The following is a 288358-nucleotide window of genomic DNA, read 5'->3' as shown; positions in this document are numbered from 1 at the left end:
TCATTTAAGACACCCAGTCTGTGGCATCCTGTTATGGCAGCCCTACCAGGCTGATACATCTTTCAAGCCCACATGGTTGTGACAGAATTCAGTTTCTTGTGGTTGTAAGACTGAAGTCCTGGTTTCCTTGCTGGCTGTCAGCCAGAAGCTATTCTCACCTCCTACAATCCACCTGCATTCCTTGCCATGTAGTCCCTCATACCTTCAAGTTAGCAATAAAGAAGTTATTGCACAATGAATCTCCCTCATGCTTCAAATCTTTGACTTCCTCAGTCTCTAACCTATAGGCTCAGATTTTAAAAGCTCACTAAAATGGGGTGCCTGAATGACTCAGTCGTTAGGCATCTGATTTCAACTCAGGTCATGATCTCACAGTTTGTGAGTTCAAGCCCCGCATGGGGCTCTGTGCTTGGAGCTTGGATAACTCAGAGCTTGGAGCCCGCTTCAGATACTGTGTCTGTCTGCTCCTCCACCACTTGCACTCTCTCGCATTGTCTCAAAAAGTGAATAAGCATTAAAAAAATTTTTCTTAAGCACACTAAATGGACAATGTGATTACATCAGCTCCACCTAATAAACTATCCATTTTAAGGTCATTTAATTTGTGACCTACCTTAGTTACATTTGGAAAATCTCTGTAAGCACCACCAACATTAGTGCTTGATTCAACAGTTGAGAGAAGTTGTATGTACAACAGGGTCCAGCAATCTTGGGAGCCATATTAGAATTCTACCTACCACACCCCTTCAAATCAACTAAGTGCTAATGTTTTATAATTGTAGGATGTGAAGATTTTAATCACTCATTTAATAAGAGTACACATTTATAATGTCATGTTCCTGGCAAACCTGGACATATTACATTGTATCATCATAAAGTTTCTGGTTTTATAGGTTTCCCTTTAAAATGTAATTTGTGGTCATTGTCTTTTTTTTTTATAAGGAGATTAAATAGGGCTGTAATTAAAGTTTGTTTTAAAAACTTAACAGGTAAAAAAATACACTTGGACTATTAACTTTCATCTATAAAAGAATAAAACTAAAGATAGTTTTTCAACATTTCTTTAGCTGAGAAGCTCTTTAATCAAGTGAAATCTTATACAGAAGTTCAAATAACAAGTAGGCTATTCCTCTGAAGTGAAATGAGATCCCATTTGGCCCACACTAAAAATAGAGGCATATCTGTATGGAACAGAATCCTACTCCTTCACTTTACTGAAACTTTCAAGTTTAAAGACCATATACCTCATCTAAGCCTATGTATTAAAATCACTGGTAAAGTCAAGCCTAGAACTCAGATTTCCCACCTCTTGGTTTAATGGTCTTTACGGTTCAGCATGTGTAACAAACTGTAGTTCTCTCCCTGATCCTTTCTACCATGCAATAGTTGGAAAAGTGGAGTCAGCCCACTTCCAGGGATGAAATCCAATTGTGATTTCACAATTGGGGACAGTGGTCCCCTTACCTTTGCCACAGTTAATTGGTTAAGGTCAACTAGACCTAAACCACTTTTTGAGTAGTATATTTACTCATTTTTGAGATGGAGATAGAGTAGGGGAGGGGCAGAGAGGGAGAGAGAGAATCCCAAGCAGACTCTGCAACACCATCATAAAGCCCAGTGCAGGGCTTGAACCCACCAACCATGAGATCATGACCTAAGCTGAAACTAAGAGTTGGGCGCTTACCCAACTGAGCCACCCAAGTGCCCCACGAATAGTATTAAGTCAAAGGTAAATGATTCAGAAATGAGCACATTCAGGCCATTTACTCTTGAGGGTAAGTGAAGATCCCTCCCTCTTCTGAGAGAGTCAATAGAAGCCTGTCCTCACAAAGACTGATGCTTAGCTTTGACATATCTCAGTATCTAAGTTGAGGTAATCAGTCCCTGGTCTCACTGTCCTCCAGGAGCAAAAGTAAATCATCACTGGAGAAAGAGAACACAGTCCAGAGCCCCAACTGCTCATTATAATTTTTTATATACTATATATAACATTTAATCTAAAATTAAAAGGCATCAAAAAGATAAGAATTACCTGAAAATTATGGGTGGTGAAATTTAGGTGAAAATTAAGACAACAAAACAGACTCATAGGAAATCCAGACACTGAACTTATCAGACATAAAATTTAAAATAGCCCTGGCTGATGCATTCAATATAAAAAAGCAAAATGGAAAATTTCACAGCTGAAGAGGATTTAAAAAAATCAAATAGAAATTTAGAAACTGAAAAACACAGAATTAGTCAACTTAAGATAGAATTAAGGTCAAGAAGATAATTCAAAAGAAAATATCCAGTGGATATGAAGACTCAGTATCATCAGTTCTTCCCAACTTTGTCTATAGATGCAACATCATCCCAAACAAAATCTCAGCATTTTGTGGACAGGCTTATTTTAAAGTTTATGGAGAGATAAAAGATCCAGAAGAGTCAAAACAATAATGAAAAAGAACAAAGCTGAAGGACTGACATTACCCAATGTCAAAATTTACTATAAAGCTACAGTAACCAAGTAAGTGTGGTATTAACAAAATAACTTTAAAAAATAAGTAACAGAATAGAGAGCCCCGATATAGGCCCACAGAAATATATTTAACTGATATTTTTACAAAGTAGCAAAGGCAATACAGTGGGGGGGAAAAAAAGTTTTGTGTTTTTTTAATGCAAAAATCCGGGCTTTATTTTTACTTATTCTTACATTGGTGGGTGGTGATGTCAGGAACTTACAGGCAAACAAGAACTTTTGTTTTCTACCTCTTAGATGAAAAAAAAAAAATACACACAATGTGGCATTATCATTAGGCAAGACTTGCTTTTTTACATTTCACACAAGAACACAGTATCCTTTTTTGAAAAAAATGCCCAGATTACTAAGGAAATCACCTTTGGGGGAAGTGTTTAATAAGCATATTTAAATAAATCCTCCAGTAGGAAATGGAAGAATTCATTGCCTTTACTTAGAAGAAGGCTATGTAAGTAGTTATCTGTCAAATTTATCTCTGCAGCTAATAGTTCCTCACGGGAAAAGTCAGTATTTCCACATCACAGTCCCCAAAATGACTTTCAAGTCTCAAAATTCTGTGTCTCCTTTGGCTTGTTTCTCTCTTGATTCCACCCAGGCTTTAGTAATGGTTCACTTCATATCATCATCTCCATCTTTGTAAGTTTCTTTAGAACATTCATCAATCCCTCACTAGGATCTGTTTCAGTGTCATAGGAGGCCTTTTCTTTTTCTTTACATTCTTTTTCAACCTGAGTCAGGTAGTCCCACCACATGTTTTCAGCTTTTTTTAACTTTTTTTTGAACTGCCTTCCAGAGATGGGTTTCAAGAGATTGTTCACAATCATGGAGTAAAGCTCTTCCCATTTAATTTCTTTACCAAGAGATCAGATGACCTCTCTGTGAAATGCACCTACACATTCTCAGTGGGGATTTGATGAACTCCAGTTAAGGTAATGTAGATTTTCACAAACTTATCTGACTGATCCCATCGGTAATTACTGATTTTCACTGTGTAGCCCATTGTAATAGGGGCAATCACAGCATCTGGCTTTTCATGGTCAAGAAGTTCTGCTTTTCTCTCATTTCTGCTGGATCTTGTTCTTGATTTTTGTCCCAATCTTGGATTTTTCAGCCATAAGGGCATCACGTACTTTTTTTCTAGGGGCCTTTTCCAGCAGCACTTTCACCTCTTCTAGACCTTCCTGTAACTCTTCCAAAGCTGAAGCCACGGTCAGGCTGGGTCAGTCAAGGCCCCAGCTACAGCTGCACAGGGAAGAGAACAGGAAACACCACCCAACCCACTCACTGGGATGCAGGTCCCACCCACGCCAGTCTCAGTACCCACAGCCCGTACGTGCATACTTGACCCTGTTCATCATTCAGCCCCAAGAAAGTCTTTTCAACAAATGGTACTGGAACAACTAAATATCCACATACAAATAAATAAATCTATGCATAGACTTTATATACTTTTCACAAAAATTCACTCAAAATGGATCCTATGTCTACATGTTAAATGCAAAACTATAAAACTCCTAGAAGACAAAATAGGAGAAAACCTAGATGATCTCAGATATGGGAATAAGGACTTAGATACAACACCAAACCCATGATCCATGAAAAATAACTGATGAGCTGGACTTCATTAAAATTAAAAACTTATGCTCCATGCAAGACACCAGCAAGGAAATGAGAAGACAGACCATAGACCAGAAGAAAATATCTATAAAAGATACTTCTGATAGGGGCCCGTGAGGGCTCAGTAAGTTAAGCATCCGACTTCAGCTCAGGTCATGATCTTATGGTTTGTGGGTTCAAGCCCTGCGTCGGGCTCTGTGCTGACGGGTGGGATCCCGGAGCCTGCTTCGGATTGTGTCTTCCTCTCTGCCCCTCCCCTGCTCACACTCGGTCTCTCTCAAAAATGAACATTAGAATATACAAAGAATTTTTAAAACTCAATAAAAACAACTTCAATTAAAAATGGCCCAAAGAGGGGCGCCTGGGTGGCGCAGTCGGTTAAGCGTCCGACTTCGGCCAGGTCACGATCTCGCGGTCCGTGAGTTCGAGCCCCGCGTCAGGCTCTGGGCTGATGGCTCGGAGCCTGGAGCCTGTTTCCGATTCTGTGTCTCCCTCTCTCTCTGCCCCTCCCCCGTTCGTGCTCTGTCTCTCTCTGTCCAGAAATGAATAAAAAACGTTGAAAAAAAAATTAAAAAAAAAAAAAAAAAAATGGCCCAAAGAGCTTAACAGCACCTCAGCAAAAAAAAAAAAAAAAAAAAAAAAAAAAAAAAAAAAATTTATACACACACACACACACACACACACACACACACACAGATGGCAAATGAGCATATGAAAAGATACTCTACGTAGATCATCAGAGAAATGCAAATTAAAACAATGAGGTAGGACTACACACTCATTACAGTGGCCAAAATCTGGAACAATGACATCAAGTGCTGGCAAGGGCGAGGAGCAACAGGTGGGAATGCAAAATTGTACAGCCACTTTAGAAGACAGTTTGGTGGTTTCTTACAAAATCAAATATACTCTTACCATACAACCCAGCAATTGTGCTCCTTGATATTTACTCCAAGGAATTGAAGACTTATATGCACATAAAAACATGCACATGTACATTTACAGCAGCTTTATTCATAGTTGCCAAAACTTAGAAGCAACAAAATGTTTTCCAGTAGGTAAACAGATAAAATGTGGCACACCCAGACAATGGAATATTCAGTGCTAGGAAGAAATTAGCTATCAAGCCATGAAAAAAAACATGCAGGTAACTTAAATGCATGTTGCCAAAATGAAAAACAATCTGAGAAGTCTCCATACATATTATACCAACTATATGACATTCCAGAAGAGGCAAAACTATAAAGTAAAAAGATGAGTGGTTGCTAGGGAATGGGATGGGGTTAGAGGGTAAATAGGTAAAACACAGGATTTTTAGGGCAGTGAAAATACTTTGTATGATACTAGAAGATGCACAGATGTCATACATTTGTCTAAACCCATACAACCAAGAGTGAACCCTAAGGCAAACTATAGACTTTAAGTGTGTCACATAATGATGTGTCATTGTAGGTACATCAGCGTAACAAATGTACCACTCTAGTTCAGGTTGTTGATAATGGAGGAGGCCATGCGTTCATAGGGGCAAAGGATATATGGGAAATCTGCCTTCTGCTCAATTTTGCTGTGAACTCAAAATGGTCTGTCTGTCTCTCTCTCTCTCTCTCTCTCTCTCTCTCACACACACACACACACACACACACACGTTTTAAAAAAGAAATATCTGAAATGAATCAGAAAAAAAAAAAAAAGAAAAAAATCTCAACAGTTTAAGACCAAAGGAGTACAAAAAAATACGTAACACATGTAATTAGGCTCCTGGGGGGGGGGGGGGGAGGGGGGAGAAAGAATGGGAATAAAGCAATATTTAGAGTGATACTGCTACAAATTTTCCAAAAATAAAAGATATCAAACCACAGATTCAAAAGATATTACAAATACCAAGTAGGATAAATACCAGGTAAATCTTATTGGGGTACATCAGAGTAAGATGTACCTAGTTTATTTACAGAACTAAAACTGCTAAAAAAAAAAAAAAAAAAATCAAAGGTTTAAAAAAGAAAAAACTTTTTAAAGCAGCCAATATAAAAACATTAAAGATTACTTTCAAAACACAAACAATGACTTGCAAAAACTTTTCAAAAGAAATAATGAAAGCCAGCAGATAATGGAATAATATCCTCAAAGTACTTTAAAATTCTATATACAATAAAAATACCTTTCAAAGGTAAAAATTCAATAAATCCATCATCAAAAACAGAGAACTTAGCACCAGCAGATCTACAAAAGAGGAGGAGTGATTGAAAGAGAAAAGAACTTAAAAGGGATTGGAAAAAATATAAAAGACTATAATAGATTTAAAGACAAATATTTAAGTAATTACAATAAATTAGCCTGACTAAATAGTCCAATTAAGAGGCAAACACTGATAGATTTGGAAAACAAAAAACTAAACTCAATTCTGTATTTGTTTTAAATTTTATTAATGTTTATTTTTGAGAGAGACGGAGACAGAATGCGAGTGGGTTAGGGGCAGAGAGAGAGGGAGACACAGAATCCGAAAGCAGGCTCCAGGCTCTGAGCTGTCAGCACAGAGCCCGACGCAGGCCACAAACTCACAAGTTGTGAGATCATGACCTGAGCCGAAGTCAGATGCTCAACCGACTGAGCCACCGAGGCGCCCCAATTCTGTATTTTTTACAGAAGACATGCCCTAAATACAAAGGGCCTAAAGTAAAAAACTGAAAAAAGATATACTATACAAAACACTAACCAAAAGAGTTTGTGTACCTATACTAATATCACACAAAGTAAACTTTTTGGCAAGAAGCATTATTGTAAGATGAGGAAGGACATTTCATAATGATAGAAGTACCATTTTGGCACAAAGTTAGAACAATTTTAAACGTGTATACATCTACCAATATAACCTAAAAATGAAATAACTGTTGACAAAATCAGAAGGACAGATAGGGATGCCTTGGTGTTGGTTCAGCCTCTGACTCTTGATTTCAGCTCAGGTCATGATACCAGGGTTATAGGATCAGGCCCCACATAGGGCTCCATGCTGAGTGTAGAGCCTGCTTAAAGTTCCTTCTCTGTCTGTCTGTCTGTCTGTCTCTCTCTCTCTCCCCCCCCTTCTGCCCCTCTCCCCTGCTCATACACACTCTATAAAATAAAAATAAAATAAAATAAAATAAATAGGAAATAAAATAAATAAAATAAAAAGGAAAATTTCACACAAACTCACAGTGATACTGGAAGTTTAACATACCTTTCTGAATAGTTGATAGAATAAGCAGACCAAAAAAAAAAAAAATCCATTAAACAGAAAAAAAAAAAAACTTAAAAAACAAAGTGATCTACTTATATAGAACACCAACCCTAGGAACCACAAAGACACATTCATTCCAAGTATATATAGAATATTTACCAAAATAAACCACATGTCGGACCACAGAGCAAGTCTCAATAAATTCCAAAGAACCACTTAGAATATGTTCTCTGATCACAATGAAATTCAACGAGGACTCAACTACAGAAATACAACTAGAAACTATCCTTATTTTTAAAATTAAACAATGTATTTCAAAATCACCCATGAGTCAAAGACATAGGAAATCAGCAAATGAAAATGAAGGTATAAACATATTGAAAAAATATGTAACATGGCTAAATCTGTACTTCGAAAGGAATTTATAGTTATTGAATATATATCTGATAAGAAAGAAATCTGAAGATTATGGGATCCTTAAAGGGTATCAGTCAATGAATTTGGGGCCCACCCTGATCAAATCTGACCTCATTGTAAGTTTATTACACCTGCAAAGATTCATTTCTAAATAAGATCATATTCATAAGTATTGGGGTTAGGACTTCAACCTAACTTTTGGAGGAACACAATTCAACTTACAACACTAAGTAGTGGAAACAGGGGCCTTTCTTCCACATTTGTGTATAGATTTAATACTATCTCGATCAAAATTTAGGCAGATTTGTCATGGAAATTGATAAGCTGCTTTTATAATTTAGATGGAAATCAAAGAATTAGTGGAGGCAACTTTGAGAAAGAATAAACAAAGTCAAAGGACCTACACACACTCCAGATTGTCTAAAATAAAAAGACTGGCATTGCCAAGTGTTACCAAGAATGGAAGCAATTAGAACGGTCCTGCATGCTACTGGAAGGATAAATTGGAGCAATCACGTAGAATATTGTTTGGTAGTGAGAAAACACAAAGAATCTGACAGTCCAATCATATTTAGAAGAATCAGAGAGCTTCCTCTGTAACAACAGATAATTGCCAAGGAGAAGGGTAATTGTGAGACACAAGCAAAGCAAGAACAGATTGGTGATCACCAACACCACTGTCCACATTCTTCCTTGTCATGTTAGGAGGCTGAGAGCAGCGCAGAAGGCCATCACAAATAAACGGGAGCTATTTCAGTTGTGAAACATCAGTATTTTATATTTTGATGATTCAATAGCTTAGGTACTATTTTCTTGGAAATCCTATCCCATTAAGGACACATATACCAGGTTTATTTGCAAAAAGCAATCTAAACTATTCAATGACATACTGCTAAAAAGCATTCCCTAGATAAGAATTCTCACACGAGTAAATACCATCAGTGTATCTGCAAGTCTTTCATTAGCATGTTTACAAGAGCATTTACCTGGGTCTTTTTTTTTTTTCTTTTCTTTCTTTCCCAGGCATCCCCACTAAAGGGAGAAAAATGATTGCAGGAATGCTGCTAGATCTTTCCTTACCAGGCAGTTTTTTTTTTTTAATTTTATTTATTTTGAGGGAGAGAAAGCAAACAAGCAGGATGGGGACAGAGAGAGTGGGGAAAGAGGGAATCCCAAGCAGGCTCCACACGGTCAGTGCAGAGCCCAATGTGGGGCTCAAACTCACAATTAGTGAGATCATAACTTGAGCCAAAACCAAGAGTCAGATGCTCAACAGACTGAACCACTCATGCACCTCCCCCCAGGCAGTATTTTTGGAAGCTGAACACATGTACAATATACAATAATTCCACCCCTATATTTCTATTAAAACACAAAAGCATTAAATGTACACCAAAAAGGTATGTAGTCTGTATTTGTGGTAGTGAAAACAATCCAAATGTCTATCAACATTAGAAAAGACAAATTGTGATATATTTGTAAACGGAATACTAGATGGCAATGCAAATTAATTACTTCAGTATCCAACAACATGGATGAATCTTACAAACACAATGTTGAGTACAAGAAATCAGGTGTCAAACAACAGATACCATATAATTCCAGTCAGATAAAATGCCAAAAAAAAAAAAAAAAAAAAAAAAAAAAAGGCAAAATTCATCTATGGTGTTAGATGTCAATTGGTAGTTCCTTTAAGGAAGCATTTGTTGCTTAGTAGGGGCACGGGAAGGGCTTCTGGGCTGCTGTAATACTCTAGGTCTTTAAATGGGTGGTGGTTACATCGTTGAATTCACACTCTAATAAGTTATTGGTCAGTATAGTTATGACTTATGCACTTTTCTGTATGTGTTATAATGAAATTTTTTTTAAAAAATTTTTTATGTTTGTTTTTGAGTTGGGGGGGGGGCGGGAAGAGATGGGCAGACAGCAAGGGAAATCTGAAGCAGGCTCTAGGCTCTGAGCTATCAGCACAGAGCCCAAGGCAGGGATCGAACCTACAGACTATGAGATCATGACCTGAGCCAAAATCGTATGCTTAACTGACTGAGCCACCCAGGCGCCCCTATAATGAAATTTTAAAGATTTTTATTTTTAATTCCCTGGTCTCCACAAACCAAACAGTCACCATCTCATGAGTGGAGGGAGGACTTTGCTTCCTACTTCACAGGAAAAGTAGAGATCATCAGTAAAAATGCTTCTTCCTATCCTACCCAACCAATCACTCCCCCTTTCAAACTCATCTGCCGCTAAACCTAATACAGCTTTCCTTCCAAGCACAGGGGAAGAGCTAGCCCACTCCTACCCACAGAAAATGTCTCCGTCTTTGTTCGGGATTACCTCCTTGGGAGCATCATGCCATGAAGTGCCCTTCTCTCCTCTTTCTCACGGTTTTGTCCTTCCCAGTAGCATCGACATTTCTCAGCATGTCCCATTATGAAAACCATGTTGTGGTCATCCTAGGGCCCCCACTACTACTGCCCCCCTTCCTCCTTTCCTAGCAGAGCTACTTGGAAGATGCACCTGCACTTGCTCTATCTACTCATGGTCTTGCATTCACTATTCACATCCCCACAACCTGATTTTATCCACGTCGTTCCACCAAATACACCCTGACCACCTGCTTGCCAGGTAATAAAATGTGGGTTTCTCAGCCCTGGTCTCAACTCACTTCTCTGAAGTAGTTGGCTGCTTCCTCCTGAAAATGCTGCACATTCCTCTCTCCAGATTTTCTTGCACCATCCTGGCTATTTCTTCACTGCTTCAGCAGTTCACAGCACAGTTGTTGGCTTCTCCAAAGCTGGCAGGAGAATGCCCGCTACTGGTCACTTTTAAAGGCTACCTTATCAGGCCAGGCCCACCCAAGATAATCTCCCTTTAGATTAACTCAAAAATCAACTAATTAGGGACTTTAATTACATTTGCAAAATCCCTACCCCATTGCCGTATAAAAGTACCATGTAATGCGGTTGCAGGAGCAATACCTTATCATAGTCACAGGTTTGCCCACACTCGAGGAGTAGATTATACAAGAGTACGGGTCACTGGAGGTCACCTTGGAATTCTGCCAACCTCAAGGGCAATGGTTAGCAAAGGGCCCCTAGAGAATGGATGTTTGAAAGGGAACTGGTAGGATTAATAAGAGACTTCACCTGGAAATAAGGGGGATGGATTGTTCCCTACCCAGCTCTGGGGGGTGGGGGCTTTTGGCAGGGGGGGGGGGGGGAATCATTTTCTTGCCACCCCTACAGGCCACCAGAGGCCCCAAGTGCCCTGGCCCAGGACTAGGAAGTTCTGCATTGGGCAATGGTAAGCCTCCCAGATGGGAAATTTTCCCCTGAAAGGTAATGCCTCGATGGGAGTAGGGATTGGACAGAGGGGAAGTAAATCAAAGTCTGAAAATAAGAAGGTTGCCTTGAAAAAAAAAAAAATTATCAAAAGGACTCCTGGGTCTTGAAAAATTGAGAGATGTTGCATTAGATATAGACAGAGGAACACAAGAATGCGTGATCAGGTCTAAGTCAGAGGAGGACAGTATGAAAGCAAGTGCAGAGGCCTGAGCAGAAGAGAGCTTCTGCACCATCTATCCAGGGTTTCTTCCCCCAAGTACAGGGTCCAAGCATAATGGGGGACAGTTCTCAGCTGCTGCTGCTTGCACCCCTACTAAGCAGCCCTCACCACAAAGAGCAGGTCTTATCCTCACAACAGCAAGTATTATGATGTTCAGCTTGCAAATGAAGAAATTTATAATGCAGATCGTTCAAACAGACTAGCTCGTCAGCAGCCAAGCTGGATTTAGGCCAGACTGTCTGCCTCCCAAAGGCTACACTCCTAGGATGTCAAACCCCCACCAACTAATCCCAAGCACAAACTCAACCACACAAGCCTAGAGGCTTTGTAGGCATCCTTGCACTTAGGGTTCCGGGCAACTCCATGAGTAGACATTAGCTAGTCTTACAGATCAGGAAGAAGGATCAGCAAGCACCTTGTCCAAAAGCTTAAGTGTAGAACTTGACCTCAAATTCTGATCTAAGGTTAAAACGTGGATGGTCCCGGTTTGAGGGTATGCCTTTTGTAAGTGAGCTAACACAAAATCCAGAGTCTACCGATCAGGTCTGAACCTTGTTAGTTCCAAAGGGCAAAGTCTGTCTTATTTTCTCCCCTTCATCCTCTACACTTTTCCTCACCTTTCGCCTTTTCTTTATTACTACCACTTAGACTCTGCTTTCCTGAAAGATGTGCATATAAAAGAAACCATCTTTGACACCTTGGGATGGATTTAAGGCAATACTTTAACTTTCCAGAAATATGTACTCTTGGGTCTCATTCTAAACTGCAGATTCAATGGTCTTCTCCCCAGTTAAGTGATTTTAGCAAACATAGGAGAAAATTGGGAAAGGCTCCAATTTTGCCATAGATTGTCAAATTTTCTCTAATGCAAGTGAGAACCCAATCATTTCTTAAATGAAAATTAAACATATGTAAAATATATATAAAAGTTTTGGGGGGGTTGTTTTGTTTAAGACTGTTGGGGGAAAAAATGAGAAAAATATACTATTCTTCTATCTTAAAACTTCAACTCCCTAATATTACTGATTATAAAAATCCTGAAACATTCAATTATCTTAAGACCAAGAGTAGTATAGGATTGGGACCCTACCCTTATGACCTTAATTACTTCCTAAAAGCTCTACCGCCAAATATAGTTACATTGACGGGGATAGGGGAGAAACAATACGTTCCATAGCAAGGACCAAGAGGTACATTAGATATGTATGGTCTTGGAATAAAAAGCATCTTGTCTCATTAAGGAACAGAATTTTATCACTATGTCATTGTGGCAGCTGGTTGTCTAAACTAATCTTTATTGATTGCTTTCTCAAATCAAGTGTCCTGGAGGAACAGAGAATAAAAAAAAAAAAGCAATAAGCTTTTGTAAGGCACACATAAAGCAGTAAATGCTCAAATTGATTATTCAATAAAAAGAATTTTTTGTAAGTTTCTATCCTCTCATTTCTATAGCAGCCAATGCTGGCTGCTACAACAGTGTCTTTTGTTAACAACGGTAAAGAACAAGAAACTTCTGTTGCGCTGATGTGGGTTTCTGTGAACCGAGCTCGCCACCCAGTGGCTAACACAGAAATTGCAGAGACACACCGCATGCTGTACTTTGGGTGATTAGAGACTAGACCACTTGCTTTTCTCCAGCTTCAATCACTGCTAATTACAACTTCTACCTCCAAGACAATAGTTACTTGAAACTAAAGTGGGTTTTCCTTGGACTTTCTTGTTGAGACGGGGATAGAAACAGATGGATAGTGGAGCTTGTGGGTAGAATTGTACAAAGGTCAGTGTCCTCCCTCGCTCCCAGTGTCCCACCCCCCAAAGTCTCAGCATATAGGTGCCCATCCAAAGCCTTCCAGTTTTGCCAACCTCCACCCACCATTGCTGCTGCTTGTCCCACATGCTCACACCCAACGGTCACTAAGTCAGGCCAGGTTACCACGTGAACATACCTCCAAGCTCCCCTTTCTTCTGTTGCTGCTACATCACTACAGCCCTGATTTTTTAATCCCCATTCATGTCCCTTCTGCATCCCTCCAATCCATTCTCCATACTGCTGCCCAATCAACTCTACAAATTCTTATTTTTTGCAGTTTTTTGGTGCATGAGACAATGTAGCTAGGCAAATTTGAGGAAGCAAACAGAATATTCCTGACAACAACATAAGGTAGACCGAAGAATGAAATGAATGTAGAGAATATATGTAGGATATCTATATAGGTGTATATATACATACAATACATATGCACACACCAACACTTGTAGATATGTCAAGGTGGAAAACACTTAACAGAATACAAAATCTAGAAGGCCTAAGGAAAAGATTAATTTTACTACAGAAAAAATTTAAATTTTAATTAAAAACATAACAGTGGGGGCTTTCTTGGGCAAAGATCAGAGAATATGCCCTTTCTTTTGGCATATTTTGTTAATGTTTGTTAGAGAGGGAGAGCATGCACAAACAGGGGAAGGGAAGAAAGAGGGAGACACAGAATCTGAAGCGGGATCCAGGCTCCAAGCTGTGCTCTGAGCACAGAGCCCGATGCAGGGCTCAAACTCATAAACTGTGATATCGTGACCTGAGCCAAAGTCAGACGCTTAACCAACTGACCCACCCAGGTGCCCCGCAAATTACCAGTTTTAATAATCACCTCTGAACAATCCTTGATGGCCCTAGAGGAGGCCTGACCTGACTAGATTACCTACTGACTTAATAAGAAGTTAAAAAGAATCAGGTGAAACCCAGAGCAGAGAAACCAAAATTGTGAAGCTGAGAAACACAGTGCCTGAAGGGAAGGTGTTCTAAGAAGGGACAAGAAACCATGCCATGCAGGAACAGTGACCTCTGACACACTTAACCCTCTCCTGACAGAGAGGCAGACAGATTAGCCCCTCCCTGAAAGCAGAAATCATGGGGGAGAAATTCCCTTCACAACATCCAAAAATAATAAGAAGCCTTCCCTTCACCACCAACACCTCCTTAGCAGCACCATATTCTGTCTCTCACTCTGTCTCTCACTCTGTCTCTCACTCTGTCTCTCACTCTGTCTCTCACTCTGTCTCTCACTCTGTCTCTCACTCTGTCTCTCACTCTGTCTCTCACTCTGTCTCTCACTCTGTCTCTCACTCTGTCTCTCACTCTGTCTCTCACTCTGTCACACACACACACACACACTTTAACCTCTTCCCTCAGAGCTGGTGATGTGGGGAAAAAAAAGGCAGAAGGAAAGGGCAGATAAAATTGAATTTCCTTATAACCTGCAGCCCATTGACAGCTACTTGAGGCTGGCAGAGCAAAAGTTTCTCCAGGAACTCGCTGCTGTCTTAATGCTAATGCTCTGTTAGAGGGAAAAACAACCTTAGCTTGACAACAGCTAGGCCTCCAGTAGCCTGGGAGTCTTCTTTAGCATATGGAAATCCCCCTGGAAACTTCCCTTGGAACTTACCTCCCCCAAGTCCATAGTATATAACCAGTCTCTCCCCATAGTCCCGGGGCAGGTCTTTCTGCCCAAGGGTCCTGTCCCCATGCTTTAATAAAATCGCCATTTTGCACCGAAGACGTCTTCAAGAATTCTTTCTCTGCTGTCGGCTCTGGATGCCACGAACCCCACAATCCCCGCAAAAACCTCATCACTGAACAGCCAAGTCCACACGAATTAGATATCTGGCTCTCTCAAGGAAGAAAACCCACAGGATATCAGGGCAGTTTTATGTTTTTTGTTTTTTGGTTTTTTTTTTTGAGAGAGAGAGAGAGAGAGAATTGGGGGGGTGGCGGCAGAGAGGGAGACACAGAATCTGAGGCAGGCTCCAGGCTCTGACGCAGGGCTTGAACCCACAAACCGCGAGATCAGGACCTGAGCCGAAGTCTGACGCTTAACTGAGCCACCCAGGTGCCCCAGGACAGTTTTGCTTCCACTTTCATGAGACCTCTCTGCCTACACCTATTACTGCTCTTTATGTATCTTCTTTGGGCCCATGCGGACAAGATTTTCATACCTAAAGGCTCCAAGATGGCCAACACTGAACATATATTACATTAACTTCAAGGCCAAACTGCACCCTGAACCAAAATTCATTCCCTGCCTATTTCTCATCTCAAATTATGCCCCGCCACACTAACACAGCTTCCCAAGACAGTGGTCAAGGGGCACAGAGGACATGCTTAGATCCCCAAATCCTTCAGCAGCAGTATAAACAGGCACCAAATTTAGACAATAAGAACTCCTTCAAATAGTAAATATCCAGAGAGAAAGTGGACTCTGGAAATAAAAGCCTCCTGTAGAGTGCAGCTGAAAAAAATTAACCCCCAAACTTGTTCCGCTTAGTCTTAGAGAATCTCACCGCCAGGCCGGGGTAGAGTCAGGCTCCTGCTTCCATAGCCACAGCCTAACTTTCACAGAATGGGCTCCCTCCTCACCTCCCAAGCTGAATTCACAAAACCCAGATCTCTCCCTTCAACTACTCGCCCAAAAAGTCAGGGTAAACAGGAAAAAATAACAACGCCAAGCCTTAGAGCCCCAGGCACCAAAAAAAATGTAGAAAACACAAATGACCAGCCCCTACCATAGTTACTCCTAACTGAACCATCTTCTCAAAACCCAGTATTTACAACAACCCAGAATCACATCAGGAGAAATATGCCATCACAAAAGTAATCGTGATATTCCACGTCCTCTTTCTCGGAAATCTAATTCACCTGTGCACACCGTAGCCCCCGCCCCCCGCAAGGACGTGGGAGACACTCCTGTCTTCAAACATGTGGATTCAAAACTTGAGGAGCTTCCCTGGCGAAACGTGGAACTGCCCCCACCCCCACCTCCGTCAGAAGGCAGGGAGAAACTGAGGAAAGAGCCCAAACATGCCAGATTGGTAAGTGGCAGGTGACAAACGGGAGAACTTACCTGTGAGGATCACTTGGGCAGCCACAAGCTGACTAAATCTACACCCAACCCCCTACTGCCTTCTTAGGAGTTTATATAGAGGCCTTAACTGGGTTCAGTCACGTGTAGCGCCCAGGTGATTTCAATAACACATTACTCTCTGAGGGCTGTTTGCAAACAGCTGTGGGTGGGGGTGGCGGGCAGAATGTACTTTCCAAGGGCCCAGGAGGTGGGAGGAGCCTCTGGCTGCATGGGTCCAGCCCAAGGGTCAAGCAACGGTCACATCCTCCAAACGACCTCCTCCAATGTAGCAAAATAGGGAAATTTGCAAGGTGGTCCCTACATGCATCGGGATATGACCTGAAATTCTCTTTCCCCACCCTCGGCGTCCATTCCACATATTTTAAAGACTTTTAATAATTTTATTTTAATCACTTTCCATTTGAGCCTTGTGTTCTTCATACTTAGCTGGCATGCTCCTCAAACAACTCAACAATCTATTAATCATCATAAGATCCCCCCTTCCCAAGTCCAGTCCCAAAAGGAATACAGAGCCCACATATTTCAGATCTGTCTTGCCTGATCTCTAAGATTTCAGTCTTTCTCCCAAGGAAATTCTTTTCTCCCTCCAGCTCAATTGGCATTTTCTTCATTTTCCTTTTACTTCTCAAGTGTTCCTATTCTGCAGTCAAGCCTAAAACCCGATTTTACCAATTCTATTCCTTCTTAAGTTTTGGGACAACCTGAATCTTAGAGATACCTGTATTCCAGGTACAGGCCCTTCAATTTTCTTCTGAGTGTCAGGGTTTAGAATTATTTAAATTAGTTTATTATCACCCTCAGGGAGAAAAAAAAAAGAGGCAACAAGCACACTTTGTGGACCCTTGAATTTATAACATTTGACTTGTAAAATGCAGAGGTAACGAAAATTAAGGGAAATATGAGTTGTATGAGACCCAGTTTTTCAGGAGGTAATTCTTTGCTCCACACATCAAAATAGATCTATTCCTTAGGATTGTGAATGATTTCTTAAGTATATTCTGTCTCTCCTCTAAATTGGGATCAAGATCTTACCCCTCTTTTATTAGCAGCTCCAAGCACAGCGTCCTACACGTAGCAGGGGCTCGGTGATTTGGAAAGTACCCATACGCTAACAAAAACCACGAAAATCCCTTGCTTGTATGCTATTGTGGCTCTGATTCTCACCACATATGATGCAGAGTCAAGAGGCCAGGATTTGGTTTCTGCCCAGACAGTAAATGGTTGTATGACTCTATAGGGTGGTTTCAATTCAAGAGTCTCTCTTGCCTTGATTATAAAATGGGAGGATTGGATTTGACCTATCTCCAACATCTCCTCCAGCTCCATGTTGCTAGAAAAGTTATTCTCAAGTCTTTATAAGATGAAGCATGCCTTTTGACTGTGCTGAGATAGTGTGTTTGTGGAAAGACTGTAAATGGTGAGGTAATTAACATATTAGAAGAATTAACTTACTGGTTGCCCCATCCTAGAGCAGTTTGCAGACTTTCAAAGCAGAGATGTCTTTAGTAAATTTTGCGTTTGAAGGAGGAAATATTGGAGCATGAATCTTGTCCCAATATTGGTACATATCAACAGAACCCTGGGCACCCCACAAGCAGCCTGAGACCCCCAAGGATTCAAAGTTCTCCAAAGAGGCAGGAGGCTCGTACAGGCAGGTGGCCCCAGACCTGGTCCATCGTCATCCCCACCACCAGTCTGCCAAGGGACAGCCTTGACCCTGCAGAAAGCAGGGAGCTGTGCTCATTGTTTCACCTCCCACATGTCCCAGGAAGCTACCATTTGTGGAGGCTTTTCCTTTTTGCTTTCAGTAGGTCAACAATTTCTTTCAAAACTCTGCTTTTCTCTCTTAGGTTCCTGCGCATTGCTGGATCTGACTGTTGTCTTTGGTCCCATCACCACCCTTCACTTTGCAGCCCACAGTCGGTGCCTTCATGCAGCTGGATTCTATTCACACCATAAATGAGCGGCACTAATTCCAGAGGGCTCCTAGGACTGATCTCGGCTTCCTTAGACTTTCAAACACCACTACCTTCATGAGAATACTCTCACCTTCAATAAATGATCAGGTGTCACTACATTGCAAAATGTGAGTCCTGAACACACACAGCACACTGTCAGTTCAGGACATCAAAGGGGCTGTAAGGGAGAAAACCTGTCAAGGGGCTGCTGGTGAGTCTGACTCCATTAAACAGCAGGGTTGATGACCCACTTACCCACCACCTAAGATTAGGAATTAAACCTTAATTCTCTATAAGAATAGCAAGTAGAAACTGGATCATGTTTGAAGAAAATTTGTGCACCACCACTGAAAAGTGAAAAATAAATCAGTTCTTCATCACATCCACAGTTTCTAAGGGAAAAAACCCAATGGCTTTTTTTTTTAACCTATATGCTCAATTCTACCCACCGTATTCACCATGCACACACAGACACGTGTGCCTGCACACTCAGTCACACATACACACAGCTGCAAAATATTTAAATCCCACCAACAATTTCATCTATGTAGTTACACAGTGCCAATCAACATTTTAGCTCCTGATAAACATGCCCAATTTATTGCCCAATTTATCAAATATTATTTATTCTATTTCTTTTTACAATACTGGCTACACTGAGTGCTTTTTTTTTTAACCTCGCCGAATACTCAAGTCAAAGTTCTCTCTTCTTCATCAATAGATCAGACTATAGGGGTGTCTGAGTGGCTCAGTCTGTTAAGCGTCTGACTCTGGCCCAGGTCATGATCTCAGGGTTCACGAGTTCAAAACCTGCACGGGTGTCTGTGCTGACAGCTCAGAGCCTGGAGCCTGCTTTGTATTCTGTGTCTCCCTCTCTCTCTCTCTGCCCCTCCCCCACTCATACTCTGTCTCTCTCTGTCTCAAAAATAAATAAAATTGTCAAAAAAAATTTTTTTTAATCAGACTATATTTTTTCGATGTAATCAATGTCTCTTCCACTTATTGTCCTAGATGACTTCTTATAACCAAAACTTCTCAAGAGAAGAGATTTCCATTAGCTTTAGACTCCTTTCAGAGTTTTTCTAGGACTCGAATGGGAACTCCAAGACAAATATAAAGTCTCCCTCCATGGGGAGATGAAGTCATATCTAAAGGACACCTGCTAGAAGGGAGTCTTCACATGGAAGCTTGCCCTGTGAGGCAGGAAAAGGAAAAATGTGGAACATACTCTGATAGCTCCTGAGAGCAACAAACCTGCATATCAAATCACACAACCATGTGGAGAGAGCCAAAACACACAGAGCAATCTTCCACCAACTCTTACCAAACAGCAGATCAAGCCACAAACTCAACACTTTCCTTATTCCCCATTTAGTTACAGAGAAGTGACTGTCATGAGGTGGGAAAGGCAACCACGATCTTTGTTCTGCCGGGTGCCTTCCTGTAACTCAGTTCTTTCCATGTGTGTGACTGACACACAGATATTGGTGGGACCCTGCCAGGCATTCGCCCTCACCCAGTGCAGAGCACGGCGAATACACCTAGTGCTTTGCTTCAGCTGCCTCCTGTTAAGTCAACCCGACACAGTAAGTTGGATCTTTAAGACTGCTTACCAAAAAAAACACCATAGTTTTAACTTTTATTGGAAAAGTAATTTCATTTACAACTTGTTAGCTAACAAGTTGGTTAGCATAAAATGCGTCTTAGATATCAAAGGATTGGGCATAAAACAATGAAGTTAATATTTGGATAATCGATGCCCTTAGAATCAACAAATAGTTGGACCACTTTTTCTTTCTTTCTTTCTTTCTTCCTTTCTTTCTTTCTTTCTCTTTTTTCTTTCTTTTTTTTTTTGTTTTTGTTTTTTTTGGCTTAAAAGTACATACTTGATCTTTTAACAAGATATGTATCAAAACTAAAGTAACTCTTTGTATGTTAGATATATCTGAATGTGTGCAAATCAAATTTCAAATAATTAAGCCCTATTAGGGGGTCTTATAATAGGGAAAGATAGGATAAAATAGGCAGAGAGGGAAAGGTTAGGATCTGAGGTCCTGGGTGGAAAAAAAACACATATTTTGAAACAATGCTGGGAGGAGCATTTGACCCTCAGGGGTAAGGTCCCTCTTAAGAATGTAACAGACACTGCCTACTTGCCCTCACATTCCCCTCAGGAATTTGGAAATCAAAATACCTAACTAAAACAAGTAAACCCTAAAACTTACATTATATTTAAGATAGTATGACCAGTCTGACTCCTCAAACAGGGGAGTCGAACCAATCAGGAATGGACAACCCAGCACCTAGAATTATCCGGCCAATAAGGGGAGAACCTGAGAGGGAACAAGGGGGAACAGAAGAGGGTGCTGACCAGAACCTTATAAAACAAGGACTCTTGCCTATTCACTTTCGAATGTCCCTTCTCTGTAAAGAGAGTTTTCATACTGTTCTTACTTTCTGATCTGGTACTCTAATAAACTTTTGCCTGCTGCGCATTCTGTGTCCACCTCTTCATTCTTCGAAGCAGCGAGACAGCGAATCCCAGGTATTGAGATAAAAAATCCTGCAACAGTCTCACAAGAGAAACTTTTTTTTTTTAAACAGAGACCTATAATTTAAGATATAATCACACCCCTAATTTACATCTTTGGTAAATTTCCATGGTTATTTAAGATATTTTATTAAACTCAAGTCTGCTTTTAATATCCAAAAACATAGGGATGAATCATGAACCAGAGCCTCTGACCACAAAGGAAAATCCACTTCTATCACATCTGCTGGTGCTGGCAGTCATTTCAGAGAAAATATTGAGGAATTTTGGGTGTAAGAAAACATAGGAAATTCTACTTCTTGCATGTAAAGATACAACAGGAGCTTCCTCTGGAAAGTTCTATCATAGCAACACTCCACTAGCGGAAATGCCAGCCCTTCTGAGCTACAGGGAAACAATGAAAGGCCTGAAGGGTAGATCCCCATCTTCTTGGTCCAAGAAGCTAAAAAAAGGAAAGTTCTGGATTCCCCACTCATTTCTTTCCATGGCATCTTAAAAAGCTCCTTAGGAAAGCTGTCCAGGTTAAAACTTTTTAACTGTAAATGTCCTTTAGAACTATTTTAGATCACCTCCTAAGGGACAAAGTTATTGTTTTCACTGTTCTGCTGCTCCAACGAGGGTAGCTGAAGGTGACCTCAAACAGAGTATTGTTACAGATCACAAATTCTGTTCCCGGAAGGCATAGAGCATGTTAAACCTTAGAGCAGATGGCCTTTCAGCATCACATCTGGTGAAGGCTTTTCTAGTAAATCAACTCAGAGACCAAAGTGTACATCCATGGAAAGAGAAGTCCCAAAGCCCTTGGGAATCGAACCTTCTGGTGACCTTGAGTGGTCACTGAAATGGACGTTTGTTCTGCAGACAGATTCTCTTCTCATTCCATTCCTCCATGGCCATTACCGTGGGAGCATTTGGAGGGTGGATGGATATAAACAGGCTATCAAACAATCGGTGAGTTTGAAAGATGTGAAACTCAGCTACTTACCAAGATCTGAGAGACCTGTATACTACACGGGGAAGGAAGAGCCCTAGCTAACAGGAGAAATCCATACAGGACCCCTCCAAATCAAGCATTAAGCAGGCAGAGGGCTGCTTCTCACCAGGAAATGGGAACTAGTTTGAAAGGAATAAAGATAAATTTCCTACTGATCCTGGAGAGGTTCCCTTGGGGTCTACTGAAGAAAGCTTGAGTTCTCTAAGAGCAGCCTGGAAAGGGGGAGTGAGTCACTCTTTTCTCTCACGGATTAAGTGCAAACCTCCTGAAAGTTAAGCAGAGGCAGGCACCATTTAACATGACAAAAGGCAGAAAAGCCTGAGCTAATTACAGCCCTTGAGGGAGGCAGGTGGCCAGCACTTCCTCAATACCCAGCTGTCACAGAGAATGAGTCACACTGAACCCGGTGGGGGGCAGCTCAGTGCCCCCTGAGACTTCATTTATTCAGGAACCAGCCATCTGAGCCAGCCCAAGACAAAAACTGTGAGCCAGTTGACCATGCCCCTCGGAACCTACCAAAGTCTACTCTTCCAACCCCTTTTGTCTCCTCAGCAGAAGTAGAACATTATCTCCCCTCTCCTGAGATGCATGATTTTTCTGGCTTGTCTTATTGCTAGAACGTTTCTAAAGAAAATTAGAATTATCACCACCTCTATCCACGTCATGGGAACAACCCCAAACCCAAATCTGCATCTTCAGGTTGGAACTTACTCCTGAATTCCCAAAGTCCTCCCCACCATGTTCCAAAGCCTGTCTCTACATCACTACCTGAGTGTCTCAGAAGTACCTCTAAACTCAGTTTACACAGAACTGAGTATCTCTCAACCCAGTCCTCCAACACCTGCAGCAATCCCTCTCTTGGTTAAACTACCACCATACAACTGCTCTCCCAAGGGAGAAGCTGGGCACCATTCCAGCTCGCTTCCCTCAGTCCAGTCCTAAAGGCCTAACGATCAAAGCATTTTAATATCTTTAAAACTTGTCCCTTCTCTCTATCCCCATCGCCTGATTACTGATTACTTCCTCTCTACCTTTAAAAATCTTTCCTTCTCTGTAGCCCTTTGGAGCTCTCTTCTACTTGCCAGATGGAATACTGCCCAATTCATGAATCAATTAAGAAAATCCAATTAGATCTTTAAAATTTGTTCAGTTGAATTTTTGTTATTGAATGCTAAGAAGCCCCTGGGTTATAAAATTGAAGTAAAATTCCTTTTCATTGTGATTTTTTAAAAAAAAATTTTTTTGACGTTTATTTATTTTTGAGACAGAGAGAGACAGAGCATAAATGGGGGAGGGGCAGAGAGAGAGGGAGACACAGAATCGGAAACAGGCTCCATGCTCTGAGCCATCAGCCCAGAGCCTGACGCGGGGCTCGAACTCACGGACTGCGAGATCGTGACCTGAGCTGAAGTCGGACGCTCAACCGACTGAGCCACCCAGGCGCCCCTTCATTGTGATTTTTTTAATATTTCGAAGAGTAAAAGATTATTTTTACATTGGAAATTATTTCTATATTAAGAGGAATAAATGAGGCTTTATGGAACTCTTAAGAAATGGGACCCCTACTTTCTAATAGGGCTTTCTTCAAGAGACATACATCAACTTAAATAGAAAATTCTTCGTAAAGTTTATACACATTCATTAAACCAGATAATACAGAATAGCATGTACGTATCACAGATCTGAGAGAAACTAGGCTGATTCCTGCTAGGCAGGCCAGTATTTAGACTATGTTACAGTTAATGCCTATGCTGAATGCCTGCTATTTGCCTTCTTATATGTACTGTCAACCTTTCTCCCAGCATTGTTTACCAGAAGGAGGTTTACTGAAGACGCTACATCAATGGGGTCCTTTGCTCGCTGGCTTCCAGTTGCATCTGGCCAATGGAAGACACCGAGGAGAGATCTGAGGCGAGAAGGAAAGAACTTGAGGGATTTATTCTCTCCCTTCCCCCTCATTTCCCTCCCTTCCAGTTTGCTTTGACTTGCCTGCCTCCTCCTCCCAAACGTCAAAGCCTCTATCTGGAAGCTTTCTCCACAGAGCTTCTTTCTCCAGTCCCAGTAACCACTTCTGCCCCTTGCCTCCTCAGACCAGAGTGGTATTGGCTCCCCACAATTACTAATCCACAGTACCACTTTATCCTCTATGGTTTCCTTAAACCTCACCTACACTTTTATAAACAGTCCCTTATCAAATCCTCTTCAAAATAACTACTTTGAGCATACCATTTGTTTTCTGACAGGACCCCAACTGATGTAGTAATTGGTGCCTGGAGTGGACCTAGGAAAAAGACTTTAGAATGGGATTCTGTGATCTGAAAAGTTCACAGATAACTTTTCTTTTAAGACAAAATGGGATTCAAGTAATCCCTGGCATGGTTGACAACACAATTACTCAAATTATCACAAGGCATGGGAGGTACTACAGGCAAGTTACTGAGAAAAAACTAATTCTAGGACATATCACTGCTATGACAATAATAAGTGCTTATCAAATTTGGAGGAGGGGGGTTATAAAGACTGGAGGGCCAGCTGGATCCTGGTGGCCCTGGAGAACATATATACAGAAAACAAGAAATTGGAGTTTGTGACTGTCCAACTCAAAACACCAGTGGAAAATCGGGAAGATTCTACGGCAGAATTTGAGGAGTCCTTTATCTTACAGTCATATAGAAGATGTGGCTGAGGACCAAGAGCAGGCCTAATTTTAGGAGGTGTAAGTTATAAAACTTACTAAATGATCAGCTCCACCATATCTCTTCACCAACACAGGGGTATTGGCTGGTGGTAAAGAAGTGAGGACCTGAGATATGGGAAGGGGTGGTTTGAGCAGTCAGAAATGAGGCTGAAAGCTTTGAACCCCAGATCTTTCTGAACCTTCCTTAACAGTAAAGCCAATGCCTCCCCCACTTTCCATTTGCGGGATGCAACCTTCTAAGAGAGAAAAAGTTTTCAGTGACTGTATCTGGAACACGTGCTTTAAAAATGGGTGCTTATAGGGGCACCTGGGTGGCTCAGTCAGTTGAGTGTATGACTTTGGCCCAGGTCATGATCTCATGATTCATGAGTTGGAGCCCCATGTCGAGCTCTGGCTGACAGCACAGAGCCTGAGGCCTGCCTCGGATTCTGTCTCCCTCTCTTTCTACCCCTCCCCCACTCATTCTCTCTCTCCCTCTCTCTCTCAAAAATAAATAAAATATTTAAAAAAAATTTTTTTAATGGATGCTTATTCTCCAAGGTTAATGGGATCCAGCCCATTAACATTTTCTTGCCTCCAAGTTCACGATGGGAGTTCAATACTAATAGAGCCAAGCCAAAGGAGTGAAATGTCTATCTCAGGATTCTGAAAAGCACACATGCAAGTGATGTGAAGAGTGTGATACCAGAGAAACTGAAACATAAAGCTTGATTGGACCGATTTATTGACATGGGTACACTTGTGCAGGAATTAGAATTAAATGAATTGGCTTCAGCACCCAGGAATGGTGTTAACACCCTACTGGAGTGGTTAATTGAAGCCTAGACTCAACAGTGACAAGCAGTCGATAAGGTTAAAATCCCCCAAATTCTCTGGCTTGCTATAGAAGAAGGAATCCAAAATTTCAATGAGATGGAAATGTTGGACCAGATCTATTTTAACCCACCTACTCAGCCACCCCTAACTTAATCTTACCCTCTAGAAGGAACTGAGGATACTCCCTCCACTAAGACATTAAGAAATTAAGATATTTATACATGAGAAGGGAAGATATTTATTTGTGAGGAAGAGTGATAACCAACATCTTGGAAAAGCTCTGTGATGGCTGTCCTCTACCAACAGGGGAGATGCAGCAAGAGAACTACACCCCCTGGTTTCAGTGGAAATGATGAGATCGGCGAACAGAGAGCACAGGTGGTAGTCCTCACCAGCAAGAACAAGGTGGGCACAATTGCAATCAGCCATAAGGACCAAGTTGTTATCACAAGGTTTAGACTCACAGGACTCTGTAAGATCATCTAACTGATCACGAAATCTCCAGAAATAAAGTCTACAAAGGATGCCACTTGGCATTTACATGTGGAAAAATTCCAGGTTTGCTAGGCAGACACCTAACTCAAATTGCTGCAGTAAGGGGTTCACAGTCTCTTAACTAGTTCCCACACCTAAATAAGTTCACAGATCCAGAACTCTTTGATTGAGCAAGAACTTTGGGAGAGGATCCTGCAATACAGTCACAGATGTCTATTCATAAATCATCCTTCAAGGTTTTCCCAGAGATGCCGACAGCCAGTTAAGCTGGACACTGGGGAAGGTGAAACACCAGATCTTCTGGAGTTAGTAGATACTGGCTCTGAAGTGACCCTATTCTCCAGAGATCCAATATACCCCTGTGATTCACCAGCAGAGTGGAATCTTAACAAGGTCAAGAGATAAATGGAGTCTTGGCCCATGTAGATCACCCCGTGGGTCCAAATGGGACCAGAGAGACCCACTCTATCTATGGTTATCCCCTAATTGCAGAATGTAGAGTGGGAATAGATATATTTAATAACTGTTAGAATCTCTGCCTTAGTTCCCTGGCCTTTGAAGTATGGGCTATTTGTGTGGGCAGGGCAGAATGGAAGCCTTTGGAACTGCCTCAGCCCTTTCCAAGATAGTAAACCATACACAATACATCCCTGAGGTAACTGCAGCAATCAGTGACACCATCAAATAATTGAGAAATACAGAGATGATAATTCATGGGGTTTTTTTTACTTTTTTTTTTGTTTTTACACCTTTTTTTAATGTTTATTTATTTTTGAGAGAGAGACAGAGTGTGAGCAGGGGACGGGCAGAGAGAGAGACACACACACATAGAATCTGAAGCAGGCTCCAGGCTCTGAGCTGTCAGCACAGAGTCTGACTCGGGGCTCAAACCCATGAACACAAGATTATGACCTGAGACAAAGTTGAAGGCTCAACCACTGAGCACCCAGGCTCCTCCCTCCATCCCACCTTTTGTTTTTACTTTTTAAAAAATGTGGTAAAAAAAAATAACATAAAATTTACTCATCTTTAAGTATACAGTTCAGTAGTGTTAAGGGTATTCACATTCTTATGTAAAAGATCCCCAGAAACTTTTCATCTTGCAAAACTTAAACTCTATACCCATTAAACAATTCCCCATTTCTCCTTACCCCCAGCTCCTGGCAACCACCATTTTACTTTCTGTTTCTATGAATTTGACTACTTCAGCTACCAGGGATGATATTCTTAACACACCATTTAACACTTGTGTTTGCCCAATGCAACAGCCAGATAGAGCACAAAGATGGCTATAGATTATCACAAATAGTAGCAAATAGTAAAAGCCAATCACTACTGCAAATCAATATCATCACTGAAGCAAATTAACATAGCCGCTGACAAGTAGCATTTTTTTAGTAATTTTTTTCTCATTCTTACTAAATATAATCAGAAGTAGTTGCCTTTCTATAGTAGGAAAATCAATATACCTACACTGCCTTGCCTCAGGGCTATATACACAAATACAAAAACTCAATAGACAGATTGGGAATAAAAAGAAAATGATATGGGAAATAAAATTTAGTAAGAAAATGAACAGATCAGGTCTAAATCAGAGAAATAGAATCTCATTTTAAGAAAGAAATAGAGAAGAAATTATCTAAGAAAAAGTGTTTTAATATTCCAGAACTTAAGAGTATGAACTTCTCAATTGAAAATATCTACTAAGTGCCCAACACAGTGAATGAGAAAACACACAAAACACATCATCGTGCAATTTCAGAAGCCTAGGGGTAAAGAGAAGATCTTAAAAGTTTCCAGAAAGACAAAAGAGTTCAGTAATGAAAATGATTTCAGATTTCTCAACAACACTGGAAGCTAGAAGATAGTGGAAAATTGCCCTCAAAATTTTTAGGAAAAAGTATTTCTAATGTAGAAAAAACATATATATAGTTTGCTGTGGATTGAATGTTTGTGAACCATCAAAATTCATACATTGAATGAGGCACCTGGGTGGCTCAGTCGGTTAAGCGTATGACTTTGGCTCGGGTCATGATCTTGTGGTTTGTAGGTTCGAGTCCCACGTTGGGCTCTGTGCTGACAGCTCAGAGCCTGGAGCCTGCTTCAGATTCTGCGTCTCCCTCCCTCTCTGCCCCTCCCCTGCTCACACTCTGTCTCTCTCTGTCTCTCAATAATAAATAAATAAGTGTTAAAAACAAATTTTAAAAATTCATACATTGAAGCTCTTATCCCCAATGTGACTGTATTTAGAGATAGAGCCTCTTTTAAATGAGGTCACAAGGGTGGGACCTGATCTGATAGGATTAGTGTCCTTACAAGAAGAGACACTAGAGAGCTCTCTTTCTCCCTTTCCATACTTACCAAAGAAAGGCCTTATGAGGACACAGCAAGGAGGCAGCTATCTACACTAGGAAGAGTTCTCACCAAAAACAGAATCAGATGGAACCTTGATCTTGGACTTCTAGCCTCCAGAACTGTGATAAAATAAATGCTGTTTAAACCACTAAGTTTGTGGTATTCTGTTATGACATCCTGAACAGATTAATACATAGTTGAAATATAATAGTGGAATGAAAACATGTTCAAACATTCAGAATCTCAAAAAATTAATGTGATGTGAATCCTTTATCTAGAAGTTTCTAGAGAATGTGCTTGACCAAGTATGGGAGTAAACTGAGAAAGAGGAAGTCATGTAATTCAACACAGGAAAGAGGCAAAAAGAATTTCCAAGATGATAGTAAAAGGAAAACCAATATTCAAAAATCCTCTTGGAGACAATCTATCCAGGTTGTGGCAGATCTCAGGGCTACAGAAAGTCACCAAGTGGGGATGGGTGGGGGGAGAGAGAGAGAGAGAAGGTGGGGGTAGCTAGAGGGAGAGGGAAGAAGGGACAGAGGAATGGAGGGAGGGAAAGAAAGAGGAAGGAAAGGAAAGGAAAGGAAAGGAAAGGAAAGGAAAGGAAAGGAAAGGGAAGGGAAGGGAAGGGAAGGAAAGGGAGAAAAAAAAAGAAATGAAGAGAAAAGAAAAGAAAAGAAAAGAAAAGAAAAGAAAAGAAAAGAAAAGAAAAGAAAAGAAAAAAGAAAACATGACCTGTGTGTTAGAGTGTATTGTGATGAAATTTATAGTTCTGACAGATGCAGTTTGGGACTAAACTAAATAGGTCAATAAAAAAGCTCAAAATTTGAAAATAAATGCTATATCTAATACATGAAAACCTAAAGCTGTACAAAAAAGTAAATGAGGGGCACCTGGGTGGCTCAGTCAGTTCAGCATCAGACTCTTGATTTCACCTCAGGTCATGATCTCATGGTTCATGGGATTGAGCCCCAAGTCAGGCTCTGCACAGCACAGAGGCTGCTTGGGATTCTCTCTCTTCTTGTCTCTCTGACCCTCCCCGGCCTGCTTGTACACATATTCTCTCTCTCAAAAATAAATAAACATGTTTTTAAAGTAAATGAAATTGTAGTACACTACATGCTCATCTATGGATATGTACACAGTCATAATAAAATAAACTTAAATATTTATCATATGTGATAATATTAGTAGCATGGGGTGTTATATGTGTAGGGGAGTATAAAAGTACTAAGTACTTATCTAACAAGTAGAAATTAGGGAGGGGGAGGTCAACAAATAGTGATATAAATATGCTATTTGGAAATATGATGGTAAATAACAAAGGGAATAGTAAAAGTCAAAAATAGAAGTTAGGGTGAGAAGCAATTGGAGCTTGTCAAATATTCTAGCTTATATACGGTTTTATTATTCTTTAATTTAATAATCATTATAATAGAACACCAAAGAAAGAGTACCTTCCTTAAAAATTATTAAATAACCATTTTTAATGTTAGAACCCAATCCTTAAAATTAGTCTAACAGTTTCAACATGAAGAGTATAGTCTGTGACCTTTTTTAAAGAGTAACCCTTTGATTCATGAAGATTCCCCTAAGTAGGCAATCAGTTTAGCTTTTATGATTTTTATTTTGTTTCAGATGTTAAAGCATCAGTACAAACGCCTGTGTTTTTAAAAAATGGAAAGGAAAATAAATACTTTTCTGGTGAATTGTGGCACTTTAATGCCACAGACCAGGGGTGGCTATAATATACACCTGACCCTGCTAACTAATTGCTCTCTGAAGGTTGTTATTCAAGATCAACTATTCAAAATCAAAATCTGAGGTTTTTGTAGATGTCATCTAATCCTTTGCCTAAATATCCCACATTATGAGTCTCTTTGGTTGCTGAGGGGTATATGATACAACCACTCTAAACTGAAGGATTCACCAAAAACTAATATTACCTAAATTTAGATGCCTTTTTTTCTTCTGTTTAAATTGGAAAGCCTAATGATATCATGACCATGCTATCTTCTATAAAAACTTAGAATTCATTATCCCATTTGTTTTGGTTTGGAAAACCTCCTACTTCTTTATTTTATAAAAATAAAATAGAATAAGTAAAATAAAATCTGTGCTCATTCATGAAAAGAAAAAAACAAAAAACTTGGAGTTTTCTAACCATGACATTTGGCTACATCCAACTCAACTGTTTATGACACAGAGTATCATCCATCTAGGATTTCTGAAGGAGTATAATCTCACAATTCTGCCATCCAATGGTGATCAAAAAGCACAGAGAGAGAAGAGAAAGAATCCTAAGCGGGCTCTGTGCTGTCAGCTCAGAGCCGGACATGGGGCTCAAACTCACAAAACTACGAAATCATGACCTGAGCCGAAACTGAGAGTTGGACACTTAATCGACTGAGCCACCCAGGTGCCCCTGACTATTCCTTCCTGACAATCAAAGAACTAAACACCAGGACCACATCATTTTGAGTTCTCATAGGATGGCTTACACTGAATTGCTTGTGACAATGTGACAGCTAGCTTGCTTTGAAAGATATAATAAGCAGCTCTACTGAATCCTTTGTAATACCCCATTTAACACATCTTGTTCAGCACATATTTGTTATAAACCACTTTGTGATGGTGAATCTTATGGGTCATGTTGACTGGCCTAAGTACCCAGGTAGCTGATAAAATACTGGGCATTCCTGTGAGAGTGTTTATGGAAGAGCCTAGCATTTCAATCAGTAGATTGAGTACAGAGATCTGTCCTCACCAATATGGGTAGGCATCATCCAATCATTGGAGACATAAATGGAACAAAAAGATGAAGAAAGGGAAAATTCCTTCTTCTCTTCTTGAACTGGGACCTCAATTTCTTCTGCCCCCTGAAGTCAGAGCTCCTGGTTCTCAGGCCTTCAGATTCCAGGACTTCAACACCATCAGCACCTCCAGTCCTCAAGCCTTTGAGGCTTGAATTACACACCAACTTTCCTTGTTCTCCAGTTGCAGATGGCAGATGGTGGGATTTCTTGGTCTCCATAACCATGTAAACCAATTCCTAGAATAAATGAATGAATGAATGAATGAATGGTGTGTGTGTGTGTGTGTGTGTGTGCATGCGAACGTGCACACTGTGTGTGGTTCTGTTTCTACTGGTTCTGTTTCTCTGGAGAACCCTGATGTATATACACCTGATTCCAAAATATCTTTCTAAATAAATATAAACAAATGTAGTATAGAGTTTATATACTTTCCCAATGTTCTACATGCTACTCTTAGGCATTCTTGATGACTTAGAGTCACCTATTATATGAAATAGTCCTTCTGTCTCCAACTTTGCTATCAGCTGTCACTAGCAGTTTCTTTTCTCTTAAAATGTCTCTTCTAATTTGCTACAAAGCTTTCTTTTCTTTTTAAATGTTTTTTTTTTGAGAGAGAGAGAGAGTGAGAGACAAACAGACAGTGGGGGAGGGGCAAAGAGAGAGGGAGACAGAGGATCTGAAGCAGGCTTTGCACTGACAGCAGAGAGCCCAATGCAGGGCTCAAACTCATGAGCCCAGAGATCATGACCTGAGCCGAATTTGGTCACTTAATTGACTGAGCCACCCCGGCTCCCCACCACAAAACTTTCTTTTATGGAATCACTACAAGCTGATTCTACATCACTGGACACTCCTGTAGGCCTCTCTGAGGAAAGGCTCATTCCCAATGGATGGTGGTTCTTAAAGACATTTGGCTACATCTTAGAACCTAGCCTCTTCACTGTCAAACCCCACCCTGATTCCTCAATTTTCAAGCCAAAATGTCACCCTTTGAAGCTACTTCTAAGTATCTCCTTCCAATCCCTGTTCATTAGAAATGTGTTCCTACACTCTCTTTCTTCAACTACTAAGTGTTTACATACTCTTAGAGTTATTTTTTTCAGCACCAGTTAATCTCGTTTCAGTGAAGGATTGGTCTCCCTTTCCCCAAGAGCTACCTTGTTGACTACACAGACTGAAGGCCAAGTCCTAATGCCTTCATTTCAGAGTCTAACCTCGATGCTAGCTGGCCTGCTATTGGGTTGGTTGTGTAAGATGTTATATTCTCCAACCAGTGTGCAACTAGGTTCACTAGGTCTGCTTCCTTTTTTACCAAAATAGAGATGCCAAATCCAAGGGGTACTTACCTAGGAGTAAGTAACATTGAACAAGATTATTGGCAATAGGCCAGGCTCATGCTAAGAAGGCTCCTGTTTTCTGATGAGTAGTTTCTGGAAAAGAGGTCCAAGTATAGCTCCAAGTCACCAGACATAGTCTGAAGCCCAGAACAGGATCCTGAACTCCAAGATGTCACTAAATTTTATCCTCCTTGGTGATGCAGGGTCCCAGTTATCAGAACTAAGGACCTCAGGATCTAGGGAAATTAAGAAGACAATAGAGGCCTCTCCTGGGACCTTGTAGGAACACTCTGATGCCACTGTCTATTTTTCTAGGATCCATGATAATGTAAAACCAAGGCCAGTCTACCAGAACCCCAAGTCAGCCACCATAGTCATCCTCTCCCATTTCCAGCAGTGTCTATGCACAGCCCCACATTTCTAATTAAGCCAGATTTTCTGGCTTAGATTAAGCTACACAGATCATAGGTAACAAAATCAGAAACCCACTTCTATTAATATCATAGCACAGCAATATGACAGAAAGTGAAAAGAAATTTCAGGGCCACTTAATGAAACTAAACTGGAATCATACCTACTCCTAGTAACCCCTCTGTCACCACCAATCTCTTTATTACTCAAACTATCTATTTGCCTTCACAGTCAACTGTATTGCAAGATCTTCTTGACCTTTTTGTTGTTATATCATGGTGATCATCTGTGAGAGAGAAGCTACATAAAAACATTTAATAATCTGGATAGAATGCAGTGAAACAGCATCATGACCACTATGACAAAAGCAAGAACAATTAATAACCCATATAAGCTGCTTCAAAACCAGGAACCCCAATTGCTCAATCCAGGCCAAGAAAACAATTCCCATAAGACATAGAAAGTCAAATAACTTTCTCCTCAATGTATATTACTATGTACATCCTGTTCTACCTTGCCTGTTTCCCAAGTACAAGAAGTATTAGCAATGGCACAGACACCACCATGACTAGTCAACAAGAAATCTAGAGCAATGCAATCACTTATCATAACATATGCCATTGTGTTGAGACTGATCTGTATTCTATCTAGGGCAGAGACGGTGTCCTTAATAACTTCTGCCAGAGTTAGCAACAGGTTTCCTACAGTCTTTGTGTGATTCCCACCAATGGGAACATTGCTCTGATTATTTACATAAACAAGGAGTCAGTAATTCCCCAACGTAGTATGCCTGAATAATCAAGAGTGACCTCATTTTGAAGCTCAGGTCAGAATCCAAACTTGGTAACTTCTAGAATTTAGATCTCTAACAAGTCTCAGAATACTATTCCTAAAGTGTGTGAGGTGCTAGTCTAAAGGCAAACAAGACCAGATGTCCTGGCCATAAGGAAGTAGTATAGAGTAGGAGTACATGGATATACAGGGGAAAAAATGAGTCATTCATGACATGAGCTTGGAACCAAGACCTTCCATTAGTTGGATTACATACTTGGATCTCTATTAGTCTCTTCTAGGTGGTATTTGGCCCATTGCCCTGTGAAGTTTGTTGTATTCAAAGTTAGAATTACCTAGGGTCTGACCAATAGATTGTAATTATGGTTTCTTTATCTGACACATATGAGTATATCAAAGTCACTGTTAATTTAAGGTCAGTTGTCCATGAAGTTACAAGTGGAAATGCGATCAGCTAAAAATCACTATGGTCTCATTTGATGAAACCAGAATTGTCCAGAGGTTTTTATCACAGGGTCTGATGATGGATAGCATGTCCAGGAGTCAGTAAGATTGAGGGCAGTGGTTATTGTTTGGATAATCTAAGAATGGTGTTGATATGAGTATGTCCTGACCTAACAATTATAATAAAGAGGGAAGAAAAGAAAAAAAAGGGTCATTATGAGAGGAAAAGAACAAGGATCTATATAAAATGAGAATTATTATAAGTAAGCAGATAAAACAGGAATTAGATAGAGGTCTTGGTCCAACATCTTGGGCAGAATCTTCCCAATATAAATTGTCATCTGCTTATTCTGAAGGTCTTGGGTCAGCTGTCTACCTCTGAAGATCAACTGTTTCTACAATCCTCAGTTTGACTTACCCTATTGGAGTAACTTTCCAATTGTGTGGAATTCTGAATTTCTGTTTTAGTTGTGAAACATGGACCCAAGGATTAACTCCCTGGAGTTTCATTGCTGTCTTCATTGTTAATGTTGATAGTGTCCCTTCCAGCAAGTTTCAAAAGCAGTTTTTCTCTGAGGTCTCTTCCAATAGTTGAAATCTCCTGGTTAAAAATCATGAAGAGATTATTTAGGAAAGTGTTGTGGGAAAGGCGGCTTTAACCTGTTGGTGATAGGACCTGGTATCATACATGAATCCTTCGTAATATTTTGCCATATCTGCATGCAGCAGGGCAGAGCCTAGTGATGGAGATGAAATCCTAAATGCACAGACTTTCCAGTTACTAATTCATAGGTGGATAACAAATGTGTCCCTGAAAGAGTGGACTTCATGGCCATAAGGACTGGTGGAAATACTTTTGGCCAACGAGCTAAAGAGTTTCTGAAAATTCACTGATTTTAAGGACACCATTGGTCCTTTCAGTCTTTCCAGATTGAGACTGTAAGTGGTAGGTGTAGGGTTTTTTTATAAGTGTATTTATTTATTTTGAGAGAGAGAGCAAACACACAAGCAGGGGAGGGGCAGAGAGAGAGAGGAAGAGAGAGAATCCCAAGCAGGCTCTGCACTGTCAGTGCAGAGACCACTGCAGGGCTCAAACTCACTAACCATGAGATCATGACCTGAGCTGAAATCAAGAGTCAGACGCTCAACCGACTGAGCCACCCAGGTGCCACAGGACAGTGTAGTTTTTGAGCAAGGGTTAATGCCTTACAGAGTTCTTTTATGATGGTTCCCATAAAGTGTGTGCCTCAATCACTTGAGATGAAAGTAGGAATGTCTTAGGTTGGAAACTTAAAACCCAGCAGTTTTTTAACGATTGTAAGGGCTATAACTTTTTGTCAAGATTATGATTCAACCCTTTCTGAAAATAGGCATATAATAACTAAAACATATTTGAATCCCATGGTGAGTATAAGCTGGATAAAATCCGTCTGAAAGTGTTCAAGGCACCTTGAGGTTTTGGTTCCTAACTATGTCCTATGTTTGCAGTTTTTCCAGGATTATGCTGTCGACAGGTGACACATGACCCAAAAATACTCTATGGCATCTTTTTTAGAGTTTCCCTATCAATGTTGATTGAAGATACTAACCAATTTGTCTATTCTATGATGAGTTGTTTAGTGGAGAAACTTAGCTAATATCCATTTAAAGCCATTTGGTGTTACTAAGCAGCCATCTTGAGAACACCAGAGATTATCTGAGTGAAGGGTACAACCAGATTTTTTCTAATCTTTTTCTTTCAAAATCAGGGACTCAGTGTTGATATCTATAATCACTACTTTGAATCCCTCAAGAGATTTATCCTTTGAAGGTTTAGACAGGATCATAACTTTGGTTACAGTAGCTTGTTTGGTATAGTGATCTTCTAGAACATTTCCATTAGCTTCCATATTATCTTTTTACATAGGTCTCACCTTTATAATAGCCAACTCTCTAGGAAATAGGAGTGCATCTAAAAGTTCTTCACCTTACTATCTATTTTTATTGGGGGTTCCAGCAGAGATGAGAAATGCTCTTTGTTTCCAAAGCATCTCAAAGTCATTTACTACTTCAACAGCACACTTGCTATCAGTACATATGTTGACTCTTTGGTCTTTGGCTAGTTGACAAGCTCTAGTGAGCGCAATAAGTTATTTCATCTGGACCAATTTTACCGCAGATCAAGGACTGAAGTCTTCGATTAGTGACTGCACATCCTGCTCGGTTTCATTTTGAGGTATGATTCATCAGCAAATAATATTAGGTTAGTATTTTCAAAAAGAGTTTCTAGAAAATCTGAGGGAGGTACATTGAGTTCCCTAACTGAGGCAAGACAATCATGAGGCTCCCCTTCTTCTGGTAGGTGCAGGAGAGTGGCAGAAATTGAGTGGTAGAATTGTAAGGAGTAATAGTATCTTATAAGAGGTTAATTGGCTGACTGAAAATTCTTTTGTGTTCTCAGTCAGGAGTAATATTTACACTGCATGAGGAACCACAAAGTCACACAAGGAGCCTAGAATTTGCTTTGCAAAAGCATCAACAAAAGATTTAGAAAGAGAGATTTCTCATCAGAAGAATAAGGGGGAAGATGGAGAGCTGGATAGATGGAGGCAATGGAAGAACAGGAGGGAGAGAGTTTGCCAGAGGAATTAGTCTAGCTTGTTCTTGTTAACGTTTGCCCAACTGCTTGTTAGCATTGGTCAAAGAATCTTTTAATCAAGTAATTTTTCACTCAGAATTTTGTTTGTAGGCAACTGCCTACCAGTCAAAAAGCCCTGCCCATTTGGCCTATGAAATCTTTTTCTCTTTCTTTTCTAAGGTATCTTTCAAATGAACAATTTTGTTCAAATCAAATGTTACCCTGAGTGGCCACTGAAGGTCTGAATCAGCCTTGGTGAAGTTATGCCATTTCGAAAGACAGGCACGAGAATTAGGATTGTAATAAGAGTACATATAAAATGTAGGCATTTTTCCTGGCAGAGGAGAGAATTTAGACTTAGACAACCTCAGGAAATGTGACAATGGTCAGGAGGAATCTAATGCTTGTGCACTGTGTGCCTCAGTTTCCCAACCTTAGGTTGGCTGCCTCTGAAAGCAGACCTGACCATCAGCACCCCCATTCCTACCCCCTTCCACCCCTGGTGGAAAACCAGACAATGCTCTCTCTTCATGAAAGCCAAGCTCTCTGGACAGAAAACTAACATGTAAGGAAAACCTCATCCAGTTTTATTGGTGACTCACAGCAAAGTTTGCCCAAAGGGATGCTAGTACAGTTAGACCTGCAAAGTCTTTGAGGTAGATTCAAAGATTCAAACAAACAAGCTTATGGGGCCTATGTCTGTATTCTACCCCATGACTCCTTTTTTTTTTTTTTTTTTATGACTTTGAGATAGTACACACAAAACAGCAATGCAAAAGACAGCAAAAAGTGATGCAAACTAATGGCTGGGGGGTGGGCGGCGCCTGGGTGGCCCAGTTGGTTAAGCCTTTGACTCTTGATTTCAGCTCAGGTCAGGATCTCACAGTTTGTGAAATCAAGCCCTGTGTCAGGCTCTGCACTGACGGCATAGGGACCGCTTAGGATTCTCTCTCTCCTCTCTCTGCCCCTCCCCCCCCCCAACTCATGTGCTCTCTCTCTCTCAAAAAATAATAGATAACATTAAAAAAAGAAAAGGAAAGGCCTGTCTCCACCAATGATGCCCCCAAAAATGGGAACCTAGAACAAAACCCAGTTCCAAACTGAGAAAAAATAGTCAAGGAACTCAACACAGCAGAGTTCAGACTCAGGACTGACACTGCGTCCTCATGGACTCAACAAGCCTCCAACAGCAGGACACAAAGGGCCACTGTGGGCACTGCAGTACAAAGTGGGTGTCAAACCTGTGACGTAAAGAAAGACCACCAAAATGAGAACAGGCAGAAGTTATTTTTTCAGAGCTTGCTATATGTGGCAAGAGATCAGCCACCATCACTTGCATTTGGTGGAGACTCAAAGGCAGAGGTGTGGGAAAGAGGACAGCCTCAAATGTGCCATTACTGGAGACTGTTGGCATGAGGAGGCTGTAGGAAAACTAACTGGACTCAGGGCATCCTATGGGATTGGCTAGGAAGTACGTTTGGCTTTCTCTGGGTGGTCCTAAGCTGGAAACAGACAAAAACTAGGGAAGCTATCAGTTATTAATCAAGTCCTGGCTGTTTTGAGCCAATTGTTACAGGACTTGTTGTTTGGCCTATGGCATTATTTTCTAGAAAGAGTGGTCTGATTTCCCATAAGTCTGACCTATAGATAGTAGGCTGGCTTCCTGGGCTGTTTCCAGTAGATAATGGGTTGGTTTTCTGGGCCGGTTGCTATGGATAGTGGGTCAGAGTTCTATTTTTATATATGATTTGGCCACTGTATATTGGCCAATTTGTATATTCAGTCTCCAACAACATAGGGTAAGTACTATTATCCTCATGTTACAATGAGGGGAATGTGACACATAGACACAGTTAGTAAATGGCAGACCAAGAATTCAAACTGAGGCAATCTTTCTAGGCTGTGCCCTCAGTCCTGCAGGTAGCTGCCTCCAATGTTGCCATCTTGGTGTTGGATCCATTCCATAAACCTCTTTTTGGTGAGAAAGTTAAAATTTTTTAATGTTTTATTTATTTTTGAGAGAGAGACAGACAGAGCGTGAAGGGGTAGAGGCCAACAGAGAGGGAGACAGAGAATCCAAAACAGGCTATAGGCTCTGAGCTGTAAAAACTGAGCCACACAGGCACCCCTTTGGTGAGAAAGTTTAAATCTCTTCCTCTACCCAGTTGTTTGGGATCCTCGTACCTATTCATTTTTGTGGCCCAACCAAAGAAGATGTGTAAAGTATTGTTACATTAGCAACTTATGAGAGAATTTTTTTAGTTTTTTAGTTTTTGTTTGTAATTGCCTTCCCGGTAACACTAGAAAAGGAGAATTTTTACAATTGGCTCCCTGGAAGCAGGCTCTGAAACAGAGATTATTATACATTAAGTTTATTAGTGAAAGCTCTTGGATTCAACCCCTGAGGAAGGGAGGGGAATGAAGCAGAACTGAGCAGAGAGTAACTGAGCTATGATGCAGCCTCAACAAAGGCCTCAGCCACACCCTAGGGATACAATGGAGCTGGCATGACCTTTCAGGACTGGCTTTCATTGCAGCAAGGATGCCCAGCCTTCTATTCCCTTAGAAACTGGTCAATAGAACAGGCTACCCCAAGAACAGCCTACCCCCAAGAATAGCCTCCCCCCAAGAACAGCCTCCCCACAAGAATAGCCTACCCCCAAGAATAGCCTCCACCCAAGAACATCCTCCCCCAAGAACAGCCTACCCCCAATAACATCCATGGGTCATTTCCACAGGATGCTGAAGTCTGAAGGCTGTCTTCTGGCAACACTCCCAGAATCTAGGAGAATGAGTCCATCCCCCATAAAGAGGAATCACTATAGTGTGTTTGTGTACCAGAAATATTATTCTAAGAGAGAAAATCTCTAAGAAATTACTCCTCAGTAACCACTAACAATTAAAAAAAAGGTTTTTAAAGTGCTAATTCCATTGGGATGAGCACTTGGTATTGTATGGAAACCAATTTGACAATAAATTTCAAAAAAAATAAATAAATAAAGTGCTAATTTCTAGTGGTGCTGTATTTGGCAGCACTAAGATAGAAACAGTTGAGTCAATAAAGAAAGAACAAACCCCTGAGGGCTCATGTGACCACCTTCTGAGCAAGTGAACTAATAGAAATATGGACCCAGAAATGTCAGGGGTGGTCAGGGTGGCCAGGTGAGTTTCTTCCAAAGATGACTTGGGCCCCAGCCTGACCCTCATTCATACCACAAACTGTGATTTCCTTAAGACACCTGTATAAGTGCATGAGATTTGGTTCTTGAATTGGAATTGACCAGAGTATGGGTCAACCCATAAACTCCTCTGGACTTATTCCTACCTGCTCCAGGTATAAATCTTGTGACCTCTGAGCTGGGGGCCTCTCCCTTGAACTAACTCAGGGGTGATCTGGAAAGAGCCTGAAAAGTTCCATGGGGAGATGGGAAGGGGCAACAAAATGGAAGAAGAGAATAGGAAGACCCCGATAAGGAGAAGAAAGGAGAAAAGGAGACAAGAAGAAGTAAAATAAGACTAAATGGGTTGGGGGTGGGGGAGGCTGCTTACACAGTGTCCTACCAGAACATAGGAGACAGATTAGGAGACACTTCAAGATTCTTTCACCCTCATGGTTCTAAGATTAAGTTGGCTTTGCAAGTGATTTCCTGCTAGAGACGGTATGACCCTATCCCCACCTACCAAAGCTGGTTTTATATTTGGAGAATAAAATGTTATTTTACCCACCAGCAGTTCCTAGAGGAGAACACAGTAAAGCTTTAGAAGGTTTCATTCCTGTCAGTTTCAACAGAAACTGTTTCTACAGAGAGACATAAATCATGCAATGAAACAAACCCTCCCCATAGATAAATAAAGAAAATGGGTGAGAGAGAAAGCCAGGAAGAGTGACACTATTAATGCCTAACTAGTGAAAGCTGAAAGCCATCTTTTCCATTCACACTAAAAGTAAGACGATGAAAAGGAATCATCTATTTTCCAAGCAATTTACTCTTTATAACAAAGTGCTCAATACAAAACAAAAATGCTTAACAGCTCAGAAAATAGCTTTGAAAGTTCATACACAGAAACATTTTCTCAAAATGTTTTGCCTACAGAAGACTATATCATTTGTGGGAAAAAACGGGGTTTTTCAAATGTTGAAGAGCTGAATAGATCCATCTCTTAGATTTCCTAAATATCCTAATAGAAAATCCTTCTTTGTACTGCACTGAAAGATCCTATCAGAATGTGCAAAAGTGGGGGTGCCTCATTGGTTCAGCCAGTTTAGTCTCTGACTCCTGATTTTGGGTCAGGTCATGATCTCACAGTGTGTGGGTTGAAGCCCCATATCAGGCTTTGCACTGACAGCACAGAGCCTGCTTCGAATTCTCTCTCCCCCTCTCCCTGCCCCTCCCCTGCACCCACACTCAACACATGTGCTTCCAATCCCTCTCTCTCTCTCTCAAAATAAATAAATAAACTTTAAAAAAAAATTTAATGCCCAAAAGTGTACTGCTTTGAGATTTGGATCTTTCTTCTTTTTCACAGGTCTCAGAGCAAACCATTCAGCTTCTCCTCATCTCCTGCTATCTCAGACAGCTCAAATCTTCATAGGTTAAGGCAGGTTTTGGAAACTTGCTTTTTTGACTTAAAATATAGCTAATTTCCACATTAATTTTTTAGAAAGTCATTCTTATACAGATTTAGCTAAAACTCAAGTAACCTGAACCACACTGACATTGGAAGATGTTAGAAAGTATAACCCTTGTGTTATGCAACAGGATTATTTTTTCCTCTTAGTTTATATTGTTTGGAGTTCAGCTTATAAAGCCTAGAATATATGGAAGATCCTTATAATAATTAAAACTTACTAAGACATGGTAAGTGGTTTGGCAACCACTTAACTATTATTTATGCCAAGCTGTCCACTGAGGTCATTTCTAGAGAGGGCTTATTTTTGTTTCTGTTTTTTATTTTGGTATTAGAAGATCTTCCTTCCTTTGTGGGGTGGAAGGACTCTCATTTTTTTAATTAAGTCATTGGAATTTTTTTCATGTACTTAAACTGTAAATTTCTTTGAAGAAATTCATAAGGTTGAACCATTTAGCCAAGAATATGCTCTAAGTTTTCACTGGGGAGTAGCTGGGGGAAAACACTCCATTATTCCATAATTCCCTTTCCTTCTTACCAAACTCTGTTTCTAACACTATCACTGAGTTAGCCACAACCAGGGATGACACTGTCATCTCTAAATGTGGCACATGTTACTTCTTTAAAAAAAAATAAAACAACCTTTATTTACTTTGAGAGAGAAAGCATGAGTGGGGGAAGGGCAGAGAGAAAGGGAGAGAGAGAGAATCCCAAGCAGGCTCCCCACTGTCAGTGCAGAGCCCAACACGGGGCTCCAACTCGCAGACTGTGAGATAATGACCTGAGTTGAAGTCAGTCACTCAACTGACTGAGCCACCCAAGTGTGCCAGCATATCCTACTTCTTTTTATTTAGTGTTAGGTGATAGTACTGTGGCTATTACCTTAAACATGAAGAATAGGTTCACTTAGCAGCCAATCCCCAGCCACCATCATATACTATACAAAGCATAACCCCAGTTTCATCAACACTCTGGAACCCTTGGATTTCAGAGTCATGGTGTCTCCAATTTAGTGACTTCTCCACCTCAACAAGGTTCTGAAATTTTATATGACCTGTTTCTATAACTTGTTCCATTTTGTACAGTATTATGTATCCCCTGGCAGACATTACTTGTGGAAGGGGCTCTCAGAATGGAGCAAAGTACTGTACCACAAAAGGCAAAGATCCACAGAAAGTGCAGGAATAAATTGATGCATTGCAGTCTGTCACAAGAAGGAAGGTAAATAAAAAATCATCACTTCAACTGTGATCCTGTTTCCTAAAGCGTTTGGATCTTGCTGGGATGGTGAAGATGACAGTACACAATTTCACTGGCCTCAGGGCTAAGAATTTAATTTCCTTTTCCATCAGGTTTTTTATTTTTTAATTTTATTAAACGTTTATTCATTTTTGAGAGACAGAGAGAGACAGAGCATGAGCAGGAAAGGGGCAGAGAGAGAGGGAGACACAGAATCCAAAGCAGGCTCCACGCTCCGAGCTGTCAGCACAGAGCCCGACACGGGGCTCGAACTCACGAACCGTGAGATCATGACCTGAGCTGAAGTCGGATGCTCAACCAACTGAGCCACCCAGGAGCCCTCCATCAGGTTTTGAAGTGATATTTCTCTACTTTTCCCATGAGCACAGAGAAACTAACATAGATACAAAAGAGTGAACTGGTTTGTTCTGGTGTTAGCAAATTACACCAGTTTTACTCAGCATAGACTGTGGTGAAATTCTACACAGGGTTTATGTTGTGCTAAACCAATAACATAACTAAAGGGCTAAGAGTGTACAGAGGAGCCAGCAAAAGTTTCTATTTGAGTAGATCAGTGAAGGCTTCATGGTGGAAGTGACATTGGAACTAGGCCTTGAAGGGACAGCAGAGTTTCGCTCGATGGAGAGCATTCTAAGATGATGAAACAGCATGAAAGTGCTGGGAACCCATGGCAAAGGTGGTTAAGTGTAGGTGCACATGACTTTGCTGGACTTCTGGAAGATAACAAAATATCCTTCATTCACTTTTAGTCATAAAATAGCTCAAATCAAAAATTAAGACAAGTCCCACACAACAGTGAAAGTTCCAAAACTTAATTTAGTGTTCCATTTCCTCCAACCAATAAATTCTCTGGCTTCCAAGCAGAAGTGGGGGAGGGGGTGTGTGGTTTTTCTGCTCTCTGCTTTCTCCTAGCTTGCCTCCTTCCCCAGGGGGAAGCCATAGTTCCAGAAACTTCCTGGGTCAAAACAGGAGGCAGCAACTGAGAAAATAAGGGACTCTTGCTTGACTGGTATTCTCAGATGGGTCTGGCTGTTAATTACACATGGATTGCAGTGGTGCTTTCCATGGGCTCTTAGAAGTTCCCTGAAGTTTCCATGACCCAAGGAACTCTTAACAACTCCTGGGCACCCAGAAGTATAGTGCCAGCCTCCATATGCTGAGTTTTCCTCATGCTGCCAGTCAACACTATGTGACAGTCTCTCAAAAGAACCCACATCAGGTCTCCCTCCCTGTTGGTCCACATGTGTCCACAGGATACAATCACACGCTTTTGCTACCCTGACAAACTCTAGGAGAGCAGGCTGCTCCCAGCACACCACATGCCTCATTTGGCTCTGCCACCAGAGCAGCTATTAGTCTTTTCTCTCTCACTTTGGAATTCCTGTACAGCTTTCAGACCCCAGTCCTCTGTGTCTCCCAGCTGTGGAGAACACATTTCAAAGCTGACCAATGGCCCCATAGAAGCCCTTGCAAGTTAAGGGTTAGAAAAGAAGCCCTTCTTGTTCCTCTTCCAAGGGGGGCATTTGTCTGAAATCATTGTTGTACTATATGCTAATTAACTTGCATGTAAATTATAAAAAATAAATAAATTATAAAAAGCTCTGGATACAACACAAAAAGCATTCGAGGACCCTGAAAAGTGGAAAGAAGAAAGTGGAATGCCCAGGGACTTCAAGACTTGAGAAAAGATAGTGGTGAACTCCCCAGGCACATTAGTCAAAGCTCTACAGAGCAACAGAACCAATCGTATGTATACAGATATACACAAAGAAAGAGACTTATTATGAGGTACTGGCTCACGTGATTATTTAGGCTGAGAAGTTCCACCACCTGCTAACTGCAAGCCAGTGGCCCAGAAAGTCCAGTGGCGTAGTTCCAGTCCAAACCAAAAGGCCTGAGAACCAGGGAGCCAAGGTATACGTCCTACTCTGAAGGCCTGAGAACCAAAAGCACCAAAGTGCAAGGGCAGAAGGAGATTGGTGTTCAAGCCAAGTAGAGACCAAATTCACCTTTCCTCCTTTTTGTTCTATTTAAGCCCTCAATGGTTTGGGTAATGGCCCACCCACACTGGTGAGAGCAATCTACTTTACTCAGTCTACCTGTTCAAATGCTAATCTCTCCCAGAAAAACTCTAATAGACACACTCAGAAAAATTGTTTTATCAGCTACCTGCTATCCCTTGATCCAGTCAAGTTAACACATAAAATTGACCGTCACACTGGGTTTCCTTGTTGTCACCCTTAAATCATGGACACAGTGCTGCAGAAGCCTCCAACCGGGAATCACCAGCAGGCGCAGATGAATAAAACTCAAGAAAAGTCTGTTCCTCCTAGACAAAGGACTGAGAAAAGCGTGACCTAACAATAGAAAGTCTTTTTCATAATTTCTGCCTGACTCCAGCCAAACACCAAAAGGAAAAGCTACCACCATCCCCATCTCCCTGTGGTCTCAAAGGGGCTGACAGGGAGTCAATCTGCCACCCACCATCACCCCATCTCTCAAAAGCAGGCATGAAGTGGTGTTGGTGTCAGTTGAACCAAGTGGGAGCTGATCTTTCATCGCCCCTTGAAAGAAGTACATGATGTCCTGATTCCCCCACCAGGAGAGTGCCAGCCAAGTCCAGGGGAGTTGAGCCTTCAACCCCACCTGACAGTTAACAAGACTGAATGATGCCATGCAACGTTCCTGCCCTCCCACCCCCACTTCTTCAGTAAACTAGGGAAAATTAAGTAATGTCAGGTGGATTGGTCAACATTCCACTCACCTTCCTCCTCTCCCTGGTGGCAGCAGGGCCCAGTGGGGAGCTGATTTTACACTTCCAATTGGAAACTATGGGATGGAATAAGCCAGTGTCTGTCTTTGACCAGGAAAATATCAGTGAGGGCCAAGGAGAAAAGCTGAACTTCCACCCTACCTGTTTAGAAGGAAGCAATGTGAGTCAGTGCTTCACTCTTTCTACAGGGGTAACAATGGGGCCTGTGTCGAAAGCCTTACACACCACCTGGCCTTCCAGCTACACTTCAATAGGGGGATTGCCTGATGAGAAGAAGATTAAAGAACATTACAAGTCTCATAATATAATATCCAAAATGTCCAGAAGACAATTTTTTTAATTCCAGTATCATTGACAATGTTATATTAGTTTCAGGTGCACAATATAGTGATTCAACAACTGCATACATTATTCAGCGCTCATCATGATAAGTGTACTCTTAATCCTCTTCACCTATTTCATCTATGCCCCACCCACCTCCTCTCCGATAACCACCACTTTGTTCTCTGTATTTAAGAGTCTGGTTTTTTGTTTGTCTCTTTTTTTCTTGGTCCATTTGTTTTGTTTCTTAAAGTCCACATATGAGTGGGATCATATGGCAATTGTCTTTCTCTGACTGATTTTGCTTAGCATTATACCCTCTAGATCCATCCATGTTGTTGCAGGTGGCAAGATTTCATTACTTTTTTTATGGTTGAATAATATTCCAGTGTATATATTTATACCACATCTTCTTTATCCATTCATCTATAGATGGGTTACTTCCACATTTTGATTATTGTAAATAATGCTTCAATTAACATAGGGGTACACATACCTTTTTGAAATAGTTTTTTCATATTCTTTAGGTAAATATCAAGTAGTGGAATTACTGGATCATAAGGTAATTCTAATTTTAATTTTTTAGGAACCTCCATACTATTTTCTATAGTGGCTGCATCAGTTTGCACTCCCAAAAGTGCACAAGGGTTTCTTTTTTTCAGGAGACAATGTTAAAAGTCACTTGTCATACCAAGAACCAGGTAAACTACAACATGAATTTTCAAAGGTAGTTAAGGGTCAGATGCATTTACTCGTGAATTCTACCAAACATTCAAAAGAAGAAATTATGCCAGTTCTCCGAAACTTTACCAGTTCTCTACAATCACTTCCAGAAAATAGGAAAATATGGGATACTTCCTAACTCATTTTACATATTTAGCATTACCCTAGTATACCCAAACCAGACAAAGACATTATAAGAAAACTACAGACCAATATCTCTTGTGAACATTCTTGCAAAAATCCTCGATAACATATTAGCAAATCAAATCCAACAATATATAAAAAGAATTATACACGATTACCAAGTGAAAACAGTTGAAAACTAATTAACGTAATCCATCACGTCAAAAGGCTATAGAGGAGAAAAATCACATGATCATATCAATAGATACAGAAAAAGCATTTGACAAAATCCAACACTCATATAACTTTCAGCAAACTAGGAATAGAGGGGAAATTCCTCAACATGATAAATAACATTTATACAAATACTTATAATTAACATTACACTTAATTGTGAGAAACTAGAAGCTCTTCTACTAAGATCAGGAACAAGTCAAGAATGTCTGCTCCCCACTCTTTTCCAATGTCACATTGAAAGGTCTAGCTAATGCAATAAAACAAGAAAAGAAAGTATACAGATTGGAGAGGAAAAAATAAAACTGTCTTGGTTTGTAAATGAAATAATTGTCTACAAAAAATAATTAAAGAATAGGCAAAAAAAAAAAACCCCAACTTTCCTGGAACTAATCAGAGATTATAGCAAGATTGTAAGATATAAGATTAAAATATAAAAACCTATCACTTTCCTATAGACCATCAATGAACAAGTGGAATTTGAAATAATTTACATTAGCATCCAAAAAAATGAAATATGTAGATATAAATCTAGCAAATATGTACAAGATCTATGTAAGGAAAATTACAAACTATTATGAAAGAAATCAAAGAACTATAAGCATGTCCAAACTATCCAAAGCAACCTACAGATTCAATGCAATCCCTATCAAAATACCAACAGTGTTTTTCACAGAGCTAGAACAAATAATCCTAAAATTTAAATAGAGCTACCAAAGACCCTGAATAGCCAAAGCAATCTTGAGAAAGAAGAACAAAGCTGGTAGTATCATGCTCCCTGATTTCAAATTATATTTCAAAGCTATAGTAATCAACTCAGTATGGTACTGGCACAAAACAGGCACAGAGATCAACAGAACAGAAGAGTGTCCAGAAAGAAACCTATGCTTATATGATCAATTAATCCACAACAAAGGAGACATAATACACAATGAGGAAAAGGCAGTCTCTAATAAATAATGCTGGGGAAATTGGACAGCTGCATGTAAAAGAATGAAACTGGTATACTTTCTTACATCATATACAAAAATAAATTCAAAATGGATTAAAGACTTAAATATAAGACCTGAAACCATAAAACTCCTAAAAGAAAACTTAGGCACAAAACTCTAGGACATGGGCCTTAGCAATATTTTTCTGGATCTGTCTCCTCAGGCAAGAGAAATAAAAGCAAAAACAATTGGGACTGCATCAAACTAAAAAGGTGTTGCACAGCAAAGGAAACCACCAACAAAATGAACAGGCAACCTACTGAATGGGAGAAGATAGGTGCAAATTATTTGCCCAGTAAGTAGTTAATATCCAAAATATATAAAGAACTCATGGAACTCAACATCAAAAAACAAAACAAAACAAAACAAAGTCTGATTAAAAAATGAACAAAGAGAAATGAATAGCCATTTTCCCAAAGAGGACATACAGATGGCCAAAAGACATGTGAAAAGATGTTCAATATTACTAATAACAAATGAAAATCAATGAGATATCACCTCACACCAATCAGAATGGCTATTATCAAAAAGATAAGAAATGTTAAATATTGGTGAGGATGTGGAGAAAAGGGAACCCCTGTATACTGTTGGTGGGAATGTAAATTGATGCAGCCACTATGGAAAATAGTATGGAAGTTTATCAAAAAATTAAAAATATAAATATAATCCAGTAATCCCACTTCTGGGTATTTAACTACAAAAAATGAAAACAGTATTTTGTATAGATATATTCAATCACTATGTTTATTATAGTATTATTTACAATAGCCAAGTTATGGAAGCAACCTAAGTGTCCTCTAATAGATGAATGGATAAAAAAATGTTTTACACACACACACACACACACACACACACACACACACACACACACACACACACACAGGAATATTACTCAGCCAGAAAAAGAGAATGTGATCTTGCCATCCAACAACATGAATGTACCTACATGATACTATGTTAAGCAAAATAAGTCAGAGAATGACAAATACCATATGATTTCACTTAAATGTAGAGTCTAAAAAACAAACCAACTAACAAACAAGAAAAATAGAATAGACTCATAAATACAAAAACAAACTGGTGGTTGACAGAGGTGGGGAGAGGATGGGCAAAGTAAGTGCAGAGCATTAAGAAGTACAAACTTCCAGTTATAAAATAAGTAAGTCATGGGGCGCCTGGGTGGCTCAGTAGGTTAAGTGGCTCAGGTCATGATCTCACAGCTCATGAGTTCAAATCCCACATTGGGCTCTCTGCTGTCAGCGCAAAGCCTGCTTCAGATCCTTTGTCACCCCCTCTCTCTGACCCTCCCCGGCTCATGCTTGCTCTCTCTCAAAAATTAACATTTTTTAAAAATTAAAAAAAAATAAGGATGAGGATGAAAAGTACAGCTTAGGGAATATAGTCAATAATACTGTAATACTTTTTTATGGTGACACATGGTAACTACACTTATCATGGTGAGCATTCCATCATATATATCATTGTTGAATCACTATGTTGTACACCTGAAAACAATATAATACTGTGTGTCAACTATACTTCAATTAAAAAAAAGTAAATAGAGAGATGCTCCATGTTCGTGGATAGAGAGACTCAATATTATCAAAATGTCAATTCTTCCCAACTTGATCTATGGATTCAATGCAATCCCAATCAATATCCCGGAAAGTTACTGTGTTAATATTGACACACTGATTCTAAATTTTGTATGGAGAGGCAAAAGACACAGATTAGCCAATAGAATATTGAAAGAGAAGAACAAAGTTGGAGTACCTATGCTACCTGACTTCCAAGACTTACTATAAAGCTTCAGGACAACTCAACACCATATCAAGACAAATCAATCAAGACAGTATAGTACTGGTGAAATAATAGGCAAATATATCAGTGCAGCAGAACACAGAGCCCAAAAATAGACCCAAATAAATATAGTCAACTTATCTTTGACAAAGGAGCAGAGGCAATACAATGGAGAAAAGGTCATTTTTTCAACAAATAGCGCTGGAACAACTGGACACCTACATGCAAATAAATGAATCAAGACACAGACTTTACACCCTTCACAAAATTAACCCCAAATGGATTATAAGCCTAAATGTAAAACACAAAACTATAAAACTCCTAGAAGGTAACATGGAAGAAAATCAAGGTAACTTTGGGTTTGATGATGACATTTTAGATATAACACCAAAGCTGCAATCCCCCCCAAAAAAATTACTGCTCTGTGAAAGACATAGTCTAGAGAATGAGAAGATACACCCCACACTTAGAGAAATATTTGCTAAGGATATCTGATAAGGGACTATTATCCAAAATATACACAGAACTCTTAAAACCCAATAATATGATCATGAACAATCCAATTTAAAAAAGAGGGCAGAGGGCATCTTTTGGGATGAGCACTGGGTGTTGTATGGAAACTAATTTGACAATAAATTTCACATAATAAAAAATATAAAAAAAATCTAAAAAACAACAAAAAGAAAAGAGGGCAAAGGTCTGCAAGAAAACTCACCAAAGAAGATGTGCAACCTATTTGTTTACTTTATTGTACCTATCAAAATTATGTATATATTTGTTTTTTGGGAGCTGAATTTTGCATATCACTAAATTCCCAGTACCTGGTCCACTCCAACAATATATTCAATAAATACCTACTGAACAAATACATGATTGAATGAGTGATGAACATAACAGAGATAAAAATGGATAACTTCAGTTGGGAATCAAGGAAAAGGTGAAAAGGGCAAAGGAGAGAAAGGAAAGGTAAAAGGAAAAGAGAAGGGAAATGAAAACAAAAAAGGAAGAAATACATGTAAAATCAAACTCAGAAATTTTTGTTTAAAGTTGATTTGGCTCAGGGTTTAAGAAATTCTTAGGAAGGTGCAATTCAATTCATTATTCAAGAAATTGACCTGGGGCCTCCTGGGTGGCTCAGTCAGTTGGGCAACTGACTTCAGCTCAGGTCATGATCTCATGGTTTGTGGGTTCAAGCCCCATGTCAGGCTCTGTGCTGACATCTCAGAGCCTGGAGCCTGCTTCAGATTCTGTGTCCCTCTCTATCTGCCCCTCCCCACCAATGCTCTCTCTCTCTTTCTCAAAAATAAATAAACATTAAAAAAAAAAAAAAAAGGAATTAACCTGGCTGGTTCAAGCTTGGCATTCATGATTGGTTCATTTTGTCTCAGGAGTTTGATGTAAAGGAAATTTTATAGTCTTGTAAGTGAACACACATCCACATCAACATGCACATCCACATCCATGTGGTAGCACTGGATCACAGAAAAAAAAAGATAAAGATTACTCAACTTCTATTTCTCATCCCAGATATTTATCTGGCTTAAGAAAATGCTTATTAAGCTAGTGGCTCCTTAACATATCGAGGGCATTTTGTCACAAAAAGTCAAGCTTAGAGCTATTGGAATTAAACAAGTTCTCCCCAATTAGAGGAATTGAACTTTTGGAAGCAAGCTAATTGGTAGGTTCTGAAATCACATAGCTTTAAAATTGCAAGACAATTTTCTTTATTATGTTATATTGAATTAGCACACTCTTGAGAAATTAGTTACCTTTTTTATATTATCAAAGCCAGGTAGCACATTATTTTATTTATAAATCAATATCTTGGCTCACTTGACAGAATTCTGAGCAGTCTGATTGACGGATCAGCAGTCTGAGATCCTGGCTTATGAGCTGGAGAGGAGAACTGTCACAGTAAGAGTGGGATTAATTAGTAAGGCTACGATAATCTGATCGTGACATTTTTGAAGGGCAGAGTTCATCTCATTAATTAGAAAATTACAGTGGAAACTCAGGGCATTTCTGGGAATTGATGGTCATCTGAGAAAACTAAGAACTTCAGATTTTGTTTATTCTCATTATGCCTAACCCATTAACCAGCCATCAGCTGCTTGTTTATCCCCTTGGAACTCCATTTTGCCGATCTTGCTCTATTGTTGGCTTTACTTCTCCAATCCTTCTCCACCATTGTTATCACAACCACCATAATCTTGCCACTTAAAGTTAATTTAGAGGAGAGTTGTTGGGAGGAGGGTGACCAACTGACATCTAAGAGACAGTGTATGGTGGAAGGAATTTGAAAAAGAAATGCAAAAAAGCCTTTCCATCTTCAGGAGACTATAAACAAAAGAATTTAATCATGTAATACCATTAGCTGATAAAGTAGACCTTGAAATGTGGTGAGGGCCACCTGAATGCCTCAGCACTCATGAAAAACAAGATTAGATCAATATACTTCAGCTCAATAGCGGGAACTAGCCTTCCTGATAGCAGAGCCAGGTCCTGATAATAAGAAAAATATTCTTTCCTTTTCTTTCTTTTTCTTTCTTTCTTTTTTTTCTTGTCCTCATGTTGTACATTACATCCTCAGGACCTCTTTATTGCATAATTGGAAGTTTGTACCTTTTGGCCACTTTCACCCATCTCACCCATATTCTTTTATTTATATAGGATTAAACTGTGTTGTGTATTTTTTTTAAAGCCTTCTAGATGGTTGATTAGTTGATTGCCTAGCAGTTCCATTGATAGGAAAATTACAGTAGAATCGAACCATTGTTTCCCTTTCCACCTTCCCTGGACCCCAGCTCGTTTGCATTCTCCTGCCTGAAAACTTGTGCAGAGGCAAACAGCAATATCTTTTCTATTTATTTAGATTCAAGTTAACATATAGTGTAGTATTGGTTTCAGGAGTAGAATTTAAGTGATTTATCACTTACATATAACACCCAGCGTTCATCTCAACAAGCGCCCTTCTTAATGCCCATCACCCATCTAGCCCATCCCCCAACCCACCTCACCTCCCGGAACCCTGTGTTTATTCTCTGTATTTAAGAGTCTCTAGGGGAGCCTGGGTGGCTCAGTCAGTTAAGCATCTGACTTTGGCCTAGATCATGATCTATCCCGCTGTTCCACTGTTTGAGCCGCTGTTCCACTGTTGGGCTCTGTGCTGACAGTCAGAGCTTGGAGCCTGTTTCAGACTCTGTGTCTCCCTCTCTCTCTCTGCCCCACCCCCACTCAAGCTCTGTCTCTCTCTCTCAAAAATAAACATTAAAAAAAAATTAAGATCCAAAATCTATAAAGAGCTCACCAAACTCCACACCCGAAAAACAAATAACCCAGTGAAGAAATGGGCAGAAAACATGAATAGACACTTCTCTAAAGAAGACAAACAGATGGTCAACAGGCACATGAAAAGATGCTCAACGTCGTTCCTCATCAGGGAAATACAAATCAAAACCACACTCAGATATCACCTCATGCCAGTCAGAGTGGCCAAAATGAGCAAATCAGGAGACTATAGATGCTGGAGAGGATGTGGAGAAACAGGAACCCTCTTGCACTGTTGGTGGGAATGCAAACTGGTGCAGCCACTCTGGAAAACAGTGTGGAGGTTCCTCAGAAAATTAAAAATAGACCTACCCTATGACCCAGCAATAGCACTGCTAGGAATTTACCCAAGGGATACAGGAGTGCTGATGCATAGGGGCACTTGTACCCCAATGTTTATAGCAGCACTCTCAACAATAGCCAAATTGTGGAAAGAGCCTAAATGTCCATCCACTGATGAATGGATAAAGAAATTGTGGGTTATATACACAATGGAGTACTACGTGGCAATGAGAAAGAATGAAATATGGCCCTTTGTAGCAACATGGATGGAAGTGGAGAGTGTTATGCTAAGTGAAATAAGCCATACAGAGAAAGACAGATACCATATGGTTTCACTTTTAGGTGGATCCTGAGAAACTTAATAGAAACCCATGGGGGAGGGGAAGGAAAAAAAAAAGAGGTTAGAGTGGAAGAGAGCCAAAGCATAAGAGACTCTTAAAAACTGAGAAGAAACTGAGGGTTGATGGGGGGTGGGAGGGAGGGGAGGGTGGGTGATGGGTATTGAGGAGGGCACCTTTTGGGATGAGCACTAGGTGTTGAATGGAAACCAATTTGACAATAAACTTCATATATTGAAAAATAAAAAAAATAAAATAAAAATAAAAAATGGAAAAATAAATAAATAAAATAAAATAAATGATGTGAACATATCGAAATGTCAAAACCTATTTCAAACTGAGCCAAAAAGCAAACCCCTGATTGCAACTACGGTGAACTCTAGGTGGGCAGATAGTAAGAATTTATTTTTCTAATTGTGTTTCTATTTTTTCTGATGAACATATAGTCTATTTGCAACTTCCTTTTTAACAAAATGTTAGTGCCAAGTTGCAAAAGGCCTTGATTTTAGGCTGAGAGGTTCTGAGAGCCCTAAAAATGCAGACAGGGCATCTTCAAGTGTCAAGGAGTTTACTCCTGGCTGATTCTCTTCCATTCCCCTTTCCGTTGCTCTCGATGAGCTCAGCATCTCCCAACGGAAGTCTGAAAAGGGAAGACATAGGTTGAGGCTAGAATTCCCACACTGGGGACTCCACAGAATGAGTGTGTGAAGGGAAAACATTGCTCAGAGAAAGACTGTGTGATAGTCAGGTTTTCAGGATGAATTTGAACAATTGAGGAACTCAATTGATAGGACAGCCATGACAAAACACCACAAACTGGGTGGCTTCAACAACAGAAATTTATTTTCTCACAGTTCTGGAGGCTGATCCAGGGGTCAGCAAGCAGGGTTGATTTCTTCTGCAGCCTCTCCCCTTGGCTTGTAGGCTGTCTTCTCCCTGTGTCCTCACATGGTCTTCCCTCTCTGGGGGTGTCCTTGCCCAAATCTCCTCTTCTCAGAAGGACACCAGTCATATTGGATTAGCATGTTCCCTCCCCATCTCCAAATGTCCTCAGTTTAACTTAATTACCCATTGAAAGACTTGACCTCCAAATATAGTCACAGTCAGGGATTCAACATACAAATTTGGGGGGAACACAACTCATTCCGTAACAAGATAATCCTGAGACTGCAGTTATCACAGCTGGGGATGGGTGGCCTGATGGCAGGTCTCATCCAGGATGATAAACAGTACAGTACTTACCCTAGGCTTCTGAGATGCTCTCTACAGGAGTGCTATTATTCTATCTTCAAGACACTTAGAATCTAGGTTTGGAGACTAGACATAACCATCACATTTGTCAAATGAGGACTAAGCATCGTTCTCATTCTATAAGGCTGTGGGATTCTCTACACTGGGATGGTGTGGTAGATGAGAAGAAAGTTTAAGAAGCCCTTTTCTGGACTGTGAGGAGCCACAAAAATTTCTAAATACATATCAGTGGAAAATTTCCAGTTGAGAACAGTAAAGCCTATTATGTCTTGTGCATAGGAACTGATGAATGGGCTTAATTCAAATCCCTGCTGCTCTATAAATGAATGAACAGACTCCAGCTTCTCTGTGACTCATAGAAACGCCCAGAGTAAACACCTCTTCCTTTCCGTCTTGACACAGTAGCCATGAACCTTCGGCCAAAACCATAACAAACGATCCCCGCCCCCCCCCCCCCCCCTCGTGTACCATAAACCTGAAATTACCTAAATTTACCAGTAGGTGGTGCTCTTTCACCGGCTAGGTAAATATTCCTCCCGTCACTCCCAGTGTGAAAATGAGCCACAGGAGCAAAAGAAAGAAAGAAACTGATGATAGATTCTTGGTGGATGCTTAAAACTGTATGAAATTCAAATGAGTCAATAAAAGTACTAAACTGCCCCATTAGGATCTAAGTCAAAGAGGGTCTGGGCGGCTTATCAAGTCCCATATCTTCTCTAAGTCTTACAGAGTTCCAGCAGATGACTTTTTCTCCCTCTTTGTTTCTGTCTTGCACTGTCAGGACTCCCAAGCTTAAATATCCCTACCCTTAATCAGCTACAATGAACCCAGAGGAAATTAAAAGTAATTTCTATTCAAAAATGTTAAGGCCATGTCTTCACAGAAAACCAATTCATGAACCAGAATATCTCATCAACTTCCAAATATTTTATTATTCCAGTTATTTTCTTAAAAGCTTCTGGAATGCCCGTCCCTTTGTATCCTTTGTTAAATGAAAAGTAACAATTACTTTAGTACGTCAGGAAATCTACCTGGCGCCTTTCTTTAAATACCAAAATTACCCAACTCCCTTCTCTTTGACTGAACCACTAGGCAATCTTCTGATTATAATGTGGCTTTCCCATAGCTTTCTTATAGGCAAAGGATGAGATAGCTAACATTCATTATTCCCACAGTGCTAAGAACTATGCTAAATGCTGTACTTTGTGTAATTCTCCAACTAAGACTGCTTCCTCTTCTTTAAAATGCTATTAATAAATGAGGTTTACAGAGGATTGATTTGCTCAAGGTCACAGCAAAAGTTGCCAAATCCATGCTAATTCCAGAGTTCACATCTCAGCAAGGTCTTTTCTGACCCAGACTGAAACACTCCCTACTGTCTTCCCTACTTTGTCCTCCTATGGCTTATCACCATGTAATGTTTACCATGTAACATGTTTTGTTTTGCCGTTGTTGTATCCCTAGCACCTAGGACAGTGCCAGGCACACAGCCGGTACTCCACATAATTTGTTGAATATTTACTTCCATCTCTGTCAACTTGAACGAGAGCCTGAATCTACTCTTGAAAGAAGGATCCATTTTTGGGTGTGGACACCCCAAATTTCTGAGCAAGAAAAATAAGGGGCACACACTGGACCACAGTGATTTCACCAAGTAGTGCTCAAGTAACATCTAGGGAGATAGATTGCCTCCTCGGGATACCCAGGACAAAGTCTGCCTTTTCCCTTAGAAATTTCTACAGCTACAACTGGGTGAATACCAACTATGTATGCCAACCATTGTCAAATGGTCTACGTGAATTGAGTTTAATCTCTCTTCGTGTTACAAATTGTCTGAGTCTCAGAATGTCTATTTGTCCAAAGTCACATAGCTAGTAAAATGGCTAGTAAAAACAGACTTCATTGAACATATGCTTACCTACTAAAGTCCAGAGGAAGTTATAAAGGGAAACTGTGCTATTTGTGTACACAGAATCCACTCATGGACAGAGCTCACTCTTCCTGCCCTTGGCTCTTTTCTTCACCACAAAGAACTCCTGTGCATACATGTGAACACTCAGCCTAGACATCCAAGCCTTGTCCATAACCCCTGCAAATAGCCATTTCTAACCACCCTTCATGATGAGAAATGAGCACACCAAAGAGTAAAACCAAGGTCAGAGGCTCCTAGGGACTCAGAAATGTTTAGGCCAGGCACTCTTGGGTCCTATGTACTGGGAACATGGTCTAGAAAGGGGGGCAGGTATGGGCTTCTTCAAGGGAGGATGACCCCTGACCCTAAGGATTCCTCACCTCTTGGAAAAGGCAGGGGATGTCCTCTCATTAAGGCTCTGCTGCCTAGAAGTCTCAAAGGAGGTAGGTCATCAGATACCTGTCAAAGCAATAGGATAGGCCCCTGATCCTCTCAATCTCATGGAGTTCTTCTACCTGGAGAATGAAAAGAATTTGATCTGTTCTTTTGGAATCCAAAAGGTCTGACGCATCCCAGAAAACCTAGACCAACCTTCCCCTGCATGTCCAGGCATCTCTTTGGTATCCTTCACATTCCTACCTTTGACCTAGCTTTCCCCACTTCCAGGTGTTGGTCTCACCAGCAAGAGTCAGCACTCTTGGGACCCTGCTCACCTGCCAGTCCTAGCCAGCAAGAGAGGCAGGTGGAAGTTAAAACAGCGACCAGGTGGAAGCAAACCTATTGTTGTGCCATCATCCTGGGATGCCCTCCTACCTTAGCTTTAATTTAAAAAGCAATATAGATTTATTTTTTAAATTTCTTTTTTAGATTTATTTTGAGAGAGAGAGACAGAGACAGAGACAGAGCAAGTGGTGGAGGGGTAGAGAGGAGAGACAGAATCCCAAGTAGGCTCCGCACGGTCAGCGCAGAGCCCAGTGTAGGGCTTGAACTCACAGACTGTGACATCATGACCTGAGCCGAGATCAAGAGTCAGACACAATCAACTGAGCCACCCAGGCACCCCAATATAGATCTAAGAGATTATAACAATGTAAATATCTGGCCCTTCCACCCTTCTCCTTCTACTCCCCCAATATAAGAAATATCATTAACCATTAGGAGTGTTTGAGTCCACTTCTTTGCCCTCCTACAGCAGATATTACAGGCAGATATATGTATAAACATAAACCTCTACTTTTCGCAACTCCTACCAAGTGTCAAATACCCCTTAGTCCCACTGGGTAGTTGCTCCTTTTATATCTCAGCTTAATTTCCATCTCTTTGGGATATTGGAACAGTCTCAATTCGGTTTTCCATATTCAATCGCACATCTGATTCAAATTCTTCTTACCTCCACCCCAACCCCAGTTCATGCTAGACTGATGGCTGTAGCTATCTCCTCTCTGTCACCTCCCCCTTCCATGCACTAACCCTTTGAAGTTAGGGTTGGGAAGAGGAGGAGGAAGAAAATCTGATGACTGACTAGCAGAATTGCTTATTCCCTTTTGGTTGCTTCTGTGACTAATTGACTGGCAGATGCTCAATCTGTTGGCAAATATCCAAATGCCAGCTCTCTAGGGGTGCATTAGTTGGTCCTTCTGCAGGTCTGGTTGGGGGGAAGGATTACCTTTCTCCAACCTCCTGCCAAGTGTGTTCTTGCTGCTGGGATTCCCATACCCCATAGGTGACCCTCTTCTGAGGGTACTCTCAGAATGGCCTTTAAACTTGGCTCCTTCCAGGAAGTCCACTCACTCAACCCACAGAAAATTAGCACATCTGTGCTGTGCCACATGGTGATGAGCAAGCTGGCCCCTTGGCATCTGCAGTCATAATCCTGCTCTATCAAGTGCCAGGAGCAACGGGTATTCTGCTGAAGCAGCTCAGAGGCTTTTAGAGAGATCACACTCTTTAATCTAGTGCACTGTTCCAACACCTTCAGTCTTCCAGGAATAAGGATGGAAGGCTCAAGTGAAAAGCCTTCCATGGAAGGCTCAAGTGAAAAGAGAAGATGAAAAGTTTGTTGCCCTCCACAAACTGCGTTCCCTTGTAAAAGTACTCTCTCTCACCCAATACTCCTCTCCCACAGAGGGGATGATGGGGAAGAAGCAGGAATGCCAGTTTTGCTAAAAAGGTGCCATCATACACCTGCTAGAAACAGCCTGAATTTAAAATTTTTATCAACTTTAAGTTCAGTCAAAATTTAAAAATAATAAGTAAAGTCCCACATGGCCCCTAACCCCACCTGATTACATATTCATACATATATTGTGATTTCTTTTCCCCACTCTCACATTCTGTTTACACAAATATAAGCAAATACATGATTCTAACTTCAGGTTGTACTGAAGGCTAACTGCCCAGGTGTGGCCACGGCAAACGCTTAATGAATGATCAGCTTCATGATTCCTTTATATGATCTCCTTTTTTTTTTTTTCTCTCACATTGGTCATTGTTTTCTTGTATCTTATAGACTTCATGATGTAAGTATTTTCTTCAAAATATCTTGCTTCCTGTAAGAAAATACTTTTGTGAGATGCTTTTTTGTTAATTCTTCACAGAGCATATCTTCTCGTCTCTTAAGCATGGGATCCATATTGTGTTTTCTTCTTCTATTTGTTCCTTCCTTGTGAAGCCAGTCTATTATCTAGCATCCTATGAATGCCAACATTTATTGAATGCAGAAGTATTGAATAACTGAGTACACGCTTCTCATTAATCCTTTTAAATTGAGTTAGAAGATGAAGCTGGATGTAAGGCTGAAGTTTCATTAATTTTCTGAAAAATAATGAAAGCTCTGGGTTTAATGAATGGATACTAATATTAATATTAACCTTAGTATTAACAGTAAGCATATTAGATCTTTTTTCTTCCTCCTACAAGTGTAATTTGTTGGTGATAGAATTTCATGCAATAACAAATTTTTAAATTCTTATTAAATATTCCAATAATATGTTAAACTTGGTATAATTTCAACTTTAAAAGAACAAGCATATGCTAATTTTTCAATGATACATTTTAAATTGAAGTCACAGGAATAAGCTGTTCCTCTAAAAGCTAAATTATCTCCAGCATTTCAAATGCTCACAATATCAAATATATACCTATTATTCCTTAATCCTAAAATATTATTACCAAAGGTTTAATTTACTTTATGTTCTACTTATTTTTAATCTTTTCCAAAGTTTAAATACATTTACCTAGTAAGGATGTATGTACTTTATCCCAAATGATTTTTGGATTGCCTTCCTAAGAAAAATTCATTATGTGGCACTTTCTCAGGTGGCCAAGACTCCTAAGTTTTCAGCTTCCATTAAGACTGCAGTGAACTCTCTTCAGTGTTTTTGTTGATTTTGCATTTCTTTGCTTCCCGTAAGACAGATAAATGTCTAGTCATCTCTAAAAAGACTTTAGAGGGCACCTGGGTGGATCAGTTAACCGTCCGACTTCAGGTCATGAACTGAGCCCCTCATTGGGCTCTCTGCCGTCAGTGCACAGCCCACTTTGGATCTTCTGTCTCCCTCTCTCTCTGCCCCTCCTCAGTTCCCCGCCTCTCTCAAAAATAAATAAACATTAAAAAAAATGACTTTATAGCCATGCCACTGGATCTTTCATGTTCTTAGTTACTTCTATTACAACCTCTTTGAACAGGAAGAATCCTATATTCTTTTTTATTCTAACTATTCTATATTCTTTTCTTATTCTAACACAGGTTTTTGTGTTTTTTTTTAAATAAATTCTAAATAAATGTCAGGGTGTTGTCTGACTCCATAATCAAAATTCCAAATGACAAACAACACAAAGAGATCCTAATGAATACTTTGTAGAGGAGATAGCATAAGACAAATACCCTAAAAGAAACCCCTTGTTTTTTTTAAGCTTTTATTTATTTATTTTGAGAGAGAGACAGAGAGAGAGAATCCCAAGCAGGCTCCACACTGTCAGTGCAGAGCCTGATGCAGAGTTCAATCCCACAAATCGTGAGATCATGACCTGAGCTGAAATCAAGAGTTGAATGCTTAACTGACTGAGCTACCCACGTGCCCCCAGAAACCCTTTGTTTTTAAGAATGAACCTGAGGCCAGCTTGTGGCCCAAGAATTGCTGAAGAACGATGATACACCTGGGAGACTAAAGTCCAGTTCATCAGTTCTTAATCAGTTCTTACCATATTTCATTTCAAGAATGTTCAAAGCAGTGCATTAAAATAGGAGAGAAATTGGGTGTGATTTAATGTGTAACAATAGGAAATCAGCTAAATAATTCATAGTATGTGTATATAAGAAAATACTATGTCAGCATATGTCTCAGACCTCCTTTATATTCTTAAAAATTACTGAGGACCCAAAAGAGTTTTTCTTAATGTTGGTTATATCTATCACTATTTACCATTTTAGAAATTAAAACTGAGAAATTTTAAAGAAATGTTTATTAATTTTAAAAAAGCAGCAGTAAATCCATCACATGGTAACATAAATACATCTTTAAAAAATATCCCCCACAAAATAGTGAGAAGAATGGCATTGTCTGGCTTAACAGAGGTGTCTGGATTCTCAGATTTGCTTCTATATTCAGTCTGTTTCAAGCATTCTTTTGGTTGATGTTTCTGAAGAAAAGTATGACATTAAACAGGCAAGTAGTTGCAAAAGGGGAGGAGTATTTTAATAGCTTTTCGAGATAATTATAGACATGCTTCTCTGGAACTATACCAAAGCTGGACACCTGTAGTTTTTTTTATTAAAAAAAAATTTTTTTTAATGTTTATTTATTTTTGAGACAGAGTGAGAGACAGAGTGTAAGAGGGGGAGGGGCAGACAGAGGGAAACACAGGATCTTAAGTGGGCTCCAGACTCTGAGCTGTCAGCACAGAGCTTGACGCAGGGCTCGAACTCATGAACCGCTGAGATCACGACCTGAGCCAAAGTCAGTCGCTTAACTGACTGAGCCACTCAGGCGTCCCGGACACCTGTAGTTTCTTAAAGATTGGGTGCAGTACGTAATCTGAAACATTTATATCTGAAAGTATAAATGAACGTTTTCCTACTCTCCTACATTAAAATCCACTGGGCCATTGTGTGGTTTGAATGAATCATTTACCCCCCATGCATGATTTTATAAGATCATATATTAGTCATCCAGAAAATATTAATTCACTGAGTTATGCAGATCTTCTAAATGTTGACAAAAACCATTGTATGATAACAAAAAATGTATTAATCACAGGATTAACATCTCATTAGAAAAGTCTTTATATTATGGGAAGCTTTCAAACTCCTGGTAGCAGACATAAGTTTTCCAAAACTATGAATTCCGCCAGAAATCTCAAATTTTATCACTGGCAACAAATAACCATCAGTTTTCCTTGAAGTGATAGGGTGGCTCCATTCAGTTTTGAGAAAATGTTCACCAAACACCCAAGTCTGAATAACCAATCACAGTTTTGTCATTCTTTTCAGTAAGAATGGTATTCCATGGAAAAAAAGAACTAATTCAATTCACAATTGAAACAATTAAACAAGTGCTTTTTCTGGAGGGCACCATCACATATTGGTACAGAGCAAAGTGTGTTAAGGACTGAGAATTAATAAAATCAATAATTTGGTGTCACTGCCGTGATCTGCACTGAAGCACCAGTGGTTTTACTTACGACTCAGCACATATCGCAACAGAGGACAAAAGGCAGATAACGTCTTGAGATGATGAAGATAGTTTTGTCTTTGCAGGTCCCCTGAAAGGGGCTCAAAGATTCCTAAAAGTCTGCAGACCACACACTTTCAGAATCCCTGTACTATAGAAAGCCACAAAAAAAGGATCTGTGGAAAACAACTTAATGACATGAGAAAAAAAAATGTTCAGAGCATTTCAAGTGAAATATAAATTTGACTAATTCTACTTCTAGACATAATCTGAAATTTAGAAAAATAACGAAAATCACCGAGAGAAGTGATTATATAACTTTATGGTATATTCATCAGATATAATGGTATGTAGCTATAAAAAAATGAGACAGACCAAAATATATACTCAAATGGAAAGTTCTTCATAACATATTAAGTGAAAAGAGTTTATTGCAGGAAATTGCACGTAGTGGACTCTGATTCATGTTGAAAAGCAAGAATGTGGGTGTAGATGTATATGTAAAGCATGTAAATGAATGAAGAATGATTAGAGAGCTATAGGTCACATTTAATAGGGTCTACCTTCTGGAAAGGGGCTGGTACTGACATGGTGAGAAATGGGATTACAGAGGACTTTTGTGTTTTCACTTAAGTGTTTACAAAGTAAATACATTCATGTATTATTCATATAACAAAGAAATAAAGTGAATACAAAGAGGTTTAGCAGGATACACAAAAGGGGTCAACGGATTACCTAATGGTAAAACCACCGGCGATTTTTATTTTTATTTTTTCATTTCTCTGGATTTTCTACTTCTTCTGCAATATTTCTTCTTTATTAACAACAATTATTTTTAGTCACAGAAAAGTCAGTTAAAGGCCATATGGTGAACTGGTTAAAGTTATATTAACTATGAGTATGGGTTTTGATACTAAAGTTGCACATACTACATAAAGAGGTATTAGAATCGAATCCAACATCCTCAAAAACTAAAGGTGCTCAAAGTAATTAAGCAAATAAAAGTTAAAAAAAAATACATATACATATATATATGTATATATATATACATATATATATATATCTTTGTAACATTCAGTATGAAGGAATTTATTATTTGAAAAATAAAAAAAGTAGTATATAAAATCAAAGGGTACAGATGCCCAATGCAATTGGTCTCCTTTGTAATATTATTTTTACCTACTTACATAGAATTCAAAATGCTTCATTTTCACTGGTCTGGTTTACTAATACCATTTATCAATGTATGTAAGAGTTTCTTCTAAAGATAGCAAGGACAATTGTAAAACAACTATGCTTCCTTAATTCACAAGAATGAATTTTGGTAATATATGAAGAATTTATATCACACACACAATCACCACACAACTACCAATCTGTTATTTATATCAAATCACCACTCCTTAAAACTTCCAAATATACTGTTGAAATAAAGAGATTAGAAAACTGAGCAGTAACAGAGTTTCTTAAAGCAATCTTAAAGGAAACTATTACTCTATTCTATGATGTACTCACTCAGGCTCTCGGAAGACTCAAGTAACTGTACAAGGAGATGCCAGCTGTTCAACAAATAGGTGAGTTTTACTTTAGAGATTAGAATAATTTTTAAACTGAAATTTTGGCCCCTGCTATTTTCAGAAATGAAACAAGATCCCCTCTTATAATACAGCAAGACACACATAATTCCTCTGGCAATCACCAATTTAACTAAAAAGACCTCTCTTTTTGGTTTTGGCCATTGATTGCTTGCTGGTCTCAGCTGAAGTCTCATTTTCTTTGGCAAACCACTCAGGTAATTTTCTCATTGAGGTTACAAGTGAAATCTATAGGAAAGAAAGAGAAAAAGACATATTTATAATATTGAAAATGTATATCAGTTGTAAAAAGTAACATAGGTTACTGAATGAATATACACCCACCACCCTTCCCTTGCTGAGTAAAACAAAATAGTGAGAGCTACAGGATTTATTTCTGGATGAAAAGTAAATAAAGAAAACAGAGACAAAATCACTGTATCATCTCTTTAGGCAAATGCCTGCCATCTTGTTTTTTATTCTTAGGCACTTAAGCATGCACACACATTTGAGAAGGAAAGAACTGGGTATTATTTCAGATTTATGTCTCATGTATATTTGCTCTAGGTTGACCAACATGGTTAATTTAATGTTCTGAGGAAGGCATCTGCTTGGGCGTGCGTGCACATGTGTGTGTGCGCACACACACACACACACACACACACACAAAATCACATTAAGCATTTGAAAAAATATATTTCTATGTCTCCAATGGCAGACTGACTACAGAGTGGTTTCAGCAACCACCGACACCTTGCAGAGTTGCCAAAACGTAATAGATACTCAAAAAACAGCCAGTGAATAAATGAAAACAATTTTTGTTTTTTGGCTCAAAGACTCTTTGGAGAATCTGCTAAAAACTGGAGATCCACTTCTAACAATTTTAGGGGATTTATTTGTACACCAAATGAAGCCTCAGAACCCTAAGTCAAAAAGTCCCTGAAAAAAAAATTTTAAGAACCCAAAGGCAGTGGCTGTGTCCTTATGATCTGCACTTGAAAAAGATAAAACAATTTTAAGTTATGTCCCATAAGCCTAAAATGGTATTAATTAGTGTTATCTCAGTTTGACCACAGAGCCTCACACTGACATGACAAAAAAATCAGTCTGACAGGAGTATACCTTGGAGTCTAGCAGAATTGGTTTAGTTATTGAACTATGTGAAAGATTTATGATAAGGTGAGCTCATCTAAGGTATAATGTGTCTGTTACCTTAAGGTAAAAAGCATAATTTATTTAATTTCAAGAATGAAAACTCTACCTATATATTGTTCATCAATTACTTGTTATGTTTTATTATGTTTTCTATGTTTCAAAATGGTTTCAAAGGGATGCCTGGGTGGCTCAGTCAGTTAAGTGTCTGACTTCAGCTCAGGTCATCTCACAGCTCGTGAGTTCGAGCCCCACATCAGGCCTGGAGCCTGCTTCAGATTTGTGTCTCCCCCTCTCTCTGCCCCTCCCCTGCTCGTATTCTGCCTCTCTGTCAAAAATAAATAAACATTAAAAGTGTTTTTGAAAAATTAAAAAATTAAAAAATTTTTAAAAATGGTTTCAAAATATTTAAGGGTGGGGAAAAAAAGTAAAATATCCTTAACAGAAAACTGTGAAACCATGAATTTAGAAAAGGTAAAAACTACTAGCTATTTCAGCTTGATTAAAGACATTCAATGGAAAAGAAAGAGTTGTTCACCCTTTAGCAAAAGCTAAAGGAAAAAAAGAGGCTGAGATAGCAAATTTTCCCCTGGGTACCCATTTCCTCACAAGGAAGAGAAGCCCAGGAGAACAGATTAGATTTATATCTACAGTATGACACTATATTTGACTCAAAAATAATAAATATTAGGGATATAAAGTGGCACAGACAAAAGGCATTTGGGCAGAGAGAAAACTGATCCAGAGATATTTTTTCTTCCCATAAGATCTTAACATCACAATCCTCTGAAGCCTACTTTGCTTACAATTACAGTTTGAATGCCTGTGTGTGTTGGAAAAAGGAAATCAGTTAAGATTATAACAACACCAAAAAGTAAAACAGAGCATGACATCTGAATAGTAACAGAGCAGAGAAAAAAACCCTAAGTCTTGCAGCCAAAAATCATGGAATAAACAGGGATTTTGAAACAAGACAGACTAGGTTGGAGTTCTAACTGAGTCATTTGCTAAATGTATGACCTTATGAATGTTAGTTACACCTCAATTTCTTCACATAGAAAATGAGAATAACAGTACATAGCATCACGGGATTACTTAGAAAAGTTAAATGAGAATAAATGCACGATATCAAAACACATTCTTATTTATTCTTGGCATTCATTAATTAGTAGCTAAAATCACTGAAAAGTGTTTTGTCTTCTATAACATTTCTATGAAATACAATCTTCAACATTTACCATACAATTACAATAATGATCTTGTTTCACTGAGAAAGAAGGAAAACGCTTACTTACACTGAGGGCATCTTTTGAGTCTCAACAATAAGTATCTGGAGAGACTTAAATTATGAGAAGTAAGTCACCTAACAGAAACAATGCCTTTCAGTGACTACTTCCTTTATGCAGTAGACAACTAAAATTCCCAGCAATTATAATAACATTTTAGGGGGAATTTATATCTTTTTATATTCTATTCACAATTTTACCTATGAATGAGAATCTGTAAATAAATCTATTTTTGAATTGCTGATTGGCTGATTCCAAGAAGTTAGTCTTTGTGAAATTCTGTGACTTTTATCTTTCAGTGAAAAATCACAAGGTTGTTTTCTATCAACTTTAAGAATTGTTATAGAATACAAAACAGTTAACAGCATGCACTATTTTCTTAACAAAAAAGAGAAAACAAAATCTATGCCTAAAAAAAAAGAAAGGTTAAGAAAATTCTAATTTTTCTGAAGTACTGAATTTTCACAATAATGATATCACTCATAAGGCATTTTTCTGAGTATCTCAAAATAGTACGTAAATAATATTGTACATTTTAATTTATAGTGAAACTTAGTGGCAGGGCAGGAAATATCACATATAGTCTTTCTTAGGCAGTGAAGAAAAATGAGAAGGAAAAAGTGATTTGGGGGAGAGGGTTCTGGGAAGATGGTGGAAGCAGCAGCATCGTTTTTTAATCTCTCTGAATGCCACCATTAAAACAAAATGGAGAGCAAAACCAAAAACTCATCATCTACACTTACAATGAAACTAAGTTTACAGGTATTCCAAGGAAATCCAAACTATAGTGCATGAGGACAAACCAACAGCCATAAGGCCTGCACAGTACCACTTGTGTAGGAGAGAAAGCAGAGGCAAGCAGTGAGGTACCTGAGAAGAGAAGAACCCCAAAGTAGCCCACAGGTAGTCATCAGAAACCATGGTAGATTAATGTGAAAACAACATCTGAAAATGCGAGGGCTCCTGCCCAACCCAACCGCAAGTGACTAAAAGGAGTCTACAGTGGTAGAGTCATGGCTTCCTGCAGACACTCCTGACCAGCTAATGCTGTCTTCTAGGAGAACCCCTGGGATACAATCAAATCAAGCAGGACAAGTAATAGAGAGACAAAGGGAAGAGTAGCAGAGGAGTATATCTCATAAACTAAGTTTCCATATTTTGAATGTTACACAAAATAACAGAAGAGAGTGCCCTGTAAGCTTGGAAAAACTATCTCGAAACACGCCTTCTTTTGACAGTACAGGGAAAACTACTTTCACACGAAAATGAACAATAGGAAGGTATTAAGGTCAAATTTGACACCAGAAGACTTGCTGAGATACAGAATAAAACTGTAACCTCTCAAAATGAGCTGAAAAACATGAAGAAGCTTACTCAGAACATGAAAGAACGTCATAAAACAAAATCAGAAAAATTCAAAAAGGAGGGAAGTTCAGTGAAGAATTAGAAGCAAAAGAAAAAAGTGTATAGAAGTGAACATTAAACTACGAGGAACATAGCCATAAACATAACAGATTCTGCCCAAAGATATAGAAGGGGAAAAAGAAGAAAATTTTAAAGAGAAATGAAGAACTAGAAAGAAGTCATGAGAAGTGACAACTAATGCAGCTAGGCAAAGAAGATCCAATACAGACACAGTATGAGTCCCTGAAGAAGAAATATAAAGCAGTGGGACAAATACTAAAAAGTAATATTTAAGAAAACTTTCCAGAAATTAAAAAAATTTAAAAAAGATGTATTTAAAGAACCCACTGTGTACCTACATATGTTGGATCAGAACTGCCAATTATCAGGACATAATTAATTTTCCTTCATTAAACACAGGCACGATTGAACTTCTACAGCAACCACAACACATGTAAAACTACAACGCATCAACTAATACAAAGAATTTGTTTTCACATTATTATGTATTAGAAGACTCATAATCTTATGATGAAATAGACTAAGAGATACAATCCAGGTTAGCAGAAAAGATGACTGTTCACATAGGAAACACGTGAAACCAGCTCTACAGTATTCAGGGTAGAATACTTTCTGTACTTGGGAGGAGGTTGAAAGAAAAATACTTTGGCTGGCTCACTCCTCTCTTAATCCACCTCCTAGACCCAATAACCTTGTTCCTCTAAATGGGGGTGGGGGGAGAAGACTACATCCAGTAGGTTCAGCATGACTTCCACCCATTCACCCAGTCCCCCCAAATCTCCCCACTCTGTTGTCGGCATCTGATGCTATTTCGATAGGGAAAAGCCAAATGCTAGTATGTTATTAAATACAGTATTTCACATAAATGTGTACCGATAATCAGGAAAAAATAACAAGTTAGACCTTTTCCTTTACTGATAGGTAGAAGTTGGTAAAAATTTAAGGGTTTAGGGGTGCCTGGGTGGCTCAGTTGGTTAAGCATCTTGGCTCAGGTGATGATCTTGACAGTGAGCTTGAGCTCAGTGGACTTGAGCCATGCATCAGGCTCTGTGCTGACAGCTCAGAGCCTGGAGCCTCCTTCAGATTCTGTGTCTACCCCCCTCTCTCTGCCCCTCCCCTGCTCATGCTCTGTCTCTCAAAAAGGAATAAATGCTAAAAAATTTTTTTTAATAAAATAAAATATAAAAATTAAGCTTTTAGGCACTTGGTATAGATTTCAGAAATAAAAGGCTGGGAAACAGAAGCCAAATTTCACTACCACCATCCCAACATATATTCTCTTTTATGTCCTTCTTATAGCTAGCTCAATTGTGTAAATAATGAAAAGAAGTCCAATTTAATCCAATTTCATTAGGTTATCTAGGACATGTCTAAATGCAAACCTAACTGAAGTACAGAATTTAAAAACACCAGTTCCTCTCATTTTTAAACTATTGAGAAAAGGAGTTTAACTGCTGGAAATCCCACAAGGACTACCTTAGAACTAAAATGGAATCCCTAATGCCCTACCATAAATATTAGCAACCACCTACTACTATGCTTTCTAGTTAATTATTAGTTTTCACAACTTTTATCATGTAGTGATATAATTTCAGCTAGAAGATACTGAAGGTTAAATTTTCAAATTATTCAATCATTTAATAGAATCATTACCAAAGAACAGTCATCTCATCCAACACGCAGAGCAATAATTTCCAAAGCATTTAATTTTAATAAATATACCATCTAAAATAATACTAAACTCATGGTCTTTCTCTGATCATGCAAAAAGTATGCTGGGATATACTCAGGACCATGTACAACAATTACTCCTGTGCCTGAAAGATTCAGTATAACAGGAACAAAGCATGATGAATGACAGAATGACAGACACACTGATTTTGGGGGGTATTTGTAACAAAATTTGTTTTCCTTTTCATTAACTACATAAACTGCCAAATGCTCAAAGCCAATATTAACTATGTCTATGAAAGAAAGAGAATTGTCAGGCTACATATAGCCAGGATGAGGTAGACGTAAAATTTAAGCTGATAATCCACACAAAAAGCTAAATAGATGAGCTACATGTCCCTTTTTCTGTCATTTAAAAAATCACTTTCCTCAAATAAGATTTATGAAAAACAAAAGAAATAAAGCACAGATTAAAAAGTAACCTTACATCAGAATTTATACATTTAAAAAATATAGCATTCTAGTATTAGAATATGCAAATTGAACCAACTGACACTGTATGAAAATTCTACATATAATTAACACCTTGGTATTAGCACCTACTTCTTCCTTGCTTCTCTTAGAACTTGAACAGCTCTCTTCAGAGTTGGGGAAACATCTCTTTCTGGTGGAATCACAGGAAAGCTGGTCTAACCGTCTGTTGTCACCATCTTTTTCCAGGATCTCAATTGCCATATGGATAAGGTATGTGTCAATGTTTTTAGGAACCAATGCTCTAATAAGTTTGATTTTATTTATATCTGTAAAGGATGAAAAAATAAGATTTAAAAATAAATTACACAGAACATTTTAGAAAGCTTTGAGCTGAAAATAGTGAAATATTTTGTAGAAAGCAGGGAGGAGGGTGTCCAAAGAAAATGTTCCTCTTTCAAATGCCTACAGCCCTACAAACAGAAATTAAGTAAAATGTGTCCTCCCCTCACCCGTGCACCACCTGCAATTAGCCCTTGCCTCCAAGACTCAAAGTCAGGTCAATGCCAGCGAATTCATATAAATTATGTTTCAAACTGCTTTTTGTGAGGTGCCCTGAGAAACCACTATCTACAGAACTGTTTCTAAAGGAATTATGCTTCAAATTCCAAATATCAATTACAATCATTTTTGAAAATGACTTATTCTTAAAATTTTTTTAATGTTTATTTTTTGAGAGAGAGAAAGAGTTCGAGTGGGGGAGGAGCAGAGAGAGAGGGAGACACAGAATCTGAAGCAGGCTCCAGGCTTCGAGCTGTCAGCACAAAGCCCAACACAAGGCTTGAACCCACGGACCATGAGATCATGACTTAAGCCAAAGTCGGACACTTAACCAACTGAGCCACCCAGGTGCCCCATGAAAATGACTTATTCTTTTTTTTTCAACGTTTTTTATTTATTTTTGGGACAGAGAGAGACAGAGCATGAACGGGGGAGGGGCAGAGAGAGAGGGAGACACAGAATCGGAAGCAGGCTCCAGGCTCCGAGCCATCAGCCCAGAGCCTGACGCGGGGCTCGAACTCACGGACCGCGAGATCGTGACCTGGCTGAAGTCGGACGCTTAACCGACTGCGCCACCCAGGCGCCCCAAAAAATGACTTATTCTTAAGATAAAAGGTAATCACACTTGTAAATAAAATGCTAATAAAAAAAAGATCCTTTCAATAGATAGTGTAGCATAACAAAACACACTATTTAAAATGCATAGTAACTGAGTTTTCTGAGAAAGAAATAACAAGGAATTTTTGATTTTTGTAACTCAACAGAACCGATTCAACTGTGTGTTATGTCTTCACACCTTTTACAAATTATTTAGTGATCTCCCACAGACCACTACTTATGTTTCAAACACTTCCAACATCACATTCATGTGAAATGTTCTAGGAGTAGCTTAAAACTAAGCAGCTTAGAATCTATTCACTCATCTTCATGTAATTATAAAACTAGTATAAAACATTTCTGACACCCAATTCAAATTCACAATGCCACCCTGAAAAGGTGGTCTTTCAATTATTCCACTTTTCAAGGTTTATATTCTCCTTTCAAAGATCTTATCTTGCTACTCTTGGACTTAAACAAAACAAAAAAAACACTGCAGTTACAAAAAAACGCAACAGGAAGAGAAAAGGTTACACAGCTAATGGAAACTAAGACCATGGGGTATCAATGATTTAGCCTCTACTCTTTCTAACTTTAAAGTTTTAAAATGTGAAACTGATTCTAATCAAAAACTTGGAAAGTTAAGGGGCGCCTGGATGTCTCAGTCGGTTGAACGTCCAACTTTGGCTCCTTGGTCATGATCTCGTGGTTTGTGAGTTGGGAGCCCCACATCAAGCTCTGTGCTGACAGCTCAGAGCCTGGAGCCTGCTTCGGATTCTGTGTCTCCCTCTCTCTCTCTCTGCCCCTCCCCTACTCACACCCTCTCTCGCTCTTTCTCTTTCTCAAAAATAAATACGCATTAAAAAAAAATTTTTTTTTAAACTTGGAAAGATAAGATTAACTCTAAATGTAATAAAATTAGCAATGTGACTGCCAAATCTATCAACCAACTAAAATTCTACTTGCCCTTTGGCCATTATACCATCCAAACACCACAGAAATTTGGCCCATTTTACTACTTCATTAATTTCTTAATGGCTGAGAAGTCTGTGTCTGAGCTCCCTTTCAGGTCTTCAGGTTTTCTTTCAAAAAAAAAATTTTTTTTTCCAATGAACATTACATTACGTTTATTTTTCCAGATTTCTAGATTCTTAGAAGTGGGATTGCTAGTTCAAAGGGTAAACACATTTATGTTTTCGCACATATTGGCAAACTGCCTCTATAACTGTGCTATCTCATACTATAAGCACTACCCACATGTAGCTACCTGAAATGTGGCTAGTGTGGCTAAGGAACTCAATACTTAATTTTAAGCAAACTTAATTTAAAATTAAATTTGAAAACTGATACTTGATTCAGTTATCAGAAAAATTTTACATACATTTGGAACACATTGAGTATCTTCATCTACTTTATTCAGCTGTCAATTTATGAAAGCTAAATACAGATCAAGTATTTTCGATTACAATTTACTATCAGAATTGACATGCTGTAAATATAAAATGCATACACAATTTCAAAGGCATAGTACAAAAAATAAACAAAATATCTCAATAATTTTATATTGGTTTTATGCTAAAATTGGTAACATTTTTAATACATTCAGTTAAATTAAATTATATAATCAGAATTCATACATCTGTTTATTTTTACTTTTCTATTTTATCTTTTACTTTTTTAATGTGGCTACTAGAAAACTTAAAATTGCATATGTGAATAATAATATATAGACTTGTTGAATCTCTACGCTGCACATCAGAAACTAATGTAACACTGTGTGTCAACTATACTTCAATTAAAAAAATTTTTTAATTAAAAAAATAAAATTGCATGTATGGTTCATATCATATTTTGTTTTGGATAGTGCTGCCCTAGAAAAACCATATAAAATTTCCTGTACTCCAGCCAACTAACAGGACTATATTATATTACATTTATTTTCTTCTATGGGTATTTAAGCCCTGGGTAAATAAACTATACATCCTTAATTTCATCATATTGTAAATGTACATTATACAAGCGAATTCTTTGGAAACATAGTTCAATAACTTTGAATTATCATGGCATCATAGATTCAATGAATTATTTTGAAAGGAAAAATGAGACATTTTATTCCATTTGAAACAATGTGTTTCTGAAATTAGAATGTCTTCTTTTCATAAAAGTATGATGTGTAAACATTTGCTTATAGTTTTAAACCACTGTTAATGATTAATAAATGTATAAAGTTATTGTACTATAATTTGAATATAATTTCTAGATATAATTAGAAAATCCTTATATTCACATTACACATTTCTGTAAGTACCCTTAATATTTTTATCTTAACATTGATTTATTTTTGAGACAGAGAGAGACAGAGCATGCACAGGGGAGGGGCAGAGACAGAGGGAGACACAGAATCTGAAACAGGCTCCAGGCTCTGAGCTGTCAGCACAGAGCCTGACGCGGGGCTCGAACTCACGGACCGTGAGATCATGACCTGAGCCAAAGTTGGACGCTTAACGGACCGAGCCACCCAAGTGCCCCAATATTTTTATCTTAAAGTCATCCTACAACATACACATGCAAATAAGGGGCATCTAGCATTAAAGACACATCTCCTGCCCTAGCTTTACAGGCAAGTAAGTGCTGAAAATTTCTACTGGAGAATAATGAACACTGGCTGCAAAGCTTTAAAAGAGATCATATTACTCCTAGTTTTGTGGCAGGTCCCTTGGAAGCCACCCTTAATTTTCCAGTTACATGCACATAAACAATGGAAGAATGAGATTATTCAAATATTATCCAGACACCTCATTAAATGTCTTGCCTAATTTATTAAGCATAGTTACAATTTCAACTCCATAAAAAATCTTAAAATTACATAAACATGGATAAACTAAAACATTGAAAAGTTTTAAAACTTCTGTAAATATTAAATAACAAGGACAAAACCTACTTAGCAAATAAGACAGCATGAAAATAATACATGTGATTTCTCAATTCACAAATACTCTGTTTTCAGGTATAAGATTAGGCCATAATAAAATAATAGAAAATTCTCAATTCAGTATTTTGCAGAATTTAAATGCCAATCAAACCTGTTCACTAAAACACCAAATTATATAATATGGCTACAGTTAAATAAAACATGAAAATAACGCATCTGAGTCATTAATGTAGTACGTACATCTTCATTTCTTATTACAATTTATAATTCAAAAATGTCTTCTCTGATGAGAGAATAGTATTTCTCTTATCAAGTATCAAGGAAAAACAAAAATTCAAAAGTAAAATTTCACATTTCAATAAGTGTTATCTTACATACTATAAATATACAATCAAAGAAATAAAATTTAGAGCTCATAGTTCTCAAAATCTAACTTTCTCAATTTTGGCTTTGGAAGTAAACTACAATAATATATTTTTTCACATTATATGTGTAACCTACATAGAGTGTATAGGCAGAAAGATGAATTAAATGTTTAATAAGTAGATTTCAAAGTTTTCTTTATGTAGAATTTCAATTTAGTATGACTCTCTAAATGAAAATTTATTTGCTATATTCAGTATATAGTGGTAAAGACAAATTTTTTGTTGTTGTTGTTATCTATTTTGAGAGAGAGAGAAAGATCATGTGCATATACAAGCTGGGGAGGGGGAGAGAGAGTGAGAGAGAGGGAGAGAAAGAATCCCAAGCAGGTTCCACTCTGTCAGCATAGAGCTGGACACTGGGCTGGATCCCACAAACTGCAAGATAATAACTTGAGCTGAAATCAAGAGCTGGACACTCAACTGCTGAGCCAGCCAGGCGCCGCAAGACAAATGTTTTTTGTTTTGTTTTGTTTTTTAATTTTTAAAATGTTTTATTTTTGAGAGAGAGAGAGAGAGAGAGAGAGAGCGAGCATGAGTGGGGTAGAGGCAGAGAGAGAGGGACACACAAAATCTGAAGTAGGCTCCAGGCTCTGAGCTGTCAGCACAGAGCCCGGTGCGGGGCTCGAATTCACGGACTGTGAGATCATGACCTGAGCTGAAGTCGGACGCTTAACCAACTGAGCCACCCAGGCGCCCCTTAATATTTCTTAATTTAAAAACTTGTCTGACATCAGAAATGAAAATTGCTAAACTCAGAATGTAGAGGAGACTAGAGAATATTTAAAGATACTAGACATATAAATATGTTAACCTGATTATACGTAAGTATATTTATTTTACCCATCAATGAGAGGTTTATAAACCCAAATCTTACACCAGGATTAGAAACTGCATATTTCTTTCTTTAAATAGTTGGCAGTACGCTTAAACATCGTATAGTAAAAAGAAAAACTTGCTCAGTCACTAATCTTGACATGATATTAAAACAATCTGCAACTCTCTAGGCCTCAAATTCGTATCTCTGAAACAGGGCTGGATTAGCACAGTGAAAATTTAATGATTTCCAATTTCCTTTCCAGGTCTAAAATCCTGTAATTTTACAACTATATGATTTGTAAAGCAAATTAGGAACACCTGGATTCTTTACCATAGCCAAATAAAATAGATGTTGTCAATAATTGGCTAAATACTAGAATGTTAAATCCTTCCCTACCATTTCCCTCTGCCAATAATGAATCGAAATTAGAACATCTATTTTATGTCATTCAAGAATATCTGCCCAAGGGACACCTGGGTGGCTCAGTCGGTTAAGCATTCCACTCTTGGTCTCGGCTCAGGTCATTATCTCTCAGTTTATGGGTTTGAGTACCTCTGCACAGCGCTGCCAGTGCATCTGGCTACCGCTTCGGTCATGATCTTGCGGTTCATGAGTTTGAGCCCCCCATTGGGCTCTGTGCTGACAGCTCTGAGCCTGGAGCATGCTTCGGATTCTGTGTCTCCCTCTCTGCCCCTCCCCTGCTTGCTCTCTCTCTCTCTCTCTCTCTCTCTCTCACACACACACACACACACACACACACAAAATTAAAAAAAAAATTAAAAAAAATTTTAAGATGAGGAAAACTGGGGCTTGGGGAGATTGGGTAATTTGCCCAAGGTCACATAGCTGTGAAATGGTAAGCCTACATTGAAACAGGTCAGCAGTCACCAGAGACTTTGCTCTCACTGACCAGGCTGACACATTCGCCAGTCTTCAGGATTTAAGGAAGGTAGCCAATGATACCAAACACGATGGTCAACAGGAAGCAAAAAAACAAAAAGGAAAAAGGAAAAAAACTGCACAAACTCTTTCAGAGAATACCACCTACTACCCAACAGCCTCATCAAAAGACAAACACTTCTTTAAGTCCTGAGAGATTATACATACACAAAGGAAAAAAATAATTCCACAAGTATTAAAATCAAGAAGGCATCGGAGTCTTTGACTTCCTTTACAATACTATTTTACTTTGCATTGGAGAAAGAGAGGTTTGATATAATCATAGTTCTAACCCTACAAAGTAATTACGGTTTTCCTTCCTCTACCTTAATTTCAAGGTAGGTGGCTGCTGGAGTTGGAACAATGGGAATGTGACCAGGACAGCTGCCTAGCTTTCTCATAAGATGATTCACGGCTAAGTAAGCTTGGATGTTTTATCACAGTCCGTGACACAGCACTCAGGTTTTCAGATTTAGAGACCTACTTTAACCTTAACAGATCCACATTAGCCATGCTCACGAGCTGTCAATTCCCTGATTTACAATTATGAATTCACAATTATCACACAGATAAGTATACAGATTAGCAAGACTAGTGCATACTTTCCCTACAGACAGATCTACTTGAGAACTCAAATTATAACCAGAAGGCAAGGAAGTGATATAGAAGCAGAATTAGTTGCTGAAATGTCTTCCTCAAATACTCAAATAAGATCTTGGCATAACTAATCAATAGGCCCTTAATATACTTGAAGTCTTGGGGCGCCTGGGTGGCTCAGTCGGTTAAGCGGCCGACTTCGGCTCAGGTCATGATCTCGCGGTCCGTGAGTTCGAGCCCCGCATCGGGCTCTTTGCTGACAGCTCAGAGCCTGGAGTCTGTTTCAGATTCTGTATCTCCCTCTCTCTGACCCTCCCCCGTTCATGCTCTGTCTCTCTCTGTCTCAAAAATAAATAAACACTAAAAAAAAAAAAAAAAAAAAAGAATATACTTGAAGTCTCATTGGTCAGGATCAGAACTTGCATGTTTGTTTTTTTGAAATAGTTGGCAGTACAACTTTCATATGGTATAATTAAAACAAATATTTTCGGGGTGCCTGACTCAACTGAGAGAGCATGTGATTCTTTATCTCAGGGTCGTGAGTTTGAGCCCCACACTGGGCACAGATATTATCCAAAGGAAAGAAAGAAATGTAAATAAATAAATAAATAAATAAATAGACAAATAGATAAATAGATAAATAATCAATTTTTTAAGGTAAAAAGAAAGAAAAATTTTAGTTCTCTGGGAATAATTTAGATGACTACTACCCACACTTGCCTCTTTGTCTTTGTCTTCCCCCTCTGCCTCCATAGTTGATCAATGGAAGCGATGAAGGTGTCCTTTCTTTAGGCCTTCAGTCAAGCTTTCCTCAAACCTAGAATTATTGCTGCCTTTTAAGGTGACTTTAATATCTTTGTTCTAACCAATTTAACATAGTATTGACTGTGCTTTCAGAAGGTGATCTTATTTCCCTTATTTCCAAATTTTGGGGGGGAACTGTCTAGTTGTTCCCAAGTGGTAATGAACCTGAGTTAATAGAAACTTAAGTATTTGCATTGCGGTTTTGGAGATAAGGCTTTTTGTATGTCTACTGCTCTGCCCTAAGAATGTGGAAATATTTATCAGATTTATTGAATTCTAACATGGCCAGGTTGCACATGTAGGGAGAAAAATCTTCTGAGGTAGCTCATCTTTAATTCTGTAAAAAACAGATCATAATTTTTAAGTTTCTGCAGGGCAGGCAAAGGGGCTTGGTCTCAGCACGGCTCAGGTTCTGCAGCAAAGTGACAAGAGGACACCATTCTACGTGGGGGCCTAGAGACCTGGGACCAGCTCTTCAACATCACACTGACTGAGACCACTGTATTGAATAAGAATTGTAGAATAAGGCTACTTCAGTGAAACAAATGACAAGGAATCTGTAAGATTCAAGGGGAAGTGAGAAGTCAATACGGGAAATGAACATGGGAAAAAAACGTGTTGTTTTCAAGGGGTGAAGCAGAAGTTAGAAAAGGATGAAAGTTCATTGTTTTGGGGGTAGTGGAAGTTGTATTCTAAAGCCGAAAAGGAAACCAAGAATTTCTCAGATGCAGTCTCTTCTGAGTGGTAATGGGAAGAAAGACTGGTTTTGAAAAACAATTAACAAGCATTACCAAAGTAAGTTTTCATAGTAGCATAAAGGGTTAATGCTGGTGAAGTGAAAAATATTAGTGGATTGCTTGTTTACTTCATCTGGGTTCAGTGACTCAAGTCATTAAGGCTGTAGACGAGGGTCACAGTGATCACCTGAGTTGATGGGAGGGTTTCGGATAACATCAGCAATAATCTTCTGAACCTCTGGAGTCAGGCCTGCTCGCTCCGAATCAAGTGGGCAGCCAGCTCTCACCGCCTGGGATAAGTGCATGCCAACTGCTGTGAGAGGCAGAATCCTGTTCTCAGCTATCCTCATCTAGAGAAAGAGGAACAAAACAACCAGTGAGGTTTCAAATGTTTGCACGGTACTGTATGCAAATAAAAGGTCCAAAACCTTCAGGTAGTAAATGTTCACTGAGAAATAAACAATGCACTGAACTTTCATTCCAAATTTTCAAGTTTACTATTTCTTTAAAACTGCCCACATTATACATCTCCAGTTCTACTTTTTATACTTACTGTATTGAATAAAACAAAATCATCCAGCTTTAGCTAAGAACTCATTCCTCAATCCCTCTATAATTATTCACTTTAAAAACCTATCAGTAGTAGAGAGTAATCATTCTGTGGAAGTCTACTGACTGCCACAGCCTTTTGAAAATAGAGGGAACTGTAATCCAATATTCTATAATTGAACTACTACATGGTATTTCAGTTATATGAATTTCCAAGAAGACAAGTCCTAAAATGCTTAGTGATAATGTAAGGCTCCAGGTGCATTTTATACAAGGTTCTTGAGAAGACTTTAATAAGGTTTTTATATTGGCTCTATTCATAAAATAATAACCACAATTTATTCTGTCATCTCTTGCCTAGCATTAAACTTAAGATGAATTGTTTTAAATTTAGGACAGCATTACAGATTCATGTAGCTTTTTAAACAAAGGTAGTTCCAAATCCATTTACAACGTACATTAGATAAAACATTGCTTTAAATACTCAGAAAGTTTAGTCAGCTCTAAATTATTTCATGATACTCCCTTAATATATCTTTGAAGTATGAATTTGGATTGTATTTACGTGAATGTAGATACTTTCACGGAATAGAACATTTGAAGCACTAATTACATCCTTCAAAGGTAGATTTTAAATTACCTTAATTAACTGTCTACCTTTTTCTACTACACAGTATGCACCATGTGTGCATAATATCAGGGTTATTTGATCCCAGGCATCAAATTACCTAGAACTAATTGTATTATTGCTCCAGATTAATTAGTCCTTAGGTATGGTTAATTTTGTGGTTAGTTGGCACAGACCCTCTCAGACCCGTGGGAAGAACAGATAATTATACCATGATATTACACAATAACAAACAACAAAATAATAGTATAAGACATTAATGAAAATACACCATTCTTCACATTTTTAACCATGAATATGTAATATAATACTGAAACTACATGAAACCACATATCATGGCATAGTATTAGAATGTACTTTATAGAAGCTATGCCAAATTTTCTTAGTACCATATTCAATTATGCCATAGATATTGATGTTCAATTTATGTATATACAAGCATATTTAACTCACATGTGTAAATTACTATTTAAATAAGAATTTTTTTCAAAAATAGTTCAATGGAATTATTTGGTTTCTTCTGTAATGGCTTTGGTACTTTTAATTTTAGAAATTTGACTGTTTAATTAGAATATCTATTAAGTGATGAAGACAAACTATGGACTGTTTTTCATATTTACACTGGCCTCAACAGCCTTAAGGATTTAGGCCAGAACACTGAATATGAAAAAACATTAATATGGCCATTTTTCACAGTAATGAAGATTTTTTTCAAAGACCATCAGGCATGGTTTAAAAAACAGAATAGTATTAGAGGATACAGAGTGGAAAACAAGTTTGTTGTTAGTGGTTTTTTTTTTTTTTAAACTTATTTCTAGCTTCTTGGACATCCTTCCAATGATATTCTATGCATTTCTGTATACATACACAAGGATATGTCAATAAATAAAAATGCATATATATACACACAAATTTATGTTTTTCAAACAGCTCTGCATCTCCCCTTTAATGTATCTTGGAGATAATTCTTTATCAATACATAAGCTAATAGTTATTAAACTATTAGTCCCAGCTTTAAAAAAAATAGAGTCTTAAAATATGGCTGCTCTAATATCCCTAAGCTGTAAGTGTGTTTAACAGCACCTCTATACAACCTCTATAAAATAATCATGGTCAAAGTATACTTGCTGTTTTTACTTAATTGACAAAAGTAGGCTTAGCAGAAAAAGAAAATGACATTCTAGTCTAAAATTACATATAGGGGCGCCTGGGTGGCTCGGTCAGTTAAGTATCCGACTTCAGCTCGGGTCATGGTCTCACGATCCTTGAGTTTGAGCCCTTGAGTCGGGCTCTGTGCTGACAGCTCAGAGACTGGAGCCTGCTTCAGATTCTGTGTCTCCCTCTCTCTCTGCCCCTCCCTGACTCATACTCTGTCTCTCTCTGTCTCAGAAAATAAAAACATTAAAAACAATTTTTTTGATGAAATATAAAATGAAACAATAGAAAATATTGTAGGATTGATTATAAGAATTTTATCCCAAGTCACAACTTTAATATTTGAAAAACTGATAAAACACATGTTTACATAAATTTGACAATCCCCTCTAACTTGAAAGTAAAACACTTACCAAAGACATCTTCTTTTCTTGGAATAAAGAATACGTGATGGCCACAGACTGCGAAAGGGAGCATGCTCCATTTTTCGGCACCAGACTGTTCCCTTGTTTTTCCTGAAGTTTTGTATTTGGAAAGAGGTCTGTCTACAAAATTTAAAGTGTAACAAAATGATCAATAATAATATCAATATAATGATAGAGTATTAATATGGTCATTAGGCACTGGGGGGAAAGTCTCTAAAGAACAGTAAAAAATTCGCTTTTTACAAAGAGCTCAAAAAAGGTTTTTACGTTTTTTGTTTTTAATGTTTGTTTATTTTTGAGAGAGAGAGCGAGAGAGAGAGAGAGAGAGAGAAGAGTGCATACTCACGAGACAGGGCAGAGGAAGGACAGAGAGAGAAGGGAGACAGAGAATCCCAAGCAGGCTCTGTGCTGGCAGTGTAGATCCCACAACCTAGGGATCATGACCCAAACCGAAATCAAGAGTCCTACGCTCAACCGACCGAGCCACTCAAGTGCCCCTGTTTTTGTTTTTGTTTTTATCTATTTATCTAAAAAGATAAAATAAGGCTAGAGGGAATAAGTTTTTCGATAAAATATTTGTAATGGCAAACATGATTATAGGACCAGAAATGTCTAGCCTCCCCGTTAGCCAATAAGAGGGAATAACAAATGAACTATAATGTGGACCACTCTGACCCTAAATTTCTTAATCCCTGGAAGTGAATGTTGAATGAATGAATAAACCAAATTAAAATTCAAACTCAGATACCACACCCACAAATTCTAATATATCATAAGTAAATATATCATCACTATATACATATAGTTTAAAAAGATATGTACAAACTGTGGCTCTAAACTTGAAGCATTATCTAAATTCTTCAATATAGTTCTTTAGGACATGTTTAAAAGAAAAAAAGTGGGGAAAGGATTGAAAATATGAGATTAATGAAGAAAATATCTTGAAATAAAGACCAAATGAGAGTTAGTGGTAGAATTATATATGATTCACATAGATACATGAAGTTTCTCCTAGCTGTACCTTTCAAAACATAAGCACAAATACTAAATTAAAAGAATTAAATCCAATAGAACTTGGCTTACTGTTAACCCACAGAAGTTCATTTCTATCCTAAATAAAAAATGAGTCTGTAGATTAGTTCACAGATACCTAGCACGACTGCAGTTTGGTGAACAGAGAGGCCCAGACAATCCAATGACCTAAAGTCGTTGTTTCTAGGCACCCCTAAATTTTCAAGGAAGAGTATTTTTTATTAAATGAAGTGTTTCCATCTGAGACCTGAACGCTGTCAAATTTGGCCCTAAATTCCTAGGAATGCCTAACTAACATCAAACTTCATTAGCCAGATTTCTAGGTATGTCTGTATAACGGTCTAAAGTTGGAGGCAACAATGCGACACTCCTATACCAAAGTTTTGGAAATGTGACCACTGTAAGTTATGCTGATAATCCATACAGATTTTATTATTTAGGGGACAAAATCATGGTATCATCTGTAAACTTGTGACCAAAGGGTTTAGAAACATCCAAAACACTAAGCAAAGTAATATGAGAGCAGTAATCTCAAGAAGATAGGGCTAGAATGTGATTCTAATGAGCAAAAGTCTCATCAAATCATGTTCTATGTAGATAAAAGGCTATGTGGATAGACAGTGGTCAATTGTGGAAACATATAAATAGGAAAGGCAGAACGACAGAAGTAGGCAATGCCTATCCAAGCACTGTCTAGAGGAGAAGATGCCTTAGCTAACTAGATTTGAATAGGACAGCTTCCCGGGCAAGTAATGTATGAGAATGCCTCAACCTGCCTTGATGCTTAGAGACAACTTCAGACACCATCAGAATGCCCCTTGTTATATTCGAGGCATGCTAAGCAACTGTCAGATAAGCCGGCCTCCCATATCCCTTTTTCCTCAATAGGAGAGGAAAACACACTGGCTGGGTCAAGTGAAACTTTCCAGTTGCATTTCTCACTATAAATTAATGAATCTGCATTCCAATATAACCATTTACATTTGCATATGCACACTAGTATACATAAAACCAAGCTCACAGAGAAGGATAATACTCCCCCAAACACAACTATTCTGTGATAAGACATATCAGAGTTTTAAGATTACAAGGATGATTTCTAAAGTGGGATCCAAATGTGCCTGTCCAAAGCTTACAGGAGATTCTTACAAGTAAAAATAGCCCTTTAATATTGTCTTCCAGGGGTGCCTAGGTGGCTGAGTCGGTTAAGTGTCTGACTCTTGATCTTGGCTCAGGTGATGATCTCATGGTTTGTGAGATCGAGCCCCATGTTGGGCTCTGTGCTGACAGTGCAGAGCCTGCTTGGGATTCTCTCTCCCCATCTCTCTCTGCCCCTCCCCCACCCCTCTCTCAAAATAAATAAATGAACTTAAAAAAATTTTTTTAAATACTTCCTTCCATATTTTTAACTCTTCCAACTTTTTATTCCCACCCTGTTATCTTTTATCTTTCTAATTCATCCATTGTTTCTTTAATATGGGGAAGGAAAGTATGCTTTCCATCCTGTACGTGAGGAAATGGAAACCCAAAGAAGTTAAAGAACACTTTAACGTTTGGCTTCCCCAGGTAGACAGTGGTGGAATTAAATTCTTGATTCCCTGATTCTGAGTTTAATAGACTTTCTACCACCTCACAATGCCTCACCTTCTATGTTGGAGTACACAGACTAATAGAGTCTACATGTGGAGTTTAAAGAAAGAAACCCAAAGGTCCCTGTGGAAACGGTCATTTACAGTGAAGCAAGAAGTAAAAGGATAGGAAGAAAACACTATGAAGACTGAAGAGAGGGGGCGCATGGGTGGCTCAGTCAGTTGAGCATCCAATTCTTGATTTTGGCTCAGGTCATGATCTCACAGTTCATGGGATCAAGCCCCATGTCAGATTCTGTGCTAACAGTGCAGAGCCTGCTTGGGGATCTCTCTCCCCCTCTCGCTGCCCCTCTCCTACTCGTGCTCTCTTTCTGTCTCTCAAAAAAAAAAAAAAAAAAAAAAAAAAATTAAATAAATAAATATAGGTAACTAACATGTTTTTATAAGTGATTTACTATACAAACAATCTGAATCGCTTTTTTAAGTGTCCAGTGTGGAAATGAAAATACAGTTGACCCTTGAACAATACAGTGTGAATGGGACAGGTCCACTTATATGCAGATTTTCTTTTCAACAAATACGGTACAGCTCCATAAATATATTTTCTCTTCTTTGATTTTTCTAATAACATTTTCTTTTCTCTAGCTTACTTTATTGTAAGAATATAGTATATAAAACATATAACATAAAAAATACGTGTTAATCGACTGTCTGTGTTCTCAATAAGGCTTCCAGTCAACAGTAGGCTACTTAGTAGGTAAGTTTTGGGAGATTCAAAAGTTATCTGTAGATTTTTGATCGTGTGGGGGTCAGCGCCCCTAATGCTCCACATTGTTCAAGGACCAACTGTAAATGGAGAAAATACTGCTGTTGAAAGGTGTTTCTAAAATTATTAAAAAATGTTTATTCTCACAGTTCCTGAAAAATCACAGTATTTTACCTGAATGCTATTTTTTTGACAGAAATGTTTGATAACTTCCAACAGAGGGGCCAACATAAGAGCTTTGCCTTCAGAAACACCATCGATCCTTTTCACATTTTCAACTGCAGTAGGTCTGTCATTCAAAAAAATTAAAAGGTCAACAAACCACTAAAACATTATCACTCCAGTAACATAGCTGATATTTAGTGTCATACTAACAGTAAACATATATTTTTCCAACAATCAGAAACAATGTGTAATACAGGCACTCATATTTTATGATGTCTTTCTTTGCTTTCCACCATTTAAAGATTTGCCATTTTAGCAATTTATGAGTAAAAACACCACCACCATTGTCACCACAGAAACACGGTACTAACTGATAAATAGGGTATTATCATGAAGAAACTAATGTTCTATTCTATGACTGATCTTATTATTATTTTTGTAAATAATTAAAAAAAGGCTACTATGAGGCCCGGGGCACCTGGGAAGCTCAGTCAATTAAGTGTCCAACTCTTGATTTCAGCTCAGGTCACGATTTCTCAGTTCATGAGATCGAGTCCTGCATTGGGCTCTGCGCTGACAGCATGGAGCCTGCTTAGGATTGCCTCTCTCCCCTCTCTGTGTCTCTCCCCGGCTCATGCACGTGTGCTCTCTCTCTCACTCTCTCTCTCTCAAAATAAATAACTATGAGGCTTTAACTGCGGACAACTGACAGGCTAAGAAACAAAAAAGAAAATCCCATTCATTATTTACGAAGTATTTACCGGTAACAACAAACCTGCTAACTACTTTAGGCTTTTAAGTCACTATTTCTTACTGTATCCAATATCCAAGAGACTGTATGTTGCCTACCTTCTAAAAATCTGCCAATCTCATGATTATTCTTTTTCCTTCAAACAACTTCACTAAATATTAAAGTGTGGTCTTGGAATATTTATTTATTTGTTATTATTATTTTTGAGACATGGGGCAGAGAGAGGGAGAGAGAGAGAATCCCAAGCCGGTTCTGCACTGTCAGTGTAGAGCCTGACATGGGGTTCGATCCCATGACCAGGAGATCATGACCTGAGCCAGAATCAAGAGTCAGAAGCTTAACTGACAGAGCCACCCAGGCACCCCTGAATACTTACTTTTAATGAAATAATTATTATAAAATATAAGCGCTATATTCTATTATTAAAATTTCTACACTAAAGTAACACCTTTTGGATAAAATTTAGTGACAAGAACAATTTTTTAAAAGAAAGTATAAATGATGAATACAATTTCCAAACAACTATTCTTTGTTAATATTTCTTCTAAATATTTATTGACCAACTTGTGTTTATTAGGCATTGTGTTAGGTGCTTCGGAAGACAGAAAATGATGAGAACATAGTGTCTTTATGCACAGAGTTTAAAATCTGCAAGATAGAACACATGTATACCAATAATAATAATAACAAAAAAAGTAAGTAAAGCATTGTGTAAGAAGTGCCATAGAAGCTTCTTCTAAATTTAACTTTAGTCCTTTATGAATTCTAGCGAGAGGAATTACTTTGCTGTTAAAGAGCATATAAGACTTCATGGAAAAAATAATTAATAAAGCCAGATCTTAAAGGATTCCCTAAAAGGAGTTTTGGGGAATCAAAGAAACCACAAGGCAGAAGCAACACTGTAAATAAATATATGGAAGTTGAAAGTGGGTCTTTAACAAATGGTAAAGAGCCTAGGTAAGATAAACCATTCAAAATCGTATGACTTGGCTGGAAAAGGTGGTTTCAGTCCATAAATGGAGGGGCCTGAATTATAAGCTACAGAAGTTAAGACAGTGGGGAACTAGTTAAGCAGAAGTACAACATGATAAAGACTGATTTAGTGTCATATTATCAGGTGAAACAGAGAGGGAGAGATGAAGGAAAAAGTAACTGGCTTTTGCAATAGTCCAGGAGCACTGGTCCAAACTAACAGGGTGTCACTAAAAAGAGAGAGGAGAGAATACACAGACACATAAGGAATATTTACATGAAAAGGTCTCAAAACTATTTAAATAAGACAAAGATGGGGATCCATGTTAGAAGAGTGAAAATAATACCCGGGGTTTTAAACGTGCATCACTGAGAACATGATGGTATGAATTTAAAAAAGTAAGATATTCAGGAAGAGTTTTGGTAGTTGCCTGAAATGCATGTATGGAGGCTTTGTGGATAAAGAGTTAGATTTTATATAGAATGAATCTGATTGCTGAAAACTGTTGATTTTCATTGACGTAGAAACATGGGTCTATAGCTCGGTGGTGACATTGTGGGCAGCAGCATGGGAGACTGGGGAGTCAACGCACAGACACGACAGCTGGACCCAAAGTCATACTATCACTTAACAATCCATGTTACAAATACATTACGTTAGAAGAAAATAAGTTAGAACATATGCAAACAGACAGCTTACCTTATTTTGGCCATATCCAGCAGTATCTTATTTGTTGCCAGAATAGCGGGAGGAACACCCTTTTGATTGGCATGTTCCTGCCTTGCTTCCACCAGTATGCTATACAGCATAGTCTGAACAAAGAACAAAGAAAACAACTCAACATTTTTTGGTTTTTTTTCAAATGTACTTGGAAAAATCCAGCCTTCTATTTTTAGAGCTTCAGATATTACATTTTCCCTTAGGGTGAAAACTAAACTGTATCTCAGACTCCTTGCTAAAGAACAATTTTTAAAATACTGGCAAAAAAATTTTAAGCATGCATATGTTCACAACTATCCTTTCAAATACTGCCTTTTCACAAAAGCCATACCTGAGTCTTCTGCTCTTCAGCTGAAATAACAGGTTCTGAGGACTTGTAAGATTTTCCTGGTGAATGTACCATGATGCTAAAATATTTAAAAGAATGTAAATGATAAAAGCTTTTCTTTCTCCAAGATCACTTTTTATTTAACCCCCAAAATGAGAATATTGTTCCAAGTCAATAGTAACATTTATTCTTCATAATACCAGTAACATAATTGTGATCTACAACAGCCTAGATTTTCAATAATTTCAATCAAATGCATTCATTATAATGGTAAAGTTAAAACTGCAATTGGAATTCATCAAAAATGAGTATGTTTAAAAACAGCACTTTCCCTACCCTCATCCTCAACTAAATGCTTTAATACTCCCTATCTATAATGAAAATAACTCTTTTTTGACCAAGAGAGAATCTATTGATTCTTTACTGTGATAGATGCTAAAGAATCTACGATTCTTTACTGTGATATCACTAATTTTTGGCTGGTGAGGCACATTAGCATGGAATTAATCAAATTGTTCACACTTTTCTTCAGAATCAAACAAAAATAAGCCAAAGAAAATACTACCGCTTTTGGCTCCTCAAAAGGATAAGAAACACCCAATTAGCAAACAACACGGAAGGTGAGAGGCAGCAAAATAGAAAACCATTTTCTTTAACAAGCATTTCTCACTGATAAAGTAATTATAAGGAGAAACAGTTATACAAATGAAATTATATGGAATAGCCCATATAAAAGATGCCACATTTAAATAAAGTCCTCCTTTGGTAAAGAAAGGGGGGAACATGTTTGATACCTGAGAAATGTTTATAAATTTCTCTGTTGCAAGAATTCAAAATCTACAGTGTAAAGTAAGATTTCCACAATTACCAAATCTTATCACTAAAATAAGTAGATGTAAGCCTGAGAAAAGATACGTCAGTTCAAGGAATTAGTAATATCAGTTTACTCAAGATAATTATAAATTTGTTTTAAATAATATAATTACATTGACCTTTATCTTAATATTTATAAAAATCTTTATACTAATGTACTGTTTGCAAAATGGTATTTTAAATGATTTCAAAAATAAGTTTTATCATCTATACTAACAAATTTTGGGTAACATAGCCCTAAAGCAGAAATATACATGGAGAACATTTAATAAAAAATATTTTGCCTATGAATGTTATTACAAGTGCACAGAAGAAAAGTTCAAAATTACTACTATGAAAATCACCAAAAAGTAGAGATGTTGTATCCACGAAACAAGAAAATGTTGTTATGTTAAAGAAAGAAGAAAGAGGGGCGCCTGGGTGGCTCAGTCGGTTAAGCGTCAGACTTCAGCTCAGGTCAAGATCTCACAGTCCATGAGTTCGAGCCCCACATCAGGCTCTGGGCTGATGGCTCAGAGCCTGGAGCCTGCTTCCGATTCTGTGTCTCCCTCTCTCTCTGCCCCTCCCCTGTTCATGCTCTGTCTCAAAAATAAATAAACGTTAAAAAAAAAAAAAAGAATGAAGAAAGAGAACAATAAATAGTTCTTAGAAATTAAATTTTTGAAAAATAAAATTAAAATCTTACTAGATGGAAGGGAATATAAAGCCAAGGAACTCTCCAAGAGAATAAACAAAAAGAGATTAAAAACAAGGGAAAAGAAAAATAAGGAACAAGAACACTAAAAACCAAGCAAAGAAAACAAAAAAGACAATTACTAACATCAAGGAAAATAAGGTAGTGGTGGCCATAGTAACAAAGTTTGGCTTAGTAGTATATAATGTTTGAGTAGGTTTAATAACATAAAAACAAATTGTTAATCTGACCAAAACTTGAAATGTAATTGCTTTGGTCAAGAGGGGAATGAAGGAAGGGAAATGAGGGGAAGGCATATGGAGGATAAGCCCTAATCCACCATTATAGAATGTCAACAAAAAAATTTCCAAAACTAGTTGGTCCAAAACCAGTAATCTAAGTATGCCACTTAGAAATATGGTGGCAGGGGCGCCTGGGTGGCTCAGTCAGTTAAGCGTCCGACTTCAGCTCAGGTCATGATCTCGCGGTCTGTGAGTTCAAGCCCCGCATCGGGCTCTGTGCTGACAGCTCAGAGCCTGGAGCCTGTTTCAGATTCTGTGTCTCCCTCTCTCTCTGACCCTCCCCCGTTCATGTTCTGTCTCTCTCTGTCTCAAAAATAAATAAATGTTAAAAAAAATTAAAAAAAAAAAGAAATATAGTGGCAAATATCAGAGAGCCCAGCTGGAAGATTTGAGGATGACTGCTTCTACAGAACAGAACAAAGTAGGTTTGGGAAGGGTGTGAACTGGTGTGCTTTGTGACATGCCATTAAGTACCAATTTTAAAACCATGTACATGTATTATTTTTTTAATGTTTATTTATTTTGAGAGAGAGAGAGTGTGTGCAAGCTGGGGAGGGACACAGAGAAAGGGAGAGAGAGAAGAAACCCAAGCAGGCTCCACACTGTCATCGTGGAGCCCCAGGAGGAGCTCAATCTCACAACCCATGAAATCATGGACCAGAGCCAAAATCCAGAGTCCCATGCTTAACCAACTGAGCCACTCAGGCGCCCCCATATGTATGATTTTCATAAAAATTCAAATGAACTTTAAAATAATAGTTATTGATGTGTAAGCATCACTCTCACTTCTCTACACTAAGCCCATACATTAAAGTTAGTATCTGGACTACTCCACAGGTGTCTCAAACTCAGTACATCTATCAATAAACTCCTTGTCCCCTTAATATCCAACAATCTCTCAAATCGGTGTTCCTCTTATGTTGCCAGTGACGGGAGGGACAACACTCTTACCCGTAATCAAAGACAGAAACCTAAGTGTCATGTTCAACTTCTCCATTTTCCTCAGCCCACCTGAATTTCCAATCACCAAGTCCTAACAATTCTATCTCCTAAATATCTTACAGTTCTATTTCTGTCCATGCCCACTGCCACTTCCCTCATCTATGTTCCCATCTTCTCCTGAAAATTCTACTGCAATAGCCTTATTTCTGTCTCTACACTCTGATCCTCTAGCCTTCTAATCCCTCCACAGCAAGAGTCACTGATCAAGAGTCAGCACACTAGGGTGCATGGGACAAATCCATGTGTTCTGATAAGGTTTGTAAGCTAAGAATGGTTTCTTACATTTTTAAACAATTTAAAAAAATCAAAAGAACATTTTGTGACATGTGAAAATTATATGAAATTCAAATTTCAGTGTCCATAAATAAAGTTTTATTGGAACACAGCCACACTCATTTCTTTACATATCATTTATGGCTGCTTTAAGGCTACAACAGCCAAGTGGAGTAGTTAGACAGAGACCACATGACCCACAAAGCCTAAATTATTTACTATCTGATCCTCTATGGAAATGCCAACCTCTGTTCTCAGTCATAAATTGGATGTCACTATCCTACTGAAAATCCTCTTAGATCTCATCTCAACTGATCAAGTTGAGTGCCTGAAAGGAAACTGGATATTCTGGACCCTATTTAATTCTCCAGTCTTAAATATTTACCACTCCCTCACTTCCCTCTACCAGGAAATTGCTAGCATACTTGTTGAGCTCCTCGTCGTATCATACCTTCTTTTGCTTTCAGGTTTTAATATATGGGCCATTCCTCTGCTCAGAAAACTTCCCCTCATTTCACTTCACTTCTACCCAAGCCTTGATCAAGTGTCACTTCCAAACTGCTTTCCCAAAGTGTTGCAACCCTGAATTGTAATTTTATGTTCCCTTACCTGTATATCTCACCAGAGTATAAACCCTGGGAGGGCCCGGGGGGTGGGGGGGCTATGTCTCTGTTTTTCCCCACTCAATCCCACTGTCTAGAATAATACCTGGCACAAGAAGATGCCTAGCAAAACCACAGTAAATGTTTAAATGAAGAAATGCTTCCGCATACTGAATGGATATATTGTTTTATACACTACTTAACCTTTTTATTTACATAAAATGTAGTAATTACTCCATATCTAAACAAAAAGAAATTGTTTTGAGGGGAAGACGTATTATAGTAAATGTTTGTCAGATCCAAAGTAGTATTCTCTAAGTGAGAAATCCATTAGAAAGTAACAGTATCAGGGCGCCTGGGTGGCTCAGTTGGTTAAGTGTCCAACTCTTGGTTTCAGCTCAGGTCACGATCTCACGATTTGTGAGTTCGAGCCCCGCATCAAGCTCAGTGCTGACAGTGCAGAGCCTGCTTGGGATTCTCTCACCCTCTCTCTCTGCCCCTCCCTCATTCGTGCTCCCAGGCTCGCTCTCTCTCTCAAAACAAACTCAAAAAATTAAAAAAAAAAAAAAAGAAACAGCATCAGAGCACATTAATTTATTTTCACCTGATACATATATAAACATAGTCCATTCAGTAATCTGTGTATAAAGGTCCTGACAAGTTTTTCAAATTCTCCATCTTCAGACCTTCTGTAATTCTGTACATTCTCCATACTTCCATTAAGTCAGCAAGTCAGACAGCAAGCTCCAAAGTACAATAGGTACATTCATTATTTGTACCAACTCTCATATTTACCATTTTATATTGCCATATAATGTATTTTAAGTGGGCTGGAAATATATATTTTATACAAATATAATGAGTGCTTAGATGCTAGAGGTTGACAAATATAGATTTGAAAGTCAGCTCTGGTATGAGCTATGTGCAACTGAACAAGTTAGTTAACTTCTTCACCCTTGGTATCTTCAACTTTAAAATGGGAATGAATAGCAGTGGTTAACTCATAGGCTGTTGTAAGAATTAAATAAGATATTACAAATAATATACTTAGCATTTAGTACAGAGTTTGGCAAACAATAATACCCAAGAAGTGTTAGTTATTAAATTAATGTTAATACTATCATTTTATAGGTCTTCTTCAATAATTCTAACACTGGAGGCTTATGCTTTAACTTTTAACTTCCTTCTGCCAACTGAAATAGCCCAACATCTGACAGATATTTACCTTTAGGAAAGGAAGAAAAAAGGTATTGATATAGTAAGTTATAGAAAATAAAAATTTTCAACTCTGTACCTTCTTTTGGGAATGTTACTGCCAGAAGAAATTTTATCAGATGCTTTGTAAGAATACATCTTCTCCAAGTTAGACTGCTTTTAAACATAGAAAGGTCCATTAAAAAAATCCAAAGTTTCAAAAACTTTCAAATATGAAAAGAATATGACATAAAATCTCACGATTACAATTTCTCCTCTAAGTCATCAAATAAATCACCTGAAAATAAGCTCTTAGATTATCAACTTCTAGGATGCTACTGGCAGTTAGTCCTATTCCTCCCAAATCTAGAGAATATATGATCAAAACAATTATTTGAGATGCAGCAGAGGCCAAAGTTACAAAATGATTCAGTTACACTCTGCATACTTTAATAAAACAAAAACTTTACCAAAAAATTTAATTCACCACATTTTCCTATTACTCCAGTGTTCCAATTACGTGAAGTCTACCTGTGGGTATTTAATCTATAATAGTTATCTAAGACCCAAAACATAAAAGAAGAACATATGTATGCATGTGTGTATGTGAGTGTGTATATAGTTTTACTGAGAACTTTTAGGAATCGGGCTTATTTGTTTTCTATCAATTATATGTATCATAATGTGTAAAAAAGAAAAAAACTCCAGGCCAAATGAGTTATAAAATAGGCTTTAAAAAAATCAAAATACGGGGCACCTGGGTGGCTCAGTCGGGTGAGCGTTCGACTTCGGCTCAGTTCATGATCGAGAGTTCGAGCCCCCCATCAGGCTCTCTGCTGACAGCTCAGAGCCTGGAGGCTGCTTCAGATTCTGTGTCTCCCTCTCTCTCTGCCCCTAACCCACTCACATTCTGTCTCTGTCTCTCTCAAAAATAAATAAACATTAAAATTAATTAATTAATTAAAGTTTTAAAAAGTTAAAAAATCAAAATAGGTGTGCCTGAGTGGCTCAATGAGTTAAGCATATGACTTTAGCTCAGGTCATGATCTCACAGTTCGTGGCTTTGAGCCCCATGTCGGGATCTGTGATGACAACTCAGAGCCTGGAGCCTGCTTTGGATTCTGTGTCTCCCTCTCTCCCTGTTCCTCCCCTGCTCGTGCTTTTTCTCTCACTCTCTCAAAAATAAATAAACATTAAAAAAATCAAAATAAGTTACTTCTCAAATATTTCTGCTATTGATCCCAGAAATTATATACTGCATATTTTATTGTTCATTTCGCTACTCTTTCCAAAGTTTATGTTTTGTTATATGAAGCATTTCACTTAATAAGGAAATAAATAAGAACCACCTCTTTAACAAACAAACCTTCTCTGCAGTTAATTCAGTTGGTTCTCGAGTATAGGAACACTGTTGCATGCCAAGTGATACGGTTTTAGAACTGAAAAATAATAAAATTAAGTTATCTCAAATGTCAAAGTGTAACTATCTAATTATCTGATATCGTCACACCTCCACTCTTAGAAAGGCAGATGAGATTTCATTACTGTTTCAGAAATGAGGATTTTTTAAAATAATTTTTTTTAGAACAAGCTCTGGAATGTGCTTTTTAAGCTCTTCAAAGTTTAAGTTTAAAGCTCCTTAAAGTTTAAGTTTAAAGCTCTTTAAGGTGTTTGAAGTTTAAAAGAAAAATTGACAATCTAATGCACAATTATAAACAATTACAGTGAACAACACTATTATAAACTTCAAAGTTGCAATGACACTAGGTTGTTCTCAACACAGAAAGAAATATTTGACATGCTAGAAGTTTTAGCTAAAGTACTGTAGTAATCATACTGTAGTGTATAAATCTATCAAACCAATGTTATACACTTCAAACTTACACGATGTTGTATGTCAATTATATCTCAATTTTTTAAAAAAAGGAAAAAAACCAAATGATCAACAACATGTAAAGATATTAAAAAGAAGGCAACAAGTATATTCCCTTCCCACCTTCTACACATAAGAAGGAAATATAATGTATTGACTCTTCAACACTGATCTCAGCACTGCTTCATTAACCAATGGGAAAGCAGCTTTCTAAATACCTCATCTACTTTTTATCAACCAAGAAAATGTTCTATGATTTCTCTTTCACCCACTGACTCCCACCCTCAAACTAGCTAAAAGAGGTATGCTAAAACAATCTTTACTCATTTTATCTTTGTGGTGTCTGTAAATTGGTATAATTTGACATTTCAACTACAAAAAATCCAGAAGTTAAAAAAAAAAAACACCTGAAAAACGAACCTTGGTTGAGGAAACTCTGTTAGACACAATTCTTCATTAGCTTGAAGGATAAGTTTCTTAGGAAATTCTGTTTTGGCTTTATCAAGCCAGTCTCTACCCTGTTGAATACAAGAAGAATCTCTTAATGAAGAGTGAGTAAAATTAAATCAAACAGGTAGACTTGTACATTGTTTACCTTTTTTGTAAGAGTGCAAATCCTTATAAATTTGGAATACCCAGGAATTTCCATCAAGAATCCCTCAGTCATGAGCTGACGGGACAAAGCCTTCCACCAATTCTCTGTGTGATCCTTGCCATTGCCAAATAAATCATGTCTGCGATATTGATCTGCAAGACGCTGGGAATTCTGAAATTAGGAATAAAATCAATATCTAAAAACGCTTATTGAGTTAAACAGGATAAGTGAAACAGAACTGTCTATTCATTTTTGGGGTTTAACACTAAATCTCAGCTTTAAAAACGTATGAAATTTTATGCCCATCCTGCTTGTTCTGAATACTTAAGCCATAAATAAATATATAATCAAAGTAGAGTTGCTTTTCTGTCTAAAATAATGGCAGGTAATTCTGCATATAATTCACACGCATTTTACAATGCATAGGCTGGGATATGTTTGTAATATTTAACCTAGGCTATTTAGACCTTTTATTAACATACATTGTCTGAAAACAGAAATCATCATCTGCAGCATGAGACTAGGAGCTTGGGTATTAATGTGTGTGATCCAGCAGCTAGTAATCAGTGAGTACATGGCAACTCACTTCCCACTGCATGGCTGCATTTGTGGTGCTTTTGTTCAAGAGGTACTGCAAAGTTTACTTCATCACTCCTTTTTTTTTTTTTTAACGTTTTTATTTATTTTTGAGACAGAGAGAGACAGAGCATGAACGGGGGAGGGGCAGACAGAGAGGGAGACACAGAATCGGAAGCAGGCTCCAGGCTCTGAGCCATCAGCCCAGAGCCCGACGCGGGGCTTGAACTCACGGACCGCGAGATCGTGACCTGAGCTGAAGTCGGACGCTTAACCGACTGAGCCACCCAGGCGCCCCTACTTCATCACTTCTGATTTAGCTGCTTGACTGAGATACCCCAGAAAAAGCAACTGCATGCTACACAGTTGCTGTTTTTGAGATTTTTTTTTTTCCTAAGTGAAGAGAGGATCCCAAACTGAAGACTCTTTGCAAGCCATCAAGTTTTAACAATGTTGGGGAAGCTTGTCTGTCACGTGCAATTCTCTTGTCATCTAATGGAAATGACTCTTCCCACATTCCCCCCCACAAAGTACTTTTCCTTTCATTCGCTCTGCCCTCTCACTACCTCCTTCCCATACCCTACACATTTAAGTACCACCTTTAAATGTCTATAGTATTACACAGACAAAGTGCTTTATGGAAAGTTGCTCCTCTCTAATGTATTTGTGGTGAATAGGGCAGATGGTAATTCAAGAGTCATTCTAACCTTCATCCACTGTGACTTCTTTTCTTGCAGAATCTGGAAAGTTACAAATACTGCTTCTCAAAATCCCTTGCAGCTAGAGTTCTGGGTATGATTTAAGTTCCACTATTCAGATGCATTTTTTCATGACATCTATAGGCAGGAAGTTGAGCTAAGGATACTCTTCCACTATTTTTTGCAGGTATGCAGGATCATGGAGGTAGGTGTTTGCTTTTTATGAGGAAGTGTTAGCACAGAACCCAGCATACAACTACTGGCTTCCTGAGTATCAAGGGGCATCCATTTTTCTGGATACAGATTATAGCGACTGCAGGGTGATTACCAGAGCAAGTACAAGGGGAACCTCCCTGATTGTTAGAGCTCCCTCTTTGGTGCACTTTGGGGTCTGGTGCTGTAGCAGTGGCTTGCCAAGCTGACAGATAGCTTCTTGTCACAGAAGAGGCAGCAGCTCTTAGGATCGACTATACAGTACAATGTTATCAACAATACCATAAGCTATTTAATGCACAGTAATACATACTTTTCTGTTTAAATTACTTAGAGTGATCCTGAGATAATATAAATTCTGTATTTTAGATTATGTTTCAAAAACATTCATCCTTTGAATATGTCAAGAGGTTACTATATTCTAAAAATTTTAATATAAAATGCAGTCTAAAATTTTAGAAACAGGCAAAGCCTGCTATTCAACATTTTTACATTTCACCTATACTCCATGAAGGTTTAACAACCAGTGCATTTAAAAATCCAGGGATCAGGGGCGCCTGGGTGGCGCAGTCGGTTGAGCGTCCGACTTCAGCCAGGTCACGATCTTGCGGTCTGTGAGTTCGAGCCCCGCGTCGGGCTCTGGGCTGATGGCTCGGAGCCTGGAGCCTGTTTCCGATTCTGTGTCTCCCTCTCTCTCTGCCCCTCCCCCGTTCATGCTCTGTCTCTCTCTGTCCCAAAAATAAATAAAAAACGTTGAAAAAAAAAAAAAAATCCAGGGATCAAAATCAAAACAATTTATAGGATGAGTTCCAGCAGACATGACTCAAGCACTATAAAGGCTCTCTATTACGAACGTATTGGTTTTACTCAGCTGACGAGAATGTTACAGCTACCAGTTTATCATTCTGGAACGTTAAACATGTGAATACAAGTGAAAGAGCCTAATTAAAACCGATTCCTCATACAAAGGAAATCTAGGCTGCAATCAGATTAAACTGGAATGAATTCTGATCAGAGACACATTGGTGCCTAGATACTGAGCTTAACACATAGGCTTCTGATAGGTTTAGTTAACAGAGTCTATAACACGCATTCTATTTATCTTAAAAATAAAAATAGAAATAGAAGTCTTTTTATTAAAATGGCTAAGTAATGAGCTTTAATATCATGATAATTATATTTACCAAAACTTTACTGGAACAAGATTTAGAGAAACAGAAACACCCGGGTACAACATGGTACCTTTTTCCTTATTAACAATCCCTATAGCCTGCTTCGGATTCTGTGTGTGTCTCTCTCTCCCCCTCCCCTGCTCATGCTCTGCCTCTCTCTGTCTCTCAAAATAAATAAATGTTAAAACAAACAAACAAAAAAAAATCCCTACCTACGCCAACTGACTTTGAGTTGACTTAAACAGAATGTTTAAAATCAAACATCAGAGACTTTCAGAGCTAGAAGGAACACTGGAGCTCTTTGATCTACTTGGTCACTTTTTACTCATGTTGCTAACAAATAATCAGAGGCTCAAAGATGTTTAGTGGAAGCCTAAGGTCCTAGAACTAGAACACAGACCTCAAGACTACTAGTTCTAATCTTTTATTACTATATTATGCGTACACACACACACAAATATACCTATACAACACACACATACACAACATAGATACTATATATGCATATAGTATATATGCATATACATAAACATATACATACACATATACATACACATACACATTGATGATAGTCACTCCAGCAAGACTACCTGGATTCACATCACAGCTCTGGCACTTACTAGATTCTTGACTTTGGGCAAGTTACTTAACTTATCTGGGTTTCTATTTCCTCAGCTGCTATAGAAGTATTAACAATAGCATCTATCTCCTGGGGATGTGATGAAGACTGAGTACCCAAGACAGAGCCTGGCTCAGTAACATTAACTTTCTTCTTATTAGTTAACAGCTGATGCTTTGACTCAACCTGAATTTCTTAATCTAAAAGAAAATCCATGACTTAGTACCTAGTCGGTTTTCCCTGTAACACCTGTAATGGCACTCTATCTCTGCTAGGAGCTTATACTAATAGTAGGAGATTCTATTGTTTGCAAACTGGTAACACCAAAGATATTAAATTGCCTAACCAGTACTTATTAGCAATCTCAACACTAAAATTATTCCTCTAGCCTTTCCTTTCATAAGAAAGAAAGAAAGAAGGAAAGAAAAGAAGGAAAGGAAAGAAAGCAAGCAAGCAAGCAAGCAAGCAAGCAAGCCTGAAGGCAATGGACACATTTAATAGTAGGAAACAGTGAGATTTTTTTCTAATCAACAAGGAGTAATTGTCCTTCCCCTCACGATCAATAATCATCATGAATGCTATGTACCATTGAATAAATTTACGTTGTCTTGTGTCCATGGCAATCCTCATGCCCAGAAAGCTGCTATAGAGACTACTGGATTTGGGCACTGATTTTAAGGAAGGCACATTTTACACACACATCCCATACCAGTCGCATTCATTCTCCAGATCATTGAACCCAAAAACAAAAGTGTAAAATCGCCTGTGAATAGCATAATAAATAGAAAAGGCACTAAACGGTAGTCAGGAGGGCTGCTTGCTCATCCTGATTCTGCAACAAGGTAATAGTATGATCAGGGCAGGTCCTCTAACTCTTAGGGATTCAGCATTGATCACTGTAAAATAAGGCGATACACAGGGTTAAATAGTCTTTTTGCTTTAGGAGTCTACAGTTCTTTAAGACACACTCAAAAAGGGAAATTATCTCACTCTTTTATTTTAAAAATTAGGTTGGGATAATAAAGGACACCAAACTGGCATATCAAGGAATGTGGAAACCTACTAATTAGCAGATAAGAGTTAGAATGAAGTGAGAAGACTGGCTGGGACACACGACCCAAAGAATCACTTTCTGATAAAAGCAAAATCTCTGAACCTCTACCTAGCAGAGAAAACAAATGCACTTGCCACTTATCTGAAGTAACTTCTTTAAAAATCACAACTATTTTGTGTGGTCATTTTTTGTGGTAGGAATGTCACATTCTCCTCCACCTTTCTTCCCTCATTCCATCTCTAAATGCCAAAATCTACTGTATCTCCCACAAAACAAGAAGTTCCAGTGATAGTGGCAGAATCACAAAGACTTCTCTAATTTCTCAGCTATTAACAAGCACTCTCTTGAGGACTCAGATCTACTCATATGTCCTTTATCTCTTTCAATGCTACACTATACTATCTAGCTAGCTAGCTAGCTAGCTATCATTAACACCTTTCCTATTAGATGATGAGTTTCATGTAATTCAGGTTTGGGATTCCCCACAAAACGCAGTGTCTTACACACACACACACAAAGATGTTTAATAATTAGTGGGAAAAAATAGGTATAAGCTCTAACTCAACAAGTTTTAAATCTGCATGTTATTTAAGTGCAAACAAAAGCAGCCTAGTTTCTATTTACATTTTCACTTTGTTCCTTTTGACTTTTTCCCAATTCCCACAAGCCAAAGAAGTTTAGAGCTGCCACTCCAGGGCTTAACAAAGTCACTCCCAGAGCTGTTATTCTAAGTGCAAAATAAAATCAAAAGATTAAAAAATATCTATCTCTAGGATTATATTTCAATCAGACAAAATAGCTTACCCAGAAAATTAAATGGATAACCCTCTTCTGTATGATAGATTTAAAACTATACAGGGTGATTAAAACTACCAATAGTTTGCTAGTGGCTGCCTAGTCAAAGCATCTTTTATCAAAAGTGTTACCTAACTCTGGAGCCGTGACAAGGTTTAGCACTTTGATAATGTGATTAAAAATGCGGTTTCACTTAATGTCTTGGTTATTAAAATTAAGGACTGTGTTTCTGTTTTCTATAAAATCATGATAACTGCATATCTTAACCACTCATTCACACAGGGTGTTTAAAAATATTTATGTGGTGAGATGTTTAGACAGCTAAAACAAAGTTCCTTAGGCAACATTTCTACTATTTAATCACTAATTAAAACTTTGTTTTAAAAACAAAATTTTAGGGGCGCCTGGGTGGCTCAGTTGGTTAGGCATCCGATTTCAGCTAAGGTCATGATCTCATGGTTCGTGGGTTCAAGCCCCAAGTCGGGCCTGTGCTGACAGCTCAGAGCCTGGAGCCTGCTTCGGATTCTGTGTCTCCCTCTCTCTGCCCCCCCCCATGCTCACGCTCGCGCGCACTCTCTCAATCTCTCTCTAAAAAATAAACATCAAAAAAATGTGGTTTTTTTTAAACAAAAAAGCAAATTTTAAACTCCGTTCACAAATGCCTGAATGGCTGCATAACTGTTTATACCATTTAGAAATATCTTGTGTAAGAAAGGAGAAACATATGCTGCTTAAATCATTTTTGTTATATATATATATATATATATATATATATATATATATATATATATATATATATAAAAACATCTTTTTAAAATGCCAAGAGTTTTCAGTTTAAGATATTTATATATTACAGATCAAAATTAACTACAAAGATATCAATTTTTTCTAAATTAGTTAAGGTGGACAATTTGTCAAATTCCTAAAGGAATTATAATTACAATTTTTTAAATAATATCCCAGTAGGTACCAAGATCACTGAAATGGAAGGAAAAAAAATTGCCTTATTTTCCTTGTAGTTAATGTCTACAAATTTTTGTTAAGTGGTACTTTTTGAAAAGTTTTGCACTTTTACCTAGCAAGGGTAGTATAAAATTTCACAAAGAATAAACTTCTTAATTTGAAGACTCCCAGAAGAGACTGTCAGTATAAGAGGTCTGACTTGGTTTTCAAATAATGGGTGAAATTCGATCCCTCTTGTGACCAGTTCAAGTTTGTGTAGGAGCCCACTTACACTTCCTTGTTGATACTGGATACTGCTGGATCCTACCAAATTAAACAAGGATAATTTTTATAAATTACACATTCAACTGGGATATACAGGTTTGGAAGATGACAGAGACAGAAGAAACTTTCACAGATCTCAATTAAACTTAATCTATCCCTTGCAATTTCAAGTCTTTAATAAAAAAGATAGAAAAAAAATATTAGCACTCATAGCAGCTAAATCCAAGTTCCTTAACTTGGAACACTAATTAATTAATTAGCTGTGGTAACACTATTAAATTTCTAATCAAACTGGTGATTTGATAACAAAATTAGAATGGGACGGGGGAACAAATTTTAAATTCCATTCAAAATCTAAAAACATTGCTACCTGAAAAGTGAACATATTTTCAATATTCCACTAAAAATATTTCACAACTAACTTGTCTATTTCTAAACAAGAAAAAAACTCGATATAAATATTTATATGAAGCATTCAAGTATTTAACAAATAAATGCTCACTTAAATTATTTTTTAAATTCTACATACAAAGTGAAATACTCATCTCTACTTTTAAGTATTTTTTTTTTTTTTTTTTTTTACTTTTTTGATAGAACACAAGGAGGGGAAGGGAAGAGAGAGAGGTAGTCACAGAATCTGAAGCAGGCTCTAAGCTCTGAGCTGTCAGCACAGAGCCCGACGCAGGGCTTGAACCCAGACACCGCGAGATCATGACCTGAGCTGAAGTCGGTCGGCCAAACAACTGAGCCACCCAGGCACCCCATATTTTAAGTATATTTTTAATAAATATACAAATTTGTGAAGGATTCTATCTCCCACTTTTGGTTTATTTAACTAATATTAATACCTAATAACTCAGCTTTACTTTGCAGTCTTCTAAATCAGGAATAAAATCATATGAACCAAAGGACTACAGAATTTAAGAGTCATGACTTACTCATATTGTACTTGCAACTGTTAGAATAATTCTGGCACACTAATTGCGGAAAAATAATAAAAGTGGCTGAACTGACTATCACTATTTATTCACTGGTAAGGTCAAACAAAAACTTTGGAATTTTAAATATCTGTGATAAGAAGCAGAATAGAAGTAAAGAAAAAATATACTGCCAAATATTGTTATTGAACTGAGACATTTACAAATAATCGCTAAAGTTAAAGTTTTGTTCAAAGCATTTACTACTTTCCTGGGCACAAAAGAGACAATTTTGTTCTATTTGTATCCTGATACAATGAAAGTTAACTTTTCTTAAGCATCCTAAGAAAGAGCAGGTTAGGGATTCATCCAACCAACTGCAATAAGCTAATACAATGCTTCTAGAAGGAAGTGCAGAGCTGCACATCAACCTGAAATATGAAAACAGGAGTAGGTATGATAACACACAGGTTTTGTCAAAAGTAATGAATGCAGTGCTTAATTGGAACTTAATATGGCTCTCTGAGTTTCTAACAACTCATCTAAGGCCAAAGCTACAATTCTAATACAGCAAACCTCTGAAGAAAAGTATAACAGGAGTGCAAGAAGAACAATGAAGGTGATTCAGACACTTACAGATCCTCGGAGAAATAAAATCGGAAGCCCAATTCCAAACTTTTCTCCTAAGATGTTCACAGCAGATAATAGCTGGAATGCCTGTGGACCAAAGTCCTGTGGGGTATCATCTGAGTCATCAATGGAAAAGCAACGATCCAATCTAAGTAATAATAGGATAGAAAGTTTAGCTAAGGCAAGTACCTTTAGAAATAAAAAGATTTACTGAAATTATTAGCCAAGTTAAAAAAAAAAAATCTCAAATACACCAACTGCTTCATAAGCTACAAATAAAGTTCATTACAGCCATGGAATATAAACCACAATATAGCTCTGCACGTTATGTTGAGAGTTCTCAACCCTAGTGCCCTAGAACACAAGTTTCACAGTTGGTAACTCAGACCATAAACGGAAGAAGAGGAAGGAGTTCAAGCAAGCAGAATGCAGAATTATAGCTTGAAAAGCTCCACTTGACTGATTATATAAATATTGGACTTTTGGGTTAGGTTGTGATCGAAGAAAAAGTTTGTTGCAAAAAAAAAAAAAAAAAAGTAACTTAAAAACCAAATCTCCTATGCAATAAATTATTAAACTCTGATGCCTGTACAATATGACACAAAGATAAACTGCACCTCATTTGAATCCATTTAGAAGTTACATTCCTAAGCCTTCCTTTAGGTAGATTTGGAATTATCATTAATACAAATGAGAATTCTTTAAAGCAGATTGAGAACAAAAGGACTCCTTAGAGAAAATTAACTAATACAGTTCAACTATCTAATTCAATTGCTTTCTTTATAACAAATAGCTTTGAAATAGCAATAAGAATATATTCAATATTCCAGATATAATAATATGTTTGGGGGGGGTAGAGACTATGCTTAGGTTTATCCTCCTATTCTAATTTTCTTTAGTAAGATAATTAGGTCATTAATTCTCTTTTCTAATATGAATAAAGCTATCTGATTCTCACAAAGTACCACCTATACTGGATCTTAGAAGTTTTAATGTAAAGATCTTAAAGTTTTAATTTAATAATAAAGTATTATTGTAAATATCACTGAAGTTCTAAAAATGTTTTAATTTCCATTCTCTTTCTTTGATTTATGACTAATTTAAAAGTGTTATTTTTAATTTCCAAAGGAATGAGAATTTTTCCATCCTCTTCCTTTTTTTTCAATTTTTTTTAATTTTTATTTTCTTAACATTTATTTATTATTGAGAGACAGAGAGAGACAGAGCATGAGCAGAGGAGGGGCAGAGATAGGGGGAGACACAGAATCTGAAGCAGTTTCCAGGCTCTGAGCTGTCAGCACGGAGACTGACGTGGGGCTTGAACTCATGAACCGTGAGATCATGACCTGAGCCGAAGTCGAACACTTGACCGACTGAGCCACCCAGGTACCCCGTCCTCTTATTTCCTTTAATTCAAATACATTGTGATCAGAAAAAAGTGGTGTGTTCAGGGCGCCTGGGTGGCTCAGTCGGCTGAGGGTCCAACTCTAGCTCAGGTCATGATCTCATAGGTTTGGGCTCCACGTTGGGCTCTGTGCTGACAGCTCGGAGCCTGGAGCCTGCTTCAGATTCTGTGTCTCCCTCTCTTTCTCTGCCCTTCCCCTGTTTGCGCTCTGTCTCTCTGTCTCTCTCAGAAATAAACATTAAAAAAAGATTTTTTTTTAATAAAAGAAAAAGTGGTGTCTTCAATACCATTACACAGAAAACTTTTGAGACAACACTACAGTCTAGTCATAGGGGCTAGAAAACTTTTATAAAGGGCCAAGATAGTAAATAGTTTAGGCTTTGTGGGCTATATGGTCTCTGTGTCACAACTACTAGGCATTCAACTCTGCAAAAACAGCCATAGACAACATATAAACCAAAGGGTATGCTGCATTCCCAGATGTTTGGGTCATCCACACAGACAGCAAAGTGGATTTGTTTACCATGCTCTGCTCTAACACAGAATCAAATTTTTTATCCATCTTCCATGTATGTTTGAGAAGTGCAGTCTCTAATTCCATGCTTCCAAGCCAGTGTGCTGTATAGTTAACCTCGGTTCTGAACAGAACCTGCACTCAAGTAGTGCACAGCCTACTGTGCCTACAGGTATTATCATTAGATTTGTGGATCGTGAAGTGAAAATGTTTGAGATACATTGTTCTAACTGCTTAGTACGAGGCTCTAAATACCAAGTGTGTAATAAATCACTTGTTACTACGTTGACCACATTTTCTATAGCTCACCATTGTTGGATTGCTTAACCTGTCAATAACTAAAAATTATATCAAACTCCTCTGCTTTAATGGCGGATTTGTTGATTTTTCCAGCTGTTCTGTCAATTTATACTTTGCATATTTGTAGGGTTTGGGGTTTCTTTTTTTTGAGGTGCATAGAACAATTCTGTCCTCTTGGTGAAGCAACTTTTTGTCACTGCACAGAGATCATCTCCATCCCTAATAGTTACTTTTTTGTCTAATAGTAACGCAGCTACCACACCTAGGTATACAGCTGACCCAACTAGGTATACCATTTGTTTTTATTTTATTTTTTCAATTAATATACAATTGAATTGACTGTATGCCTGAACATGTGTAAACTTCTACAAATTTAACCACATCTATTGATTCATACGCATAGATTCACCTAACTACCACAATCAGCCACCAGCACCATCAGGACCCATAACAACTCCATCACTTCAGACAGTCCCCTGTACTAACAGCCCTTTGTAATCCTACCCTCCACCTCCCTCTAACTGCTGGCAGCCACTGAGATTTTCTTCATTCCTATACTATAGTCTTACTTTTGAGAGAAAATCATATAAATGGGCTCATACTGTAAAACTGGCATGATTTCTTCTTTTAAATGTTTGGTAGAATTTCCCATTTAAGCCATTTTGGTGAGGGAATTTTATTTCCAGAGGTTTTTAACTACGACCTAATTTCTTTAACAGTAACTACTATTTATTAATAATAACAATAATAAAATACTGTTTATTAATATTTGTTACTAAGAAATAAAAACAATAACAATTTATTAATGACAATAATAAATACTGTTAATAATAACCGTAACTGTTATCATTTAATGGTTACTATTAAAGATTATCTATTTCATTGTGGGTGAATTTTGTTAGTTTGAGACTATCAAGGAATTGGGTCCATTTCCTCTGAATATATGCACACTGAGTTATTCATATTGTTTCCTTACTATCCTTTTAATGTCTGTTGGGCCTGTAGTGAAATTCTTCTTTCATTCCTAATATTAAGAACCTGTGTCTCCTCTTTTTTTTTTTCGTTAGAAGTTTCTATCAATTTTATTGACTCTTTCAAAGAATGTGATTTGGAGGTCTTTGATTTTGTTTTCTATTTCATTTATGCTCTTTATTATCTACTTCCTTCTGCTTCCTTTTAGTTTACTTTGCTCTTATTTGCTTCCTAAGGTGGAAGTTTAATTACAGATTTGAAACGTTTCCTCTATTATGAGTATTTAATGCTCTAAATCTTCCTCTCATTATTGCTTTAGCTGCATCACATACATTTTGCATTTTCATTTCATTCAGTTCAAGATATTTTCAGTTTACCTTGAGACCTCCCTTTTCACTCATGGGTTATTTAGCAGTGTGCTATTAATCTTTAAGTGTTTGGAGACTTTCCTGGTATTTTTCTGTTACTCATTTCTAGTTTAATTCCATTATAGTAGGAAAACACACTCCATATGAACAGAATTCTTTTAAATTTATTAAGGTTTGTTTTATGACCTGGAATATAATCTATGTTTGTGAACATTCCGTCTGTACCTGGGAAGAATGTTTATTCCACTGTTGTTGGGCAGAGTGTTCTTAGATCCAGTTTGTTAATAGTCCTGTTCATTTTTTCTGTCTCAGTGATTTTCTGTCTACTAGTTCATTTAATTACTGAGAGAAGATGCTGAAGTTGACAACTGTAAGTATGGATTTCTATATTTCTCCTTTTAATTGTCACTTCTTTTGTTAACTACATACATATTTAGGATTCTGTATTCTTGGATATGATGGTTGCCTTTATGTGTCAACTTGGCCCAATTATTTGCTTAGACAGTAACCTAAATATCGTTACAAAGCTACGTTGCAGATAAGGATTAACACTTATAATCAGTTGGCTTTAAGAAAAAGGAGACTACCATGGATAATGTGAGTCTCATCCAATCAAAAGCAGGCCTTAAAGAACAAAGACTGAGGTTTGCTGGAAAACAAGGAATTGTGACTCAAAACTGTTCACACAGAAATCTTGCCTGACTTTGCAGCCTGCCAGCTTGCCCTACATATTTCAGACCTGCCAATCCCCACAACTGCATCAGCCAATTCCTTAAAACCACTGTGAGTGCGTGCGTGTGTGTGTGTGTGTGTGTGTGTGTGTGTATACATATACATATGTATGTGTCTTTCTGTGGAGAACTATGATTCATCGGTAAATAACATTTTTATCATCATGTAATGTCCTTCTTTATCCCTTGCAATATTCTTTTTCCAAAGGCTCCACTGTCTAATGTTAAAATAACAACCCCAGCTTTCTTCTGATCCATGTTACCATGATATACAATTGTTAGCCTTTTATTTTTAACCTACCTATATAATTATACTTGTGGTGAATTTCTTATGGACAGGATATAGTTGGATCATATTTTTGTTCTTTTTTAAAGCTTATTTATCTATTTGTAAAGTTTATTTATTTTGACAGTGCATCCACGTGGGGGAGGGGCAGAGAGTGAGGAAGGGAGAGAATCCCAAGCAGGCTCCATATTCTCAGCACAGAGCCCAACGTGGGGCTCAATCCCAGGAACTTTTCAGCTAGAGTCAAGAGTTGGATGCTTAACCAACTGAGCCACCCAGGGGCCCCATATATTTTTAAGTAACCTCTACACCCAATGTGGGCTCAAACTCATGACCCCAAGATCAAGAGTCACATGCTCTTCCAACTGAACCAGCCCAGAGCCCCTAGTTGGGTCATATTTTTAAGTCAATTCTAACAATGTCTACCTTTAAATGGTACCTTTGGACCATTTACATTTAATATAATTACTGATAGATTTAGGTCCATCATTTTATTGGTTTACCTATTGATAAAGTAAAATAATATTGTTTGCTTTGTCTTCTATTTAAATAAAGATTTTGTTTTTTAAAAACTACAATGCATATCATTCAATGAAAACTCAATTAAAAATTATTTGAAAAGGAAGAAAAAGACTTTTAGAAAGTCTATGCAGAAGAAAAAATCTTTACCTGGACCTGCAATTATCACAGCATTTTTCAGGTTCCATAATACTCACAGAGGCCTTTCGTAGTTGTTTGTCTTCAAAATGAGACAAGATGATTCTACCCAAGAGAAAATTTAAAATTAAATAAAAGAACAAAACCATATATATTAAAACTATTGCTGAAAATAATGAGGTGAAATCATTACTAATTGATTCACCTGAGATCTCATTATCTGGCTTCAGTTTACTGAAGCACAAAGAAAGTTGCCTTAAAAATCAGCACATACGTAACACCAACAAAATACTATTTCTAAATATTTCTAATTACTTTGCAAAACTTTTTCTTAAAGGAGCACCATTCATAAATCTGTTACTAATTAGTATAAGAAAAATAATACATACTGTCGCCTACATCTTCTGGAAAGAAGATAGTTTTCCATCTTTGCCACCATATTTAGTTTATATAATCGAAACTTTTCACTGGGTATCTGACTAAGGAGGTTCCTGTCAATTACAAATATTACAAGTTAATAAATAAAATTGCATCAGTGATTTTCTTACTTTTAAATTTATTGTTATTTTTCATAACCTATAGAACCCACACCTCCATCAAGATAAAAAATTTGTATCATCCCGGAAAGTTATTGTGTCCCTCGCCAGTCAATACCCACACGAGAAGCAAGCATTTTTCTGACTTTTATGAAAATTACTTTTAAAGGAATTCTATGCCTATGCCTAAGATTCAATTTTTTAGCTGCCTTTGAAAAATTACTATAAACCCTAAAGTTTTTCATTTTGATTTATATGCTACATGATTTTTGGTAATTTTTCCACTATACATGAATTTTACATTTTCCCAGTAAAAAGTTATTATTTTTATTTATTTTATATGAGAAACTAAAAACACCTATGTAAGCAATACTGAAAGAGGCTCATGATCCAAATATGAGCCTTCATCCCTATTTAATCTTCAGAGGACTTCCCATCCTCCTAAAACTATCTCTGTACTATAGGCTATTATGGGACACCAATAAAACATCAGAATTAAGTTCCTCTTTCAAACAATTACAACTGATCTTTTCCATAATACTGAACTTATTTAAAATTGTTAGAAATGGTAAAGACATGGCACAAGAAAAGACACTCAGATCAATGGAACAGAACACAGAACCCAGAAATGGACCCACAAACATATGGCCAATTAATCTCTGACAAAGCAGGAAAGAATATCCAATGGAATAAAGACATCTCTTCAGCAAGTGGTGCTGGGAAAACTGGACAGCAACATGCAGAAGAATGAACCGGGGCCACTTTCTGACACCATACACAAATATAAACTCAAAATGGATGAAAGATCTCAATGAAAGACAGGAAGCCATCAAAATCCTCGAGGAGAAAGCAGGCAAAAACCTCTTTGATCTTGGCCACAGCAACTTCTTACTCAACACGTCTCCGGAAGCAAGGGAAACAAAAGCAAAAATGAACTACTGGGACCTCATCCAAATAAAAAGCTTCTGCACAGTGAAGGAAACAATCAGCAAAACTAAAAGGCAACCGACAGAATGGGAGAAGATATTTGCAAATGACATATCAGATAAAGGGTTAGTATCCAAAATCTATAAAGAACTTATCAAACTCAACACCCAAAAAACAAATAATCCAGTGAAAAAATGGGCAAAAGACATGAATAGACACTTCTCCAAAGAAGACATCCAGATGGCCAACCGACACATGAAAAAATGCTCAACATCACTCATCATCAGGGAAATACAAATCGAAACCACAATGAGATACCACCTTACACCTGTCAGAATGGGTTTACATTAGCAACTCAGCAACAACAGATGTTGGCGAGGATGTGGAAAAAGAGGATCTCTTTTGCACTGCTGGTGGGAATGCAGGCTGGTGCAGCCAATCTGGAAAACAGTATGGAGGTTCCTCAAAACGCTAAAAATATAACTACCCTACGACCCAGCAATTGCACTACTAGGCATTTATCCAAGGGATACAGGTGTGCTGTTTCGAAGGGACACATGCACCCCCATGTTTATAGCAGCACTATCAACAACAGCCAAAGTATGGAAAGAACCCAAATGTCCATCGATGGATGAATGGATAAACAAGATGTAGTGTATATATACAATGGAGTATGACTCAGCAATCAAAAAGAATGAAATCTTGCCATCTGCAACTACATGGATGGAACTGGAGGGTATTATGCTACGTGAAATTAGTCAGTCAGAGAAAGACAAAAATCATATGACTTCACTCATATGCGGACTTTAAGAGGCAAAACAGATGAACATAAGGGAAGGGAAACAAAAATAATATAAAAACAGGGAGGGGGACAAAACAGAAGAGACTCATAAATATGGAGAACAAACTGAGGGTTACGGGAGGGGTTATGGGAGGGGGGATGGGCTAAATGGGTAAGGGGCACTAAAGAATCTACTCCTGAAATCATTTGTTGCACTATATGCTAACTAATTTGGATGTAAATTTTAAAAAATAAAAAATAAAACAAGTTAGAAAAAAAAAGAAATGCTAAAGACATATTTTTTTTAATGTTTATTTATTTTTGAGAGAGATAGGGAGTGGGGGAGGTGCAGAGAGAGAGGGGGGGACAAGCGGGCTCCACTGAGAGCCCGATGCAGGGCTCAAACTCACAAACTGAGATCATGACCTAAGCTGAAGTTGGACTTCAACCTACTGAGCCACCCAAGGGCCCCAAGACATCTTTGTTTTTAAAAAGTTAATGCTGCTGTGACTCATCCTGACTCTGTTAATTCTAGTCTTCTTTGAAGAAACCCCATGAATATCAGATATCAGAAGATGACAATCTCCCTTGGCATGTCTTTCCAAGAATTCTTTCAAGAATAAACATAAGTCTCATCATCATCATCATCATCATCATAATAAACAGAAGTCTGAATTGAATACATTTCAGATATATCAAAAGAAAATATTTACATATAAGATCTAATTCATAATCCTGATCCTCATCAAAACAGACCTCACTAATATTATGACTATTCAACCTTCTGACAGATAAAAACACCTCTGCACAATTCTCAAAGATTACACGAACAGGGAATCCAGTTAAGTGAGTTCTGGAAAGTTTGAACACCCAAATGATTTCTTATTCAAAAACATTTTTATGATTTAACACCACCAACCACCATGACTTCCCACATAATTTACCTAAAAGTCTCTTCTATTAACTCTAGTTCTTACTAATCTCATTCTTCCTAGCTCATGGGCTAAAAATTACAGGTGACCATTGAACAACCTGAGTTTAAACTGCATGGGTCCACTTACATGTGAACTTTTTTTTATAAATACAGTATGGTACTGTAAATGTATTTTCTCTTATGATTTTTAAAAATACATTTTATTTTCTTTAGATTATTTATGGTAAGACTATAGTATATAATAGATTTAACACACAAAATAAGTGCTAATCAACTGTTTATGTTATCCCTAACACTTCCAGTTAACAAGTAGGCTACTGGGAGAGTCAAAGTTATATGCAGATTTTCAACTGCCTGGGGAATGGGCAGCCCTAACCCTCAAGTTGTTCAAGGATCAACTGTAGCTCCTTTTTTGCTTTGTTTCTCACTTCCTTCTCCTCAGAAAGAACAAAGAAAACAATGCCTACACTTTTAAGTACTATAGACTCCCTTATATTTGGTTTAAACGACCTACATTTACCTACTTTTTGTCATCAGTGTCAGTAACAAATCTACAAACATGAAATTATAACCGTCTATAAGCAAATTCAGTTAATAGTTATTCTTCTTATAAGACTATTAAAATAAAGCACAATATTCCACATAATAAAAATAAGTTGAAAAAAGAGAAAGATTCTAAAAGCAATACCGTAAATAGAAATCAGATGGAACCAGTTGGAAGATCTATTAAATTGAGATTAAACTTTATAAATTACAGTAACCTTTTCAGTGAGAACCAGCAACTCTATTTATTCTCAAACTTTGCGTTTTCTAAAGAAGAGGTTTGTCACAAGGATGACACAGATCTGTCCTAAATCCTATAGTTTTATTTCCCATAGGATGGCTGCAAAGAACAACCTGTCTACACTCAAGATTCAAGCATGGGTTTTCTGGCACCGTTATTTGATTAGTAATCACTGTTACTTCCTGTGAAATCTTAATGAGATAACCATTTAATATATCTTTTGAGACTCAGATAAACAGGAACTATATCTACTAATGAACCTGTAAAGTCATAATATAAAACTTGGGCTGTTAAGCATTCAGCACCTTTTATCACAATGTACAAATAAATCAGAATTGGCAGGAATCAGCATACGCTTGATACAATCCCAAATTTAATAGTATCATGCAGAGCTATACTCTATACCGATTATTTTAGTTTATAAAAAGGTTTACATAGACAACAGTCAAGAGAAAAACAGTAATGTTCTGTTTGAGGGGATGGTTTTATTGACTGTGTTAAGAAACAAAAGCTACCACTACTCTTAAAATGATAAGCTTAAAATTTATATCAAACATGTTTACCTAATGAATCTCTATTCTTCTTTCAGATCAACTTACCCTACCACCTCTTGAAAGAAGTCTTACCTGACCTTTTTGGTAAATACACACCCTATTATACACTACTCAATGTAACTTTCCTTCCCTGTACTTAACACAGCTGCAATCTTACACGGATTTGCATGATCTCTTTTAAAAAATCTTTCAGGGAGCCTGGGTGGCTCAGTCAGTTGGGCGACTGACTTCACTCAGGTCATGATCTCACAGATCGTGATTTTGAGCCCCACGTCAGGCTCTGTGCTGACAGCTTAGAGCCTGGAACCTGCTTCAGATTCTGTCTCCCTTTCTCTGCCCCCTCCCTGCTCAGTTCTGTCTCTCTGTCTCTCTCTCAAAAATAAACATTAAAAAAATTTTTTAAATAAATAAATAAATAAATAAATAAATAATCTTTCCACTATTGGAATTTTCAAACACAAATGCAGAACAGAAAATGAACCCTATGTATTCATACTTGTGTGATTCTGCGATTAAGATCTTCCATTTCCATTATACTCCAAGCCCCATGAAAACAGGAACCATATCTGTTTTCATTTATTTATCACTGTATCCCCAGCACAGAGCATAATGCTTAGAACATAGTGGGCACTCAAAACAGAGCACTGCTGAATGATGAATGAAATAAAAACAGGATTGGATAGGCACTCTTATCATTTTAATAACATGAGCTAATATGTCCATTCAAGAGCTCAATTTATTCAGCTACATGGAGGTGCATTTTGAAAATACCTCATCTTAACAGCCCCATCAGTTACCATATATAAGTTTTTTTCCTGAGGTTTTATCGCCCCTCTGGAAGAGGGAATCAGTTGCTAACTGCTGCCCCTAAAATTTTTGCAAGATTAAGTTTTCCTTTCCTATATAAATCTCATAGAATTTACATGCCAACGAAGATTTGCTTTGTGTTTAAGTTTTCTTACATTTAAACACTGAACTCTTTCATTTTTTTCATGGTAGTCAATCAGTACAATGAATGGGTACAGTGCAACGTGATTATTCACACACAGTCAATGAGAGCTGGCATGCTTTCATAGAACAAAAGAAACAGATGGTAAGGAGAGACAAACAGGAATTGGTAAAAAGTCTCTTGGAATAAGTACCACTGTAGCATGGGAAGAAAGAACCAATAACAAAATAAACGGTATCTGAAGAAACTATGGCTGAACACATATCAAACTTGAGAGGACCTGGGGAGACAGAAAATAGTTTGTCCATTCACGATTAGGAAAGCACCCATACGATCTATGTTCCATTCCCAGTATAGTCCCCATTTAGTTAATTCCTCACACTAAATGAGGTAGAGCTGACATCAGGTCATCTCCTCTGGGTGGCAACACTTACCACGAATGTTCTTGAGATGTCTTGTCTGGGTTTGGTTTCAAATGCACCTAACACATTACTTGAAAGTCTGGATGCTGCTACAAATACTTTCAAAGCTTATGTGGAAAGAAAGAAATCCGCAAAAGTGAAAGCAAGAAATGTTTTTACCTATTTGACTGAATGTCTACTGGAGCCCAGAGTACATGACAAGAACTCTGAAGTCCATCACGGCCAGCTCTCCCAATCTCCTGGTAATAGGATTCCATTTCCTTAGGAGCACCATAATGAATGACCTTGCGAATGTCAGCTTTATTAATGCCCATGCCAAAAGCTACGGTAGCCACGACACACTAGGAATAAACAATAATGTAGTTTGACAAATATGTAGCAGAACCAAAGCCTTACATCTTTACCTTGTGGTAAAAGTAATTAATTAGTTCATTAACTAAAGTCCCTGGCATGGAACTGAACTTCATATAATTTCAAACAATCACAGGTTAAAAGATCATCTGCACAATTTACAAATCAGGGACTGGCAACCATAAAACAGGATTTCTAATTCCTCACTTAAGTAGCAAATAAAGTGGTCTCTCTGAACACCTATGAGTACAAGACACACAACAGACTCTTAAAGCACTTATTATATTAAGAGTCTTTGTTATTATGACGTTTCAAGAGTCCTTACCTGATTACACATTATCTTAATATTTTTAGCATTATTATAGATGGAAGGAAAACTTCTCATTAAAGATGGTAAAATGAAACATGAATTTATCTTTGCATCTTTAAAAAGATAAAATTAGTAGATATCTAATATGTATAAGCATACTGAAATAAGATTTACATGATTGGGGGAAATTCTAGGGAAGAATTAGTGAGAACACAAAAATAACCAAAAAATTTGAAAGTATTAGCAACAAAAGAAGATGTACAAGAAAAGTAACTATATACTACATGGCTTAGAAATAAAAGCATTTGCAGAGAAATAATTACGTAAATATATAACATTTAAACATATATACATATATATACTGATCTAACCAAATTGTTAATGTTGGGAGGAAAGTGGGTTAGAAATACATAAATGGAGTGAGGAGAAGGGCAGGAAGGGGTGTGAAAGGAAGCTAAACTTTCATTCCTCATAATAGGAAGTCAGTGGCAATGCCTAAATCTAATAAATAAAAAACTAAGTAGTAACAGTAAAAGCAATCATTGCAAGATCTAGGGGTAAACACCAAAAGATTAAACTAAAAGAGACAAGAATAGGTAACAGAAGTAGGGAAGGAAGGAGAGTGAGAGCCTACTGTTCTCATTGTTAGCACTATAGAACCAGCTGGTTCTTTAAACTATGTGTGTAACCAACATAAAGTGCTATTTAAAAAAAAAAAAATGTATTAAGATGGACCAAGAGTGGAAGGAAGGAAGGAAGGAAGGAAGGAAGGAAAGAAAGAAAGAAAGAAAGAAAGAAAGAAAGAAAGAAAGAAAGAAAGAAAGAAAGAAGGGAGGGAGGGAGGGAGGAAGGAGGGAAGAAAGGGAAGAAGGAGGGACGGAAGGAAGGAAAGGAGAAAGAAACAGATAAAAGGAAGTATAAGAAAGATTAAAGAAAAAGATAGGAATAGAGATTTATTAAGAAAAAGCTTTGAGGGGCACCTGGGTGGCTCAGTCGGTTAAGCGGCCGACTTCAGCTCAGGTCACGATCTCGCGGTCCGTGAGTTCGAGCCCCGCGTCAGGCTCTGGGCTGATGGCTCAGAGCCTGGAGCCTGCTTCCGATTCTGTGTCTCCCTCTCTCTCTGCCCCTCCCCCGTTCATGCTCTGTCTCTGTCTCAAAAATAAATAAAACGTTAAAAAAATTTTTTTAAAAAAGAAAAAGCTTTGAGGGGTGCCTGGTGGGCTCAGTCAGTGGAGCATGAGACTCTTTATCTCAAGGTTGTGAGTTCAAGCCCCCATGTTGGGTATAGAGATAATAAAAATAAAATCTGAAAGAAAGAAAGAAAGAAAGAAAGAAAGAAAGAAAGAAAGAAAGAAAGAAAGAAAGAAACAAAGAGCGAGCTTTGAGTGAAAAGACTGGGCTATTTTGTTATATTTGAGAGTAAATAAGCAACATAATTTTAAGGGTTTTTTAAACTGTATTTCTGAGTCAAATTTTTTCAGCTTTATTGGGATATAATTGATATATACCATTATGTAAGATGCATAATGTGATAATTTTATATACATATACACTGTAAAATGATTATCACAATAAAATTACTTACAACATCCATTACCTCGCATAGTTACTATTTGCGTGTGTGTGTGTGTTTGTGTGTGTATGTGTGTGCAGTGAGAACTCTGAAGATCTAATTTTCATCATATGATACTGTTTTGTTATTAAGATTTTATCTTTAACTAATTTCTATACTCAACTTAGAGCTCAAGTCCACAACCCTGAGATCAAGAACCACATGTTCCACGTACCTGGGTGGTTCAATCGGTTAAGTGTCCAACTCTTGATTTCGGCTCAGGTCATGATCTCACGGTTTGTGGGTTCTAGCCCTCTGTCAGGCTCCAAACCAACAATGCAGAGGTTGCTTGAGGTTCTCTCTCTCTCCCTCTCTGCCCTCCCCCTGCTCATGCTCTCTCTCTTTTTCTCAAAATAAATAACTAAAACTTAAAAAAAAAAAAGAACCACATACTCTACCTACTGAGCCAGACAGGTGCCCCTTTATGATACTCTTTTCAGATGAGATCACCCTATTCTACAGGCATGATTTTCAAAATATCATAAATGCTCAGGTGAAAATATAGATATTTTATCAAATAATTTATTCACAACCTCATCCCAGAAAGAAAAGGAATTCAAGTCACCTTGAAAAGGCAAATAAAATATGAAAGGACCTGAAACTAAAAATCAGGACTAAGAGTAAGAACGAATGGTCACAAACTAAAAATGCAAATCTACATCTGAATAAGGTTAGATATGGTTAAGAATAATGGGAAAGAAAAACATTTCTCTAAAATTATAAAATAGAAAATACTAAGATTCTAAGCATCAATCAATCTAAGGCATTAAGAGCTAAGGTAGTGAGCTGGGTGGTCAGCTGTACTTTTAGGTCCACACCAAAGTATAAATCAACTTCAGAAAGAGAGGAGAATGAACATCCAGAATTCTGTACATGTATGCATTCAGTAGGCACTCAATGAATATTCAATGGAAGGTAATCAATTCTAAGAGCATCAGACTATTCTATATAGATGAGGAAATGTATTTTCATCATCTTGAGAAGGTGTTTGAGAACTCTCAATGCAAATGTGAAGCTTCTGAATTATTTATTAAATAGTTGTCATATACAGCAGAACTCCTGATGTCAGCCTAGGGTGACACCATCAATATTAATTTATTAATTTTCATAATGTGGATAAAACTTTTTGACATCCTGCCATAGAGAGGGAATATATAGTGGCACATACATACATAGACCTTTCTAGATATTAAGTATAATTAGTGATCACTGTGAGGTTTTTAAAGCCATATTTCAAAGTATTAATGTTTCAGTGAACACAGGTTTCACTGGAAATCAGATGCATCCAATAAAGTTTCCCATCGCAACCTAACAGATAAAGTTTGCAATCTCTCATATCTGTAGAAGATGTTTCTACCTAAATGACTAATAATAAAACAAGATGAAAGAAATCATTGATTAGTTAATAGCTCAAACATCAATTGTTAAGATTCAGTAAGCAGCAGCCAATAAATTTTATCTGGTAACTTTCAAATTCCTGAGATAATAGAATAAAAGTATACACATGTAAGATTTTAGGGAACTCTAAGCAGTTGTGATAGCTGTTACTACCTTTGGAAAGAAGAGGAAGAAAGAGAATAGGTGCTTTTAGGGCAGGAATGTGTTACAGCATGACAACGCACAGTGAGCTTCACAGACAGTACATATGAACCATACTTGAGGTAGGTTGTCTGAACAACACCTACAGAGCTAGGCAGAGGGGAAATGCAAGACCAACTGAGCCGAAAATGCAAAGAAGTTAAGTTCCTCTCTTGAGAGGGGAGCTAGTCCACAGGCTTACAGTGACAGACCTTGGGTATGATGTTGATGGCGTGAAGCTGTTGATTTAAACCTACCAACGTGGTTTGTATCTAAATCTTCCTAAATATTCTGCAAAACACCCATTAAACTAGGATTCCGATCGCTACAGGAAGCTCAGTTGGAGCACTTTACAGTAAGGTCACTGATACCCATTTAACTTTCTTGTTTTTCTCCTTCAAATCAATCCTGCTTAGGGTTGCTAATCCAATATTTCTAGAATAGTATTATCTTGCTCAAAAACACAGAGTCGTCTTCATGATGGCTTTCAAACTCTATTTTGCGGAGCTCTGCCACATGGACTGTCCTGGGAAACTGGAAGACTCTTGGAACACTTTCTCCCTCACATCAACTTCAACAAGAATTATTCTACTTTAATTTGTTTTAACTATTAAAAAATGAATTAAAATTTAAATGAAAAGTTAAATAAAAAACTCTAAGGCTAAAGTAGTCTAGAAAAACTACAGGCACATCACATCAATCCCAGCCTGCCTCTCTGCAGGTTTTAAGGCCACCCATAACCTGGCCAACCACCCCTTAAACTGTTTTCCTGTGACCTTCTAACAGTTCCTCCCTGCCTTTTCACCTATACCTTGTACCATTCCTACTCCACACTCCCTTTCTCTCTAACCATTTCATACTCCCAATTTCCTGAACCCAGCAGGCCCTCTCATACCACAGTGCCTTTGCACATGCTAGTCCCTTTTCCTGGAATTCCATAACCAATGCCCTTTCCCTCATCACCTACTGGCCTAGCATACAACAAACTTCTATGCACTCTCCACTCAAATAGCTTCTTCCTGGATGGACCATCTCCACAGTACAAGCTACCTTAACAGCTAGCGTTCCCTCCTCTGTGCACCTAATCTCTATGTGCAGGCTCCTATTAAGACTAGTCTGCAGTAGTTTGTTCATATATCTATCTTACACATTATACATTAATTCCCTTTATGAGAGAGACTTCTTTAAACTCAACACAAAGTATTCCATAAAGATATGGCAAATATTAGACAAATATCTGTATCCATGGAAGAATAGAGAGTAATGATGATGGATCTTCACACCTGAATTTCATCTCTCATGAACCTGTGATGAACCTCTCTCCTTGCAGTAACACACATGCCTGCATGGTATGTTCCACAGGCTAACTTCACCTTCCTAAGTTCAGCTGTAACTTCTTCTGTCATTTTTCTGGAAGGACAATAGATGATAGTTGGACCTTCAAATTCCCAGGTGGAACTAAAACAAAACAAAAAAACAAAACCAAGAGAACAAACATAAATATACAGGCTTCAGTTTGAGTTTCCAAAACCAGTTTGAGTTTTGCCTTATTGAATTTCCCCTTTCTTTTTAAAATTTTAATTTAATTCAATTTTAATTTAATTTTTAAATTTTTAATTAATTTTTTTAGTAAAACACTAAAAAAGAGAAATCATATAGAAAAAAGGATATATTTAACTCCATAAAAATGTGGAAAGTCAAATGTGGAAATAAATTATACTAAATCCCAAACACTTTTGACTCATTTTTTTGTTTAAACAAGAGACAAGTTTACTTATTTAAGTAAAAGCCTTGATAAAAGCTTACAAACTACTGAAATGCAATTTTCATACTTTTAGAAATGCAAAAGCACTAGGTGAAAAATTAGTCTTCATTTATAGGAGAAAGATAAGTGACTATTTACATAGGAGAATGGATACAATTTATATCACATTATTCCTATTCTCTCATGATCAAAAAAATGAGTTTCTATGTATTTTACTAAAAAAGCAGTAACTTCTTATAACATTAAAGATCATTTTTATAGTTCAAAGAAGTATTTACTAGTAATCTTGAGACTGTAACTATTATAGAAAACATCTGTTCAAAAGTCTGTTTTAGAAACCCGTGCTGTTTTTTTTTTTAAAGGTTTTTTTTATTTATTTCTTTTTTGCAGGGGGAGGCATAGAGAGAGGGGAGACAGAGAATCTCAAGCAGCCTCTGCACCGTCAGCATAGAGCCCCATGCGGGCTTGAACCCATGAACAGTGAGATCATGATCTGAACCGAAATCAAGAGTCAGACGCTTAACCAACTGAGCTACCCGAGTGCCCTGAAACCTGTGCTTGTTTATTAAAAATGAAAAGGTTTGATTTCTCCATACAGTCATTTACATAAATACATTCATTTATGCTGACTTAAGAAAAAGAATGTGCTATTTTGTATTTAGGAAAAACTGGTTTATTTATTTATTTTGAGAGAGACAGAGACAGCACCAGCAGGGGAGGGGCAGAGATAGAGGGAGAGAGAATCCCAAGCAGGTTCCGCACTGCCAGCACAGAACCGGATGTGGTGCTTGAACTCCCAAAACTGTGAGATCACTACCTGAACTGAAACCAAAAGATGTTTAACCAACTGCGCCACCCAAGTGCCTGTCTTATTTATTTTTTAATGCATACACATTTTGATACAATTTCAACTTCAGGAATCTATTTTACAAATACATTTACACATTTACCAAAAGACACATAGACACAAATATTCACAGCAGAACTATAATTGTGAAAACATCACCTAATGTTCATCATCATTATGTACATTCGTACTATGAAATTAACTAAGCAAACAATAAAAGATCGTGTGGATCTAAATCCTTTAAGAAGGACTATGGCAAAAGTCACTGCATACTTAAACAGAGAAGAAAAAATAGGTAGTTATTTGACTCCAAGAGTTTTACTGAATAATCTACTCAAAGCAATTTTTGATAGCGACCAAATGGGCTTCTGTAACAAAACTTCACAGCGAATAACTTAAGTATGGGACACCTGGTGGCTCAGTCATTTAAGTGTGTGACTCTTGATTTTGACCCAGGTCATGATCTCAGGGCTCATGGGCTCGAGCCCCACATCAGGTTCTGCACTGACAGTACAGAGTCTGCTTGGCATTCTCTCTCCCACTCTCTGCTTGGGATTCTTCTTTCTCTCTGCCCCTCCCCTGCTCATTCACACATGCTTTCTCTCTCAAAAATAAACAAACAAACACTTTTTAAAAACCCACACATTTCTCAAAGAAGAAAAATTTCTTCAACAAAATGTGAATATTGAAATATCCTACACATTAGGGCCCCAACTTTTTTTCCTTTTTTAAAATTTATTAGTTTTTTAAAAATTTACATCTAAGTTAATTAACATACAGTCCCATAATGATTTCAGGAGTAGAATCCAGTGATTCTGTGCCTACATGTAACACCCAGTGCTCATCCCAACAAGTGCCCTCCTTGTTTAATGTGCCCTCACATTATGCAGAAAGATAGCAAAGACACTTTTTTACTAAGAATGATAGAAGTTTCAACTTATTGAGGAGCCTGGGTGGCTCAGTCATGATCATGGCTTCGGTCATGATCTCACAGTTCATGGGTTCAAGTCCCGCGTCAGGCTCTGTGCTGACAGCTCGGAGCCTGGAGCCTGCTTCAGATTCTGGGTCTCCCTCTCTCTCTGCCCCTTCCCCACCTGCGCTCTGTCTCTCTCTGTCTCGAAAATAAACGCAAAAAAAAAAAAAAAAAAGAAAAAGAAAAAAGCTTTAACATTTCAATTTATTGAAGATATGAAAATCCTAAATGTGTATGTACCGATTAACAGTGCTTAAACACACATGAAACAAAAATCGACAGAACTAAATAAAGGGAGAAAGAGATGTATCTGTAATAATTGCAGATTTTAACATGTATCTTAGGAAAGACACTTTAAATCAAAGGAGAACATTGCCTAAAAAATGGATATACTGTGTACCTATTTCTGCACAAAGCTAACAACAAAAGCTGGCAGTACACATCTGCACGGCACAGAGAACAGAAGGGTATATATAAAGGGTATATATATAAAGTGCCCAGACGTCAACAGTGATGATACGTGAGGAATCAGATGGGAAGATCTAAGTACTCTGGAATTTATGCGCATCTGTAGTGTTCACATCGATATTAAGACTGTGTATCACTTTCTACACTAAAAAAAAGGTAAAAAATACACAAAAATTTGAACTTATAGAGCAGAAGAATCAAAGGTGTAAAAATCTCTATTACAAAAGGATTCATTACTGAGGTGCCTGAGTGGCTCAGTTAGCAATGCCTCTGACTCTTTATTTTGGCTCGGGTCACGTACTCACAGTTGTGAGATCTAGAGTCCCGCTTTGGGAGTGGGCATGCAGCCTGCTTAAGATTCTCTCTTTCCCTCTCCCACTGACCCTCCCCCACTTGCGCTCTTTTTCTCTTTCCCCCTCATCTCTCTTTCAAAAAAAAGGGGGGGGGTTTATTACTTCACCAAGTGGTTTACTAAACATTGTTATTTCCTCACAACAATTTCTGGGAGGGGAAAAAAAATCTATCTTCATCTAATCACTAAATTACATAGATGAGAGGCTTGTCTACCCAATTTCAATGTATCGTGATTATAGAAAACAAAGTCAGGATTTAACAAACATGTTAGCTCAATGACTAGAAAAAAATGGTAGAATTAAATAAAGGGAATAAAATGGAAATAAAAGGCAACACTCTGAAGTCTTAATTACCCTCCATCTAATTATTGCTCATTAAGGGAAAAATTTCTCTTTGCCTATGATCTACAGAAAGCATTCTGACTCTCAGTGGTTGGCTGCTACCATACTGTTCTTGAAGGATTGAAAATGGGATGCAAAAATCTTTTTTGCTTTGCTCTCAGAAAAACCGCGTCATATTAAATACAAAAATCTTGGATGGTCTTGGATGTCAGGCTAAGGATTCTGGCCTTTAGTCTCAGGAAAGAGGGAGGCACCAGAGAGAAATGCCAAGACTCAGGGATATACTTTCAGATGGCAAATCTGAAAATTGTGTATAGAAGAAGCAAGGAGGAACCCTGGGGTTGGGGGGGAGTTTGATAACAGTCTGGGCTAAGGGACCTTCACTGGCAGAATTAACATGGAAGATGGTAAGAGAACATTTACATAAGATATCATAAAAGGACAATACAGTCCAAAAGATAAAATGTCACAGTGTCACACACACACAAACACACACACACACACACACACACACACACAAAGGCAAACAGTTTCAAAAGAAGAAGGTTATTAGGGGAAGGCCACTGAGATTGAGAAAAATATGGATGGGAGAGGAGATCAAAGATTAGGAGAATAGATAATGATCCCACTGTTAAAAGACTCTAGCCTAGAATAAGCAGCTTTCTTCAAGAGAATGTTTTCCCTCTAGGGTACAAAAGAAGTTAAGTGCAATGAGTACTCACTTCAGAGAGATCTCTAGCACAGCCAGAGTACTCAGAATATATTCATTACTTTCTTGTTTTACTTTTTTTTAATGTTTATTTATTTTGAGAGACACAGCCAGGGAGAGGTAGAGAGAGAGGGAGAGGAAATCCCAAGCAGGCTCCACATTGTCAGTGCAGAGCCCAACGTGGGGCTCTATCTCATGAACCTGTGAGATCATGACCTGACCTGAGCTGAAATCAAGAGTCGGATGCTTAACCAACTGAGCCACCCAGGCACCCCTCTTGTTTTATCTTTTATTTATTTTTAAAAATATTTTATTTTTAAGAAATCTCTACACCTAATGTGGGGCTCGAACTCACAACCCTGAGATCAAGAACTGCATGCTCTACTGACAGAGCAAGACAGGCGTCCCCATTACTTTCTTGTTTTAATCTAAATGTAGTACAATCAAGCCAATAACAAATCCTACATTAAAACTTATCCTAAAGGACCCCAGTAGTCCTTAAGGAAGAAACTAATGACATTCTTTAAACTCTATTTGCCTAGATTTGTTTTATCTTTGTGTTGGTAGGACAAACATTATTTTCACGAATTCTGACTTAACACATTTCATAACATGACAGTTATAAGATTTTCACCAACGAGACAGATCAGGGAAATAAGGCAAAGGAAAGCTTCTTAGCATATATATAAAATGCCTCCAAACAAAACAAAAAGGACAAAGTACTAGTGACAGTTTCTTCATCAGTAAAATGAAAATAATATGTAGCTTATTGAGCAGTTACAAGGATTACTACATCATTTACATAAAGCACCTACGAGAGTCCTTGGCACATAGTAAGGGCTCAAAAGTACTTATCAATAAGATGGCTTTTAAAATTCCCTAATACTCATGGTGCCTGGGTGGCTCTGTAGGTTGAGTGTCCGACTTCTGCTCAGGTCATGATCTCACGGTTTGTGGGTTCAAGGCCCAAATCAGGCTCTGTGCTGACAGCTCAGATTCTGTGTGTGTGTGTCTGCCCCTCCCCTGCACACTCTCTCTCTCAAAAATTAATAAACATTAAAAAAATTTTTTTAATAAATAAATAAAATTCCTTAATACTCAATTAGTTAGATAATTAGCAAACTAGATAGAATTCAGATAAAAGACTCAGTTATTTTTGTTGTTTACTTATCAATTATTAAGAGTATCGGTGTGTCTGGCTGGTTCAGTCAGTAGAACATGTGACTCATTATCTCAGGATCATTGGTTCAAGCCCCACATTGGGTGTAAAGTTTAGTTAAAAAAAAAAAGAGCATATATCCTGTTCAAGTAAAATTAAGTAGAAAAATACCAGATGAATTAGTTTCTGACTTCAGAAATAGGCTATTTACTCAGTCACTGTCTTGTTAATATGACATCACACTTGACTTGAATCAAAGCTAAGTAGAATTTGAAATATGTTAAATATGAATTAGAAGAAAATAGTAAAAAATAAATAAATAAAACAAAAATTTAAGAAGGAAATAGTTCACCAAAATTTATCAACCATGAATTCTTCACCTTGTCTTTTGGACAAGAAATTGCTTTAGATCCTGAAGGATGTTTCCTGATTTTCGTCCAACTTCCAAATACAAGTTTGGTCGATCAAAACCAGTACAGGTAATCTGAGGATTCTTCAGTTTTAAGCAATGTATAATGTCTTCCCGGATTGAAGAACTTGCAGTAGCAGTGACTGCAACAATTGGAACCTAAATGAAATAAAACTGATTTGTCAGAAAGGAGAGCACTCATTACTTCCTAACATTTCTACCACCATCTTACAAAGAGACTGGACAACAATTATATGAGGAACAATGTTAAAAATATAACTTTAATATTACTTTTTCAAAGAAGAAAAAGAAAACTTCCTACTTACTTGTTTCTCAGCCTTCATAATACATTTACTTTTTAAAAATCAGAAATCATTTGGGGCACCTAGGTGGCTCAGTTGGTTAAGTATCTGTCTCTTGATATTGGCTCAGGTCATGATCTCACTATTTGTGAGATCAAGCCCTGCATCAGGCTCTGCATTGACAGTTAGGAGCCTGCTTGGAATTCTCTCTCTCTTTCTCTCTCTCCCTCTCCCACCACCATTTCTCTCTCTCTCTCTCACACCTCCCTCACTTGTGTGCATACATGAACTCACTCTCTCAAAATAAACATTAAAAAAATCTTAAAAAAATCATAAATCACTTAAATAAAACACTAAATCCATACGATTTTTCAATACAATCTACCTATTAGCTATCTAACTCTTCATTTATTTTGTAAACATTTATTATATTTATAATAGTGCTGATATAAGTCATATGTTATACCTTATTTTTTATTAATCTGTGATTCACAAATCATAAACCTTTCATTCACTGAAAATCTAACTATACAAAGCAGTAAGTCTTTTTTTTTTTTTTGTCTCCTATATTGTATATATTGGTTTATGGCTTCTCAGATCTAGAAACACAGCTCTTAATGACCTGGATAACCTCTCTCCAGTTCACTAAGTTAATGATTGCATACAATACATAAGAGGAGTACATAAAATGAAACATCTATTATTAATTGGTTCCTTGAGCAACCAACTCATGTTCTATTTTTAGTCTAGAAAAGACTTAACTTAAAAGGTTAGCAGCCAAAACAGGAGACATGCAAGGTACTAAGAAAAACATGAACATGTAATCTTTCAGAAATTCTAAAGTAGGATAACAATATACCTCCCATGAAACTATATTCAATCTTTTTGTCCCTATTATCACAGTGAGCTATAATTAATTATGCTATTATTTTATATTCAGAAAAAAATGGAGTAAGTCTTCAAGTTCTTCCTAAATCATTAAGCTGTTCTATATCCAAGAATACAACTTTCTAAAAATACTTTTTGTGGTCTCTTACAAACAAAATAAATGATATCCTCAGAAAATAGCTCTTTAGATGCCCTGCATGTAACTCACAAATCAGTTTAAGCAATCATCCTCATGTAAGTGAAAGTTTATGGGCAATTTGTAAAAAAGCAATTATAGAATTTGGAAAACAAGATACAATTTACTAAACACTACAAAGTACTTTTACAATCAATATAGCTTTACTGAATTAAAAATTATTTCAGGGCACCTGGGTGGCTCAGGTGGTTAAAGCATTCAACTAGGGCTCAGGTCATGATCTTGTGGTTTGTGGGTTCAAGCCCTGCGTTGGGCTCTCTACTGACAGCTCCGAGCCTGGAGCCTGATTCTGTTTCTGTGTCTCTCTCTTTCTGCCTCTCCCCAGCTGGCACTCTCTCTCTCAAAAATAAATAAGCATTATAAAAATTTTTTTTTAATTATCTCAAAGCTCATATAAAAAAATGAAGTCTGGAAGTAGTATTTTTTAATGGAAAAAAAAAAGAGACCACAACCAGTGTGACCCAGTTATTTGCATTTTTGCATTCTCTATCCTTAAATTCTATGAAATTATTTAAATGTATTATTTTTTAATGTTTATTTATTTATTTTGAGAGAGAGAAAGAGAGATTGAGAGCAACCTCTCTCTCGAGCAGAGGTGGGGGGAGGGGGGAGACTCCCAAGCAGGCTCCATGCTGCCAGCACAGAGTCCAACATGGGGCTCGAACCCACAAACCGCAAGATTATGGGGCCGAGCTGATATCAAGAGTTGGATGTTTAACCAACTGAGCACTCAGGTGCCCCTAAATGTGTTAAATATCATTAAATGTTTTAATTGAATTTAAAATTTTTAATTAAATTATTTAAAAATTAACCCCCCAAATTAACTTCCTTGAGTTTTGGCTTATAATCAGACTGTTCTCTGAAGTTAGAGAGTGCCATCTATAACAACTTATAAATGAATAGGCCAATTTATAAAGAATTTAGTTTCTCTAACCAAGCTTAGAGAATATATATACATATATATGGAAAGTTCAAACATTAGAAGCTCCTAGGACATGTACATTCTCACTTTTTTTTTTTAATGTTTATTTTTTTTGAGAGAAAGAGACAGAGTGTGAGTGAGTGAGGGGCAGAGAGAGAGGGAGACACAGAATCTGAAGCAGGCTCCAGGCTCTGAGCTATCAGCACAGAGCCCAATACGGGGCTTGAACTCACAAACTGAGCTGAAGTCTGATGCTTAATCGACTGAGCCACCCAGGTGCCCCGAGGAATGTCTTCTCACCCTTACAACAACAAAGCACTTTCATCAATTTAAGTGCTTTATTCAAACAATTCATAAATGCACTAAGAAAATACTTGTTGCTTAACTACATATGCAGAGAAAGACAGATGTTTTCAGGATACAAAGAGTAAGAGGGTATGGTCTGTTTTTCTAAACAGTATAATGTATGAGTGAATAGGCAATGCATTTCTGAAAATAAGAAATTAAGCAATGAACAGAACACCTCTTGAAGAAGTTAATAGAAAAGTCAGGCAAAAGAGCAGCATGGTAGTGAAAAATATCTGGTGTAGTCAGTTGCCCGAGTTCAAATCCTGTCTTTTTTGTCACTAACGAGGTGTGAGAGTTTGAGCTGTTTATTTCACTCTCTAAACTTTGGTTTCCTCATCTATAAAATGGCAACAATAACAGCAATTTCATAAAGTCACTGTGAAGACCAGAGGACAACAGGACATGTAATGTGCTGCACATAATGCATGGTACACAGTAAGCACCCGAAAAGTTTCAGCCATTACTGATGCTGTCATCGCATAATGGGAAAGAATTCTAGACAAGAACTCCAGAGCCCTAGGCGCTAATCCAAGATTTGCCACTGACTTCGGCGAGGTCTTCTCTTGGCCTCGGTTTTTTTCTCTAAAATATGATATGTACCGGGCTCCACGATGTTAGACTCTCTTCTAACTCAAAATTCCCATGTTGCCACTAGAAATGCCCTATGCCAGCGACCCGTTAATGATAAAAAATCACCGTAAATGCACTCTTTTGCCTCAAGTACTCTAGAAAGTCAGTCACAGTTAAGAATGCTGCTTCCACAACTAGAAAATAGAAGTAATGGAATATATTAATTTTTAAAAATTTTTTAATATTTATTTTTGAGAGAGAGAGAGAGAGAGCGAGTGCACGAGCAGGGGAGAAGCAGAGAAGGAGACACAGAATCCGAAGCAGGCTCCAGGCTCTGAGCTGTCAGCACAGAGCCCGATGTGGGGCTCCAACCCCTAAGCTGTGAGATCATGATCCGAGCCAAAGTCAGACGCTCAACCAACTGAGCAACCCAGGTGTCCCTGGAATATATTAAATTAAAAGAAAATAGTTATTTCCTTCCACTTCAGAAATGAATAGAATCTGTTCTCTTAGAAGTCTGTGGTACCTTATGATGTTTAAAATTTATAAATGAGAGTGAAGCCTGGAAATAGCACACAGGCTGGTTATGAGACAGGTGATCACACATCCTGGTTTCCAGGGACACTCTGGTTTATGCTGTCTTCACAGCATAAATATTAATAGCTTGTAATCTCTAACATTCCAAAGCAAACTGATTTAGGCAATAAACTATGGTGTCACCTAGTCATATCAAGTTCTTAATTCATGAAAACTCTTACTCTTTAAGTTGGAAAATTTGGCTTCTTTGGAAATAAGTACCAGGTTTTGTTAAAACAGGCAAAAAATATAAGTTAATCTTATGACTATATATTTAGGAATGATTCAGTCCTAGACTTCAATGGTATAGCACCTACAGATTCAGAGAAGTATGACTATTCCATCTGCTTCTAAATTTGGGTCGTGTTGCTAATTCTCACTTGGTACTGCATAATATCATGCTTCATTCATGCAGCCATTCACTCAGTCCAAGTAATTACTGAGTGCCTGCATGCCATCTTTGGGAAAGGCTGGGGGAGGAAGGAATGGAAAGAATCAACAAGTCTCACGGATCTCACGGTTCCTTCTCCTTGAATCTTAGAGAATTTTAAGACTGGTGTATAGCTTTCTGCCTGGTTGCTCTTTCTGAGACTCACTTTGTCTCATTCTCTCCACATGGGAATCTTTATGCCAAGTGGTTTAGTGATTTCTTTGCTATTTTTAAACTCATTGAAATCATATGGTGTGAAGCTGCATCAGCTGTCCCAGTGTGACTGTAACTAGAAAGAGGAGAAAAGCACAGACAACCGTGAGGAAAATGAGAGTCCTACAACCACCAGGTGGCATTTCTCGCCACCTAGCTAATCAGCAGGATTTGTGAAAACACTAGGGGGAAAGGTTTTCTCAGCCATTGCTTGACAAACACCCTGTGCTATACTGAACCATCACAAGAAATGAAAATGATCCAATGGAGTCCACAGCCAGATATAATAAAAGATTTAATTCACCACTGAAAAGTGTTTAAGAACTGCATAAAATACTTAAAACTCCTCTAACACAATCCTTTTGGAATCAAAGGCCTGGGAAAGGATTACAGAAAACAATCTTCCTATTTTCCAAAAGCTTACTTTAAACCATTCTAAATTAATGGAAAGCAGACCTTGAGGCACACTGAACCCAATGACTTTTACCACACATATTTTTCCTCTATTATACTACTAACTACTATTAACACTGCTAATATTCCTATTATATTAATTCTATTCTGTAGAATTCTATATTAATTCTATATTAATCTATTATTAGTCTATTATTAATCTAAACTAATTGTATATTAATCTATTCTATTAATATTTGTACTGTTCCACACACCATTTACTGTTTGGTACTATTGTTTCTACTTTTATAGGTACAGATCTAAACTCCCTTATTGGACTATGAGCTACTTCAGAGCAGAAACTACACCTATGTTTTTTTTACTTCTTTCAAATCACTTGTTTGAGAAACTAGCAGTGTCCCACTGTGAAACTACGGCCCAACTCTACCACTATCTGCATGGGAAGGGGACTTCTCTGATTCTTAGCTTTCTCATCAGAATTCATTTATTCACTTAACCAAGTATTTTATGGAGCATCCACTATGTGCCCAGTCCTATTCTTGATGATACGAGCAAGATTATCAACAGCCTGTCCCCACAGAGAATATCCTAGTGGGGACTCATAGACAATAGACAAAATGTAACACAGTAAGTTAAACAGTGGTAAGTGCTTTTAAAAAACAGCAAAGGAATAGGAGGAATATTGAAATGTTGGAGGGAGGAATTGATTTAAAAATTTAATATGGTGGCCCAGGAGGCCTAAACGAAAAAGTAGTATTTCAGCAAAGACCTGAGAGAAGTAAGTGATCACCCCATGTGAATTATCTGGGTGAAGAGTATTCAGGGAGAGGGAAGAGCAGGAACAAAGCCCTATCACGAGAGCATGCTCCGTTGAAGAATATCAAAGAGAATGTGGTCAGGACGCAGCAAATGAGGAGACAAGTAGAGAATCAAGTCAAAGACAAGACGAAAGACCAGACCACATAAGACATGGTAGTGAGTTCTGTCATTATTTAGAGAGAAAAGGTTCACTGCTAGAGGATTTTCAGCAGAAGACATAACCTATCTGACTTATTCTAAAAGGATCACTCTAGATGCTGGGTTAATAGACTGAAGGAGGGAAAGAGTGGAAGGAGGAAGACCAACGAGGAGGCTACTGCTTCAGGGAGATGGAGATGGTGGCTGGTACCAGGGCGGTGACAGAGATCAAGAGAGAAATTATTAGATTCTGTACATATCCTGAAGATCTCATGAGATTTCCTCACTGTTTAAATGGGTGGAGGGGCGTCCAAGTGGCTCAGTGGGTTAAGCACCTGACTTTTGATTTCAGCTCAGGTCATGAGTTCAAGCTCCGAGTTGAGCTCTGTCCGAACAAATCCTCTCTCTTGGGATCCTCTCTCTCCCTCTCTCTTTCTGCACCCGCCCCCCTCCGGCCCACCGCTTCTCAAAAATAAATAAATAAAAACGTTTAAAATAAATAAATACATCAACATGGGGGAGGTAGAGTATGAGAAAAAAGGAAGAGTTGAAAATTTTAAGTTTATTTATTTTGAGAGTGAGGGAAGGGCAGAGAAAGAGAGAGAGAGAGAGAGAGAGGGAAAAGAGGAAGAGAATTCCAAGCAGGCTCTGCACTGCCAGTGAGAAGCCCAAGTCAGGGCTCTATCTCAGGAACTATGGATCATGACCTGAGCAGAAATCAAGAGTTGGATGCTTAACTGACTGAGCCACCCAGGAACCTCGAAGAGTTGAAAATTTTTGGCCTGAGCACCAGAAGAATAGGCTGCTATTAAATGACATGGGGGAGGGGTGCATGGGTGGGTCAGTCGGTCATGTATCTGCCTCTTGGTTTCAGCTTAGGTCACAGTCTCACAGTTGGTTAGTTCGAGTCCCACAACAGGCTCTGTGCTGACAGTATGAAGCCTGCTTGGGATTCTGTCTCCCTCTCTTTCTCTGCCCATGCTTGCTCTCTACCTCTCTCTCTCAAGAGTAAGTTTGAAATGTCATTAAGTATCTAAGTAGAGAGATGTTGAGTAGGCAGTTACATTTAAATAAGTATGTGTGTGTGTGTGTGTGTGTGTGTGTGTATTTTATAAAATGGTTAAAATAAAAAATAGTGATAATACCAAATGCTAGCAAGGAGGCAAAGAAACTGGATCACTCACACCTTGCTGGTATTAACTGAGTCGGGGGATATAAATTTGGGAGTTGTCAACATATAGATGGTATTTAAAGCCGTATGTTAGATCAAATGACCTAGGTGGGTAAGTGCAAGTAAGGAGGAGAATTAAGTCCAAGGACTAAGGTTTCAGGCAGGCCAATGTTAAAAGTGCAGGGAGCTTAGATGAAACAAGCAGGTGTGAAGAGACAGGAAGGAAGGAAGAGAACCAGGAGAATCTGCTAACTTGGTGACAGGTGAAAAACTGTTTCAAGAAGGTAATCAAGATAATAATCTTGCTGGCTTGTTGTGAGGCTTAACCAAGACGAAAGCATTGACCCCAGGGCCAGTCCCATAGTTGGAGCTCAATTCAGTCTAGTTTGATTCTCTCTCAGTATATACTTGTAACTGGTACATTCAAGTTTTTTTCTTGTTTTTACTTTATTTTATTTTATTTTAATGTCTGTTCTGACCAAATTTTTATGAGAAGAGCTAACAAAAAGAAGCTTTCAATTTTGCTACCTAGGGGCGCCTGAGTGCTTCAGTTGATTAGGTGTACAACTTCAGCTCAGGTCATGATCTCACAGTTCATGAATTTGAGCCCCATGTTGGGCTCTGTGCTAACAGCTCAGAACCTTGAGCCTGCTTCAGATTCTTGTCTCCCTCTCTCTCTGCTCCTCCCCTGCTCATTCTGTCTCTCAAAAATAAACATAAAAAAAAATTTTGCTACCTAGAAGCATAATTAATATGCAATGGAAATAAACTACACTCTACCAAAAGAATAACAAACAATCTCGGTTTTTCTTTCTTTCTTTTTTTTTTTTTCAATCTCTGTTTTTCTAAGTTTAGTCACACAACTGTTAAATCTTGGACTCTGACAACATACGTGATAGCTTCACTACTATGTGGCAAACCTAAACATAAGTCGACCTTGTTTATTCATTCAAAATTAATACAGTAGACCAGAGAACCCAGAAATAGATTCATCCAAATATACCCAAATGATTTTTAACAAAGTGTCAGAAGCTGCTCAATAGAAGAGGGACAGACAGACATTTCAACAACTGGTTTCAAGCAACTAGATAGACATCTACAGGCAAAAAAATGAACCTCAATCTAAACCTCACACATTACACAAAATATAACTCAAAATGCATCATGGACTTGAAATCTTCAGGATCTAGGGTTAGGTGGAGAGCACAATACAAGAAAAAACTGATGAACTGGACTTTATCACAACTAAAAATGTTTGCCATGTGAAAAACACTTTGAAGAAAATGAAAAAACAGCTACAAATTGGAAGAAAATATTTACAAACCATGTATCTGACCAAGGATTCATACCTATCTACAATAAAACACTTTCAATAGTAAAAATAAATACATAAATAAATAAATAGATAAATCCAATTAAATCAGGCATTTCACAAAAGAGGCAATTAGTATATAAGATGTCATCATCAGCCATTAAAGAAATGCAAATTAAAAACACAACAGGCTAATCCTCCACACTTATCAAAATGGCTAACCATATATGGGGTGCCTGGGTGGCTCAGCCAGTTGAGTGTCTGACTCTTGCTTTCAGCTCGGGTCATGATCCCAGGGTCATGGGATCAAGATCCAGGTGGGACTCTGTACTGGTTATGTGCCTGCTTAAGATTCTCTCTCTCTCCCCCCCTCAGCCTCTCTCTCCTGCTCATGCTCTCTCTCTCTAAAATGAGATTTTTTAAAAAACTGTATTTAATGGCTAACACAGAGGCAACTGGGTGGCTCAGTCAGTTAAGCGTCCAACTTCGGCTCAGGTCATGATCTCGTGGTTCATGAGTTTGAGCCCTGCATTGGGCTCTGGGCTGACAGCTTGGAGCCTGGAGCCTGGAGGCTGCTTCAGATTCTGTGTCTCCCTCTCTCTCTGCTCTCCTCCATTTCACTCCAACACTCCATCCCTCTCTCTCTCCCTCTCTCTCTCTCAAAAATAAATGAACATTAAAAAAAAATGGCTAACACCAAATGCTGGCAAGGATGGAGAGAAACTGAGTCACTCAAACACTGCTGGCAGGAATGTAAAATGGTAAAGCCACTCTGGAAAACAGTTTGGCAGTTCCTTAAAAAAACTATATATGGGGCACCTGGGTGGCTCAGTTGGTTGAGTGCCCAACTTCCGCTCAGGTCATGATCTTGCGGTCCGTGAGTTCGAGCCGTGTGTCCAGCTCTGTGCTGACAGCTCAGAGCCTGGAGCCTGCTTTGGATTCTGTGACTCCCTCTCTCCCTGCACCTCCTCTGCTCGTGCTCTCTCTCTCAAAAATAAATAAACATTAAAAAAAAAAAAAAAACCTACACATGCACTTACTATAGGACCAGCAACTGCATTCTTGGGCATCTGCCCTAAAGAAATAAAAACTTATGGTCACAGTTTGTTTACACACTTGCCAAATGAAGGACTTCTGGGTTGTACACAAATGTCACAGCAGCACTATTCGTAAAAGGCAAAAACTGGAAACAACACAAAAGTTCTTCAATAGGCAAATGGTTAAACTAACTGTGGTACAGCCACACAATAGAATACTATGCAGCAATAAAACGGAACTTTTGATTTACACACCAACTTGGGTGGATCTCAAGGGAATTATGCTGAGTGGAAAAAGACAATTCAAATAGGTGACAGACTGTACGATTCCATTTATAGAACATTCTCAAAATAAAATTATAAAGATGGAGACCAGATGAGTGGTCACCAGAAGTTAGGGTTGGGGGAGGATGGGGGGGATGGCTGGAAAAGAACAGCTTCAGGAGGCTTGTGTTAATGGAGCAGTTCTGTGTCTTGATTGCCGGGATAGTTTTACAAATCTACATATGGGATAAAATTGTACAGAACAATACACACACGCACACACACGTACTTATAAAACCAGTGAAATAAGTATAAACTGTGGAGACTGACTAGTTTTGACATTGTACTACAGTTATGCAAGATGTTACCATTGGGGACATTGTGTGAAAGGTACACAGACCCTCATTGTACATTTCTTTTACAACTGCCTGTGAATCCATAATTCTTTAATATAAAAAATAAACTGTTGCCATTACTTTCAGTTTTCAAGCCATTCATATAAAACATACCATTCATGTACTTATTTAGAAATTTGCTCTTTATAATTAGGGAAGAAGTGGAGTTCTAATACTAAAACTTTATTAAAACCTCTTTAGTTCATTTTCCAGGTTTTCAATATGATGCAAGAAAAGATAACCATGCTTTCACAGCATCCTAGAGGAAAAGGACATTGCATAACACCTCATTGAGACAGCATGGGAGACCTAAACATGTTCTCAAGTAGTGTCTGTCGGGGCACCTGGGTGACTCAGTTGGTTAAGCGTCTGACTTCAACTCAGCTCATGATCTCACAGTTCGTGGGTTCAAGCCCAGCATTGGGCTCTGTGCTGACAGCTCAGAGCCTGGAACCTGCTTCAGGTTCTGTGGCTCCCTCACTCTCTGCCCTCCCCCACTCATGCTCTCTATCTCTTAAAAATGAATACATGTTAAAAAAAATTTTTTTTTAAGTAATGTCTTATGTTCTACAGGTCAAATATGGCCCATAGCCTTATTATGGCCCACAAGAAAATAATTTTTACATCTGTTTAAACTTTATTTATTTGTTTTGAGAGAGGGGGTAGGAGGGACAGAGAGAGAGAGAGAGAGAGAGAGAGAGAGAGAGAGAGAATTCCAAGCAGGCTCTGCAATGACAGTGCAGGGCTCGAACTCACGAACTGAGAGATCATGACCTGAGCAAAAGTCAAACACTTAACCTACTGAGACACTCAGGTGACCCAGTTTTTACATTTTTAAAGGGTTGTAAAAAAAAAAAACAAAGAAAAATATGGACAAAGACCATACATGGCCCATAAAGCCTAAAATATTTATTACCTGGTTCTTTCAGTAAAAGTATACCAATCTCTGCTTTGTGGTATACCTCAATAAATTATATGCCAACCTTAGAAGAAAGTCAAAGTCAGAATTTTTTTAAATCTTTCCTCTGCTTACACCATCCATTTACCCTTCATAGAGAAGCCCTCAGCCTAATAACAATTCCCCAATCCTGGACTCTCCTTTGTTAAGAACGTCATTTCAAGACACCGCACTTGGCAAGTTTACCGTGGGGAGTGCTTTCTTTAGGGAGCCCAAAGTCCTGAATGAATTCCTGAAATCATGTCCCCATTCAGAAATACAGTGAGCCTCATCCACAGCAATAAGTGTAATACCTATAAAGTGAAAAATATAAAAATGGGGAAAATAAAGTTTAAAAAGAAGCAATAAATTCATCTAAATCAATTATCACCTTTACTTCAAATATATAAATATCACAGAAAGGAAAATAAATAACTCAAATCAAAGTATTTGGTTCATATAAAAATATAAGCATAAACAACATCAGGTAACACCAAAAATCATTATGAAACAGAGGATGGGAGAAACATGGATAAAGGCACATGGATAAAAGAAGGAAACATTGATTCAAACAACATTATTTATTAGATTTCAGCTTTCATCATTATTCCTCAAAGAAATGAATTACTTACTATTACTTTGTCCTCAAAACTATCACTCATGAACCACTTGCAATGATACTGTCTTAAAAAAGAAGAGCTGCTTTTTTTTCTCTCTCTCTGGTAATACTTTCAATTTTATCTTATCGATTAGCTATCAAAAGAGACAGAAAGAGCACATTCCTACTGAGATGAAGCACATCATCGTCCATGACTGATCACATATCATACTGCAGAGAGTTCCTCTGAAATGCCAATATTGGAAGACAGGATGACATCCACATTTTCTATTGTAAGATGGTAAGAACTAAATCTCAGTATGTACCATGCAGGTAAAAAGGGACGTAATTCGTTCTTTCCTTCCCTAGCAACCCCTCCACTCTGCCCCCCACCACACACCCACATTGAAACAGAATCAACAGTGTGTACTAATACATTTCAGAACAGGCTTTATTGTATAACCATCCATTAAAATGTCTTTAGATATTTCAAAGTAATGACAGTAGTGCTTTCGCCTTCCATTACCAAATTAATACTTAAGACAAAAATAATTTTGTCCTTCAGTGGAGATGATCACCACTTGATACTTATTTGAGTATTAATCATTTTCTGCCATTAGGAGAGCAATTACAAATATGTGTTCTAGAGTCAGACTACCTGGATGCAGAACCTGGCTCCAGCACTAACATTTGTATTAACTTAAACAAGTTACTTAAGTTTCCGATGGTCAATTTCCCACAAATAAAAGGTAGAAAATAATAGTACTTAACATTTTTTACTTACTCTGAAGATTAAATTAGATCATTCACTTAAAATGCTAAGACAGGGCCTGGCATAAAAGCCGAATTAAAAAAACAAAACAAAACACTAAACTATTACAGTTATTAAATGCCCACTCTGATCCAAACACTCTCCTAGGAAAAGATCAATAAAATGTACTCTGTAACCTTGAGAAGCTCACGATTCTACCCGAGGAGACAGACCAGCAAATAAACAATTATAATTCAGTGAGATTACCAAATAACAACAGAGATGAAAGAGAAAGCAAAACAGTAAACCTACTAAATATGAATACAGGTTGATTAGTATCAAAATTCTCTGGCTACTACTGTGTAACTGGGAAAAATTCAATGTTACCACTAATTTGGGCTTTAGAAACTAAATGACCCAGATTTTAAATGAAATAGGTTAAAATAAACATGATGGCTCCTCTTTTAAAACCTTCCTTAAAATTATAGGTTTGAAAAAAAAAAATTATAGGTTTGACTAAATATCTCTTCATGGAGCTGAACTTTGTCCCTTACCATCAGTTTTACCAAGCTTTTGCTAACTTTAACTTTATATTTTTTAATGTTTATTTATTTATTTCTGAGAGAGAGAGAGAGTGGGAGAGGGTCACAGAGAGGGAGACAGAATCCCAAGCAGGCTCCACACCAGCAGTGCTGAGCACGATGTGGGGCTCAAACTCACAGCCCATGAGATCATGACCTGAGCCAAAACCAAGAGTCAGACACTTGACTGACTGAGCCATCCAGGCGCCCCAACGATTTTTACTTTAAATTTGCAAGTCCAAGTGTCTGCCCAAGTCCTATACATATTTCATTTTGGCTTATCTGTCACTCAAGCCTTATTTCTAAAGTCAAAAGACAATTACAAGTGTGTTTGGTTTTAAGGAGTCTCCATATAACATTATGTTTGCTGCTTCTGTTACACATGCATACTACTTAAATAATGTAACATAAAAAGCATAAATCTGATTAGCTAAATGTCAGACTACTGTACAAACAGAATTCTGAGCAGATTCACTTTTGCAAGCATTTTAAAATTTCCTGCAAACAAAAGCCAAAGAAAAATCTTTCAAAAAGAATTTATGCCCTTTTGTTCAACATTGAGAGTCAACCAAAACGAGCATTTTCATCCATCCTATGCAGAGTATTCTGCTCTAATGACTGCAGTGTTCATAATTTAATCCATTACAAAAAAATAAAAATAGAGAATCAGAACTAGTTGTCAAAGGATCTAAGCAAATTTTTAAGCTAATAACTAATTAACTCCATCACAGAAACAAAGCAAATATTGAAATGGAACAAAACATATGCAGCTCCCCATGAACACAGATCCAGCTTTTGGTGGAAAACAATAAAATTCCTACACCTAGGGTATTTAGGCTTAATCTGAAGTGAAATATCCTTAAGAGTTCCACACAACTGAATAGAGGACACACCAAATTTGTCTCCCATGAAAGGCAAAAATATGCCAATAAGGGATACGATACTGATAATATCTTTGATAACGTATTTAATCAAATGTTAACTTCTGCCCTCATTCTTTTGTTGGTATTTAATACATACTAAAAAGACACAAATTTGTTTTCATTAAGTTGTTACAAAAATTATTAAATGCATTCCTAGAAGTATATGCTACTAACCAACCATTAAATGAGATGTTGCAATGTTGAAAATTTACCTACCCAGAATTATTTTAATATATAATTATTCAGTGAGACCAAATAATATTAGAAAACTAAGACTGGTTAGTTGAGCTGAATGTTTGCACGATGAGCTACGCTATGATTGCAATTCTTGGATAGCTTATTCTAGCCAGCAAGAAGGAAAAAAAAGCAGACAAAAATTTTTAAAGTACAAAAAAAAAAAAAAAAAAAAAAATAGGGCACCAGCTGTTGACTAATTCTGTATTTACATTTTCTAGGAAATAAGCTCTGACTTACTATCTAACTTTTTAAAATCACACTCGCTGGTGGCAAATAATCAAAGTTACTGTGGTTTTCAACCTTGACTACAAATCAGAATCACTCATGAAAAACCACAGGGGCCAGGGTCCCACCACAGGCATGTTGAATCAGAATTTTCAGGTTTGGAGGATACTACATTGTTCTCAAGTTTGAAAAGTGATTCTCATGAACAAGAGTGGAGAACAACTATGTTGATTTAATTCAGATTCAGAATATGAAAAAAAGGAAATTATAATTTCACAGAATCTAAAAATCAACATTTATTTAATAATACATTTAAATTCCTACTGTGTGCCAGGCACTGCACTAGGGCATTTTTGCCCCCAAAATGTTTATAGTCTAGCAGAAGAAAAGTGATCTATAAACAGGCAATTATAATACAGGAGCCTAATTTCTATGGCAGAAGGAATTTTAGGTACTTAGAATAAGACAGGGAAGACACCAAATTGCAAAGTCAGAGATTTCCTGGAGGAAATAATGTTTGAAATAAACTTTAACAGAAGTGAAATCCAATATCCATTCATATATTTAACTTTAGAGGATAACTCCATTAAATAAGCACTTATAAAGAGATCCTATCATACCACTTACCAATATTAGCCTCAAGTTGCTGGAGTAGGCTCAAGTTACCTGAACAGAATTCTGGAGTTATATACACGATTTGATATTTGCCTCTGAAAAATAAACAAAAAAAGAAATAGAAAAGGAAATATACTACAATAAAGAAAACAATCATCCAATGAATTACAACTTAAAACCATAATACCTGATAAATTTTTAAATACTACATTATATCACTCAAAACTAAATGAACATTACAAGTATGTGTATATCCACATGTATTAGTTCTCTGATTCTACTTCAACACATCAAAATAAACAGTGGCAAAGAGTACTCAGGAAGTCCTCAGCATTAAGGTGACATTAGAAGCCAGGTCCTGATTTCCAGCAGTTTAGCCCCAAAACTATAGTGTTTGAGTTAAACAGTTAAGCCTGTGGTAAACCTTCTATGTGTTGGCAATCCACCCACATACCATCCTCCTTCTTGGAGAATTACAACCCATTATCCTACCACCGACTCCCTCCCCATGATTAAATCCATAGTGCCCAAGTTTCTCCTACGTATTTTGCTCTCTTGCCTAAATATATCTTCTTGGGCCAGGGTTCAGCACTGTATCAATGTCACATCAACTGGTCTCTGTCCTAGAATTTGGAGTTCCAACCAAGAACAACCAGTCAGTCTCTGCAAATGACAAGACCTGTAATTTGTGAAAAAAAGGAGCTGCAGGGCAGTCTTCTCTATCTTATGACTAGAAAAGCAGAAAATGCTTATCTCCTCCGACAGAAGAACTGAGGAGACACAGAGAGGCCATGGATAAAAAAAAGCCTTATTGTATTTTTGATACCCAATTCAAAGTCTCTTCCTAACGGCTGGCTAATTCGTGTTCAGTGTGACCCATGAGACATTCCTATATCCTTAATATAAAATTCATTATTTGCTTAAGCTAGCTTGACTTTTTTCTATTCTGGGCAGACAGAATCCTAACTAAACAATGTTTGTAATAAAGTTTAGGTCTAGGGCATTTAAAATATATAGAGTCTCCTTTTCATTCTACTAAGTGAAGACATAAAGTTAAATAGAACGAAAACTTAATTTCCTATATAAAAAGACTTTAAAACATTTCATCTACTGTGTGTTAGGCATAGTGCTTTTATTAGGAATTAGGAACAAAACAATTAGGAACAAAATAGATATGCTTTTAATCTCATGAAATTAATTCAATATTCTAATTAACATAGGAAAACAGTATAAATAACAAGTTCTGATGTCAGCCTGCCCAAGGTTTGAATCCCAATTCTACTTCTTACAAGCTAAGTGATTTTAACTTCAGTGTGCCTCAGTTTCTTAAATGTAATGTAGTAATGATAATTATAAAGACAACTAATTCAACACAAATCTACATTGAAGGTAAATCCAATCAAATTCCACTGGCATTTGAGTTGAAAAGGTAATTTTGAAATACTTATGGAATGTTCACTTTGGCAGCACATATACTGAAATACTTAAGGAAATACAAAGGACCTAGAAAAGACAAAAAACTTTGAAATAAAAGAACAAAATCAGAAGACTTATACTACCTGATTTCAAGGCTTATTACAAAGCTACAGTAATGAAGACACCAATCCAGATAGGCAAACAGATTGATGGAACAAAGACTGTAGCAAAAGACCCACATGTATGTAGTCATTTTGTTTTTGACAAAGGTACAAAGGCAATTCAATAGAGAAAGGATAGTATCTTCCACAAAGAGAGCTGGAACCAATTGGCTATCCTTAAGAGAAAATAAGTTGTAATCAGTAACTGGTACGATACACAAAATTTACATTAAATGGGTTATAGACCTAAATGTAAAACTTAAAACTGTAACACTTTTAGGAGAAAATATAAAAGAAAGTCTCCATGATCCTGAGTTAGGCAAAGGTTTCTTAGATTCCACACCAAAAGCAAAATCCATAAAAGAACAAATTGACAGGCTGGACTTCAAAATGAAAAACTGCTCCTCTTCAAAAGAACAGTTCAGAGAATGACAAGAGAAGTCACAAACTAGAAATGTTGGCAAAGCATATACCAAATAAAGAATTTGTATTCAGAATATATAAATGATTACCAAAACTCAGTAAGGGAAAAACAACGATAAAGAATGGGCAAAAGATGTGAATAGATGCTTTCTAAAAGAAGATCTACAGATGGCCAAAAAGGACATGAAAAGATGTTCAAATTCAGTAGTCATTAAAGAAATGCAAATTAAAAACACATTGAGATCTTATTAGAATGGTTAAAATCAAGACTGGCCATACCAAGCAATGGCAGAGAGGAGGAGGGATTAGAACTCTCAGACCTTGCTAGTGGGAATATAAAATGGTACAAATCACTCTCAACAAAGTCTGGCAGTTTCTTAAAAAGTCAACATAGAATTACCTATGACCCAGCCATTCCACTAATAGGCATATACACAAAAGCATGAAAACAATCTTCAAATAAAAACTTACACACAAATGTTTGTAGTACAATTATTCATAACAGCCAGAAGTGGAAACAACCTAAATGTCCACCATTAATGAATGGTTAAACAAAGCATGTTGTGTCTGTACAATGGAATATTATTCATCCATAAAAAGAAATAAAATACTGACAACTAATGCTAAGTGAAAGAAGCCAGACACAAAAGGCCACATACTGTAGGAGTCCATTTATATGAAATGTCCAGAGTAGGCAAATCATAGAAACAGAAAGTAGATTAGTGGTTTGAAAGGGTGTTGGGGTTGAAGGGGGAGGGAGATGGGGACACTGGGGAGTGACTGCGTAATGGACACTGAGGTTGTTTCGGAGTGATGAAAATGTTCTGGAATTAGACGGTTAGATGGTTGTAAAACATTGTGATGTACTAAAAGCCACTGAACTGTATAAAATGGTTAAAATGATGACTATTATGTAAATTTATCTCAATCAGAAAAAAAAGTTAAATATATATTCACGACATGATCCAGTGATTCCACTCCTTGGTTTATACCAATCAACACATATGAACACATACCAATAAACACATAAATGAAAACATATGTCCATACAAAGACTTGCATACAAATGTTCAGAGCAGCTTTATCTGTAACAGCCCCAAACTGGAAACAATGCCATGTCTATCAACAGTTGAACAGATGAAACAAATTATGACAATACCCTTATGACGTAATCTAGTTAGCAATAAAACAGGAACGAACTATTGATACATGTAACAGCATAGATGAATCTCAAAGTAATTATGCTGTGTGATTTAAACCAGACAAAACAAGAGCACATATTGTATGACTAGTTCTGCTCATGTGCAATTTTAGAAGACATAAGCTAATCTAGAGTGGCAGACAGTAGATCAGTAGTTACCTGGTGAGTGGGGTAGACAAGGTAGGAATAAGTGAAAGGAATGCATTACAAAGGGTGTAAGTAAACACTGAGGATGATGGATAAAGGGTCAGCATCTGGATTGCAGTGATGGTTTTGTCAGTATTTATACGTCAAACTCACCAAATTACACATTTTAAGTATGTAAAAATTATTGTATTGCAATTATATCTCAATAAAGGTAATTTAAAATGTTTAAAAGAAAGAAAACGTACGTTCTAAAAAAGATTTTATAGGAATGTTCACAGAAGCTTTATTAGTAGTAGCCCTGAACTACAAACAGCTTAGGCATCTACTGCTGAGGAAATGAAAAAACAAACTGTGGTCTTTTCATACGATGACGTTTCATTCTGATATATCAAAAAAATTATGGATACGTGCAACAACAGGAAGGATTCTCAAAACATTTTGCTGAATGAAAGAAATCTTACACAAAAGTTTTTATTGTATGAATCCATTTATATGAAGTTCTAGAACAGACAAAAGTATGGTAGAAAAACATTAGTGATTCGTTTTAGAATGGAGATAGAACGACAGATGGTATAGGAAGAGACGTGAAGGAACTTTCTGGAGTGACAGTAACATTCTATATCTTGATGGGGGTTTGGGTTATACATTTGTATGCATTTATCAAAACTCAGTAAATACATGTGTATATGTGTGTATATTAATAAGATATATACATTGTTAATATACATACACACACATATTTTTTTTTTAATGTTTTTATTTATTTTTGAGACAGAGAGAGACAGAGCATGAGCAGGGAGGGGCAGAGAGAGAGGGAGACACAGAATCCGAAACGGGCTCCAGGCTCTGAGCTGTCAGCACAGAGCCCGATGCGGGGCTCGAACTCACAGACCGTGAGATCGTGACCTGAGCCGAAGTCGGACGCCCAACCGACTGAGCCACCCAGGCACCCCATATTTTTGTGTGTATGTGAGATTTTATCCTTGTTAGAAATTATGCTATGATAGGACTGGTGGGGCAAGAGATTTAGAATCCAGTCCATGCTCAGCCATGAATTCGTTGAGTGACTTCAGGCAAATTACTCGCTCTGGGCCTCAACTTCGTCTGTAAAAATGAGACAAAACTAGATACATACTCTCCTACTTCTACTTTCAAAACCAAAATTTTACAATTCTAAGACTACAATGCTAAATTCACAGTCCAAGAACTAAAAATAATAGATTTCTTTTAAGTCTTAAAAATTTTTTTAATTATCAGTTCTGTAAATGTGCTATAAAAAACAAAATACATTTTTTAAACAGGAACATTTTGTCCATGAATTAAATAAAAATCTTTTGTGTACAAAGTTCTCTCACATATCATAGACACAACCACCTAATCAGAAATCATATAAGTTACTCACAATTTAATATCCTCTAGAACATTTTTTGACTGTGCTGATCCCAGAAAACAAGCTGGAATGTTGGACATTCTATAAGAAGAAAAACAAATATTCTGGAGTCATGCACACACTACAAATATCAACTTAATTCTTAAGGAATAAAGAAACAATGATGAACAATCCTCTTTGCAATCTTCATTCTTTTTATAACTCACTGATTTAATAAACAAATTCCTTCGAAGGCCATATGAGAAAGCAAGTTGTTAAGGCAGGTTTTTCAAAAAGATTGTAAGCTCAAGTTAAAGAGGTTTAAAAGGTTTCTGTCACTTAAAATTATACTTCCATGTATACACTTCATATCAAGCTAAAGAGTAAGGGTAACCAAAAGAGAAAAGACTTTTGAGATATGGATGTAAACTGGCTTAGAGTTTGCCGTTACACAAATTTTTACTGGGGTCATCTGGTAGTCTTGGATTTTAGAGAACTCAAGAAAGAAGGTAAGTCCTTCCACCAAAGGGTCATGTATCACTAATAAAGATAGAGCAACACTCACAGAAATGTGTTACTGGGAACTAGATTTTAACATACAGGATAGATTACATGTTTCCTTCATGGAAGAAAAAGAAAACATTACTGACTGAAGCTGGAGCACTTGGTCTTCCATCAAAGAAATAAGAGGAGAGATGACAAGGCCAATCTTGCCTAAATACACAGGTGGGAACTGGAAGCACAAACTCTTTCCATATCCTGGAAATAAAAATAATACACTGATAGAAATAAAAATAAAGACTTGGTACTTTGATTTCTTCTTACAACATAGTTGGCTGAGATGAACCACTAACATTTTATCCTCTTATCCTCCTAACAGCTAATTCGTGCATAAATGTGAGCATCTAATCTCAGATCCCTCTCTTCTGAATTTTAAATCATTTGCATTTGTATTTATATTTTGAGAGTACAGTGAAAGATTACACCCTTGAAAACCTTTAAGTTTTATATTTTAGAGGACTACATTATTGCTTGAGTACAGCTTACCAGTTGCCATCACAACAACATTATCTCTTCTTTCTTCCAGTACAGAATGAATCACCTTCCACTGAACCCTGCAGGGTAAAAAGCAAAAGGCTATTTTGTTTTACTAACAAAAAACCCAAGGACAAGTTGAAACCTGTTTAATTTTTTCGCTACCTCCAACAGAATTTGTTCTACATTTTTGAGTTTCAATACAAAAAATGTATAAACCCTGGAACTTTAAAACAAAGAGTCCCATGTGATCAAGCTCCCATTCAAGCTGATTTCACAGTTACGAGTTTCAATTGGTATATGCATTAAATTTCATTACATATATCAAAACTATAAAATAAATTCTAAGTTTCATACCAGAAATCCAATAGAATCATCATTGATTTAAAATAAATAAAAGAAATGCTCCAGGGGCAAGGACTGCCTGAGAAGGGAAATGAGGGAACTTTCTGGAATGACTTTAATGTTCCGTATTTGACCAAAGGCTTAGGCTGGTTTGACCATCTCCTCGTATGTAAATTTTACATCAAAGAAATAAATCATAAATATATAGCTATAATGATTTATACGCTGAAGTACTTAAGGAGATGTGTAATGGTGTCCACAATTTACCTTGAAATGCATTTTTAAAATTGGATAGATTAAGGAATGGATAGAGAGGTGACAGATGAATACATGATAAAGCAAGGATAGTAAAATGTTGAATATACAGGTATTCATAGTAAAAAAAATTCTTTCAACTTTACACTATCTTTGAAACTTTTTAAATAAAATACTGAGGGAAAAATCAATAGGCAAGGTGATCTTCTGATGTGCTGATAATGACCTATTTTTTCTTATGTGAGTGCTGGTTACACAGGGTGCCTAGTTTGTGAAAATTCATTCATCTGTACATTCATGTGCACTCTTCTGTATGTAGGACATAGTTTAATAAAAAAAACATTTAAGATCAAAGAAAAAGGGAAAGAAATGTCTCCATGGGTTAAATTTTAAATTCCCAGACTGAGAACAAACTGAGGGTTGATGGGGGGTGGGAGGGAGGGCAGGGTGGGTGATGGGTATTGAGGAGGGAACCTTTTGGGATGAGCACTGGGTGTTGTATGGAAACCAATTTGACAGTAAATTTCATATATTAAAAAATAAAAAAATAAAAATAAATAAATAAATAAATAAATTTTAAATTCCCAGAATAGGAAAAATCCAGTCTAGATTTTTACATTCTTATTAATTTACTTGTTCTTCATCTCATTTTTATTCATCTCCTTTTAATACTTATAAATGTGCCCCTTAGACATGAATACATTTGAATACATTAAAACTGGTAAGATTATCACTGTTCTTCCAACTGTTGTCTTATGAATTTCTATTATATGAGCATGCTTTGGACAGTAAGATGTACAAAACAGACACACAGATATTTATTTAATGAAAAACAAGTCAGTGTTAAGTTAGATTAATTTATTGATGTATTTAAACTAGTTTCTACACAGAACTCTCTAGGGTAAAGAAAACCATTTTCCTCTCTTACAAAAACAATTCGCAGATATGAATTTTATATAAATATTATTTTAAAATAACTTTGTAATCACAGGAAATACAGTGTGGAATATATAAACTACAGTGAAGTTGTGCTATTACTATTATACGGATGGACTATTTGCCATTTTTCCTTTGTGTAAAAAATTATGAATATGCAATTTAATTAGGAGAGATTATACTCACGGTTTAAAACTTGAATGGCCAAAGTACTTCTTGAGGAAATTAATTTGCATTTCATTAGGTCCTGGTAATGAAGGGTCTTAAAATAAAAGTAAAATGGCATTTACGTTAAAATACAAGTGATAGGGAATAAAAATTTTTATTTCATTGGCTTCTTTTAAAGAATTTGGTGAGGGGTGCGTGGGTGGCTCGGTCAGTTAGGCGTCTGACTTTGGCTCAGGTCATGATCTCACAGTTGAGTTTGAGCCATGCATCAGGCTCTGTGCTGACACAGCCTGGAGCCTGCTTTGGATTCTGTGTTTCTTCCTCACTCTCTACCCCTCCCCTGTGCGCGCGCTCTCTCTCTCTCTCTCTCTCTCTCTCTCTCAAAAAATGTTCTTTTTTTAAAGAATACAGTGATAAATAACAAAGATTACTGTTTCCTGTCTTTTAAATCCAACTAATTTGGCCCTCTGAATACTAGTCATGACTCCAGTTACACACTTTGATTATTACCTAATACCAAGGATTAGAACTGTGTTGTTCTACTACAAAGTGGTTCACATTTTGCCAACACTATAAGAAAACAATGTTTTGGAATTTGCTACAGTTCTAAAACCTAACATGCAGACCCAGCCACGGCAAGCAATATACCAATGCAAATGTCATAATACAACCAACCTTCAATTAATAGTAATCAGAAATTAAATGGTCACAAATAAAATCCAGAGATAAAATTAAATCTTATTTTAGTTACCACTCCACCAAATCTTTGGCCAAAATTTTAACTGCCTAGCACAATGGAGTTACATTAACTTTTACTCAACTGATTTTTATTTTCTATTCAGGTTGAACAGTTCATGAGTGGCCAAGAGCTAAGTATCAAGACCATTTACCTATAAATAAATGAAAACTTATTATTATACTTCTCAGCTTTAACAATTCCAAATAGAGAACTAAATTGATTTGAAGATACTATGCCTTGATTTAATACAAGAAAACAAACAGAACAACACTTTCTTTACCATCTTCATATACTTTCCACCTACAATATTTATGTTAATTTTCCTACATTATAACATTGATGAATCTAACTCTAGAGAGTGTTCTACTTCACGAGAAGACCCCATGGTTTGCCATAATGAATTCTGCTACTTAACGCTTGAATAACAAGAGGTCATTTCATGGATTCCTTATGATAGTTGGCATACACAGTATGAAAATTAGTCTGTTTTGCAGTCTGACATTGTGCCACTTGCTTTAAGTAATAAATTCCTGAATAACAGAAACTATATCTACGTCTTCAACGATAATGTTTAATATAAGTAATTAAGGATTCTTATTAATGATATCCTATTAATTTCTTGAATATAAAATATATTTCTTGAATAATATATAATATATATATATATTACAATGTGCGCCAAATAACACACACATCACATCACATCACCATATGCGCCAAATAACACAACATTTCTATTATGACACTTTTGTTAAAAGTAAGAATTATGCTTTATAAAGACCAAAGCACTAAGGGACTTAATAACAAGTTTTTAGGACCTTATTAATTATATGCCACAAAATCCTTGGCTCCAAAGTGTTTAAAAACTGGACCCTAAATTAGAGTCAGCGGTAGGTACCAGAGGTGAGTCACTGCAAACATATTACAGCGCATACCTTCATCATCTCCTTCTTCAATAGTTTCAAACTCATCTTCATCATCTTCAAAAGGAACATCCAGATTTCTGTCCATTTTTGTGCCTTTTGAATGAATTGAATCTGCCGTGCCACTATTTAGATTTTCTAAAGACTGGAAGTTTAAAAGAAACCTTAGAAGCAAAACCATTGACAGTGTCGTATCTTTTTCACCAAACACAAAAGGAGTATTATTAACAGAACCTACAATTTTGTTCAAAGCTAACAGATGTGCAACCACTCTCACAAAAGAACATGTGTGCTCTGGTTTAAATATGTACTCAAGAGTGGTTTGTAAGGCACAAGGCCAAAGATGGAATACTTCCAGCATAAACAGGGTTCATTAATAGCATATAATGAACTGCCTATGGGGAAAGTTACCAAAATTTGAATAAAATTTGAATTTAAAACTTTTCTTCTTGGGGGCGCCTGGTGGCTCAGTCCATTAAGCGTCCAACTTTGGCTCAGGTCATGATCTCACGGTCCGGGAGTTTGAGCCCCACTCCAGGCTCTGTGCTGACAGCTCAGAGCCTGGAGCCCGCTTCAGATCCTGTGTCTCCCTCTCTCTGACCCTCCCCCATTCATGCTCTGTCTCTGTCTCAAAAATAAATAAACATTAAAAAAAAATTTTTTTTTTTAACTTTTCTTCTTGGGGCGCCTGGGTGGCTCAGTTGGTTAAGCAAACAACTCTTGATTTCCGCCCTGGTCATGATCTCACGGTTTGTGGGATCCCAGGCTTCATACTTGGGATTCTCTCTCCCTCTCTCTCTCTCAAAATAAATAAATGAAGTTTAAAAAAAACTTTAAACTTTTTTTTCCTTTATCATATTTCAATGTTTTCAATTGCCAAGAGGTAAATGCAGGTTTGACTATTATTTTATGAGTTTCTCCATATCATGTGTCAGCATAACATTTAAACAATAAACAAATAATAAATGTATTTTTTGTGAATTATGTGAATGTGTTTATGTGAATTGTGAAAACAACAATAAAATATTGTAATAATTTTAGGAAAGGAATATTACAAATGTGAAATAAAGCTATGCTTTATTTTGGCTTGACAATATTGGATTTTCTCCCCTAAATGTAGATTATCTATTTAAAGAATGTAGGATATTTCAAAATTGTTTCATCTATATGGGTTTTTTTTGTTGTTTTTTGTTTGTTTGTTTGTTTTTTACTGAGAAGTGACAGGAAGAATTGTTAAACCACAGTTCTCATTTTCTCTTTTTATTAAACCGTCCACTTAATATATTTGACTTTAATAGCTTTTTTTTTAATTTTTTTTTTTTTAACGTTTACTTATTTTTGAGACAGAGAGAGACAGAGCATGAACGGGGTAGGGTCAGAGAGAGGGAGACACAGAATCCGAAACAGGCTCCAGGCTCTGAGCTGTCAGCACAGAGCCCGATGCGGGGCTCGAACTCACGGACCGCGAGATCATGACCTGAGCCAAAGTCGGCCGCTTAACCGACTGAACCACCCAGGCGCCCCGTTTAATAGCTTTTTTAAAAGTGTATTCATTTCAGGCCTGGAAAAGAAAGAGTGATTCTGTTCCCGATTCTTCATTCAAGTCAACAAATACGCTTAGAAAAGCATTCTGAAAATAAAGTTCTCTCATATGTGCATCCAGATTGCCTTCTAAGAGGTTCAATATACAATGTAAGATTGTGGAAGTCTGCAAGTGTCCTCCAAATGCACTACTTGAACAGCATTCTACAGAGAAATGGTTAATCAGTAAGGGAGTACGATTTAGTATTTACATTCTATTATTGCTATTAGCTAATATTTATTAAACACTTAAGAAATGTCAGGCTCTGTACTAAGCTCTTCACAAATGACACCTTAAATAATAGTTACAGCTGTTAACTGAGTACCAAAAAGACTAAGAAACTTGCCCAAAGTCACACAGCAAATAAATGGAGAAGCTGGGATTCGAACCCACATCTAAATTCAGAATCCAAAAAAAATTAAATTAACTAATTAATTAATTCAGAATCCACATTCCCAGTCACTACCCACTACTCTGGCTCAAAACTAAAGAATCAGGACCCTAAACTCATTTCATTAAAAAGAAAAAAAATCACATCAACCTAAAGATGAGGAATAAAAGGTACACATTATGATGAGCTTGTGTGTTTTTCTTCATTTTCAATTAATTTGGATAAATTTAAGCTTTGCTTTCTTCTTGTCCATCCCTAGTTCATTCCTGACAAAGAAACTGGAGGTTGGGTGAAGTGATGGAAAACAGACTTATAAAATAGTATTTTCAACTGTGATAATAAGATAGGGGTAGATGAAACAACTTAAAACATTACAAAATTATATATAATAACTATATCCATAGTAAATAAGACTTTTTCAAAGCAAGTGAAGAACAATACTGAATGTATAACAACAGAACTTCCAAATCAAAGGGGATACACATAGATGGGAAGAAAAAGAAACCTATTTCAATAGCAGAGGGCGAAACTGCTACCCATTTTCCAGGAAAAGATTTAAAAGAAGTGACCTGGGAGAAATATGTTTTCTAATATGTAAAAATTAGCATACTACTAAAACATTATAAAGATGTAAAGAAATATGAAATGGAAAACAAAATCTAGGGGCGCCTGGGTGGCTCAGTCGGTTACATGTCTGACTTCAGCTCAGGTCATGATCTTGTGATCCGTGAGTTCGAGCCCCGCATCAGGCTCTGTGCTGACAGCTCAGAGCCTGGAACCTGCTTCCGATTCTGTGTCTCCCTCTCTCTCTGCCCCTTCCCCGCTCACGCTATCTCTCTGTCTCTCAATAATAAATAAATAAATGTTAAAAAAAATTTAAAAAAAAACAACAAAAACAAAATCTAATGATTATGTAATTGACAGTAATCACACTATGGGAGGACATTTAGAATTAGGTAATATTTTACTTAATTAAATTCCCTTTTTAAGGAACTGGAAGCAAATTTCCATAATTTCAAACATACCTTAATCATCTCTAGTTCTAAATCTTCATCACTTTCAATTACATAAGATAGATCCTCTTCATTATCCTTGGGAAATAAATCCTTTAAAAAAAATAGTATTTCAAACATTAATTTTCCAATGTAATTGACTCAATATCCTGTTTTCTACAAAATAAAGTTACTATACATGAGATATCTTTAGACAACTTTCTCTTCTTCTCCAGTAGATAAATTTATAATACATATTTATATGTTTATATGACACACAGATAGAAAAGGAGAGAGGGTGGTAAGGAAGAAGAGAAAGAGGGAGGAATAAATAGATGCAAAGAAACAAAGAACCAAAGAAAAGGAGAATGAAGGAAATATAACTGGAAAGATAGACAAGACAGACAGACTGACTTGAAATAAAACCCCCCACAAGCTAAAAGTGAGTACAAAGTGACAAGTTCGACAATGGTTAAACAGTATCAAACTGTGTTTCCCGACTTGAGTACAAGAACCTCACAATGTTGAAAAATTCTATTATATTCCATTCCATTCCATTCCATTCCATTCTATTCTATTCTATTCCAGGAACAACAGGTGTTCTTTTATATCTACTGATTTTAGGAGCTCACAAAAAAGCTGCTATGACTGTAATAATACCTTTAGATTGATCACTTTTACAAACAGTACCTACATATTTGAAAAACAGTATCAGATATGTTATTTATTCAGATATTGCAAAGGTACAGATATGAGGAAACTTTACAATTTGGCAATCCCCAGGAAGCAAGGGTCCAACAGCATGGGAACCTGCACAAAAAAAATGTAGGACCCAAAAAAAGTCCAATCTTTAAATTGAAAGTAGGAAAAGGAAGTCTAGCCATAATTAACCTGCAAAAATTAAGCCTTCAAAAAGGATTTTAAAGTAAGTTTTATAGAAAGAGAAAAAAATTCTTTTACTATTATTTTACCCTTTTAAAAATTTTTTTTTCAACGTTTTTTATTTATTTTTGGGACAGAGAGAGACAGAGCATGAACAGGGGAGGGGCAGAGAGAGAGGGAGACACAGAAATCGGAAACGGGCTCCAGGCTCCGAGCCATCAGCCCAGAGCCTGACGCGGGGCTCGAACTCACGGACCGCGAAATCGTGACCTGGCTGAAGTCGGATGCTCAACCGACTGCGCCATCCAGGCGCCCCTATTTTACCCTTTTAAATAGGGTCTTTAATGAATAAAGAAAAAAATTGCTAATGGTTATTACACAATAAGAATGGCAATAATTGGGGTAAAAGATGGCAGTGAGATCATTAAATTTTGATCATTCTATATCATTTTATGAAACCTATCATCTTAAAATGTATACCTAATAAGAAATTTCCAAAAGGTTAAAGGTTGATGTAGCCATTAGCAAAATATATTTCCTAAAAGGGGAATATGTTTTACAAGTGGTTGGGGTGAGAATAGCTTGAAAATCTTTTTTTACTTTTTTAATTTTTTTTTTTTTTTTTTTTTTTTGAGAGAGACAGCAAGCACGTGCGTGCACATGAAAAGGGCAGGGACAGAGGGAGAGGAAGAGAGAGAATCTTAAGCAGACTCCATGCCCAGCGCAGAGTCTCACGCCAGGTTTGATCTCACAACCATGAGATCACAACCTGTGCTGAAATCAAGAGTTGAACACTTAACCAACTGAGCCACCCAGGTGCCCCTTGAAAATCATTTTAAAATAAAACACATTAATATGTAGGTAGAAGTGATTATTAATATAGTTACCAAACAGAGAATTTCTCAAATACTAAGATTTTGATTGCCATTAGAAAACTGAAAAGGGAAATAACCTTATTATATGACTTTCAAATTTAATTTTAAAAACGTAAAACTTGGGGCGCCTGGGTGGCTCAGTCGGTTAAGCGTCCGACTTCGGCTCAGGTCACAATCTCGCAGTATGTGAGTTCGAGACCCGCGTTGGGCTCTGTGCTGACTGCTCAGAGCCTGGAGCCCGTTTCAGATTCTGTGTTTCCCTCTCTCTCTGACCCTCCCCCGTTCCTGCTCTGTCTCTCTCTGTCTCAAAAATAAATAAACGTCGGGGCGCCTGGGTGGCGCAGTCGGTTAAGCGTCCGACTTCAGCCAGGTCACGATCTTGCGGTCTGTGAGTTCGAGCCCCGCGTCAGGCTCTGGGCTGATGGCTCGGAGCCTGGAGCCTGTTTCCGATTCTGTGTCTCCCTCTCTCTCTGCCCCTCCCCTGTTCATGCTCTGTCTCTCTCTGTCCCAAAAATAAATAAAAAACGTTGAAAAAAAAAATTTAAAAAAAAATAAATAAATAAATAAACGTTAAAATAAATAAATAAATAAAAATAAATAAATAAATAAAAAATAAAAACGTAAAACTTCATTATTGCAAAATAAAATGTATAAAATTCTACCAAATATGGACATCATAGGTAATTTTCTAAACTAAGGAAAAACAAATGAGACAAAAGTATAGGCTATATGATGTCTGTTTTTATGGTTTGTCTTTACAATAAAAGAAACACAAAGATTTTTCTAATACAACCTCATTATTTCAAAAAATATCCTTAACTTAGCCAGGAGAAAAACATTACCTCACAAATTAAACTAATAAAATCAGAACATAATAAGAAATCTAAACATTAAATTGACAGAGAATATAGAAGTTTAACAATCTATTAAGAAAAAAACAGGTCAAGACTCTCTGGATGCCAGGAAAGGGTAGTGTCAGGCAAAAATATCAGTTTGTTAGAAACCCTCTTACAACAGCAAGTAAAGAAAATCTGTATGAGGAAATAAAACTACTTCCAAAGCAAATTTGGAAGAGTAAACACTAGTAGGTATATAGGAATTCCACAAAAAAAAAAAAAAAACAAAACACAAAAAACAAAAAAACCCAGAGTTATCTATTATATAAAAATCAGGAGAAATGCTAAAATAGCAAAGTACAATGAATGTGTACTGACACTTTAAAATCTTTTCATTGTAAGACCGTAAGTTGCTGCTTATTAGACTCAGTCAAAGCAGCAAACTAGAGCTCACGTGTCAAATTCAGCCCACTTTTTGTTTTTGTTAGTAAATTTTTACTTGAATGCAAACAAGCTCATTTGTTTACATTTGTCTATAGTTGCTCTCACATTAAATTGGCAGAACTGAACAGTTATAACAGGAACCGTGTGGTCTGCAAAGCCTAAAATGTTCACTATCTGCCCTTTTACAGAAAAACATCAGCGAACCCCTAGTAGTGAATGACAATTGTTTTCTCTTTTTTTTTAGTACCTCAGGAGATTTGCAAGTAACATCACTAAGAACTTTTTCCTGAGCCTGCTGCTCCAAAATCTGTAGTTCATATTCTGTAATATCTAACGAGTGCAAACAAATTCTTTCTGTGTTCTCTCTCAACTTATTGTCTTCTTCTAATACATCTTCAAGCCCATCTTCTCTTTGTTTTACTTCATTTCCAACTACATTTTCCTCATCATGTTTAATTAAATCAAGTGCTGTGTCCCACGTCTCATCTTTAACTTTAGTAAAACTTTCATGTTCTCTAATTTGTTTCTGTTGTACTCCATCAGCAGTTGGATTTTCCAATGGTGATAAGTGAAAATTAGCACTGGGCCTCAGTTCAGTCTCAGTTGAACCAAATATCGTCTTCCTTAATGAATACAGATTTTCTGAAATATCATTTAATAGTGTAGAAATCCTAAAAAAAATTAAGAAAGGGTAATTCAACTTTAACTGTAATTATGAACACAAGTCATAATGCTTTTTAGTAAGTACAAGCTTTCTAGCCTGACCTTCACTTAAAAGACAAATTGATTTAAAATTATTCTTCATTCCCTAATAACCACTATATGCTTATGGCTGTGGGTTACTCTCTAGTACTGTAAGACACTTCTGTATTTAACTTGTACACGTACTAAGCATATATGCTAATATGCTTGTTGGCTTGTAGGCTTACTAGTGTCAGTAGCGTTTAGTCCCAAACTAATTATTTATGCCAGTTACACTTTTTGTGGCAATTAATTTAAATATAAGTCAAATCGATGATACATGACCACCAAAAAAAAATTTGTTTTAAGTTGAACATGCTGAAAGACTCAGCAAATTTCCTTTTTTATAAAAAAAGTTCTGATTAACTATAGTCAAAACAACCAAAAAAGTTTGGAGGAAAAATCTTAAAAACTCCTAGGACTCTGCATTCAGATTGTTTCAAGTGTCTTAAGTTTTCACTCCTAATTTTAAAGAAACTAAAACTAGAAATTGCAAATGATACACAACGGGCATGAGTTAAAAAAGAAACTCCAAAGAGCAGTCCTATATTTAATGAAAAAGCCATGATAAATATAAAAAGACTGAGAAACAAATATATACTAATATGTTAAATTAAAAGAAAATTTTTATGATCCTACATTTTAACTAACTTTTTCAATTTGCTGATCAATTACTAGTCCCAACAGTAACACATAAGAGTGTTTATGTTATAATTCAAAAATGATGCTGTTTAGCATAGTCAATAATCACAAAACTAGAATATATTCTTTGGAATAAGAAAAAAACTTCCCATCAGTGGACAAATAAGAAAATATGGAGAGGCTGTATGTGAATAAATATGATATGAATTTTTTTTAAGTTTATTTATTTTGAGAGAGAGCATGAGCAGGGGAGAGACAGAGAGAAGGAGAGAGAGAGAATCCCAAGCAGACTCCACACCACCAGCATGGACCTGATGGGGGCTTGAACTCATGAACCAGGAGATCATGACCTGAGCTGAAACCAAGAGTTGGACACTTAACCAACTGAACCATCCAGGTGCCCCATAAGAAATTCTTAACTCGTTAATTATAGTTGCTAATAATAGCATTTTAACTAAGTGACTTTAAACATCTATTTATAACCAAACCTGCAAAGGAAAACCACTGCTAGAGTGTAAATTTTTTTTTAATGTTTATTTATTTTTGAGAGCGAGAGAGAGAGAGAAAGCAAGTGTGAGCAGAGGAGGGGCAGAGAGAAGGAGAGGGAAACACAAAATCCAAAGTAGGCTCCAGGCTCTGAGCTGTCAGCATAGAGCCCGACACAGGGCTCAAACTCACGAACCGTGAGATCATGACCTGAGCCAAAGTTGGATGCTTAACCAACCAAGTCACCCAGGATCCCCTAGCGTGTAAAATGAGACACACTATCTTGTCTGTTGGTAATAGGGTTTATTAAAACAATTTTTAGTTACTTCATAAAAGTGGAAGTTAGGGGGAGAAAAGAGAATATGATAAGCAAAGAGACATTTTTACTATTTAGTTAACAATTTTGTTTAGCTCTTCTAATTCTTCTGTATTGAAATTAATACTTAATAACATCTGACATGACTTTTAAAGTTTTATATTGATGATTTGAATAAAAATTTGATCATTTATGGGAATAAACTATCAAAAATGCTGAGTTGTTTCATGATTTTTTCCCATGCTAAAAATAGCACCAAAGTTGGGCTCAAGCTTAAGTTGACAAATCTACATCAATACAAACAAAATCAAAATTAAATTCAAAACCTAAAAACTCACTAATTCTAACATTCTAAAATTGTTCAAATCTTATGGAGAACAGTTAGCATTATACTTAGGTATTCAAATATAAGAACCACACATTAATAGTTTAGGAGAAACAGATATGTGACATCATTACATTGTTAAATGCATGGTAATGTTGTAACATATAAATACAGCAACAGTGACATACAGATTGACAAGACTGTAAGAGCTTATTTATTCTGTGCTAACATCAGAGGATGACATGCCTCACGTGAGGTAACTATTTAACAAATATCAAAGGCTATCTTCTTCAGTAAGGCATAATATACTTTTCCTTCTCTCTTGGAATTGTTATTATGCATATTAGTAGCCTACAGAAAACATCAGCGCCCAAAAGAATGCCAAGGACAGGACAGCAACACAAGAGATGTATAATGAATTTAAATCAACAGCTAAGAAGTATTGTACAATCCAATACCTTCCAGGTTCACTGAAGCATAAAACTATCCCCTTCTCTAACACACCTCAATTGACTCTATTTTTAAAGTTCTCACTTCTAATTTTTATAGTTTTTTCCACTCTTTCACAGATTGCCACCTTTAACTTCCAGGTGTGGTCATGTGCACACCCTTCCTTATCCATGCCTGGTTTTCACTTTAACTGGATATCCAAGCTTATCAAACTGTATCTATAAACAAAAAGCAAATAGGTTCTGAATGGGTTTCATCCACTATGTACTTCAGTGAGTTTGAATTCATGCTTAGGGCATGTATTTTCGCATTCAGAGGCCTTTTTTGCTCCCCCTTGGTTCTAATGTGTAATTTGGTAAGTTAGGTATTATGCAGACTTCTCACAAAGAACCTGAAATAAGAAATTTAACTAGTCCTTGTTTGACACTGAAACTTGACAAGATCTTTCTTTACTAAAGATGAATCCAGTATTTCCTATTCTCAAGTTTTAAGAACACTTATATAGCTTTGTTATTACAAAGCAAAGCATTAATGAGACATAATCTACATTTAATAGACAGTCTAACTGCTGGAACAAAAATCTGGAATACGCGTAAATACCATGTAAACAGTGACTATTTTTCTTTCATGGAGGGAAAAATGTAAAATTGAATATGAAATGGCTCTACTGGTACCTGTCCCCATTTGACAGTCAGTCTTTCAGAAATTCTCAGTTACATAAAAACCACTAAAACAAACTAGGGGGAAAAAGGACTTTGAAAAAGATCTGATTCTCTGTATCATATTTTGAAATATCACAGTCAACATATATCACAAATCTCATCCCCCCAAAATACATGAACATTGCATTTTGTCAAAATCAGAATTCTATTTCAACAAACTGCTGACATTCCTACAAAGTATTTTTGCCTCAATATTATATTACTACATTGTAATCATTCCATGTTCAAGAGTATTCCTGATTTTAGAGGAGTCATTCAGCAATTAAGGCTCCCGCAAGGTCTAGTCCCTGAAAGAGTCAGCTACAAGGCACCAGTAATCCAACCTCTATTAATCCAAATATCTCAAATTATCTAGGGCTTTAGCTATAAAATTACATTTAAAATCTGAATGCCTCTTGTTCTAACAGTGTCCTGATTAGGTAGAATTCCTATTTAATAATCAGATAAAAAAAACAGAAAAATGAAGCTACTAAATATAAAAAGTGTTTTTATTTATACATTTTAGGTGACCAAACTGTAAATATAATTAAATGAGAGATGCCCATAGACACCAGAAAAAGACAACATTGAATCTAAAATATTTTCCTTTCTGTGAACTTCGGAATTTTATTTTACTTTGTTTCATAAAACATCCTACAGAGCAGACAGAAAAGCCTTAAGCTTTTGATCTGCAATGTAACAACTGGAAAGGTATTTCTCAAATTTACACATCAGTCCGTGTATATTTCTATGAATCAAGCAAATTGCTATGACTCTACCTTAATGAAAAGTAATTCTTTATAAATAGGAATGTACAGTAAGAACAAACACAATTGGTAAAAACAGGTAATATTTAACCTCTGTGGATCTTCCAATTTTTTCAAAGTGTCAGGAAGACGCTTAGCCAGATCCATCATATCCTCAGATACTGAAATCAGTTGTTTCTTCACATCACTAGATAGCATTTCTTCCTCTGGAAAAAAACAATCAACGTCACTTTTCAAACCACAAAGCAGGGCTCACGTTTTCCTTTTCTTTCTGTAAGTGAGTTCCAACAAAAGGACTTCCTTATCCTATCTCCACATCACCTTAGTCACTTTACGTCCCTTTCAAACTTTTACTAAAATTTTAAATAAATTTCAAATGATCTGTATTCATACATATTACAACCAGTGGTTATCAACCTAATCAGAAGACGGTGGAAATGAGAATCTGAACCCATCTACATTATTTCAAGATCGGAAATCAGCATAACATCACTTGGGCTGTTACTTACGAAAAATAGTTTGGTAAACATAACCTTAGCCAACAGCCATTCCTCACTTCCCTAGTTATTAGGACCAAAATAAAATACAAGCCTTTCCAATCAGCAATCATCTTCCAAACCCTCAGCTTCATTCTGTCTGGTCTGGATCGTTCCCCATCCACACCACACCTGCCCTCCTTTCCAAGCCCTTCCCCTGCTTAGAATTTCTTACACTTCCTCACCGTCTTCTCTTGTCCTTCAAAAGTCCAGCTCCTCTGAGGCATGTGACATGGGATTACACCATCTGCTAGTCCTGCTTGCTGCACCTTGTAACCTCAAAATCACAACCTTTCATTCACTGAAGGTTTTACTGCCTGGCTCACTGTCTTTCCCTTTACTACGACTCCTGTGGTCATTCCTAGTGATTTTACCACTCACAGATGCTCCGCCTAAAAGGGTGGCCTTCTCAGTGCTTTGATCCTTCCGTTTCCAACAATCTTTTCCTCAGCTGACCTCAGCCACCTATTCCTATAGTCATTTGACCTTATAATTGCCAATAAAGTCACTACTTCCAAACTTTAATTGTAAGCATTCCACCCTCCAAACACCAGCATGCTGGCTTTCTTTCTAAAATGCCTTCCTCAATATAATGGTTCTTTCACACTTTCAGAACGAAAATTTCCTTACACACCTATCCTTCCCACATCCACTCCCCACCATGTCTTTTTTTCCTTTCTTACCCATTTTCTAGTAATCACTCCCCTGTTTGGACTCTCCCCTCTTTTGCTCCTTCCTCCCTCCATGGTACTTATGTAGGAAAGCTCGTACCCTAATTAAAACCAGCTTTTTTTAACCTACTGGATGCCTATACTCAAAGAGTTTAATATAAATGAAAATAAAACCCAGCCATGATGACTCAGCTTGCTTTAAATTCTTAACACAGATCTCCACTGAAGTAATGACTTTAATTATTCTACATTTCCCACTCTCCCACTATCAAGATGACCATTTCATACCTCTTTCTTTCTCTCCAAGCCTCCAACACCTGCTTGCCCCTCCTTTCATTCAGGAACAACTTCACCTCTCACTTCGCTAAGAAAATGCAAAAAGAAAACTATCTCATCTGCCCACCCCCAATCTGCTAATGAGTCTGCATTCATAGAACTTCTCTCATTTACAGCAAAATTCCATGAAAGTGTTGTCCATACGCACTGTCTCAAACCTTCTACTCCCATTTTCTCTTAATCTGTCTCCAACCAAGCCTTCACCCCCACCCATGCAGCACAGCTGCTTTGGGAAAGGTTACCCACGGTCTCCACACTGTCAAATCCAATTGTTGGGTCTAGTTCCACATCTCCCCCAAATACTCAGAGGTATTTAAAACAGCTGATAACTTCTTCTTCCTTATAAACATATTCCTCACTTGCCTTCCGAACACTATACCTGTTTCCCTCTGTCCTTCACTGCTGCCCCTTCTCAGGTTCTCTTTGCTGCACTCTCCTCCTCTTCCTGATCTCTAAATGTGGGTGTGCCCCTGACATCAATACTTGGGCTTTCTCTCTATTCACTCTCTATTTCATCTCATCTTGTTTCACTGCTTTATTTATTTCTTAATGTTTTTATTTATTTTTGAGACAGAGCATGAGCAGGGAAGGGGCAGAGACGGGGAGACACAGAATCCGAAGCAGGCTCCAAGTTGTCAGCACAGAGCCTGACACGGGGCTCGAACTCACAGAGTGTGAGATCATGACCTGAGCTGAAGTTGAAGGCTTAACTGACTGAGCCACCCAGGCGCTCCTCGTTGCACTGCTTTAACTACCATCTGTACCTTGATGATTCCCAAAGTCACATCTCCAACCTCACCCTTCCCCCTGAACTCGAGTCACACTTCCAAGTACAATGTTCTTGGGTATCAATAAGCATCTAAAATGTAGCATATCCAAAACCGTAACCTGGATTTTTCTCGCCCAAGCTCATTCTTCCTATGACCTTCCTATCATAACTGATCCTTCCATTCACTCAGCTGATCCAACCAAAATATCTTAATTGTCCTCTCGGTCTCTACAATTCACCCCTTTCAGAGAATTCATCGGCAAATCCTTCACAATATATACCTTCAAAACATATACACAACCTACCACTTCCCACTATCTCTACTGCTACCAGCCTAACCCAAACAATTAATTGTCATCTCTTGCTGGGACTATTATAGTAGCCTAATAGACTTCCCTACCTAATCACTTGCCCTCTTACAGCAGCCAAAAAAAAAAAAAGAAAGAAAGAAAGAAAAAAAAAATCCTTTTAAATTAAAATTTAAGCATATCATTCTCCTGTCCCAAATCCTCTTGGGTTTCCCATCATTCTACTTTGTATTTACCTTAATAAAATATGCATTCATCACCTATAAGGACCTAAATGATCTGGCCCAAGCTACTTTTCTAGCCTCACTTTCTACCACTCTCACCCTTACGCATTTTGCTACAGTTATCCTCATTGGTCCTTTTTTTTTTTTTTTTTTTTTTGAGAGAGAGAGAGAGAGAGGGTGCAAGTGAGGAGCAGAGAGACAAAAAGAGAGAGAGGGAGAATCTCACGAGGGGCAGAGAGAGAGAGAGAAGCGGGCCTCACCCAGGGCTAGTGTTTTACCCAAAGCAGGGCTCACATTCACCTGAAGCGGGGCACAAGCTCACCAGAAGCAGGGCTCAAGCTCACGGGATGTGGAACTTGAACTCACAAACTGTGAGATCAGGACCTGAGCCAAACTCAGATGCTTAACGACAACATATACTTGTTGCTCCTTAAATAAGGCAAGCAATCACCCTCAGACACTCAGCTCTTCCTCCGAAGACTGCTACATTCTTCCCTCAGATATCCACATGGCTCATTCCCTCATTTCTGTGAAATGAAGTGAAGCACTTGTCTCCTGTGTTCAATGCATTTTCCCACCAACCGAAACTATACCTGACCCATGATAAACACCCATCAAATATGTGATATGAATGAATATCCCCTTTCCAAACCAGTCTAAAAAAAAGTTGTTTACACATGCTTTCTCATGTTTCTTAGCTCTAATAAGTGCTCTATCATGTTCATATGATTTCCATTCACATCATTCTGCTCATGCTATGGTTTAGCACTTCCTTGTTACCAAAGCCTGGGGACCCTTTTCTGTTTTAGTAGCACAATGCACAAATAACCACTCTCTCCCTGGAATACTCTTTTGTCACTCAGTACACCAAAGCTGTTGGAGTAAAAAGGTTACAAACAACTAACACGTTGCCAAAACTAGTGATTAATTCTAAGTCCTCAGTTTCTCAAACTCTCAGCAGAACATACTGAGAGATAGCTCCTCCTACTTAAAACATGCTCTTCACTTGGCTTTCTGCACATCAAACCTCCTAATTTTCTTCTCTGCCTATGGCAACTCCTTTGCTGTCCACCCCCCATCATGCAAACATTAAATACTAAGAGTTCCTCAAAATTCTTAGTTCCAGTCCTCTTAACTCTCAATTCTTTTTTTTGTTTGTTTGTTTATTCATTTTTGAAAGAGAGAGACAGAGCACAAGCAGGGGTGGGGTGGAGAGAGAGGGGGACACAGAATCTGGAGCAGGTTCCAGGCTCTGAACTGTCAGCACAGAGCCCAACGTGGGGCTCGAACTCACGAACCATGAGATCATGACCTGAGCCAAAGTCGGACGCTCAACCGACTGAGCCACCCCCAGGGGCCCCTTTAACTCTCAATTCTTTATCTCTAACTAAAACCATCCTCTGAGATACAGCCTGGATATCTAAGTGCCGCCTGGCCACCCACACCTGCTATCTCACAGCCATCCTCCCTTTAAGACATCTAAAATCAGCTGTTTGACTCCTCAGCTCCAAATCTTGCTCCTTCTCTTCAATGGGTTTCATCCCTGTTGCTCATGCCAACAACATAGGAATGATCCTTGATACATGGCTCTCATCATCACACCAAATTCTGCTGATTCTACTGCTCTATTCAATGTATTTTTATCTATCTCCTTCTCTCCATCCTCAATACAACCATCCAAGCCAGGCCACCACCCCCTCTCCCTTGGATTGCTCTTGCAGCCTCCTAACAAGTTTTCCCACTATGGCCCTTGCCCTCCCACAATTCATTTTCGACTCTACAGCCCAAGTTATTCTTTTTTTTTTTTAATGTTATTCACGTCACTCCTCTGTTTAAAACTCTAATTCTTAGGAGGAAATGTAATCTCCTAATGTAAACATGGCCTATCTGCTTCCCTTGGTCTGCTTCCTCTTCATCCCTCACTCGTCATACTCAACAGTTCACCATAGTGAACTAGCTTCAGTTGCCTAAAGATACTATGATCTCTTTCTGTACCTGCTATTCCCTGTACCTGTGACACTTTTCCTCTACTCTTCAGCTACCTAACTCCTGTTCCTATTTCAGGGTGTACATGAAACATCACTCTCTGCAGGAAACCCTGCAATACTTCCACATATGCATTGGACGACTCTCCTAGGTGCTAACCAAAGTGCCTTGTTTTCCCACATCCTAAGACTCCTCTCCCTATACTGCAACTGCCTTTTTTTGTTCATCTCTATAGCCCCTAAGAAATGTAGGTCTCCCTGTCAGGAAGCAGATCATAACTGTCTTATTCACTACTGTAACTCCGCATCATAAAGTGGTCAACAATTTTTAATGAATGAATAAGTGCATTTTTACTTGCTATATCATTTAGTGTTTATTAGCTACCATCCTGGGATAAATGACTATTTTAACAGTGAGAAACAATGTGCAAATATCCTTTTGTTTTCTGATGTTATAATCCACTGTAATTCTTTAAAAAAGAAGAAAAAATACCATCTTACAACCAAAAGTGGTCATTTGAAAATATCATCTATAAATACACCAAGGAAATTAAAGGACAATGAGGCTGGTATAACTCTGGCTTCATAATAGGAAGCCAGTGAGGGAGAAAAAAATAAAGAGTAGTAATCTTCATTACAATTCACTAGGATCCTAGTCAAAGTATTTCACCTTATATGTCACAATACACACACACATATAATACAATAAAGAATAAAAGTGAGAGTCAAAGAATGCAGTATTGCAATGACAGGTACACAGATACCAGGACTTCTAGTGGCAATTTATACGTTACTTAATAATAAATATCTTACACATCTCTTGGAAACATTTTAATTGGGGACAAAATTACAAGCATAACCTAGAAGTAATTCTACAAACCACAAACTCAAAAAACCATGAATCCCCTCTGTTGCATTTAATTCTGTTATGATTTAAATAAATTCTATATTATTCTCCAGATCAGCTTCAAAAACGTATCATGTGCTCAGTTAATCAAGATAATTTCTAGCCACAGTACCTTTGGCTATAGAGAGTCAGCAAGCATTCATTAGAAGTGGCTTTCCAGGGAAAGAAAGAAAGCATAAGGAGACTTCCTTAATAGGTGAAGAAGGAGGGTCTACCACAGAGGATATGGATCCCTTCTCAATGGCACGTATAAAGGGTACAATATAATTTTAAGTGAGATCATGCCATATCTTTGAGCTTATTTAACAAAATCACTATTTTAATTAACATCTTAAACACAACTGTTTTCTATCTCCAAAGAAGCTACAAGAATAGGAATAACAGCTCTATACAAATCAATATAGGTGCATGGAATATTCTGTCCCTCTTAGTGCTCACAAGTATTCTATGCTTGTGATAGATATTTAGCTATCATCTACATTTCAAACATGGGGAACCATGTACATCTCGAAGTTCACATGGCACAGATTCCCCTTTGGCTTTTGTGACATGGAAGCCCATGTTCTTCCACTATCCATGTAAGTCTGTTATCACTGACCTATCAAGACAGCTAAGAAAAGCACTGAAGTTGAACAAAGTAGTCATTCTTTCTGGAGAAAAACAGTGGTTATCCTACCCTAGAGAAAATTTAGAAATTTAAACCAGGACACTATGAAGTAACTGGTACACTTCAAATATTTATAGCAAGGATGTACATCATCTCCAGCCTGGGAGATAACTGGCTGTATCACTGATATTATCAAAGCCACAAAGCCCCAGCTGAAGAAGCCTAATGAAGTGCAATGTGACAAAGTAGTAAATGCCTGAAACTCTAATCTCTGGCCAGACAGATCTCACACCCTAATATCAGCATGGCTCAGACACTCAAGAGGCTGTAACAATACTAAATAGATTGCACACGTGTGAATATTGACTTTTTGGAGATAAACCTCATAAAAGAGCACATTCAAATTTTCTTTAATTTTTAGATCATCACATACCTTTTTTTATAGCAAACATTTGCACAGCATCACTTAAATTCTCTAATTTTCGATAAATGATGAGACCAGCCTACAAAAAAAAAAGAAAAAAAGAACAAAAACAAAACAAAACAGAGAAGTTATTTTTGCTAAAACTAACCAAAATGAATGAGGTGCCTGGGTGGCTCAGTCAGTTAAGTGTCTGAGTTCAGCTCAGGTCATGATCTCATGATTCGTGAGTTTGAGCCCCGTGTCAGGTTCTATGCTGACTGCTCAGAGCCCGGAGCCTGTTTCAGATTCTTTGTCTCCCTCTCTCTCTGCCACATCCCCGCTTGTGCTCTGTCTTTCTCTGTCTCTCAAAAAATGAATAAACGTTAAAAAATTTTTTTTAAAAAATGAAGCTATATGTCCCATCTTTAGAAAAATCCAAAGTAGTGACTCACAAAGCACCCAAAAGGCTGCATTCAACTTATTATGTTACACAAAGATCTATGCCTTCATTAAATCACCTTACTGATTATGAGAACAAAGAAAGCAAGTGACTTGTGCCTTAAAATAAACGTTCAAAGTTTTTACTTTTTAGCATTCAATATTACAAGGAGTTATCCAAATCAAATAACTTATAAGTAGACTCCAACAAAATACAAACAAGTAAGAAAAATCTACTTTGACAACACATATCCACTTCCCCATATCTCACTAAATCAGCTGAGAATGTCGACATATGAACAGCCCTCCCTCAAGGCACTGTTAAGAGGAACAACAAACTCACACTGAATTATCATGAATAAAAATGCTACAGAACTTGCACGATTTCTCAAGTTTTACAATTTTTTTTTTTTTTAACAGAACATAAAGGGGAATGCCTGGGTGGCTCAGCCAGTTGAGCATCTGACTTCAGCTCAAGTCACTCTCTCTCAAAAAAAACAAAAAACAAAAAAAAAAACAAACCCACTTTATTAACAGAACATAAAGGAAAATTACCACCCTATTTCCTGGAAAAAACTGAATTTTTTGTTTATAAAAAAATGGTGGCTCCATGCCTAAAAACGGATGCAAAAAGGAAAACAACAATATATTCATCTACAAATAAATGTATAAATTAGGGAATAAGAAATCCACTGTGACATAAGATATATTTCTTCAAAAAACAAAAACAAAAAACAAATAATGCTATAAAGATAAGTCCAAATTTCATGATGTACAAATATGTAAATATGAAAATACATCTGACAGCAGTGGAAAGCTAAATTTGGAGGCAATTTTCTTAAATTTTTAGCATGTTTTAAATATAAATATAAGAAATAAGGCCAGTTTCAGTACAGAAACTATAATTATTTTTATTCTGAAGCTGCTTATAAATCAAATACATCATCAATACCATTTGTTGTTTACTCAGCCTGGGCTTATTACTATTCCATGTTTTCAGAGAGATTACATTTTTTACATACAAACTGGACATTATTTTGGCTTCATGACAATTAATGCCAACCTGATTTAAAATATTTGAGTTGCGGGCCACCTGGGCGGCTCAGTCGTTGAAGCGTCCAACTTCAGCTCAGGTCATGATCTCGCGGTCCGTGAGTTTTTTTTTTTTATTTAAAAAAAAAATTTTTTTTTTTTTAACATTTATTTATTTTTGAGACAGAGAGAGAGAGAGAGAGAGAGCGAGCATGAACAGGGGAGGGTCAGAGACAGAGGGAGACACAGAATCTGAAACAGGCTCCAGGCTCTGAGCTGTCAGCACAGAGCCCAACACAGGGCTCAAACCCACGGACTGCGAGATCATGACCTGAGCCGAAGTCGGCCGCTTAACCGACTGAGCCACCCAGGCGCCCCTCGCGGTCCGTGAGTTTGAGCCCTGCATCAGGCTCTGTGCTGACATCTCAGAGCCAGGAGCCCACTTCAGAATCTATGTCCCCCCCTCTCTCTCTGCCCCTCCCCTGCTCGTGCTCTGTCTCACTCTCTCAAAAATAAATAAATGTTAAAAAAATTAAAAAATAAAATAAAATATTTGAGTTTGTGCAACTGTTACAACAAAATTTTTCTACAGTGATTTGTTATAAAGTTTAAAAAATACATCATAGTCTAAAGAACTTTGGTACATACATACGCATCAGTGGCTGCATACAGTTTCTGATCTTCAGTCAGAGGAAAATCACTCCAGTTGCTACAGCAGATAGACCTGTCTTTCAGAAGCTGTTTGCCGAAGAGGTGTTTAACCAAACCATTGAGGCTCCAGGTCTCTTTACATTTCAGCTAGAAGTAATGAAAGATCAACACTGCAAAAAATTATTTCCATTTTCAGGTACTCCTAGATACCACCAACTGACGAAGTCACAAATAAAATTGGAAATATTATACTAAAATATACAGTATATTTATATATAGTATATATATATATTATATATATAGTATATTTAGCAGAGATAGTCCTTGATAAACTTACCATCATTAAAAACCTCATTTGCAGTCCATATTATATGAATTTAACTCTGGAATTTCCCTAATGTAGGTATTAAAATTCTTGGACTATAATGGAAAAAAGTTAGATAGGTTGGTAGGCTTTCTAACTAGTCCAATGAATACTTGGCCAAACATGAGAATTCAACCTAATGACTACGTTAATAAAATAAGTTAAATAAGAGTGATGGAATTGATGGCCAAACTTCCACTAAGCATCATTCCACAAGAGCTACATTATGCTTTCCCTTAAAAAAAATTATTGGTATAAATGGATCAATGAGAAAAACTTACAATACTTAAATTTGCAAATATATGAAACAAAGTCAAAGAGTACTAAATGCGGGGGGGGGGGGGGGGCGGGGGTGGAATCAGCTTAAAGCAACTTTGCTAAGGTAACGGGTTAGAACTAAAGGTTTTCATTATGGAATACTCATTTGTGACTTCTTTACTGTTATACTAACATACGGCTTAAATTATTTTTTTCAAAATATCTAACATTCAGATAGACAGGACATTTTGTGAAACACAAATTTATCTTCTTTATGAAAATAATATATGTATTACATCTACCCATTTTTTTATTTAAATTCCAGTTAGTTAACATACAGTGTAATATTAGTTTCAGGTGTATAATATGGTGAATCAACACTTAACACCCAGGCTCATCAAAAGTGCATGCCTTATGCTTACCTTGTCATTAGCAACATCTGTCAGCTCCACAATACTCTTCAATTTGATGTCAAAGTCCTTTAGAAGTTTCCACTGATCTCCTTGGATTCCTACACCTGCTTTTTTAATTGCTTCATTTTCAAGCAACATTTTTAATCCCTGAGGAAAAACTGTAACATTTTATTATTATTTCCATAGGTCCTTTCAAGTATTATTGATTTCTTTCCTACTTCTTACACACTCTATGTTTATATTTAAATTTATATTTATGTTAAGCTTAAATTCAGAAGCACATTCATCTGGAGTATTTCCTTTCTTACCTAAAGCAAAGTCCTGACAAATAACAAAAACAACTAGTTTGAATGTTTCCTCTGCTAACACTAACAGTATATTCCAGATCATTTAGCCTCTCTAAATTTCAGTTCTCTATTATTTAAAACAGGAATAATATCAATGCCTGACGGGAATGTTGTAAACATTAAATAAAAGAGGGATATGAGGGGCGTCTGGGTTGCTCAGTCGGCTAAGCATCTGACTATTGATCTGGGCTCAGATCATGATCTCATGTTTCTCGTGTACTGATAGCACAGAGCCTGTTCGGGATTCTCTCCCCACCCCCCCCCCCCCCCCGCCCCTCCCCTGCTTGTGCTCTCTCTCAAAATAAATCTTTAAAAAAAAAAAAATAGGGATATGAATGAGACAGGTGGAAAATGAATACTTCAATAAATTTCAAGTTAAAAAATAAAAATAAAAGTAAATGATAAAATAAAAATAAATAAGAAAATAATAATAATAATAAATTAATTAAAAGGGGTGACTGCCTGGGTGGTTCAGTCAGTTAAGCTTCCAACTTTTGATTTCAGCTCAGGTCATGATCTCATGGTCATGAGTTCAAGCCCTGCATCAGGCTCCACATTGGAGCTCCATGCTGGGAGTGGAACCTAGTTAAGAAAATAAAATAGGAGTGCCTGGGTGGCTCGGTCAGTTAGGCATCCACCTTCGGCTCAGGTCATGATCTCACAGTTCATGAGTTTGAGCCCCGCATTGGGCTCTGTGCTGACAGCTGAGAGCCTGGAGCCTGCTTCAGATTCTGTGTCTCCCTCTCTCTCTCTGCCCCTCCTCTGTCACTCTGTCTCTGTCTCAAAAATAAATTTAAAGGGGCGCCTGGGTGGCTCAGTCGGTTGAGTGGCCGACTTCGGCTCAGGTCATGATCTCATGGTCCGTGGGTTTGAGCCCGCATCGGGCTCTGTGCTGACAGCTCAGAGCCTGGAGCCTGTTTCAGATTCTGTGTCCCCCTCTCTCTGACCCTCCCCCGTTCATGCTCTGTCTCTCTCTGTCTCAAAAATAAATAAACGTTAAAAAAAAAAAAAATTTTTTTTAAATAAATAAATTTAAAAAAACAAAAATAAATATTTAAAGAAATAAAGGAGTAAATGAATGAATGAATATGAAGCAATGAAAGAAGCAGCAGCTAATTCAAAAGCTTAATTTTACAGGGATAAAGTTGACATAATACAACTATCAACCATATAAAGTTTAAAAAATACAAAGTTTATATTAAAAAATATAAAGTTTAAAAAGTTAAAAAACGAAACAAAGAAAAGAGATACCAACCTGCCATAGAAGAAATATGAAACAAGTAACATTTGCTCTCTGACACACATAACTGAATCAGTGCAACTCTGCCCTGCTTCCCTGGAGTGTATACTGGTGGCCATTCCATGTCAAATCCTACCACATCTCCAAAAGACAGACTCATGCTAAAGGGGGAAAAATAGTATAAATTAAATACATTAAAATTTTAACTTCTGCATTCAAAAAAATTAAAACACAAACCACATATGGTAGAAGATATCTATAATACAAATAACTGATAATGAATAGCCAGAAAATCTTAAAAATTCCTCGAAAAGTCCCTAAGAAAAAGATAATACAGTAAAATAAAGAAAATGAAATATATGAACAGGCAATTCCCAAAAGAAAATCCAAATGGCCAATAAATCCAAGTAAATAATGTGAAGACACAAAAACTCACTCAAAATCAGATGCAAATTTATCAATACAATTTCATAAATACATGACTGGCAATAATTCAAGCCTCACAATATCAAATAAAGAAAGATATCTACCAGTGGGACCGTTCATATACTGGTGAACGTTAAATTGGTAAAATCCTCTTAGCTGAAGATGTACAAACACTGTTACCTGCAAGTTTTTCTCATAAATGTATCAAACTCTCATATGTGCACAACCAGACGTTTAAGAATGTTCATTGCAGGTGCACCTGGGTGGCTCAGATGGTTAAGCGTCTGACTTTGGCTCAGGTCAAGACATCACAGGCAGGACATCAAGTGCCCACAAGTGCAGTGCAACATCTTCACTGGATGTGGAGCCTGCTTAAGATTCTCTCCCTCTCCCTCTGCCCCACCCCCCCTTACGCACACTCACGTGCACACGCTCTCTCTCTCTAAAAAAAAAAAAAAAATGTATAGATATAACAGAAAACATGTAACATATGACAGAATGCTAAACACTAAACTCATGATAGACGTTATCTCAGGGGGCTGTGGAGGGGAGAATCACAAAGGACATACCTGGGGCTTCAGCTGTATTTTATTGTAACATTTCTTAGTAGAGATTTGAAAAAAAAACAGATATTAAGATTTGCTAAAGCTATGTGGGAGGAATATGGGGTTTGTTATATTATTTTCCATTACTGTTTATATTTGCCCTTTTTACAATTTTTAAAAATTAAAAATGTACATAACAAAAAAAAATCTCAAATTTTGCTTTGGGACAAGATGGAGTACCAGGGATCAGACATATGTTTCCTCTATGAACAAACAGAAAATTGGACAAAATAGGTAAACAATAGTTTTCAGACACTGAACAACAGGCAGTAAAGGACTCTGCTCTCTGAGGGAAGGGAAACAATGGGGGGGAGCCCCACTGTTGCCCTTGTTTTCTATGTGGAACACTTTCCAGACAACAGAACAGGAAGGAGAATCCAGAGCAGAGCACTGAGTCAGGGAGACAGAGTTCAGAGCCAAAGACACAGAGGACCCGGAAGCTGTGGGTGGTTTCTGGAGAAAAGGGAGCTAGGTAAGAAAGAAACTGAACAAAGAACAACCAGGGAATCATCAGATGAACAATTCCTAGTGCTTACCATACTGGGAAGAGGCACTAAAGTTCTGAGAAGTCACAGCAGAGATTCCTGTTGATCACCTGGGGCAGTCAGCAAAAAGGCCAGACTGGTCACACATTATAGTGCTAAATTATTCCCAGAGTAAAGACTTCCAAAGACCTGCCCTAACAAAGCTTAAAACTAAAGGCTCAGGGCATCCAGCCAGGTGGCTCAGTCGGCTGAACATCCGACTCTGGCTCAGGTCATGATCTTAGTTCCTGAGTTCAAGCCCCACATCGGGCTCATTGCTGTCAGCATGTCAGTGCAGAACCTGCTTTAGATCGTTTGTCCTCCTGTCTCTGTCCCTCCCCCACTTGTGCTCTCCCAAAAAGAAATTTAAAAAAATAAAATATAAATAACGAAATAAATAAGGCTCAAAAGGTAAAAGCTGGTCTTCAGGTAACTTAACTGTTTAACAGAGCAAAGCTCCTTTCTTTGCAAAAAAGCAAATCCAACATTCAACAAGGTAAAATCACAATGTCCAATCAAAATTGCCAGCCATTAGGATAAAACAGGAAGATGTGACCCCTAACCAGGATAAAAATCATTTCATAAAAAAATAAAATAACTGAAATAATTGAATTAACACGTAAGCACACTAAAACAAGCATTATAAATATGCTGAATATGTTCAAATATTTAAAAGAAAACATGAATATGATGAGAGCCAAAATGGAAGATATTTTTAAAAAGAAACAAAACTAACTTCTAGAGATGAAAATACAATAAAATGAAAAATTTACAGGATGGGATGATAGACACTACAAAAGGAAAAAAAGCAAAATTGCAGACGTAGCAGAAGGAACTATTCAAACTGAAGCACAGAGCTAAAAAGAATTAAGGAAACAATGAAAGACTGAAAGGGAAGAGAGCTACATGACCAGTGACACAGGATTAAGCAATCCAACCTATGTGTATAGAGGCTGCCAGAAGGAGAAGAGAGTACAGGATGGGAACAACAACAAAAATCTAAAGTAATGTTTTAAATTTGATGAAACTATAAAGCCACACATCCAAAAAGCTCAATGAAACCCCAAGCAGGATTAAGACAAACTGCACTACAGAAAGGCATATCATAATCTAATTTTTTTAATGTTTATTTATTTTTGAGGGAGAGAGAGAGACAGGGCATGAGCTGGGGAGGAGCACAGAGAGAGGGAGACACAGAATCCGAAGCAGGCTCCAGGCTCTGAGCTGTCAGCACAGAGCCCGACGCGGGGCTCAAACTCACAGACAGTGAGATCATGACCTGAGCCGAAGCCGGACACTCAGCTGACTGAGCCACCTAGGCGCCCCTGGCACATCATAATCTAATGGTAGAAAACCTGTGATAGCAAAAATCTTTAAGGTGGCCAGTAGAGGCTAAAAACAAACCTGCCTGTCTTTCCTAACACACACAGAATTTATCAGAACTACATTCCTCAAATCCCTTATGCTTACTGCCTTCAGATATGACATGCTATAGCACTGTTAAGATGGTGGAGTTAACATACAATCGTAAATGACAAATTGTACTTTCTCTGTGAGACAAATTTTGTTCTATATAATGAGACCAAAAAGTGGCCAATTAACTGTATGCAGTAGGAGTGAGGACACCTGAATACTATTTCTAGAATTCATCTACCACCAGGAGATAATAATAAATAGCTAAACTTAACTCTGCTTCTTTTAACCACTGCAATGTATAACAGTTAAAAAAAAAAAAAGTGTAACAACTTCAAAGAAGATCTGAATGAATTCTCTACTACTTCCCCTTATAAAATGCTTCAAGTGCCTTACATTGTATTAATGCAGAGTCCTAATTTAACAAGTCAATTTTTAAAAATACTAACAGTCCGGGGTCACCTGGGTGCTCAGTCAGCTAAGTGTCCGACTCTTGGTTTTGGCTCAGGTCATCCATTATCTCACCGTTTGTGAGTTCAAGGTCCACACTGGACTCCGCACTGACAAAGCCTGCTTGGGATTCTTGCTCTCCCTCTCTCTCTGTCCCTCCCCACTCGCTCTGCTCTCTCTGTCTCTCTCTCAAAAGTAAATAAACTGAAAAAAAAAAAATACTAACAGTTAGGGCACCTGGGGGGCTCAATCATTAAGCATCCAACTTGATTTAGGCTCAGGTCATGATCTCATGATTTGTGAGTTCAAGCCCTACATCGGGCTCTGCACTGTGTTAGTGCAGAGCCTGCTTGAAAGGCTCTCTCCCTCTCTCTGTCCCTACCCCACGTGCTCTCTTTCTCTCTGTCGAAATAAATAAACTTAAAAAAAAATACTAACAGTCATTTCTAATGTTCTTTTTAAGAATCATTCCCTATAATTTTTGCTCACTAAATGCAAGACAGGTGATCACAACCACTATTCTATATTACTAGGTTGGTATTTTTAATGAAATATAATGGAGCATTTGGAGGTTGAATAATTCTTGTATTTTTTTGTCTTACATTAATTAACAATGTCTTCAATAGTTCTACATATCTGGGGGCACCTGGGTGGCTCAGTTGACTGACCATCTGACTCTTGGTTTCAGCTCAGGTTATGACCTCCCAGTCATGGGATCGAGCCCCATGTTGGGCTCTGTGCTGATAGCATAGAGCCTGCTCTCTCTCCATCTCTCTCCCTTGTCCCCACTCACATACACATGCTCTCTCTCAAAATAAATAAAACAAACTTTGAAAAAAATAGTTCTATATATCTGAAGTAGCAAAAGCAACAAAAATTTAGCGAAAGTAATAGGCTTATGAATGAACAAACAGGTACGCATTACACATTTAATCCAATGATTTTAAGGGTTTTTTAATGTAAAATTAGAACTCGTCAAGTAATATTCCACATGTAGAAATAATTGTCTATAGAACATATCTTAACTGTAAAATTCAGTATGCTGACAAATACTGTCATAACAGTTATCTTCAAATGAAACTAGGAAATTCAAATCTCTTACCTAATATCTTCTGATAGAAAAGAACAATCACTAGCTTCATAACTATAAACAATGGATCCAGTGAACTCTAAGAAGGGGAGAACATCTTCAAAAATACTCCTCTGAACAGATGCCTTGAATTAAATAAAATTCCAAAAGGCACAAATAAAGTTCACATTAAATAAGAAATGTTCATGGAAATCATGAAGTTCAGTGTAGCATTCAAATTATAGTTCTAAGTTTTATCACTAATGTTCTAGAGACTTAATGAAGTCAGAAGGACAATGTAGCAAAAATGGAGCCATCCATAATAAAATTATTTTTCTAAAGAGCTTATTTGTAAACTTATAATCCTATGTATTTTCATAAGAGCACTTATTAATGTTTTTCTATAATTATATTTGTATTCTAGATGTAATAATGTTGACTTAAAATGCTAAAGACTGGCTGGTGGATCTTGAATCTATGAAAACTTAATACCCACAAAAATTCCCATAGTAAATACTGTCTAAATTATCTAAATTAGAACATACTAGTAAGGTCAACCATACAAATGTGATAAAAAGGTAAAGTACACAGCAAGAATTCCCATTTTGTAAGCCCAATTAAAATTTAATCCCATTCCACCATTCAATAACTAGTTGTGGTTAAATCACACAACAGCAATTGTAATTAAAATAATGACCTGAAACTTACAAGTGAAGACTGACTCAATTTAAAGTGAAATTTCACTAAATTTCCCATCTGAAATAAGAATTGGTGGGGCACCTGGGTGGCCCTGTAGGTTAAGTGCTTGACTCTTGATTTCAGCTCAGGTCATGATCTCACCATTCGTGAGTTCTGTAGGAGCCTGCTTGGGATTCTCTCTCTCTCTACCCCTCCCCCACTTGCTCACGCACTTTCTCTCTCTCTCTTTCTCTCTCTCTCAAAAATAAACTAAAAAAAAAAAAAAAAGAAAAAGAACTAGTGAACTGCATACCTTTCTTTCTTCTATATGACATCTCTCATTCTGCATAGACATCCATTCTGGAAGTTTCCGCTGCTGTGGAGTTGTTTCCAATTTTTTTTCATTCATCTTTAATAAGGTCAAGTAGCAAAATCCAAAACACAATTACTCTGTGAATAAATACAGTGCAATCTTTGAAAGAAAACTCAGAGAGAGGTCTGTGGATATGAATGAAGAAACAAAGATGCATATTTAAAGTTATGGCATTTGGCCCACATATAGGTTTTAAGAGATGGAATTGAAAAACAAAAGGAAACAGATATAATATGCCAGATCTAATAACTATACATTTAGTATTTCTTCTTTCTAAAATAAGTGAGCCAGTTTAATTGAGCTCGAAGGTCCTAGCAATTTCAAAATCCTATTATTCTATGACTTTGATCCTTTCAAAGGATCAAAGATAATCTTTATCTCACTACCAAAGACAATCATTGGGTGTATAAATTCTTACAAATTTTTGACATGTTTAATTTTCTTATCACCTCTCCTAAGATCTAACTAAACTCAGCAAACTGTTGGACTTATTCACAAGTCTACTTGAAAAATGAATTTTTAGACTGAGAACAGCTTTTCGATAGTAAGGGGTTTTTTTTTGTTGTTTTTTGGGTTTTTTTAATTAAGCTCTTGGCCTAGTAACTGAACAAATTTCCCTAAGAATAAGAGTTTTATAGGGGATATTTTTAAAAATCTATTACTAGCTTTGAGGGCTCTTCCCAATGTAAACCACACTTCAAGAATAGTTACGGAAAACACAATGAATAGAACCATGATATACTCTTCTTGTTAATGGCAAATGGATCCATACCCTCAGGTGACTTACTTCACTAAAGTGAAGTAGCTTTAAGTTCTTAATAAAATCTTTCCAACTCCAACCTTAGTTTCTATTAACTCAAATTTCCAGTAAAGGGACAGCAGTTTTGAATATATACCTAAAGATTCTTATGAAGAAACATGATGTTAATATGAAATAATCAAAGCAACTATTTATGATTTAGGGACAGCCTGTTATCCCTCAATACTTAGCAATATAAACCCTGAAGAAATTAAACAGTATTAGCAGGTATCCATTTTAATTGCTCATTTTCTCAAGCATGAACCCCCAAAACTGAGAATACTGATAATTTATAAAGGAAAATGTTTAGAGATTACTCTAGCAAAATTTTCTATATAGAACCAACTCCACCACTCTTATGCATTAGGAAGGAAAGGGTTAACAGGAAGCTAGTAATACACTCTCCCAACTGGGGAAGGGTAAATGAAAGACCTCAACAATGGATCCCAATAAATAAAACACTAATGACCTAAAACCAGAGGGTAGTCCTAATAAACCTATCAATGGCATTTACTAGCAGAAAAATACCAAAGAATACCTATCTAGAAAGTGCTGTTGGCAAGATATAACTCAACTATCTTGACTGCTTATCATAAATATGCCTGACATTATGGATTTATTAATTTATGGCTATAAAATGGGAAGTAGTCAAGTAAGCTGTGTAATAAAGAGAATATAAAACAGAGGAGTTCCAAAACCAAAACAATTTCTTTTGTGCAAAAAAAGGGGGGTTTTTTTGCACACAATGCTCAAAACTGTTCTGTTAATCCAAAACTATAACATGTCCTATTGCAAAAGAAAAGGACATTTTTGGAATCTGTGTCTGACAGTCTCAGGCTCCTCCAAAAAAAGAATATGCCATCTGCACTTCGTGCTTGCCTGTATTCTTTGAATCATTAGCAAAATTTTGACACTGGGTAAGATCTATGAATCACTGGATCAGAATGGACAACGCAAGTATGGGTGTTACCACTTGTATTATATGCACTAAGATAAAACATACAAAATATATGTATTAATCACTATAAAACATTTCACAAACATTAGTAGTTATTAATATGTGTATATGTGTCACAAACTCAAAACTCTTAACAAGAGAGTTAAAAGTTAGTCCCAAAGTCTACTTTTATATATGGTCTGCTCTTAATCTTAAAATATTATTTTTATAAAGCTGAAAAACAAGTTTTTACTATACACAGAGTAGATAATTTGCAAAACTGCCAGAAAATTGAGGTTCCTACAAATAATACACAACTCTATAAAACCAACTACAAAATCTTGGAATTTTGTAATTCATTCATTCATACTACCAAAATGGAAATAAAACTCCAGTAACTCTTCCCTACTGCCACCTATAACACTAAAATTGTTTTAACTTGAAATGCTTAGTTTTCAGATGTAAAATACTCTCTTTTGCACACAAAATTCTGTCTAGATGCTTCCAGGCAAAAAATTTGAAAGTAAACTTGTTTACAAACCTAGTATCTTTCTCAAATTTACTCAGCTCTCAGCAGATAAAAAGCATACAGAAAATTAAGGTTGTAGAACAATTTGCAACAGGGAAATTCTTCAAGATACATAAGGATTTTTTTTTTTTTTTTAAGTTTAATGATTTATTTTGAGAGCGAGAGAGAGCAGGGGAGGGGCAGAGGGAGAGTGGGAGAGAGAGAATCCCAAGCAGGCTCCATGCTGTCACCACAGAATCCAACACAGGGCTCAATCTTAGGAACTGTGAGATCATGACCTGAGCTGAAATGAAGAGTCAGATACGTGGGGCGCCTGAGTGGCTCAGTTGGTTGAATAACCGACTTTGGCTCAGGACATGATCTCACAGTTCACAAGTTTGAGCCCTACATCGGGCTCTGTGCTGACAGCTCAGAGCCTGGAGTCTGCTTCAGATTCTGTGTCTCCCTCTCTCTCTGCCCCTCCCTCGCTCACACTCTTGTCTGTCTGTCTCTCTCTCTCTCTCTCTCTCTCAAAGAATAAACATTAAAAAAAAAAAAAAGTCAGACACTTAACTGACTGAGCCACCATGGTGCCCCAAGATACATGAGAATTTTAATCACTGATCACATAAAGGCTATTCTCATGAGGGATCCAAGTCATCGATTAATAGAATTTTTAACTTATATATTTAGATGTTATGTTGTTGAGTACAAACCACTTTGACCGGTCTTTCTCTAAAATGAAGTCTTTTCTCATTTCATAACACTTCATATTATACCATTAAAGGACTTTAAATTCCTCTTTGAAATAAATACAGATGGTCCCTGATGAACAATGGTTTGACTTAGGATTTTTCAACTTGACAACAGTGCAAAAGCAATACATATTCAATAGAAACCACACTTCAGATTTGAAGTTGGATCTTTTCTCGTGCTAGTGATATGTGGTATGATTCTTTGGGGTGATGCTGGGCAGCAGCGGGGAGCCACAGCTCCCGGTTAGCCAACACCATCACAAGGATAAACAACCAACACACTGACAACCATTCTGTAACCACACAACCATTCTGGTTTTCACTTTCAGTACAATATTCAATAAATTACATGAGATATTCAACACTTTATTATAAAACATCCTTCCTGTTAGATAATTTTTGCCCAACTGTAGGCTAATGTAAGTGTTCTGAGCACATTTATGTTAAACTAGGCTAAGCTATGATGTTCAGGAGGTTAGATATAAGAAACACTTTGGTCTGGGCACCTGGGTGGCTCAGTTGATTAGTGTCTGACTCTTGGTTTCTGCTCAGGTCACGATCTCACAGTTCATGAGTTTGAGCCCCACATTAGGCTCTGTGCTGAAAGCAGAGCCTGCTTGGGATTCTGTCTCCCTCTCCCTCCATCCCTTCTGCACTTGCTCTCTATTTCTTTCTCAAAACTTGAAAGAAAGAAAGAAAGAAAGAAAGAAAGAAAGAAAGAAAGAAAGAAAGACAGACAGACAGACTTTTGGTCTATCAGGGAAGTCCTCACTCAAGGAAGATCTGTAATGTACTTTGATTTGGTTTGCTTTGGACTTTCTTCAGTTTCTTTTTACTCTTATTTCATTTTTTCTAATTGGCCAAAATTACCATTCATACTTTTTTTCCCATAACCAATGACAAAATTTCATTTTTTTTTCCATCCTACTATCTCAGCAAACTAACATGACAATATCCCTTTCCCACCAAGACACTACATTTGCACAGTCCTTCTCCCTAGCAAGGCAAAAGTCAGAGTGTTTTTACTTCCCCACCCTTCTACATACTGTTTTTTTGATATGATATGGTTTTAGTTACAGCCTGTTAGTTTACTTAGTATTGCTCTTCTATTTCAAGAATCCTTACTATTTTCTAAACATTTGTGTTACAAATTTTATCAACCATTTTAATATTCCCCATCCCCCCTCAACTTCCCACCCCCGTCAACTCTCAGTTTGTTCTCAGTTAAGAGTCTTATCATTTTTGTCTCCCTGTTTGTATCTTATTTTTCCTTCCTTTCTCCTATGTTCATCTGTTTTCTATCTTAAATTCCACATATGAATGAAATCATATGATATCTTTCTGACTTATTTCATTCAACATAATACAGAGAACTCTTCAAATTATTTTCTTCAGGTAGAATATGTAGGTAATAAACTCTGATCCCCTGCATATGTGAAAATGTATTTTTTTCAAACAGATAGGAGAATGATGTGTTGGCTGAGTACAACCGTCCCTCAGTAGTCTATAAATATTCTCTTATTGTCTTCTACCTTTTGATGCTGCAAATAAGAAATCCAGTGGTTCCCTGATGGCTTTTCTCTTATAAGTAATCTCTATTTCCCATCTGGGAGCTTGAAAGACTTTCATGGATGTTTATATTTTAAGAGGCCCAAGTGTAAACTTTATTCTCCCTGCAATCAGGACTCCTTTTCACATCTTTTTCTTAAAATCAGAAAAATTTCCCCTCATTGTAAGTTGAATTGTATCCCTCCCCCCAAAAAAGATATGTTGGAGTCCTAACTTCCAGTAAGTACTTCAGCATGTGGCTCTTTATTTGGAAACAGAGTCTTTACATCAGTAAATCAAATTTTAACAAGGTAATTACAGTGATCTATAATCCAAACTAAGTGGTGTTCTTACAAAAAGGGGAAATGTGGACACAGAGACAGGCATGCATAGAGGGAAGATGATGTGAAGAAACACAGGGAGAAAGAGTCATCTAGAGACATCATCTAGTGATGAGCAGACCTGAAACCGATCCTTCCTCCACATCCCTGAGAAGGAAACAGCTCCGCCAACAACTTGGTTTCAGACCTCTAGTCACCAAAACTACGAGGATAAATTTCTATTTATTATAAACTAAATCACATAAATTTACTATAAATTAAATCATAGTTTGTAATACTTAACTATGGCACCTTCAGTAAACCAATATAATCCTATTCCTAGTTATTGATTGCCATTATCTATTCCTTTTTTTCCTGCTACAGCATTTATTCACATGCTGGTGAATTTCTTACCTGGATTTCATCTCCTAGACTCTATTTTTTCCCTCCTGACTACCAACTCTTTAATTTTAAGATACTTCTTCCACGTGACTTCCAAGATGCTAATTTCACTCTCAATGGTGATAGTCCTCTTTCACTTTGTCTATTGGATTTTTATAATGTTAAGAACTTGATTGCTAGTTTCAGAAAGTTTCTTTGTGCTCTAGTTGAGTCTCCCTAAATGTGCTTATTATTTCTCTCTTTTGTAAAAGTTATAATTTAGTTCAAATATCTGTTCCAACAGGAATGTCCTATTCTGGTGTTCTTTGGCCTTCTGTCCACTGATGGGGGCTTCCTTAGTCGGGCTATTATTTTTCTTTGCTTGTAAAACTCTATTTACCGTCAGCAGTCATCTGCTCTTAGGGTCCCTCAGGAAGCTGTGAATGGGACAAAGACTGTAAGTCTTCCACTGAAGCCTTAAGAGGCAATTCCTCTATCCACAGGTCTCCCAAGTTGTAATCTCAAGACCTAGCCCACCAGCACACTGATCTTACAACTCCTCTGAAGGTCTCTAAGACAGGAAAATCAAGTAGGCGTCCTCCAACCAGTTGTTCAGTTCACTCAACAAATACTATTTTGTTTTCAGCCACATTTGTTCTACCACAGTAATTCCACCGAGTTATTTTATTTAAGGAATTATGTTTCAATTCCTTTCTTACCCTGCAACTTTCCTTTTCAACCATCTTCGGTTCCTTCATTAATGTAACTTCCTGTTGAGTCTGTTTTTTGGGGTTTTTTTTAACGTTTATTCATTTTTGAGAGACACAGACAGAGTGTGAGCGGGGGAGGGGCAGAGAGAGGGAAACACAGAATTGGAAGAAGGCTCCAGACTCTGCACTGTCAGCATAGAGCCCAACACTGGGCTCGTACCCACAAACCGCAAGATCATGACCTGAGCCAAAGTCAGATGCTTAACTGACTGAGCCACCCAGGCACCCTGAAACTTCCTGTTAAATCTAGCAATAATACTTATAAAGACTTTTAGTTCTTTTTTTTGTTTAGAAATTATTTTTTATCAAGGGTTAAAACTCAGCTAAGGGATTTGATAGCTGTCAACTCTGTTCAAATACATGATGATTCTTGATGCTCACTTCATTTAGAAATGTAGGTCTACCCCAGGAGTCCACAACATTTTCAACTTCATAGCACATTCAGAAAATGAAAATATTTTTATAGCATACTGGGAAGGGGATCTGGGAGTGTACCTGTGAAATTTTGTAAAAATTTTATATCTTCATTATATCTTCATTGTAAAATTAAACTTTTTAAACAAGAAACTAAATTGTTTAGATGAACACACCTTTCATATATCAAGTTTTCTGCTTAAAATGACTATATACAACTCCTGATTAAAACCTTTTAACAACATTTTCTTAATAATTCTATATAGCAACCATCACGAAGAAGCTTTATTAACGTAAGTAGTAGCAAATGGCAAAAGAGGATGCTTTGTTCCAAAAGGCTGAAAACTTCTTTTTCACTATTAACCAGCATTCCAACAATCCAACCTCTTTAAATTGTACTTCAAGAATGCTAAAATTCTTTAAATCTAACAGCTTCTCCTTTTCTTCTACTGAGAAATATGTTAACTCCTTCTGATAATATAAATAAGTTTGGAATACAAATGATCTTTTTATATCAAGTATTTCAATAGACTTGTGTTAAAGCTCTGTCACAGGTATACGCGGAGTTTGCTCTATACGTATTATTAATTCATCTTTAGGATTCAGATGATACCAATTAAATGTCACTTCTAAAACTATTTTAACTTCACTCTCCCAAAGCTGATTTTTTACTCTGAAGCCATAAACTTTGTCAGTACATGTTAATATATTTTCCGCACGATCGTTGTACTTTTAAGTTAATGCAGGTGCTCAAAATTTGGTCAGTTAAGGACACCATTCATTGGAGACACAACTATACTTCCACAAATCTGCAAAGTAAGAACCATTCACCATTTCATAATCTGAAATTTTCTTTGAGCTTATAAAACCTTCCTTTGGACAGATACTTCATAACTGAAATAGCTAACATTTCTTCACCTAAGGCTGAAGAGAAGGTACTATAGCAGCTTAGATTTCATTAGGTTCATCATTTTTATGACTTCATTCAATGTGGAACTCAGAACTACAGGCCAATTTTAATACACAGGAGCTTCTCTGTGAATAAGACTACTTAATACTTAGAAGAGTATTGAACTTAAGGTAAAGCCTAAACCTTACTGTTATTACCAGTCCCAAACTGCCACTGTTTCCATAATATCTTGTATGTTTCCAAATAGTCCCTTGAATATTTTAGTTTTGAAACTTCTTTGCCAAGCAAATAATGTCCTTTCAGGCATTTTTCTTCAAGGATTCTATACAGAGCTTTCTAAGCAAGGCCCATTACCAACATTTATGGATTCACATCTGCAATTAACAAGTTTTTCATTAAATAATCTTTTGAATGAGTACTGTCTTCTATGTCTTTGACAAATCTTAAACATATCTTCCTTTTTTTGGTAAATGTTTATTTTATTTTTCAGAGAATGTGCACACAGGGGAGCAACAGAGGATCCAAAGTAAGCTCTGTGCTGACAGCAGAGAGCCTGATGTGGGGCTCAAACTCATAAACTGTGAGAGATTATGACCTGAGCCGAAGTTGAATGCTTTAGCGACTGAGCCATCCAGGCGTCCCTTAAACATATCTTATAATAGAATAATTTAAAATGGCAACTTTTACATTTCCTTTGCCTTATTGATCCCAAACACAGTGTTCTACACAGGCAGGAAATAAGAACAAATTTGGCTGGGCTTTACCAGCCTCTTGAGCTCAATCTGATTATCACAATCTAAAAAGTATTTTGTTCTTATTTTGTGCTCAAAGATGATTTCAAAGGTTCAAACTATTTTTAGATTTATGAAAAGATACCACAGTATTTTGTTTGACACCCCTATTTGTTTTAATTTAGTCTGAAAAGTAAAGAATTGGGGAAACACCATATAATTCTGAGATATTTCTTTACTTTATAGCCTAATTATTGAAGAAATATTTACTATTACATTTAACTCATGAATCAGATAACTTTCCAGCTTTAATCAATTAGACATTACAGTAGGAAAGTAAATATCTGCAGAAATAAAATTTATTTGAATATAAAGCACTCAAAAATAAAGTACTTAAAATACTGTCTTTAATTCCTTAGGAAAAGTTTTTTGTCAATTATTGAGTTTAACTGAATTCTCAAGTTTTTAAACAAATCTTATCCCAAGGTACTTCTTTAGTTAAAAAGAGTAAACAAAAACAACATACTGCAATATTTATTTTCATTTAGTTTAATAATTTTTTTTTTTTTTTTTTTAGAGACAGAGCACGTGAACAGGGAAAGGGGCAGAAGAAGAGAGACAGAGAATTTTAAGCAGGCTCCACACTCAGTGGGGAGCACTGGGCTCAATCCCACAACCCTGGGATCATGACCTGAGCTGAAATCAAGAGTCAGATGTTCAACTGACTGAGCCACCCAGGTGGCCCAATAATTTAAATTTTTAAAACAAGTAAAATACACTGTAATCAAAAATATGTTTAAGTGAGGGGCACCTGGGTGGCCCAGTCGGTTAAGCATCCAACTTCAACTCAGGTCATTATCTCACACTTCCTGAGTTCAAGCCCCACATTGGGCTCTGTGCTGACAGCTCAGAGCCTGGAGGCTGCTTCAGATTCTGTGTCTCCCTCTCTCTCTGCCTCTACCCTGCTTGTGCTCTGTCTCTCTCTCGCTCTAAAATAAACACTGGTGGGCCTGGGTGGCTCAGTAGGTTAAGCACCTAACTTCGGCTCAGGTCATGATCTCACAGTTTGTGGGTTTGAGCCCTGTCGGGCTCTGTGCTGACAGCTCAGAGCCTGGAGCCTGCTTCGGATCCTGTGTCTCCTTCTCTCTCTGCCCCTACCTGCTTATGTTCTATCTCTCTCTCAAAAATAAATAAACATTAAAAAAAATTTTTTTAATAAATAAATAAACATTAAAAAAACTTAAAAAGATATCTTTAAGTGAGCTTCTCAAAGGCCTATCTTTCCCTTACTGAATCAATGGAATTGCATTATGTTCAATTATTTTTAGATATAAGCAATAGTTTAAATTAAATAAACATATTATGAAACTCTATCATAAACAGGGTTTCACAAACTATCACATCAAAAAGGCCATCATAAGTAAATAAAAATTAAATAACAAGCAAGAAAATTAACAAAATTCATTGTTTTCTGTTAGAAAATACTAAATATAATACAATAAGAATTAGCTAACAATCATGATCTTTTCTGTTAGCAGTAAGATAATTATGAAAATTGAGACAAAAATGAAAGAATTTCATGTACACAAACACATATAGCTTTCCCAATTATTAAATAACATACACATATACAATTAAAATAATAACTAGAGGGGCACTTGGGTGGCTCAGTCAGTTAAGTGTCTGAGTTTGGGTCAGGTCATGATCTCATGGTTCATGAGGTCAAGCCCCCCATCAGGCTCTGCGCTGTCAAATTTTCTCTCTCTCTCTCTGCCCATCCCGCTTGCACTCTCTCCCAAAAGGAATAAAATAAATAATAAAATAAAATAAAATAATAATTAGAATGGAAATTATTTAAAAGGAAAAGTCAGGAGGAAGTTACTACATAACACAGCCACAGCACACAACTCTGTCTGACCATGTTTACTATGCATAGCCATGCATGTTACTTAACTCAAGTAGTTTACAAAAGGATCGCCATCTAGTATAACCTTCAAATATAATTTCACCTATTATGAATCTTTGAATGTTTCACAAAATGCTTTTATATGTTTGAACGCTATAAAAAGTATGCAACCATCAAAATCTTGCTTGCCCATTCATTATGCTACAGCACAAATTAGAAGCAACTAACTGCTCCAGCTAACTCTTGCCAATAGTCAACATGGACACAGTGTTGTCAGGCCTTCCAATTTTTCCAAAGAACATGAATAATGCACGTTCCTGTGCAATCCTCCATTTGATAGCAATACCCAAGACTACTCTACAGGCCAAATTTTGGCCTGCAGACCTCCCAATTTACAACCTCTGCTATAGACAGATCAGTACTAGCAGCTGGTGTGGGTATCCCTACAAATTTTTTTAGGTCAATATCCAGTTACAAATCATTATCTGAGTGAAATACTTGGGTATATTTTTGTAGGTACACTACAGAAAGAGTGGTAGCAAAACCTAGGAATATGCTAACAAATGGAGTTTCCTTAATAAATTGTTTTTTAATGTTTATTTATTTTTGAGAAAGAGAGACAGAGTGTCAGCAGGGGAGGGGCAGAGAGAGAGAGAGAGAGAGAGAGAGAGAGAGAGAGAGGGAGACACAGAATCCAAGGCAGTCTCTAGGCTCTGAGCTGTCAGCACAGAGCCCGATGTGGGGCTCAAACCCACGAACCGTGAGATCATGACCTGAGCTGAAGTCGAAGTCAGACGCCTAAACGCCTAAAGGAGTCACCCAGGCCCCCCTGGAGTTTCCTTTAAAGAAGGATACAAAGACCACAGAGAGGTTGGCTGGACCACCTACTTCCTCAGGACTGTAGCAAGTGAATTATCCTAAGAATGGAGCACATCTCCTTTGTACCTCCATTTCTGAGTCTACTGTGTCAACTCACACCAACCTGGAGCATCACTCCACTTTTCTCTATGGCTTCCATAATAATGCTAGCAGCACGCTCACAAGAAATTTACTTTCCCAAGCTGTAGAACTGTGAGTAAAAACTATGAGCCCAGAGTGAGGCACTGACCCAGTTCCTCCTATCCACCTACTATCAGTATCAACCATATGTTTTATCAGTCAAATTATTAAAAGGACTGGTTTGATGGTCTGGTGTGAAAATTACTATGTTGAACCAGAGCTGAAGCTACATGGAAGATGAGCCATCTTCTTCATGAAGGCAGACCAAGGAAGTATTTTACCACACTACCAACATTTCCCTTAAAATATCTGTCTAGTTCTCATACCATTTTACACATAGTTTCACTTTTAAGAATTAATCTTACCAAAAAAACCAGCACTCCTCAGAAAGATTTATATATAAGGATAGTCATACTTGTTATATACAACAGTATTTAAGGTATATATTATATAACATAATATAAAATATATATTATGATAAAGAGTTGAAAATAGACATGTCCAACAACGGTAAAAATAGTTAAATAATGAATTATGGTACATCCATAAAACAGAGCACTACGCAGCCATTAAAAACATATTCTTGGGGCACTTGGGTGGCTCAGTTGGTTGAGCGTCCAACTTTGGCTCAGGTCATGAGCTCGAATTCATGAGTTCAAGCCCCACATCGGGCTCACTGCTTTCAGCCTGCCAGTGCAGAGCCCACTTCAGATCCTCTGTCCTCTTCTCTCTGCCCCTCCCTTGCCTGCACTCTCCCAAAAATAAATAAATATAAAAAAAGTTTTTTAAACATATTCTTATAATTTATCAAGTGAAAAAGCAAGTCAGACTCTAAATTTACACAATAAATGTGTATTTTTCTATGTGTATATATACATATTCTATACAGACATGTACATATACATATATACAAAAATTCATACATATACATATATTTACATATTATAAATTTTTAAAGGTCTGGAGCAATGTATACCAAAATATTAGTTGTTATCCCACCACTGAAGATAGTTTTCAATTTTCTTCTTTATACTTTTCTAAACGTTCCAAATTTTCGATAAGAACATGTATTACTTTCAGCAATCAGGAGGGAAAACTAAACCAATAAAAGAGGGAAAAGTTTTTGTTTTTTTAAATGAACAACTAAGGCTACATTTTTTTGTACTATAGAGTAAGAGCCAACTTTTTCTCTACAGAGTCAGATAGTAAATATTCTATTCAGACATTGTGGCACAAATGCCATAAGTAATACTTAAGTAAACACAGCTATGTCCTAATGAAACTTTAAAGACAATGAAATCTAGATTTATAAAATTTACCAAAATGTTATTCTTCTTTTGATTTTTGTTCAGTCACTTAAAAATGTGAAAACCATTTAGCTCATAGTCAGTGAAAACCATTTAGCTCAAACCAAAAGCAAGCAGCAAATCAAATGTGCTCCACAAGTTAGCCAACTCCTACGACAGAACACAAACAAAATGGTGGAAGACTGGAAAATGTCCAGTGCTACTGGTATTAACAACTACAGCTATTTTTTAATTACCATAATACACTGATAAAATACTTAATAAGAATACAACTTCTTAGTAAAACCTTTTTGATATATCACTTGCAAAATGAAATTAATGATAGCAGAATGAGTGGGTTTACTATAGAGGGTTAGTAATATTAGCCAATTAAATGTTAAGAGATTATCTCCCCAAATTATAAATGATGTTTTGAAAACATTCATCTTAAATGATTTTATTTGACATCAATTAGACAGTAGGACAAGCTGTCTACTGAGGGCAGTTCAAGTGCCTTTTAGTTCATGGCAACAGAAATACACCTATAAGATTCAAGATTTAAATCAGACTAAATACAGGAAAATTAAGACCAACTGCATCATATTAACTAAGAAGGGATAGCTTTTTAATCATCTATAGAGCTTTTAAGTCACATTCTATTTCACTCTGTCAGAGTAGAAATTCATCTCAAGAGTACAACATTTTGGGTGCCTGGGTCAGCCTCAGTCGGTTAAGTGTCCAACTCCTGACATTGGCTGAGGTCATGATCTCACAGTTTGTGAGTTGGAGACTCGCATGGGGCTCTGAGTTGATGGTGCAGAGCCTGCTCAGGATTCTCTCTCTTCTCTCTGCCTCCTGCTCTCAAAATAAATAAATAGACTTAAAGAAAAAAGAGGACAACACTTTCCCACTTAGAATGCTATCATCTTCTAGAAAATGGACAAACTCCTGTTTCTTAGAAAGCTGGGTTTCAGTGGAGCAGCTCAGAGATGTCTTTGTTCCTAAAACCTTTAACTAAGCTAAGGAAATTAATACCTACTGTTACCATGGTAACTGACTTGCCTAACTGCTTGAGGGCTAAACTGAATCCCAACCTTTCTGAAAAGTGTTTAAAACAACAACAACAACAACAACAACAACAAAACACTGTTAAGTTACATGATACCTACAGATAACCACGTCCAGGAAAAAATTTTTAGTAAGTAGTTCAGTGTTTAACTGTAGGAAATTTATACTGTTTAACGTGAACAAATTTCTACCTACTATCTAAAATAGTTCACTTCTATTTGTTCAAAATATGTAAAGGCTAATCTGATAAAATGTTTTTATAAATTTTGATTTAGTCAAAAATCAAGAATGTTTACAATGACTTTGAAATCTGCTAACCAAATGTCATAAAAGAGTGGTCATGGTATGGGGTGCCTGGGTAGTTCAGTCGGTTAAGCATCCAGCTTCAGCTCAGGTCATGATCTCATGGTTCATGAATTCAAGCCCCGTATCGAGCTCTGTGCTGACAGCTCAGAGCCTGGAGCCTGCATCAGATTCTGTGTCTGCCTCTCTCTCTGTCCCTCCCCTGCTTGCGCTCGGTCTCTCTCTCTCAAAAATAAATACTAAAAAAAAAAAAAAATTTTTTTTTTAAGTAGCCATGGTATATAAGCTGTAATTTCAATTTTTCACTTTGGGCATTTATGCAAATTTTACAAATATCCATTAAGTTTCACATTTCTCTGAGGAAGAAAAATCTATGACCATCACCGTATAACAAAGGAATTTCTATCACAAAGGAAAACTAATAACAAAGACTAACTGATTTTGCAAAAGTTAGCAGACTGCTCTCATATTAAACATTATACTATTAAGGGGCACCTGGATGGCTCAGTCAGTTAAGTGTCTGATTCTTGATTTCCAGTTCAGATCATGATCTCAAGGTTCGTTTGTGAGTTCAAGCCCCGCATCAATGCAGAGCCTGCCTGGGATTCTCTTTCCTTCTGTCTCTTGGCCCTTCTCTGTGTGTGCTCTCTCCCTTGAAATAAACACACAAACTTAAAAAAAAATTATATTATGAAGAGGCAGAAGACTAGAATGGAAAGAAATCTGGGCTTGGAGTCAGAAAACCTAGGCTCCCACGTTGCTTTGTGTCAAGAAAAATTATCCAAAAGTTAAATTATCCAAAAGTTAAGTTAAAAGAGAAGGCAGTACATCCTTTCAATGTCATATAGGAACACAATCTTGTCCAAAGATAACTTTCATTAGAGAATATACCTTTATATGACTTGCTATTTACTACTGATTAAAAACTGAGACTCTGTGAAGTTACTTGTTAACTTGTAAGTTTTTGTCTGGTTAAGAAGCAATTGAATTCTGTCATGTAGAAAAGAAAATGTCTGTAGGGATAGCTCTGTAGTTGACCCAGCAATTTTATTCCAAAGTTATTTCTCCAATGTCTACATGTAATGGTCAATTTTACAGGTCAACTTAACTAGGCTAAGGGGTTACCTGGCCCAGAGCTGGCTGAACATCAATTCTAGGTGTGTCTGGGAGGGTGTTTCCAGAGGAAACTAGCATTTGAATAGAACTTTGTAAAGACTGCCCTCACCAACAAGGGTAGGTATAATCCAATCCATTGAGAACCTCCATAAAACAAAAAGGCAGAGAGAGGGCAGATCTGCTCTCCACTTGAGCTGAGACGTCCTTCTTCTCTTGCCCTCCCACACCACACTCCTCAGTTCTCAGACCCCCCCTAGGAGGGGCACTTAGACCACTGGCTCCTCTGGTTCTTAGGCCTTCAGATTTAGACTGGAACTACACCACTGGTTTTCCTAGACTTCCAGCTTGCTGACAGCAAACTGCAGAATTTCTAGGCCTCCATAATTGCATGAACCAATTCTTCATAATAAATCTCTTCCTAGAGGTGCCTGGCTGGCTCAGTCGGTTAAGCGTCCGAGTCTTGATTTTGGCTCACATCATGATCTCACAGTTTGTGAGTTCCAGGCTTGTGTTGGGCTCCACACTGACAGATTCTCTCTTCCTCTCTCTCTGCCCCTTCCCCATCACTCATGCTCCCACGCATACTCCCTCTCTTTCTTTCAAAATAAATAAACTTAAAAAAAATCTTTTTCTATAGATCTATATATATCCTACTGGTTCTGTTTTTCTGGAGAACCCTAATATACTATATAATCTCTGTTCCTCTTTGAACAAATTTTATCTTCTGCTGGTTCCCTCATTAGTGAACTGAATGTGACATCTGTTGATTCTGTATTTGTATGAGAATCAGTCTTTAATATTTTGGAAAATTACACTTTGACACTTGGCCACTTAGTATCCATGTGACTTTGGACAAGTCACTTTACTTTCTGTTTTCGTTTCCTCATCTGTAACATGGGATTAAATTCCTAATATATTACTTGCCTTATTACATTATTATTATTATATATTATATTACTTGCCTTACCAACCATGGCATCAATATAAAGATAAGCAGTGATAAACAGGACGTTACATCTTTTAATCTACAGTTATACATAAGTTGGTATATCGATAGTGTTAGCTAGGAAGCAACAGAAAGTTACTCAAATCACAGTTCTGATAGCAATCAAGCAGAAGGGAGAAAGGGAAGGGACAAAAGAAGGGAAGGAATGTATTCAGCTTTACAGAACCAGCAGTGTGGCCAAGGAGACACCCAGCCAGGTTATTTCACCTGGTGGTCCCACGTGGGGTGTTTCATCTGATAGCCTCTTATGTGAACCAGTTTGAGCCCTTGTGGATGAGTTGAGGACCTGCGCAGAAGCCCCGGGTTGACCTGAAGCCCCGGGTTGTCCTGGGTTAGCTCACTGTAATACAAAGATTTCCTCCTATGGGAGGGGTTTTCTGCCATTTTTTGAACAGACGATGTATGTATGCACTAGCACATTGACATGCTAGGTATGCACAACTGAACTAAAGTGCCTAAGTAACAGAATATGTATAAGTTCCTTAAAGTATATGTAAGCTCCCTGCCTCTACCCCCAAACACACAGAATAAAAGCTTCCTGTACAACCCCACAGGGAGACAGTGCTTTTGAGAGCTAGCTCCCTGACTCCTTACTTATATCAGGTAATAAAAAGTTCTTTGCCTTCAACACTTCCTTGGGTTGTGTTCAATTTAATGCACCCCAAGAGGCAAATCCCTTGAGTTCAGTTACAAGAGAAATTGTGATAGATCTTCTACTGTTACTATACCTCATTCCCTTCAGTGTACTGACAGGAATCAAGTGAAGATACCAAATCCATGCCAACTAGACAAGGTATATAAAGTTATTAAAAATTAATTAAGCAGAGAAGTGCTTCATCAACAGAACGTTCTTTTAAATGATAAATTCAGGGGCGCCTGGGTGGCTCAGTCGGTTAAGCGTCCGACTTCGGCTCAGGTCATGATCTCACGGTCCGTGAGTTCGAGCCCCGCGTCGGGCTCTCTGCTGACAGCTCAGAGCCTGGAGCCTGTTTTAGATTCTGTGTCTCCCTCTCTCTCTGACCCTCCCCGGTTCATGCTCTATCTCTCTCTGTCTCAAAAATAAATAAACATTTAAAAAAAATGATAAATTCAAATAGGGGAGAGAAAATGGATTCATTTTCCAAAAAGACTTCATTCTTACCCATTAGACCTGACCCAAAGTATAGTTTTGATACTGTAAAAGTATACTTAGGAGGTTTCCAAATATAATCTAAATTACAACAGTAATAGTCACATACTCACCTTTTTGTGCATGTACAAAATAAGAATGAATTAAAAAAGTCTCAATGACTTGTAAGTTATAAAATGGGACTAATAAGTGTTTACAAAATAATTTAACACAGAGAGCTTATAAAACCAAAGCAGCTTAAATGCTTCAGCAATTCAATTTGGTTATCAATGCCTTAATTTTGGTTAGACTCTCTGGGTTTCATCTATATAGTTATATTCTTTTTACTGAGAGGCAGCTTCTAGTCAAAACGTCTTTCAAATTTAATCAACAATGCAATGAACTTTAAACATTCTGGGTTTGCATACAAATCCTAAAAGAAAACAGGTGGTTAACTCTTGGACATCAATCTTAGCAATATTTTGGGGATCTGACTTCTCAAGCAAGGGCAACAAAAGCAAAAAACAAAACCAAAAAACAATTGGGACTACATCAAATTAAAAAGCTTTTGCACAGTAAAAGAAACCACCAACAAAACAAAAAAGCAATCTATTGAATAGAACAAGATATTTGCAAATGATATATCCAATAAAAGGTTTATATCCAAAATATACAAAGAAATCATACAACTCAACACCAAAAAAAAAAAAAATGTGATTAAAAAAAAAGGGGGGCAGAGGATCTAAACAGACATCTTTCCAAAGAAGACATCCAGATGGCCAACAGACACATGAAAGATGCTCAACATCACTAATCATCAGGGAAATGCAAATCAAAACCACAATGAGATATCACCTCACATATGTCAGAATGGCTAGTATCAAAAAGACAAGAAATAACAAGTGTTGGTAAGAATGTGGAGAAAAGGGAACCCTTGTGCACTGTTGGTGGGAATGTAAATTGTACATTTAGCCACTATAGAAAACAGTATAGAGGTACCTCAAAAAATTAAAAATAGCAATACCCTACAATCCAGGAATTTCACGACTGGGTATTTATCCAAAGAAGATAAAAACACTAATTCAAAAGGATACATCCCGATTTTTATCACAGCATTATATACAATATCCAAGATAGGGAAGAAACCTAAGTGTCCATCTAAGGATGAATGAAAAAGGTGTGCAATGGAATACTACTCAGCCATAAAAAGGAATGAAATCTTGCCATTTGAGACACCATGGATGGCCCTGGAGGGTATTTTGCCAAGTGAAATAATTCAAAGAAAGACAAATCCCATACCAAAACACCAGAAACAAGACTCATAAATACAAAAAGCAAAGTGGTGGTTGCCAGAGGGGAGGGGTGCTGAGGAACAGACAAAATGGATAAAGGGGATTAAGAGGTACAAACTCTCAATTATAAAATAAATAAGTCACGAGCATGAAAAGTACAACATAAGGAATATAGTTAATAATATTAGAATGACTATTTGTATGGTGACAGATGGTAACTACACTTGCTCTGGTGAACATTTTGTAATGTGTGTACAGCTGACCCTTGAACAATATGAGGGTTATGGGCACCAACCCACCACACAGTCGAAAATCCACATGTAATTTTTTACTCCCCCAAAACTTAACTACTAATAGCCTACTGTTGACAGGAAGCCTTACCAATACTACAAACAATTAACAAATATTTTGCATAAGTATAAAGTAAGCTAGAAAAAAAATTAAGAAAATCGTAAGGTGGAGCCCCCAGGTGGCACATTTGGTTGAGCATCCAACTCTTGATTTCGGTCCAGGTCATGATCTCACAGTTATGAGATCAAGCCCTGCTTTGGGCTCCCTGCTTGAGATTCTCTCTCTCCCTCTCTCTCTACCCCTCCCAACTTGCTCTTGTCCACTCTCTGTCTCTCTCAAAAAAAAAAAAAAAAAAAAAAGAAGGAAAGAAAAAAGACACAAATCATAAGGGAAATACATTTATGGTATTGTGCTATATTTATTAAAAGTATTCATGTACAAGTGGATGCACTCCATTCAAAACCATATTGCTCAAGGGCCAACGGTAAATGTTGAATCGCTATGTCATACACCTGAAACTAGTAATATTATATGTCAACCGTACTTCAATTAAAAAAGAAATCTAGATTTAGGGGTGCCTGGGTGGCTCAGTCGGTTAAGCATCTGACTCTTGATTTTGGTTTACGTCATGATCTCACGGGTCGTGAGATCAAGCTCCCTACCCCCACCCCGGGGCTCTACACTGACAAGACAGAGCCTGCTTGGGATTCTCCCTCTCTGTCTGCCCCTCGCACAGCTCACACTTGCAAGCACAAGCACCTGTGCACTCTCTCTCTCAAAAATAAACAAACAAACATTAAAAGATTCTGGGCTTGATTTCTTATTATTTATTATGTTACATATTTTCTAAAAATTGTAACCTCACCCTTTGAGTGTATCTATACTTAGTAATATACTAGCAACTAGTTTATGTGTGCATGCACACACACACACACACACACACACACACGCACATATACCCAATCTATAATTCACTTTAGGAGTTCCAGTGGTACAATTGGTTAGCATGTGGTACTTATAGAATTCATTTTAGAAAATATAATTTATAAGGTATTCTTCTGTACTGTTTTAGAGAATTCTTTCGACTTTTCAATGTACTACTAGGAATAGGAGGGGGTAGAGGAAAACAAGAGAAACCAAACAATCCATGACAAAGCCCTCATTAAATCCCTAATTAAAGAGGCTTTCAAGACTTTCATTAATCCATTGCTAGACTTCTGCTAATCGTCATTTCCTCCCAAATAACCCAGGCAAGCAAACTAGAAAAGCTAAATAAAACCACCTATTAGCATTTGGTTTGGCTATAGTAAGTTACTGAAATTTTAAAAAGTAATAGAATGTTTTTTTGACAGACCCATTCCTTTATTATAGATACCTACCAAATTTTCATAACTATCAAATATTATATAATATGATTCATATTAATAAGGTATAAATAAAAATTTGTATTAATAAAGTCAACTGAAATAAAGTGTAAATGAAACCAATCAAATATAATAAAATGCCATTAAAACGCTAGCAACAGGGGAAAGGATAAAGCCTCACTCTATGCTGTGTCATTGTGAGAAGCCGCACTGCCCATCAACCAGGAACACGACTCGACCTGAACTGAGTCCATAGCTCATGAAGTGCTTTATAACTGAATTTCACTATCCAACTGAATAATTCATTATTTTTAATGAATTTCCTCTGTTCTGTAAGTAGCTACAGCCAGTCAGCTGAAATCAACCATTATAAAATGGGAGAAACTGCAGAGAAAGTTTTCAAGTAAGTCAATTTAAAACTTGCTTAGGCTGACTATTTTTCCTTTTACATTTATTCCTGTTACTTCACATGGCCTGAGATGAAATTTTATCGGACTCATTATCAAGTGTACATTGATAGTTAACTACCCACCATCCATTCCATCCTGCACCCTTTTTACAGTACCATGTATTTAATTTAGAAAAGACTAGTTATTTACCCACAAAGCCAGTATGCTTCAGGAAAACTGCCCTCACTCCCAGCTCCCATGAGAAACCCAAGTGATCTAAAGGTAATCTCATGCCCTTTGCGACAATGATGATTCAGAAACTCGGGTTAAACTCAAGGCATTCCCCCAAATTTGGCTTAAGAATAAAATATACAACCTAATTTAGGCCAATGAGACACAAGAAGAAGGTTCCTGAAGATAATACTGTCTTGCACTGGTAAGAAAGTGATTTGAAGAGATGCCCTCTATTTGAGAATGTGAAGTCTGGGCCATCTACAGCCATTCTGCTACTACAATGGAAGTCAGCTGGAGGAGAAAGCCATCTTAAACAGAAATCCAAAACACAGAAGAAAGCAAAGACGAAAGTGGGGTCACAGTCAATGGACAAAGCCAGATTAACTAATCAGCCCTGCCTTAGCCTTCACGTTACATTTTAATAATATATTTCCTTATTTTTTTAGCCTGTTGAAAGAAGTTTCCTGTGCCTACATTCTAGTAACACACAAATATAACTGAAAATAAAATTGTGTGGTTAATCCTTTTCTTTAATTCCTTATCTTAAATAAAAATGAATTATAAAGATAAAATAGCCAAAGTATACAACAAAAGTTTCATAACTTCATATGTAGAGTTTCGAAAACTTTTAAAATAACAATAAGAATCAAAATAATAGTAAATAGCAATTTAACAGAAACTTATAGCAACTAAGTGGGAGTAATATTTAACTTCAGGATGCAAAGCTCTGCAATCCACTGTGTTGAAATTCAGCAATGCCACACAGAAAGAAAAATGCATGGGGCACCTGGGTGGCTGTCGGTTATGCGTCCAACTTTGGCTCAGGTCGTGATCTCGCGGTTCGTGGGTTTGAGCTCCACGTCAGGCTCTCCACTCTCAGCGAGGGGCCCACATCGGATCCTCTGTCTCCCTCTCTCTCGCCCCACCTCCCTCTCTCTTGCCCCACTGGTCGTTCTCTCTCTCCCTCAAAAATAAACATTAAAGACTTAAAAAAAAAAAAAAGAAAGAAAGAAAAATGCATAAATTTTACCACAAGACCAGTAAGTGTGGGAGGAAGGGTGAAAAATAAAAATGTAGACTGGGTAAAAAAGACGTTGGGAAACTAATACATAATTCTGAAAGCAACCATAAGTTTACCCAATGCAAATCTTTCATAAGAACCCCTTAAAACAGGATGAATTTATATAAAATGAATAAAAGAGGGGCACCTGGGTGGCTCAGTCAGTTAAGCATCCGACTCTTGGTTTTGGCTCAGGTTATGATCTCGTGGTTTCATGAGTTTGAGCCCCACGTCTGGCTCTGCACAGGCAGCACAAAGCCTGCTTGGGATTTTCTCTCTCCCTCTCTCTCTCTCTGTCCCTCTCCCCACTCATGCTGTCTCTGTCCCTCTCAAAATAAATAAATAAACTTAAAAAAACTTTTAAATGAATAAAAGGAAAAATCAGCAATTTTGTGATTATACACCTCCTAGAAGGCAAAAGTTATTGTCTAGTCCAATTGTCTTTCTATTGTACTTCAGCGCCTTCATTTTATGAATGAACAGCAAAAGCAGATCAGGTGCCAGTAGGCAATGCCTCATGCTGCATGTCAAAATTTCTAGAAGAAGAAACAAAGCTTTGGTATTTTTTCCAATGGCGTCTATCAATGCTACCACAGACTACGAATATCTCCCATCCCTCTATCCTCTGGGCTTCAACGAGCCTAAAAAGGGGGTGAATCTCTGCCCTCCCCTAGCATATCAGACTAAAGATGGAAGAAAAGATCATAAAAATGTAGAGATAAGAAAATGGAAGTCAGAAAGTGACAAAGATTTAAAGTAGGCTTAGGAGAGAAGGTCACTGGTTTCACATATTTTTGGGAAAATGTGAAATTATACTAATTACTTATTTTCCCATGAAGAAATTATTCAACAACCATCCTTTTTCTTAATTCTCCCATTTTTAAGCATTTTATCAAAAAAAAGATCAACTTTAAAAGAGGTTGACTGCTACTACTAACCAGCTTTTACAAGAGACAAGCTTAACTCTTATCAAAAAGCTAAAGTCTCCTAAAATAAGTAATTTTTCCATAGTATCATGAGGGTATCTTATTTGATTAAAAGGAACAAATATTCTGAATGACCAGATTCATGATAAGCCTACCCAAAGTAAGTACTTCTCTATATATGAGCAAGAATCAATTTGAAAATATAATTTATATCTGAAATCAATAAAAGCAAAATGACAACCTACCAAGAAATAAACCTAACATAAAACATAGAGACCCATTTTAAAGACAACTAGAAAAGTTTACTAGGATGTCCAAAAAGAGCTATTTGACACATTTACTTTCTGGATGGTTAGTCTCAAAATTGTAACCACATTAATTAAATCAGTACACTCAAGAAGTAATACCAAGAAAAAATGTCAGCAGGAGTTTTCATCAAATCACACAAGTTTATATTAAAGTTCTCTAGGAAAAGAAAATGCTCAAAAGTAGTAAATATTTTTTTGAAAAATAAGACCAATAAGGGGAAGCTCACTCTGAATATGAAATGGTACAAAACAACAGTAATTCAAATTATGTGGAATTGGTATAAAAAGAGATACAAATCAACAGAATAAAATATACCATGTTCTGAAACAGATCCATGTAAATATAGAAATCTGACATATCGGGGTGCCTGGGTGGCGCAGTCGGTTAAGCGTCCGACTTCAGCCAGGTCACGATCTCGTGGTCTGTGAGTTCGAGCCCCGCGTCAGGCTCTGGGCTGATGGCTCGGAGCCTGGAGCCTGTTTCCGATTCTGTGTCTCCCTCTCTCTCTGCCCCTCCCCCGTTCATGCTCTGTCTCTCTCTGTCCCAAAAATAAATAAAAAACGTTGAAAAAAAAATTAAAAAAAAAAAAAAAAAAAAAGAAATCTGACATACCATAAAGGAGATTTCTCATCTTCAAGAAAGAACAAAGTACTCAATGAATGAGGCCAACAAAACTGTCTATAATTCTGATAAACCACTGTCAGCAAAAATTTTAAAGGTTAGTCATATACAATATATTTGCAAGAGAACAGGAACCAGCCTTATCATTTTCAAAGACATTTTGTAGACATTATCAACATTTTAAACTGCATACCCTTTAAGCCTGCAATGATATCTATCCTATGGAAATACATGCATATATGCACAAAGATGTATACATTATATCAGTCTGTAATAACAAAAATACTAGAAGTAATTAGTAGGGTAAATTAACACTTAAATAAACGACATATCCAAAAAAGAACTCAAACTCCACACCCAAAAAACAAAAAAATCCAGTGAAGAAATGGGCAGAGGACATGACTAGACACTTTTCTAAAGGAGACAACCAGATGGCTAACAGACACATGAAAAGATGCTCAACATCACTCATCATCAGGCAAATACAAATCAAAACCACACTGAGGTACCACCTCACACCCATCAGATTGGCTAAAATTAACAACTCAGGAAACACCAGATGTTGCCAAGGATGCGGAAAATGCACTGCTGGTAGGAATGCAACCTGGTGCAGCCACTGTGGAAAACAATGTGGAGGTTCCTCCAAAAATTAAAAATAGACCTACCCTATGACCCAGCAGTAGCACTGCTAGGAATTTACCCAAGGGATACAGGAGTACTGATGCATAGGGGCACTTGTACCCCAATGTTTATAGCAGCACTCTCAACAATAGCCAAATTATGGAAAGAGCCTAAATGTCCATCAACTGATGAATGGATAAAGAAATTGTGGTTTATATACACAATGGAGTACTATGTGGCAATGAGAAAGAATGAAATATGGCCCTTTGTAGCAACATGGATGGAACTGGAGAGTGTGATGCTAAGTGAAATAAGCCATACAGAGAAAGGCAGATACCATACATTTCACTCTTATGTGGATCCTGAGAAATTTAACAGAAACCCATGGGGGAGGGGAAGGAAAAAAAAAAAAAAAAAAAAGAGGTTAGAGTGGGAGAGAGCCAAAGAATAAGAGACTCTTTTTTTTTTTTTTTTTAATGTTTATTTATTTTTGAGACAGAGAGAGACAGAGCATGAACAGGGGAGGGGCAGAGAGAGAGGGAGACACAGAATCTGAAACAGGCTTCAGGCTCTGAGCTGTCAGCACAGAGCCTGACGCGGGGCTTGAACTCACGGACCGTGAGATCATGACCTGAGCCGAAGTCGGACGCTTAACCGACCAAGCCACCCAGGTGCCCCAAGAATAAGAGACTCTTAAAAACTGAGAACAAACTGAGGGTTGATGGGGGGTGGGAGGGCGGGGAAGGTGGGTGAGGGTATTGAGGAGGGCACCTTTTGGGATGGGCACTGGGTGTTGTATGGAAACCAATCTGACAACAAATTTCATATATTGAAAAAAAATAATTAACAACAACAACAAAAAAAACTAGACCTACCCTATGCCCCAGCAATTGCACTACTAGGAATTTATCCAAAGGATATAGAAATGCTAATTCGAAGGGGCATATGCACCCCAATGTTTATAGCAGCACTATCAACAATAGCGAAATTATGGAAAGAGCCCAAATGTCCATTGACTGATGAATGGATAAAGAAGATGTGGTGTACACACACACACACACACACACACACACACACACACACACACAAATGGAATATTACTCAGCAATCAAAAAGAATGAAATCTTGCCACTTGCAACAATGTGGATGGAACTAGAATGTATTATGCTAAACGAAATAAGTCAATCAGAGAAAGACAAATATATGATTTCACCCATATGTGGAATTAAAGAAACACAACAGATGAACACAGGGGAAGGGAAGGGAAAATAAGATAAAAACACAGAGGGAGGCAAACCATGAGATTCTTCACTTGCTCTCAGCCAAAAGGCCGAGAAGCAATAAACCATAAGAGATTCTTAAATACAGAGAACAAACTAAGGGTTGCTGGAGGGGAGGTGGATGGGGGGATGGGCTAAACGGGTGATGGGCATTAAGGAGGGAACTTTGTTGAGATGAGCACTGAGTGTTAAATGTAAGTGATGAATCACTGGATTCTACTCCTGAAACCAATACGTTATATGTTAATGTATACTAACTTGAATCTAAATTTTAAAAAGTAAATAAACAATGACACATCCATAATACGGAATAAGAAGTTCATAAAAAAATACAATAGAACTACTGACAAGTTCTATTAACATACGTCAAGTCAAACAGGAAAAACTAAGTATAAGTAGTAGTTACCATTTAAATTTTAAAATACAAAATGAGGGGTGCCTGGGTGGCTTAGTCGGTTAGGTGTCAGACTTTGGCTCAGGACATGATCTCACAGTTCATGAGTTTGAGCCCTGCATCAGGCTCTGTGCTGACAGCTCAGAGACTGGAACCTGCTTTGGATTCTGTGTCTCCCTCGCTCTCTCTACCCATTCCCCACCTCCCCTCTCAAAAATAAACAAACATTTAAAAAACTTATAAAAATAAAAATGAAATTCTATTTAAAACTTAAAATACAAAATGTAAATGCAAAGAACAATCCAGAAGGATATGTATCAGTTAATAGGGATCCCTATAGGGAAAAAAATGGAATTGAGGTCAGGTATGTGAAGGGAGAGTTTTAAGATTCTATAATTTGTTTCTCAACAACCATATTTCTCTCTCCCACCCTCCCTCTTATCTACCTCCTTCTTTCAATCTGAGAGTAATATGAGCCTCTGTAAATAATGAAATCAATAGTGACTTATATTTTTCCAACTTGGGATGCTGAGGATAAACAAATTCTCATGGTTTTAATAAAATCATGAATGAGAGGAGCAAAAATAGGCTGATTACCTTAACACTAGAAAGAAGGAAGTAACAAACCCATTTCACCCTCCCCACCCCCTCCCCACCCCCAATGTTAATAGCAAAGTTTTTTCGATGAGAATAACCTCATCACCAGTACCAGGAATGAAACCCAATTGTTTTAAGTTCAGTGGGGAAATTCCATTCCCCCTACCATATAACCAATTCAGGGGCAGGAACTATAACCTAGGTCTCAGTTCTCTGGTCTCCATCCTTTGTCCATAACTGTCAAATGCAAAGTGGTCCTCAGGATTCTCTTTACAATGTATAAGATGGGATGCTTTTGCTCCAGCTAGACATGAAGGAAGAAATATATCACCATGGTTGATGTGCACAGCCATCTTACAGCCATACAAGAAACTGCTCCAAAAGTAAAGCACTTTCTTGCCTTCTGCATGGAAAAAGGTCAAGCACAGGGCCAGAAAAATAGTCAGAGCTCTAACTGAACTTGCCTTCAGGCCACTGTATCTTAGGATATATCAATTAAATAAGCTAAACTTTTATCGCTAAAGCCAGTTTGACTTGGGTTTTTCATTAGTTGCAATGATAACATCCCTGTTGATGGGATGGAATAAATAAAATCTAATACTACTTCTTGAACTGATTTTTTAAAGACTATACAGAATTCCATTTTCTTTATCATAATTTGTTTAACTATTCCCTATTGATGACAGTTTACTTACAAGTTTTATCACAAATAATGGTCAATGAACACCCTTATGTGTATCTTTAGGCATTCATATTATTATTTCTATAGGATGGATTCCTAGACATGAAATTGCTAAGTCATGGAATACTCCTACCTCTCTGCCTGCTTTCCACCAATAAATTATTCACAACCCTGAGAGAGAAGACAAGGCAAAGAAGACTACCCAGAAAGCCAGGAAAAATTCCTACAGAAGCATTATAATAAGCCTTTGGTGAAAGACTTCAAATTAACAACTAAGAAAAGATGTCATCCATCACCTGCCACTCTTATAAGAACACTTTGGTCAAAGAACAGAAGTCCGTGAAGGCGTTGTGGGTTGACTATGAGTTGCAATATGTCCATATGTAACTCAATATCTAACTTTTCAGTGTTGGGTATAGAACAAGTTGGTGATACTTGAGTTGCATGTTAATGGACCATCACCATCAGTATTATAATCATTTATATCTACATCCTACCTCTTTTCCTCTCTACTTGTCCAAGGGCTTACAACGTTTGATGCAAAATTTCCAAAGACAGTGCCTCTCAGTTTTCTGACTAGGTCTCCAATTGTCTTGCCTACACCCTGCTCTGCTCATTTGTTCCCATAGGGATGCCATGTCATTACCAATGACTGAATCCTTCCATAATCTCAATTCTAAGCATCTCATTCTCTAATCAACATCTCCTATTTTCCAAGTTCATTCCCTTTAGAAATTCAATTCAAACAATCCTTTGATTCAAGTAGGACCTATAATCCAATGGTCCTACTTTTCCACTCTCCTCACCACCAGGTAGTCCTTACTTCCTCCTTGAGCAGTTTAAATTGCAAAATTATAACCACTTACTTTCATACTCCCTTAGCTTCATTGTGGATCTTTGGCTTCATTATTCTCTCCTGTTAAAACTCTCACCCTGCCTGAAGAAAACAAATTCTCTGCCTACTCTATGCCTGTACCTATGCAGCTAACTGAATGCAGCAGGTGAAAAACCCAACCATGCTGACCGGTCTCACCTTGAATTTATGACCACCAAAAGTCTTCCTAGCAATTCTACAACTTTTCACTTATCTATTTCCTATCCTCTCCTTCTAAGATAACTATTTCAGGGGCACCTGGGTGGCTCAGTTGGTTGAGTGTCTAACTTTGGCTCAGGTCATGATCCCATGGTTCCAGGGTTCAAGCCCTGTGTCAGGCTCTGTGCTGACAGCTTGGAGCCTGGAGCCTGCTTCAGATTCTGCCTCTGTCTCTCTCTGCCCCTTCTCACCTCACGCTGTCTCTCTCTCTCTCTCAAAAATAAATAAACATTCAAAAAAAATTTTTTAAATAACTATTTCATATCATTTCCTCTCTGCTTAAACCTATCATATCTCCTCCCCCATCCTTTCAGCTGACCACCTTACTTCAGATTTCACTGAAAATAAGAGCAATTAAAAAAGAACTTCCATATGTCCTTACCCTGAAATGTATTCACATAATTGTATCTATGCCCATATACTCTGCCATGATGGCTAGTTTTATTGTGTCAACTTGAATGGGCCACACTGAGCTAAGATATTTAGTTAAAATTATTCTAGGCATGTCTGTCAGGGTGTTTCTAGATGAAGTTAACATTTGCTTTTTTTTTTTTTTAATGTTTATTCATTTTTGAGAGACAGAGACAAAGCACCAGTGGGGGAGGGGCAGAGAGAGAGACACACACACAGAATACAAAGCAGGTTCCAGGCTCTGAGCCATCAGCACAGAGCCCCACATGAGGCTCGAGCCCACTGACCGTGAGATCATGACCTGAGCTGAAGTCTGATGCTAACTGATTGAGCCACCCAGGCGCCCCAACATTTCAATCAGTAGATGGAATACAACAGATTGCTCTCCCTGATGTGGGTGAGCTTCAAATCTGCTGAAGGCCTAAATGGAACAAAAAGGTTGAGTACAAAAAAATTCACTCTCTCTGCTTGACTGCAGTCAAGCTAGGTCATTAGTCTTCTCCTGCCTTTAAACTCAGACTTGGAATGAAGCATATACCATCAGCTCTCCTGGTTCTCAGACCTTCAGACTTGGACTAGAACTGTACCTTCAGCTCTCCTATGTCTCCAGCTTGCCAACTGCAGATTACATATAGACGTAGATGCATATATGTATATAGGTGGTGTATATATATAGTATCTGTATATATATGCAAATAATAAAATCTATAATAACATATAATGTATACAATCATATATATATGTATATATATTATAGTATATATCTCTCACAATAAGGAATTGGGAACTTGCCCATGCTAAGGAGGCGGAGAAATCTACATATACACATTGACATCAATATTGACATAGGTACCAGGATGTATGTGCACACACATACATATATATGTATATATATAGAAACAGAATATACATATATGTATAGATAGATACATATACATTTATATATCTCCTGTGAGCTGTGTGCCTAAATCCAGCCCCTCCATGTGTGTACTAGATTCCATACTCTCTCATCTACTCACGGGCACTTTTCACCTCTCTCCCAAATCACCAATTTTGCTCTCTCTACTAGTCTACCAGAAAAGTCCCAAAGTCCTATCAGTATATACACATACTGCAATTTCTTCCATCTTAAAAACACAAACTTGACTCTGGGCTAACTGCTCCATTCTTTTTCTCCCCTTTATAGAAAAACTACTCAAAAGAGTCATCTACACTAGTGTCTCAATTTCTATTCCTTCCATTGTCTCTTAAACTCACTGTATCACTCCACCCCACCAAAAGAGCTCATATTAAGTTTACCAAAGACTTTCATGTTGCCAAATCCTACAGTCAATTCTCAGTCCTCATCTGGCTCAATACACCAGCCACATATAACACAATTAGTCATATCCACCTTCTTTTTTTTTTTTTTTTTTTTATGAGAAGTTTGTTTGCTTGCTTGCTTGTGTATTTTGAGAGTGAGATGGAGTACAAGCAGGGTAAGAGCAGAGAGAGAGAGGGAGAGAGAGAGAAATCCAAGCAGGCTCCACAGCATTAGCACAGAGCCCAATGCAGGGCTCGAGCTCATAAACCATGAGATAATGACCTGAGCAGAAATCAACAGTTGGACACTTAACCGACTGAGCCTCCCAGGCACCCCCCACATCATCCTTCTTCAAACACTTTATTAAGCATCTGTAACAATTATTCTCCACCTGTATCAGTAAGAATCCTTCTCAGTACTTTTGCTAGTCCTTCCTTAACTCCCCAATCTCTAAACCTCATAGCATTCTAGATTCAGGTCATAGACCTTTTCATTCTCTTCTCTACATTCACTCCCTTGAAGATAACAGTCTGATGGCTTTAAAATTACCTATAGCACACTAACAACTTCCAAACTTATATAAACCACCTAGACCACTCCTATGAACTTCAATCTTGTATGTCCAATTATTTACTAAATACTTGAGTGTCTAATGGGCAAATCACAGTGGGTATGTATAAAAGTCTCCCCAAACTACTCCTTCTATAAATTACAGTTCTCAGTAAATGCACCTCCATCCTTCTTCTGATTGCTCAGGCCAAAAACCTTAGTTATCCTTGACTCTTCTCCTTTCACACTCCACATCCAATCTAGCAGTAAAAATTTTACCTTCAAAATAAAGCTGAAATCCACCTTCTCTCACCACCTTCATAGCTAAAATCCTGGTTCAAGCCACATTACCTCTTATCTCCTTGTCTCTACAATCTATTCCCAAAACAGTGGCCAAAGTGATTCTGTTAAAAGATAATTCAATTTAAAGAATAATACACCATAACCAAGTGAGATTTATCACAGGAATGCAAGGGTGGTTCAACATAAGAAAATGAATCAGTGCAAATGTATCACTTCAATAGAATGAAAGAATACCACATAATCATCTCAGTTCACACACACACACACACACACACACACGTAACATCCACCACTCTTTCATGATAAAAAAAAGACTCAAAAAACTAATAATGAAAGGAACTTCCTCAATATGTTAAAAGGCATTTATCAAAAATCCAAAGCAGGGCACCTGGGTGGCTCAGTCAGTTAAGTGTCCAACTCTTGGTTTTGGCTAAGGGCATGATCTCAGGGTTCGTGAGTTTGAGCCTGCTTGGTATTCTTTCTCTCCCTCTCCCTCTGCTCCACCCCCCGAAATAAATAAATACACTTAAATTCACAGCTAATATATTCAGTGGTGAAAAGATTGACAGTGTGGAGCTTGCCTGGAATTCTCTCTTTCCCTCGCTCTCTGCCCCTCCCCCACTCAATCTCTCTCAAAATAAATAAACTTTAAAAAATTTAAAAAAAAAAAGGACAAGGCAGGGATATTCACTTTCACCACTACTATTCAACACTGTTTGGGAAATTCTGGCCAGAGAAATTAGACATAAAGAAATAATAATAATAAACATTCAAATTGGAAATGAAAAATTAAAACTATCTCTATTCACAGATGACATGATCCTACATACAAAAATCCCAAAGAATCCACAAGAAATCCACTAGATCTAATAAGAAAAGTCAGCAAAGTTGTAGGATACAAGATCAATACACAAAAAGCCGGCTGTGTTTTACACACTAGCAATGAACAATCTGAAAAAGAATTATGAAAGTAATTTCATTTATAATAGCATCTAAAAGAATAAAATAAAATACCTAATAGTAAATTTATCCAAGAAGGTGAAAAACTTGAATACTTCCAAAACACTGCTGAAAAAGATTTTAAAGATACCAATTAATGGAAAGACATCCATGTTCATGGACAGAAATGCTTAACATTGATAAGGTGCCAATGCTACCCAAAGCTAACTACAGCTTCAATGTAATATCAAGACTCCTACAGCCTTTTTTCCAGAAATGAAAAAGCCAATCCTCAAATTCTTATGGAATTTCAAGGGCCTTGAATAGCCATAACAGTCTTCAAAAAGAATAAAGTTGGAGACTCACACTTTCCAATTTCAAAACATACTACAAAAGTACTACAGTGACCAAAATAGTGTTGTACTGGCATAAGAATAAACATATAGATCAGTGGAACAGAACTGAGCTTCCAGAAATTAATTCTTACATTTATGGCCAACTGATTTTTGACAAGGATGCCAAGTCCATTCAGTGAAAAAAGAAGTTCTTCAACAGATGATATTGAGACAGTTGGATTTCCACCTGCAAAAACAATGAACTTGGACCTCTATCTCACACCATATACAAAAATTAACTCAAAATATATTGATTCAAATATAAGAGCTACTAAGACTATAAAAAACTCTTAGAAGAAAACATAGAAGTAAATCTTCATGACTTTGGACTTGGGAACAAATTCTTAAACATGACAACAAGAGCACAAGCAACAAAAGAAAAAGTAGATATACTGAACTTTATCAAAATTTAAAACTTTTATGAATAAAAGAACATTATCCAAAAGTGTAAAGACAATCCACAGAATGGGAGAAAATATCTGCAAATCATATTTCTGGTAAGTGTTTTAATAAAGAGAATATACTATGAAGATTTCATACAACGCAATAACAAAAAGATAAACAACTCAATTTAAAAATGGGCAAAGGGACTGTCATCACCCCTCATCCCAGCCTTCCTCTGTCCTACTCACCTCTCCTTTTCTCCTCATCTTTCCCCTTTCTTCCCAGCACCCTCACCCTTGGGGCTGGAAGGACTGCTCTTGGACACACGAGAGGTGTAAATGAGGCAGGAGAGGGAGGTGCTGGGTTTCTGGACAGACAAGGACTCCCTATCTCCACCCAGAGCCACCTTATCATGCTGCCCAAAGTGGGGACTGAAGCCCTGAGACTGGCTCAGTCGCATGGGGAACAGGGGCAGATGCCGGAAAACATGCAAGTGTCTCAGTTTAAAATGCTGAATTACTCCTATGATGAAGATCAAGAAGAGCTCTGTCCAGTGTGTGGCGATAAAGTGTTTGGATACCGTTATGGGCTCCTCACCTGTGAAAGCTGCAAAGGGTTTTTCAAGCACAGTCCAAAATAATAAAAGGTACACATGTATAGAACACCAGAACTGCCAAATTGATAAAACACAGAGAAAGCGTTGTTCTTACTGTCAATTTAAAAAATGTCTCTGTGTTGGAATGAAGCTAGAAGCAGTAAAGGGCCAACCAAATGCACAGGGGAAGGAATAAATCTGGGCCAATGTACAAGACAGATGGGTCTCTAAAACAGAAAAAAGCCCTCATCCGAGCCAGTGGACTTAAGCTAGAAGCCATGTCTCCCGTGATCCAAGCAATGCCCTCTGAGCTCAGAATCTCTTCTGCAATTCAGAACATGCATTTTATCTCCAAAGGCCTCCAAAGGCCTTGCCTCCTACAGACTATGACAGAAGTCCCTTTCTAACATCCTCCATTAGCATGACAATGCCACCTCATTGCAGCCCGCAAGGGTTACTTCAGTCCCCTAGCCAGGCCATCAAGTCTGAGTACCCAGACCCTGACACCAGCTCACGGGAGTCAATAACGGGTTATATTCCTCCATGAACAGTTACCAGACAAGCTCCCCAGCAAGCATCCCACATCTGATACTGCAACTCGTGAAGTGTGAACCAGATGAGCCTCAAGTCCAGGCCAAAGTCATGGCCTATCTGCAGCAAGAGCAAGCTAACTAAAGCAAGCACAAAAAGCTGAGCACGTTTGGGTTTATGTGCAAAATGGCTGATCAAACCCTCTTCTCCACTGTTGAGTGGGCCAGAAGTAGTAACTTCTTCAGCGAACTTAAGATATGTGACCAGCTATTACGACTCTCCCTTTCAAGAGAGACCTAACTCTGTTCCTAATTAAAATATTCTTAGTGTTAAAAACACACTTTCCTTAACTTTTCTTCTTTACATGATTTACAGAGTTAGAAAAATCTTATAACCTTGACATCAGGACTATCACAGCTTTTATTATATGTGGTTCATAGTTTGGGGGAGAGGGGAATAGCATTTCATGTAAACTATAGTAAATTTGGCTGGTTTTTTTTTTTTCTTTTTTTTTTTTTCTGAATAGTAGAATGTCTTTACTTATTTCCTTTAATTCAGATGGCTTATGGCTAGAAAATTTAAGTCTATGTGAACCAGCAACCTAGGGAACTTCTTAAAAACTACCAAATAAAAAGTTATAATAGTGCCAACTTAAAAGAAAAAATACCAACATTTACTTGTACTTAAACCCTAAAGAGTGAAAATGATACCACTGGTTACTAGTATCAAATAGGTCTTTACTACCTGTTTACTTTGACATTTGGTTGGTAAAGCTTTTGTTTTTGGAGCAGATTCCAACAGGATGTTTACTATCATTGGATGGGGCTTAGGCAAATGGTGAGTGCTAGTCTACTTGACTGGGGGTTTAGTTCTAAATATCTATGTCTACTGTTGATTTTAACAGATTGGTACACTGTAAACACAGTTCTTGTTTGTATAAGTATCTCTGTTTAACTACATAATTATTTTATTTCCTGAAACTTAATACTGAATTAATCTGGGAAAGTGAAATAGAAGTTTGGAAACTAAAAGTAGCTATCAAAGCACATTTGGTAGTCAGTGGTTTCATTCTCTGTTTTAAGAACAAAGTGAATCCTGGATTTGATTTCTCAGTGTATCTCTTACAAAATCAATTTCTCCCTTTTCCAGTCATAGGGGTAGATGTGGCTACAAAATATCTGTAGCTTCTGATCACCTAGGACTTTTGGAGGAAATTTAAAACTCTTTGAGAGAAAGACAATACAAAGCAGACTTTGAATATAAAGGGTGACTGTTAAAAACCGTGCAGAGGGATCAGGGAATATGGAAGCTGTGTGCAAATGGAAAATAGTGCTTTTCACAGCAGTCTTCATTAAGCACTGTGACTTGTACAGGGAAACAAAAAAGTTACCTGAACGGATCCAACTAAGTTGATAGAATACAACCACCATGCTGTTAAGACTATTAATGTATCCAGCTCTTTACTCTCTTGTCCTTTATTGTCCCATTTAAAGATGGCTGAAGGTGGAAACAGATACTAGGCTGCAGAGGACAAGCCGAATGCATTGATTCAGCACAGTGAGGCCAGATATTTCCTGAGTATGCAATCACTTTGTGATAAAGTGTTTTCCACTAAAAACAAAAACAAATAGGGGCACCTGGGTGGCTCAGTCAGTTACCTCTTGATTTCAGCTCAGATCATGACCTCACAGTTCATGAGTTCAAGCTCTATATCAGGCTCCACGCTGACAGTGAGGAGCCTGCTTGGGATTCTCTCTCTCTCCCTCCCTCTCTGCCCCTCCCCAACTTACACTCTGTCTGTCTCTCATAAATAAACATTAACAAATTTTTCAGTAAATAAACTTTAAAAAATAAAAATGGGCAAAAACTTGAACAGACATTGCGCCAAAGAAGATATACCAAATAGCCAGTAAGCACATGAAAAAAAATGCTCAACATCATTAGTCACTAAGGAAATGCAAATCAAAACCACAATAAGATATCACTTCACTTCATCACCTAGGAATAAGAATTATATGAAAGAGGAAGAAAATTATTTAGAGAAGATATGGAGAAACTAGAAGTTTTACCACATTGCTGGTTAAATGTAAAACAGTGCTGCCAATGTGGTTGGGCAGTTAGCTCCTCAACAACTGAAACAGAATTATCACATGATCCAGCAAGTCCACTCCTAGATATATACCCAAAAGAATTGGAAACAGGAACTCGAGCAGATATTTGTAAGCCAGTGTTCACTGCAGCATTATTCACGATAGCCAAAAGTGGTAAAAAAAACCAAGTGTCCATCAACAGATGAACATAAAACGGAATATAAACACACAATAAAATATTACTCCGCCATAAGTTCTTTTTTATTTTTTTAACGTTTTTTTTAAATTTTTTTATGTTTGTTTATTTTTGAGACAGAGAAACAGAGCATGAGTTGGGGAGGGGCAGAGAGAAAAGGAGGGGCAGAATCTAAAGCAGACCCCAGGCTCTGAGCTGCCAGCACAGGGTCCAACACAGGGCTTGAACCCATGAACCATGAGATCATGACCTGAGCCAAAGTCGGACGCTTAACCAACTGAGCCATCCAGGCGCCCCTAACATTTATTTTTGAGAGAGACAGACAGAATGTGAGCGGAGAAGGGGTACAGAGAGGGAGACAGAATCCAAAGCAGGCTCCAGGCTCTGAGCTGTCAGCACAGAGCCCAACACGGGGCTCAAACTCACGAACCATAGGAGAGTGACTTGAACTGAAGTTGGACGCTTAACCGACTAAGCCACCCAGGTGTGCCAAAAGAAATTAAGTTCTGATACACGGTACAACATGAATGAACCCTGAAAACATTATGCTGAATGAAATAAGCCAGATGCAAAAGCACAAATATTTTTTTAAAAAATTAAAATTAAAAAATGTTTAAGAACTCAAATATTGTATGATTCCAGAATGAGCAAATTCATAGAGAGAGACTATATTAGAGGTTACCAGGGGCTAGGCAGAAGGGGCAATGGGGAATTATTGAATAATTAACCAGTTAGAACTTGGAGTGAAAAAGTTTTAAAAATAGTGGTGATGGGGGCACCTGGGTGGCTCAGTTAGTTAAGCACCAGACCTCAGATCAGGTCATGATCTCTGGGTTCGTGCATTTGAGCCCTGTGCCAGGCTCTGCTCAGAGCCTGGAGGCCTGCTTCAGATTCAGTGTCTCCCTCTTCCTCAGCCCCTCCCCCACTTGTGCTCTCTCTCCTTTCAAAAAAATGAGTAAACATTAAAAAAAATTATTTTTAAATAGTGGTGATGGCTGTGCAACATAGTGAGTGTAATTAATGTCAATGAGCTGTCCACTTAAAAACTGTTTCAGTGGCACATTTTGTTACATATATTTTACCAATGTTTTCTATTTTTTTTAATGTTTTATTTATTTTTTGATAGAGAGCACAAGCAGGGGAGAGGCAGAGAGAGAGGGGGGACAGAGGATCCAAAGTAGGCTCTGCGCTGACAGGCTGTCGGGGTTCAAACCCATAAACTGTGAGCTCATGACCTGAGCCAAAGTCGGAGGCTCAACTGACTGAGCTAGGCAGGTGCCCCTTACCAGTTTTTTGTTTGTTTTTTTTTTTTAAGATCATTCAGATGATGATGTTTCCCTGACAAAACTCTCCAATAGCTTCCACCTCCCTCAGAATGAAAACCCAAATTTTCAAAATACCCTACCAGGCCCTACACTATCTGTCCTCAGCTCTTTCCCGTCTGACTTTATCTCCTCCACCTTCTCCCTTACTATCTCATTGTGCTTTAAACTTACTGGCCTCCTAGACTGCTCTTTGAACACGCCAAACAGGCTTCCTCAGGGCCTTTGCACTTCCCGCCCCACCCCAGCCACAGAACTAGCTTTCCTTCAGCTCTTTACTCAAAACTTACTGTTAAAGGATTTAAACTCAAGAAATCCAACTTAATTTGCTAAATTACACGTAATAGGTTATTTCCCTCGACTTTGTTATGAAAATATGGAGTGGCTCCATTTCTGCAGCAGTAAAGGCTGGATCCGAAGGGTACAATCCCAAGGGCCCAAGACAAGCAACCGGTGGCACAACCTGAAGGTGAGAGGGAATGGGAAAGCTCACTTTTTGGCTGACGGAAGCCCTGGGAAGGCCTGCGGCATGTGGGGTCCCTTTTCCGATATGCTCCGGAGGTGGGAAGGGGCAGGAGGTCGCGGGTTTTAACGCACCTCCTACACACTGCCCAGTGGCCTGCTCTTCGGGACTGAGCACGCACCCCCAATGTCTGGGAAGGCTAGAATGATACCCCAGGGTCTGGAGCTGGCTGAAACAGGGGTAGGGAGGTCACGTTACCCTGAGAAGAGCCAGTTCAACGGGTCTCCTCCTTCAGCTGGATGAATTGTGAAGCGCCACAACAGCAGGGCCTGGAAGCCAGGCATCCAGGCCGGATACCAACTCAACAGACCTTATTCCCGCGCCGCAGAGCGCACGCCTTGGCGTCACGGCGCCCACGGCACATTATCAGCTGCGGTAGACCTATCTTCTCCACCCCTCCCTCCGAGGTCCGCCCCTCCCCCGTCCTCCATTCGTGGTGCTCTGCAGCCCTCCCATCAAGCCCAGCGGGCCAGGCGGCGCGCATGCGCAAGGACTCTCGCTACCGCTGAGCCCTCCGGGAAATGTAGTCCCTGTGCGGATGCCGGTGGGCCGCCAGAGTCCTGCATCCCGGAGGAACCTGGAGAAGTCACAACAGTCTCGCCACCTCCGTCCTCATTACCATCTTCACACCTGTCCAGTCACCTCGCACTCATAGTCCATCTCCGCGCGCCGGGCTTCGGTCAGGGCGCGCCCCGAGGAAGAGCGCGAGACCTTCTCTTCCCTTCAGCGGGCTGTGCTGGAGGAGGCGGGGTCCACGGCCCGCCCCCCGCCGCCACCCCCCCCTCCCCTCCCGGCGGGTATCGGGCCGGTGCCCGAAGAGAGGCGGCGGCCCCCGCAGCGGCCGCAGGAGGGGCGGCGGCGGCGGCGGGCGCCGCAGGCGATGCCCCTGCCCGGCTGCTCCGGCGGGGGACGGTGCGAGCGGCGGCGGCGGCGGGGGAGTTGGCGGGGGGCAGCGGCTGCGGCGGCTGCAGCAGAGGGGCCGAGAGCTGGCGGCGGCGGCGGTCGTGAAGGGCATCGGTAGCAGCGGTGATGGCAGTGTCGATGTGAGTGTTTACTGGCTGGGGACCCCGGGGCTGCCGAGCCTGAGGCCGGCGGCCCGGCGGCGAGCGGGAGGCCGGGGCGGCGGAGGGATGCTGTGTGCGCGGTGTGGAGCCGGGAGACGCCGCCTGTCGCCGCCGACGGTCGGGCAGAGGCGGGAGCCGGGCGCTGCGGCGGCGGGCGCCGTGCACCGCGGCCCGGTGTGGGGGTCCCGGGCGGAGGCGGGGGCAGCGCAGGCCGAGGGGCGTCTGCGATTGTTCTCAACACCCCTCCCCCACCCCACCCCGTGTGTCTGTTTGTCACTTGCAGCTGAAGATGGAAAGAGCCAGGCGAAGGGGAGGCGGCGGCGGCCGCGGCCGCGGCGGCAAGAATGTAGGGGGCTCTGGCCTAAGCAAGAGTAGACTCTATCCCCAGGCCCAGCACTCCCACTACCCCCACTACGCGGCCTCAGCCACCCCTAATCAGGCTGGGGGTGCAGCCGAAATCCAGGAGCTGGCCTCCAAACGAGTGGACATCCAGAAAAAGAGGTTTTACCTAGACGTGAAGCAAAGCTCCCGGGGCCGGTTCCTAAAGATAGCTGAAGTCTGGATAGGGAGAGGCCGGCAGGACAATATCAGAAAGAGTAAACTGACTCTGTCCCTGTCTGTGGCAGCGGAGCTGAAGGACTGTCTAGGGGACTTCATCGAGCATTATGCCCACCTGGGCCTGAAAGGCCACCGACAGGAGCATGGCCACGGCAAAGAGCAAGCGTCCAGGAGGAGACAGAAGCACTCGGCACCCTCCCCACCAGTCTCTGTAGGGTCCGAAGAGCACCCTCATAGTGTCCTCAAAACAGACTACATAGAGAGGGACAATAGGAAATACTATCTAGACCTAAAGGAAAATCAGCGGGGTCGCTTCCTAAGAATTAGACAAACCATGATGCGGGGGACTGGCATGATAGGTTATTTTGGTCACAGTTTGGGCCAAGAACAGACTATTGTGCTCCCAGCACAAGGAATGATCGAGTTTCGTGATGCCTTGGTTCAGCTAATTGAAGACTATGGCGAAGGGGACATAGAAGAACGAAGAGGTGGAGATGATGACCCACTTGAACTCCCAGAGGGGACTTCTTTCAGAGTGGACAATAAAAGGTTCTACTTTGATGTGGGCTCTAATAAATATGGAATTTTCCTGAAGGTAAGTGAGGTGAGGCCACCTTACCGTAATACTATTACTGTTCCATTCAAAGCTTGGACAAGGTTTGGGGAGAATTTTATCAAGTATGAAGAAGAGATGAGGAAAATTTGCAACAGCCATAAAGAAAAGAGAATGGATGGCAGAAGGGCCAGTGGTGAAGAACAAGAATGCCTCGACTAGAGTGAATTTGAACTCCATCAGGCAAAATTTTAAATCATAAAATTGGCTAAAAGTACTGATCCATAATCATTTGAAGAAGTTTTTCCTCTTTTTTGGCCCTTTGTTATTAGTAATACCTCTGGTAGTTTATACTTCAAGGAGTCTGATTCTCATGTTATACGTAGAACATTATAATTCTTATGGGAATTCCGATCTTCCCAGAGCTAAATAGTTTAGCTGCTTCAACTGCTCCAGACCATTGAAGTATGCAAATCAGCACAAAATGTGACATTCTGACCTTCTAAATACCATAACTAAGATTTACATTGCACTATGACATAATCCTGAGAAAGATACATATACTTAATATGGAAGTGTGAATTTCTATTTAACAAGTTCCCCAAAAAAGTATTCCATCCCTACTTCGTTAAAAGCTGCTAAGCTTACTTGTAGGGCAGTTACCACAGAAACAGAAATTGACCTCAAGTATAATACAAATATATTTATTTATAAAAGTACATGTAGAAATATATCAGTTGTTCATTGGATAACAGTATTAAACCATACCATTAAAGAGTCAAATCTTACAGCTACTACAGTATTCTATAATTTCAAATTTTGTGGTAACCCTGGAGTTTATAGTTGCCATATCAAAGCCGTGGGAGAGTTTTAATTGGTTGTTCTAAACTAGTTATAACCCTATCTTTACCTCTACTTACTGTACCATATATTTTTATTGACTTTCCGAAGTTTTAGGAATTACTTTTATGTCACTGTTGAGTGGGAGGCTTCATCCTATGGCTTTGCTATGGAAATCTTGGTGTTTTAGCCTTTCATGCTAATTTGAAGGTTGTGAGAGGTTTTGTTTTTTTTTTTTTTTTCCCCCAAAATATATCGTGGACTCAAGGTGTTCTATTTTATGCTTCTTCTTTAGCGCTATTTCAGAGGGGTTGGTGCACCAGTTCACTGATACAAAAATACATCTGTAATAATACATTTTAGTAGCACTTTTGCAATTGCTACCCTTAAAACCGTGTCAACACTTCCAATATAAACCTGGCTTTTACAGGTATTTTAATTCCAGAAAAACAAACAAACAAACAAACAGCTCTTTTTCTAAAAAGCATTTAGAATATAAATTTTCAGCCTGGGAAAATATTTTAGATTGGTTATGAACATATTTGAAAGGAAAATTCAAGCATTTTCCAAGGTGCTCTTTATGATACTTAAAAAGGTTTACTTTACACAAGACTCACCCAGTTACCTGTATTAAAAATTGCTTTCCAGGAAGTGCCACAGCAATTTTTCAACACCTAAGCAATTTTTAAACAAGTGGATATATTGTATATGTGTACCAACCCACCCTGTATTAACTGACTAGAATTTTATCTGTTGAGCTGCATTTTATTCTGATTGAAACTATTGTCTTTTATCTTGGCTTTATTCACCTCCCACACAATAAGTCCATATAATCATATTTAAGAGCCAGACACTGATTTCAACCCCCAAATATAGCTCTCATTTATGAGAGCTGGCTGCATGGATTGAGATCAGAATGTAGCTCTCCTTTTATATACCATAAGTAGTTCAAAATAATTTTAATAATTTTTTTCCTTCAGAAGTTTGTCCCCAAGTACATTTAAGTAAGGTCACTAAGAAAACGTTATGAGTTAAGAAAATAATATTACTGGCTTATCTTATTTAAAAACAAGCAATCAGTAACCCAGACATATATGCTGGTATTGGTTTTCAGATTGTATTTCACGTTTCCCCAAGTAGTATGAAGGAATCTCATTAGTTCATCATAAATGTGGACCATCTGGATTACTATGGAACAACTGAAGGTTGGAAGATAGTTGGAAATACTAGAGTTAATAGCACATGGTGGGTGTTGAGACTCTAAAAGTAGCAAGGATCTTTAAACAGTCCTAACTGTAAAATAACTATTGTAGACTTGATAAAAAGTAGCTTTTGGTATATGAAGGAGTGATGTGCACTTGAATTACTGTACTACTGATTGTTATTCCTGCCCATCATAGTGCCTATTAATAATTATCAACCTGTCAGATTTTGGCAAACTGGAGCTGTGCATGTTCCAGTATTCGAGTGTTCCTATCACTATTGCTATGACTGTATACTCTCTCTTAAAAACCTTCCCTCGTAAAATACTTATATCCATTAAGTCTAAATGATTTCTTTCTTGGTTTTTAGTCTGATAAGATTTGAGAGTGTGTGTCTATATACATACATACGTGTGTATATATACATATACACAATACATGTCAGACTTAAATATCTTTAATTCATTGTATATAAATATTAATTTTGCATTAATTGTTTAAGTAAAGAATTAGTTACGTAGCCAAATCTTCTACATTGTATGTATACTTCAAAGTTATTACCATCTCAAAGCTATAGATTGGTAGATGCATATATACCGGCAATTGAATATACTTTAGAATCACTAAGCCTTCTGCCAGTCCTTTTGTTTCACTTTTTTATATGTATTCATTGAAAAATGAAATGATGTTACAATTTTTTGATACTTAAAATTCCCAATTATCCATTAGCCATAATCAAATAAGATCCAGTTCAAAACTCTGGTATTAAGACATGTATTGCCATGTATCTTATAAAATAAGCTACTATTTTTATCTGTGCAATATACATTTTATTTATTGTCATTTGTAACATAAATGGAGCTGCAAGTGTACATGGTATTCTTCAAAATAATAGGATCCCTGCCTTGAAGACATTAAACTCTTAAGGCAACTGGATGTTAGAAGTCAAAAAATGAACATTCAAGTTAGTAACCAAAATTACTAGTTCATTGTATAATTCTAAAACACTGATGATGTTTGCACATAACCCAAGCATAATGTGGTATAGACTCAAAACTGTAATAATATAAGCTAATAGTATGAAATTTGGAAACGGGTTCCTCATAATAGTTGGCAGTGTGCTCCTAGCAATTGAAAGCAACACTAATCTGTTGCTTAATATGCAAAAGATGCAATGTATTATAAAAGTATTAAAAGTTCTGCCACATTTTATAATTTTCCTTGTTAAAACCCCAAACTGCCATGTCCCTTAAACTTGAGTCAAACACAAGCTTATTTGCACTAAAGAGCATGGCCAAAAAGTAAACGACAGGGTGGAAAAGCTAGTTGGAACCTCTTGAAATAATTGGTTCTAATGGGAGAATTTCACATTTGTCTATTTGAAAGCTATATGGTCCAGGCAGACAATCTGTCAGTTCACTAATTTAATAATGCACTTTACCTTTTGTATATAGAAGATGTACATTTATGCCACTTGAAAGGTGGGATGTGTTTCAATAACTATGTAGTTAGAATCTGTAGGGTGATCTCTTGCATGCAGATGTTTGTGTTGGAACTGCTATAATAAGTTTCCATTAAATCAGTGTAACGGAGAAGGGTAGAAGATGCTTTTGAAACAACTCCCAATACATTTAATGACCACTTAAAGTAGAGTTCATATTTGTATTCTTAAGAACTAAAATCAATAAAAAACTACTTCTAGCCCAGATTAGTATTACAGTTGAGACTATATCTAGTTGAGACTCCCCATAATACCCTGAAAGTTAATTTTGGGAATTTGTGCAGAAAAAAATTTTTTTAGTAATTCTGTTTCATTGTTGATGTGTGTTAAAACAACTAATGAAAAGACAGTACATGATACTGTGTAAGAATTAAAGGCATGGTTGGCTGATACAGTGTCATTAAGAAAACACCCAGACTAAAGAAATAAAGTTTCAAATTAAGAAAATGCGAAGAGCCTCAGAACCATTGCTAAAATCAATATAGTATTATTTCAAAATTTGCAGAACTAACTTTCACCAACCAAAAAGGGTATTGGGAGATTTAGTGTATCCTTTCATCCTAAAAACTTCCTGAGATGTACATTTGAAAACTAGATAATTGTTGCTTAATAATAGGTTGTATGTACTTTACTAAGAAACACTGTGTACTAACAATTCATCGAGAATATGCTATATTTACTGCATTCATTTTATATATATGGATAAGAATACATTATATATAATCATCCTATCTTAATATATTCATGTATTTATATTGTAATTTTGCAAATATTTTCAGTAAAATAAACATTTATCTGAGCTGCACAATTTGAAGAGGATGAAATTGGAATACACCCTCAGACACTCATTTTTACTAAGCAGCTACCATTGAAAGCTGGTGTATGTACTATCACTCCTTTAGATTTTGTTTTATGGTTTATTTTAATATCTAAGTGATTAGGACTTAATTTGAATTTTTAAGTGGCGTTCTGAAAATAATTTTTATAAACGTGAGATTTTTTTTTCCCTGCTTATTTCAAAATGTCTTTCATTGGAACTATTTATAAAATCCTATTCCAAGCTTTATGTAAGGGCTTTGCTTAGTCACCACATAGTTTGAAGTCTGTGTTTACTAAAACACCAAACATCTTTGGCAGGATAAAAATCTAAAGTAAACCACAAAGAGAAGTTAAAATTGACCCTATGCCAACAGAATAACAGAGGTGTAATACTTATCACTGCCAAGTAAGATTCTTATAGTCCTTCTGAAGTTTCCTTAAAGATTTTTTGAATTTCACAAGTAACGTGGCTAATGGCTAACCCATCACAGGAAGAAAATAAGAATATTAGTATGCTGTTGAGACAGACCATAGTCCACAGTGCTGTAGCGATGAGGTACAGGGAAAATGTGTTTTTCCCAATTTAAGGTCATGTGAAAGTTGAGTTTTTAAGTCACGCTTACTGTCACAAAGTAAAGATACCAAAACTTATGTAGGTGGATCTTGGAAAAACAATATATGTATTAGTATATTTTCTTCTATAACGTAAAAAAAAAAAAAAGTTTTTTTTTTCTTAATTTGACTTGTTTTTTAAAATTAAATTTATTTTGGTAGTTTTTAATCAATATTTTTGAATAGGGAAAACATGTATGGTACAAAATTTAAACGCTACGGTTAGGTAGACAGTGAAAAGTAACCGGTGTTACCGATTTCTTGCGTATCCTTCTAGAGTTACTCTGAGTATACAAGCATATGTGTCTATACATATATTCTTTATAAACATACAAAGGAAAATATATACACTGTCCTGTGTATATGTCCTGGTAGTATCAGTTTTAGATCTGTCATTTTAAATGAGTTTTTTCCCTTTTACTTAGATACCATACTTGTACTAGTTAACATAAAACTTAATTTGAATTATATTATTACACCAAGGGAACCTCAAGGAAATTTTGAATGAATTCCATTAATATTAACTTAAGATGCAAATATGTGTATATATTAATTTAAAGTGTATAAATATTTAATTTCCCTTCGCTATCCCTAACCACCTTGCCCTTCCTGTCTTCCCCTGTTCCTTCTCTCAAAAGACTATTGGTCTTTTTCCTAAAGTAATACAGTTCAGGACTGGCAGGATATTAAACTATTTTACCAAGTGTTAGGTTAACTATGTTCTCTAATGAAAAACACTGATATTTAAAGCTTTAATAAATTATTACTTAAGTTTTACTAATTCTTTTAATATCTTATTGTTATCCAAAGACCTTGCCATTATGAGAGCAAATAAGTAATGGAACTATAATGAAAGGTTGTGCTATGACTGTTGAAATCTTTTGATTTGTTAACATGAGCTTTTATCTTTATTATGATGAGGTTATTAATGAATAATTCATTTAGCAACCTAGTCAAATCCAGTACTAAACAAAGGGGTAACACTAGTCCTGATTGTTTAAGGCATGGATTCCCCATTGAAGGACTCAGAGTCCATCAGATGTCTTTGGGACCAGAAGGGGTACTATGATGATTTGGGGAGAGAGTAAAAACTTTGGGGCTATGAGGTTACAAGTACAACTAAACCATCTCCATTCTCTGCTGGAAGAGTATTAAACAGTAAATTGTTTGAAAATAAAGTTAGCATAATGCTTTAATAGTTTTTAAAACCCCTCCCCCCCCCAAAATCAAAATCAAATTCTCTTCTCATTCATATCAAACGTGTATGTTTAAAGTCATTTTTCTAATCACCACCAAGAAAAAATTATCTGAAAAATTGAAAGGCCCATGCTGGAACCTTAAAGGATATTATCTAGTTATAAATTAAATCAACCAGAGGAAAAGATCTAGTACTATTAGAAATACCTTAAAGAATATGAGGGTTGAGGAGGAATCTTTTAATAGATTAATATCTGTAAATTTTATGAAAATATTAAAAAGTTTTAAAAATTCAAGCACTGGTTTAAACATTAAAAACATATCTCCATAATTGGTGGCATAATTTCCTGTTTGTAAAATGAGAGAGTTGTTAGAAGACAGGACCCTCTTAAATATATATTTTTAAAGCATAAAGAAGTGTTTATTTTAATGATGAATAACCCATCATCCTTTACAGAATCTATAACATTGGTAAAACTCTCCAGTATTTACTTGTTCAAGCTTAAAATGGTTTATAGGTATTGCTTCTTATTTAAGGAGTGGGGTCAAAAAGAAGGTAAATTCTCCTGCAGGAACGAGTTTTGCTTAAAAAATTAAGAATTTCTCATCCTTAATCAAGGAGTTTCCCATGTGGGTGCTTTCAGGTAAATTGTGTTTTCCAAACTTTACCTTCTTTCAAATATTCTTTGTGAGAAATGTCTTACTAAGGCCAGTGACATCTACCAGTAAATAAAAACTTATTCATAATGAAATTAGTGCTGCTACAGTGAAGTGAATTTGTGATGTGAATGTAAAGGAAATACTTATTAATGAAATATACATTTTCTTCTTTTCTGTTGTTGACTTTTTTCTAAGATTGTATAGGAGTTGTCTGCCCTCTCATTTCCCCCGTTTATAGTTTCTGTGTTATTCTATTCAAAGTGTTGATTGGTTTCCAGGAAATAATAGGCGTAAATAAAAGGAAAAGTAATCCCTAAGAAAAATGTTCATAGTAGTTAAAAGTTAGACTTGCTCCCAAGTGTAAGATTAGGGGAAAAAATGCTTTTGTGGGCTTTTGTCTTTATCAAAATGGTGGTATAAATCTGTTTATTTGATCCGATTAAAGACAGAATTTCTTGTGAGATACCTATATTCAGAAATCCTTAGTGTCTTATTTTTCTTGGAGTAGTATAATACATACTCTTCAAGATTTTATTTATTATTTGTTGTGGATTTGATGAGGCTGTTGCCTAGAGCTAACAAATACACAAGGAAGAGAGAAGAGAAAGGTAGTGGTTTACTATTTTGTTTGCCTATAGCAAAAGAAATCAATATAACAAAATGGAAGAAATAAGACTTCTCAAGACCAAATCCCTATTTATTTAACCTTTAAAAGATCATTTGAGAAAGATTAATAAGACTTAATTCTTCCAGTGTAAGGCCTGACTCTCAGTAAACCATTTAACTTCAGTAGGATGGCTTCCTTTTATGAAAAATGAACAAGATTGTGCTAGAAGCTAAGGTTCCCTCCTACTCTAAACTTCTAATAATATTCTGTATCAATGGAGTGTGAAAGAAAAAAACAGAATACCAAATTGGAAAGTATAAGACAATCTGTATTAAAAACAACAAAATAATGCAGCAATCTGTGCTTATACCCAAAAGAACAGGAAGAAGTGGCAGTTTTATCACATGTATGTATCTCTTCAGCCACACAAAATGAAATTTTGTTCCTGGCCCTTCTTAAGATCAAACTGTTTACACTAACTGTACAATCATCCTATGCTTTAATTTTTTTTATAGAAATACTTTTATTATCTGTATGAGGTCTTATTCTTTGGAAGCATTACTTGTTTCTACACCTTCTGTAATCATTTCTTACATTCTACATGACAAAAGAATTTTAAAAATTAACATCACACCCTGAAATGGCATTGTACCTGGAATAACCTTAAATTACGTTGCTAAGTAATACACCACTGCTATCATTTCAGGGGCCCCTGAGAATCAAATACTACCTTTGACCTCTATTTCCTTGGTCTACTGAATGTATTACGTTACAAATAATGATGTTTAACAAAGGAAATCAGGAAGGGCACTGAACTGTGAACGATATGGTTCTACTTTAGAGGACCCATAACTACTAGAGTGTGCAAAGATAAAACATCATAATGAGTCTGTTTGTTTTGTTTTTAGCCTTGAGAAACCACCAAGGTTGGTGATTGAAGGAGAAGAGAAGAACACATAAGGGTTTTTGTCCCAGATGCTTTACTTAGGCGCCCGAGCCTCCAGTATACAGTGCCACCACTGTCAATAGATCAAATGGAAAAGAGTGACACCTTTCTCCCTAGACCTCTCCTTCTGGTGCCCATTTGTTTATGAGAGACCGTGCTTAAGAGTTACCAAAGTGTATTTTGAAGTGTGTATACACATGTGTATTCCATTAATTTCAAAAATCTCTGTGCACATAAAATTCCATTGCAGAAATGGTCCATATGATAAAGCAGCCTTTAAGCCTGGTGGTGCTTTGCAATAGCAATCTTGTTGGTCAGTTCGCAACAAATTCTGTTGAGAGTGGATTGCCTGTTGTTAGAAATTTTTTTTCTCCTCCCTCTTCTCAATATAGCAGGTACATTTTAGGTTCTTCGCTGTTTCTTCTTCAATGCTGTTTGAAAGCTAAGTGGGATATGAGAGAACGGTTTAGTTGGCAGTTATTTGCCCTTGCCGTTTTGTAGAAATTGTCCCTAGCTTCCCATTCAAACATTCTGAGCAACGATACCAAAAGATAATACATAAGTGCCAAAACTACCCATAAAATAAAACAACAGAACCATTAAGATAATAATTTAGGGGATGCCTGGGTGGCTCAGTCAGTTAAGCGTCCGACTTTGGCTCAGGTCATGAGTTCACAGTTTGTGAGTTCGAGCCCCACATTGGGCTCTGTGCTGACAGCTCAGAGCCTGGAGCCTGTTTCAGATTCTGTGTGTCCCCCCCCCCCACCCCACCCCCCGTCTGCACCTTCCCTGCTTGTGCTCTCTCTCACTCTCACTCTCAAAAATAAACGTTAAAAAAATTTTTTAAGATAATTTAGGAATAAGGATAAGGATATGTATGTACAAGACACCTAGATATAAAAAAATTCCTTATCATTTGCTAATTTGCTTCAGAAACTGCTGTATTTTATTTCTAGGTGTTTCAGACTAGCAATGTGGTTTATACCAATGGTTGACAGTCTAGAATTTCAATAGAACAAAATAATTTGAAAGTTCAGGTGAATTTATTATGGAATTTTATCTATTGCTGTTCTCCTTAAAGGTTAAACCATGCTATAATCATATGAAAAATAGAATTTTAAAATGTCCTCCCTTCTTTTACCCCCCTGTCATAGTAAGAACACTAATTTCTCCCAATACCACCACAGCTCCTCTCCATCCTATTTATTTGTTTAGATGACAACTGAAACACAATAAAGACCGAAAAAATTGCCCTATGAAATAGATCTATAGACTCAGAAAGGACTGCTACTTAACTAATATCAATACTGTTACCGTATTTCTGTACAGGAATTTAGTATGAATAGAAACATTTCACTTGGGAAGATATGGACTGAAAGGTCAGTTATTCCAACTTTTCAGTATACACTGTATCTTCAGGAAATACTTTGACTAGCACGATTGACAAGTAATTTCAGAAACGAATGTAGCCTCTAGGAAAATTGCACCATGACCATTTTTAAAGAGAAGGTGGTAACAAAAGAAAGAGGCAATCTTATTAGTATTAACAACTATTACTTATTGAATACCTACCATATATTAAACATTGCTGAACCCCTGTAACTATTCTACTTATAACAACCCTATTGTCACCATTTTTTTTTATCATCACCATTTTAATATGATTTTCCGGAGATTTTCAAAACTGGTTCAGTATTTCAGAACTAATGTATTTGAACCCAAATTGACACCAAGCCAAAGACTGTGTTCATTCAATTAGGCCGAACTATCTTTAAGACTTACTCCAAAATCTAACCCCCTGACTAATATAGCACAGTCTACCCCCATGTATTACTGGTAAATCTGCCTCAGATTATTAGGAATTATTTTATCCCAAACTAATCCCCATATATGGGGCTAGTACCACCAAGAGACACTACTTATATAAGTGTTCATCTAGTTTGTTAAAGTTCAGTGCTATTAAATACAACTTATATGATCTTTATGGATTGAACCTCTAGTCTCAACCGTTTTAAATAAATGTCAATTTTGGAAAGAGATCAGATGACAATATAGATGGATGATTCCAATTTAACCCTTAAGTGCAGAGAGAAGACAAATTACTATTTACTGTGGATCTACTATTTCATTTTCATGACCCGAAATCAACTGGTCATGTTGAATTGATCTGGAAACAAGTCGTGTCAATATCAGTGAAAAGTTTTTTTGAAATTGAATTGTTTTTTGAAACTCTTTTTACCAACTTACTCTTCCTATATCACTCCACTGATTTTCGTATTTCGTTACCAAGTCTCCCCTTCTTTTCCATATCTCCAGCAGAGTAAACTGAACTGACCCTATTTACAGACACATATTTTCCTCTGTTACTCCAGGCCAGTGGTTTTCAAATTTTGGTTTGATTGAGAATCAACCAGAGGGCTTGTTAAAACAGATTGCTGGCCCCGCTTCCTGGGTTGAGTTCTGTTGGCCTGGTGTGGTGAGGAGGGGACCAAACATTTGCATTTCTGACACATTCCCAGGTAAGCTGATGCTGCTGCCGTGGGGACCACATTTTAAGAACCATAGCTGCAGGTTGATGTGATCTTACCTTAGCTGCAAAAGACAGGGAAGGAGAAATGTGGTCATAACAACTAAAAAGAAGTCTCAGTGCTACTCATTCAGCCTTGAGAAATGTACAAATCTAAAATAATATTTTTTATCAATTGACTAGACTTTGAGTAAAAATCATTTTCTTCTCTCTTTATCCTTTCATGACATTTAATAACTTTTCTTCTGATTTTTTGACAACTATCTTGAGATAACTCTGATAGGAACTAATAATTAGGAATTCTTATATGAAAAGCCTAGCATTCCAATTTATGGAGACTGAAACATGTTTTTAATTTATCAAATAACTGGTATATAAATCTTAGTAATGGAAAGTAAATAATTTCTATACTCAACAGTTACTAATACATCTGTTAAGAAATATTAAACATTAGGACTTGAAGGGACCTTAGTTTTAGTCCCTCAATTTTACATTTTGTGACATGTATCATGTAGCTCAAATGGTTCATAATTAGTAAAATAAGCCAAGTAAGTAAACAGAAAATAAAGGCTAAAGGTTAAAATGCAATTGTCTCTTAAGATATATAACCGATAAGAAATATACTAATTTCTTTTAAATGCATATATTTTCATCATCTTCCTATGTCTTATCTATGTGTGTAGGATAGAGGAACTATAGATATATACTGTAATGTATTTATGGTACTTTTAGTGGTACCCATTGATTTAAATTTAGAGAAACTTCTCCTGGATGCTCATTGAGCATATTTGAAAACATAACCAACATACTTAAAAATAATTTATATTGTACTTGCTAACCTGTGGACATTCTTTAATTAATGTATTGATCAAAATTAATAAAACAATATTTTATATAAGTCTATATAATTAATATCTACGATATAACCTTACTAGCTGTCATTCTAATGGATCATGCTTTATCAGAAATACCAAATCATTCATATATAGACATTTGACAGTTCTGCAAGTTCATTAACTTCTGTTTCCAACTACTACCCCTTCGACGATTAGTACTCCAGAACAATGAATGAATTCCTAATTGTGAAAAAGATGAACATAACAGAGATAGTCACCAAGTCAAAAGGATTATTATAGGCTGTATAATGTATTTTTAAAATTCTGTGTCCTGTTGTATTATAGCTACAATTTAAATTTTAGGTTAAAAAATTTATGTCTTATTATTTGAGTCAGCTTCAGACAGAATAGATTTATAGGAAATTTCAGCTCGACATGAGGGCCAAGTTTAAGAAGTAGTGTTCCTTCCCTGTTGCTGAAATTATTTAAGGCAGAGAATAGACATGCACTTAGTTTAGGATGCATAAAGGGAATTAATAAATCAAGAAAAAAATGGATTGTTATTACCCTGAAGATTCTTTTCAACTCTGAGAGAATTTCTTGGGAATACTTGGAACTTTTGTTTTCAGGTCTTCTATTTTATCACATTGGATAAAGAAGCGTGATTTCAATTTTTCTAGTATTATTCTGAAAACATGTTAAGAAAAAAAATGACTTCCTCCTACCCCTTGTTATTGCAAAACAACATAAAAGACTTTTTCAAAATTTTCATGAGCTGTACTAATTAAATGAATTAGTTAAGATAGCTTTCATGAGATTTGCCCCTCAAAATTAAGTCTAGCTTTTATGATTTTCATAAGAAACTTTTCACTTTTAGTCTTTTTTTTTTCCCAGAAACAGCCATATGAAGGAATGTACTTGGTACTTATGTGGCTATTTCAAAAGTACCTGTCACAGGTTTATTTGGGAAGACATAAGTGATGGTACAGTAAATTGGATAACCAAATTATTGCATATTATGAGGTTTTTCTTCATAAAAGTCTAGATTAAATTCTCTTTAAAGATTGAAGCAATAAAATATTTCCATTCTCTATTTTTTCTTGCACTTCTAATTTAAGATGAAAAGAAACAACAAAATTCTCTATTTCCTCTTAAGTTTTCTGTATTAAAGAACAAGATTCTAAGTAAGTTGATTATTGCTGCAAATAATATATGTGATTTTCTCCTGGAGATTTTCAAGGCTTTGTATAGGGCAAAAGGTTAGCTGTGGCAATAATATCTAAATTCAGGGATCTGGCATGAATCAATATGAAACTCGATTCTCACTTGCAGGGTCCATTTTTTCTTGTCACTCCTTCCAGGCATCTTATGCTTTCTCGTGACACTGTAACATTTCCAAATTTCAGTGGACAAATAATAATATCTTTTAGAGAGATCTGAGTAAGTCAAAATGTATTACATCAAGTCTATAAGCTATTAACACATATCTAAATATTCAGCTAAGTAAATTTTACTCTGCACGAATATTGCACGTGTCTGTGCATGCACGCGCGCATGCGTGAGTGTGTGTGTGTGTGTGTGTGTGTGTGTGTAAAATTTTAAAGAGAGCCCAATCTCCCCCCTCCACCCTCTCCATGCCCCCAGAGAAGTCCTGGCAAATTGGTTTCATCTTGTTTGTTACTACAATTGATTGGCTGCCCTAAAGTGCTATGTTGAGAATTTGAAATCTGCATCTATAGGGAAAGAGAGAACAGCCTTCATGCCAAATATTTGCTATTTGTTATCCTTGCTTTAGAGCTATAAAAGTTCTCGTTATAGCTCTAAAAAGCTTAGCCAGACAGCTGGTTCTTGCAGCACAGACTACCATTTGACTCACTCAAGAATATCTCTTCTAATATTTCAAAGATAGTTTAATCCAATAATCTCTCCTTTAAAACAGGAGAGACTCTCCGATGTACCTCTCAGGAGCTCAAAGAATCATGGCCATGATGGTGTCATCAAGAATATCCTTAAACATTAAACTCTGTATTTGCCTCCAATGAGTTCTAACTGCCATTAAAATGACAGAAGTTTCACCCTTTAAAATTTAGTCTGGGCATTCTCAAACATTCGTGTACATAGCATATTTAAAATTTTTTTTAATGTTTGTTTATTTTTGAGACAGACAGAAACAGAGCATGAACAGGGGAGGGTCAGAGAGAGAGGGAGACCCAGAATCTGAAGCAGGCTCCAGGCTCTGAGCTGTCAGTACAGAGCCTGATGCAGGGCTCAAACTCACCGACTGTGAGATCATGACCTGAGCCAAAGTCGGAAGCTCAACCAAGTGAGCCACCCAGGCGCCCCAGTGTACACAGCATATTTAAAATGTAGGTTCTGGTCCCTGCCCCCAGAGATTATGATTTGGTTGGTCCAGAGTGGGGTTCAGAAATTGGCTTTTTAATCTTGCTCTTTCTGAATGGTGTGGGGGCCATTCTTTGTCATGGCCTTAGACTTGTATTCTTTCTTCCACATCATCTTTCCAGCTGGAATTGTTTAGGTTTTAATACTGTCAGCCAAAACGATTTTTTGGTTATCCTATTAACAACTAATATCTAGGGCCCACTTTAAACACAGAGAGGCTAAATACATAAACCCAAATATTTAAGATGTCATACTATCATATTGTCTAGCTTTCTGGACAATGATCGCTGGGAATGCTACTTTCTCCCCCACCTCCAATGTTCAAATTCAAACTACTTGACATGTAACCACCAGTTACATATTCCCCAGATGTCAAAACCAAAATATTCTGTCTTTCCAGCCTGCGTTAAGTACATAGGTGATTTGTCTTTCACCTTTTCACAAGATGACCCTCTAAGTCTCAAAAATGACCTTTCCCAATTTTCTTTTTTAAATATAAACTTACAATTTATTAGGAGTACAAAAAAAAATATCCTTAATCAGTCTGAATACCTCACTTTTCTGGTCTAGTTCAATTTTTTTTTTTATTGTGGCTTAAAAAGCACATAACATAAAATTTACCATCTTAACCATTTCTAATATGCAGTTCATTAGTGTTAAGTACATTCACCTTGTTGTACCACCAATGTCCAGAACTTTTTTGTCTTGCAAAACTGAACTCTAAGCCCATTGAAAAACTGTCTAATTCCTCCACCCCATCCCCTGGCAACCACCGGTGTACTTTTTTCTCTTTTTTTAAATAAGCAAGATATTTGCTTAAACCTTCGCCCATCCATAGTGGATTGGTTTATGGCTATTGATTATTGCTACTTAGCTCTCCAGGTATGATACATATATCCTGTGTTGTTATAATTCTCACATGTAAAAAGGTTTACAATTGCAAAGCAATTGTGCTTACATTTATTAAGCAATCCTTAGAATCTTTGGGTGGCTGCAAATGAAGTATATTTGGTCCTGGAAACTTTCCTCTGAGTTACAAGGAAGAGTAACCTTTATTGCTCATGAGACCTAGGGGATTCCAGAGGGACAGTTTTTGTATATTTGTTTGTTTGTTTGTTTGTTGAAGGTGTGCGGTTAGAATTACCAAGGAAATTAAATCATGGAATTTCTGTAGATTTTTCCTATGTACATTCTAGGATTTTCTCATTACTTACGAAGTTGATTAGAAATTTTTCTGGAATTTGGCAGAATTAATGTTCACCAAATGCTTTCAAAATCTTTGCTGAGTACAATATGAAACTTTACCTCTAAGCAGCTTCATTAAAAATATAATCTGGGAGAAATAGGCATATATAAAAATGCATTTCTGCAAATGGATGTTTCAAATGCTAGTTCAGGAATCATTGGCAATAAGAAAAACCCAAACCCAAGAAACATTCTTAAAATTCTTATTTTTTAAGTTTTTTAAAATTCTTCTTCCTCTGTTATTAAAATTTTCTAAAGAAATGAATAAAGTTTTAAATCCTATAAGCAATCTCCATCTAAATAAACAGAAATACTATAATTATGAGTATTATACTGGATTTTAACATGGAAAAAAATGTGCCTGTTCTTGGCCTAAATTATCTTGGAACTAACACAAAAACCAGTTGATAGTGATTCTTGGATAATGATAACCGAATCGTTCTTCGTTTTATGAATTTAACAATTCATAATATGAGTGTATATGATTTTTTCAGACAAATGCTATTTATTTACAGCAATTTTAAATAATTTCATAATTATTGTACACCCAGATATTTCTTTAATGATCTATTGCAACATACTGATAATATTTACTTCAAAGAAAATTCTTTAAAATTGAATCTCATTATTTCCTTGATCTCCACTATAAAATTAGAAATGTTTTCGTTTCTGTTTTTTTTTTTTTTTAGAAATGTTTTCTCAATACGAGGAAAAATTTTTGAGTTGAAAATATTTAGTGAAAGAGTTGTAATGCATCTGGTTCAGTAACATAGTAAGCAATTACTCTTTTTCCTTTCCAGTGCCCCATCACTATTTAAGATCTTTCTTCGTTGCTCACCATGACCACCCCAATATCACAGAAATTCGTTTCATGCCACGCAATTCTCAAAGGCACACACTGCCAACAACCTAGAACTTAGCCTCTCCTCTAACATCTCTAACATAAGCTAGGCACTAATATTTTGTCAGTAAGACTCTGTATCTAATATAGTAAAACCTTCAGCCTGAAAATTCCCCAAGTCCTGAGCATTTTTTGACAATTATTTACATACTTTATCAATTATAATATTAAATTTACTTCGAATAAAGAATGCCTATTGGATTTATAATAACTGAAGCTAAGTTGCATTATTGTTCACCAAGCATTATTAAACTCTGCTCCTATTTAAGGAATCCTTCAGGTCATTAACTTATTATGTGCAATTTGGTTTGTTAATCACCATTTACTGTTTGACTTATTTTTTTAAAAGACCCAAATATTACATTTAATGACGTATCAAGCTGGGATTCAAGCAGTACCTTCTGTTAAAGTGATCTGCTGCTGTCTTCGGATTATACTACATAACATCTATATTTTATTTGATGGAAATTTTTTATAGTTTATATGGAAAAAAATCAATCTTAGTTAAACCCAGAATTTGATTCCTACATTAGATTTTCAATAATTTAATTCTAAATGATTAGTTTTAAAACTTCTGTCACAAAATGACTATCAAATGAATGTCATTGCCAAATTACTCACTACATCTGTGCTATAATTAATAAAGTCCCCCTCCCCCAATTTATTCGTATTACTCAGACTATTATTTCAAGCATTCATGGAATTTTAAGAATCCTAAGGTCTCACCTTTTCCCTCCCGTGGTGCAGCAGTGTGGTATAGAGGTCAGGGCTCTGTGTTAGAAGCCCTGACTCTGGGCCTTGTAGCTGGCCCAGGGGGAGGCATTTAACCTCTGTGGGCCCCAGCTTGTTTACTCCTCACTTGTGGGGATTGGCTCATAACAGATGATTCCTAAGAACCTTTCAATTTCGATATCCCTGCAGTCATAAAAACTCCGATTACAGTTATCTTCAATTTCTTTCTTTGGTGTATTTTTCTCCGCATCATCTTTGTTTCATCTGGCATTTATTGACCATCCATTCCTCCTTGGCATCCTTCATATTTAGATATGGTTGCTTCAGTGAAGTATTTCAGTGCACTGTTCCTCTGTCTGATTTGCCCAATCCCCCTTTTTTATTAAGTTTAAGACCAGAGACTGTTTCCTCCTCTTTTCTTTTCCCCTCCATACCTAGCACTGTGCTGATTGCTTAAATCATCTCTCTTCACTTAATCACCACTGATCCTGTTCCCGCTTTGCCTTTGAAATCTCCTTGCTTCAAGATCACAGTACTTCACAGACAAATCAAAATGGCAACAAGTATGAATGAAAGCAATAACTTTAAAACCTGATAAATACTATGTCAAGGACTGACTCACAGGTTAAGATACAGTAGAATATGGGACCTTTTGTTTCCTGCACCTCCTAAATTTTACTTCAGAAATATTCTTTCCCTTGTTCAATAGATAAATGATCCTGTTCTTTTCACTCATGGATGTTGAGTGGCTACCTTGTTCCAGGCGCTATGCTAGGGGCTAAAGATCCAAGAATTTACAAAAGAAAAATATGCCACTGCTATTAGCTTTAAGTGTGCCATGTCCAAAATTGTTTGATTCAGAGCAGCTTTTGGAAGCCAATTGAACTTTCATATTTTTCATTCAACGGATATTCATCTGATTATCTGCCATGTGCTAAGCAGTGTGTTGGTGTGTATGAGAAGTGTGTTTGAAGCATTATAAAATGCCAAATATTATTTTCCCTTTAACAATTTATCCTTTAAATATGATTTAATTATCTACATCCTGTTATAATGCTCAAAATATATTTCACTGATGCAGATTTAGAGAATAGCACTGTTTTAAATAATAATTTTGTCTTATCCATTCCAAATCTCTTTTGATGTCCAAGGATGAAAATAATGATTGTGTTTCATCTCATGTGACTACTGTATTCAAGGTAATGATTTCCTAAATTCTAGGTTGGAGATGAATGTAAAGCCCCATGCAGGTTCATCATAAAAGACTGCTGTGGTTTCTGTGTGTGCATGGGGAACTGAGGTGGGGAGAGGTGGAGGAAGACAAGAAGTAGTAAACATCATATCCTATATTTGCCCTCCCTGCTCTAGGCTTTAGTATTTAACCTCACTTTAATTTTATTTCACTCTCTTTGCACATACAATATCTTCACAAACTCCTTTTCTCTCCATATGTCTGGATGTACAAAAACCCATCAGTGTTCCCAGCTACGAATCTCACCAATATCTTAGCCAAGTGAAATGAGCCTGATTCTACTGTTACTGTGTTGGTGAATCAGAAACTATAATCATTTTCAGTAGATACATTGCAAAGAAGAGTCACTAATGGATAAATGCAATTAGCTACTGATACAAAAGATTCATTCGTCCTCAAAGTTTTTCCATAACTGGAATTTCTAATTAAATTAAATGTAAAAAGAATATGGAATTTCAATTACAATAATTTGCATATAATTTCACATATTTTTCAAAGATCCTTCACATATTGTATCTCATTTCATCTTGATGAGAATACTGATTTAGATTGTTTTGTTCATTATCTCTAACCTCAGTTAACAGATGAAGAAAACAGGACCTGGCAGGTTTAAATGATTTACTATGTCACTTAGCAATCTAATAAAATTCTGAGGTTTATAAGGAGCCCACTTCTCACTGCAACCTTCTTAAGAAACATTATAGAAATTTTAAATGGTAAACTTGAAATCACAATTTGGTAAAATTAAGCACATGTTTTTACAGATAATTTAAATAGTTTTTTATTATAATTGACATACAATATTACATTGGTTTCAAGGGTACAAGAGAGTAATTCAGTATTTTTATACATTACAAAATGATCACTACAGTAGGTCTAGTTACCATCTGTCACAATACAAAGTTATTACAATACTACTGACTATATCCCCTCTGCTGTACATCACATCCCCAAAATGTGTTTATTTTATAACTGGAAGTTAATTCCCTTCACCTGTTTCGCCCATCTGCCTTCCCCCTTACCCTCTGGCAACCACCAGTTTATTCTCTGTATCTATATGTCTGTTTCTGTTTTGTTTGTTCATTTGTTTTTTAGATTCCACATATAAGTGAAATCATATGGTATTTGTCTTTCTGTGACATATTTCATTTAGCATAATACCCTCCAGGTCCATCCATGTTATCACAAATGGCAATATTTCATTCTATTTTATGGCTGAGTAATATTCCATTATATACATATCACATCTTCTTTGTCCATTTATCTATCGATGAACACTTAGGTTGCTTCCATACCTTGGCTACTGTAAATAATGCTGCAGTGAATATAAGAGAAACATATCTTTTTAAATGTTTTTGTTTTCTTCAGATAAATATCCTGATGTAGAATTGCTGGATCATGTGGTATTTCTATTTTTAATTTTTTGAGGTACCTCCATATAGTTTTCCATAGGGGTTGCACCAATTTATATTCCCACCACTGTGCACAAGAGTTGCCTTTTCTCCATGTCCTCATCAATACTTGTTACTTCTTGTCTTTTTGATAATGGCCATTCTGACAGGTGTGAGGTGAGATCTCATTGTGATTTTGATTTGCATTTCCCTGATCATTAGTGATGTTGAGCATCTTTTCGTGTGTATGTTGGTCATCTGTATGTCTTGTTTGGAAAAATGTCTGTTCAGGTCCTCACCCATGTTTTAATCAGATTGTTTCTTTTGTGTTGTTGTTATTGAGTTGTGTGAGTTCTTTATATGTTTTAGTTGTCAACCCCTTAACAGATACATAATTTGCAAGTATCTTCTCCCATTCAGTAGTAGGCCTTTTCATTTTGTTGGTGGTTTCCTTCACTGTGCAAAAGTTTTTTTAGTTTGATGTAGCTCAAATTATTTGTCTTTGCTTTTGTTGCCCTTGCCTAAGAAGACATATCCAAAAAAATATTGCTTAGACAAATGTCAAAGAGCTTATTGCATGTTTTCTTCTAGAAGTTTTACGATTTCAGGTCTTGTATTTAAATCTGTAATTCATTTTGAGTTTATTTTGTATATGGTGTGAAAACGTGGTCCAGTTTCATTCCTATGTATGTATCTGTCCAGTTTTCCCAACACTATTTATTGAAGAGACTGTCTTTTCCTCATTGTATATTCTGTTTCCTTTGTCATAGATTAATTGACGATTGACCACAGGTTTATTTCTGAGTTTTCTGTTTTGTTTGTCTGTTTTTGTGCCACTAACATCCTGTTTTGATTACTATAGCTCTGTAGTATATCTTGAAATCTAGGATTGTAATACCTCCAGCTTTGTTCTTGTTTCTCAAGATTACTTTGGCTATTCAGAGTCTTTTGGGGTTCCATGCAAATTTCAGAATTATTTGTTCTGGTTCTGTGAATTAGGCACATTTTTTTTTAATTTAAATTTTAGTTAGTTAACATACTCCTGAAATATTGGTTTCAGGAGTAGAATTCAGTGATTCATCACTTACATATGACACCCAGTGCTCATCACAACAAGTGCCCTCCTTAGTACCCATCACCCATCTAGCCCATCTCCTACTCTCTGTCAACTCATAGTTTATTCTCTACCATTAAGAGTCTCTTGTGGTTTGTTTCCCTTTCTTCTCTTTTTCCCCCTTCCCATATGTTCATCTGTTTTGTTTGTTAAATTCCACATGTGAGTGGAATCATATGGTATTTGTCTTTCTCTGACTGACTTATTTCACTTATCATAATACATTCTTGCTCCATCCACATCATTGCAAATGGCAAGATCTCATTCTTTTGATGGCTGAGTAATATTCCATTGTATATATATACCACATCTTCTTTACCATTCATCAGTTGATGGACATTTGGGTTCTCTCCATAGTTTGGCTCTTGTTGATAATGCTGCTATAAACATCGAGGTGCATGTGTCCTTTTGAATCAGTATTTTTGTATCCTTTGGGTAAATACCCAGTAGTGCAATTGCTGGATCGTAGGGTAGTTCTGTTTTTAGTTTCCTGAGGAACCTCCATACTGTTTTCCAGAGTGGCTGCCCAGTTTGCATTCCCACCAACAGAACTAGATGCTTTTATAACTAATTTAAAAATTTTTTTGAAATGCATTCTACACATTTTTCTGTTTTTATCACATCTTTAGGCTCAATTCTGCACTCAGTATTCTGAGTTTTGGCCCTGGCAGAAGGCATATCAAATCATATTTTGGTAATCAATATACACAAGTCATTTGCCTAGATTCAGCCTTTTTTCCTCTTTTGACCATCACTATTTTTTAATCTATTTCCTGAGCTCCCACCTTAGTGAACCTTCCAGAACTTGATCCTAATGACTAGAATACAGATCCCTAGCTGTCTTGTCATCACAAATCTTGTCATGGCATCTGCACTGATTGCAGTGTAGCCTTCAAAAAGTGTAATTTACAGAATTTAAGAAATAAAAATACTTCTTTTTCACAGTTCAGTAAACAATTAAAAAGCAACTAGAGAATTTTTTTCATAAACTCTTAGGAGCAAAGATAAATGACCCCATAATAGTTTGAAAAGGATATTCTAAGTTTATATGAAATTAACTCAGGAACCTACATATTCTTCATTTACATCATTATCTGGTGATTATAGTTTTGTTTTGTTGTTATTGTTTGGTGTCCCTGCGGTGATTATAGTTGTTAACAATAGATTCTAGAGCACTGAAGTATCCTCATTCATACAAAATTTAATTATGCTCACTATATTGTATTCATTCAGTATTCAATAGGATTCAATTTCAATAGGATTAAAAAGTATTGTAGTTAAAGGTCTGTTGACTAGGAAATTCCATTAAATAAATAACCTTGCTCCTGGCATTCTCAATTAACCATGGTTTTGCAGCATCACTGAGGAGTTAGGAGACTTGAGTTCTAAATTTTGCATGCAGATTGTATTTTTCTGTCCCTGTAAGAGTTTCATATTAGCTCAATCTGCACAAATTATCACATAGTTCTTCATATAAAAAGATCAGTATGCTTAAGATTATCAAGAAGGAGCTTAATAGAAGTTCCACTTCTACTTTTTGTTAGGAGAGGAATAAAACAACAATAACTTTAAACCATTCCCTTTGTCCCTATAAGTAATGGCAGTAATTTTAGCTGTATCTCTAGGTTGTGGATTCCCCCAGAGTCATCGGGCAGTCTTTGTGGCCCCACTACAGACTTCGGCTGTACAGACTTTGACGTCAGCCAGTCCTGGGTTCAAGTCCAGATTCTGTCAATGTTGTGTAATTTTGGGCAAATTATATTAACTTTGTAGAGCTCTTGTGAAAATTCATTCAATCAGCACTCAGCTTATACTTATTATAAACTGTTCTGGGGCAAATCTTCTTGGTCCAGAGGATGTACCAATAACAAAATAGATAAGATTTATTGTCCTCACAGAAACTATAGCCAACCAGAATTCTCTTTAAAAAAATTGAAGCGATTAGCAAAGTTTCTATCACATAATAAGCATTTAATAAATACTAATAACATCATTATTAATTCTTCCCAACCCATAACATGGACAGTTCCCCAGAAAGTATAACAAAATTATGTAAAATTTGGGGCGCCTGGGTGGCTCATTTGGTTAAGCGTCTGACTTTGGCTCAGGTCATGATCTCACAGTTTGTGAGTTCGAGCCCCCCATCAGGCTCTGTGTGGACAACTCAGAGCCTGGAACCTGCTTCAGATTGTGTCTCCCTCTCTGTGTCCCTCCCCTGCTGGCACTCTGTCTCTCTCTCTCTCAAAAATGAGTGAACATTAAAAAAAAAAAATTAGAAGGGAGCCTCCTTTTACCACAAAAGCTCTCAGGTATAGCAATAGTCATAATCTCTTGAAGCTAGTTATAATCTCTTGAAGCTATTGCCAGTCAAATATAAAAGTGCACAACTATGTAGGCAGAAATTTCTTGGACAGGAAACAAAAGGCATTGACTTTTATTAAAAAAAATTAAGAATTAATGCTTCACCAAATGTAATGCCCGAGGTTGCGAAACCCCCAAGAGACCACCAGAGTCGTAAGTCAAAGCCAAGCGGCAAGGGTCGTTTATTGCAGGTTCGAACCTGGACCTCCGCGCATTCGTTGCCAGTGGCGCTAAGAGGCCCCGATCAGGGTTGGTACAGCGTTTTTATAGACAGAGACAATTAGCATAGGGGAGGTTTCAGGTTATGAGGGGCCTGATTGGTTGATTTTAAAGTAAAGACATTTGTTGCTCTCTGATTGGGCGTCCTTTGTCTGTCCTTTGGCGGGAAGGCTTTGTCCGTTACTTGTGGCGGGAGAAAAAGGGGGAAGGGGGAAGGGGAAGAATGTGTTAAGCAAGCAAGATTACAGAAGCGAGAAAATGCTGGTTAGTAAGTATTTCCGTGATCTTAGGGTATAGCAAACTAAGTCTAGAAAAATTTAACGGTGCTCACATCGAACAATAGGCAAGACATACAAAATTTTAAATTCATTCTTTACACAAAATTAAAAATTTCTGTTTATCAAAAGACCATTAAGAAACTGAATAAACTATCCACTGGCTGGGAAATATCAAAGCATAATTGTATTGCTGGTGAGAATCAATACAGCTTTGTTTCATTTTTTAAGAGGATGATCATGGGGTGCCTGGCTGGCTCAGTTGGAGAGCGTACAACTCTTGATCTCAGGGTTGTAAGTTTGAGCCCCACGTTGGGTGTAGAGATTGCTTAAAAATAAAATATTTTTTTAAAAGATGGTCATTAGTTTACATGATTTGGGGATCAATGACCCCACTTCTGAAAGGATTATATTCACCTGTTTACTTAGTGACTTGACAATTTAAGATTTTCTTGTCTAAATCTGCCTTTAACTTTAATTTTTTTTTCTACCAGAAAGAGTCTTTGGAATCATGCCACACCCTGATTTTATAACAGTGTGTGGTTTTTTCATAATCATCTAACCAGTCATTTCAGAACCAGAACTAGGTTTTAGTAAGTTGTCCTTCCACTACTCAGAGTCTACTTCTCTATTATTTTGCTTGCAAATCAGTAGGAGATAGTATGTGGACTTTATTCAGAATATTTATTTTCTTCTGTCAGCTGGAAGGGTTTTCACACTTGTATACTTTAAAGTTGAAAACACTGCAGGATTATGGTTGTGGGTCATTTTTGACTGAAAAAAAAATAGCTTTTCAATAGTTAATACATACTTTAACCCTTGGTTTCAGGATAGTAAAGGAACCATTATAGTTACTGGCCTCAGTTACTGTCATAAAGAGGCTTCTACAGACCATCATCTTGATACTGAGCTTTTCTCATTTCATATAATCTTCAGCTATATTCTTTCTATCTTCTAGCACTTGGTATTTTGTTTGTCTTTGGTACTTAATGAAACTCTAAATCTCTAGCTCAGATATGTTTATGTAAAATGTCTCACAACTATCCATTCTATTAATTACAAAAGTTTTTATTGTTCAGTATAGAGAAGCAAACCGTGTCCTTTAGCGTCATTAACTGAGTTTTTAAGGAAAATTCTATAGCCAAAAATCTAGGTTATATTCTATCAATTTGTTATTATTTCATAATTGTGTTGACTTTATATTTATGTGATTTTTACGTGAACAAAAGCAGTAGAAGCAATAATGACATGTGGTTTAGGGGTTTCAGAGCATTGCTGTCTTTTACTAAGTAAATGTCTATGCTTTTCCTTTTCAATCATACTGAATTTTTAATGTGCAGTAAGAAGCCCCTGTGTGAGGTAAGAAATGGTAATCAAGGGAAACAAAAGCATTCATTCATTTATTCAACAAATACTGAGTTGCTCCCATAGGCCAGGCATTATGCTAGGGAAATTGCTTTTTTTTTTTTTTTTTTTTTCATTTTTTTCTGTCTAATCTCAGGTGGAGATATTGATGAGTAGTAAAATTATGTATTTTAGATTTGCTGTATGACATGTGGGTTTAAAATATAAACATTTGGTGGGTTTGAATTGTAAAAGAAAGAAATGAAATGGAGAAATTATTATCTAGCTTTTGATTTTAGGGTTGTTTTTTTTTAATGTTTGAGAGAGAGAGAGAGAAACAGCACGAGTGGGGAAGGGACAGAGACAGAGGGAGACACAGAATCCAAAGTAGGCTTCAGGCTCTGAGCTGTCAGCACAAAGCCCAATATGGGTCTGGAACCCATGAGCCGCGAGATCATGACCTGAGCCAAAGTCTGGTGCTTAACCAACTGAGCCACCCAGGTGCCCCTGATCTTAGTTTTAATTTTTCTCATGAATACTTGGCATCACATGTAGATAAATTCTTTTCAAGGCATGACTACTTTCTTCTCAGAACTAACAGAATTGTTTTGCTTATTTATTTTGAATTGTCAGATAGGGTAATAAGGTTTTTTCTTTAGGGAACTGGAATATTCATTGGATAATGTAACCTCTTTAAAGTTGATGAACACGTGGCCCCTTAGATTTGAAGTGGCAAGGTGATCATAAATTAAGCCCCAAACATTGGCATTCAAAATGGTTTTAAAATGTGATACTCAATAAATACACTTGATTATGCACCAAAGTAGCAAAAGTAAAATCTTGTTTCCTTCCCATGTTTTAAGTCCCTCAATATACCAGTGGAATACTACTGAGCTACTGTGTTCACTCATCTTTGGGGAAATAAGACTGACGGCCATTCTGCCATGATCACTTCTAAGTAGTATTTGAGCCACGTTTTTTATTGATTTTTTATAGCTTTATAAATTAATATTTTCATGGTGATAAATTTAACTTAAAAACTTTTTTCTGTTCTAGGATATGTTTTAAGCGTGAGAGGTTTTATATCCTTTTCTTAGAGCCAATACATTCAGTATGGTCCATGTAAGAATTTGTCTTCTTTTTTCTCCAGCAATAAAAAATCTGGTTTAGTTCAGTGCCCTGATATAAAATCCATGTTCTCTGTAGAGTATTAGTCGTGGATCCCATTCTAGGATATGTTACTCTTTATAGGACAGTTGCAAGGCAGAAGTCTTAAAATGAAAAAAAAGAAAAATGCCACCTAATCTCTGATGCATCAGCAAGAACATTGTGTTTAGTGGCAATGCTCCTTCACATTTTATATTAAGCTATAATTTACATACAGTAAAATGCTCAAATCTTAATATATCATTTAATCCATTTTGACGGATATCAAGACATAAAACATTTTTCTCACACCAGAAAATTTCTGTGTATCCCTTTCCAGTCAACAGCCTCACCCTCCCCCAATCCCATCTTCCAAAATCAATCACTGATCTGATTTGTATCACCACAGGCTAGTTTTGTCTATTCTGGAATTGTATATAAATGAACATGTGTTTTTTGTACTTGGCTTCTTTGACTTAGCCTAATATTTTTGAAATCATCCATGTCGTTGAGTTTACCAGTTAGTTTCTTTTTATTACGGATAATATTTTTGTAAAAAAAAAACAGGCAAAAAAAATTAGATCTTCACCAAGTATCTTTTTTTTTTTTTTTAACCAAGTATCTTAATTGATACATGACTACCTTTGAAATCAGGGCAGCAAAACCACAGTAAGAATGAAGGGGACAAAATACCCTCCAATATTAATATTAAGTGACAGTACTCCTAACATTCAAATGGCTCTCCCACCTTAATTACTGTTATGTGCATCAAGAGGTACTCTTCTGGGAGATTCTAACCTGTTCTATTAACAACAAAGACACTGGGCAACTGCACTTCAGCAATTGCAATGGCCGCGGATCTGTCATTGTTTCTTTCCCTTTGTATTTCTTCTTTGACCTCAGAAAGCAAATGTGAAAAATAATTCCAGGTGAGAAGATGCTTCTGATGATAGGTCCATGATCAAAACATGCTGGAAGGAATGCTTTCACTGTTCATCAATATGGTGATGCCTTGGTAGCTTTTATGTGCTCTTAAAATTGTATAATAACGTAGACCTTATGAGCTCAGTTTTATTATTACAAACTCACTATGTTCCATAATTTATACAAATGGAAGGAAAGTAGATACAATGAAAGCAACATCCAGATTGCATTCGCATTTTTTTTAAGTTCTAACTGGATTTACCAAAAAATTGCCATTTTAAGCAAAGATTCTTTAAAATTTGGGAGTAGTAATAAGTTTAAGTGAAGACTATACTGTGATTCTAGGAAGTCATAGTAAATTGCATACCAACAGATCCTAAAGGATGAATTGTCGCTATCTGCTGTTGAGATTCAAGAGAATTTTATTCTGACCAAAAAGAAGTCTGAATTTTGACCTAACTACATAATGGCAAGGATTGAGCTGGCCCTCGGCTAGTCCATCCCAAACCATCTCCACTTTTAAGATTCTTAAATAAGAAGAACCACAAAGAGTTCCCAGAACACTAAAGTACACATCAACAGCACACACAACAAGCACCTTCTTAACTTTATGGAATGTTATCATGTCATTTTCAGTGTTTATACAACTATTCAGTAAGGGGAGAAATGACGATAAAGTACTATAGTGCTTGCATCGGTTCTATGGAAAAAGGCATTCAAACGAATAAGAAGTTGTGCCAGATTACTGAGAGAATAAAATTTCAGATTATGTCCATTCTGCGAATCCCTCACATCCACTGATTTTCTCATTTCTTTCTGCTCTCCACTAAATACACATTCCTTCTCTCCTCTCATACTTATTTTTCTCATATGGTTCCTAAATTCTGTTACCACATTCATATTTCATTCTAATAATTCCAAAAATGTTGAAGTGACACTTCCCTTTAACACAACCTACTTTAGTATACAATTTGGCTTAAGTCTTACTTCTCATTTGTCTTATTTTACATAAGAAAGCAGTTACATTTAAATTATCAAGAGTATCTCATTAGTGGGGCACCTGAGTGGCTCAGCAGGTTAATTGTCCACTCCTTGATTTTGGTTCAAGTCATGAGCTCACGGTTTGTGAAATCAAGCCCTGTGTCAGGCTCTGAGCTGACAGTGTAGAGCCTGCTTGGGATTTCTCTCTCCCTCTCTCTCTGCCCCTCTGCCACCTGTGTACATGCTCTATTTTTCTCTCTCTCTCTCAAAATAAATAAATATGTTTTTAAAAAAAGACAGATTCTTAAAAAAAAAAAAAAAGAGTATCTCATTAGTATAATTTAACCTGTATGGAGGACTTACAATGCTGTCATACCAAACCTCAAGGATCTATGTTCTAAACTATAAAGATGACTAACTACTTTTGAGCAGTGTGCATGAATTCTCTCAGCAGTTCATCATCATTTTAGTTGTAGTAATTAATTTTAATTAACTGCCAATGCTGTTTGTTGCCATGTGGAAAAATGAGAATATGGCCCTTCTTCCCATTTGAGTATGAGTAATGATATCAATTTAATATTAGAAGGGTAAAGAGGTTTTAGGTTGTGAAATAAAGAATTATAAACCTGATTTCCCAGGGAATACACTCTGCTTGGAGGGTGTTGAGAAGTCCTAGCTTAACAGAAATTAACACTGATAGTGAACCATCTTTCCTCCTACCACATTTTTAAGGTTCTGGCTAATGAAAAGTAGATTTTGCTTCCTAGTTTTGGAAACTAGTATTGTTTTTGTTGCTTCTCAAAGTGTTCTAATTAATAGTGCTGTTTTTATAAACATATACAGTAATTTAGAAATTCAAACTTAATATCATAGCCATTGGTTTTTTCCACTACTGTGATTTAAAACAATAATTTAATTTTACAAGAAATAATTTCACCTCCTCTCTTTGAAGTTGGAAATGAGATCATGAATTGTACTTAAGACTTATTCTTTAGGGGACATGTTCATGTAAAGTAGTAGGAGTAGGAGCAAACTCCTCACTACTAATTTTGCTAACAATATAAAGTATTGTCAGCAAAGTAATATCCAGACTATATTGATATAATTTAATTATATTTATTCAGGATTTAAAAGGCTTTACATGGTATTGTTGGGGAAAAACAGGAGTAAAGGTGGTTTAAAAAAACTTAATATTCACAGTTGTTTAATCATTCCAAAACATCAAATTTTTCAAGTTTATCATTTTTACTTTAAAATATACTCTGAATACTGAGTAGATTCTCATCTTACCAGAAGAGGAATCAGTTAGCACAACATAGAATTTTAGAGCTGGAAAGACTTTCAATATCATCTAGTTTAAATGTGACATTAACCTAGTTCATTAAAATCACTATTTTCTCAAGGATCTCAGCTTCTCTGCGCTAATTTCCAGAAAATTAAAGGACCTCTAGTCCCTAATCCCTTTTGCTGTATGTCTGTCTTTTTGGTACCTTCTGATAGACTCCATATTCATGCCAATGATTACAACAGTGAGGATTTTCTCTATTCCTTATGCCTGAATTAGCTTAAGAATAGTCTATTGTGTGCAGAAACATAACTTTTAATTTAAATAGTTGTTCAAAGGGGCTCCTGGGTGGCCCAGTCGGTTAAGTGCCCAACTTCAGCTCAGGTCATGATCTTGCAGTTTGTGAGTTCAAGCCCCGAGTCTAGCTCTATGCTGACAGCTCAGAGCCTAGAGCCTGCTTCAGGTTCTGTGTCTCCCTCTCTCTCTGCCCCTCCCCTACTTGCATTCTCTCTCTCTCAAAAATAAATAAACATTAAAAAAATTTTTTTAAATAAATAGTTGACCAAAAGAAAGGTGAATAATTTAGTTTTAGGAGTAGTTGTAGAAAGAGTCGAGTTATTGCTACTCTGGAGGACACATACCATAAGGTCTTCTCCAGGGAGATTTGAAAGTGAGTAATACAACCCTATTGTGTAAGACAAGTAATACCTCTTAGCCTATTGTAGTGGAGAAGCAAGAGTGAGGTAAACATGGCTCTTCACTTGGAGGTTGAAGGTGAGAGGGGCAGTATGTTGAGGTTCTTTGTTTTATTTTCTCAGTCCTGTTTCTCAGTCATTAAATCAACAGACATTTATTTTGCATACAACACGAGGTAAACATTCTGATAGGTATGGGTATACAGCAGACAACGAGATCTAGTCTTTGGCCTCAAGGAGCATAGCCTCAAGATACATAGCAGAGGGCAATGCAGATAACTGTCTATCTAACAGAGAAGATACATAGGATCTCTGAAAACCCTGTATAGCTCCACCACTGCACAAGCAATTTATTAACTTGGCTCATCTTGTAGAATGAGAAGTAACTATCATAATTAGTTGTGCAGTGTTTTGGAAATGAAAAGTGCTATAAAATAGCCGAGTAATAGAAAACAAGATTAAATTATATGGTAGGAATGGTTCTTATAGGTATCTTCAATATTTATGTCAGCGCTAAAGGACTACTACCAGAGAAAAGCTAAATTAGGTAAATACAATTTCCTAGGTAGATTTTACAAAGCCAAGAAAATATCTGTGTGTATTGACAAGAGAGATTGCGCAATCTTACTTTGGGTAATGCAAGAATTAAATATAGCATGGGGTTTCCCCATTCTTCACCTTTTATTAAGAATCTTCTGCATTTCAGTGTTTATTTGAAGTGTTTCTTTAACAATTTTTAAATGCTGCCACTATCCAAGACTGTTATCTACCAACAAGCAATTATATTTTCATATTGAGAAACTAAAAGAACGTTCATTAAATTATGTAGAATGAATGTCTACCTTTCTGTGATTAACCTATCAGTATATTGGGTTTGGGGGAGTTGTTATCAGTGATTTATCATGCCTGATTCTTTCTGCTTTTACTTATGTTTTTAAAGTTTGTGAATTCTAGAGGACTAAGATACCAATTTACATCCTACTCTATATCCTCAGAAGGTGAAGAATTTATAAAATTGGGCATTTCTTTCATATCCTTTCATATGGTGACATTCTTACACCCAAGATTACGATTATCAAACTGTAGGAAAAGGAAGGAGTTCTTTTTCAATAGTCATTTAATGTTCCATGACTACAAAGTAATCTTATTTTATTATTAGCATTTTTACATTTTACCAGCATTTTCATCCTAATTAAATGAGGCACTACACCACTATGTTTAGCCTGTGGCATAACAGAAGGCAGATGACCTGTCATTGAGAATCATGATCTTACACACTCTTTTTCCTCTGAAGAAAATAGTTTTGTTTTGTTTGTTTTTTTGGTCTCAGTTTATAATGACATACCTCTGTAGCTTAACTTCATCACATTCAAACAATAAAAACATTAAAAATTTAACCTCATTATATGCATGCCACTTATTTTTAAAAATATATATTAATATAATTATTACTTGGTAAAGAGATCTTATTTTTTATTGTCTTTCCCTGATTTAACAAATTTAATGATATGGAGAATTTCTATACAGTTGCTTATTTTATTCATTCCATATATTGGGTGTTTTGGTCTCTAATGTCCTGTTGTCCTTATTAGATTATCGGTATACATTTCCATTTAGATGAAGAGACAGAAGCATGCAGATTAATTACCCATGCATCAGACATTTTTGCCGTGCTTAATAGGAATGAGCAATTAAGGCTAGAAACCTCAGTGTTTAATACTGTTTTCAGAACTCAGTTATTACACATATATTGTCACTTCAGTGATTAAAGAGAGTAAGTATAATATGTAGTCAGATTCAAACAAGATAACTAAACCAATATTAAAAAAAAAAAAAAAAGTTATGGTGTCTGCACTGCATGGCAGAGTACTAATAAAATTTGCCTAAACAAATTCTCATGATGTTTTGGGATATTATGGGAATGCTTTGGCTATACATGGATTTGAATCTTCATAATGACAAAGGTTCTAACAGTTATTTTTTAAAAACACACTATACTGTTTTTAGAAGGTTGTAATTACTTCCTGCTTATATTTATGATAAATTTGTAAAACTACTATACTGTTATGAAAAAGGTAAAAGTTTATATGTACTTTGATTTTGAAAAGTAGCATCGGACGCATTTAAAAAAATTTTGGTAACTTGTGGCACTTTGGTAAAGGAATGTGCAATTATAGAGATTTATGCTGTTTTAATTTTTTTTAATTGCCAGGAGTTACTCTTACTAGGCTTTAGACTGAAAACCAAACTCGGTTTTAATACTGGCACTTTTTCCTCCTGGTACTTCCCGTTTCTCTAATTATGTGGAACATTTAATTTAAACCATTCTTTGCAATGAGGTTTAACTTTCCTCCTCCATCCTAACCTCAAAAACCTTTAATTTAAAATTAATCCAGTGGTAGTTAGATAAGCATTTTGGGTATCATGGCCATTTGATCTGGCACCTGACTTTAGTAATCTCATAAAAATAGCTAAACTCCTGAAAAACAATAGTCAATCATTTTAATTAGTTTTTATTGATTATAACCAATTGAGTAACTTGACATCCATCGAGTCATAATTTATCTTAAAATCTGGGGCTGCCAACATAACTAACTACACAGCATCGCTTAAAATACCCTCGTATATTCATTCCAAAGAGAAATGACAAGAAAAAATAGAATTCTGTATGATTATGGCTATTGCAGACACTTCTGTTAGGTTTCCAGTATTTTACTGTGATACACCCATGGGTGGTACAAGTAAAATAAAAACAAATATAAATGCTTTAACATTGGATGGTGGCATCCATCAGTACAGATTATGCATAAGCTACTGCAATAAAAAATACTCATTGTGCCTGTATTTGAAGAATTTATCTGAGATTTCCTCTGGCCTTTTCCATTTAAGGCTGTACAATCATTTTAAATGTAAAGACAACAGAATATATAAATGAGTGAAATGATGGCCCTGTTTGCCATAGGATAAATATTCTGTTGAACTTGTTGAGGGGCATTGGCTGTTGCATATTATAACATAAGCTAGGTTGTTATAAGCCACATGCGAGTCTTATGTACAAATCAGAGCATTTAGAAATTATACATCTTTCTTTTTCCTCACAAAAAGAATTCAGACTTTATAATCCAAATTTATAATTTTAAGCTGCTGTTTATTGAAAAGCACCTAATATGGATTAAAAGACTAAATGAAATAAGACCTATGAAAGAATGCTAATTAATAGCCTAACCCTGTATATTATCAAACTTCTAATAATGTTAAGTTTCTTATAAAGCCTTAAAATATTTTAATGAAAAATTAATTACCTAGAAATGAAGGCACTTTATTACCTTAAACTAGCTATTTGTCTGTATAGAATTTGTCTAAACCCCATAAAATATTCTTTATCCTTTTATAAATTTATCCTGCTTATGTGTTTTTCTAAAGCTTCTTATAATAATTCAAAGTATTTTACCTTAACAGAAAATTGTGTTACATGGTAGAACCAATGAACAATTCAGAAATAAAACTCTAGAGTAACAAAAGTATGTGTGATAATAGCAAAACTGTTAGTCTAAGTTAGTCTACAGTCATTTGGGGTAAAAATGTAAGATTTGAAGGCTTTTTCCTTGAACAATCTTTAGTCAGCTTTTTGTTTTTTAAATCTTATTTTTAACTGGCACTACCTTGTGTTTAAGTGTTGGTCAAATATAAGGGCAATCAAAATTATTATGCCAGCCTGTCATAACTCAGTTTTGTTTAGTTGAGTTTTTTTTAAACTAAAACGTTGAGAATTAGTTTTGTTTCTTCTATGTTCAAGTCAGCCCCGCCTGGTAAATTATCAAATTTAAATCAGTATTATGGGTGTGCTGCTCTGTATAGCTGTACCCTCTTCAGAAAATTAATAGTTGATTTATACAAGGGAGGTGATTCAGCAGAAAAAGCCTAGGATAATTTTTTCAAAAGTTAAATTTTTTCTGAAGCTCAACCTTACATCTTTCTGACATTTATAAAACATAGGCTAGCTTTCTTTTATCCAAGAAATTTTTTTAACAGAAGAATATTTCAAAGCAAACAAACTTTGCTTTCCTTTTCATTTGGGGGCAGTTCACTTAAGAAGAAAACATTTGTCTATAATTGTACTTATCTTTAATTCTTTCTCTGTGGTGGCCATTTTTCTATCACTAGTTTTAAATGTTTTGCTAAATGTGAATGCTGCTTCATAGATGCAGTTTTCATTACATGGTACAGACAGGAGTCAAGTTTATTAGCAGTCTACTCTTATCAAGGAGAAACTAAAAATAAGTTCCATGTCAATTCTTTGGTTTGTATCTTGGTATCTTTTTTTTAAATAAGATATATTAGCCCAAAGGTGTGTTAATTGTCATGGCATGAACAATCTTAAATGTAGATCTATTGAGTATTTTGTGATGCTGAGTAAACAGACTTTTCTCAAATCTCTGTGATGCTAAATATTTTCCTTAGGAGGTTTTGTTTAATGTTAGATTGTTGTTCTGAAAGATGTTGGTCTTAGTGGGATTTTTTTTAAACTGGGAAAACAAATAAACGCATGTATTACAAGTATAGAAATGGTGAATTGTAAACTTACCGTATAATAATGATTCTATTTTCAAAAATGTTTTGCTGTTAAATATATACAACATAAAATTGCTGCCATACTGTAATTGAATACTTTTTCTTAAATGACCCTGTTATCACTATTCCAGAATTAGAAGTTGGGCAGATACATGATTGATTCATGTGTCTGCATAGATGCTTCAAGGTATATTCTTCTCTTGGTGAGTAAAAATATATTTTCCTTGGCATCAGTGCATTGAGATCTGAATATACCTGTATCTATCCATTCTTATTGCACATTTCTTATACAGTATCTTCTAATATGCCAAAATTGGCCTAGACATAACTTAAAATTGAGGGTTTGTTACATGCTTTCTAACAGAAAGGTTTTCAATGATATTCATTATGGGTTTGTACTGTGAAAATAGTGAAACTCCCTTTAAAATTTCATATATGCTAAATTTAAATTAATATTTTTTCTTTAGCTCAAATTTCCCTAAATCCAGGGAGAATACCAACCCTTTTCACTGTTGTCAAATCCAGCATAAGGAACAGCCCTATGACACTACAAAAACAGTTGAGGAATAAGGAATAAGTCTCTTATGTTACACTCCAGAATAAAGGCATTGTGTGAAAGAAATGAACCGAAGTTCACCGTGAATGCAAGGCTTCTGTACTTGACATCCCTCCACCGAAGGGAAGACAAGTGTCAACACCACTGGCATCATTTTCAAACTCATCTTATGTGGAATATCTTCCACCACACTGGAGTACTTATTGACTCTTACCGGGTTTTGGCTTTGTTTTGTTTTGTTTTGTTTTGTTTTAATTCATCAAGCCTTTCAGTTTTCAAAAAACCATTTGTCAGCACTGAGGTAGAGGGACATAGATTTGAAAATACTTTCTTAAGAGATCATGTAACTATTTAACTCAATTTAAAAGGAGGAGGAGGGATAGTTTCAACCCACTGCCTCTCACAAGAAACATGTTTTTAAATCTGTAACTGTTTTAGTGTTAACAGGGTACAACGTGTTTTTTGTCCTGTATTGTACTTAAAAAGTTCTCATTGATTGGTGATTGTATTGTACTGTATGGAAACAAATCATAAATTGCCTTGTATTGTTTATAATAGACCATACCACGTACCACTTCAGTTTTTATGTTCCAAGTTTTCCAGTGATGCATGTTAACAGTTAGGTCCTAAAATTCTGTGGTGCTAATTCTTCCATATCCAATGGTGCTTTTGTGGATGCTAACTGCACACATGCTGAACAAAGCTTGAAGTTTAAAACTTTCCTCCCTTCCTCTGTTTATATAAAGTAAAATAAAATAACTTGAATTTGTCTCAAAGTATCACTGACAATCTAATAAACTGGTTTATATGTGTGATTAGTTTGGATTCTTAATTATTTTTCAGAAAGCAGATTAGCTCTACTGGGCCCTTCCTTCTATCAAACAGAAATTGATTTTACTGTGTGTTTATTTTGTTATTTCATTTTGTGCCCCCAAAGTTGTGGTACCTTTGGGAATTTAAATCCAGGTGGCCTGTCTTCTATAATCAAGTTTATGTCGGATCTACAAAAACTAGACCTATCAGACCTGGAAATTAATAAGTTGAGAAAACCAAAAATGTACCATGAGAGTGCCTTTGTGTATTTTAGTATTTTATTAATAAAGTTTTATTATCTGTGTACCATGAGATAGCATTTGCATGGAAACTAGTATGCCTTTAGAGCCTTTATTATTGCTCAGATGACATTGAAAAGGCCATCCCTCTATGCTGATATTTAAAGTAAAAGCTCCACTTTACATGTATGAAAATACAGACAAAAAAATATGTAATAAAATCGGAACTTTCCAGGACAAACTGATAACCTATGCCAGGATGGCATAATAGGTAAACCCATGCCTAGTCTTATTGGATTTTTAATTTTAGCATCTGCACTAAGAATCACAGCATTAGGACGAGTGAAGCTGCTCCTCGAGAGGGCAAAAGGCTGTTTCTCCTAAGCTGGAGATAAAGTCAGTATTAAGGCAGTGTGCAAATTTGCATTCTAATCTCGGTATTTTGCCTAACCCATGGGTAACCTTAAATTTAAAAAGAAAAGATCAAAATAAATCTATTAAAACTCCTCAAGCAGCAACCATTGATGTCAAATAAGAGATGAGCAAACCTGTCTATCTGTCCTAGTGGGCCTGATGACTGAGGTTACATTCCCATGTTGCTGGGGTTCTTTATTTTATCAAGAGCATATATTCAGTAATTCTGCCTCAAATAGTTATTAAATCATGTCTAACTTCTAATATCAGAAAATAAAGTTGACAAAAATAGAGCCAATATGAGCACTGGGCTTACATCCCCATGACTGTCTTGAACAAATGCAATATTTACTAAATCACAGCCTCTCCAAAGATATTTCTACTGTGTATTTTTGTAACTACCTTTACAGCATGCCATTTTATGAAAACTGGCAAATAATAAATGTGTGGCAAAATAATTCCAGGTCTTCTTTAATCAAAAAAAGAGAGAGAGGGTAGGTAGATCTATGAATGTTTTAGAGTATCTTTACTTCTGCGGTAATATTTTGCCTGTTAATTGAAAGAAAATTTAATTATAATTTTATGAAAGGATAAAAGGATAAATTGCTTTTGGAAAATCTCTGCTTTTTAATCTACATGAAAAATCTCTCATTTTTTCCCTACAGCCACCCGATTTGTGTATTATTGTTCACCATCATGTTTGTCCCACCTAAAAAATTATTCTCACAAAATTTATCAGGTTTTTTTTGTATGAAATTATTTTTAAAACTCAGCCTTAAATAAAATGAATACACTTTGTAAGTTTGGTTCATTTATGAAAATAATGTAGTCTCTCCCTCTTTATTATTTAAGCTTTTTTAAAGTTACAAAATTATGTTTGTCTTTAGTTTTATCAACATTATTTTGGCAAGTTGTGTTTTCTGTTCCTAAAATAATAATTTCCCTTGGAAATCATAACCTCAAGGTGTCATCTGTAAATCCATGAATGAAAGCACTTTCAATAAAGATCCAGATATTCTCCATTGAGAAACATCTTTTGAAATAAATTTCATGTACATTAAAAACCTAACCTATTCATCTTAGGGAACTAATTTTTCTCATCAGAAATTGTGTTGAGTTTGAAAATGACCAATAATAATAATCTCGCCCTTATTTTTTTAAAAGCCAATAGGAGCACCTAGGTGGCTCAGTTGGTTAAGTATCTGACTTTGGTTCAGGTCATGATCTCACAGCTCGTGGGTTCAAGCCTTGCATTGGGCTCTGGGCTGACAGCTCAGAGCCTGGAGCCTGTCTCAGATTCTGTATCTCCCTCTCTGTCTGCCCCTCCCCTGCTCTCTCTCTCTCTCTCTCTCTCTCAAAAAATAAACAGTAAAAAAAAATTTTTAAGCCAATCTATAACCTATATCATTTCAGATTTGTCTTCTTCATGCATTTTTTTTTAAACCATTGAAGTAGGTGCATACTGAGTTCTCATTAAGACTAATGTCACTTTTCTTACTCTCCACTTAATCCGTGGGGCAGTAAAAAGACTCCTAGAAAATAACTAAAAACTAAGTAAGACAATTCACATAAAAACAAATGAGTGGTACTTCATAAGACTGAATTAACCATATAATGCAGTGAGCAAACATTATACATATTCTCCCCAAATTGGTCTCGATGCTGTGAATGGTAGCTAAAGCTTACACTTTCTGCAGAGCATACCAGACCTTGAAAATAAAAAGGACTCTGAATGAAAGGATTGGCCCTCCATTTGGGGTATGAAGATACTCAGTTTTGTTAGTTCATTCTGAGTAAATACACAAGAGATCCCTTTTAAACAAGGTCATAAAGAAAACATGTTGAGCATGAGATATCCTGTGAAGAAAATTAATTTACAACAAAAAATAAAGTGTTATTCCCATTGAGTAGGACTGAAAGGAAACTGTATAAGAAGTAATCTTTATTTTTACCTTATATTCTTTACGTTATTTAATGATAAGCATGTATTACTTTATCTTTTTAAAAATTATTTTTTGGGGTGCCTGGTGGCTCAGTTGGTTAGGCGTCTGACTTCAACTCAGGTCATGATCTCATGGTTCGTGAGTTGGAGCCCTGCGTCGGGCTTTGTACTGACAGCTCAGAGCCTGGAATCCACTCCAGATTCTGTGTCTCCCTCTCTCTTTGCCTTCCCCAACTCGTGCTCTGTCTCTCTCTGCCTCTCAAAAATGAATGTTAAAAAAAATTTTTAATGATTTTTTTAAGGGGTACCTGGGTGGCTCAGTCTGTTGTGTATCCGACTCTTGATTTTGGTTCAGGTCATGATCCCAAGGTTGTGGGATCAAGCCCTGCATCAGGCCTTGTGCTGAGTGTGGAGCCTGCTTAAGATTCTCTCTCTCCCCCTCTGTCCCTCTCCCCTGCTTGTGTGCTCACTCTCTCTCTAAAAACAGACAAAATAATAATAATAATAATAATTAAATAAAAATAAAAATTATTCTTAGAGGAAGGAAATAAATGCTCAACAAATTAGAATACCTACATCAACTGGTTGCATATTCTCTTTCTAGTAGGAAAACCTGCTTATAGAATCTAATTAATGTCAGAACATCACTTCACAAGTATAAGATCAGGTAAAAGGAAATATTGATGAATATTAATCATGTTATGATGGGGCTCCATAAAAAAACAGAAATAATCACACTAGCTCATCAGAGCAGTCACCCCAAGTCAGAGACCGAGATTACTAACACATCCTTATGTTTTGTATCTTTTTTTTTCAATTCCATATGACACCATCTTTCAGTGTGAAAATGTTATTGCTTATCAATATAATCAAACCACATAGTATATTTGCATCACTTTAGGCTCCTTAATGATATAATATCACGTTATCATTATCATTCATCATTAAGGATTATTGTTATTCATATCTTATATAGTCATTATGTACTACATCATTATTTCATATAATAAGAATATCATTATTACTAATGTAGTCATCATTATTAGTAATAATTAGCTATATTTGGCATTATTCATTCACTATCGTAACGTCATTCATCATTAATGAAAGTTTCCTATACAACAGATACCCCTCTGACTTTGACCTTTCTTGATAGAGACTTTGGGAATATCCCAAATCATCAGTAGCAATGAATGAAAGGTCAAAACCCTCTTCCCTTGCCCTCATGACAGAACATGTCAATAGATCATGGCATTCTTTCCAGTGGACCACATACATCTCTGGAATCTTTTTCAACTCAGCACTCCCGGCAGCCACTACCAGTTGACTAGACCTAGTATACAAGGTTGGCATATTTGCCACTCTGCCTCTGATGCCTCACGGACATAAAGAAGCCATCTGTATTTGTCTGGGTCCTCCAAGAAGCAGGTTTCAAGATAGGATTACATGTGGGGCACATGGGTGACTCAGTCAGTTGGGCATCCATCCGACTCTTGATTTTGGCTCAGGTCATGATCCCACAGTTCATGAGTTTGAGCCCCACGGTGGGCTCTGTGCTGACAGTGATGGAGCAGAGCCTGCTTGGGACTCTCTCTCTCTGCCCCTCTCCACTCATGCTCACAGGCCCCCCACCAACAAATAAATACATAGATAAATAAAACATTTTTTTTTTAATTTTTTTATTTATTTTTGGGACAGAGAGAGACAGAGCATGAACGGGGGAGGGACAGAGAAAGAGGGAGACACAGAATCGGAAACAGGCTCCAGGCTCTGAGCCATCAGCCCAGAGCCCGACGCGGGGCTCGAACTCACGGACCGTGAGATCGTGACCTGGCTGAAGTCGGCCACTCAACCGACTGCGCCACCCAGGCGCCCCATAAAACATTTTTTAAAGATGAGATTGGTTGTAACAATAGATTTATTAGAGGAAATGCCATTGAGGGAAAATGGAGAAGGAGTTGGTGGAGCCATCAGACTGTGATGCAGGTCTGTACCCAATGACGGAGAAGACAGAAGAAACCAAGGTGGAGGGAAGAAGGGAGTACAGAAGGTACTTCTTAGACTTCAGCACAGTTTTAAGAAAATTTCAGCCAAACAATGGGCAGTCCTCGAGCCAAAGTCACCCTTCAGAGGAGGCCAGCGTCTTACAGGTATGGGCCTGCTTAGTATCCTTGCCATGCTCAGTCATCAGCTGGGAGCCGTCTAGGCAAAGCACAACCTCAGTACAAACATGGTAATGGACGTCAGAGCATAGCAGCTGGTCTGTGGGTCAATTATGCTCCCTGAAGTAGGAAATCTGAAAGATGCACTTTCAGGGCCCCCACAGGCTCCTATCTGCACTGCACAGACTTACGTGTCCACCTAAGTTAGAGGAGCACTCTCTCCATGGTCCTCACAGGCCTCTCTTCCTAAAGGAAAAACTCAGGAAAGAGAAGTTAGGGAATAAAGTACAACCCCTGATGTTGCATTGGATCTCAGGGTCGCAAATGGAACTTGTCTTCCTCCTCCACCATCCTTTCTAAATTACCCCTTACCTTGGTACGACTCAATGACTTGCCTGGTGGTATGACTGAGACCTTCATTCCTGAGGAATCTGGCTTATTCAGATTGGGCTACGGTTGCCGCACAGGTCCATCAACAGTTACAGTGGGCTAGGAAGTACCAGGAGGCTGCCTGAGTGGATCACGTACACATTCCTTCCTCCCTACCTCCATTGTGTAAAGCATCGTTATCTCCTCCTAACGATCAGGGTTAATTAACCCTGTCCAGCTGGTGACTCTTCTCCTAACCTGCTGATTCCTAGGTATAGGGAGTCTACAGTGTCCTGGCAGCAGCTATAACTCGAAGTTCAATGGATACTAGCAGTGTCCTTTGCCAAGAATACGCCCCATTTGGGGACTAGAACCTCCAAACTGCAAAGCCCAGAGCTGCAGGGATAGGAGGCACAAACACCCAGTGGGTCATTAGTAGTGATGGTAAGTAAAGCCACACCTGCTTCTTCCACACCCTTGATTCCCAGGTTTATGTATTCTTCCTACTGAGTGCACAGCACTATATAGAGGTCCCTGGTTTAATGCACATACTGCATCTTAAAGGATGGCATCCCATGCTTTCAGAGTATTGCCTCACATTGGCCCTTTTGCTGTGCCTTTAGAAAGCTAGTTCTGCATTCCTTGGAGCTGGCTCTCTCTGGATGGTGTGCTAGTCATAGTTGGATCATAGGCCCACTCCGTCCACCTCCACTGGGAAATGGGTCCCCTGGTTGGATGCTTCTGTCTCTGCTCCCATGGCTACTTTGTTCATGTGCTCATTGTGCTCGTTGTGAAGCGGCCAGTGGAAGTCTGACTCATGTCAGTTGACTGAGTCATTTTGTCTTCTTGGTTGCTCAGGATGCCTTCTGATGGATATTGATATGTAAAACGAATCTCTTCACAATTCATGTCCACTCCCATGTGTCCATCCACATGCATCTACCCCAGATTTTGTGCTCCAATCTTCCAGTACTTTTCCTTTTAGGCCCCTGACCAGAGAGCCAAGCTGATGACCACTGTCCAGGAAGTGTAAATATTTTCACCTCAGGCCACTTCTTCCATACAAAGGGGATGACAAGGTGCACTGCTTACAACTTCACCTGCTGGAAAGATTTTCCCCCTCCACTGGTCCTTTCAAGGCCACCCCACCCATTTTCAGCTTGTACCCATATATCTAGCCATTTCATCCTAAGCTATGCTCAAGCTTTTTCGTCCTCCTTCAGCTGGTTTTATGAGAACCCCCATATGTGCATACGTGTGAGATGGGAGAGGGATGCTGATGTTTTAGCTCCTGTTTGAGGGTGCTAAAGATAAGGGCCTTGGGCTGCCTGTTCATACAATATTCTCATGATCTCTGATTCTGTTCAGGCTTGATCATTCCTATATCATTTCCATGTCTTGGTGAACTACCTTTGGGCCCATCCAACTTCATGATTTGGAGGGTTCAACAGAACCCAAATAATGAAGGGCAGTTCTGTAACCATAGTCCACAACCATCATCTCTACCAGTACCCTAGCCCTCCAATGTCTGTTTCTCAAAAAGTGTCAAATTTTCTACTAGTTGACTTGGCCTTATTCCAGAATCCCAGGATTCTGTGCTGGGACTCTCCCACTGGGGTTTGCCAAAAGCTCTCTCTTTTCCCACTGCACCCTTCTCAATACTAACACTTCCAAAGCCATAGGATCTGCCCATTTGTATGAACCAAATAACAGGGCTGCTATACTTCCTACAGAGCATTTCCTGCTCTGAGCCCTACTCAAACCTGACAGTTTTCCATGTCACACAGTATATGGGCAAGGACATTATTCTTATCTGTGGAAGGTGTTGTCTCCCAAGCTCAAAAAAGCTAACCAGGTGCTAAGCTTCCTCTATATTTTATGGACAAAAGGTCCACCAACGTCTTTTACTTTGGAAAAGATATCCTGGCATGTTTTCAACCCCTGGACCCCCTAAAAACCACTGAAGTGGCAGGTGCCTGATTATTCATAGGGTACCTAATAGAGTTCCCACTTTCCTCAGCCTCCTTATTCCTTCTGCTGATCATAGGGACCAATGAGCAATGTGACTTACACTGCAGCCTGGTCCTGTTTCAGAATCCTTTCCTGAGGGCAACTCAGAAATTTCCACTGCACTGAGTGCTGTCATTGTTTTTTCAAGACTTCTAAGAACTACCACAGCAGTGATTTTGCCCCATTCCCTAAGGTTCTTGCCAAGGTATAAAACCTTAGATCCCGATGGAGTTAAATTCCAGGCCCCTTATCAAGCACTCTGAAAACACAGTCCAAAGTGTATGCCTCTGGCTCCAGCTTGTATGTGCTAGATAATTCTTGCAGCTCTTCTAGTGTAGAGTCTCTTTCCTCCTTCATCATTCCTAGCATGTACCTATCTAGACTATGCTGGGACCGATCTTCAGTTATCAGACAGGAAGAGGTGAGGGCAGCTACGGAGGGAAGCCTGTGTTCCTTGTGAGGGAAATGTCTCTGCAGCATCTTCTAGTGTGTCTGAAGTACTGGCTCTTAACAGGGAAAGCTGGGACACTTCTGCAAGTCTAAAGGATTTAGTGGTGTAGGGGTGGGGAGGGGAATCCTGCAGAGACAATATACTCAGGAGCATCCATCTACATGTTCTTTAGGGTCCCATGTTTCCCCAACCAGCACCTTGACCTTCATATAACAGATCTGTCTTGTCTGAACATTCAAACACCTGGGGGTCTTTGCAATTCACTTTGATTTTTGTCTGTTCAACTGTGTCTGTCTCCCACACTGGAGCAGGCAAGGGCCTCTTTGTAATCTACCAAAGAGACCCTCTGGCTCTCACACTTAGCCATTAACTATTTATTAATGGCTCTGAGCCTCTCATTACCCTCGGCTGGCATCAATACAACTTAGCAGTAATCAGCCAACTCTGCTATCTTTGAGGACATTGTTCTTACCATAGCTTTCAAATGCCTGAATCATCACATCTGCCACTGCATTCCTCTCAGCCAGGACATTTCCCTAGGTCACTGTCAATGAAGTACTTAGCATTTGAGTCATCACTTTATGCTAGGACTGTCCTTGCTCCACCTATCAGTCAGGTTAACATCCTCTTTGCCCACTGGGTGATTAGTGGGTTGGTCCCAAACTGCAGTCTTTTCTTGGATCATTCTTGGTACTTATTGTGTTAGTCCAGCTCGTCTGAAAAGCAGAAGCTAAGATAGAATTAGATAAATTTAAGAGATTTATTGGGGCAAAAGCTGGTGAGGGAAAATGGGGAGCTGGAGGAAGTTGGGAGATCCTTCAGACCAATGCTGGTCCTGCCCCTATGCAGGAAAGAAAGATCTCAGACTGCAACACTGCTCTAAGAAAGTTTTGGCAAGGCCAACAGGAATCCTCAAGCCAACAGTGTCCTTCAGAAAAGTCCTGTGTCTTTGAGAAATGGACCTGCCTTTGGAACCCTGCCATGAGCAGTCATTAGGGACATCTCAGGAGAATGCGGCCTTGGCATGGACACAATGATAAAAAGTCAGAGCACAGTAGCTGATGCCTTCAGGTAAGTATCCTCCCCACAATAGGGGATCTGGGAGGCATGTTCTCACGGCTGTCATGTTCCACGCGTCCTTCCACCCCTGCCACCGCATGGAGGTGGAGGCATTTGCAATCACAAAGAGTCCCTCTCAGCCCTTGTTGAAATGCTGATGCTTTTCTGGCTCAGTTTGAGAGAGGAATCATTTTGATCCTTATCCTGCAGACTGTAGAAAAGATTAACCTAATTGGAGTCTGAACTGACAATGAGTAATAAATTTAAAAGTAGTATTAAAATATTTATGAATACTCAAGCTCAATAGTCAAATTTATATCCCAAAAAAATTACTTGAAAAGTTTTTAAAATAGGGGCGTGTGGGTGGCTCAGATGGTTGAGCATCTGACTTTGGCTTGGGTCATGGTCTCGCGTTTTGTAAGTTGGGGCCTATCTATTGGCACAGAGCCCCCTTGGGATCTTCTGTCCCCTTCTCTCTCTGCTCCTCCCCCACTTGTGCTCCTCTCTCTCTCTCTCTCTCTCTCAAAAACAAATAAACATTTTTTAAGTTTTTTAAATATTTCAACATACAAATATCTCATATATATTTATACACATCTTATATATTGAAAGAAAAATCTTTCGGGGTGCCCAGGTGGCTCAGTCAGTTGAGCGTCTGACTTCAGCTCAGGTCATGATCTTGCCATCCATGAGTTCGAGCTCCGAGTCGGGCTCTGTGCTGACAGCTCAGAGCCTGGATCCTGCTTCAGATTGTGTCTCCCTCTCTTGGCCCCTCCCATGCTCACACCTCTGTCTCTCTCTCTCTCCTAGTCTCAAAAGTAAATAAACATAAAGAAAGAAAGAAAGAAAGAAAGAAAGAAAGAAAGAAAGAAAGAAAGAAAGAAAGGAAGGAAGGAAGGAAGGAAGAAAGGAAGGAAGAAAGGAAGAAAGGAAGGAAAGAGAAGCAAAATCTTTCAATACAAAAAAGCTAAATTTATACAAAAAGTAAATAATACAGTGATTTTTGTGTAACAAAATATTGTTTTTAAAAGATTTCCTGGGGCATCTGGGTGGCTCAGTCAATTAAGCATCTGACTCTTGATCTCGGCTCTGGTTGTGATCTCAAGGTTGTGAGTTAGAGCCCCATGTTGGGCTCCAAACTGGGCACAAAGCCTACTTAAAAAAAAAACCAAACAGATTTCCTATATGATGTATTTATTAGCAGACTCTGCTAGCATATTTCTTTAACCATTTAAAAGATCTGATTTGAGCGCACCTGGGAGGCACAGTCAGTTAAGCAATGGACTCTTGATTTCGGCTCAGGTCATGATCTCATGGTTGGTGAGTTTGAGCCCCGCAACCACTCTGCACTGACAGTGTGAAACCTGCTTGGAATCCTCTCTCTCTCTGCCCCTCCCCTCCTCATACTTTCTCTCTCTCAAAAATAAATAAACTTTTTAAAAAAGTATTTGATTTTACACAATTACAAGTTATATACACATTACATAATTTTTAATCAAATAGTACCTAAATGATTAGGTACTAATCACTAAATCACTAAATAATCTAAATTATTTAGAAAGTAAACACCCTCCATAACTTCACTCCTCAGAGATAACTATTAACAGGTCAGTGAGTAGTCTCCCAAATTTATTTATATGCATATCTTAACATATGCATATAATGCTTTAAACAAAAATAATATTTCACTATACTCAATTTCACTCAATATCCAAATTACTTTTTTTTAACATTGCATCTTTTATTTCTTTTAAGTTTTAAAAAAATTTTTTTTAAGGTTTATTTATTTTTGAGAGAGAGAGAAAGAGACAGAGCATGAGTGGGGGAGGGGCAGAGAGATGTGAAGACACAGAATCAGAAGCAGGCTCCAGTCTCTGAGCTGTCAGCACAGAGCCTGATGCAGGGCTCGAACTCAGGAACTGTGAAATCATGACCTGAGCCAAAGTCAGACATTTAACTGGCTGAGTCACCCAGGCGGCCCTTTTATGAGTTTTTTAAAATAAGATTTTTTAAAATTGAGGTTTTAGTCACACAACATGAAGTTCACTGTCTTAAAGTTTACACTTCTGCTATTTTAGGACATTCACTGTGTTGCACAACCATCACCACAATCTAATTCCAGAATATTTTCACCCCCTCTAAAATAAACCCTGGACCTAATAGCAGTTAATCCCAATTTCCTTTCCTTACAGGCCCCGTCGGCCACTCATCTACTTCCAGTGTCTATGGATTTGCCTATTCTAGACATTTCACACACATGGAATCATATGATATGTGGCCTTGTATGTCTGGCTTCTTTTTCTTAGCATAATGTTTTCCAGGTTAACTCATGCTGTAGCATGTACCTTGGCTTCATTCCTTTTATGCCTGAGTACTAGTCCATTGTATGGATGTACCATGTTTTGTTTATCCATTTATCAGCTGATGGACATTTCAGTTATATCCACTTTTTTAGCTATTGTGTATAATGCTGCTATGAACATTTGTGTACAAGTTTTTATTTTTTAAATTTTTTTTTAACGTTTTTATTTATTTTTGAGACAGAGAGAGACAGAGCATGAATGGGGGAGGGTCAGAGAGAGGGAGACACAGAATCTGAAACAGGCTCCGGGCTCTGAGCTGTCTACACAGGGGCCCGATGCGGGGCTCGAACTCACAGACCTCGAGATCGTGACCTGAGCCGAAGTCGGCGCTCAACCGACTGAGCCACCCAGGCGCCCCTGTGTACAAGTTTTTAAATGAACATATGTTCCCAATTCTTTTGGGTACATACACTTAGGAATAAAATATTTGGATCATATGGTAATTCTGTGTTTAATTTTTTAAGGACTGTTGCCCATAATGGCTCTACCTTCCCACCAGCAAGCAAATTACTTTTTATACTTCAAATATCTTAGACATCTTTCTGTGTATAGAGATTAATAGTTATTTTAATAACTAGTATTTCACTGCATGAGGCCATCAAAACTTATTTATCTCCTGATAATAGACTTTGTATTGTTCACGGTTTTTTACAGTTTCAATTGGTCCTGTATTATAGTTTACACATATCTTAACAAGTAATGTTACTTGTTCAAAAGAGATACTTGTTTTAATTCTTTGATTGAGGCATAAGTGACCTACTATACACTGTACATATTCCAAGTGTACCATTGGATAGGTTCTGATTATGTATACAACCATGAAACCCTCACTACAATCAAAATAATAAACATATCCATCACCTGCAAAGTTTCCTTCCCTCTCCCACCCCCATCGTCACCTTTACCCCATCTGCAGGCAACCACTGACCTACTTTCCATCAATGTAGGTAAGTTTGCATTTTCTAGAATTTTATATAATTGAGTCATGACATATGTACTCAGTTTTTTTTTTTTTTGGTTCTCTGACTCAGCATAATTATTTTGCAAGTAATCCAAATTATGTGCAACAATAGTTAATTCCTTCTTATTGCTGAATAGTATTCCATTGTATGGATGTAGTAGATTTTTAAATTTATTAGTCTCCTGATGGACATTTGAGTTGTTCTTAGCATTTGGGTACTAAAAATAAAGCTGCAGGGAGCCTGGATGGCTCAGCAGGAGCCAACTTTGGCTCAGGTCACTATCTCCCTGTGCTGACAGCTCAGAGTCTGGAGCCTGCCTAGGATTCTGTGTCTTCCTCTCTCTCTACCCCTCTCCCACTCACACTCTCTCTCTCTCTCTCTCTCTCAAAAATAAACCTTAAAAAATTTTTAAAAAATAAAGCCGCTATGAAAAGTTGTGTTCAAGTATTGTTATCCACGTTTGCTTTCATTTCTCTTTAGTAATGGAATGGAATGACTAGATCACATGGTGAGTATATGTTTAACTTTTTAAGAAACTGCCAAACTGTTCTCCAAAGGGCTTGTTCCATTTCACATTCCTCCACATCCTTGTCAATCCTTGGTATGGTCAGTGTTTCTAATTTTTGTCATTTGAATAGGTATGTAAAGGTGTCTCATATGGTTTTAATTTGCACTTCCCTAATGCCTAGTGATGTTGTGTATTTTTTCATATGCTTATGTAATATCTCTATATCTTCTTTGGTGAAGTTACAAATCTTTGCCTATTTTTGATTTACCAATTTTTTTTACTGCTTCGTTATAACTTTAAGAGTTCTTTATACAAGTCCATTATCAGCTTTATGACTTGCAAACATTTTCTCCCATTCTGTGGCTAGTCCTTTCATTTTCATAGCAGTGTCTTTCAAACAGAAGCTTTTAATTTTGATGAAGTTCAATGTATCAATTTTTTTTCTTATAAATTGTTTTTTTGGTACCATTTCAAAAAATTCTATGCCTAACTTAAGGTCACAAAGATTCTCTTCAATGTTTTCTTTCATAAGTTGTATAATTTTATGTATTATATTTAGGTCTATAATCCATTTAGAGTACAAAAGTACATGCTATAAGAAGGGATCTAATTTCATTGTGTTGCAGTGGAATATCCGGTTGCTCTATCACCATTTTTTCCAAAGACTATTCTTTGCTACTGATTTACCATCACGTCATCGTTGAAAAATCGGTTGCCCATTTATGTGTCAGTCTATTTCTGAACTCTATCCTGTTCCATTGTTATATGTGTCCATCTTGGTGCCAATACCACACTATCTTAATTAATACGTCTTGAAATCAGGAAGTGTTAGTTTCCCAACTTTCATATTCTTTATAAAGTGATTTTGGCAATTCTAGGTTCTCTGCATTTCCAAATGAATTTGAGATTCAGCTTCTCAATTTCCGCAATAAAGCCTACTGGGATTTTGATGGGATTGCATTCAGTCAATACACCGGTTTTAGGAGAAATGATGCCTTAACAATCTTGAGTCTTCCACCCATTATCAATTGTTCTTTAATATCTCTCATGACTTACAGTTTTAAATATACGAGTCTTGTACATATTTTTCAAATTTAAGTATTTCCCAATTTTATATTATTATAAATCATGTTATTAAAAAATATTTTCATGTTTATTTATTTCTGAGAGAAAGACAGAGTGCAAGTGGGGGAGGGGCAGAGAGAGAGGGAAACACAGAATCCGGAGCAGGCTCCAGGCTCTGAGCTGTCAGCACAGAGCCTGACGCGGGACTTGAACTCACAACTGTGAGATCTTAACCTGAGCCGAAGTCGGATGCTTAACCAACTGAGCCTCCCAGGCATCTCAAATCATGCTATTTTTGTAATTTAAGTTGCTTTTTGTTCATTCCTAGTCTATAAAAATACAACTGATATTTGCATATTTTGTGTACAATGACTTTCTATATTTTATACCCTGCCAACATCTGTCTCTGTGTATGTGTATGCATATGTATTATTGGACTACATATACTTAATAGTTAGCAGGATACCCTAATTTGGTTCCTTGGTTTGTGGGATAAAATTTATAAACATGGGAAAAGGCAAGTGAAATCTCTGAAACTACCCCTTCAGCCAAGATAGTAAATAAAAAATAATATATTTCAGGGAGCCAATGGCAGAGATTAATTCCACCCTTAAAGACCTAAATGATGCAAGTATTAGTGGTCCACATCATACATCTATTTAATTCTCTGATCTGGCTTCTACTGAAACTGAATCATGGAAGATGGCAGTGAACTACCTCAAACTCGACCTTATAGTAGGCCAAATTGCACCTACAGTGTCGGATGTGGTATCTCTGTTGGAGCATATTCACACTGCCTCTGGTACATGGCATGTGACCACTGAGCTGTTCAATGCATTCTTTGTCATCACTATCAGGAAGTTCACATTGACTTAGGCCAGACAACAGTATGCGTTTACTGTCCTATCACAGGACTGTTAGTGATTTCACTCTGTCAAAATACAGCCCAGAGGGAATTGAATTCCCTGGACATTCTGCAAAATATTACCTTGGCCCATTATATGGATGATATCACATTAATTGATGATTGTTCATCAATTATGATCATATGAACAAGAAGTGGCAAATATATTGGAGGCCTTATTAAGACACGTATTACAAGTAGTGGGAAATAAACCCAGCAGAGATTCAAGGGTCCACCATATCAGCAAGAATTCAGGACCAGTGGTCTGAGGCATGTTAGGATATCCCCTCCAAAGTGAAAAGCAATTTAATGTGCCTTGCACTTCTCACAAGTAACATGGAACCATAACATCCAGAAGGGATCTCCGGTTCTTGGAAGCACCATATTCTACACTTAGAAATATGGTTTGGCTCATTTTGCCAAATAACAAGGAAGTTTCCCAGTTTGAGTAAGGATCAGAGTAGGAAAGGACTCCAAAGCAAGTCCAGGCTGCAAGCAGCTCTGTCATTTTGCCATCTGACCCAGCACACTCTATGGTATACTCTATGGTATGCCATATGGATTTTATGACGAGTCCCAAAACAAGAATCACAATGCAGACCCCTGGGGTTCTGGAGTATGATCATACCATCTGCAGCAGGTATTATAACCCATTTGAGGGGCACCTGGCTAACTCAGTTGGTAGAGCATGTGACTCTTTATCTTTGGGTCAGGAGTTTGAGCACCATTTGAAAAACAGATCCTAGTGTGTTATTAGCTTCCATGGAAAAGACAAGAGTGCTTGACAATAGGACATGAAGCAACTCTGTATCCAGAAATGCCTATCATGAAATGGGCTCTGTCAGACCCACAAAGTTATAAGGTCAAGTATGTTCAGCAGCATTCCACTCTAAAATGGAAATGATGCATTTGGGATTGAGCACAAGCCAGAACAAAGGGCAAAAGTAAGCAGCACAAGCAGGTGACCCAGGCTCCATGTAGTTCACTCCTATTGCCCCACCCTCTCTCCTGCAGCTGACACCTATGGCTACATACGGGGTCTCTGTGGACAGCTCACAGAGAAGGAGAAAGACAGGGCGTAGTTCACTGATGATTCAGCTCAGTTTGTGTGTATAAGTCAAAATCAGACTGCTGCTCTACTACATATCCACCCAGGGATGGCTCCGAAGACCAAGGGTGAAGGGAAGTCTTCCCCATGGGCATAGCTTTTGTTGGTGCACATCTTTCACTTTGTGTGAAGGGAAAGTGGCCCAAGGAAAGACTATACAGACTCATGGCCATCGGCACGTGGTTTGACTGTTTGGTCAAGAGCTTAAAATGAGAAGGATTGGGGGGCGCCTACGTGGCTCAGTCAGTTAAGCATCCGAGTCTTGATTTTGGCTCAGGCCATGATCTCACAGTTCATGTGTTCGAGCCCCATGTTAGGCTCTGTGCAGGGCCTGCTTGGGATTCTCTCTCTCTCTCTCTCTCTCTCTCTCTCCCCTTCCCTGGCTCTCTGCTCTCCCCCGCCCCCACCTCTGAAAATAAATAAATAAACTTTAAAAATAAATAAATAAATTTTTTTTTAAATGAGAAGGATTGGACCAGCGAGGATAGGGAGGTCTGGGGAAGAAGCTTGTGGATGGACATATGGGAAGAGGCAAGAAGTGTGGAGATCTTTGTGTTGTTTACTAATTTCCACCAGAGAATATTAATCAAGGGAGAGACACTAAGAAACCAAGTAGCTCGAACAACCCACACACAAATCTCAGAGTCTTTTTCCCAAAGGAACTTATCTATGGCAAAGTCTTTGGTTCTTTACCTGATTATATTCAGTACCAAAAAGTGCATTTTCTCCCAAAATTATAATTTTGGTATCAGAAGAGTGTCCATATTTTTCCTCTGTATATAGTATTGTACCATTTGCATGAAAAGAGGGAAAATGTACACTCATAGTTGCTTTCATATACAGAAAATATTCCTGGCAAGTATACCAGAAACACTGAATAACTGGTGCCTTAGGGAAGCAGAACTAGGTGATAGGTTAAGAATGAGATATTTTTACCATACATACTCTTACCTTTTCTGAAACCATGCAGTATGAGTTAAAAAAATAAGTTAGAAGAAATAGATTTGACCAATAAAGAAAATTCCAAAAGAGTGAGTCATTTATTGAGACAAAATTTCTTTGTCCTTTTTTCTCATCTGTAATTCCATAGTCACTGAGATTGCGACAAAAGCCCTTATCCATCCATCTTCAAGATCTTCAAAATTAGTTTCAGACCAGCTCCACTTCCCCTTTCCATATCTATTCCTTGTCATCTTCTAGTAAAGGCTTGTTTCTCCTGATGAAATCTCACTAATCTCCCAGTGCTCTCCAGTCTCTTTATTTGTTTTTCTCACTTTGACCTTTACCCCCATGAACTTAGACCAGTAATAACCTAAGCTTCTTCCTCCAGAGCGGTGAGGGAAGAGATTAGAAACAACTATAATCTAATATATTTTACTTCCTCTTTATTGCATCTCCTTCTTAGCATCACTATCAACTTTAATGTCTTGATTTAATAGAGTATCTGCAGTACCTGAGACAGAGCCAAGCACATGGTTAATGCTTATAATGTATTGAGCTAAATGAAAGAATGCAATGAGTGAATAAACAATGCACTCTGTTCGGAGGTCAGTTCGTTTTTTTCCCATGCAACCTTAAAACAAATGTTGCCACTCCCAGATTTTAGGAAGTCTATAGCACCAGTGTCTGTCCGCAGAGGTCCCCTAAAGGTGATTTGGGATACCCCACTCCTGGCTGGAGAAATATGTTGTTAGATGCTTCCCACTACGTGGATATTTTTGTTTGTTCTGTTTTTGTTTTACCAGATCATCAATTTATTATAAAAGAATATAACTTAGGAAAAGCTAGATGGAGGAGGTACACAGGGCAAGTCACGGGGATGGGGGCAGGGGCAGGGTGGCGGAGACCTTTCACACCCTCTCTATCCATCAGTCTCCATTTCTAGGTGCCCCACTCTTGCAGAACCTCCACATGTCCATCAACCCAGAAGCCCTCCAAACCCCATTCTTTTGGGTTTTTATGGAAACTTCATCACATGGGCACAATTGATTAAGGCATTAGCCGTTGTTGATTGAACTCCATTTCTAGCCCTTCCAGGCAAGGCTGGTTTCCCCTGGCAACCAGCCCCCTTCCAAAGGGGCTTTCCAAAAGTCAGGTCATTAACATAAACTTAGGTGTAGTTAAAAGAACTTGTTATGAATAACCAAAGACACCTTTACCACTCATATTACCTCTTTTCACTTAGGAAATTTCAAGGGTTTTTAGGAGCTCTTAGGAGCCGGGAATGGGACAGACAAAGACCAACACCACGGTGATATTTAATGAAATTGCAGAGATGGCCTGCTGTGCTTCGTGATTTCTCCGAATTCTCTAATCTCTCTGTCTCCCATTACTGTTGCAGTTAAAAGCGTTTTGGCTTGGTGTCTGTGCACTCAACGCCTCTCTCAAAACAGCTTGAAGGCTAGGACTGCTAAATTGGAAAATGTCCTTGTCTCTCAGGACACTGCTTCTATAACTTCTTGATTTGTAGGTCTCAAAGCAGAGGAGTGAACATTTTTAAATTTCCTCACAGTTATCACAGGAGACCAGAGTCAAAGATTGAAAACACCAACACCTACCGAGCAGGTTGGATATTCTTTCCTCCATGCTAACAAAGTGGAGGCACTAACAAAAAAATAGATCATCTGCTTTCTCTATTCTGGCCTTTCGCCCCTGCCCAATAAACAAAAGTCTAAATACTGAAAATCACTAATTATATTCTGAATCCCTAATATAGCAGCAGCAGTTATGTATTAGTGAAGAGCTTCAGGATGAAGCCTGCTTTCTGTTTAGCAGAAAACACCCTCTCCTACTTATTCAGAAACTACTGTATCATTTATTTATCACATACCCGCCATATGCTAGACACTATGTTATTTTCTTTCACATAAGTGACTTCCTTTAATGTAACTCTTTTTGTGTGTGAGCATTTATTCATTCATTACACAACTGGTAGAAGGAGAAAAAAATCCAACAGGGATTTATCCCTCTTGACTTGTAGGGGTCCTCAACCATGAGGATAAAGAAAATGAAAGGTTAGTGTAATTGGCTTTGATTTTCTACAGATGGGGCATTGTTATTTAAATATAATTTCTTTATGCTGTAGTTCCTGGTTTTAAAGATGGTTTCTTGGTTGAGCTAAAACTAGATACACAGCATCAGTCATTTAACTCTCACTTGTTAATTATATGAGAAAACATTGCACCCTGTGTATGGATTTGAAATCACTGGCCATCTTCCAACTTTATGAAAGATACGTTATAAACAGAAGTATGTCTCACCACCAAGTGACTCTAAATGCAACTATGTGATTTTGTTATGTCAATACCTAAAGTGATATATACGCCTTCATGCAAATTTCGAGGCTTAAAAAGGAAATAAAAGAGGGTGGCTCACAAACATCCCTACAATCTAATTTTAGGACGTTTCCCCTCCCTTAAAAAAAGAAGCCCCATACCCATTCGCCCTCAACCCCCATTCTCCCCCTTCCGCCACCCTCTTCACTTCCTGGCTCTAGGTAACTACTAACTTACTTTCTGTCTCTATAGGTTGCCCTATTCTGGACATTTCCTATAAATGGAATCAAGGCTCATCCATGTTGTAGCATGAATCAGTACTTCATTTATAAAGAAGGCTTTTTTAATATCCAAAAATCAAATAAATTCTTTGTGAGATAATGAATAAGGTGTATGGAAGATAAACACGTAATTTAGTTATGTACCAAATATCTTGTTTTGACTGTGTCAAGGTCAGGATTTTTAATTTGCACATTTTGATAGACAGCTGTATAAGTTCAGAAAATGATAATTAAAGAGAAAGACTAAAATAAGACATGTTTTGTACGTTAAATTTGGTGATATATTTCTCCATTCCTGAAAATTCAGAGATATTATGGAAAGATAATAGTTTAATGCATTCATAAAGAAACAAATTTGGAGTGCTGAAGAAAATGGGTGCTTGAAAACTGATGAAGAAATTGCTTTTCTTTAATCAAATACCAAACAGAGGTCTGAAAACTCATTTTAGAGTAAGAATATTCAGTTGCCTCATAAATAAAGCAAGGTCATGGGTTTTCCATTGTGTAAAGGGAACATGAAAAATATCATGCCTATTGTCAGCTGCCCTTAGGGCACCAGGCAGCAATAATATCTTTCAGCAATTCACCCCTAACTCTTCTCAATTTTTCATAGATCTTTTCACGGTTCTTTGATCTAACCTTCTTTTGACTTTCAGTTACCTTCTTTCCCTACTCTTGATCTGCTTCCCTATCATCAGATGCATCTTGCGTGGAGAAAGATAACACAAGTAACCAGGCACAAAAATGACCAAGTGACCTTTTCTTCTCCAGAAACCTGAAGTGACAGCCTCAACATTATGGGCTTGCCTAGGCTGTGTACTAGGCAAACTAAGCCTTGCTTAAGGCTCCAACAAATCAGGGATGCCAATCAAGAAGAAAAAATTAAATAATCATATGTTAAATATTTTCAAAAATCATCTGATAGCTATCATGGTGTACATTTTAAAATAATTGCACTTATGCTTATTTTATAGATTAGTATTGCTTTCATTTTGTACCACACAATGGTGAGGTGTTGCAAACTGATTTCAGCCACTTTAGTATGCACAACACTTAAGTTCTTTCGGAAAGATGACAGCAGCCACCTAAGAAGTTTGCTTGGAATAAAGATTAGCACTCCCCCATAACCTTGGTGCCTGGCTGTGAAGAAAGAAGCCCTCAGACCACATTCTGCCAACACACACACATTCACCATCTAACGATTCACGAAGCAGGCAAACACAAAAGCTTATACAACCTATTCTGAGCTCAAAAGAAATTCCTGCTCGCTTGCTTTTCTTTCCTTACTTTCTTCCTTTCTTTCTTCTTTCCTTCCTCTCTCTTTTTTCTTTTATCCAGATGCCCTAATGACTCTAGGCAGATATTCCAGAACATAACACAAGAATCCTCTGAGCCTAAGTTACATATGTAAGAAATACATACTACAGGAATCTGTTTATATCTTTTTATATCCTGTTCATGCAAGTGCTAGGGTGTCTCTAAAACATTTCACCAATCAAGACACTGAAATTACCCATTTCTAACTTTCTTCATGCTAGTTTGTAAGTCACTAAGTTTACCATTAAATGACCATTTTTGACATTTACCCTGGTAAGTAGAGTTACCATGAGTGGGTCAAGCTATGGACAATCACAGAAACACCATCCATGTAGGATAGCCATCTCTGGCAATCCTGATTAGAATGCCAGCTGCACTTAGTTGTAGCTTAATCTAAGTAACAAACACATAGTGATAGTCTATGCTGAATTGTTTTATTTTTTTATGGTGAATTTTTAAAAATGTTTTTATTTATTCTTGAGAGAGAGAGAGACAGAGTGCAAGTGGGGGAGGGGCCGAGAGAGAGGGAGACACAGAATCTGAAGCAGGCTCCAGGCTCTGAGCCATCAGCACAGAACCCTGACACAGGGCCTGAACTTATGGACTGCAAGATCATGACCTGAGCCTGAAGTCAGACGCTTAACCAACTGAGCCACCCAGGTGCCCCTATACAGAATTGTTTTAAAACAGATTACAAACATCCTAACATGAGAATTGCACCAGAAACTTTTCTGTCCCTGTTTTCTCAAGTCCCCATCTGAATCTTGTTTGCCGGCTTCCTCACACCTTCCTTGTTTCTTATGGCAACAAGATCAAGGAAAGTCAATCTTCCTTCTTCTTGGCCCTCACATTCAATCAATTGTCAAATCCTGGCCACACTCTTGTCATAATTAAGTTCATGTCTGCTCCTTCCATATACTCTCATGGCCAGCAATCTAGTTTGGGCCATTGCCACTCAGGGGCTCTGCAAATGCTCAGTAACTGCATTTAACTTGCTCACGGTGAGTACTCAACAAATACTTCAGGGAGCAAATCAAGTGAGCTAAAAAATGGAGTCAAAATCAGAAAATACATAACAAACAAAGCTGGAGCAACTGGTTGCCAATATGTCCTTCAGTATATTTAAGACACAGCCATGAAGATTTCAATTGATAAATTAGACTTGTTACATGACAATCCAAATACCCATGTAGGAAAGCTGTCTAATGGCATTAGTAGTAGGAGAGAGTTAGGTTGCTATTCGCTTCCATAAGAATACTTTTTGTAAGTCTTTACTTAAATTCAGGTTAGTTAACATATGGTACAATGTGAGTTTCAGGTGTACAATATAGTGATTCAACACTTCCATACATCACCCAGTGCTCATCACAAGTGTCCTCCTGATATGCCCCGATTCGAGAGACCCCCCGAAGACAAACCACCAGAGTCCAGAGTCAAAGCCAAGCGGCAAGGGTCGTTTATTGCAGGTTCGAACCCGGTCCTCCGCGCACTCGTTGCCGGTGACACTAAGAGGCCCCGAGCAAGGATCTTACAGCTTCTTTTATAGACAGACACAAACAAGTTAGGGATTTTTTTTTGAGGTTACAGAGCTGTTATAGGTTGACATTTAAATTTGAACGCTCAGCAGAACTTGATTGGTTCCCGCCTTTATTTCAAACCACTCAGCAGAACTTGATTGGTTCCCGCCTTTATGTCAGACTACAACCGAGCACGCCCTGGCTGGTTTCGGGAATGGCGGGCGGGGGTCTTTTCTTTGTAGTTGTGAGTACACCTGGTAATTTTTCTCTTAGTCTATTTAGAGACTTTAGTCTATTATAGTCTTTAGTCTATTTCTCTTAGTCCATCTTAAGAGTCTATTTCTTGGTTTCCCTCTTTCTCCCTCTCCCTCTCACTCTCTCTTTCTTCTTTGCTCATTTGTTTTGTTTCTTAAATTCCACATATGAGTGAAATCGTATGGTATATAGTATATATATCTTTCTCTGATTTATTTTGCCTTGCATAATATTCTCTAGCTCCATCCATATCATTGCAAATGGCAAGATTTCATTCATTTGTGGCTGAGTAATATTTCATTACATATATAATATATATATACCACTTCTTTATCCATTCATCTATCGACGGACGCTTGGGCTGTTTCCATAATTTGGCTATCGTAGGTAATGCTGCCATAAACATCCAGGTGCATGTATCCCTTTGAATTAGCGTTTTTGTATCCTTTGGGTAAATATCTAGTGGTGCAATTGCCAGATTGTAGGTTAGTTCTATTTTTAATTTTGGAGGGAACCTCTGTACTGTTTTTCAGAGCAACTGCATCAGTTTGCATTCCCACCAATAGTGCAAAAGTTTTCCCCTTCTCCACACCCTTGCCAATACCTCTTGGTTCTTGTGTTGTTGATTTTAGCCATTCTGACAGATGTGAGGTGGCATCTCATTGTAGTTTTGATTTGCATTTCCCCAATAAGCGATGTTGAGCAGCTTTTCATATGTCTGTTGGTCATGTGTATGTCTTCTTTGAAAAAAATGTCTATTCATGTCTTCTGCCCATTTTTTAATTGGATTGTTTGTTTTTGGGTTGCTGAGTTTTATAAGTTCTTTATACATTTTGGACACTAACTCTTTTTCAGATATGTCATTTGCAAATATCTTCTCCTGTTCCATAGGTTGACTTTTAGTTTTGTTGACTGCTTCCTTTACTGTGAAAGAGCTTTTTATATTGATGTAGCCCCAGTACTTTTTCTTTGCTTTTGTTTCCCTTGCCTCAGGAAACCTATCTAGAAAGAAGTTGCTTCAACCGATATCAAAGAGGTTACTTCCTATGTTTCTTCTAGGATTTTTAAAAATTAAAAAAAACAATTTTTAAATGCTTATTTATTTTCGGAGAGAGAAACAGAGTGTGAGCTGGGGAGGGGCAGAGAGAGAGATAGAGACACAGAATCCAAAGTAGTCTCCAGGCTCTGAGCTGTCAGTACAGAGCCCGACATGGAGCTCGAACTCATGAGCTATGAGATCATGACCTGAGCCAAAGTTGGACACTTAACCGACTGAGCCACCTAGGCCCCCAGACTCTTCTAGGATTTTTATGATTTCAGGTCTCACATGTAGGTCTTTAACCCATTTTGAATTTATTTTTGTATATGGTGTAAGAAAGTGGCCCAGTTTCATTCTTTTGCATGTGCTGTCCAGTTTTCCCAGCACCATTTGGTGAAGAGACAGTCTTTTTCACATTGGATATTCTTTGCTGAAGATTAATTGACCATATAAATGTGGGTTCATTTCTGGTTTTTCTATTATGTTCTATTAATCTATGTGTCTATTTTTATGTCAGTACCCTACTGTTTTGATTTACTACAGCTTTGCAATATAACTTGAAGTCTGGAATTGTAATGCCTCCAGCTTTGCTTTTCTTTTTCAAGATGACTTTGTCTATTTGGAGTCATCTTCTTCTTCTTCTTCTTCTTCTTCTTCTTCTTCTTCTTCTTCTTTTAAGTAAGCTCTAGGACTGATGTCGTACTTGAACTCATGACCTTGAGATCAAAAATCACATGTTCTACTGACTCAACCCACCAGGTGCCCTGCTATTCAGGGTCTTTTGTGGTTCCATACAAATTTTAGCGTTGTTTTTTCTAGTTCTGCGAAAAATTCTTTTGGTGTTTTGATAATGTATAGATTGCTTTGGGTTGTATAGACACTTTAACAATATTTGTTCTTCCAATCCATGAGCATGGAATGTGCTTCCATAAGACTAATTTTCATGGGAACATATACAAAATGTGTACAACTGTTCAACAAACGTTTATTGAGTGCCTACTATATATTAGGCACTGTTCAAAGTGCTGGGGAAGTGTCAATGAACAAAACAGTAAAGTTTCTGCTTTTGTGGAGCTTACATAATCAAACTGTTTAATGCATTTCTCTCCTGTTCTGGTATCACTTTGGTTATCACCAACTCATAAAAAAAAAAAAAAAAAAAAAAAAAAAAAAAAAAAAAAAAAAAAAAAAAACTGTTGGAAACTTCGAATCACTTTTCTTAAATCATGTTAAATTGTGTAAGTGATATGCAAACAAAATTTGTGTCATGGAAGTCTGGTTTCAAGCCAGTTTTTTAAAGGGTAGATCCCAGGTGACTGGGTGGCTCAGTTGGTTAAGCATCTGACTTTGGCTTAGGTCATGATCTCATACATAGCTCGTGAGTTCGAGCCCTGTGTTGGGCTCTGTGTTGACAGTTTGGAGCCTGGGGCCTGCTTCAGATTCTGTGTCTCCCTCTCTCTCTGCCCCTCTCCTGCTCACGCTCTGTCTCCCTCTCCTTCAAAGATAAATAAACATAAGAAAAAAAATTTTTAACTAAAGGGTAGATCCTTTCCTGTCCTATTCTCAATCCTGAATTACCATAAGGACTAACTCACCCATTCATTTTTTAAAAACATTATTTACTGAGTGTTTATTATGTTCTGGGGATATAGCAGTGAACTGAACAGAGGTTTTGCCTCAGGAGCTTACATTATAGGGCAGAGAGACAAACAATAAACAAGAATATGTCCGGTTATCAGAGGTGCTAAGAACGGAAGAAATAGGGAGTGTGGAGAGAAGGACTAAGTCCTAACCCTTAGGGAAGGTCTCTCTGATCTGTTGAATTTATGGAAAAGCCTGAAGGAAGTGAGGCAATGAGCCCTATGGATATCAGAGAGAAGAGCGTTACTGGGGGATCAAGAGCAAAGACCTCCTGGCAGGATTGTTCCTGGCATGTTCAAGGAACAAGAGGGAAGTCAGTGCAGCTGGAACAGAGTTAATGAAAGAAAGTAGATGAGATCTGAGCGTTGAGGGAGTAAAAGGGACAAGATCATGCAGCAGTGGGGGAAGCCACGATAAGGACTTTCACTCTGAGATGAAAAGCATTATTTTAAGCATGTGAATGTCATGATTTTACCAGAGTGTCATACATTTTAATAGAATCAAATAAGCCACAAGAGGGCAAGGTGGAAGCAAAGAAAACTGTTAAGAGGCTTTTGGAGTAACCCAGGCAAGAGATGACAGTGGCTTGAACCAGGGTAACAGTGGGGACGGTGAACGGTGGAAAGACTAGAAGTATGTCTTAAAGATAGAGCCGACAGCGTTTGAATAATGTATGTGAGATACAAGAGAAAAAAGAGTGCCCAGTTGTCTTTTAAAGGTGAATCCCTTCCAAAAAAGAGATAATATACCTTTACAAATATAGTGCAGTTTTATGTGTCATACATGTGAAATGCAGCAACATAGTAACTGTGTATTTGGCATCGTAAATGTTTCTGATACCTCATATCCTTTTTCTTCATGTACCCATGTTAGGTTACGCAAGAACCTCTGCTACTATATTATGTATACATACGTCTACATATACACATATAAAACACCTCTGCCTACACGTATGTAAAACCCCTAAGCAATGGGTCGCCTTCCTCACATTTATATGACACATTATTTCTTACTCTCATTCCAAACATTTATTTTCTTTTCATCCCTCTGCCCAACCACTTCAATCTTATCATCCAAAATTATGTTACACGTGCAGGGAAAGCTTACGTGAATGGATGGATATCACTTTCAACTTTTAAGAACTTTCAGACGTAAAAAGTGCCTTTTGTAGTCTCTTCAAAATGAGCTGTCTTTGTGGCATAAAAGTTTTTGAAAGATGATGATCCAGGAAAAAAGAGTTCTTTAGATCTAACGCATTTTTGTCCTATTATTATTAGGCTTTTAGTATTAAGTCACGTAATTTTGTAGGCATTTGCAAGTGAAATTTTCACAAGGTTGAGCTCTTTTCTGGCATGGTTTACACATCTTTCAAGCTCATCAGCCCGGGTTCATGTTCTGGCTCTGCTGTAAATTAGCTGTGTGATCTTGGACGTTTCCTCGGTGTATAATGAAGACAGTGAATGTGCCTCCTTCATTAGATTACTGGGGATTAGATGACCTGCAGAATAATGCTTGGTGGGTGGGAAACCCTCAGTAAATAGTATTTTTTACCATCACCACTGCCATCATCATCATCAGGCTACATACAGGGTCTGTTAGTTGGTAAATCTTAAAATCTTAAATTGTTTCCACCCTATGCAAAAACAACCACTCGTTGCAGTCAATTCATTAAAAATATCAGGCCCTAGTACAGACAAAACACCAGTTGTCCATTAGATTTTTTCCCCCAGTACCTTTCAGCAGATTATTTTTGGCGTTACAAAGGAACAGACAACGGAAAGAAACTTCTCTTTCCATCTAGCAAGTGTTTTCTCTTTGTGAAAGTTGCCGCCAACAGAAGTAGTCCCTTTAACAGCAAGGGATGACTCTTCTCTTTCAGGGCAATCCCTTCTTGTTCTGGACATTATCGGCCTGCTGATTAGGTAGCACTGGAGACAGGTCAGCGCAAGTGCTTAGCGTTTGTATATGAGGCTTTCTCTCTCACTCTCATCACTAAACTGCAGAAAGTTGTTGGAGCAAAGCAAATTCATTCACTGCAAAAAAAAAAAAAAAATCAAGCTTGAATTTCTGCCCATTTTTACCTTAAAAAGATGATTTCAAACCAAATTCACTTTCTCTACAAAGATAAATAAAGCAAATTTGTTTTGCCCTTTGCCCTGTATGTTCTATTGATTTCTTACACAAAATTGAACCTATATCTTCCAACGCTCTTTTAAGTCTAAAGAATGCCATTCATCTTGTAAACAATGTTCCACGGTGGGCAGAGGAAATAGAAACCATTGTGAATAAAGATGGTTTTAATCCCAAACATCAGCTTCTGGACAAAAAAGCATTAAAATACTTTAAGAAGTATCACCTTAGGTCTTTATTCCTCACTTCTCTGTATCTTTTCCCCAGAAGTAAAATCTCAGGTTGATAAACTTCTCACTTGGAAACTATTCATTCACAGTATTTTCAACTTGTGTTCAGGTTAAATGTTGACTTCTCACTATTGTATCCCTGGCATCTAGCACATAAATATCCCTTACAATAAAATAATAATGCTGAATGATTTTTTTTAATGTTTATTTTATTTTTGAGAGAGAGAGAGAGAGAAAGACAGAGTGCAAGTGGGGGAGGGGCAAAGAGGGAGGGAGACAGAATTCCAAAGCAGGCTCCAGGCTCTGAGCCATCAGCACAGAGCCCAACAAGCACAGAGCCCAACGCGGGGCTTGAACTCAAAACCCTGAGATCATGACCTGAGCTGAAGTCAGAGGTTTAACTGACTGAGCCACCCAGGGGACCGGATTTCTTTTTCTTTTTCTTTTTAAAAATACTTGGCTCTATTTTTTTTTTTTACTGTTTTTTTCTTCCAACTTTTTATTTAAATTGCCGTTAGTTAATATACAGTGTAATATTAGTTTCCGATGTAGAATTTAGTGATGCATCACTTACATACAACACCAAGGGCTCATCACAAGTGCCCTCCTTAACCCATCATCCGTTTAACCTATCCCCCCATCTCCCTCCCTTTTCAGCAACCCTCATTTGTTCTCTACAGTTAAGAGTTATGTTTGCCTCTCTCTTTTTTTTTCCCTTCTATGTTCATCTGTTTTGTTTCTTAAATTCCACATATGAGTGAAATAATACGATATTTATCTTTCTTTGACTGATTTATTTTGCTTAGCATAATACTCTTTAGCTCCATTTATGTCGTTGCAAATGGCAAGATTTCATTCTTTTTGTTTGCCGAGTAATAGTCCATTGTATATATATGCCACCTCTTTATCCATTCATCAGTCCATGGACATTTGGGCTCTTTCCATAATTTGGCTCTTATCGATATTGCTGCTATAAACATTGGTGTCCATGTATCACTTTGTAGGGTAGTTCTATTTTGAACTTTCTGAGGAATCTCCACCCTGTTTTCCACAGTGGCTGCTACAGTTTGCATTCCTATCGAAAGTGTAAGAGGGTTCCCCTTTCTCCACATCCTTGACAACACCTGTTGTTTCCTATGTTGTTGATGTTAGCCATTCTGACGGTGTGAGGTGATATCTCATTGTAGTTTTAATTTGTATTTCCCTGATGATCAGTGATGTTGAGCATCTTTTCATGTGTCTGTTAGCCACCAGCATATCTTCTCTGGAAAAATGTCTATTCATGTCTTCTGCTCATTTCTTAACTAGATCATTTGTTTTTCGGGTGTTGAGGTTTTGGAGGAGTGTTTTTTTGGTGTGCTTGTTTCTTTCAGTAGGCTCTACACCCAGTGTGGAGCCCAACTCCAGGCTTGAACTCAAGATTGTGCCATCAAGACCTGAGCTGAGATCAAGACTCTGACACTTAACCAGCTGAGCCACCCAGGTGCTCCTGAGTGTTGGGTTTTATAAATTCTTTATGTATTTTACACGCTAACCCTTTATCTGATATGTCACTTGCAAATACCTTCTCCCATTCCAAAGGTTGCATTTTAGTTTTGTTGATTATTTCCTTCACTGTGCAGAAGCATTTTATCTTGATTTCTTATTTTTTTTTTAAAGAGAGATATATACAATGTAGGCATTTAATCAAAAAGAATTCTGAGAAAAATCACCCCACTTGAGGACTTGTAAGTAGACAATGCAATCTTGCAAATTACTATTCTACTTGCTCAGGAAAAGTGGTGATTTATTAAAAATAAATGTAAAAAAATCAATTAGTACCTATGCTAAGCACTTGGTAAGATCAGAGAAGATACCCTTTTTTGGACTGGGCCTAAATTTGGTTCTTTTAAATAAATTATAGGAGAAAGTTTTAAAATGCCAAAAAGACTCAGAAACCAGTAAAAAGAAACTTTTAAATTAAAAAAAAATTTAATGTTTATCTATTTTTGAGAGACAGAGAGAGAGAGAGAGTGGAGGATGGGGCACAGAGACAGGGAGACACAGAATCTGAAGGAGGCTCCTAGCTCCAAGCTACCAGCACAGAGCTAGATGCGTAGCTCGAATTCACAAAACTGTGAAATCATGGCCTGAGCTAAAACCAAGACTTGGACATTTAACCAATTGAGCCACCCAATTGCCCTAAACACAGTATTTCTTACCTGCAGTTATTTTTCCCCCCGCTTCGAGGGAAGAAAGCCTCTGGCCCTTTTTAAAACTTCTGATGCAGGAGCACCAGGCTGGCTCAGCCGATGAAGCATGTGACTCTTGATTGTGGGATGGTGCGTTTGAATCCCACATAGGGTGTAGAGGTTACTTAAAAATAAAATCTTAAAAAAAAAATTTCTGATGCAGAAAAAATGGGCCACAATAACATCTGATTGTGGTTCTATTACCTTATTAAGAAGGGTTTGGTAGATGGGTCTGTCTCTATTCTTTAGTACAAATATTAGTATTGCTATTATTTCAAATATTAGCACAATATTAATATAGTGCAGTTTATACTAATGGTACAAATATGAGTAATTTCCCATAGGAGCTTTGCAAATATCACACATTCCATTTGTGGTGATAACGCAAACTTGTTTTTCCAAAAAGAATACACACAGATCTTGATGAGACTTGCTTAAGAAAGCTAGCTAACAATCATAGTTTTGTATTTCAATTTTTTTTTCTCAAAAGAGGAGGGGAAATGAATGTATAATGAGTATCAATAAGCTCAGGACTATTAGAAGCAATTTTACCAAAGATCTTCTGGAATAGAACTCCAATATATAAATAAAATCTTTATATTATATGTAAATTGACTTTATGTAAATAGATTTACTTTCCATGTTGCTAGGGTCATTCCTAGTTAAAGGGTCCCTGTGGGAAAAAAAATTTTAATCAAGGAATCTTTTTGTGATATGAATCTCCTTAACTGAACAACTTGGATGTATACTGAATTTTATTACTAGAGAATTCATCAATGGATAAGTGAATTGTGGTTCACTATGCAATGGTCTAGTATGCTGAATGAAATACTATTCAGCAATGAAATGGACCAAACGACTGACTGAGAAACTGCCTGCCATGGCAGCTGTCCCTCAAAAGACCATTATCTTTGTGTGCCCATCACCAATGTGTGACCACAAAAAACCCACACACAAACACCCATAGATCCCAACTTGTTCTGGGAAATGGCTGACCACAGAAAACCCTCCACCTAACACTGAACCCTCCTTCATCTTTTGAAATGTCCCCAAACTTCTCACTTGCCCTCTTGCAAGTAATCAAGGACTGCCAAATAGCTAAAAACCAATGAGAAAGTCTCCCCGCTTCCCCAAATCCCACATTAATAGAATACTTGCCAATCAGGGGCTGTCTCAGTATTTCCTCTTTTTGCTCCATAAAACTTATTTTCCCTTCCAATGCATCTGAGCCCCTGCTGAAACAAAAGTGATGACAGATGGGTTCCCTTGCCAAGAGTAAATGAATAAACAGTTTTTGTTAATTCTGTCTCAGACTTGGTTTTATCTTTGACGTGATAGACACAAGAACATGGATGAATCTCAAAAACATGAAATTGAGTGAAAGAAGCCAGACACTGTATGATTCTATTTATATAAAATTCTGGAGCAGGCAAAACTGAGCTGTGATGATAGAAATCGGGATAGAGGTTGTCACTGGGAGTGGAACTGACTGGAAAAGACCAGAGGGATCTTTTTGGAATGATGGAAATGTTCTATATTTTCATTCAGGTGGTACTTACACTGATATATGTGTTTTTCAGAGCCCATTGATCTATACGCTTAAGGCTTGTGCATTTTATTGGGTGCAAATTGTACCTCAGTTTTGAAAAGTAAGAATGTCTCTGACTTGGAAGAGTAATAGGTTTCAGTATCCACCTATAACTGACTTAGAGGAACCAAAGCTCATTCTGTGCCCTATAAGGAAATGCACCATGTCTCTAATAAACTCCAACTTTTGTACCCCGAAGATGGCAACAGAGGAAGAATTCCTAGAATGAAAATCATAATCACTACTGTTTCTGGAACTCTTACCATGCTCTTCACATACATTATCTCATTTAATCCCTCTGAGGTAGTATTGCTTTTATCCTCAGATAAGAGAAAACATAGGCCCAGAGAGGTTGACTAATCTTCTCAGTTTACTTGTAAGGTGGACCTAATAAGTGGAGAAGTCAGTATGAAACCCAGGCAACTTGATCCCATAGTCTATGATTTTATCATCATGCTATGTTGGAGAAGAGCCTGTTGGACACCATAACCTTAGCTTTGACCTCAAAACTCATTTTCTTTTGGGGAATTCTCATTAGTCTGCTGTTACAAGACACTGAAAAATAATATGACATTTCTATCTCTCACAACAGTCCGAGTGATGGTTCAGATTGGTAGGCAAATTTGTCTGCATGATCCTTCAGGGATCCAGGCTGATAGCTGCTTGCCGTCTCAATGTGTGGTTTCTAAGGTCACGCTGGTCTTCATCTTTCCAGGCAACAGGAAAGAGAAAAAAATGGTTACTCAAAGTTAGGGATTTTCTCATAAGCAGGTGAGAATTTGTATAGACCACTTCTGCTCATCCCACTGGGACACTTTAAGCAAAGGGCATACCTAGCTGCAAGGGAAGCTGGGAAATGTAGTCACTAAATATGCAGCTATGGTATAGCATTAGCCTTTTATTATGAAAGAAGCAGAGAATGGATTTTGCTTGGACAGTTAACAGTCTCTGCCATATTACTCTAGACAAATCATTCTTTTTTTAAAATATTTATTTATTTATTTATTTATTTATTTATTTATTTATTTTGAGAGAGAGAGAGAGAGCATGTGCATGTTGGGGAGGGGCAGAGAGAGAGAGAGAGAATCCCAAGCAGGCTCTGCACTGCCAGTGCAGAGCCCAATGTGGGGCTTGAACCCACAAACCAGAAGATCATGACCCGAGCCAAAGTCAAGAGTCAGATGCTCAAATGACTGAGCTACCCAGGTGTCCCTACATGTATCATTCTTAATTTCCCTAGACACACCTAAGACAAAGCTGGAATGTTAGTAAGATTATACTTTTGGGAATAGTAGAGGAAGAGGAAATAGTGTACAGCATACCACAAAATAATGTGCGCTAAAAGATATTCAGCAATTTGCTTGCTGAAGTCTTTTCCCACCTCCTAGTCTATTTCATGAGGTAAGTATTATCTCAATCCAGGCTCTTTATAGGAGCCAGAGGAGAAAAGAACTACAGTCAAATTTAGCTGAAGTGAAAAGATATCTTTTGGAAAGGACACGTGGGCAATCTAAAAGATATTCTCACATAGGAAATAAAGTAGAATTGATTAAAATACTTAAGAAAGAACTGGAAAAAGAAAGTTCTGGATATTATTCATCCACTCAACAAATATTTATCAAGCATCTATTATGAGCTGCCAGGCACTGTTTTAAGTGATGTAGACACAACAGTAAAAAAAAAAAAAAAATCTCCCTGAACAAACTTTCTTAACCATAAAGTTTACATTGTAGTAGTGGAGACAGACAATAAACAAAATAAGTGAAACATATAGCATATCACAAGGTCTTAAAATGTTATGGAGAAAAAAGAAAGAAAATGGAAGTAGAAAATGTTAGAATGGTTGTTTGTGATAAAGATTGGTTAGCTGCCACTCAAATCTACTTTTCTCTTCCTCCTGGGAACATAGGTGAATTACATTTCTCAACCTCATTTTGTAGTTAGCTGTTGTCAGGTGACTAAGCTCCACTCAATGGAACATGAGTAGACATGATATTCACCTTCTGAAGGCCTAACGCATAAAACCACTTATACACAATCCTCTACTCTTAGCTCATCTGATCACTGAATGGAGAGCACTCTGGGAACTTATGAAGGGGATGGAACCACAAGATAGGATTCTGGGTCCCAGCGTGACCAAGGTTGGCTTTTCTTTTCAGAAATCCCTAACAGAGCTTTATATGAACAAGAAGGAAATTACTATTTAGTTCAGCTACTGAGGTTTGAAGATTTATATTACAGAACATTATTTACTGTAATATAGTAATTGGTACCAAAAAATATAAGTTATGAGCCATTAAAGGAGACCGTAGCCTCAAGAAGGAAGGACCACAGGTCTCTAAATGATTAAGTAGAAGACTACCAACCAACCCAGAGCACCCAATTGGTCTTATGTAACTAGAAATAAATGGTCATTGTGTTAAACCACTGAAAGGCATCTGTTCAACCACTGGATTTTATCTATTAGAGCAGCTAGCATTACTTCCCCTAACTAATCAGGGATGTTGTATCATCTCTAGTTTCTTTTTGGCTGCATTGTTCTGCCAGTCTCCTGCTTCTCTGAAGACCAGCTCTCTGGGTTCCCTATAATTTTGGCTGGAACATGGCACTTTCATGAAGTCAACTCCAGCCCTGACTATACATGACCTTGCAGTTCAAGTATCCATACTCCTCTAACTGACTCAGACTCTCATTGTCACAATGCCAGCTTCTCAAAAGCAAAAACCTAATTGACCCATCTAGTATTGGACATCCACAACTTGTCCTATGAGCTGTGCTAGGGGAAGGTGATAATGGTGTTTTCCAGGGGCCATGGGCAGAATAATATCTAATAAAACAGAAAACAAACAAACAAAAATATCCACAATACTGGATAGGAAAGCAATGGTTGCAAAATTTACTATAGACACCATCTTTTCATCTCTTATCCAGAAGCCCACACCTGGACACTACCTGAAAACCTTCTTTAAAATCTATCTCTAACAAGAACAAGACCTCAAATGGGACACATCTTCCCTGCTACATATTCTAACTTCTGGTTCATTGAGTTAAGGTCAATTGGATAAATGACACCAGGAAAAATGGATTCCTTCAAAGAAAACCCTCACTCTCTTCATAGGGGTGTGTTATTCTCTAACATCTGCAACACATTAACCAAATCTGGATTCAATACCATAACCCCAACATCACAAAAGAATTATATGTAGAGCAACAGGCAAGGCATGTATTTTGATCATTGTGAATTACTCTTAATTGCCTTTATCATTAGTTTCCTCTATTGTACTTAAGACTTGGGGAAAAATATATTATTCTCACTTTTTAAAAAACATTATGTTTTTACATTAATTTATTTTTGAGAAACAGCATGAGCAGGGGGAGGGGCAGAGAGAGAGGAAACACAGAATCTGAAGCAACCTCCAGGCTCTGAGCAAGCAGTCAGCACAGAGCCCGACATGGGGCTTGAACCCACAAACCATAAGATCATGACCTGAGTCGAAGTTAGACACTTAACTGACTGAGCCACCCAGGAGCCCCTTACTCTCACTTTTAATACGAATTCTTGACAGGGAACACTATCACTTCTCCTGAATCTTTCACTGAAAGGTACCCGAGGGCTTGAAATATCAGAACTCCTAAAATCACAATAATCCAAAATCTACAAGGAAATTTCATGCCCATGTACCTGTGAATAGAATTTCTGAACTCCCATGCAACTAGCCAGGATAACAAGGCAAATCCTTTGGGAAATCAAGGAGATTCTTGCCCTCAATGGACTCATTTTTAATTTCTATGGGGCTTTGGGGACTTGCTTAAGTATTATCTGCTGTCACTTCTGGTATTGAGTGCAGGACCACGACACAGGAAAAGGAAGAAAAGGCAAAGGGCACACGTGGCAGAGAAAGTTTGTCAGGAGAGAAGAGGAGAGGGACAATAGAGAGAACAAAGGAAACAGGAATTTTTGAAGGATGGGAAGTGAAAGATTACCTACAACATCCCCTTAGGATTCTAAGTGAAGGCCACCACTGGAAGGCCATCCCAGTTTAGCCTGAGATGATGTTTTTCTCAGCTTTCTCTATATTCTTCACCCTCCTCCAACCTCACTGTGGGCAGACACACACACACACACACACACACACACACACACACTCACCACCTTACTATATTCTAATATGCATTTCCCAACACCAATTCACTTCAGTGCTTTGTACTCTCTTTGTTCTAATTTTTTTTACAAGTTTTAAAATGCCTCCAAAATTATTTTTTAAAGACTCAGAGGAGCGCCTGGATGGCTCAGTTGGTTAAGCATTCAACTCTTGCTCTTGGCTCACAAGATCGTGGGTTCAAGCCCTGCATCAGACCTTAGAGCCTCCTTTAGATTCTCTCTCTCCTTCGTTCTCTGCCCCTTCCCCCCTCCCTCTCATTCCCTCTATCTCTCACCCCCCTCTGCCTCTCTCCCAAAAATAAATAAGGGGTGCTTGGGTGGCTCAGTCAGTTAAGCATCCGACTTCGGCTCAGGTCGTGATCTCACGGTTCATGAGTTCCAAACCCCACGTCTAGCTCTGTGCTGACAGCTCAGAGCCTGGAGCCAGCTTCATATTCTGTGTCTCCCTCTCTCTCTGCCCCTCCCCTACTCACACTCTGTCTCCCTCTTTCTCAAAAATAAGTAAACATTAAAAAATTTTAATAAGAAAATAAACAAATACATAAACTTTTTAAAAAACACTCAGAAAAGTGACAATACTGCAAATCACAGTATCAAGGACTTGGAGGCTTTTGACTTGCCAATGGGAATCCCATAGTATTTATATGTCCATCAGTGTCTCCGATTTTGAGTCCTAGTCTACTTTCTTACTTAATAAGACTTTCCTTGTACTGGACCTTTCTATAATATTAACATTAGTATTATAATGTTGTAATACTATAACCTATGGACAAATGTGTCCTGACAAAATTCATAGGTTAAAGCTCTACTCTCCAATGTGATGGTCTTTGGAGATGAGGCCTTTTGGGAGGTAATTAGGTAAGAAGAGTGGAACCCTCAAGAATGGGATTAGTGCCCTTATAAGAAGAGACACAAGAGGGACAATCTCTGTCTCTCTCTCTCTGCCATGTGAGGATACAGAGAGAAGTTGGCCATCTGTAAGCCAGGAAGAGGGATCTCACCAGAAAAATGAATCAGCTGGCTCCTTGATCTTGGACCTCCCAGTCTCCAGAACTGTGAGAAATAAATATTTGTTGTTTCAGCCACTTAGTCTATGGTATTTTGTTATAGCAGCTCAAACTAAGATAATTAGAGTAAAAGGTACTCAGGGAGCAACAAAATTGTGTCCACTCAATATGAAATTGGGAGAAACAGCCACTTTGTGACTTGTGGATGGCTTATTTCCTGGCCCCCACAGTATTTCCAGTGTAAGTTAATTTCATGTAATGGTTTTAATTCAGCATTACTGTAATTGACTTGATCTCTTAGGAAACAGATTATAAAAAAAGAAAATTTACCTGAAATATTATCTTCTTTAAATGGATACGGTGATGGTTGTACAATATTATGACTGTGTTTAATACCACTGAACTGTACACTTTAAAATGGAAAATTTTTATATTATATGTATTTTACCACAATGAAAAAAGGCTAAGCTTATATTAAA

At 37.5% G+C, this 288358-nt stretch overlaps 2 protein-coding genes and 2 pseudogenes across 8 annotated transcripts; 2 read left to right on the top strand and 2 right to left on the bottom strand.

The window, feature by feature from the left end:
• Positions 1-3067: 3067 nt before the first annotated feature.
• Positions 3068-14876, bottom strand: LOC109277404 (calcyclin-binding protein-like; annotated as a pseudogene).
• Positions 14877-60947: 46071 nt separating this feature from the next.
• Positions 60948-213917, bottom strand: WRN (WRN RecQ like helicase). 5 transcript variants are annotated; one of them, XM_019466845.2, is made up of 34 exons: positions 213721-213917; positions 175904-176088; positions 174946-175058; positions 170441-170586; positions 168848-168996; positions 167801-167950; positions 165713-165782; positions 159028-159142; positions 154756-155179; positions 151505-151585; positions 148519-148651; positions 146863-146938; positions 145153-145220; positions 144756-144864; positions 144139-144207; positions 139401-139483; positions 135666-135772; positions 124498-124685; positions 118785-118959; positions 113810-113991; positions 108153-108254; positions 107776-107868; positions 102537-102678; positions 94630-94800; positions 94455-94552; positions 93528-93600; positions 92262-92338; positions 87246-87321; positions 86894-87006; positions 84480-84594; positions 80907-81038; positions 78349-78511; positions 69885-70081; positions 60948-63996 (listed from the first exon to the last, which is right to left on the bottom strand). In XM_019466845.2, the coding sequence occupies exons 2-34, from the start codon at positions 175997-175999 to the stop codon at positions 63877-63879; spliced, it is 4206 nt and encodes a 1401-aa protein (XP_019322390.2). In that variant the 5' UTR covers positions 176000-176088; positions 213721-213917; the 3' UTR covers positions 60948-63876. The 5 variants fall into 5 exon arrangements, with proteins under 5 accessions (XP_019322390.2, XP_019322392.2, XP_019322391.2 ...); XM_019466847.2 differs by having other exon boundaries at positions 92262-92335; XM_019466846.2 differs by having other exon boundaries at positions 175904-176040.
• Positions 208669-209691, top strand: LOC109277275 (nuclear receptor subfamily 5 group A member 2-like; annotated as a pseudogene).
• A 542-nt stretch (positions 213918-214459) lies between the features above and the next one.
• Positions 214460-251652, top strand: PURG (purine rich element binding protein G). 3 transcript variants are annotated; one of them, XM_019466854.2, is made up of 4 exons: positions 214460-214565; positions 214870-215739; positions 217983-217984; positions 250749-251652. In XM_019466854.2, exons 2-4 carry the CDS (start codon positions 214876-214878, stop codon positions 250849-250851), a joined length of 969 nt encoding a protein of 322 aa, XP_019322399.1. In that variant the 5' UTR covers positions 214460-214565; positions 214870-214875; the 3' UTR covers positions 250852-251652. The 3 variants fall into 3 exon arrangements, with proteins under 3 accessions (XP_019322399.1, XP_019322398.1, XP_019322397.1); XM_019466853.2 differs by lacking the exon at positions 217983-217984; XM_019466852.2 differs by lacking the exon at positions 250749-251652 and having other exon boundaries at positions 214870-222997.
• The last annotated feature ends 36706 nt before the right edge of the window (positions 251653-288358 follow it).

The sequence above is a fragment of the Panthera pardus genome, unplaced genomic scaffold (genome assembly GCF_024362965.1).
Source record: "Panthera pardus isolate Hobbes unplaced genomic scaffold, ASM2436296v1 HiC_scaffold_13, whole genome shotgun sequence".
NCBI classification, from domain to species: domain Eukaryota; kingdom Metazoa; phylum Chordata; class Mammalia; order Carnivora; family Felidae; genus Panthera; species Panthera pardus.
The sequence above is the reverse complement of the archived record's forward strand: the minus strand, read 5'-3'. Positions and strand labels throughout refer to the sequence as shown.

Excerpts from the sequence above, each read along its gene's own strand:
- PURG (XM_019466852.2), top strand. The coding sequence starts at position 214,876 with ATGGAAAGAGCCAGGCGAAGGGGAGGCGGCGGCGGCCGCGGCCGCGGC.
- WRN (XM_019466845.2), bottom strand. The coding sequence starts at position 175,999 with ATGAATGAAAAAAAATTGGAAACAACTCCACAGCAGCGGAAACTTCCA. Across the intron at positions 118,960-124,497 it reads TTTCTTGTCCAAAAGACAAG|TTCCACCTGGGAATTTGAAG; the intron begins GTGAAGAATTCA and ends GTTTTGTTTTAG. Across the intron at positions 108,255-113,809 it reads GTAGACATTCAGTCAAATAG|GAACCTCCTTAGTCAGATAC; the intron begins GTAAAAACATTT and ends TGTAATTGACAG.